Below are 288,358 nucleotides of genomic sequence, written 5' to 3'. Positions count from 1 at the left end.
TCAACATCAGGGATATGTTTGCAATGCCCCCCAGTGTCACAGCCACCAGCTAGGAAACAGTTAATTCACCACCCCCTCCAAGGTCACCTTGAATGTCAATGGAAGTGCTGGGCATAGAGCCCAGGCCTCTGGCTCCTCTCTCTGGGTTTCAGAAAGCAAACCACTTTCTGACATTTAATCGGTGAGACATTTTGTTTGTGTTAAAGCATTCCCTTACAATATTTGCAACCCAAACACTATAGCATGGAGCCAGTGCCTGAGAAACTGGGAAGAAAATCCGACCCAAAGCCAAAGTGCCAGTCCCAGATGCAGGAAGTATAGAGCTAAATCTAGCCAGGTTCAATAAATGATGGCATAAAAAAAATCATCTTTAAGGTTTTCTCTGCCTAATCACCACCATTAATACAGGTCAAATAACATTACAATAGATATCATCATCATAATAAGATTCTTGATCTTCCACTGATGGCACTCTTATTCCAAGCAATATTCAATGCAACCAAACTCTAGGACGTTCTGAGAATTTGCTGTAATGGAGTTTGGCCTGTACTCTAATGGGGTACCATCATACATCTTAAAGAGTTGAGGACTGTACAACAGAAAGAGGACCTTCTATTAATAGGAGGGAGAACTGCATGGTCCATTTCCCAGAAGCCAGATAGCTGGGCCAAGTACAAAGCAAGAGAACTATCAAGAAGAATTGAAATTTTAAGCCAGGGGCATCTGGTTCAGCTTCTCTACTACTATAGAAGGGTCTGCATCCTACTCATCCTGGGTGGAAAAACAAACCAAACAAATTGATGAGCCTTAAAAGGCAGAGTAATGTCCCCTTATTTCTACATCTCCCCCATCTTCACTTTGGAAACTGACCCTGACAATCTAGTTCTCACGAAGCTTCTTCCCAGTACTCCCACTCCTTAACACTGGCCAAGTGCTCAGTCCTCTTGGACATCACAGAAAGGGTCCTTCTGGTATACCATCCAGACCATGGGAAGATACATGGAAATACCTGGGGGCTTCGATTGCTTACGTGGAAATCACTGTTGCTTTCCTCTGCTCTCACATGGACGATCTGCCAAGTTCCTGACTTTTTGTATGCAAGGGACTCAGCTGGGTCCTTCATCACTGCCAAACTGGCCTTTGAGTCCCAAGATATGCGACCTTTGGTCTGTGAAAATGGCCATTATCTCCTCAATTCCTGAGGAGAGGACTTTCTCACTCATCCAACTTGGAGTAAAGGTAACTTGTATGTGTGACATCCCAGACTGGGTCACTCCTGGCTTTTCCTGTCTATCATCTAACTCAGTAATGTTAAGTAGGAACACTCACACAAGCACATCCTAAAAAGTGGGCAGTGCGCTCAGCAATCCCTTTTCAATGAGCCGTGCTCATTCTACACCAGATTTGTCTACCTGATGCCCCATTGGGCATCAATTTGTGCCCCATTAAAATGAAGTCAGACTTCAGGCTGTCCATCTAGGACTTTTCTTTTTTTTTTTAATTTTTTATTTATTTATGATAGGCACACAGTGAGAGAGAGAGAGAGGCAGAGACATAGGCAGAGGGAGAAGCAGGCTCCATGCACCGGGAGCCCGATGTGGGATTCGATCCCGGGTCTCCAGGATCGCGCCCTGGGCCAAAGGCAGGCGCCAAACCGCTCGCGCCCTGGGCCAAAGGCAGGCGCCAAACCGCTGCGCCACCCAGGGATCCCCGATCTAGGGCTTTTCATTAGTCCTTTTAGAGGTTGTTTCAGTGGCCATCCTTGGATCATTCTAATTTGATTCTCTGTGCACTTTCTGTTTGAGGCAAAGGTCAGTTTGTAAGTCTCCAGAAGAACAAAATGTGTTTCTCACATGGGATAAACTAACAACACAGCCTGGACAATTTTCTACTCAAAAGTAGCAGAATTTTGTAATAGCTTTCTGTTTCAGATTAGCCATGGGACTATCATCTCATATTAAATAAGATACCCAAACTGTCCATTCTGAAAATCTTTCCTGGTTTCTTTCTTCTTCCATCTTTCTTTCTTTCTTTCTTTCTTTCTTTCTTTCTTTCTTTCTTTCTTTCTTTCTCTCTTTCTTTCTCTTTCTTTCTTTTTCTTTTCTTTTTCTTTCTTTTCTTTCTTTTGTTTCCTTCCTTCCTTCCTTCCTTCCTTCCTTCCTTCCTTCCTTCCCTCCTTCTTCCTCTCCCCCTCATCCCCTTCCTTTTTTCCTTCTTTCCTTCTTTTTTCCAAATTGAATGACCACTATGAGTTGAGCACTGAGAAAGCAGTCAATTACAATACCAGGCAGTGACTGCTATCCTAGGAATAGCACACAGCTATGTTAGAAAGACCTCATCATACCTTTTAAGATAAAAAAAAAATTACATGTAATGTTATAAAATGTTATTTTATAACAAAGTGCAACTATCTATTGAAATCATCATAAATAATTTATTCTCTTAAATAATTTATATTCCCTGTTATGTACCTCTATGAATTATATTCACAGGCTGATTGAATTAAAAGCTGTCATATCTCATGCCAATCTATTACTTAGGTAATAACTAAAAGTAATATACTTAGGTACTCTATACATGTGTGTGTATCCTAATATCTTTATAATCACATCCATATATCTATACCTATGTATCTATATATGCACACATGTATGTGTGTTTACCCTAATATTTAGAAAGAAATCAAACTATCTTAACATACACATATTGGGATAATTATAAATAGGTAAATATATAATATTTCTTTGAAGGGCACTATCATGGCCTCAGTAATCATTTAAATGATTCCGTTGATAGAATATGCTATTTGTTAGATGGCTCATCATTCTGAGAGCACATCCAAAGTGCACTTGCAGGTAATCAGACGTTGTGGATGACTCTCTCAAGGTCTTCTCATGGTGCATGAGGACATCTTTTGAATGAGAGAATCTGAGCCTTAGTCATCTATGCTTGAGATTAATAGTTTAGGTTGGAACATTGATTCTAGATTAGAATAGTGATTCTAAGAATGTATAAAACTAGAAAAAGAATTTATATACATATATAATTTATAATTTATTTATATTTCTGTTTATACATATATTTGTGAGTATTTAGTGACTTTCATTATTGCTATTGCTCATTTTGTTTTAAATAAAGTTCACCCAAGAGGTATGCAGGTATATCTAATATGAGTAACTGGCTGGCCTAAATGACATTGTAAATTTCAGCCAAAAGGCAATCCTTACCTTTTCCAAGCTCATATATTTGATTTTCCTCAACATATTTTTCCTTTCCTTAGATGTCAACCTGCACCTCTGCTAATAATAGCAAATTGAAACTTTTCTCCATAAATGCATTATTTTAAAAATCTAAACATCCAGCCCACTTTGAGAATATTTAACCAGTCTCTCTGAAATGTACTTAAAATAATTCAATAAGTTTTACAAATCTCGTTATTTTGATACTTCATGATATCTAATTTTATATTTCATAAAATAAATAAGATCATCCAAAAGTATTCTTCAAGGAGAAAGGCTTAAAATGATTTGGGGAGAAATATAGTACTTTCTGTAAAAGGAGCTTACAGAAAATATTTCTTTTTTATGACATTTTATTTTTATCCAGGCAACATAAACACACTCAAATAGTAATATGTTTATAATGAACATCACTCTTCCCCAAACCCCAACAACACTTTCAACTTTTTCATTGCATCTCTGGTATTTACATTCATATTGCTAAATAACATACTTTCTTTGAGATTTCTCCATTTACCAATTTTAGAATTATTTATTAACTTTCTATTATAGTAGCTCAGGATTAGCTCTCTTATGTCAACAGCACCTCTTCCTCCTGTCTCATTCCCAATAAAGATAAAATGTTTATCTAATCAATGCTCAACACTTATATTGTTTTGACTATACAAATATGGTTAATTTCTGAGCCAAGATTATGTTTCCTTTTTCAGGCGATGATAGTGATAAACTCACTTTTTTATTGCTTAGTTTTCTATATACCAAATTCCTCTCCAGTGCTCCAACAGATTGAACCATTGGCTTAATCATTCATTCGATGAATATTTACTGAGCAATGGCTCTGTGTAAGGCACCATTCTACTTCCTGCAGACTCAGCAGTGGACAAAACGAACAACCATCTCTGCTTTTCTGATAGCTTCAAATTCTAGTGGGGAAAAGGTAAGCAATTTAAAGTAGACATAGTGATTAAGTTTTATATTGTTTTAGAATATGGAATATGCTCTGGAGAAAAATTAGAGCACATTGTAGAGATGAGTGCAATCCCATTTTCAGTAGGAATAGGGGAAGTGGAATTGCTGGAGGAGGTTCTGTGATTTGAAATTGGTGGGCAGAGAAGCCCTCACTGAGGTTACGTTTGAGCAAAGAATTAAAGGAAGTGAAAAAAATGAGCCAGATGAGTACGGGGGTTGTGAGGGATATTCCATGCAGAGGCAGCAACAGGGGCAACTAGAACCCATGGGAAGGGACGTACCTGGAGTATTTAAGGACCCATAAGGGCACTATGATTGCCAGGACAAGGAAGAATGTGAGGGGAGATCACTGGGGTCTGATTATACTCTATTTACAGGTCTTTATAAAGGCTTTGTTTTTTTTTATGTTGAGGTGACCTAAAGGTTTTGTTTTAGCTCCAAACAAAAGTTATTTCATCTGAAGGCAGTATTAATTTATTTTTTTATCTGAATACAGCTACTTCAGATAGGTCCACATAGTCAATGGATCCAATAAATGGATAATAACTAGTCTATATTACAAGTGCCAAAGACCCAAAATTTCTATTTATGGCCACAGAGGAGGCAGTGAGCTCAGTAGACAGGAATGCTGATTCACTCAGCCACATGGGTCTTTGGGTGGCGTAGGTAGGGAGTGTCAGTTATTATGTTCCTTGGGCCTTCAGTCACAACATCATATATGTCATTTCTCTCGTCTTTCTAAGTGAGGCCATCCTGCTAGATACACAGTTATTTTCTCCTCAGCACAGACCTTGAACTTTACCCTTCCTAATGGAAGCTCTATTCGTACTGTCAAACTCAAATTATACCCCTTAAAGTGCAAAGCGGATGAAATCTATTTCAGACTGTCTTCTAGAGCAAAACAAAAGCTATCTCTCTTGGTGAGATAAACATTTCTCCATCTCCTCTGCTTTAATTGGTGCTGCTAAATACATCAAAATTATTGTTCTGGACGTAGGGTCAGTATCACATAAAGAAAGTAGTCCTAAGGAGCCAGCATGAAGGCATAACAGCAGAAAATTAGCCTCCTAGCTTCTCAATGTTTCTGTTGATCCAATAAGGAATCTTTGCAGAACAGCGTCAGAAAAATGCCAAGACAGTGCAATGCTACCTTCATACGTGTCACTGGAGTTAACCTCTGATGCTGTGATGGCGCAGGATCTGTCAAACATTTACCCCAGCTTCCAGAAGACCAATGGGAGTTGGTTTTGCAACAGTAAGTATGCAGCAAGGTGGGGTCTGAAGTTGGTGTCAGAATAGAACTCAGCAAACCGGTGCCCCAATCCTTGCTCTGCTAATAGATAGAATGCATCTTTCCCCCCCCAAAAAACAGAATGGTTGACATTCTCCCTCCAAGCCCACAAAAAATATGACCCAATGATTTGTCCTGGATGCTCCAAACTTCTACCCATACATTTTTCGGGTAAGCTTCCAACTTTACGATATCAAAACAGTTAGCTCTTCAATAATCCTGAGAGAGGGGTTATTTGTAAGGCAATTCTCAGAAAGGACATATTTGGAAATAGAACAGAATAGCGATTAATATCCAAGAGTCTGCTTCCAATCCTACTCTGGGCAGCATAGATGTTAGTGTAAGGCAGGCTCGTCTTGGCCTCTGTCCAAGGAGTTCATTCCTGTGAATCCTGGGAAAGACCTTGTTATAACAAAGCTCTTGTATAGCAGAGACCCTACTAGGAAGGGTGACCTCAAGGTTTCTTTTATAGAAAAAGAGGTTTAGAGCAATTTGCAAATCCTAAAATGTCTCAAAAAGGAGTGCACCCAGCAAAATATTTTTGCAGTCCTTTCATTTTGAGAATAATGTGGTTCTCAAAGACAACCCATAAGAGAAGCCACTGAACAAGAGTTGCCTGGGTCCCCAGGGCTTAGCCCGATTGGGCAGAACAATATAACTCAGGGCTCCTACTTTGCAATTCAGCAGAAAAATACAGACATGTGTCCAAAGAAATAAAGGAAGGACGTGAGGAAATGCTCCAGTTCTCTTTTGTCTATTCTAAATGGTCTAGAAATCTGGACATTTTAGCACAGCCTAACCCATTTAGTACAGCCTAGAAGGGCTTACCCAAGCATTCAAGAAGACGAATTACCCACCATGTTTCTGTCCAGTCATAGTGGGGTTCACACCAAACGCTTGATGGGATTACTCATTTTAAAACTCACCACTTCAGAATCACCCAAAGCTTTCATTTCCCATCCAAGAGGCCTGAACAACGTCATGATTACCTCTGAACTGAGGGGGCAGGCTGCGTCAGAGTTTGGAGGATGTTTTTTGTTGTTGTTTTTTTCTTCTCGGAACACAGGCAGCTCAGAAAGCAGAGCACCTGCAAATAGGTTAATGAGCCTCAGAATTGCTGGAGTCGTCAAGACCAACTGTTGAGAATTCCCGTGGAGTTAAGTAGGATGTGAATCCGGCTCTGAGTAAATATCATTACCCATGCTTTGTGACTTCCTGCTCGTGGGTTTTTCCCCTTCAGCTCGACTGTTTGACAGCAGTTGGGTTGGGGGTGGCTGGAAGCACTCTTTAAAACGGTTCTCTTGGTAGGCGGAGGCCCTTATGTATTCCTGGAGCTATCTAAGCTAGAGAGTACTTTTTAGAGAATTCATTGCAGTTTTTATTCATGCTCATGTACCAGGAAAACAAGCTATCAGCTCACGTTCTCAGAAAAAGTACTGTGATGGGTCACTGAGAGTGTCGCATTTTGGTCTTTAGTAGTCATGAGACATGCAAGTAAAACAGCAATAGAATCCTGTGCTCTGAACCTAGGCCCTCTTCGATGCAAACCCTCAAATGCTATTCTGATGACCTGTATGGTGAACCTCTGCAGCCTAATTTTAGTGTAAATGTGAAGCTCTGGTTAAAGTATGTCATCAAAACAGAGAGTGTACATATGGTAAGTGTATACAGCTCCATACACTTGTCACAAAGTCAACACACCCCCAGGACTACAATTCAGATCCAGAAACAGGACACTCAGCACCAAGCAGCCCTTCTCATGCCCTCTCCCAGCCCAGCCCCTCAGGAGGAACCACTAATCCGACTTCCAACACCGCCTGGAGTTCTTTCTCTTTGTTTTGAACTCTGTACTAATGGAATCAGACAGTATGACTCTTGTATCTGGCTTTTTTCAAGGATGCAGAGATTTTATGCATCCGCCCTTTATTACAAACTTTCTACATCACTGTCCCATTGACAAGGAAATCATTAATCTGCCTTATGCAACAGTTTGCTCTCTTCAAAATGTGCTAAGTAAAGACATTTGCATCGGAAATAAATGTATACATGGCTGTATTACATGCTTCAGCCTGCCAATAAGCACATCCGGTTTATAACAGAGGAGGAAGGGAACTTCCGTTAGGCTTTATTTAAAGGAGGCAGAGGACAGGAGCTTTGCTGTGCAGCCTCAACCTGAAATTAAAGGAGGGTAGGAGACCCAAGTGGGGAAATTCTGTGCTCTGAACTGGAGCATAAAGCTAGTGACACGCACATGTTGATGTACCAGAATGGAAGGTGAAGGCCTGCTGTATAATTATAGATGGTGGTGTTTCTAGCCACTTTGTGTGGGGTGTCCCCTGTACACAGGCCACCTCAGGGGGGAATCTGACTCCCTGCAATTTATAGTCAGTGTATTAGACAAGTGACATCTTTAGCCTCTAGGCAAGAAAGGGACAAGCATCATCATCATCATCATGTCATCTCTCAGGCCTGAGCTGAATTAAAACAGTACAACTTGGTCACTAATGATAAAGCAAGGCAAAGGATTTAGAGTAGTCAGAGTCATAACTTCAAGTTGCAAAATAATTAAATGTTATGGCTGTGTGCAAAAATATTTAGGAGCCAACCTTACAGCAAGTAAGTTACGGGATTATTTTATCACATGCACGGGAACCACATATGCCATTGCAGATTTATTTGTCCATGCAACAAGCCTAACAACTGGATTCCAAGGGAATCAAGCACTTGTTTGGGGGAAAAAAAAAGTAATCAAATACGGATTATTTCCATAATAGCCAGAGTTTCTTCCTGAGTTTTCTGCCAGCAAAAGGCAGGGGATTTATGCCACTTATTTTTGAACAAACCACATTTCTCTAATATGGCTGATCCCTCCCAGTCTAAACATTTTCTTTGAAAATGTGAAACCCTGCAATTAAATCTTTCTCCCTGAAACAGGGAGAGTTCACTGAGCTGAGAAACCAAGTGCATCTCCCATAGAGAAGACTGTGATCAGAGGGAGGGAGTGTTGTCTGGTGTAAAGATCCACTGATGGCATGAAGACGGGAGGCTGCTGGAGGGGAGGAGGGAAGAAAAATGCTTGCATGCATCTGAGAACCTGCTGTATTCAAACAGATGTTCAAAGCTGGTTATGTGTGTGTGTTTGTACCTACAACACAGGAATACTGCTAATACTCAAAATATTTTTTTATGACAAAGCTCACATCTGAATTAAATAAGCTTTGCTATTGACAGTTTTCCTTCTAGTCTTGTTTATGAAGAAAGGAAAAAGCTTCACTAAGGAAAACAATGGATTTGTTAATGAAATGATTCACTGGGTTGAAAAATGGCATCTAATGTTTCACAAATGTGATTTTTTCCTTCTTGAGAATCTCATTTTTTAGCTTTTAACCCCAGTGATGTTTCACAGTGGGTCACTTTGGGAGAGGTCCAGAAATTTGTTTCTTCCCTCTCACCATTGTGTTGATAATAGTTAGTGGATGCTCGGGGAGATGGTCTACTCACCAGAATGTAATAAGTTTCATAAAGATTATGCATTTGGGGGCGAGAGTGAGAAAACTGGGGGCAGGTGAGGGTGAGGGAATGTTTTAGATCACTTTCTGAAAATACACCTTCATTATTTTGCCACATGTCCCTAAATACCCCACATTAAGGTAATGTAAAGCAAGCTATCTCCAGAATGCCCTGCTGTTAAAATATGTTCATTTTTCTCCCAATAGCCATTTATCAGGCATGACAGCTGCCAGGTATGTACAGTCCCAGGGGTAGCAAAAAGGCACAAAATTAAGCAATTGAGTAAGTCACAATCCCTTGCCTCAGGGATGTTTTTGTATTAGGGAAGTGACATGATTTTGTGTTTTAGGACAAATGCCATACTGGCAACTGAGAAGTTAAGTGAGCATTAGGAGAGGAGAAACATGGACATGATTTACAAAGCTACCGTTGAATAGTCCAGGCTCATGAGGATGAAGGCCTGACCTCAGTCAGTGATCATAGGGAAGGAGGCAGGATAAGTATCTGTGAAACACTACAGCCTACACTATTCAACATGGTAGCTTAAGCCACATGTGGTTATTTAAGTTCAAATTTAAATTAATTAAAATTGATATAATACTGAAATTTCTATTAGACATGCTAGCCATATATCAAGTGTTCAATAAGTGGCTGGTGGCTGGTTTACTGGACATTGAAGGTAAAAGATGTATTTACTACTGGGCAATGCTGTATAGACCTTTGTTGTTTCAAAAATTACAATTAACTGTGAGGTTGATGACATGAGAATTTGTAATATTGTGGGGGCATGAATTTGGACCATGCTCTGGGGTGATATATGAGAAATAACTGCTTGGCTATGGGTGAGCCACATTGCCTCTGCTACCCCCTCCAAAACTGCTGTATAAATAATACTTGGTGATTATCCAATTGTCCTGCAAAACACATGTATTTTTATACATAGTGCTACGTATTTTTTAAAAAAATTATTTATTTGAGAGAGAGAGAGAGAGCTCACATGAGTGGGGGAGGGGGCAGAGGGAAAAAAAAACTTTCCCCACTGAGCAGGGAGCCCACATGGGGCTCGATCCCAGGACTCTGGGATCATGACCTGAGCTGAAGACAGACACTTAACTGAGCCACCCAGGCTCCCTACCTAGTGTTATGTATTATACAGCATTATGTAGGTAGAAAACATCTATTTCTATACTTATATCTAGATTTAGGTTATAGATTTAGATCTAGATATATAAAACACTTGGGTTCTCCAAAAAAAAAAAAAAAAAGGAAAGAAAGAAAGAAAAAGAAAAGTGCCAGAGTGAACAAGGGAAATGCCTGTGAAGAAGAAAGGAGAACCAAGGTAGACAGAGTCTTCAAACACTGTGTACACAACTGAGGAGGTGAGAGGAAAGAAAGGCAAACTGAGTAGGAAGAGTTTTAGAATTAGAATTCAAGTTCCAAGAAAGGTTCAGTCAGGCTGATTAGGAATCTTTGAGTCAATGTCATAGATCAAAAGAGTCCAAAGTATCACAGGAATGTGTCTGCATGAGTATCTCCCCTGTCTTCAATAGATGGCTGGGAGCAGCGCACAAGGAGCATGGCCTTGGTTAAAATGTGGTGGTGGATCCATAATCAGCTGCGGCCCTCAGACATCATGCTTTCCATGGCAGGACACCTCCCAGTAGCTTCTTTTCATACCTTCCACAATAGTGCATTTTTATTACTATTATTATTTTATATATGTAATAAATAATAACATATACTACATTTTATGGTATTTTGTTTATAATACAGATATGCATAATACATAATACTTCAAAACATTAAAATATGAGGTATATTTTATAGCATGCTGTGTTACAATATAATTATGTATTCAAGAACCAGAACATTCATACAAATGTTCATGAAACGTCAAAGATTTCCTGTAATTAGGTAGTAGAATCAAAAAGACTTGCTGGGGGCACTTTCATTTACAAAAGATAGAGCAGACATAATTTTCTCTCTTCCTCCCACTAAATACAACTAAAAACCCTAGGCATTATTTATGAAACAAACATAAGGAGATCCTAAAAGATAGAGAGAAGAGGCACACTAGCTGGGAGCTCAAGTTCTGAGAAATGGCATGGTGGTAAGTTCCCTAGGTTTTCTATTTGCCATATGTGTCCCAAAAGCCAACAACCCAGAAATGTCACTGAGTAGTTTTTTTAAAGCCCCCCCAAAATTCTAATCTCTTAAGGCAAAAGATCAGAAAAGAGGCACTCTAGCAAGATAGAAAACTTTTAGGAAAAAACCACTCTACTATAGCCAAATACCACAGAGTGGAACAAAAACTGTGGCCACACCCCATACCCACCAGCAAAGGTTAAGTTGAGAACCTAGATTTCCCTCTTTGTCAAGCTATAATGAAATTTCCAACAACCTGCAAGGGTGATGGCAGAGAAGTTTCAGTAGGAAGCCAGTACTTTAATCCCCAATGGGCAGTACTGAGTGACACCCTTGGAGTATCAGTGTAGACCATATGGGGAGCCTAGACTTCCAACCCCATCCTGTAGTAACAAGACACTCCTCCACTTTCTTCATTGGGTGGTATCAGAGGAAGCCCAGTGAAGAGTCAGGACTTTTACTATCACCCAATACTAATGAGACCACCCTCCTCCAGGGTGGCAGTGGAAATCTCATGGGGAGCAGTAATGAGGCACTCCTAACCCAAAAGTTATGTGTGGAACCCAGAACTCTCATAAATCCAGCAGTCATGAGAAGTCTCTTCCCTTGCATGTCAGTATAGGCTGAGTGGAAAAATTGGACTTGTATGCCCACCTGCAGGTACAAGGAGACCTTCCTCCCTTCCCAAAGTGGTGTCAGAAAAAAGGCCCACTAAAATAAAAGGTTTAAATAAGATCCCAATATCATAATACACAAAATGTCAGTTTCAATCTGAAGTCACTCATCATACCAAGAACCAGAAAGCTCTCATGCTGAATTTAAGAAAGAAAAAAAAATACAATCAATAGATTCCAACACTAAAATGGCAGATATTTGAAAATTATTTGACAAAGATTTTCAAGTAGCCATCATAAAAACTCAACAATATGGAATTAAGAACATTAAAACAATTGAAAAAAATCGAGTCTCAGCAAAGAAATAGAAAATTCCCACAAAGAAATGGGAGACATAAAGTGGATATAAAATGGAGACTTTTAGAACTGAAAATATAGTAACTCCAATGAGAAAAACTTAATGGAGGGGGCATAAGAAAGAATCAGTGCACTTGAAGATGAAAACAAAATCACCCAATCTTAAACCTGAAAATACACTGAGAAAAAAATGAGCAAAACAAGGATCTGTGGGGCTATTACAGGAGAGCTAACATTTGTGTTATTGGAATCCTAGAAAGAGAAGAAAAAGAGGTGGGGCTGAAAAAACACTCATGGAAATAATGGCTGCAAACTTTCAAACTTCTGCAAAAGACATAAACCTACAGACTCCAGAAAAGAGAATAACTCCTTACCTATAAGGGAAGCACAATTTGAATGATACATTTCTCACCATAAACTGAGGAGGCCAGAAGGAATTGGCACATTTCACAAGCACTGAAAGTAAAGAACTGTCAACACAGAATCCTATCTCTAGAGAAAATATTTTAAGGAATGAAAGGGAAATTAAGACAGTCTCAGCTAAGGAAAAATTAAAAGAATTTGTTGCCAGCAGACTCACCCTAAAAGAATGGCTAAAAGAAGCTCTTTGAACAGAGACCAAATAAAAGAATGAATCACGGAATGTCAGGAAAGAAGAAAAAAAAACAGTGAGCAAAAACACAGGCAAATGCAGTAGACTTTAGACTTTTCTTCTCTTAAGTCCTCTAAATCATGTTTGAGAGTTGAAAGAAAAAATATGACACAGTTTCAGATAATTCTAAATATACATGGAGGAAATATTTATGATAATTATATATAGGGTTGGGTAAAGGAATGTAAAGGAAGATAAGATTTCTATACTTCACTCAAACTGGTAAAATGGTGATGCCAGTTATGTGTATTATATGTGTACTGTTGTATCTTGGACAAGCATTAAAAAGCTTTATAGAGATACACTCATAAATACTATGAATAAAATGAATTTAAAAAAAAAATGTTCAGGTAACCCAGAGGAATCCAGGAAAAAAGTAAACAGAAATGAAAACAGAGAAAACAAACAGAAAACAAAAATTTAAATGCCAAACTGAAAAACCCTTGCATGCCAACAATCACATTAAATGTAAATGGTCAAAGTCTACCAATGAAAAGACAGAGACTGATAGAGTGAATAAAAACTTTACCCAAGTATATGCAACCTGCCAGAAAGTTACTTCAAATGTATTGGTCTTAGTCACATTGAAAGTAAAATGATGGAAAAAAAGATACATCATATTTATATGTAATATGATGTATATATGTATATGTATATGATGTATATATGTATAGCTATATTCATGTCATATAAAGTAGAATGTAGAACAAAAAAATATTCCAGAGATAGAAAAGGATATTTATAATGATAAAAGTTTCAAGCCAACAAGAAGACATAATAATCTTTAATGTGTCTGCACCGAACAGCAGAACTGCACAATATGTAAAGCAGAAAGTGATAGAATTAAAAGGAGAAAGAAAAAAATCCACAATTATAGGTAGAGGCTTCAGAACTTCTCAAAAAAATAAAACAACTAGACAGAAAATCAGCAGATACTGATGAACTCTACAATACCATCAACCAACAAAATCTAATTGACATCTATAAAACACTCCACCTGATAACAACAGAATACACATTTCAAATGTCTGTGGAACATAGATCATGATAGACTATATCCTGAGCCATAAAACAAGCCTCAACAAATATGAAATGATCAAAATGTACTGTCAGACCTAAAACTAAGGTCCATTTTTATGTTCTGCTTTGACATCTGGTGAAATCGAGAAAGCCTCATTCGGCCTGACCACAAGTTCCCCTCCCCACTCTGTTATTGTGGATAAGATCCCTCAGCCAAACAACCCTCCTTATCGAGGGGAACAGCTGCAATTCTGCATATCCCTGAGTAGCAGGTTTCAGTTCCTTGCCTGCCACGGAATTATTCAAACAATCACTTTCAATCAATCACATTCTTCTGTGGCAAGCACCTCATCCTCTTGATACTACAAAGCCTGCCTCCCACAGCCACTGGTTGTTTACACTGTTCCTGAATTTAACCCCCATGCAGCCCCACATGGTGTGCAATGTTTTCCTCCTTCCAGGCTGTGAGTATATATGATTAACAAACTGCTGTCAGTTTCATCTTCTCATCTGTCCAGTGTCCAGTATCATGCGTTTGGCTATCCCCTAAATCCTAGGGTAGGAAAACCTCCTTCACCAATGGTGTGAATAGGAGGCAGGTAAGCCATGAAATCACATGCAGTATGTTCTCTATGCATAAGGGAATCAACTAAATCAATAAAAAGATAATAGAAAAATCTAAGACCCATAAGCTAAACAGCACACTGCTCAACAATCCACGGGTGAAAGAGGACATCTCAAGGGAAATTAAAAAAAATAAGATGTGATGAGTGATCAAAGGTGGAGATAATTAAAGGAAGGAAGGAAGAAGTTGGGGGTTGTTTCAAATTCAGATGATGAGAGGCACGAGGTGAGCTACCCATCACAGTCACCGTAAGGGACCAATGCAGATGTATGGGTTCCATTACCCACCTTGGAAAGCAGAAGCAGGTACAGAGCTCTGAGGGGAAAGTTGGTAGGTGGAAGATGGGGAAAAAAGTTGAAGCAAAACTATCGGATTGCCAACCAGAAACAGGTGAATCCCTTTCACAGGACACTAGGAGATCATGGTGTGACACAGAGGACTTCCCTCCTTTTCTTCTCTCCCTCCTGCTTAATTAATTTATTTATTTTTAAAGATTTTGTTTATTTATTCATGAGAGAGAGAGAGACAGAGACACAGGCAGAAGGAGAAGCAGGTTCTATGCAGGGAGCCCAACTGCGGGACTCGATCCCGGGACTCTGGGATCATGCCCTGGGCCGAAGGCAGGTGCCAAACTGCTGAGCCACCCATGGATCCCCCATCCCTCCTGCTTTATATTGAGCCCTTTTAGTGGGAATGCTGACAAGGAATGTGGACCTTCTGAGTATAATAATCATGTGATGAACACTCTCTGCCAGCTGCTCCTCCCTAAGCAGCCAGGAGTTATTCTTATTAACTTTTCTCTACCCTTGTCTCTTATCTATCTGCTCAGAGTCTACAGATATTTAGGAGATTATTTTGCAATTATAAGTACAAAGATACAGGAATGAAGCTTTAAAAATCAGCTTAATAAATAATTTTTATTATTTTAGAGTTTATTACTTCACTCAATTTATTCAGCAAGTACTTCCCTGTTCCTGAGTAAGTCAAGATCCTTTCTATCCCCAAATTTCTGCATGTTAATTAACTTGATTCAGTGACAGGGTAGCAGTGACTAACTTTTAAAAATCAGTGTGCTATAATGGAAATAGCATGAATTACATGTAGCACATATTATTTAATACATATATAACTATATGTGTAATTATATTTAAATATATATAGATGAGTATCTGGAAAAATGCACAGGTATGCATGTATGGTTGTTAACTAAATGGGTAACTACTACAATGTTATTAACATTCATCGTGGGCCATAATCTGCATATGAATACTAAAGGGGAGAAGGGTCTCACTCACCAGTTCCTATACACACAACATTCAAATCAATTACTGTAGGAATCCCCATGGGCATGCATACACATCCACATACAAACACAATCCATATCCAATCCTTTTTCAAGTTTGCGTAAAAATATCTTCTGAAAAATAAATGTAAAAAATTCCACAAAGTCTTGTCACACCAGTTAGGAATACCTAATGTTCCTTATTCAACATCATGCACCATGACCAAATGATGACTACGTGCTATGCGGTAATGGAGGGAGATTCATATTTTAAGAAGGATTATTTATGACTCATCTTTCTATTGTCCCTTCTAAGCCATTATAGCAATAAGTAAAATAGGTTCCACCATTTCCCTGTAATTGTCCTGGGGTCCAATTGTGGTAAAGAGCACTCAAAGTTATTGCATGAAAAATCACGCTCTCCTTTATATTCTGTCCATCTTCATTTTCCTGTTTTACATTCTCTTTTCTCCTTTATAACATATACAAGGCCATTTAACACAAAAGACAGCTAGAGATCTCTAAGCTGCAGAGGGAAGAGTCTATTAGGTGTGGTCAATAAGTAAATATAAATATGCATTCATAAAATCTCTATAATGGCATTATTCCTATTTAAGAAGCGTTTTGAAGACTACCATTCATTCTTAAATATTTAGAAAGTGGTAGCTTAAAAAAGAAAGTGAAGGAATGGATAGCTTGAACAAACTTGCCATATATAAACATACTGGTGATATAACAATTTAAAAAGTAGAACTCAAAATTGTACAAGCGCAAGAAAATTGTGAGATCACAGCTATGCAAATTTAAGCATAGCATAGCAAAAAGACTAGAAGAAAATATTTAAAAATATTTGTTAGAGGTAGAAATATAAGTAAATTTTTTCTTTAGTCTACTGTTACAATTTCTAAATCTATGAGTTTATCTTATGCCTAACAAAAAAGATTAATTTTTTTATGAAGCAAAATAAAATTTGCTTTCAAATTTACAATTTTAAGTAAAAAAAAAAACCCACATTTTCTGTTTAAATTTTAATTTGGAATAGTCTCCTCTAGGAGGGATGTTGAACTTTTAAGAAAATAATTTCTGCTGGAGGCCAATATTTTTGTACTCAAAGTTCTGTAACAGAAGTGATCTTATATTTGATCCTGTGGTAGAGCTGGTTGCTAAGGTAATGAATACCCAGTTTATATGACTCAGCTAAGACACTGATTAAAAATGGGGCAGAAATTTGGAGAGGGTTGTCTAAAGGAAAGGAAAGGGAAGTGAAGGGAGGAAAGAGTCCTGATAGAAAAGACCAATTAATATTGAGAGATGAACATGGTAGTGATGAGACATTGTGGTACGCACAAAACATGGCAGCAGCACAAGCAGCAGCGTACAAGAATATAAATAGCATAGCCATTAGGGTCAAACTAGTGTTCGAATTCCTCTCTGCTCCTTGCTATTATTTTCTACAAGTTATTTATCTCTATGGACTTTCCTCATCTATGAATGGAAGATAATTGTAACTACCCTATGATATTGTTGTGAAGATTAAACAAAGTATACATACAGGAAAATCCCTCGTATGAAGTCAATATTGAGGAAATATTAGTTTCCTTTTTCTATGGTTAATGAAAATTTTCAAGAAATAATGTTCTTACCCATTCCCTTATGTAAACCTTCGCCTTCTCTTTTCTTATCAGTTGGTAATGCATTTGTCTTCCACTAACAGGAAAAAAACCAGCATAATGATGGTTCCACATAACAAGACGTAGGATGGGGACACCTGGGTGGCTCAGCGGTTGAGCATCTGCCTTCGGCTCAGGGCGTGATCCCAGAGTCCCAGGATCGAGTCCCACATTAGGCTCCTTGCAGGGAGCCTGCTTCTCCCTCTACCTGTGTCTCTGCCTCACCCTCTGTGTCTCTCATGAATAAATAAATAAAATGTTAAAAAAAAAAAAAGATGTAAGATGGAGATGGTCATGGGCTCTGGCTCAGTTGTTCATTGAGGCTATCAAGGACCAAGTTCTTTCTACACTTTTCCTGCACTATCTCTAGTGGGTTGGCTTTCATTCCCATGCTTCAACGATCACTGCTATAGTTTCAGGTATCACATAAAAAGTTAAGGCGGGGAAAAAAAAAACCAGAAGAAAACATCTTTCTTCTGAAGAAGTTTTATCTTTTATTTCAGAATGAAGTCCTTCACAAGAAACTCCTTTATATCTCTTTAGCTAATACCTCGTCAAATGACTGACCAGTCGAGGGGAATAGATTTGCCTATTCTGGACATTTCATATGAATGAAATCATACAGCATGTGGTCTTTTGTGACTGGCTTCTTTCACTTAGCATAAATGTTTTCAAGGTTGATCCATCTTCTTTTGTTTGTTTTCCATCAAATAATATTTCATTCTATGGATAGACTAAATCCTATTTATCCATTCATCAGTCATTGGACATTTGGATTCTTTTCATTTTCTGGCTAATATGCACAAAGTTTCTACAAGCATTTATGTGCAAGTTTCTGAATATACATGTATTTTGGGTACATACATAGGAGTGGAATTGCCGGGTCACATATGGTCATATATGGTGACTTGTAACCCCATGCTTAACCACTTGAAGGATTTCCTGGCTGTTTCCAAATTTGCTTCACTATTTTAAATTCCCATCAGCAATGAGCTATCCTGGAAAATAGTCCTGCGTATTCCAACAGTACTATGCTGTTGTCGGGTGATTTCTTAGACCTCATTTATTTACAGTACTGTTCCAAGACTTCAATTTTATTGTTGGCCTTGTGCCCAGCCCAGTTGTTCTATCAATTATTGAAAGTAGGGGATTAAAGTCTCCAACCATTATTGACTCTTCCTTCAATTCTGTCAGGTTTTGCTTAATGTATTTTGTGGTCCTGTTGGTAGAGGCGTATATATTTGTAGTTGTCTTACCTTCATGATAGGCCAAGCTTTTAATCATTATAAAATGCCCCCCTTATCTCTAGTAACATAAGTTGTCTTAAAGTCAATGTTGTCTGATTATATAGCTTCTCCGTTCTTTTATGGTTGCTATTTGTGTGATACATCTTTTTATATCCTTTTACTTTCAGCCTATTTGTATCTTTGAACCTAACATGTGTCTCCTGAATACACCAAATAGTTTGATGCTGGGGATTTTTCCCAATCCAGTCTGAAAAATCTCTATTTTTTAATGGATTGTTTAGCCCATTCACATTTAATATCATTGTTGATACTTACATTTTGTAATTTGGTATTTATACCTGCCCTCTTACTTTTTGTTTTCTATATTTCTCATGTTTTATGCCTCTATCCTTTGTTCTTGCATTACTTTTTAGTGTATCATTTTGATTCTTTTTATGGTCTTTCACTACATTTTTTTTTTTTTACTTTTTCTTAGTGATTGCTCTAGGCTTACAACATACATTTTAACTTATTAGAATTAACTTGAGATTTATACTAAGATAATTCCAGTGAGATGTAGAAATGTTATTTCTATGAAGTTCTATTCCCTTTTCTCCTGTTTTAGCCATCAATAATAATTAATGGATTTTTTCATTCTGGCTATCCCACTTTTTAACTCCAGAATTTATATTGTTGTTTTTTAATAATTCCTATCCTCCTATTTTTACTCTCTATATGCTGAGATGTTGTTATCATGCTTTCTTTCACTTGGGTAAGCATGGTTTTCTTTAGTTCCTTGTATTTATAATAACTGTTTTGAAGTTTTTGACATCTGGACCCTTTCAAAGGCAGTTTATGTTTTCTGCTTTCTTCTCCCTGTATGGGTGACACTTTTTCTGTTTCTTTGCATGTCTTGTAATTTTTTTTCAAAAATTGGACAGTTTAGACCCTATATTTCAGCAACTGTGGATACCATCCCACTCCCAGGGCTTTTCTCGTTTTATTTTCTTATGTATCTAGTGATTGGACTAGACCATTTTAATGAAGTGTATTTCTCCTGCAATTTCTCAGAGCAAATTGCCTTGGGCATGCATACAGTCATGGGGGATGACAGTGGTTTTAGCAGGGCTCCCTTTTTGACTGTGTCTTTTCCTTGACGTCTGTTAAGCTTCTGGTTTGTCTGCCTCTCTTCATATCACAAAAGCAATTAGCCTCTACTAACTTCTGGCTAATTGCTTTATTGTTCCAATATTTTGGGTCACAAATTTGTTCACATTCAGGCCTTTTATCAGGAGGGATACTGACTCTTGTTCTGACCCCAAGAGGGCTCTTCATTCTCCATCCTCTCTGTTAAATTTCTGGCTGGTCCATGGCTTGGGTTGCTGTGATCACGAAGCTACCATCCTCCTCTTAATTGCTTACCACCAAAATCTGTGTTGATTTCAACCATGCCCTTAAGCTTGAACCTCCTTATGTTCTGTTATGGATAAAGTCAGTTTGCTTAATGAGAGCTGTGCAGCTTATCTATTCTTATGGTCTGACCCTCCCTGAGCAAAATCTCTACACTTCTGCTGTGGAGCTAGAGGCAGAGACAGAGGCACATTTCTGTGCAGTGATACCTCTGATCTGCAGGTGGATGGCTGGATAGGGGAAGTAGCTTCTCAGCTTGCTTTCTACTGGCTATAAATTTCGACACTGATAGATTTTCGCTTGTGTTTTTCAATTCTTTAAAAATGTTGCTCCACCATTTTCTGGCTTACGTTGTTTGATGGAAATTCAGTTGTCATTCTTATCTTTGTTTCTCTGCACATAATGTGTCTTTGTTTTTTTCTGGCTGCTTTAATGACTTTTCTCATTATCACTGTTTTTTGATAAATGTATATGATGTGCTTGATGTGACTATTTTTAGGCTTATTCTACTTAAGGTTTTTCTTAATTTTTGTATCTATAGATTTATACTTTTTATCAAATTTGTAATATTTTTCAGTTATTTGTTCAAAAATGTTTACTCTTTTTCTCCCTGTGGTTTTGCTTCTCCAGGGACCCATATACACATGATAGACTGCTTGATGTTTTTCACAAGGCACTATGCTTCTGTTCTTTATTTTTTTTATTTTTTTTATTAATTTTTAAAGATTTTATTTATTTATTCATGAGAGACACACAGAGAGTGAGGCAGAGACATAGGCAGAGGGAGAAGCAGGTTCCTCGTAGGGAGCCTGATGTGGGACTCAATCCTGGGACTCCAGGATCATGCCCTGAATTGAAGGCAGACACTTAACTGCTGAGCCACTCAGGCGTCCCTGTTCATTTTTTTTCAAATTTTTTTTCTTGGGGTGTCTGGTGGCTCAGTCAGTTAAGCAACCAACTCTTGATTTCAGCTCAAGTCATGATCTCGGGGTTGTGAGATTGAGCCCTGCATCAGGCTCCATGCTCAGCAGGGAGTTTGCTTGAGACTCCCTCTCTCTCTGTCCCCTTCTGCCCCTCCCCCCATTCATGCTCTCTCTCTTTCTCTCTCTGTCTGTAAAGAAATAAATAAAACTTTTCTTAAAAACCTTTTTTTCTTTTTCTCCTTCAGTGTGGATAGTTTCTATAGTTATGTCTTCAAACTCACTGAATTTTTAGGAGGAATACATAGTTTAATACTCTCCAGTGTATATTTGATCATGATTTTCATAAAAGTACTGCATTTTATTTTATGAAAAGTAGTTTTTTATATCTAGAAGTTCTGTTTGGGTCTTCTTTGTATTTTTCTATTTCTTGTCTCATTATTTTCATGCCTTTCTTTAAATCTTTGAGAATATTCATAACATTTAATTATTTTTTAAGATTTTATTTTATTTACTCATGAGAGACACAGAGAGAGAGGCAGAGACACAGGGGAGAAGCAGGTTCCCCATGGGCCTAATGTGGGACTTGATCCCAGCATCCCAGAGTCATGTCCTGAGCCAAAGGCAGATGCTCAACCACTGAGCCACGCAGGCATCCCGTATTTAATTATTTATTATACTTCTTTTACAATATTTATCTGATAATTCCATCATCTCTATCATTTCTTGGAATGCTTTCATTGATTAATATTTGTTCTTGGCTATGGATCATATTTTCCTATTTCATTGCATGCCTAGTAGAGTGTGGTTGAATGTTAGGTATTTTGGATTTTTCCTTTTTTTTTTTTACATTTTTGAGTCCTAGATTTTGTTTTATTTCTTTAAAGATTTCTGCACTTTGTTCTGGCATATTGTTAGGTTGTTTTCATCAGTTTTATCCATTTAGACTCCTTTAAGCTTTTGAGTTAGATTTTTTTCTTTTGAGTCAGGTCTTGGAGGCAGCTTTACTTGGCTAATTTAGTCACTCTACCAAATCAAGACTGAGGACTCTAGCAGACACTCCTTGCATTATGAGATCTCTACATTCTGGCTGGTGAAAATGCACATTATTCCCATCCTTGTGTGATGACCTCCAGAAATAATCTGTTAACTGTTTCTTAGTGGCTTTTTTCTCAGCCTCATGTAGTGTGGCCACTATTGAGGCATAGGGGCAGAACTCACTCAGCAAATGACTCCAGTACAATGCTCCACAGAACTCTCCTATGTGTGCAGTTCCCTCTCTGGTATTCTGATTCACAAATTCCAGCCACCTCAGCTTTCTGGAACCGTGATCTCTGCCTCCTCCACTCAGCTGAACTAGCTGACTCTGCTTGGATTTCCTCTCTCTTCGCTGGAGTTGCATACAACACTTTAGCTTGTATCCTATTGATTGGAATTTAATCACCTTAAAACACCTCAATACATAAAAGGTTGGGAAATGGAATTTTTGTTCTGGATGGCCCTTGCTCAGCTAAAAATTAGGAGTTCTATTATTGAGAAACAAAGGAAAAACAGATACTAACAGATTAACAGCAGTCTTTGACATAAAAATCTTCTATGACCAAGTGAAAATAGGTAGCATTTTTTACCTTTTTCAAAATTAGAATATTTCTTTTCCCAGAAGTATATTTATTTTCATTAACAGATTGTTGGGTATGACATCCAGGTCACATAAAGCCAATAGATTTCATTTTGAATACCCCTATGAATTGTAAAATCTTAAGAATATAAGAGAACTCAAGATTCTCTTAAATCAAACACAGATTACATTTTAGTTAAAGTAGTATTCTATCAAGTTCAGATATTTTTAGAATTAAAGGAAAATACATCAACATATCATAGAAGTGAAGGAAATGCAAAAACTAGCCAACCTGGATAGAAGTTGGGTGCTTATCTAAGTTCATACATATTATGTAATAAGTATTTAGAAAACCAATATCTTTTTAAGCTTTGCATACCATGACATAGTAAATCTCAAAGAGGACTCAATAATCAACAAAAAGACCTATAAAAGAATGTTTCCAACAACTTTGTTCATAATAGCCAAAGCCTGGAAATTGTCCAGGATCCATCTACAAGTGAATCCATAAACTGGTGCATGTACATAATGATACGTGCATGCTCAGCAATAAAAAGAAACAAACTACTGAGATGTGCAATAATAGGGATGCATCACAAAAGCATTATCTTGGATGAAAGATGCTTTCTGTAAAATAGTACAAGCTGGAAAATTTCACAAATATAAAGTTCTAGAAAAGGGATACCTACTCTAGGGTGGAAAAAAGACAGATGTGTGGTTGTCTCGGCAAGTGGAAGCAGAGATTGACTGTGCCATAGCACCAGGAAACTTTCAAGGCTGTGGTAACATTTTACATCTTAATAACAGTTTTGATTATACAAGTGTAATCATTTGTCAAGATTTAGTGATTATACACTTAAAATTTGTGCATTTGACTGATTAGAAATGTCACATCAAAAGAAGAAACTGCACGGGTATTGATTCTAACTAATGTTACACCTGCTGAAGCAATGAGGGGAAGTCCATCGATGTCTACAATTTACCTTAAAATTTACCAATACAAAAATGGAATGGTTGATGGATAGAGACATGGGTAAAAGATAAATATAAGATAAAACAAGTATAGTAAAATGTTAATAGTAGAATCTTGATGGGTATATGAATGCTCATTTTACAAGTCTTTTAGTTCTACACTGTATTTGAAAATTTTTATAATATGTTGGGAGGAAAAATGAGTATGGGGAGTAGCTTTGCAGTAAACATCTGGCCAGAATGTTTAACCAAAATAATTTCATCTAACCAGGATTGTACTTGTCTTCTTTAGAGTATATGAATCTTTCAAGCTTAAGGAAAAAGCATATAAAGTTTTAAGTGATCAAAATTATAGTGTTAACATTTCCAGATTGAAAAATACTCCATCATACTTTGTATTTCACACTGATGTGATGTCTAAGAGAATTTGACCTAATTAAATGACAACCTTGAAACTTCAACTTAAAATAGGTAGTTAGGTAAATAAGAAAGCCTTATGATTTTAAACTAAAGTATCACTAAGTTTAGTATTGGAAATTATATGATGTTTAAGAGTTAAGCGCTCAGAAAAATTTTGTTGTTGTTGTCAGGGCAATTGAAATACATATACTTTACAACAAACTTAAACATGTCAAATTTATAAATGCAACTTGAAGTGTCTGAATGCTTAAATATTGTAACTAAATCTGGAAACATAACCAAACTGAATTAAAAAATCCCTTCAAAGTTGCTAATAAAATTTGCTAGACTTATAAAGAGAATAAGGTCTGTAAACTGAGTTTAAAGTCCATGAATTGCATTAAAAAAACTTATTTTAAGTTTGTCAAAAAGCTCATTTCAAAAGGAAAATACTTCACCTCCAAAATATTTTTCAGGGCTATTTTGGCTCATAGAGGTAGGGTAGGCTAAAGGTAGTTACCTTTCATATGGGCTTCTGACAGCTCATAAAAGATACCAATCCAAACCCCAGAGAGGTGATCTTTTAAAGTCCATTGCCTATATTTAATAAGCAAGATATTCCAGGACTTTTATGAGGAGTTTAACAACATAGCTAACCTCAAAATGACTGCTACTCAATGTTATCAAAAGTTCAGGAAGAGGGGCACCTGGGTGGCTCAGTGGTTGAGCATCTGCTTTTAGCTCAGGGTGTGATCCAGGGTCTTGGGACTGAGTCCCACACCAGGTCCCCTGCAGGGAGCCTGCTTCTCCCTCACCTATGTCTCTGTCTCTCTCTGTGTGTCTCTCATGAATAAATAAATAAAATCTTTAAAAAAAAAGTTCAGAAAGTGCAATAATATTTACTAGGGGTTGCATGAAGAATATACAGTTCCTCCTGTCCTACATGGGCTTTCTCCAGGGTGAAGATAGATCATCAGGAAGCTGACCTTCATTCCTTCCTGTCTTCTTGTTTAGCATCATAGAACTTTTTAATAGACTCATTTTTGAGTTCATGGCACCTACTTGCATGTAGGTGCATCTTGAGGAGCAAATCTATGAAATTTGGTGTTGGACATAACTTTCTTGATCTAACCAAAGACTGCATCGACTTTTTTTTTTTGCCAAAGACACATGGAAGACGCAGGCTTTTTTTTGTCAAAGACACATGGGAAGAAATTCTTTGGGGACATAGAACCAGGAAAAGCCGAGTCTTAACCCTGTATTTTATGTATCAAGTAAATAATCACATCTCTTCTCTGTGTTAGTTTCTAGAAAGTTCAGAGTAACCTCTATGGTCTTCTCAAAACTGTGCCAATCTTTGTAGAACTGGCCCATCTATTGTAGAATGACCTCTCCTTTCATTTGATTTTACTTCCTGATCTGCATTTTTATTTCACTAAATCACTTACATTTGTTTTTGTCTTGTTCTATTTTAATGCATCAATAGGTATAAACAATTACATTTTCTCTAGGTCTCCCCAAATCATTCTTAGAACATGTAATAAAATCAACAAAATCCTAAAACTCATTAGCCAGAGGAAAAATTTAAAACCTGAGAAGTAATGCAGATGGGATGAAGACAGAGGGCCCAAAGATGGTTAAAAGTGGATGAAGAAATCCATAAGAATGGGCTGATTTATTGAAAATAAATTAGGATGATACATTATTTTGAATTGCCTTCTGGAAACAAGTTGAAAACTGAGAGGTTTTAGGGAGTGGGGAATATGCAGGGATTCTATAAACCTCTCTCTTTTGACTACGTCTCATTATTCTGCACACATTTCGTGTTTCAAAATGTGAACAGAAATAAATGTCAGTTTTCTATTTTCTGGGGTTTGAGGAACAGGACACCTTTATTTATTGTAAGTCCTATCACTTGTTATACAAAATTTATTTTCTCTTTCCTGGTTATCTCTTCTAATGAAGGTACATGTACCGTATTTATTTGTATTGTTTCCTTTATCCTTATGTCCTTTACCCTTTCAAAATTTGAGCTGTCTGTGATTTTTTTCTCTCTTTATATATAATTTTTCCTTGACAGGAAGCTTTGGGCAGTTACCTGAAGGCTACTAATTATAGGTGAGAATTTATGTATGAGCCTGTTTACTGAAAACAAAAGGAAGAGTGTTAAAGTCCTCCTCATGTTTCTTGAGTTGTTATTACCAAGTTTTCAGAAAGTTGGCTGGTGGCGGGGAGGAGTGATCCAGTTTGCGCTAGGTCTAGAAACCTCCAGGACAGTGTTTGCAGAGTATGTTTCAGGATCCCCTTGGCATCAGAATCACTGGACTGCATGTGACAAAAACAGTTTACTGGACTCTCTCTGGGCCTTGAAACCATAATCCCTAGGAATTTGGCCTAGTAATCTCATGTTTAAGATACTCCCCAGGTGATTCATATGCAGAGTCAAGTTTGAGGGCTCTTACCCTAGATTTATCCCCTCAGCAGAGGCAAGAAGAAAATGACCTGTGTAATAGTGTTCTATTCTGAAATCTTTTCTCATGTATGGGTAATATACTCCTTTTAAATGTAAAAGTGATATAAGTAATTACAGTAATGGGATTTTAACTGGTTGAAGTTGAATGAGATATAGAGAACACTGAAGGGATTTCAAATAAGCTTTGCACCTAATCATTCATTTGGAATGTCTTTCTTTATCTAAATCGATAGTTAATTTAACTTTGTGTTAGCTTTTCAAAATGCTGTTGCCTCAGGCACACTCCAGAACCATGCATCTGGAATCTCTGGGGGTGGGACCCAGATGTTCATACTCCATGGGTGTGAGTTAGCTAGCCAAAGACCATAGCAAAGATTATTGTCAAGACTGCAGAGGCAAGTCTAATTATTAAGAAGACATCAGGTCTGAGAACAACATAAGAGGAGACGAAATCTACTGAACCAGAGATCCTGGTCTATCTCCTTTGCTATAATCCCTATCATCATTTTCAAAATATCTCTTCTTCTATACACATTTTCAAACTCCAATTTTCTGAGACTCTTAAGGCAGATTTTATAGGTCATTAAGATATCCTAATTTTCCAAGGTCATTATCACACCAGAAATAGATTTCATATTTTTTGTGAATAACTATATCCTCAGCCAATTACATTCCTATCACAGAAATACATATATATGTATGTAGATACATACATATATCTTTTTATTTTACTTTTTTACATTCACTACACCCACTTTAGCAAACAAAAATCAAATCCGCTGCAGGAGGCCAGAGAGGGGGGTGTTAGATGGGTAAGATTCCTGTCAAGGATCTAATGACCTTAACGAGCTCAACAGTGTAAAACTTGCAAAGATTCAGCACAGAATGCCCAAGTAGCTCCTTTCTCCTGGTGTCAGAATGTCACAGCATTACAGCTGAGCTGTGGCTCGATTAATTGATTCAGAACGATTCCTGTTGAGCAATTGTCTTCTCTAAAGGAATGTCAATGCAAGCTGCTAGCAACTGTCACTTTATATCAAATATGAATTATGCTGTATAATGGGTTCAGGTGCTCATATAAATTGACTGTCATAAAATCCTTGTGTGTGATAATTCAGTGAAATCATCTTGTTCAGATGATGAAAACAAAGGAGCAGAATAGTGACAAGAGAAGGGAGGTGATAACCTCCCCACTGCTGACAAGAAAAACAATGTCTAAAGACTGCTACTCATTTATTGCTCACTCAGCTTGGTAATTAGCAGCGTCCCCCTCCCCCCCACGCACACACTAAAATATTCTTGGGCACAATGAAGATGTAATGAGAAAGGACATGATTTAAAAAACTATCACATATTTTTGGTATGAAGATTGATTACAACCAATCGTCAATTGAATCAAAATAGGTATCAAGACTTAGTGTTGAATATGCCCTTTGACCCAGCAATTTACACTTCTAGGAACCTAATCCAAGCGGCTAATACAAGTGCAAAATATCATATTCACAAGCTTCTTCCCTATAGCATTGTTTAGATTAGTAAAAACTGTTGAAATAACATAAATGTTCCTCGCAAAGGATTGTGTATAGGTCATGTGTCTAATGATACTTGGAAACTATTAAAAATTATGATGACTATTCACAAATGTCCTAACATGAAATGATGTCCAATACTGACTACAAAGGAAGTTTATAGAACAGTATGAATAGTTATTCTGCATTTACGTAAAACGACACGCATATATCTACAATATCTACATGTGCATATAAAATAGGGAAATGCCTGCAAGAATGTTCATTGAAATTTTAACAGTAATTTTCTCTGAATGATAAGATCTAGGGTAATTTTTACTTTCTTCATTGTACTTCTCCACATTGCTTGAGTTTTTACAATGAATGTTCAGCAATTTTCCAAAAAAACAATAAAGCTACTTAAAAAGAAAGGAGCATGATAAGAAACTACGTGTGAGTACAAATGAGACCGAGGAATTTGAAAGGGTCCTTATGATTACACCTCTGTTCAGAGACAATAATGATGATAGTAGGTGAATTGCATAATAATCATGTCTGATAGCAAAAACATTAATTTACAATTTATCGAGAGTAGCAATGTGCACCCTGCACCATTAAGAAAATAATAGTAATTCGCGGAATTGAAATGGAAATTAAATAAACAAGCACAAAAGCAACTTGCAAGCAGATCACACTGGGGACACTTGGGCCACGTTTGCGAGAGAAATAATACCTGCCACCTGAGAAGGGCAAGGTTGGGTAATGAGTATGGTTTCACACGATGCAGGAGAATTTATCTTAGCCAAGGAAAAGCTTTCTGGAAGAAAAAGACTGTGAGAGGTGAATCGAAAAGTGTGAGGGAGAGACAGCTTGCTGGAGAGGAAGTCAAATAGAATATTTCATAGAACCCAAAGGAAGGAAGAAGAATATTTTTGCCTCGGGATTTCCAAAGAAGAAATGTGAAATGTGTCTGTATGCTGTGGTTATTGGCAAAGTCTGCAGCCGAGCTCTTTCAGGCATTCATGCTTTCCCTAGGATGCCTTGGCAGGTTCGTTGTGTAGAAAGTACCGTGGGAGAGAGCACCCTCAGAAAAATCACAGAGGCAAATCCTTTGGGAAGTCCATGTTCTCTCTTTGCAGACCACAGAGATACACCCGAACGCATGGCTGAAGCACTAAGGGAATGTCTTGTGCGGGGGTGTAATGGTCTTACAGATAAGTGAGCCCATATCCACCTGAATGGCTGTCAAGCAGTTCTATTTCCCAAAGAATCCCTGGCTTATCCTATCAGCTAGAACCTGAAATTCCTTTAAATATTCATTTCTTTTTGTGGGTGTGATGGCATCTCTGGATGAGGGTCAACAAAACAGCGATTTATCACCCAGGAGTGACTCATCATAGGTTCCATGATCAGAAAATAGAATATCCTGAGACAGGGATAAAGATATTTAATGAGGTTGCCTGACCTTGGCCAACTCTTTGGGGTGTTACCTGGCTAAGCCTGTTGGGGAACTACCATGGCAGGTAGGTATAGCCAAGACTGTGTTCTAAAGTATATATACTTTTTAAAGTATAAAATGGATTTTTTTAAGGATTTTATTTATTTATTCATGGGAGACACAGAGAGAGAGGCAGAGACACAGACAGAGGGAGAAGCAGGCTCCCTGCGAGGATCCCGACTGGGGACTCCATCCCAGGACCCCGGGATCACGCCCTGAGTCAAAGGCAGACACTCAACCGCTGAGCAACCCAGGTGCCCTTGTCTTGGGTTTAAACTACTAGACAGAAATATGGATCATCTTGGGCTTTTCAAGACCACAGACACTTTCTCTGCGTGTCTTACTTCTAGTTTTTCCTGCTGTGCACATTCAGCCCAACAATTATGCTTCCGCTATGAAAACCTAGTGAATTCACTATACAGAGTAGAATCCCAAAAGTTCAAAATCACAGAAGATATGCATCTATTCATCAATGGAAGGATATAACTTTCCTTTTAGACTTGTATTAGCTGTGTATGATCTTTGAAAACATTTTTTCTTCTTTCTTCCTTTCTTCCTTCCTTCCTTTCTTTTACTTCTAAATCTTATTATATTATTTAACAGTTTACTTCCTGTATCTCAACAACATAGGTGTCAATTTTTTTCTACACTGTAAGTCCTCTACCAGTGCAGGAAATAATCATTCCTATCCCTAACATACCTTTATTCCCTGCTATATTATGGGTAAAAGGATGCGGGTGGGGGTGGTAAAGGAACCATGAAAGTATTATCCTTATCATTAACCACCCCCCTCAAAATACGGGGAGTTATTTATTGAACAAATATTTATTGATCATGTACTATGGCAGGGACTTGGCTCTTGACACTGAAAACACTGCTGAGAGCTAACCAAAGTCCCTGGGTGCTAACATCCCAATCCACTCAGAGCTAGTTTTCTCGGGGTTGAAGTTCATAAGTTTGTTCAAATGTGAAAAAAACAACAGTTTCTTCAGCCTAGTGCAGTTGGATCTTACTTACATTTTCCAGTGCTGAGATTAAAACAATAAAACGAGCACCCGTCATCAGCATCAACTGAGTTACTAAGTTACTAGACATGGTGCTCTGGACAGGAGACTCGTTTTTTAACACAAAGAGGGATGAGAACAGGATTTGTAGTGACTCTTCACAGCCTCTTAGTGGAGAACAACTCATGATGCCCTGTTTCCAAAGCCCAGAGTGGAGAGGGTGGTGCCAACGTTCTGGTTCCCGGAATGCTGTCAATAGGAGAAAAGGAGACATAGGTCACGTTGCTTCTTTTAAAATCCTCACCCCTTTTTGCTGAATTTATCCTGAGAAAGTAAAACTGGGGGAAAGAACAAATCGCTCTAAGGGTCTCTCATCCGCCCCCCCCCATTCCCTCTCACAGCTTTCAAGAGGAAAAGGTGTCCTTGATATTTTTATGCCATCAATATTCTCCATCATTGGCTTTTAGGTTTGAGCTTCCCTGGAAGCAGACCCTGAGAAAAGTCATCGAGTTCAAGTGGCTAATTGGGGCGGTGCTCTCAGGACCCATGATCAAGGGAGTGAGGTATTGAGCTAGGAAAGGAGAAGCCTGCCAGCCCCCACACTCACCCAGGCTGCCCGGTTAACTCCAGGTTACCTTCTAGTTACCTCCTGGTTACTCCCCACCTGGCAACCTCCAGCTCTGACCCCGGAGGGGTCACACCCACACCCTGTGGAAGATGATCTTCCCTCCCTGGAGGAACAGGCCTGCCCTTCCTCACAAGGGGAGACAGGGTCTGTTTTTCTTCCCCCTCAGACAGGCCTGGCTGGTGACTTGCTTTTACCAATAGAAGGTGACAGGTACAGTTGGGCAGGTCCTGAGCCAGAAGGAGACCCAGAAACCCCCACTTCCACACTTGCTAAGGAAGCTGGCTGCCATTCTGGAAACAATCTAGGTTCATCCACTGAATAGTGAGACATGGTGTGAAGAGAAAGAGGCCACTTTGAGGAGGACCCGAGAGCCACACACGTGAAGGGGACCTTCCTGGGCCTCACAGCCCTCGAGAAGGCAACTCAGCAAGTGACCCAGTGTAGACCTGAAGACTGCCCAGCTGTGTCCTGCCTGAATATCTTACCTCCAGATTCATGAGAAATAACAAAAAAATGAATGAATGAATGAATGAATGAATGAATAAATAAATAAATAAATAAATAAATAAATAAATAAATAAATAAAAATTCTTGTTTTACATAGTGGCTATGCATGGCTTTAGGAAGCATACCTACACTCTGATACCTACACTAACTTCAGTGGGTCACTGGATTCACTCCCAGGGGGTATTAATCTCCTGGCCCTTTGGGCCTGTTTCATGGGTGAGCAAAGCAGGCTTCACTCCTCAGAGAAAGCCCCAGACAAAGAAATACAGGTTCTCCGGCCTACAGCTGCCTGCAGGGCCAATGTGTACTGAGGTGGCAAAGGCACAGAAATGTGGGCGGAGCCCTGCTGGTCCCTGGGACACCTGGATGCTCTCACTTCCAGCCATGGCCGACCTTCTGGCCAACTGGGCCATTTACCTTTCCTCCCAATGCAGAGATCTCCACTGCTTCTGTTGTCAAAACTCATTCCTTCCGATTGGCCAGCTGTGATTTCGGTGTTCCAGGGAAATTCTTCCTTCCCTGGAGATCACAATCTGCCTTCGCCTTACACCTGATCCCTGGAGCTTCTAAGCTGCACATTCCTTTCCCGAGACATTAAACATTTCTCTGTCAATCAGCTTAAGGAAGAATAAAATCCTAACTCAGCAGAAAGTCGTGCATTAGGTAATGTGGAATGTGAGTTTGTGCTTGCGTGTTGGTTGGCAGAGCAAAAAATTCCAAAGAAAAGGACTCTTCTCAAGAAGTTAAAAGTCTAAAAAGAGAATGGCTTCTGATCAAGAAACAGTTACCTCAACATTATCAAGATAAAATCATTCTACCAATGTGCTGTCCTACTGGATAAAAGTAATGCTCCATCTCAGATAAAATGCCTGTTATTTTCCTTGTTTTTCTATTGGTGGCGATGAGGTCACCCAGAGGACCCGGTCTCTCCCCTCGTTGCCCTGGTAATCAAAAGCATGTAATTAAAAGCTGGCTGGCGACAGCAATGAATGTGATTCTGTGACCCAAGAACACTTTTTTCCTAAGCAAAGCTCATTAGACCACATTAAATTCACAATAGGTTTAAATTCACAACGTGTACACTGGAATGATCCTAAGCGGAGGGCTTTAAGCAGAGAGTTCCTCAAAGGACAGAGGAGGCTTAAGACCTATTTTTTAAAAATGTGAGGAACCCGGGGGGGAGGTTGGGTTTTCTAACATGCAAAGCAGGAAGCCCTGGGAGGGTCCTAATATACGAGGCTGGTGGCTAGGAGGGGAGAGAAAGGAGAGAAATTGCCTGGCTCAACAAGGCTTAGATTGGAAATGCCTTATTGCTGGATTACGTTATTGTCAGATGACCAAGCCAAGTCGTAGTTCGTTTAGTGTTTTCTATCACCCAAACAGGAGGTTCAGGTCCCTGGATCAAAGGATGGGAGATAAGTGCTTTAAAACAAAGCAAAACAAAGCAAAACAAAAACAAAACAGAAAAATGCTCCAAAATGCCAGGGCTTGTCCATTCACTTCTATCACTGAGACAGTAACCCACATTTTTATCTTTTTAAGAACAAAATTATGGAGGGAAAGCAGCTGTGCCAATCCCATATACTTTTTAAGAAGCAGACCCAAATTCTTCAGTGTGATCAGGCTTTGGAGCATCTTCCTAAACCTTCTTCTAAGAGGCTCTGAGAACAAAAGCCCAAAAGTGGCCTCTGGAGTTCTCCCAGATGCCAGATGTCTGCCCAGAGGGCAAAAGAGGAGCCCAGCAAGTGGGCAGAGCAGATCCAGGGCAAGCCTGCGAGCTTGAAACTGGGAGGGCTGCAAGGAGATCTGGAAGGGACCATGCAGATGGCTCATGGAAGCCAGCAGACAGAGCCTCAAGCCCTCCAGGGAATGAACCTGCTTGACTTGGGGCAAGTTCTTCAAAAATTCTTTCAGCCTTTACGTTTCCAGCTGAATAAAGGGGACCCTAGTAGCATCTGCCTCGCAGAGGCATTCACAGAGTGCTTTGCACGGTGCCCACGCCATTGCGAGCAGTCCTTGAATGCTAACTCTTAATCAGGTCCCTAGCAGCACCCTGCACAGCTGGTGCGAGGGATCCCCAACATGATGTGCTCTCAGGGGTGCTGGCAAATGGGCCCTCATGCAGAGATTTTTCCCACTCAGCCCTCCCTGATGCCTGAAGTCCCTTCTTTGAGAACTTCTCTAGTTTCTCAGAAATTATTCTTTATTAAAAATGCAACTTAGCAGCTCCAGAAGTGGTTTGCTTGCAAGGCTTCCTCACTTCATGGATGTATTATGCTGCAAGACACACCTCATCCTGGACGAAGTGTCCTGGGTTCCTCAGGACACACACACTTCACTGTTAGGGTGTGTGTGCAAGCACGGTTTCAATGGGGTGGCAACCTCCCAGTATATACTGGGGCCTCACTTGGTATAAGGCAGAGGCTCTTAACCCGTGTTTCCAAGATGGGGCTTTAGGAGCTCTTTGAGTCTCCTGAAATTAGATGCACAGTTGTCTTGGTGAATTGGTATGCTTTGGGGCTGGAAGATCCACAGTGTTCATGGATTCTCAAAGGGCTTCATAATTAAAGAACTGTCATAAAGGAGACTGCAATTCAGAGCTAGCCCTCGTAGCCGCCTGCAAGTATGGTGATTCGCCAGGGGCCTGAGGAGACGTCAGAGTGTGTTCCAGTTGGCGGGGGTGGTTGGGTGGACAGCCAGATAACCTCAAGGGCCCTGGGTGCTCTGGTGTGTCAGTGCGACTGAGCAGATGGGTCGAGAGCCAAACCCAACCCTGTTGACTCACAGCTGGCTTCTGGAAGCTGCCCTGGAGTGAGCATGCAGAGCGACGTTCTAGTAACTTTCTCAGCATTGGGAGGGCTTGGCCTGGGAGGGACAGTGAAGCCTTGGGGCTCCTAGCCCTTCTGCAACCCAGGCCTCAGGGCACTCAGCACTAGGTGGGGGGGTGCACTTGGGGTTCCCTATTGTGTCTTTCAGTCCTAACGTGAAATCATCCTAATGATTCCGCATTGAGTATTTCTCCCTCTCTGAGTACTTCTTCCTGCCTGAAGTTTATGTAATTTGGGGATAGAGCTATCAAGTAAAATACAAGACTCCCAGTTAAATGGGAATTTCAGAAAAACAATGAATAATTTTTGTGTGTATATGTACATATGTGTATATATATCTTAAATACTTCAGGGGACATACATATTTACTGTTTACTTGGAATTCACATTTAGCTGGGAGTCCTGTTTTTCTGTTTTGGGGGTTTCTTTCTTTTTTTTTTTTTTTTTTTTTGCTAAATCTGGTATTATGGGCTGAATCGCATCTTCTCAAAATTCATATGTTGACATTCTCACCTCCTAATACTTCAGAATGTGACTTTATTGGAAGTAGGGTGATTAGAGAGTAATTCGGTTAAAATAGGATCGTTTGATGGGGCCCCAATCCAATATGGCTGATGTCCTTACAAGAAGAAGAAAGTTGGACACATGGACAGAAGAAGGACCACAGAAGACACAGGGAGAAGATGGGCCTCCACAAGGCCTCAGAAGAAGCCTTAATCTTGGACTTCCAGCCTCTGGAACTGTAAGCAAATAAATTTCTCTTGTTTAAGCCACGGAGTCTGTGGTATTTGTTATGGCAGCCCAAGCAGATTAATACATCTGGCAACCGTATTTAGAGAACATTCTAAATAAAACAGCACAAAATTATGAATACAGAATTAAGCCCAAATGTGAATACTTATTAGAATAAGAAAAGAGATCACAGCAAATTACCAGAGATGTGAAGATTGGAGTCCCTTTTCTCAGAGACCTCTTTGAGGCAACTGGAACACCAGTGGTTTCTAGAATTCACCGAGACCCCCCACATGAGAGGCTCTCAAGCCTAAGCTTTATTAGTACCCCAGTCAATTTAAATCTGCCGGGATGTTTATCCCGACCTTTTCTAAAGCTCTCTGTTTATTTCCCTGGTTTCATTTGGCTTTCATAGCAATGCTCAAATTACACAACTGGGTATTTTTGGAACTCTGTCTCTCCTTCTTTTATTGTTTAGTTTCTTATCTTTTTTCTGGGGGTAAGATTTTTTAGCTCTTTGATTTCATGTAAAAATGGATCCTAATAATGTTTATAACACAGCATAAGTTTTTCGCATTAGAACTATTTTTAACACATCATATTATTATTTTAATTATATGGATAGCTTTGGTAATTTTATTTTCTACATTTTGTGAAGTCTGGAAAGAGAAACAAGGAATAATATAATTTTCTTTTGCATAAGGGACTCTTATAGAAACATTTAATTTCAGCTGTAGCTGACAGATTTATAAAGATAGGAGTGTATATAAATACATATGTGCATGTATATATTTCATATCTTTCTGAATGCTACACAGAATTATCCCAAAGTGCAACTAATTATACCAACTTGATTGCCCAGTAGGAAATCAGTTAAATTAGACAAAATTGTTCTGTCATAACCATATATAAAAATTCTTTGTGGATAAAATGTACATATATTCAAAATGTCTTATAGGAAGGGTCCATAGAAGACATTTCTTTTTCATTTTGAATTTTAAAACACTAAGTCCAATCTTTTTTAATTGAAAGAAGGTGTTTTTGAGCATTGTATAGATTTCACATTAGTATGGCAGGTAATGATTTTGAGCTTGAAAACTTTAAATCTCTCCCTAACAGGGCTAAAAACTGGCTTAAATGCAACATGATTGAAAATGAAAAGTATAGGTGTGAGCCTAGGTGGCTCATTCGGTAGAGCATCTGGCTCTTGGTTTCAGTTCAGGTCATGATCTCAGGGTCATGGGATCAAGCCCCAGGTGGGGCTCCATGCTTAGTGGGGAGTGTGCTCGGGATTCTCTCCCTCTGTCCCTGGCCCCCACTGCCATGCACATTCTCTCTCTCTCAAATAGATAAATAGATAAATGATAGATAGATAGATAGAGTAGATAGATAGATAGAGGCATAAAATAGAATCTTTAAAAGGAAAAGAAAAAGTATAATGAGTGTAAAAGAAAATAAATAATTTAAGATGGATGATACATGCAGTGGAGGAGGAAGAGGAATGCAGAACAAGATAAGCAGAGTGAAATGTGGATGGAATGTCAAGAAATGAAATCTACTAAGCAAGTTTTGAAAAATGGTCACAAGTAAGTTGTGTGACGTATTAATAGATGTACAATGGTGACTGAGTCAAGTAGTTCACCACTCTGGCTATGCCAGTCTTGGAATCGAATTCACACAGCCATTTTTCCCCTCCAACATATTAGAGATATTACATTGGTGAGTGTGTGTATGTCTGTGCAGGCGTGCATATGCATGTAGTGATGGTGGTGGTGTTATCAGAGTGTGCATTCACAAGTGTGTAACTGGGCAGTAAAATGGGTAGGGCTGGTGGTGATTACCCCATAAGTGTCATAACTACTTCAGGATATCCATCTTGCTTTTTCCTTGTATAAATTATAATTATAGTTAAGAATCACGAAGGCGAAATAAGTCAGAGAAAGGCAATGATCATATAATCTCGCTCCTATGTGGAATTTAGGAAACAAAACAAGGAGCATAGGAGAAGGGAGGGAAAAATAAAACAAGACGAAATCAGAGAGGGAGAGAAACTATAATTATGAGACTCTTAACCATAGGAAGCAAACTGAGGGTGGCTGGAGGGGGTGGGGGGAGGACGGGTTAACTGGGTGACAGGCTTGAGGGATGGCACATGATGGAATGAGCCCTGGGTGTTGTATGCAGCTGATGAATTCCTGCACTCTACCTCTGGAACTAATGATGCAGTATATGCTAATTAATTGAATTTAAATAATAATAAAAAAGAATTCCTAAGGGTTTCTCTTACTGAAATAGTTCACAAGGAATAGAATTATATTACTGTTCAATCTTTAATTCTACCTTTCTTTTTGAAAAGGCAGTTCACTGAATGGCCAGTAGCTATGGATATTATTTTAAGGTTTTCACTTTTTATTTTTGCTTTAAAGCAGATAATTTCTTGTGCAAGTAATTATGCAGGTATCTTCCATGTGGGTACATTTAATGCTTGTGATTTTTTTTTTTTCTCCTTGGAATTGGATATGTGATTGCTAATCAAATGTTATCCATGGATACAAATTCAGGTAAGGGAGGTAGACAACAAATAGCATCTTCAGAGAAGGTCTTTTTCCTTATTGTCTGACCTGATTTTCTACAGCCCAGTCACTAAAATAGCCCCCATTTCTTTTAGGAATCATATCCTCTTACTTGCTATGCTGCTAATATGTTCTTTCTTTCTCTGATTGTAGCTACCCCAAGTTTGCTTGGTTATTATTTGGTCGCCACTTGTGTTTTGAGGCCACCGCATTTTCAAAACTCTCCTTAATTATAGTTATTCAACTTGCTATAGAAGAGATTCCTGGATATCCTATTGTTCTCCGACTTTGCACGATATATCCCAGCTTAAATTAGTTGCAGTAAATGGTACTTCACACAAAGGCTTATACGTATATTTAGCTGAAGGCAGGGATTAGAGAATACATTTTCCCATCTTTGGGAAATATGGGAAAGCCTCTCTGAAAAGGAACTCTTTGCACACTCAAAGATCTGTGGTTTCAATAACTGGTCACAAAACGGATGTGCTATATAGCATGTGAACATGAAAATGAATGTTGCATTTAGCAGTAAGAGAAAGTGCTGCATCACACTAGGATAGCGTGTCCTTTCTGATGGGCCTCCCTTCCCTGAGGGCAGGAGTGACATCTGATGCACCTTTGTCCCTCACGTCTGATGCACCATGTGGCACACAGAGTGGGTGCTCAAAAAAACTGAACTGAGCTAAGTAACGATCAATAACCCACACTGACTACAAATTGTTAAATAAAAAAATACATTGTGCTATGCCACTGCCAAAATCTTTATCCAAGCATGAAGAAGTCTCCAGCTGGATCCTGACTCTGTCCTCATCTTCCCTTGTCATTTTGACTCACCATCAGCTCCTGGGATTCCCTGTTTTCTCCTCTCTCTTTGGTCCACCCTCTACATTCTTCTGTCCTGAAATAGTCATTTCCTTGTTTCTGGGCTGATAAAATAATTGCAGAGATTTTTCAGGCAATTAAGTCAATGGGTACACTCTAAGTATTGTGCAGGGTTTTCTACAGCCCCACATATTGCTATTTTTAATTTGCAACACTACAAGTCCATGACATGCTGGAATTTAAGGAGGCTCATTAGCCTACAATGTTTACTCTGCAAAATGGTTGTTGTCATTGAAGAAAATAACCTCCCCCACTTCACAAAGATCACTGCCTCGTTTCGCATTGCTTCGGGATATGGCATCAGAAACTCACCCCCACTTTAGGGCAGGAACAGAATGGAGGGCTTCCGTCCTTTCCAGACATCTATGCATGGGTGACAGTGGGGTGGGCATAACTGTGAACAGTGAAATACACAGAGATATAACCTGTATGTCCCACATTGGAAGGTCTTGCCTGTAGATATGCCGTAATACGGTGTACCACACGTGCACACACACACACACACACACACACAGCCCACACATACTTGTGCATGTGCACACACCGTGTACTCTCACTGCCTTTATATTACCTACAAGGTCAACAGCAGACTTCCTTTACCATTTTAATCTTTAGTAGTGCATACTCCATAAGGGATGGTCATCCACTGCTGACGTTTACTTGACAAGCTAAATCCAGCTGCTGTTCCGTGACACACCTTCCCCAAAGATGGATCGAAACTTCCCGTTTCCTGGAGTGAACTGTGTCCCCAGGTCATGAATACATGACACGTGTCATACATTCTACAACCACTTGTACCAATTCCTAGATTCTTTTTTTTTTTTTTTTAATTTCCAGAAGGTGCAATCTTTTTGAGATAAAATGTTGCCTGGCACATGATGTGATGAGCACTGGGTGTTATACATAACTGGTAAATCACTGAACACCACATCTGACACTAAGTATGTACTTTATGTTGGCTAATTGAATTTAAATTTTTTAAAAAGGCAAAAAAAAAAAAAGAGAGAGAGAGAGAGAGAAAAATGTTTCCTGGCAAGAATAAACATGGTACTAAGTTAAACTTAGGAAGATTATTTAACACACATTTGCAAAAGACTTCATGCGCAGCTTTGACATTTTCTTCCTGAACATTCATAAAAGCGGTATTAAAAACCACTATTGGTAAGCTTTGCTCACAAAGAAAATTATTCCAGTATATCTCTACATAAAATTATGTCCATATGAGAATCAAGAAACAAGATGGGAGAGGATGGTTCTCAAAGGGTGTGCCAAGGATCCCCACAACGTTGCAGGGGACCCACAAGATCAAAACTGTTTTGATAATAGTACCAAGATGTTGGCTTTTGTGGGTTTCATTGTCCCTCGTGTGGATGGGAATAGACTCCCAGGCTACGTGACCTGTGATATTGCTTCTTACTCATTGGACTGAGCACAGAAGCAGATATGAGGCCCCACTGCCTCGACTTTTAAGCCAAACATTAAAGAGATTTGTAAAAATGTAAAACAGTGCTACATTCTCCCTCTATATTTTTGTTTTGGACAATACAATTACTTGTCATACAAATAACTTACATTGATGTAATGGTTTCTTACCGTTATTTTAAATGAATCAATAAGTAAATATTAAAAATATTTCCTAGTTTTAATTTCAGATATAATTAAATATTGATAAATACAACTCACAATTTAAAAAAGCTCTTTGGGGGGCAGCCTGGGTGGCTCAGTGGTTTAGCGTCTGCCTTCAGCCCAGGACGTGATCCTGGAGACCTGGGGTCGAGTCTCATGTCGGGCTCCCTGCATGGAGCCTGCTTCTCCCTCTGCCTGTGTGTCTGCCTCTCTCTCTGTGTCTCTCATGAATAAATAAATAAAATCTTTAAAAAAAAAAAAAGCTCTTTGGGGTCATCGACCATTTTTAAGAGCATAGGTTTCCTGAGACCAAAAGGTTTGAGAAGGGCTGAACTATGCAAATAGAGGGGACGGTACCTCCCTGGTAGCTTGAGCTTGTAAATATTCTCCTCTAGAAATCATTGCTTAAAACAATGTTTCAAAAGAAGAAATGGGTAGGAAATATCAGAAAGGGAGACAGAACATGAAGACTCCTAACTCTGGGAAACGAACTAGGGGTGGTGGAAGGGGAGGAGGGCGGGGGGTGGGGGTGAATGGGTGACGGGCACTGAGGGGGGCGCTTGACGGGATGAGCACTGGGTGTTATCCTGTATGTTGGCAAATTGAACACCAATAAAAAATAAATTTATTATTTACAAAAAAAGACGAGTTTTGTGACTCAGAGGGGGATTTTCTAAGTAGAAGCCTCTCCATTGGCTATCAGCAGGCTGCACCTGGACTGGGCTTCACCCCACCTTATCTCTAACATCCTCTATAGCTCCCTTTAGGCAAATAAAGTAACAGTGGGGTGAGGGGGCTGCTGGGCCCCACAACCTATTATTCTTGGAAAAGGCTTATGCTGGGTCCTGGGCTTCCTTGAAACTTTAGCAGTTTAAACAAATGCCTCTAACAGGTTTCTTCCTTCTCTGCCTGTCTATCTAAAACGCATCCTGTTTGAACTCTCTTGGGAGTAGAAGCAGCCATCCCAAATTCCTATCTGTTATGATTGCTTAAGAATTAACTGGATCACGTTTTAAATACAAAGCTTCCAGGCCTCAGTCTAGATCTAAGGAATCGATAGCACAGGACTGAGGGGAGCCTGTTTGTTCTCTTTGACAAGCTAGTCCCATAATCCTTAATACAGTCTCCAGGAGGCCACTGTGGGCAGCACCCAACACTTACCAGTGAAGTCAGACCTGGAAGGGGCATTCAAGCATACAGGAGCCCCAACAAGGAGAGGTGAGCCAGGTGCCATGGAGCCTTGTGGAGGGATGGGGGGATAGCATTTGGGTTTAAAATGGTGACTGATGGAGAAGGAGAGAAAGAAAGGGGAACAAAGTGGGTAAGTATCAGGGCAAAACGAAGAAAGTTCCATAAGTGAGGGCCCTAGCGTTGAGCTATCATTTCCCTGCCACGGTTTTGTTTAGAGCCAGCCAGCCCTAAGCCTCAGTGTGGTCAAGACTCAAAGCAGACTTGACAGGCACTCAGCAGGCCAGCTCTGATGAAGGCCCTCAGAAAACAGAAACGGAAAGAATGTAAAAACCCAGAAAGAGGGATCACATAACTGAGACCTAGAAAGTTCAAGTAAATAAGTACTAAAATGGACACAGGGAAAAATCAGATCTAAAGGTTTTTCAGGGGTGCCCAGGTGGTTCAGTCGGTTGAGTATCTGCTTTCGGCTCAGGTCTTGATCCCAGGGTCCTGGGATCCATCCCTGAGTCAGGCTCCCTGCTCAGCGGGGAGTCTGCTTCTCCCTCTCCCTCTGCCCCTCTCTCCCCTGCTCATGCTGTCTCTATCTCTCAGATAAATAAATAAACAAATAAAAATAAAAATGAATGAAGGCTTTTCAGCCACACAGTGTGTTTGGAGAAGGAAATCTTGTGTCTGCGTGTTTGTTCAGCTGAGGGGTGCAGGAAGCAGAAGGCAGAGGAGGAACACTCTAGGCCTGGATTGTTTACCATCCCCCAGTGCAGGGCACATTATAAAAAACCCACCCAGATACAAGTCAAGTGTTTATAGCCTTTATTAATCTTCTCTTGACTGTTAGTGCCTCAGATTAAAGTCAGTGAGGCTTTGATTCGAAATAGTTTATGGTACACCCAGGGGTGAAATCTCCTATCTCTTCACTTGGCCTCATTTGTAAGGTTCTTTCAAAGAGGGGTTTGACTTGGTATCTCTTTCCTTGGATGCTTCTATATCTAAATGTACTGTGAACATTTAGGCCATTCACCTATTGACCATTTTTAACATAAACTATTATATTTCAGCGGACTAATGAATTTGGGAGAGATGGGGAACAGGGTAAAATCTGATCTATTGGGACAATTTTGGGTGACCTGAATACTTTCAACTTTCACCTACTTTTATTGCACAAGATGAGACCTCTCTAGCAAGTCTTACTCGTGTTTTGCAACACATTTTCAAGTTGAAATGTGTGTGGCCCAAAGCACTTTCTGTACCACAGGCAGCTTTGATAACAAGCAGAGGTAGGAGGAATTCACTTTAGCCAAATCTGCGGAGTGCCTTTGCGAAGCTCTTCACTTTCTTTGCCTTAACCGTCCTCATTCTCAAGATAAAATGGGAAAAGAAAGGAAAGAAAAAGCTGTTTACCTCGTACAGGTCTTTCAGAAGGTGGACTGCAGGATTACAGAATGCTTCATGAACTGTACAATCCCTTGTGTGCTGGCTTGCTGCTGAAAAGGAACTCCATTGCTCATTTTTGGAAAATATAAGATGCTTATGACTACATCAGACAATTTAATAACCTTTCTTTGCTTTCAGCAGTAGGTACTCTGAAAGCCTTCTGCGGCATCTCCATAAAAACTTTTTTTTTCTTTCCTAACCAATTCTTTGCATGTTTCACGTATTTGTAAGACATCACTAGTTGTGTGAAAGTGTGCAACTCTAGGGATCCTGTTGCTCTGAACTGCCAAGACTTCACTTTGGGATTGATTTTTTTTTTAATTCCCTTTTATACTTTTTTTCTCTCCCATTTCAAAAGATCTTTCCCGCTATGGTGGGTCCTTGTGAGATGGCGGATGGATGAAGGATAGTGTTTCAATGCCCAATAGAGTAACCCAACTGAACATGACCTGAGAATAAAGTCTTTTGGGTTCTTCAGAGAGCTCTTCAGATTTCATACCACGTGCTCAAGGCAGGTGAGATCAACAGTATAACACGGATTCCAACCTACATCAAATATGGGGAGGCAAGGTGGGACCCTGCAGCACCAGGAAGTGGTCTATGCACCATAACTGCTGAGCCCCACAGATGCTGGTTCTGTCTCTTGAAATCACTCTCAAATAAGTTGCATTTACCCCCCCAACTTTAAGCATTTAACATGATTTTCTCTGAAATTTTATTTTTTAAAATGTTATGTTTTAAAATGTCTTACACTTTACTATTTTTCTAGCCAGGCATTAATTTATACATTTGTTCAACAAAAAAATTCATGCAGGATTTTGGGCCTTACACTTGTGCTATTTGTTTGTTTGCATATTTATTTATTTGTATATTGTGAATTCATGATTTGCTGGAGGGAAGAGTCATTTATCTTTGTATCCACTGATCAAATAGATAATAAGTGCTCAATAAACACTGAAACAATGTTCAAAGGCAAATTATAATTAAAACATATATCTTGTCAATATAAAACTTGTGAGAGAAATGGAGAATGGCATTAAGATATAGTTAATGGAAATTAGGCTGAGCTTCCTGATAGCCAGAGTAAAAGAAAAATTTGCCAATGTACATCAGATATAGGGATTGTGGACAGGTCCTGGATTTTAATACATTTCAGCTATTAATGAATATTTTATTGCTATTTGATTACATTTCAGGAATTTTCCAATTATATCCACACATTTTTCTTGAAATAATTAATATGGATCTCATAGAAAAATTACTTTTTAAATTTTTGCAAGCACTGGGTGCTTGTAGGAACATGGAAAAGATCAAATAATCTTATGACAAAAATAAAATTCATTTTTTCCTAAATGAAACTTCCTTAGCCTTTCTCATTTAGAAATGATCAGATCACTTATTTCATTATGTTCAGGATTATAAACTTTACACATGAAATGTGCCTAAAGTAAATTAAAAGCCATCCCCAACCCCCTACCAATGAAACATACCTAAGAATAAGATGAAAATGCCTGGAATAAGCAGGTAGACTCATATCAAGGGTGAACAGAGACACTATATGGGAAGAACTTCCAGCAGGCAGTGAACAGAGCCATTTATGAAGACTCCAATGAGGGAAATATCTAAACATTTCAATGAACTAGGAGCTCTGGTTGCTAATTAAGAACTGACAATCACATTGTTTTTCCTGTTTCTTTGGCCTCTTGAACACATACAGGGAGTCAGAGATCTGGTCTTCAAGATAATTTACTGTTCCGTGAGCCTAACAGAACCTAACAAACCACCTGACAGGTAGGTGATCACTCACTCAGTGAGGCCTGTTTCTCAAACCTCAAAACGAAGATCATAATACCTACTTTGTGGGATTCTTGTAAGAATCAATGCAAATAGATGTGATTAAGTATGTAGACAAACTTTATAAACTTTATATGAGGATCCAATTTGGGTCCAATGGAGTCCAGCTCTGACATCAGCACTTGGGAAGTGGTGGATTTTTCATAGCATTGTATGTGCGATTGGTCAAATTTATGTAAAACTAACATCATCTACTGCTGAAACTCAATTTTTTTTTTGCTTCACAAATGTGAACAATTTTTAAAAATTTATTGAGTTCAGCGGCTCCATGTTATTACAGAACTTGATTTTAGATTTTAAAAGCTCACTTTCTGTGAGCTCTCTTTCTGTAAGAAGCGTGAATTCACAGTGTTATCTATAGATTTAATACATATTTATCATCACACTGAGTGAGTGTGATAAAGTTCTACTTCTTTTTCCAGATTATTATCTTCTTGGCTTTATTTACATTTTGCCTGGATAAGCATATTTATACAGTTTAATACTTCAGGTGATTACATACACCATGATTTTGAGATTTTATGAGGAAAACTGGAGTACACAATTATGTTTTGAAGTTAACTGATTTGACCATCCTCGATCCAAAGGAGAACAAAAGCACCTGACTCTCGCTAACTTTTGAGATGGCTGTATCAGCTTCTCTAGAAGCAATCAATCAGCAATGATCACATTTCAGATAAACCTCAAGGCTGAAATGTCACCAAGGTGATTGAGAAGAAATAATCAAACTGAGTGGGTATAGAAAAACAAACTTTTAAGGAAAGGCAAAGATCACAGAGAGGTTCACCCATTCCCATGGATGTCCTAAGCAGGGGAGCACTGGTAATGGTGGAGAAATACTGGAGGAGGAACCACACATTCTTCCCCCGCCTGCCATGCTGGCAGAGGGATCCATTGGCAATGAAGTGAAAGCATAAACTGGGACAGATGTAAGGGACTAGGGAGTGCCCAATGGCAGGAGGGCAGCATGAAGAATTGCCTAATCCTCAGAACATCTGAACATGCCCTGTCATCACAGGGAAACAAGCACTGCAGTTGAGGTATCTGGACACCATGGGCCATAAACCTTATCTAAGGCTCTTTCCTTCCCAAGCACCCACTGACCTCTTTTCCTAATGAGTCTCTCTACAGGGCAGAGGGAAGATGAATCAATAGACTACTGACCCTCATTTCACTCTTTGATTCTCTTCCAGTTAGGGAATAATAGCTGGGATTAAGAACACTTACTTTTGTGTGCTATTTTACTGTTTTTATTTACTTGTGTCCAGCAAAACACCTACAAACCTATATGGAAAAATCTACAGACCTAATTTATCTGTCTACATATATGACTGAAATATGTGACTTCTGGAGCCAGTTCTTTTTAGGTATGAAAAAGGCTGGGATTAATAATAATGTTGACATATAGCCTGGTGCCAGTGTCTACATATTGAGATTTTATTTATTTATTTATTTATTTATTCATTCATTCATTCATTCATTCATTCATTTTTAAAGAGAGAGTACAAGCAAGGGGCAAGGGAGCAAAGGAAGAGGGAGAGAATCCTAACAGATTCTACACTCAGCATGGAGCCTGATGAAAGGCTCAATCTCACAACCCTGAGATCATGAACTGAGTGGAAATCAAGAGTCACACGTGCCAACGACTGACCCACCCAGGTACCCCTGTTTTTTTATTGGAGTTATTAATTATAATGTGTGCAAAATCACACAAGGTGTTTCTCTGGCAACAGCAAAAGGAAAGAAAACATTATTTACAGTGTTGCACAGAATCTTACTCCCACCATTTATAAAGATCACAAGCTCATGAATAGACACTAGAGATTCCTAAGGAATTCCCTTATTTTTTTTTCTAAGGAATTCCCTTATAAGTAGAACTTATCTGTGAATCTTCCAATATTGATGATGAGAGTATATATTTTTCATTCCAGGAGCCAGTGAAATGCTAATTTTATGAGACTAACACTACTTGAGTATTACCGTGATGGGCATACTAGTACTCATAAATAACCTATTTGTTCTCCTGCTTTTTTCAGTCACATAATGGTTGTAAGAGTAAATGAAGTATGTTGCTGCTAACCAGAGCCATGAAAAGACTTTGAGCAATTCTCCACTTTTTGCAAATCTACAGGGTTTAGAGAAAAGTATGCAGTGGTGGAGATGGAAGTAGCCTAGCCCGCAAATCACTGCAGAATGGAGTCTTCAAACCCACAGTGGACATTAGATGGGTGAAAAATAAATGTTTACCATGTTAAAATGCTGAGATTTGGGAAATAGCTGTTATGTTTCCCACCATAGCCCTCCCTGATTAATACATGTAATAATGGATTTTTAGCCTTGGGAGCTAAATGAAAATCTGTTAGACATTTTCAATCTTTTAATGAAAGGCTTAGTAGGATATAGCAAGAATTGGCCAACTTATTCTGTAAAGAACTAGATAGTAAATATTTTAGGCCAAGTACTCTCTTCAAAAGTACTCACTCTGCCATAGGAATATTTAAGCAGCTACGATGATATGTAATGAGTACGGCTATGTTCTAATAATACTTTATTTATAAAAAGATGATGGACAGGATTTGGAACATTGGTCATAGTTTGCTGGGTCCTATGACATGGTACTTCCTGTTAATGTGGTTATGTTGAAAACTTGGTATATAAGTTTCCCAGGGCTAATTTTACAAAGTACCACAAACTGTGTGGCTTAAAACAATGGATATGTATTGTTTCACAGTTCCGGAAGCTAGAAGCCAAAATCAAGGTGTTGGCAGTGTTGGTTCTTCATGTAGGTTCTGAGAGATAATCTTTCCATGCCTCTCAGATTCTGATTGTTGCAGATGAGGTTGGCATTCCTTGGCTTGTAGATGCATCACCCCAACCTCTGCCTCTGTTTCCACATTGACATCTTTTCTCTGTATATGTCTATCCTATAAGGAGACCAGTCATATTGGATTAAGGGCCTAACTTACTCCTTCCAGTATGACCTCACCTTAACTAATCATATTTGCCTTGACTCTAGTTACAAATAAAGTCACATTCTGGGGTACTGGAGGTTGGGGCTTCAACAAATCTATTTGGGGTATACAATTCAAACTGTAACACTTGGTTACTTAAGGAACACATTTCAGTAAGTAAATTGTCAATGACATGTAAATTTGAAATAAGTTCATAGTCAGAGATCAATTCATAAATTCCCTTGACAAAACTGGAACTTCAGGTATCTTACAGAGCAATTAAAAGAAAAACTGCTCATAACTTAAATAATAAATAGAATTTTGTAGTTAACATTTACAATTCAGTATTATTGTTCAGGCTCCTACTTTTTCCAAGTCATTGATTGATGCTTAAGATGAGAAAATTAGATGTGATTTACATACTTTATTTCTCGAGATGGTTATTAAAGCAGAGGATTGATGAAAAGATTATTCCTTAGAGTCTGAATGGAGACATCTATAAGAATTTATTGAAGACAAAACTACAATTTCCTTGGCAGATTTTGAAAAAGCACACAGGTGAGCAATCAAATAAGTGCTTTAGATGGTGCAGAAGAGTTCAGAAAGGAGAGACCTCCAAGACCTAGTTAGTGGCACCCTCCAGGAGGATATGGCACCTACACTGGGCTGGAAGGGTGGCCAGAGTCTGGACAGACACCAGAGAGCATCTAATGGGCGCACAGGCATAACATGATGTAGTGTGGGGAGGAGGATCAGCCTTATTTGAGGTCACAGGGGAATGTCGGGAAATACCAGTAATTATAACTGCAAGGAGCAGATGAAGCTGATACAAAGGGCCTTGAATGTCACCCTAAGAAGGGTTCATGTTACATTCATGAGCAATATGTTTCTAAACAATTAAAGCTGTATGATGTAGTACACAAGATAAATAAGGCAACGGATTGGTAAGGAATTATCTAGGCATTAGCTAGGAATGTCTAGGGATTATGAAAAAAAAGGTGATAAACTGTGGCTGGGTAGTGTGGTAGAGTTAGAATGGTTCATAGGAATTTTTATATATTTTGATGATTGGAGTTCTGAGACCGAGAAAACCATGAAGGAGAAAAAGATGAGCCAACACGATCTCAAGAGTGAAGAAAAAGAGAGAAGAGGCAGATATAAACACAGGAAGGCAGGCAAGACAAATTCTAGCTAATTACTATTAGAGTTGAAGACTAATTCATTAGTTCTACTTGATTAGTCAAGACAGGATAAGGTAGCCATGGTTACATATAATCCCCCACATTCCAATAGCTTAGCACAGCTGAGATTTATTTCTTGTTCATGCTATCCAAGGCTTATTGGAAGGGAACTCTGTTCCACAGATTTATTCAGGTATTGAGGATAAAGGGCATTCCACCACCTTGGGATGCTACCATTTCAACGTGGAACCACACAAGGAGAAAAAAGAACAAGGACAACTCCCACCACTCTTAATTGCCTTCAGCCCATTTGCTGGAGCTCGTCACATAACCAAAATCCAAGTTAGGCTGGAAAACTAGAGAAGCCATACAATATCCACTAAGCATTGCCATCTCTACTGTGTCATTTTTTCTTCTATTTCAAAAATAAATTGCTATCTATGAATTTCTGTCCTGATTTTGCCCTTAGTAAGGGGAATCTATCTCTTTCCACATTTTCACTGAACAACCAGATGATGCTTGTATATTCTCAAACCATATCCATGGCAAGGGACTTTCTTGGGCATCCTGAGCAGTGGAGATAGACAAAAAGTAGAATGTTAAAATCTGCTAATTGTTTCTCCTCAATGCCTACATTGGTTATATGGGTTTAGGCTGTAATGTGTACTTGTCACATCTGCTTTCTCTGTAACTCCTGATTGTGTCATCATCCATAAGGGCAGTCATCACTAAAAATACTATCATGTAACTGGAAGGATATGTATATCCTTAGCAGGATATTAAATGTAACTTTTTCTATCTAGGGTTTAGACAAAGATACCAAAGACAGACCAAATGCAATCGTTGACAAACATCCATGTGCTAGAACAAGGTGCTAGACATCTGCAGGTATATTAAGGGACTATGAGACTGGTTCTTCTAGCATTAGCCCCACCAACCCCTTCAGGCTATACGAAGAGGCCAATAGTGAGGTTTACTCTGGAAAGAGTTCTTGGTGTGTTGTGTGTTTTCCTCTTCAAAATAGGGAAGGGGAGGAGGATGTTTCCCTTCACCACAAGCCAAGTAGGGAGTTCTTGAAGAGAATTGCACAGAGAGCCCCGTTCTCCTGGAGTTTGGTAAAGTCACAGACTAACATTTGACCTATGCTCTGAAATATCTGAAGTAATGAGTTTGTGGTTAAAAGTGGAAGCGCTGGGCTGTCAGAGACGAGGACTGCTACCAGTCAGTTTGCATATAGATTGAAGAGTATGTGTGTGTTTGTGTGTGTGTGTGTCCCATAGACATAGAGCCTGCAGAAGTTCAAGCCATGGATTACCTCTGAAAGGACTCTGCCTAAGAACAGGTCTTTCCTGGGACAAGATAATCTGCACAATAGAGGCTGGAAGCTAACCATCAGTGCAGAAACTAAGGGAAGGAGCTGAAAGCAGAGAGCAAGAAGCCAGTTGGAAAAGCCATCATGCATGCTAGGGACCAGTGAGTGATCCTCAGAGATAGATAGCAGTGAGAGGTGAAGAGGTCTTTAATAAATCTCGAAGAACAGCCCGTAGAGGAAGAATCAGCATTTGGAAACTATCTGACGAAGAAGTCACTAACAGATGGTAAAAGTACTGAGCTAGTACACATTTCATGCTACTTCCTCAGTGGGTACTAGCTCTGGAGGGGCCCAAAAAGCAGCAAGGAGAGTCCAGAGGAAGATAGAGAAGAAACTTTCATCTCCATTTCATCATTCTAAGTTTGACCTCAGCTGGGGGAGCAAGAACAGTTTCAAATTTGGTTGAGTAATCAGACCTGAACTAGGGAAGAAGGAAAAGTTTGAAATGGGTTGAGAACTTGGCATTCTGACATCACACGGGCTGGACTTCATACCATCTGGACTTCCTACCATCAGAAAGAGGATTTGTCACTATCTGAGGGAGGGTGAAAGCTCTGGGGCATGGAAGTATTTTACCAAAGAGCAAGAAGACAGATCCACAGAGCAAGGTTTGCAGAAGCAGCCATGAGGAAAAGTAGTTTCTTATTGCTTGGATCCTATCTAATCCTTCTGGTTCAAAAAGCCTGTTCATGTTCATCACTCAGTGACACTAATAAATATGGTACAAGCTGGGAAATGTACAATTGATCCTTGAACCTCACAGATTTGAACTTTTTTCCAATAAATAGAATAAAGCACTATGCATGTATTTTCTCTTCCTTTTAAATTTTCTTTTTTTAAAAAAAGAATTTATTTATTTATTTGAGAGAGAGATCCAGAGAGAGAGCACAAGCAGAGGGGAGGGGCAGAGGCAGAAGCAGACTCCCCTCAGCAGGGAGCCCGACGTGGGGCTCCATCCCAGGGACTCTGACATCATGACCTGAGCTGAAGGCTAGATGCTTAATGGCCTGAACCACCCAGATGCCTCTCATTGAATTATTTTTGACATGATCTCTAATGAGTGACCAATATTACAGCAAATGAACCCACAAGTTTTTTATTCAGCCATTCATTTACTATTAACAATTGGGTTGTTCCAAATGCTTTGCAATTGAAATCCATATTTATACATCTTTCAGAGCATTTTTATGCCTTTAAGATATAGTCCAATAAATTAAATTGCTGAGTCAAAAATAAATTCTGTGGAAGCCATTTTTTACACAATTTTTAAATTTATTTCCACAAAAATCATGCTAATTAAAACTCTCCTCCCCTGCTCCAGTAGCAGTATAAAATATTCTGTTTTTTGTAGGCTTATCAATGGGACAAATTATTTGCTTTTATAAATAATCTAGGCTGGTTTTGTAAAAAATTTAAGTAGACATTTCTATAAATAATCCTTAGCAAATAATCTTGATTTAATTTTTAGAATAAATGTCTACTGAAGAAATGTTGGGGAATATAAAGAAATGCAAAGTAGAAAAGCTATTTCCTATAATTAAGGATTGGTAAATTCTTGGCACATACCCTTCCAGTTCTTAACTCTCTAAATGTATTTAACAAAATTGAGACTTTGTTGTATTTGGATTTATATTTTGTCTTTAACATATAAGACCATAGAGCAAATGGGCTATCAGATCATTAATTAGGCTTCAAAGCATGGCTTGCAAGAACTGCATGACTTTCCCTTGTGTGAGTGGCTGTGATCAATCTCCATTCCTGTCTTGGAAGTTAGGTTAGTTTTTATCTTTCATTTTTACATGAACATTTTTGTATACCCCTGTGGATACCTTGAATTAAATTCTAAGACAAATTGCTAAAAACAGAAATGTTGAGTAAAAGGATTTGAACATTTTTATGACTTTTAATTCATATTGCAAAGTTGTTTTCCAAAAGAAATGTGCCTGTGAGTAGTGGAGAGACGTCTCACTTCACAACGTTAAGAATGATCAATATTTTATTGTTCCAACAATGGCTTTGTATTTGAATTTGCCATTCTTTGATTATTTATAATTTTAAATATCATTTTATGTCTTATGGACAATATTTATTTTTGTGTTGGAGGATCTGGTGCTATTATTGGTGATGGTCAAAGCTTTTTGCTGTACCAGCAAGACATTAATGATTATCTATTGTATTTATTCATACAGCCGTGTTTCATATTTCTAAGTTACTGAATTTTGCATCTTTACTGGCTATAATACAAAGATGTATAACACATCTTTGAGTATGTTTTTCAGGACATGTACCGGGGTTCTTTCTGAGCCTTTGCCTAACTAAAATATCCTTTCTGCTGCTGTCACATGTAAATGACATCTTGCCAGGATGTGAAATTCTTGGGCCACAAGCTTTCCCTCAAAATGCAGTGTCTTCTGATACGCAATATAGCAGAGAAGAGTTTGCATGTGTGGTGGCTACTTTTATGTCAGTTTGACTGGGCATGGGGTATGCAGATATTTGGCCAAATGTTCCTCAGGGTGTTTCTGTGAGGGTGTTTTTGATGAGATTAACATTTGAATCAGTAAACTGAGTAAAGCAGACTGCCCTCTCTGGGGTAGATGAGTCTTGTCCAATCCGTTGAAGGTCTGAATAAAACAAAAAGGCTTATGGCCTCCCAAGGAAGAGAGAATTTTGCCTGACTGCCTTCAAAATGGAACACTGGCTTTCCGTCACCTTCATAATCATATAAACCACTTCCTTAAAAGTCTTCCTCTTCCTCTTGAAAGATGATAGATAGATAAACAGGCAGATAGAAGATAGAGAGATGATAGAGGACAGAGATAGATTCTGTTTCTCTGGAGAGCCCTGGCTAATCCAGCATGTTACCTAGAACTTTTTCTCTGTTTCCATGGTTATAGAATTTATGTGTGAAATTTAAAAATATAATCATGATACCTAGGTGTCATGTCTTCCCCCCCCCTCCCATTCTGTCTGAAATATAACATGATCCTACTGGACAGGAAGTTGAGGGATCTCCATAGTATATGTTCTCTGTAGAGTGTGGTACAAGGAAGGTCATCTGCTAGGATAAAGGAGGAAGGTGGTAAGGATTTTAAATTCTGTGATTCAGTAGTAGGCCTTTAAAGTACACTTCCTGCTGTCTGCATCCGTCAAACCCATTTGTGTCAGTTACAACACTCCAACTCTCCTGGCTTGGTCTTAACCTTCCATTACTTGGATTCAGATGTGTCCTTCAATATGAACCTCCAACCCTATTAGCAATTAGCAATCGTTAATTTTCCACATACTTAGATCCTCTCTACCTAGGCTTGAGCAAAGGAATTAATTTATATTCACCTTACATTCAGTAGACTTTTGGCAATATTTACTCTCTGATTTAAATTGCAAAGACCAACAAATATTACTCACATGGCAAAAATACACTTACATATTTTTAAAACACACACCATTTTTGCATCACTGTTGATGATAATCAAAATAAACTTCTGCTTTAGGCAGATCTCCAGGCTTTTGTCCTTTCAAAAAATATATACATATACAAGTGTATATACATGAATTTGTTACAGACAAGGAGAACATAAATCATACTGATCATATTGGAAAATGTACCTATTCTAACCTGAATGTTTTCCAAGTGATTTTGTTAGGGATATAAGCCAGCATACAATTAATCCATTGACACTATAATTCCACAGTTGAAGAATTCTGCATGATTACCTACAACTTACCAATAAATAATTAATAGCATTTACTGTGTGTCAGGGACTGTGGTATGCAAAATTTATCAGTAGTCTTACATATATAAATTTTTAAATTTATGGCACAAAATTACACTACCTGCACAATACATAACAAAATCACATATTCTTGTACTTAGTGTTCTTTCAGTTACAATAAAATTACTGCTTTCCATTAATCATACTGTGCCTCAAAATTACTCAAGACTTAAGTAGCTATAATCACTATAACTCTTAACTCACCTAAGCCACCTCTTGCAGTTTTTCTCTTCTCATTTTATGACGGTTACTTTTGCATACTCATTACTCTTGTATTATGTATAGTACAATCCACAGAAAGATGTGTGCACACATCTATGTGTATCCACACCCAGGAAAATCTGAGGTCCTGTGTAATTCTATAGCTATCAAAATTCTGTGCACCCACAATACCCTATGTTCCTGAGCTATCCATTCTTATATTCCCTCATATTTATTCAGCTTATTGTTGTCCGTCCACTTTAAACCTCACTTCTGGAGATCTGTAGGCAAGGTCTATCTCTTTCCCACCCACTTATTTTTATGTAATCATCAGTCACTCCAACCATCAGTCAACAATATTTCCCACAAGCCATACACATTAACTCTGGGTCTAGAGAAATCAGTAAGGCTTAGTCTTTTTTCTCAAGAACATCATAAATTAGTAGCATCCAGGGGGTGCTGACTTCCAGTGTCTTTGATATCAACTTGAGGCTTGAGGCAATGGATGATCTGATTTCTGAAAGAAAAAAAATACACACACACACACACACACACACACACACACACACTACGGCCGTAACTCCACGCTCTAAAAAGGAAGAGGAAGAAGGGACAGTAAATAAAATCCTGGGTTTTTAATTGATGGAATTTGAGTCTTAGGAGAGGAGGGAAGAAAAGAATGTAAAAGTAGGTGGGCTAGTCCTGTGCTTGGGAAGAAAGGATTTTAAAACATCTAGCAGGGCAGGAAGGCTTCTACAAGGTACGGGGGTCTCTGAATCCTGAGGCTGGAACTAGAAAAATCCAAACAGATGAAACATTGAGCAATACTTCACACTCCAGCCATATTTGATAATAGACTTAGAGTTAATAGAGTTAATCCAGCCTGACCAGATCCAAAACTATTCTTCCATTGAGAGCAAAGACAAAGCTGCTTATAGAAATAAACACTATTTCTTCTGACACCCCCACATCCCAGGGTCCTCATCATTCTAAATCAACTCATGGATCAACTTTCAGTTGTTCCTATAAGGAGGAGTGGTATCTCAGGAAAAACAAATGGTAAAACTCCCAGATTTGTTTATTTGTTTTTAAAGGCAGATCCACCATCCACCATCTTGCTAACCTACTATTATATACTGGACAAGCCTTTCATGACAAATTGAAAGTTGAGAGATATAAAGTGAAAACAGCATTGTGAGGTTATTTCTACTTAAGTAGAAATTGTTGGTTGCAGAACCCTGCATGTTTTCACGGGGATGGAACACAATGGAACCAAAAGGTCAAAGAACTTGGAGTTTCATGATTCCAAAATCCAACTCACAGTTAGGGCCTTATAGTACCAACTATGAACTGTACACAGACATGTAGAAATGGGGTAAGACCTATTGTAAGTCACATCCAGTTCTAGACATTCCTTGAAACTATTGCTGAGGCACCTGGGAGCCTCAGTCAGTCAGGCATCAAATCTTGGTTTCTGCTCAGGTGTCAGGGTTGTGGGATTGAGCCCTGTGTCAGGCTCTGTACTCAGTGGGGCATCTGCTTGAGAATTCTCTCTTTCTCTCTCCACACCCTCCTCTACCCCCCCCCACCAGTTTCTCTCTAAAATAAATAAATAAAGCTTTAAAATAGTACCTAGAAGTCAAAATAATACTATTTTAAACTCCCAGTCTCTTAGATAAATTTGCTGAGCAGCACCCACACCACTCATTTTCTGAAATTCATATGTAGTGTGTCAGATTATATTGATTGTTTTATTAAAAAATAGTTTTTGATAGAATTTTCATTACCATGATTGATGGATTTGAAAACATAACACTATAGCTATACTTGCTCCATTCTGTGGCATATTCATTGTGGCACAAGAACATCCTGAGGATATGAGATTATGATTTTCCTACGCTCTTCTCACCTCTGCCCTAGGCCCAAATGTAGCACACTGGACACTGCTTCATTTTCCAGACTGGAGTGTCTGTTGAGGATCTCTAGAAAAGCTCATATCAAGAAAATGTGCATACTTGCAAATTCTTGTTCAGAGTCAAACAGTTCCTTAAACCAATATAAACTATGGAATGTCAATGCTTGTTAGGTGTTATAAGTAAACTCTGATTATCTCACTCTTGTGTTATCTTTTCAGTATATTTAGTAACTGTCTTATATCCCATAATAGAAATATTTATTTATGTATTTATGTATTTATTTATTTTTAAGACTTTATTTACTTATTTGAGAGATACAGTGAGCATGAGCAGGGATAGAGGTAGAGGGAGAAGTAGACTCCCCACTGAGCAGGAAGCCAGATGTGGGACTCAATCCCAGGACCCTGGAATCATGACCTGAGCTGAAGGTAGACACTTAACAGACTGAGCCACACAGGCACCTCTATTTTTTTATTAAAAACCTCTAATGGTAACTTATTCAATAAAGAACTGTGCTATTGTGACCCACAGTTCAATCCACCTGCAGCTGGGAGAACGAACTGTTCTATTACACACCAGGATGTTGAAATTCAGCTTACTGTGGGCCAAACGCACTGGGAAATTAAAAAAAAAAAAAAAGACATTAAGTGAACTCAAATCTGTCAGATGACCTAAACAAGGAGGGAAAAAAGGTACATCAAACTTAAGGAACATACAAACTCCTTTTCAAAAAAATAAATCTCACACCAGTATATACTTAAATTCTTTTCTAATATTATTTAATCATTTATAGACCTAAAAGTATCTATATACCCCTAAGGTTTATATCTTGAATTCATCTCTAAAACCAGATAAAAATAGTAATCATATACAAACAAAAAATATGTCAATAAAATTAAAATTGAAACACTTTTGCTAGGTGGCACACTGTTTTGTTACATCACTGTTTGTAACATGATTGTATGACCAACTGCTATGGCACAAGATTGCCTTTTTCCCTGATTATGAATATGTTGATGGTTTTATACTTTATAATGATATATTTATAAATATTTTCCTTACATTTGATGTAACAATACATATTGCATACATAATAAAAACTTACATAATCATTTATTATATAAGCACAAGTACAGTTTATAACATAACAAGTACATCTTACAGTTAGGTTTTTTCATTATAAAATACCAAAAGGCATAAAACCAATTAAAATTACCCAAACATCTAACACCCAGGTATCAGTCCAGTTTTAGCGTATTTCTTTTCTCTTGTTTTAAATGCATGATTGTGGATGGAGAAAACAGGAAAGCAGGTCAAACTGTATATGAACTTTAGTATAATACTCTATGCTTCCAGCTAGGGTGATCAGCTATCCATGTTTGCCTGAGACTGAGGGGTTTCTAGGGACATGAGATTTTTCAGCCCTAAAACCAGGATAGTCCCAGGCAAACTCAGATGGCTAATCACCCTAATTTCAGCCTTTTGTTTTGTTCCCAGCCTACTTGATACTGAAATCTGCATGTATTTTAGGCTGTATCTTCTTTTACTTTAGATCATCAGTCAACATTCTTCATCCAACATTCCAAAGTTTGTCAAGAGACTTAATTTCAGTGTTTACCCTTTGTTCCCTATTGTTTAAAACTGAAGACTATGTTTTATCTGAATTCCATTATTGTTATTTTAGTGGGCTTTCAGGTCTGCTCTGCCCACTATCTTCAACAAGAAGGTGTAAGATGCTTTTGAGCTTCACATGCCTGTACTGCCATGGATCAGTCATCACTGATGACTCCGCCCTGGCTCCAAGTCTCCGGAAACCTTCTCAGGTACAACTTGGACTTTATTTGCCCTGAATACATCATCTGCTGCCTCTTATTCAATTGCTTTTAATGATCAAAGAAGAACTATGTGGCTCTAATATGATCCTAAATATAAATAGAAACGCTATGTTAACATAGGAAGTTTGGTTATAAAAGAAGTTATCCAAATGTTTTTGAGCAGTCATTTTTCACAGTATCACTTAAATAAACACACAGAAAAATGTGATGCTTATACAGAGAAAAAAAACAAAAACCTTTGAACCCCTAAGAATATATTCACAGATTCAAGAATGACTTCTCAGAGATCATTTTAACCCTGTATGTTTATTCATATTTGCAGGGAGCACCACTTTAAAATCTGGAGAAAATTATGATCATGAGTTAGATTTAATTTGAAATATGCTAGAACCTTGGCAAGTCTTTTTTAATATAAATTGGGTAAGGCTCAGTCACTAAGGCCTATGTCAGAGAATGATTTTCTAAGAGACATTCTAAATAAGATCAGATGATAAAAGGTGGAATGTTCACCTGACTTCTCAACCCCATGAATTTAATTCTTGAGTGCATTTTTCTTTTTCCTTTCAGGACTTTAAATAGTACCCACATTCCCCTCCTAAATATTTTCTTTGTTTTTTTGACTTATTTATTTTTATTAGAAAGCGAGGAGAGGTGCAGTGGGAGAGGGAGTGAGAGAACCTCAAGTGGACTCTACACGGAGCACGGAGCCCGACACAAAGCTCAGTCTCATGACCCTGAGATCATGACTCGAGCTGAAATCAAGAGTCAGAAGCTCAGCTGACTGAGCCACCCGGGCACCACTCCCTCCTGAATATTTTCAATTGATTGTGGCCTATCAGCTCTAGCTCTTTTAAGGATCTATACTTATCATTGACAGGTAGACTGATTTTACAGATATTTTTACCATAACTTAACTCCTTGTTTCAAATATGAAATGAATCAAAATTAAAAGATCAGTAATGGAGTAAAATGTATAGGACCCATTTTATTTTTATTTTTTTTAAGATTTATTTATTTGAGAGAGAATGCTTGTGCATGGGCACGAAGGGGAGAGACAGAGAATTTCAAGCAAACTCCTTGCTGAGTGTGGAAGGGCTCGATCTCATGACCCTGAGATCATTACCTAAGCTAAAATCAAGAGTTGAATGCTTAACAGACTAAGCCATCCAAGCACCGCAATAGGACTCATTTTAGAATGTCATTTAGACACACTCTGGGGACTCTTCTTTTCTCACCATGAGGCCCATTGATGTTAATGCTAGTATGAAAACAGTTTAAGCAATTGAGATCCCTGTAAATTTAAAGAGAAAACTTCTCATCTTGACAGATAAGAAAAGAGAAAATGTAATCTACTTAAAGGACAATTTTCTGTTCATTTTATTTTTATTGTAAATATATGTGTTTGAATCAATTTGTTACTACTCAATCACAACTCTTGGTTGATTCCTAAAAATAACAGTATCTCTCTCTCTCTCTCTCTCTCTCTCTCTCTCTCTCTCTCTCTCTTTGTCTCAAGCTTATTTTTTTGTTATAAACATCTTGACTTTGTTGGAAAGAGAAGTCATCTGAGAAATATTGTTTGCCCTCTATAAATAAGGGAAAAAATGTTAGATAAAATTGCAGACATGAAAAATTACTATATTTTCTGGAAAAGATCTATTGTAATGTCTTCAGCAATATGATGATCTTCTTTAAGGAGGCTACTACTCATTCAATGGCAAAAATTTTTATTTCATGATTATTTAAGCAATAAACCTTTCAATGTTTTGTAAGACGGCAATTTTATAGATTTCATTTTCAATCAAACAACTCAGAAATAATTTCCAGTTCCTTAAATCACAAAAGACCATATTTCCCAGATCTCTAATTTAACATCCATAAATACCTTGAATCAGAATAAAGATTTGTGACTAACTCATGTCCCAAGACTGTGGTCTTGGTTATAATCCTTCTATAGACTTATCTCCATTTAAATATTTTATTGTAAAAGACATGAAGTCCATGTATATCAAGTGCAGATGCAAGGAGAAAATTTTCAGAAGGGAGTTTTCAGAACTATGGAATTCTGAAACTATAGAGAAGTAGGTACTTTGAAGAAACCAAGGATGTTGTGAAATTAGGTGGATTTTTGAAGTCTCTAACTTCACTCGGGTCCCTATGCTTCTCTCCCTCTTGAAGAAGAAGAATCAGAACCTACTCACCAGCTTTGCTGAGCTTCTTCAAAGCCCAAGACAGTGACCCGATTTGCCATTTCCAAGGGCTTGTTTGAGCCAAGGCAAGGATAAATGTGTTGGGAGTTTGAATAAAGCCTTAGGAACTAACAAATTATAATTCTTAACTGTATTATCCTATTGTAGACACAAGAACTCAACAGAGTGCCCCTAGCCCATGAGTTGAATTCCAAGTTGATTGCTTGGAATTTGTTTTCCCTTAACATTACATGTAGAATTTAGATTTTCACACAAGTTTGTTAGTAGCAAACTTTAGAGCTTGACCATCGCATGTGACACTGCTTACCAAAAAAGAAGCTCCAAAAGAAGTTTCAATTCCCAGATGCTGTAAGCATCTCTCTCCCATTGCCATCTTGACAATAAGAACAAACTCCTCCCCTTTTTCAGTCCAGGACTGGGTCACTAGAAGAAAATCAAGAACTCAAGACATTGTTAAAACAGATATCCCAAATCTCCCTAGCACAGAGGAGACTAAACATGGAAGGGGTTTAATGATTGGGGTTTAAACATATGGTATATAATTATAAGTTTCAGGCTCAAAAAAACAGGCTGTTTTCCAGGGTACTTAATATTCTATTCATCTCAGCTTTAGAACTATCAGCCCCTGTGGACTAAAACACAGTACCCAAAAAGACAAGAGGTTGATGATACTTATGAGAGAAAGAAGGAATAAAATTCTTTATATCTACTTCATATAACAAGACCTATAAACTTTAATGACCTCAGAGGATTTGACTATATCCATAATTGTAGAAATTAGACACAGTAATGGAACACTTGGTTCTTCTCTTTCCGGAAGCCATCTTAACACCATATGAGTGGTTGCTTAATTTTTCTGGCCTTTGGCCATGTTATATACACAAGCCACGCTGACCAAATGTCTCACTTTTTTAGCCAGAAGGCTCTCATTCATATAGCAGTGGTGGGGAAAAAAATGAATTAATGCTTCTTAGCAGTCACCTGACATTACATTTCCTGTCCTTTCTACACCCTCCTGTGAAATATACACAGTGTTAAAATTTAAAATTCTGACATTTATAATTCTTTTCTTCTGGTAATGTGCTTATTCCCTTGGGCAAATTAATCTCTAGGGGCCTGGGTTTCCTCACTTGTAAAATGAGGGAATTATATCCCCAGTAATATCCGAGAGTTTTTCTAACTGAGAAAGTTCATGGTACTACTTATGTTTATACTAGGATTGTGCAAATACATAAATATATTGTGGATAGTAAAGGCTAGGTTTTCATTTCTCAGGGGGAACAAAAGGTATAAATAGGGAAAGGGTGACAATAGAATAAACTCTGGTATTGGATTGAAACTAAAAGTATTAGTATGAATTCATGGTTTTTCATGTATATATACAGATGAATAGACAGAAATGCAAATATGTACCTAGGTTAGTATAGAGACATATATTTCCTGCTTTGTCTGCTAAAAGGATCTAGAAGTAATGACAACCCCGTAGCAATTAGCACACCCAGAGACCAGTTACTAGTTCAAAATACTGCTCTCTAAGAAAAAGAAGCCAAGGCTCATTGGAAAAAAGTATTGATTTCAAGACTATGACAAGAAACATAAAAAAACAAGCCCAGAACATCTGTGGTACCTCCAAATAAAGACTTATTTGGAGGTACCTGGATGGCTCAGTGGTTGAACATCTGCCTTTGGTTCAGGTCATGATCCTGGGGTCCTAGGATCAAGTCCCGCATCAGGCTCTTCACAGGGAGCCTGCTTCTCCCTCTGCCTGTGTCTCTGCCTCTCTCTATGTGTCTCTCATGAATGAATGAATAAAATCTTAAAAAAAAAAAGACTTGTTTGAAAATGATGGGGCTATGTCAATAGAGCACTGGAACCAATTTGAAAGAGCTTCCAAGTACCCAAACCTGGAATAATTTGAGTGAAAAAAAATTAACTACAGCATAGGATTATAACCTACAGAATAAAAGAAATATCCACAAATCCATAAAATCAATCAATCAGTAGGGGAGTGGAGACTACTCTTCTCCACAATAGAATTCCAAATAATAAATATCAAAGAAATGAGGAAGAGAGAAACATCCATTTTAGGCAAACACAAGAACCATGGAACAATGCTAAAATTAGTGGGCAAAACCAGGTGAGAAACTGAATAGCTTCAAAGCATGTCCCAACAAGATGATTACTAATTAAAATGGGAAAAGTCCTAATTTTACTGTGGAGAAATCAGCAGATACCACCGTAACCAACTGGTTAAAGTTAACATCCTCAGTAATAAGATATATTGATATCATGTATCCCCTGAAATGATGCAGTGGGGAGGGCTTGGCATCAAGTCTGTCTTCTCACCCAAAATGCATAATCTCAGTCTTCTCCAGTGAAAATATTAGGTACATTGAAGGGTATTCTAAATAATAGCTGACCAGTGCCCTCTAAAAGGGTCAAGGTCATGAGAACCAAAAATATTAAGAAATTTTCAGATTGAAGGAGACAGAGGAGATATGGCAACAAAGTACCATGTGAGTTCAAGGATTGAATCCTGACCAGAAATGTCAGTGAAAAGATGCCATTTGAACCAGACTCTGATATGGTTCATTGTATGGCATCAATGCTGACTTCCTCTTTTTGGTGATTATGCCGTGGTTGTATAAGCTATGTATAGAAGCTAGGTGAGGGTACACAGGACCTCTTTAAAACTTTTCTGTAAGTCTGAAATTATTCCAATTTTTAAAACTAGGAAAATAATATAGTTGTAATAACTTACAGATTTTAAATATAATGATGTTCATTTAACAAATTCCTATTGAATGAATTTTCTGTACCAAGCACCATGCTAGCAGACATCTAAGGATGCACAGCACATGCATACACACACACACACACACACACACACACACATTTCCAGTTATTTTAAGAAATCCTTAATAACTAATATTAAGACAAGAATCCTTTTTTTTTCCCGAAATGAGGGCTGAACATCTCTAATTATAATGATGGTATTATGACAAAAGTAATAAAGAAGGAACATACTTCAAATTAATCTGTAAATTCCATGTATTTCTAAGTTAAAAATCCCAACAGAATTTAATAGAGCATCATAAATTAATCGTAATGTTCATCTGGAAGGTAAAATATGTGAGAATAAGGAAATTTTAATAACTTACTCTAACAAATATAAAAACATACTTTAGGAGCACCTGGGTGGCACAGTTGGTTAAGCAACTTTTCGGCTCAGGTTGTGATCTCAGGGTTATGAGACTGAGCCCGGCATGGGGCTCTGCCCTAAGCATCAAGTCTCCTTGGGGTTCTCTCTCCCTCTCTCGCTGCCCCTCTCACTCATTCTCTCTCTCAAAATAAATAAATATATAAATCTTTTTTAAAAAGCCATACTTTAAATCTATAGTAATTAAAGTGGTGTTATAAGAACATATGAAGTAGTCAATGAAATGATAGAAGACCAGAAATAGACTTATCTATCTAGGAAAATTTAGAATAGGTTACTAATGCTATTTTAATCTAGTAGAAGAAAAAGTTAAGTGTCAATCAAAGACTTTGGGATAATTAAGCTTATTTATTCATTCAACAATTATTTAAATGCCTACATGCGGGTTTTTTGGTTTTAGTTGACATAAAATATAATACTAGTTTCATGCGTATGGCGTAGTGATTCAACATTTGTAACACTGCAAACTGATCACCACATTAAGTCATTTACCATCTGTTACCATACAAAGTTAATACAATATTATTGACTCTATTCCCCATGCTGTACATTTATCCTTATGGCTTATTTATTTTAAGTGGAAGTTTGTACCTCTTGATCCCCTTCACACATTTACACTCCCTCACCTCCCTTTCCTCTTTGGCAACCACCACTCTGTTCTATCTCTGACTCTGAGTTTTGTTTTTATTTCTTTGTTTTGTTTTCTTGGATTTCACTTATGAGTGAAATCTAAAGATATTTGTCTTTCTCGGGATGACTTGTTTTACTTAGCATAATACTCTGATGGTCCATCCATGTTGTTGCAAATGGCAAGATTTCAGTATTATTTATAGTTAAGTAAATGAATTCCTTATTCATTCATTCAGCTACTGATAAAAACTTAGGTTGTTTCCATTTCTTGGCTATTGTAAATAATGCTGCATAGAACATAGGGGTTTTCATTTGCTTTGGCTAATCACCAGGAAGTGAAATTGCTGGATCATATGGCAGTTCTATTTTTAATTTAACACCACTGTTTTCCATGGTGGTTGACCAGTTTGCATCCCACCAGTAGTGCACAAGGGTTCCCCTTTCTCCACATCCTTGCCAACACTTGGTTTTTCTTGTCTTTATGAAACTAGCCATTTTGACAGGTGTGAGGCGCTCTCTCCTTGTGGTTTTGATTTGCATTTCCTTGACTATTAGTGATGTTGAGCATCTCTGTATGTGTCTGTTGATGATCTAGCCATATGTTTTCTTTGGGAAAATGTCAATTCAGATCTTCTGCTCATTTTTTAAATCAGATTATTTGTTATTTTTTCATTGAGTTGTGTAAGTTCTTAATATATATATAAACATATTTGTGTTTACACATTGTGTATATATATATATATATATATATATATATATATATATATATAGTGTAAGATAATGATCCAGCCTCATTCCTTTGCATGTAGCTGTTCAGTTTACCCAACACCATTTATTGAAAGGACTATACATTCCCCATTGTATATTCTTATCTCCTTTGTCACAAATTATTTTGACCATATAAGTGTGGGTTTATTTCTGGGCTCTCTGTTCTGTTCTACTAATCTATGGGTCTGTTAAAAACAGCACCATAGAGTTTGGACTATAGTATAGTTTGAAATCAGGGAGTGTGATATCTTTGGCTTTGTTTTTTCTCCAATTTGTTTTGGCTATTTGGGGTCTTTTGTGATTCCATACAAATTTCACAATGATGAAAAAATGCCATTGGAATTTTGATAGGAATTGCATTGAATCTCTAGGTTGCTTGGATAGTATGGATATTTTTACACTATTAAGTTTTCCAGTCCATGAGGATGAAGTATCTTGCCATTTTGTGTCTCCTCATTTTCTTTCATCAACATCTTATACTTCTGTGTGTACAAGTCTTTCACCTCCTTGGTTAAATTTATTCCTAGGTATTTCATTCTTTTTGATGCAATTATAAATGGGATTGGTTTCTTGGTTTCTCTTTCTAATAGTTTGTTATTAGTGCACAGAAATGCAACAGATTTTTGTATACTTATTTAGTATCCTACAATCTTACTGAATTTATTTATTAGTTTTAACAGTTTTTGGGTAGAGTCTTTAGGGTTTTTTTGTAAATAGTATTATGTCATTTGCAAATAGTGAGTTTTACTTCTTCCTTACCAATGTGTATGTCTTTTATTTATTTTTATCTACCCCTAACTGCTATAATTAGGACTTCCAATACTAGATTTAATAAAAGTGGGGAGAGTGAGCATCCTTGTCTTCGTTCCTGACCTTAGAGGAAAAGTTTCAGCTTTTAATCATTTAGTATGATATTAACTTTGGTTTTGTTATATGTGGCTTTTTTTATGGTGAGGTGTGTTCCTCTATACCCACTTTGTTGAGAGTTTTTGTCATAAATGGAGTTGAGGGGTGCCTGGGTGGCTCAGTCAGTTAAGCATCCAATGTTTGATTTTGGCTCAGTTCATAATCTCCGAGTCATGAGATCAAACCCTACCTCAGGCTCCAAACCCAGAAAATTGTATGTTTCTAGGAATTCATCCTCATTTCTTCTAGGTTGTCCAATTTATTGATGTATAATTGCTCTTAGTAGTCTCACGATCCTTCGTATTTCTGTGGTATCAGTTACAAATTCTCTTTCATTTTCGATTTTATTTTTTGAATCCTATCCCTTTTTATCTTGATGAGTTTAGCTAAAGGTTTGCTAATTTTGTTTATCTTTTCAACAAAATAGCTCTTAGTTTCATTGATCTTTCTATTTCTTCTAGTCTCTGTTTCATTTATTTGTCTGTTCTTTATTTCCGTCCTTCTGTAACTTTGGGTTTCATTTGTTCTTTTTTTTTTTTTCAGTTTCCTTAAATGTAAAGTTGGATTATTTGGTATTTTTCTTGTTTCTTGAAGTAAGCTTTTATTGTTATTAACTTACATTTTAGAACCACTTTTGCTGCATCTCATAGGTTTTCATATGTAATATATCTGTTTTCATTTATCTCTTGGAAATTTTTTTATTTCTCTTTGATTTCTTCAATGATCCTTTGATTGTTCAGTAGCATGTTGTTTAGTCTCTACATTTTTATGGGTTTTCCAGGGTGGTTTTTTTGTTTGTTTGTTTTTATTTTGTTTTGTTTTGTTTTTTAAATTGATTTCTAGTCTCATTGTGGTCAGAAAAGATGTTTGTGATGATTTCAATCTTTTTTAATTTATTGAGAATTATTTGTGGCCTAACAAGTTCTATCCTGGAGAATGTTCCATGTGCACTTGAGAAGAATGTATTCTGCTGCTTTTGGATCAAGTGTTCTGTATATATTTATTAGGTCCATGTGGTCTAATGTGTCATTTAAGTCTTATGTGTCCTTATTGCTTTCTAAATGCATGCGTTTTTGAGAAATAGGAGTTAGATTACTAACTAACTCCGTGTACACAAAGCAGATTTCCAATGTAAAAAGTAGTTTTTAATCTATAAAAATGGTAAGGGGGCACCTGGGTGGCTCAGTCAGTTAAGCATCTGCCTTTGGCTCACATCATGAGCCCGGGGTCCTGGGATGAAGCCCCATATCCGCTTCCTGCTTAGAGGGAAGCCTGCTTCCCCCTTTCCCTCTGCTGCTACCCCTGCTTGTGCTCTCTCTCTCTGTCAAATAAACAAATAAAATCTTTTTTAAAATGATAAGATAGAAACAGAAGAATGGTTTTTATAATCTTGGATTGGAGAAGAACTTTCCACACAAGATAGAAAATCTATGTCATGAAAAATGGAAAGTTTTAATTTCATAAAATTTTAAATTTTTTGCACATGAAAAATAAGGATAATGGCAAATATGTATGCTCCTTAATGAAAAAATAAATACAAATTAAAACAACAGTCTTCTACTTTCACCAAATAGGCAAAAATTTTTGAAGATGATTAATGTACAATGTTGATGGTTAGATAGTTGTGAAGTAAGGAACTCACATAAAATGTTGATGTAATGAAATGCACATATCTTTTGATTTGGCAATTTGATTTCTATGAATTTATCAAAAATCCTCAAATACGTACACAAGAAGCATGTATAGGAAATACCATTTGAATTATTTGCAACAATAATATATTAGAAAAAACTCTCAATATTCTTTAAAAGGGGAATGGGCAAAAAAAATATAGAACATCTAGGCATTGAAATACTTTCCAACTATTAAAAAAGAACAAGGTAGTGTTTACCTACAAATATGGAAAGATCTTAAGGACATTTTATGACAAGCAAGCATCATCAATTGATATGGTATGATTTTATATATATAATAAAACATGTATATGCAGACATATAAGATGATAGAGAACTTACATATTTTACTCTGTATTTGTTTCATATAATTCTTAGTTTAAATTTTTACATTGGGAATCTATTCATTCATGACACAAGTAGCTAAAAATGTAAAGTGAAAAGATAAGATTCCTTATGATTTAGAGCAGCTCTATGTAAATATATTTTGTCCAACTTTTAAGGTCACACTTAAAAAGAAAAAATGGGCTAAAAGTAGAATATGGAACCAAAAATATGTATTCCTTAGATTAAACTAAATGATAGATTTTCTTGGTAAATCTCGAGAATGTGGATGATTTCATTCTAAACACAACTCATTGAACTATAGATCAAGTAAATTGCATCTTTATTTTGGAGCATAAGACAGAGAACACTCAGGGTTCTATCGAGCTCTGGTAAATAGCCCACTTACTTTTACAGTGTGTGTTGGGGAACAGGATAGCCTGACTCCTAGAGTTCACTCAGTTGGAAAGGAAACAGAAAAATGAATTTCTCCACCTGAGTACATTTCTTGTACTTAATGGGAATAAGCTTTAGGAAAAACAAAGGAGAAAAGCAGATGTGAGGTCTACAAAGCCAGGTATGGAGAGACTGCTAGGTAACATGAAAACTAGAGAGGAAGACTAGAGAGTCAACACAAAGCTAGAGGAGATACTTGAGAAACAGCAAATGAAAGCTAAAACAATGGGCCATACCATTTTAAAACAAGAATTTAAATTCTGATAATGTTGACGGGCAGTGAGGGGGGCACTTGATGAGATGAGCACTGGGTGTTATGCTATATGCTGGCAAATTGAACTCCAATAAAAAAAATCATAATGTAAGTAAACTGATGGAGGAAATATAGAAACACATAATTTCCCAGCCATCCACCAACTATTGTAAACCAGGAAATAGAGGTCATTTTTTATATTTCCCTCCCCTCACCTCTACATCCAGTCCATCATTACAAGAAAAAATGATTCCATCAATCCAACTATCAAAGTATCTTTCAAATATTTCCACTGTATTCTACCTTCAGTGCCTCCACCCTGGTGTCACCACTGTGTCATCTTACCAGAACAACTGAAATGAACTCCTAACCTTCCTCCACCCCATCCTCTTGCCCTTCCAATCCATTAATATAGCAATTAGGGTGATTAAAAAAAAAAACTTAAGTAGTTTTGTTTCTTTGTGTTTAGGAGTCCTTACCTCCCAAGGCTGCCCTGCAGTGACCTTGAAGACAAGAGACTCAACATTTTCTCTCTCTCTCTGTCTCTCTCTCTCCCTCTTTCTGTCTCTCTCTGTCTTCACTCTCCTTCATTAAGCCAGTTTTGCTTCCTTTATCTCCTTGCATCCCTCCCTAGGGCCATCATATTCATTTTCCCCAAATTTTTGCCTGATTGATTCATTCTCATCATCCAAGCCTCAGCTGAAATGATATTTGCCGATAGATGCTTCACTGACTACACAATCTAAAGTAGCCTTTATATCCACTATTTTGGTCTCTGACCTTTTCTTTCATAGTACCTACACAATGTGTAATTACATATTAATCTTAGTGTACGCCTGTTCAATGTACAACCTCTCTTCCACTGTTTGGATTCCAAGAGGGCAGGGACGATGTCTATCTTGTTCTCCTCTGTATTGCTAGTGCCTACCCTAGTACCTGGCATGCAAGTATTCAGTAAATGAGTAGGTAAACAACCCAGCATAATCACATCCAGAAATAATTTGATAGGATAGAAATGTCTGACAAGATAAAGACTAGTAGGAATAACTATTATTCATGTGATTTAAAGATAGAAATGATATAAGGATAGATATAGGGCCCCCTAGAGAAGTCATATGGCTTCCCAGACACCCTGTGTTAGGAGGTCAACAAGTCCACCATGTTTGCTCTTCACTTATTGGGTCTAGAAATAATTTTTCAGTGCATCCACAGTGATTAACAACTGACTCATACTGAACAAACTCATGGCATATCTATGTGTAGATTACAATGCCAACTCATTAATTTATAATAAAATACATAACTGTCAAGTCAACTTGATCCTCAATCTTTGTTTAGCTCAATAACTCCCTATTGGAGAGAGATGGATATCTAAATTATATGCAAATGATAACTGCAGCTCAGAAGAGATTCCTGGGCACAAATTACTCATGCAGCTAAAGTACTATCATTTTAGACTAAGTCATCATTACCTTACACCTGGATTCTTAGAGCAGCCTCTTAACTGTTCTCTGCACTTAACCCTCTAAAATCTATTAAGCATATAGCAGCCAAAGTGTTTCCTTAAAAACATTCATCCAATCACCTCACTCCTCTATTTAAAACTGTTCAATTGTTCTCTTTACATCAGAAGGAAATCCAGCCCCCTGTTCATGGTGGTCTGTGTGTTCTGGGTGTTGTCCCCAATCCTATTTCATTGGATGCCCCTCACCCCAGCATTCTAGATGCCCCAATACACCAGTGTGCTTTCAGATTGACAGACTGATTATATACATGGAAAATGGCCAAACCATGCATAAAAATAGAACTCTGACCCACAGCCTGCAACAACCAGCCTAGGAAATCAACTCATTAGCTACAGTAACTGGCCTAGGAAGCCAGCCTACTTTCTATGAGTCAGACTCATAGGAAGTCAGACCACTATCTCTAACAACTGATCCAAGAAACCAAACAATAACCTCTCAACAATTGGACTGAAATGACCAGGACTTATTAATAACCTAACAGCCTTTGAGTCTCTGCCAAAACGTAAGTGGCAATGGCTGACTCCTTGCTATAGCAAGCTTGGGATAAATGACACCTTTGCTTGTCCTCTTTGGTTGGTCTTTGTTTATTTCCATAAGACCCTTCACTATAATAAGCTGCTTCCTTTCTGGGAGACTTTCTAATCCTGCTAATCCTATTTCATTTGCCTGAAATGCTTTCACAATTCTTCAGATGGACAACTCTTTCCTGTTTCTTAGATTTCTGCTTGTATATTGAAGACAACTTCTCTGATCATTCTTTTTAAATACTCCCATTCTAGCCTCTTTTTTTTTTTTTTTGGATTTCATTATAGCACTTACCACAAGTTGCAATCATTTTGTTTATTTATCTAGTTTACCTGTATCCTGCCCAGCACTCTTCCCTATCATCACTTAGAATGTAGCTTTATGAAATTAGAGACTCTCTCTCTTTCTCTCTCATTCACTCTGACCCTTTAAAACCTAGAATAGAAAGCAAAAAATAACAGGTACCAAGGAAATATGTTGCATGACTGAATGGGTGAATAAATGTTTGCACACCTATAGGAAATGCAGGCCCGGGGTAAGAAAAATTTTGTGTAGCCACTCATTAAAATAACTAGATGTTGGGTGGGTTTATGGCACTGCACTTTTGCTGGCTTCCCTTAGACCCAACATGACACAGAACATCCGACCTCGGAGCAGAGGATGAAGGAGAGGCATGGCCCAAGGATGTATGGCTGAATCTCAAAATTTTACCAAGTCTATGAATCTCAAACATCCAAGTTGTATAATCCCTCTAGCCATCATTAGATCCCCCAGCACTTTCCAGAATCCAACTCTCAGCATCAGCTACTTCCTTTCAAGCTTCTGAGACAAAAGGGAGAATTTGGCGACTTAACAAACCTTGTTAGGCCTTGTCCTTGAAGGCATTTTCAAATTGAACCATTGGCCACAACTTCATTGTAGCCAAGCCCATCAGTCAGAGTTTATCAGAGAAACCAAGAGGAGAGAGAGAAAGAGAGGGGGGGGGGTGCATTTGGCCTTTGAACAATACAGATTTGAACTACATGGGTCTAGTTAGATCTGGATTTTTTTTTTCAATAAATATAGTACGGTACCATAAATAAATTTTCTCTTCCTTATGGTATTCCTAATAACATTTTCTTTTCTCTAGCTTACTTGTTGTAAGAATACAGTCTATGATACATATAAACATACCAAATATGTGTTAGCCTGCTATTTATGTTTGGTAAGGGTTCCAGTCAGCAGTGGGTAATTACTAGTGAAGTTTTGGCAGGGGTGTGTCAAAAGGTATACATGGATATTTGACTGTATGAGGGTTCAGTGCCCTTAACCTCCACATTGTTCAATGGTCAACTGTATATGTACGGAGATTTAATTTCAGGAATTGGCTCACGTGATTGTGAGGGCTGGCAAGTCCAGAATGGCAGGACCTGCCAGCAGACTGGAAACTTAGGCAAGATTTTTATGTGAGAGTCTTAGGGCAGAATTTCTTCCTCTCTGGGAAACGTTTTTCCTCTTAAGGCTTTCAGTTGAGTTTTTGAGGCCCACCCACTTTATAGAGGGCAATCTACTTAAGAGTCAACTCCCTGTAGGTATTAATCATATCTACAAAATACCTTCATAGCAACATCTGGACTAGTGTTTGACCAGACATCTTGGTACCATAGCTTAGCCAAGTGGACATATAAAATTGACCCTCACATTGAGGTTTCAACGGAAATTCTCATTTTTCAAAGTAAAATAATGTCATCCCTCTACTTAAAACTGTGTGGGGCTTACAGTCATGCTCAGTTTAAATTCCCACTTCTCTACTGTGATTGAAGGGCTCAACATGAAATGCTTTGGCCCTCATCTCCTGCTGCCCTATTTGTCACTATGCTATAGTCACTCATCCGTTCACCACATAGGTCAAGGCAAGTTTTGGCGATTATAAATTAAACTGCTATTAACATTCATGTGCAGGCTTTTGTGTGAACATAGGTTTTCAGCCCCTTTAGGTAAATATCAAGGATATTTGTTGGATCACATGGTAAGAGTATGTATAGTTCTCTAAAAAAAACGAAACAAAAATACCCTGCCAAGCTGTCTTCCAAAGTGGCTCTACATTTTGCATTCCCACCAACAATGAATGAGACTTCCTGTTACTCCACATCCTCGTCAGCATTTAGTAATGGCAGTGCTTTGGATTTTGGCCATCGTAATAAGTGTGCAGTAGTCTCATTGTTGTTTTAATTTGCAATTCCTTAATGCCATATGGTATTGAGCATCTTTTCATGTGCTTATTTGCCATCTGTATGCCTTTTCTGATGAGGTGTCTATTCAGGTCTTCTGCCCAATTTTTAATTGAGTTGTTTATTTTCCTATGTTCAGTTTTAAGAGTCTTTGTATATTTTGGATAACAGTCCTTATCAGTTATGTCTCTTGTAAATTTTATCTCCCAGCGTGGGGCATGTCTTTTCATTCTTTTGATGGTCTGTCTCTGGAGACATTTTTGGTTGTCACAACTTCAGGGCTGTTCCAGGCATCTATCTAGTAGGTAGAGATCATGTCCTACAATGCACAGAACAGTTCTTCACAATACAGAATTGTCCAGACCAAAATGTTAACAGGGCTGAGGTAGAGAAGCCCTGGCCCAGATAATTTAATAATTTATTGGTGGGGATGGATGGACAGACCATTGAAGTTACCACCTGTGGTTGAGCCCCATGAAGGAAGGAACTTTGTTTTGTGTTTTTCATCTCCCTATTTCAGCATGTCTGTTAATGAGCATTTGATGAAGTCTTTGCAGAATTTTGAGCAGAATAGAGATGTAAACCAGCCTAGTTTTTAAGGGTTCATTCCAGCTGCCAAGTTGAGAAAAAACTAGAAGGGAAGCAAAAGCAGAAGCAGTGAGATCAGTCTGGAGGCTCTTGAGTAATTCAGGCAAGAAAGGGTGATACTACGATTTTGGTAGCCATGAAGGTGGTGGGAAGTGGTCAGAATCTGGATATTTTCTGCAGATAAAAACAAAAGCATTTTCTGAATAATAATGTGAGGAGTGAAAGAAGAAATAGAGTCTGTTATCAACTGACATGGAGAAAATTGAGGGCGAGCTGGTTTTGTGGTAAAGACTGGGAGTTCATTTTTGGACATGTTGATTGAGAAGTTATTAGACATCCAAGTAGTGATGTCATGTAGGCATTTGTCATAATGAATCTCTGGAAATATGCTTGTGGGAGCCATCAGCGTGAGGAAAGTGAAGCCATGAGACTGGATGAAATCAAGAAGGGAGTGAATGTGAATAGAGGACAGAGCCCAAGGCAGAGCCAGGGAGCATCCTGGCAGGAAGAGCTCTGGAGAAGAGCAGAACCCAGCAAAGGAAATGAAGGAGCCATCAGGAGGGCAGAAAGAAGAAACAAGCAAATGTGGAATCCTGGATGGTAAATGAGTAAAGTGTATCAGGATACAGTGGTCCATGGTGCCAAATGCAACAAGTCAAAGGAGCCAAGAACTCGCCACTGGCTTAAGTAACGTGGAGATCCCTTGTGACCTGAACAAGATGAGTTTCAGCGGGGTTGTGGGACGAAAGCCTGGCTGGCTGAGTTAGAGAGGCACTGGAGGAGAGCTGTGGAAGACAGTGAGTAGTAATAACTCAAAGAGTTTTGCTACAAAGGGGAGCAAACGAATGGGGCCACAGATAGGAAGAGACAAGAGAAGTCTTTCAATAGGAGGAATTACAGCAGATGAACCCAGTAGATGGGGAAATGATGATGAAAGAGAGAGGAGAGAATTGCTCAGAACAGATGGGATTTAGTGCAGGCGAAGGGTTGTCTTTCCACAGGAGCTTGGCTAGTACGGCTACGGTGAAGGGCAGCACAGTGTGCAGAACCGTCCTGTCACACCTGACATGCTCACTGTGACACTGCAGATGGGCTGGCTGCCTTACAGCGCCAGAGGAGGCAGCAGTAAACGTGGTTGTGAAACTTGTCCCTCGGTAACTTCAAATATCCCTTTGTTGATACGTTCAGAGATCCAGTCTGTAGATGATCATTTCCTTTATGAAAAGGCAAAGGGCATATATGTTTCCACGTTGACTCTCCCAGACAGACAGACACCCCAGTGGCATTTGAAGCAATCATCCAGGATACTCGCTGTGTTTGGCTTCTAAACTACTTCTATCCCATTTCCATACTGCCAAATTCCTGCCCTTTGTCTTGAACTAAAATTTTGGCCCTTTTTCTGGCTCTTTGGAATTGACACTACATTCTGGTTCCTGGTTGGGTTTCAATACTTCCTACTAACTTTGGCTAGGCCTCATCCCCTTAGCTCCTGGCCGCCTTGAGCTATATGACCTGCTATTTCCAGCTCTTTGAAACTGAGTCCCTGATTTGCCTTACTTGGCTAATGCCCCAGCCTGGATCATCTTTATCACCTCCTGAAAGGGAATAGATACATTCAGTGACAGCTGGGATTTTGTAATGAAAACAAATTCAAAACAGGAAAGTGAATTACCACTGATTTTATATACATATATAGCTGTTAAATATACTGTGGCCCAGGCTCATAAATCAATAAGAGCTGAAAGTATCCTATTAATTAAACAAATCCATGGGATGCTATGGTTGGATAATTCTAAGATGGTCCCCCAAATTTCTCACTCCTTCCTAAATGTTCGCATCCTGCATTGTCTCTGGAACTGTGAAGAGGACGGATTTCACTCCTGTGATGAGGTTATGTTACATGGCACAGTTGACTGTTACAAAAGGAGATTATCCAAGTGGGACTGACCTAGTCACATGAGCCCTTTAAAAGCAGAGTTTTCTCTAACTTGTCTTGAAATAATTCAGAGACTGAGAACACAAGAAGGATCCCACAGACAGGCCATTGCTGGCTTGAAGATGGAGAAAGCCGGGTCTCAGAATGGCAGTTCCTAGAAACTATGTATGAGCCCCAGCTGACAGCCAGCAAGGAATTGGGGACCTCGGTCCTACAACTATAAGAAATGAAATCTGCCAACAAGAATGAACTTGGAAGTAGATTTTTACCTAGGGCCTTCAGATGGGAGCTCAGTCTGGCTTATTGATTTCAGTTTTATGAGATCCTGAGCAGAGAATCCAGTATGTCATACCATACTTTTGACCTACAGAACTGTGAGCTAATAAATGGGGATGGTTTTAAACCTCTGACTTTGTGAAAATCTGTTATACTTCAACAAAAGACGAACGCAAATGTCATAGGCCAGCAGTAGCAGTGGGTGCTTGGCAGTTGGGTTTAAAAAAAAATCCTTTAAATTTTTTTAAGGTTTACTTATTGGGACACCTCAGTGCCTCAGTGGTTGAGTGTCTGTCTGCTTTCGGCTCAGGTTGTGATCCCCAGGTCCTGGGATCAAGTCCTGTATCAGGCTGCCCGGGAGGAGCCTGCTTCTCCCTCTACCTATGTCTTTGCCCCTCTCTCTGTGTGTCTCTCATGCATGAATAAATAAAATCCTAAAAAAAAAAAATTTTTTTTTTTACTTATTTACTTGAGAGAGAGAGACAGAGAGAGAGCAAGCAGGGGCAAAAGAAACTCAAGCAGACTCACTGCTTGAGCACAGAGCCCAGCACAAGGCTTGATCTCAAGACCCTGAGCTCAGAACCTGAGCCGAGACCAAGATTCAGATACTTAACCAACTATGCTACCCAGGTGCCCCACCAATTGAGTTTTAGAATGCCTTTCCAGATAAGATAGGTAGCCTGGAGAAGAACTATAGAATGTTCCTGCAGCCTCTCTGGGAAAGGCAGATTCAACCTTTATTCTCTACTTCAAACCCACAGTCCCTGTAGGCTTATTTCCTTAGTTAACATTCGGTCTTTTACCTTAGCTGCTCTGACCATTACTTGAAATGGACATTCGATGTGTTTGAGCTTTGCTTTCTCACATGGATACTGCTACTCCTTGAATTATCCTTGATTCCACACAAGGACCAGAATAGCTCCTTACCCCTAACCACCCTCTTTCTTTCCCCACCCCAGAGCTGGACTTGTGTTCCTCAAAACTCTGAATCCCAGTCTGGACCCAGCACACTGGGTCTAGCATTGGGGGTAGTAGATGGGACTGGTCAAGCCTTACTTTTGTGGAAGGAAAGAATTGCAAATATGCAATAGCATTACAAGGCCTGGAACTCCAGCTTTGGTTTTTGCATTAGTTTCATTTCTTCCTTACTTTGGGAGGAAGTAATACCAACAACATGGATATGACAGCCCAAAATGATAACGTTGGATGTTCCAAATTTAATCTTTTTCTTTACCTTGGATATCTGACGTTTTAAAATGACACAAAAAGTCTTTAGGTTTTATCTGGACATAGATCTTTAGATATTTATAAAATCCTAAGACTATAGGTTTGTATCATCCTAAAATTATGAAATCAATGATTTTTCTCTTTTTAAAAAAGTTTTATTTATTTATCCATGAGAGACACAGAGACAGAGGCAGAGACACAGGCAGAGGGAGAAGCAGGCTCCATGCAGGGAGCCCGACATGGGACTCGATCCTGGGTCTCCAGGATCATGCCCTGGGCTGAAGGTGGCACTAAACCGCTGAGCCACCCAGGCATCTCAAAATTCAGTGATTTCTCTAATCCCACTGGGCTACAACTGGAGAAGCCTCTAGAGTTACAGCTTCAGCAGTTGCTAGTGCTGATCTGTGGCAAAGGCATATCAAGGCACTTGTTACAGCCAAGATCAGCAAAGTACTGAGAAGGGGAAGGTAGAGATTGGGCAGGAAACACGGTAAGAAGACAATGATTTAGGACTTCAAAATCTCGATAAGTGAATAAGAGAGCCCAGGACTGGATTAGGCCAGGTGGGAGGAATGAGAATAGGGGTAGCATGCCAAATTGGGATACACTGCTAAGAGCTATTGAGTCGGCATTTCAGGATTCAACAACAAGCGGATGGAAAAGCTGAAAAGATTGGGTACCAAGGGACAGTTAGGGTGGGGAACTCCTAGTCACTGAGTTCTTACATTCTACTGAGTATCATCACACATTTTTGGCATATGCATTTCTTTCCCACATGCCTTATGAGATTAAGTACTACCATTTCCATTTTACAAGTGCATAAATGGAAACAACTCATAATGGATAAATGACTTATCTTGGATCACATACCTAGTCAGATGACAGTCAGGATTAGCACTGACTTCAGTTGGCAGCATCCTGTCAGGCTGCCTCCTGATTCCTTCTCCCTTAAAAGAGGCCCTACCGAATCCATGACAAACTAGCTTCTATCCAATGAAAATTTCTTGACCCCCTACTACATACCAAGCATGATGCACAGTGCTAGAGAGATTTGCTTCTTGAGGCTCTGTTGTCTATGGTCTAGTGGGAACTCATTATATAGCAGCACTAATGAGGAATGGGGATTTTTGTGAGCTCTATGTATATGGCAGCAGCTGTAGAGACATATCAGGCACATTGAATGCCCAGTGTGCTTCAGACACTGTGTTAATGCCAAAGGCACCGTAGAGAGCAACTGGCCTCTTATTTTGTAACTAGACCAGTCTCCTTGCTGTTCTTGCACAAGGGGAAAGCCTTTGCAAACTTCAGAATGGTCTTTAAATGGTCTCAAAATCTTATGGGAAGTATCCTGAGGACTTGTTCCCCTCTAAAAGTGAAAGTAGACCAGTTGGCCTGGATGGGATCCGCAGAAATAAGCCAAGAGATTTCCAGTAAATATATGGCTGGGGGATTTGGGTAAGCTCCAAGCCCAAAAAGCCTCTGTCAGAGTCATCTGAAGACAGCAGGGAAAGAATACAATTGTAACTATGAACGTTGGAGCCTAATCAATAAACCTCATCTAAACAAAGGTGTTAAAAGAGAAGATGATCTGACTAGAGCTTAACAACAGGATATTATAATAGAAGTCAAGAATGTGTTCGTGTTAAGCTACTATTGCCAATGAAAACAGAGTCAAACCACTTTGGAGAAATATATGCCACTGGGAGACAAGAGTGACTTTTTCCCCCTGGCCCATATGAGGTCTTTCTTAAAATGATCTCACTCTCTTTATTTCTAATTCTAATCTTCTGATTAATGTTTTGACTCTGGTATCAGACATCGGAGTCTGGATTCCAGACAAGTTATTAAATGGGAAGTCTTATTTACACATCTGTCATTTGTAAATTTGATTAACATAAGACGATCTCAGGGAAGTTACAAATGGTCAATGTCTGAAAGATCTTGCAAGATGGTAATATCTAGGCATGGTCATTTCCCAGGGTCTGGTCCATAGATTTGGAAGAACCAGAGAGGTAAAGAATCTAGCTTTTGAAGCTAAGGACCACAACCTGGATGGGGGAGCAGGGATGATGCCCAGTATTACCATTCCAGCAACACTTTTGAGAGCTTGTTCTGCCCCTTTCTGTATCTTTGTCGCTTTGCTAATTGCAAAAAGCCCTAAGAGAAAATTCTTTTAAGGTGGGATTACTAGTAAATAACAGGCCACAGCTGGCATTTACTTCCTCCTTGGCCACTTTGGTGTTCTAGAATATCATGAGGATTTTTGCCCCAGAACCTGTATGTAGAATGCAACTCTTGGAGGTTATACTGCTTGATTTGTACATCTTCTTTTTCACAATAGTCTTTCTTCCTAAAGAATAGGCTTTTCACATACTTGAATTTGCAATCAGAAAATTGAATCTATCCCCACGGAGCCAAGGGCAGAGTTATCTGTGTCAATCTGCAAAACCTCTGAATGATGTTTTCTTGTAGCCTCTTGACCTTATTGGAAACCTGCTGTTTAGAGGCAGTTTATATTAGAAACAACTGCTTTGATATCTTGGGCAGGGAGTGAATCTCTCTTATTGGTTATGGCCTTCCCTTGGGTGTCCACAATGAATAATTTAAGTGGCATTTGGGGGAACATGCTTTCTAAATAGAAGAGTCATCTGAAATGTCTTCCAGATTTCAATGTTGTTGCAGATGACTACAACTTAAAAGAAAGGCATATAGCAGGCTATGGATTCCATTTTGTAGGCATAACTGATGGAACTTATCCACAATATGCTTTTTTAAAATATTTTATTTTTAATTGTGGTGAAAAACATAAAACATACGGTTGACCATCTTATTCATTTGTAATTATACAATTCAGGGTAAGTATATCCACATTTTTGTACAATGCATCTCTAGAGCTCTTTTATCTCTAGAGCTTGCAAATCTGAAATTGTATATCCATTGAACAAATCCCCACTTTCTCCTTCCCCCAGGCCCTGGCCACCTCCATCCTACTTTATGCTTCGGTGAATTTGGCTACTTTAGATACCTTATATAAGCAGAATCATACAGCCTTTGTCTCTTCACAACTGGCTAACAATATGCCTTTGATAATAACACCCCTTCCCAACACCAGTTCCTCAGCTGTGCATTCCTTTAGTTGAGAAGCAGCAGAAGATGTTATTTTGTCATCATGGTAATAGTGAACATATACTTCAGTGCATTCGGTGTGCTTACAACTTCACAACACCCTCACAACAGCCCTTAGAAATAGATACTCTGACTACCTCCACATTACAGATGAGGACACAAGGCTCTAGGGTTATAAGACTAGAAAGGTTGAGTCACCAGCCCAGGGTCATACAAGTAGCAGGTGTCATTGTCGGCATTCACAGCCAGCTGGTCAGACCCCTTATCCTGTGCACTCTTAACCACCACACCATACCACTTCTCAACAATTTCTGTAATTTGCCAGAGAGACAATCATCTTCTCTTCCAAATCTTTATTTTATCTGAGACCGGCTCAGTATTGCTCAGATGAGTACCCCTGTTATGCTAACATCCAATTTCAGAGTATCTCCAGAGCACTCATCATAAGACAACGTTCACCTGAATTTTTTCAAGGAAGCTTAATCCGGTTATTATAGCAGATGCTCCAGATCCTGCATGTACCTGATCTCATCTGTATCTGCAGTGGGTAGTTTCTGGGCTCCTGACAGCTTCTCTCAGTTGCTCTGAGTGAGACTCTCAGTGGCCAAAACCATGTGAGTTTGTCCAACCAGCATGCAGGGCACCTGGGAACACTGGGGATGTAACAGCAGGGATGAGAGTAAGGGGATAATGGCCCTGGCTACCCTGGCCATTTCTCCTTCCCTGCATTTCTTCCTCCTACTCTTCTACCTCATGAGGAATCCGCCCTCATTTGCACCTCCAGAGATAACTGAGTAATTGACCCCAAGTTCTTTTCTGAGGTGTGCTAGGGAACCCAAACCAAGACGTTTGGTGGGTATTTAGTAAACACCACTGGCTACTGGCCAGTTTGTCGTTTTTGCTGTTGCTGTTTTAAAAAATCACATCCTCAGACCAGTTGTCCATTGGAATATCAAGGGACGTGTGGTGTGGACCATGGGACATGGGCCAATATGACTGGGCTAGGAATTGCAGAATTCAAAAGGAACCGGCCAGCCTTGTACTACAGCCCCTGGTATGCAGAACAGACACTGGATCATTTTAAACAACAGCACAAATGAAATTGGAACTGAAGCGTATGTGTCATTGTTGGCTCTTTACAGAATAAATGAAATGCAAGCTGAGCAAATTTAAAAGGCAAATCATTTCCCCTTTCTCGGAGTAAGCCACCTGTGGGTCTCTGTTTATTGGTACTAAGAAACCGTAAGTGTTTTACAATGGGTCTCCATGTATTTCCCATGTACACTACTACTGAGCTAGACCCAGCATTCAAGGGAAAATAAAACAGTAAGTACATGGTACAAACCGATTTTGTCAAAGAAACATTTCACTCCATCAAAAGAGAAATAACCACATTGAACTCATTAGGAAATGGTGAAAACATTGCTTTGTTGCAGTCCTGAGTGGCTGCTTCTAGTCTCAATGATTAACTGGAAGTCAATCACCCTTAAACAATCAAGCAAGCATCCCATTGAATATCACCTTTAGTAAGCCATCATAGGCTGTTCACCCTACAGAAACCTGGCATCTGAACCTCCACATAGCCTGAGAAAGAAGGTGCTTTCAGGGTTCAGGTGTGTAACCTGAAGTTTGGCTCAAGAAATTCACAAACGAATATCAGCTCCTCAAACCAAATGCAATAAAGTGATTCCAGAATGAAATTTAGTGCTTCTGTTTTCTCAAATAAGTTGGTTTCAAGGGGGGAAAGCAAACAATGGAACAAAAACAAGTAAAATAGAGGATGATTCCAAGTGATTAACAGTTTAAAAAAAGAAAAAAGAAGAGTCAAAACTAGATAGAAAATTACCGTGGCATCATATGCATTGAGAAATTTCTCTGAATCACCTCCTGCCATGACGAGAGTCGAAAAAGAATTATTAAAAAAAGAAAGAAAGAAAGAAAGAAAGAAAGAAAGAAAGAAAGAAAATAATTATAGAAGAATAGGATTAATCAAAAGGTAAAGTCAAATGAATGATTCTCTTAGTTTCCATGATAACAATCATATAAACAACAACGAGATAAAAAACAAAGCTTTGAGAAAGAAAAGAGTTAGGAGTTTCTTAAGTTAGATTGAAATGTTTCCATTGGAACCAAGTCAGAAGCACTCATTTTGTTTATCTACGGTCTTATCCATCTCTAGATGTGTCATTCTTACCTATTTTTAAAGTAGAAGATTATTGAGCATAAGGATTGTGATTTACTTATATGCAGCACAGTGAAATTTGGTGTATAAATCTAGAAACAATTTTTTTTTGCAGTAATTCTAAGAGTTTTACCCTCTAATATGCAATGCTGAGTAATTATTGTATTGCATGTGTTCAAAATGCGGATGCTCTGAAGACATCCCAACTTGAAGGGGCACCATCCATAGGCTTGGATGATATGGTGAGGTGTCTGTCACCTATCACTGAACAAGGCCTGCTGGTATAGCAGAGAAGGAGTCCAGTAAAACTTTACTCTGGACAGCCATCAGGGAACAAGCCATCATATGTACAAGGCCAATTTTGAAGCCTTTGAGTATTGACATTTTAAATCCTTGACCTTTGAAAAAAAATATAACATGACACATTTGAGTGTTTAAGGCAATGAATGCAAGAAGCAATGGAAGTGAAAAATGGGAATTAAGCTCTTTCTCAGTGAACTTACACTCCAACAGAGAAGACATACTATCAAATTTTTATGAAAAGTAGTAGATATATAAAATATATATATATATATATATATATATATATATATATATATATATAAAGAGAGAAAGGAAGTTAAATTATCTGTAGGTCAAAGTACAAAAGAGAGAAGGATCTAGAATGACTCCTGGATTTCCGGCCCAAGTTACTGTGTAGCCATATGCTGAGATGGGAATATGAATGCCCCACAGGAATAAGGAGTAAGCAAATGATGATGATCTCGTTTATGAGTTGCTATCAATGATGATGAAGATAGTGTGGAATATGTGGCTTTAAAATGTCCCTAAAATTGGCATGTTAGAAAAAAAAAAAAGGTCATTGAGGGGCACCTGGGTAGCTCAGTGGTTGAGCGTCTATCTTCAGCTCTCGTCATGATCTGGGGGTCCTGGGATCGAGTCCCACATCCCCATGTCCCTGCATCATCAGGCTTCCTGCTCAGTGGGGCATCTGCTTCTCCCTCTCCCTCTGCCCTTCATCTCACTCACACACTTGCTATCTCCCTCTCTCAAGTAAATAAATAAAATCTTTTTAAAAAAATCAGTGATGTTAGCATGCATTTTTGGCGTTTGGCTTATTGTTATAAAATGAAATCTTTCATACACACACACACCCATTCCCATATGACTCCTATCCAAAGGACACTGTACATGTCCACTTAGCACTGGTAGCTGTTTGTCTACTTAGCAGGTGTTCTAACTCCCCTGTCTCAATGGAACCTTGTCATCTCGTCTGTGGTCAGAGGACCATCTCTTTACTGCCTCTCGGACCACCGTTAAGTTGTTGCCAGATAGGTATGTCTTTGGCTCTCTACTGTGTCATCTATTTTGTCTTGACCAGTTCCTTAGCAAATCTTTATTGTTTCTTGGCCTTTAACACCGAAACAAACACAACGTGGCCTTTTCTCAATGTCCCCATCAACCACTGGCTCCATGGGACTTACGGCAGCCACGGTGCCCTCCCCTCTGCTCTGGGAGTTGAGAACCATGAGCTGTGAGCCCTCAGCCCCTGCATTCTTGCCTCTGGGGAGTGGGCTGGGCAGTCCAGTCACTCCAAGTGACTCCAAGTCCAGTCACTCCACAAGACTGAAGCTGTTAACTGTCTTGACTTCTGAAAAACAGGCTAAAGGCAAGCCTGTTCAAATATAAAAGTTATTTTTTTTTACCTTAGCTCCTGCCAAGAAGTTCTTGAAATGATGATTTTCATGCCATAACAAATCTGAAAAAAATAGCAAATAGATCTTACACTCGTTTCCTATTATGAAGGGATTTGGATGCTGTGTTCAGAAGGCTGTGTTCTGAAGGCAAAGAAAAACCCTAGAAGGTTTTGGATAGAAGATGACAGCCTGACTCTTTCTCTTGCTCCTTTCTCCCGAGGTAAAAGAAGCTAGAAGAGATTTCAGCCTGCGATGGAAACACTATGCTCCAGCCTCCATGGTTCCTCCGAAGTGGCTTCCTTGTGCCCCTGGTTTCTGCAGGAGTCAGGAGGATGACCACCCCAGAGGACAGTAAGACTGTTCCCATGTTGTTTTGTTGTTGTTTTTCATTTCATCTGAGCCAGATAATTCCCTGAGTGTACTGTGATCATCCACTGCAATGTGTTCCCCCCATTTTTCTACTGCCTGTGTGCCTCTCTCCCTCCTAGTGGACACGTGATATTTTATTCCTTTGCCATCCTGGCCCTTTGGAAAGCTTTCTGACCTTCCTCATTTAGTTGGCACATCATTGGTTAGATGTCTCCATTATCATCCCTGGCATACGACAGTGTGGTTATTGCATGTGACCATCACATGGACTTGTTCTGTTCATCCCAGCTCATCTTATTTTTTTTCCAAAATCTGCCCCCCCCTTTTTGTATTGGGTTATTTCTTGCACATATCACAGGACAACTCTTGGGTAGGCCTGTACCTCTTTCTGTTGTCAGACACACTTGCCTTGGCCGAGTAATTAGTTTGGTTGCTGTACACCTGTTCCTCTGCTTCCCATTTCCTAGTCTCTGATGATCTTTCTCCTGCATGTCCCTAAATTACATTTTCTCTCATTCGCTCCCTGTGACTTTGTTAATTTGCTCTGCTTTTTTGAAGCGTTATTTTCTGTATAATAATTGGCCTTCTTTATTTCAAATTGACTAATTGGGAAACTCCTTATTTTCTATGCATCATTTTGAATACTGAGGTCAAACATCATTAAAGCAGACTCTACCAATTACTTTATATATGCTGCTTAACAAATAATGCACTTGGGATGCCTGGGTAGCTCAGTGGTTGGGCTTTTGCTTTTGGCTCAGGGAGTGATCCCAGAGTCCCAGGATTGAGTCCCACATAGAACTCCTCGCATGGAGCCTGCTTCTCCCCCGCCTCTCTCTCTTCCTCTGTGTCTTTCACAAATAATAAAATCTAAATTAATTAATTAATACTAATGGTTTTAAGAAAACAACAGTTTGAAAAAAAAAGAAATAACGCACTTGCTGGGGTGCCTCGGTGGAGCAGTATGTTAAGCATCTGACTCTTCGTTATGGCTCAAGTCATGGTCTCAGAGTCCTAGGATCAAGCCCCACATCAGGCTCAGTGCTGAGCTCAGAGTCTGCTTGAGATTCTCTCTCTCCCTCTGCTCTTCTCACTCATGCTCTCTCTTGCTTTTTCAAATTTCTTTTTGAAGAAAGAGAGAGAGAGAAAGAAAGAAAGAAAGAAAGAAAGAAAGAAAGAAAAGAAAGAAGAGAAAACACTTACCAAAAAATAAAAGTAAATATGTGAGGTGATAATATGTGAATTAACTCAATAAGGGACATCCTTTCACACTATATATGTTTATCAAATCATCGCTTGTACACTTTAAAAATCTTACAGTTTTGTCAATTTTACCTCAGTAAAGCTAAGGGAAAAATAATGCAAATTAATCAAGTAATTTTACATTTTAAGAGTACTTAGTACTCCTTATGTTTTAATGAATAAAATTATAAGCAATTTTAATCTATTTTTTTCTAATTTTACATTCATGTTTTTAAATTATTTAGTTTAATGAAAGCTCTAAAATTGATTGAGTCTCACAAAACCTGGATCTGACCCCTGGATCCATGCTTAGAGAATTCCTGTTAAGTATAAACAATTTATTTTTCATATTCAAAATCTTTAATCTACATGGAACTTATTTTAGATTATGGGATGGGGTGGGAAATTTGTCTTTTCCCCCCAAAGTGGTTAACCAATTGTTTTAACACTATTTTTAAATAATATGTATTGTTTTCCTGTTACTAATAAAGATCTTAGCATATACTAAACTTTTAAGTATGCTTGGAACCTTAGGATTTTTATCTTGTTTTATCATTCTATTTCAGTTCCACTTTTAGCTATTATATTTTGATAATATAAATCTCTTTTCATGCTTAGTTTTTGAAATGTCCATGGTTTTTGCAGTTTGTTTATTTTTGTTGTTGAACTTTGGTATCACTCAGTCATGTGTTATAAAAAGAAGCCCGCTAGAATTCTGATAAATTTGTATGTAATTCCACAAAAAAACGATAACAACATCGAGTCTTCTGATCTAGCAACATCATTTTTTTGTAGTTGCCCTTGGAAAATGTTGTAAATGTTTTCCTATGGATCTCTGCAATTCTAATTAAGCATATGTCCAGGTAATTCACACTTGCTCTGCTGTTGTGAAGGCTTCTCTTCCTGGATATCATTGGTTATTATTAGAAAACTGTTTTATAGTCAATAGGTCTGTCTGTGTTGTGTGTTTTGCAAATGGCCATTTTACTAAACTTTCTTATTTACTGTAGTAAGTTCTCAACTGAAAACTGGTATCCACTTGATACTTTATTTCATCTGAGTAGTTTACAGCCTATTTAGCTTTTCTCGTAATATTGGCTAAGATTCCAACATCTCGAAATAGCAGATAACCGTTTGTATCAGTATTTATGACTTTATAGGAATGCCTCTGAGAGTGGGAGGGAGGGGGGAGGGAGGGAGGGAGACACAGAAAAACCCATTTAAGTACCTACATATTTATTTTCATTTGTATTTGTGTATGTGTGAAAAAATATTTGTATATATGAAACATTCAAGGAATATTCTTTCTACTTCCTTTAAATATATTATCAAACATGGATGTTGAACTAAACGGTATTTTTGAAGGGCATCTATTGACATAACTTACTTTTTTTATCATTTGTATCTATTACATTAATAGATTTCTTGCTACATGATCCTTGATTCCAAGAATAAACTCTACTATACTAGTAATTTGTTGTTCTTTTAATACATTTAGATGGATGATATTTTATTTAGGATTTTTTCTCCTCTATAATCATAAGTGAAATTTAGCTGTAGTTTTCTTTCATTGTGATAATTTTATCAGGTTTTGGTATAAGGTTAAAATAAACTGGGAAGATTTCCATCTTTCTTTATGCTCTGGGACATTTTAAATTGCAAAAGAACTCTATAATTTCAGAGTTTAAAATAACATCCATAAAATCATCTGGTTTTGGCAAATTTGGGGGGATAATTATCTTTTTCAATTTTATTCATGATGGATCCTCTACATATTGAGCCAATTTTGGTTATTTATATATTCCATGCTGACAATCTATTTCTTTATGATATTCTAACTCAGTCTCATCAAGTTTTATAGAGAAAAGGCTCCCAATGATTTATCCTTGCAACCTTAATATCGCCTCAATATACTTATTTAATAATTTCATATATTTACTGCTTACTATATTCATGGGTTACATTAATTATAAAACAAAGTTGATAATAGAAAAATATTAAGGATGAGATAAAGATGAAATAAACTACTTAAAAGTAATTTTTCAACTTTGTAGACCAATAAAAAAATTGTCTTAGTAAAAATAACCCTTTTGTGCCTCTAAAACAGTATATTTCTCCAGTGTTATTGAGACATAATTGACATATAACATTGTATTAAATCTGTGTATAATGTGCTGATTTGACACACACATAGCAAAATAATTAGCTAGCACCTTCATCACATCACATAATTATTATTTGTTTTTTTTGATAAGAACATTTAATATCTATTCATTAGTAACTTTTAAGTATGTAATACCATATTAGTAGCTATGATTACCATGCTGTACACTGGATCCCCAGAAATCATTCATCTTATAACATCTCCCCATTTCTCCCACCTCCTGGCATGAAATTGTCTTAATATTTTAGTAAGAGTCAAAAAAAATATTTTAGTAAGAGTCTTGTGATTAAATAGGCCTTATTGTTATATTTTAATCTTCATGTAATACATTCTGATATAGAGATCAAAGACCTTTTTCTAAATTCAATTTGTTTTGATTTTTTTTAAGATTTCATTTATTTATTTGAGAGAGAGGGATAGGGTGCAAAAGCATGAGTTGGGGGGGAGGGGGTAAAGAAAGAAGCAGGCTCTCCACTGAGCCTAAGAGCAGCGTTCTTGACTTGATCCCATGACTTGAGCCTACCACAGCGTTCAACTGAGTCACCCAGGCCCCCCCATTGTGATATTTTTTAAAAGCTATCTTAGTAATAACGATACCTCACAAATACATATAGTTTCAAATTGGAAAAAATAAATCACAGCAAGCTTACTAAATCATTATATTCACTTTTTTTTTCCGTTTCATTCATCGATTATATAGATACTGCTGGAAATATTAAGAAGTGCTCAGCTTCCCTGAAGCCAATCAGTTTGATCTTTTTTATTTAATTTTATTTTTAGTTTGGTCTCTTAAAATAATCATAATTTTACATATAGTTTTTATATTTTTAACAAATGAATTTTAAAAACCACTAAGACTGCACATTTTGAATATTTTAAAAGTAGATGAGGTTATTTTGCAGTCTAGGTTTTTAGATATGCAGATACAAGAATTTTTTAAGTGACATATATGGGTTTCAGTAACAAAATTGTATAATGATGGAAACGTTTCCAAATTGATCCCCAGAATATTGTCTTCACAGAAGTTGTTGTTGTCATTTTTATAAAACAGTTACTTTCTACTTCCCTATAAAAACACCACCTTTACTTTTGAGTGGTAGATTGTGCTAATGTCGTGTCTTCTGAGTTGATACACCTGACTACCATTTACCTTCATAGAAGTGATCAGCTAATTCCAAATACTTGTCTTTATCAAGGAAACATGTGTAACTCACCAGTAGCTTATACTGGTAATTCTCAAACTTAATTCCCCTCTCAGAGGAAATGAAATCTCAGGTACTTTATATTTAGCTCCTCATTTTCAGCACAAGTTTATAAATTCACAAAGATAAGATTATGGAATTTGGTAACTATTAATATTTTAAGAATAAAATGTAAATCATATTATATCCAGTGGCATCCCAATGCCACAACAATTTGATACCACTATCCATTTTTTAAAATATATGAATCAGATTTTATTTAATGATGGGAAACTGTGCTTTATCCCTTTTATCCTTGGATTTATATTTCTATCCAGCTTCCACTACTCCCTCCCCCAGAGAATTTGTTTATTCTTCAAACTACGTTTATCACCATTATTTTCTACAATAAAAATATGCACATAAATTGAAAGTTTAATTTTATAATTACCTGTGAATGAACATAAGGCTCTAAGTGTTAATTGCCTCTTGGGTAGAGCTATCATTGCAATTGTTAGTAGTACATAATTGGTCAAAACAACTTAACTATATTACAAATTTCCATAAATAATCATTAAACAATTTTTTTAACCATTGGGGGGAAAAGTGCTTACTGACATGAATAAGGTTGGGTTATTTTGCTGTATTAAAGATAAATATTGCTTATGGCTTGAATGAGACAGAGCTCACAATTCTATTTATATATTTCATGTTTCTAGATGTAAGCCCTGAGAAACCTTGCTCATATAAATAGATTGGAATAGAAGTTTTATTGTAGCAATGCTGTTCAATTTGTTTAACCACTTCTGGATCATATGCCAAAAAGTCACCCACTGATGAAATTACTTTTAATAATCTATCTTTTGACAATTCTAATTCATTCTTTGATTTTGTTGAAAGCAAAGAATGGATGTGTTACCCGGTCATTAGAGTTCATTCACTTAGGCTTTATTGAGATCTACCAAATGATTATTATATGAGTCAGCCTTTGCTGTGTTACCAACAAAATCTCAGTGGCATATAACAAAAAGTGGTTATTTCTGTCTCCGGCAAGTATGTAGGTCAACTGGGGCAATTCAGATCTGTTTTGCATTGTTGCTTTTGGGGGTGTAGAATGAAGGTGCAGTGAGCATGTTCTCCTCACATTAGTGGGCATGATGTGTGCATCTTAAAGCCTGGGCTCAGAGTTGGAACACTGCCCCCCTGCCCACATTCCATTGGCCAAAGGAAGTCAGATGATCAAGCCCTGTTTCACTGAGGTGGGGTGAATAGTCTTCTCAGGGATGGTATATGGGGTGGGGGAGTGAATGTTTGCTGACCAATGTAATCTACTATGCCTATTCTTTTTGTTGTTTGTTTTTCTTTCGGATTTAGTTTGTTCTTACTGGCAATGTGTTCAAAACAGTTTATTAATAAACAATGGTGGATTACGAGGGGCATAAGGGAGACTTCTGAGCCACTAGTCGTGCTCTATTTTTGGGTGGTAAAAAAAAATACACAGGTGGGTTTAACTGGTGATAACTCACGAAACTATGCACTCATGATCTGTGCACTTTTTCTGTACATATGTTATACTTCAAATAAGAACTTATTTTTGAATGAGGAGTTGAGAAAATTCTTTTTTCATTTCAGAACCTTTCAATACAGTATTTTTGTAAAGATTATTTTTACCGTGTCACAACCTTTAAATGTGTATTTTATTAATATCTCTAGAACTAAAGATTTAGGGCATTCAACATGTGGGAAATGTCTGCTCTGAAACTTCCTTAGCAAAGCCTTTCTTTGTTTTCAAATCTATCAAGTGAATCAGATTTAGATTTACTTTGTGTCAGAGAAACACTGCATTTTTCAGTTCAAATAAATATGTTAATATTTATTTCAAGGAATGTTATCTTTAAAAAACACTGTAAATTATGGAATATCCTTTGTAATATAGTTTACTAAGAGTGATTAAGATTAAAATTGGGTAGATTCAATATGCTAAATCCTTCTACTTTATAAGTTTAAAAAAATAAATCTATACACTTTTAAAAGTCTTGATCTCTTATAGTGCAGTGTATAGCTAAAATGATGTTACCATAAAGGGAGAAATATAGTAAAATCATAGTATCTATTAAATGTTATATACATGCATGTATTTAGATTTTGACATTTGGTTTTTAGAATTATTAACTAAAAATCATGTGTAAAGATCCTAAAATAGCTTCATTAATTTTGTTCACATTATAAGGGTACCTGGGTGGCTCAATTAAGTGTCTGCTTTTGGTTCAGGTCATGATCCCAGGGTTCTGGGATAGAGCCGAGTCAGGCTCTCTGTTCAGCACAGAGTCTGCTTCTCTCTCTCCATCTCCCTCTGAATGTGCCCCCTCTCTGTATCAAATAAATAAATAAAATCTTTTAAAAAAACTTTTTTGTTCACACTATAAAACATTTCTACATTTTATGAAAGAAGATTTTATAAAGTGCTAAAAATTATTTTAGAAGCTATCTTATTAATTTGAAATTTTAATGAAGTAGAAAAAAGTCTAGAAATGCAATATTTTTAAGATATGACTTGATATAACAAGCTATAACCAAGTATTGAGTAATATATACCAAATCCAAAATGAAAAAAATTTAGTATAATCCCCAAAATTTGGATCCCAATTACTCTTAAAGCAAATAGTACTGGCAATCTTCACTTGTTCCCTGAATATGCTTTTCTTTCTAGTGAGTGAGTCATAGGGATGAGTGTTGAGAATAGCCAAAGAAAATGGCTCACATTTAAACAAATGAAAGAAAAAAGAAATAGTCTTTTCTGCTACAATATGTCTTGCCAATGTCCCCTTTGTTTTGCCTTCTCTAACCTTTCACTCAGAGAGTAATGCACTTTTTGACAGTCCTTGTTAGAACAAGAGGGGAAACTGTAAAAGACAATATCCATCGCTCTCCACTCCCTGCAAGATCGGATCTCAAAACAATCTCCCATGAGCAAAGACCCTTGTTCCTAATACACTGGCTGTACCTTTAAAAAGAAATATGTATGAGAAAGAAAAAAAACTAGAAACTCCATAGACTTATATTGATTCATAGACTAATCATAAAAGGAGACTTTGCAAAAAACAGTATTTCCACAAGTTCCTTTGTTTAATGTCCTAGAAATTCCTGTGGACAAGAGGCCATGCACTGCCAGGGGGATAAATCAGGGGAGTCTTAATGCTGTTCACTGAACCTGTCCAGACTTTGTACTTTCCATGCTCATGGTAGACAAACTAGTTCTGGCCACTGTATTGTAAAGGAAAATGATGTATGTCCTTTCTAAGCAGGAGCATTAAATTCCACTACAAGACCTTCCAGAGTTCTCTTTTCTTTCTGCCACGATGATTCGCAACCTTCCATCCATTGACCATGGAGTGAGGGTCAGAGTGAGGACAAAGTGATATAAAGACCCAAACCTTCCCTGGTGGAAGGTACAGCATAAATGAGAAATAAACATCTGTGTTTTAAGCCACTGAGATTTTGAAGTTTCCCAGACCATCCTAACCAATTCAACTTTCTTTTGTAAAGTGGGACAAGGCTATTTTGAAAGGGGAGATAAGAAAAAAAGAAACCTACATTACACCAGGGAAGAGGATATAACAAAGTTGTTCTCTGTATATTGTGTCCTTTAAACTTCACATTGTATCCCCTTTAAAAAGTCTCTACTTAGCCCAGTATGAAGACTCTTGGTTTAAAAAAAGAAAAAAAAGTCTTTTAAATATTTTGCCAAAAGGCAACTGGGAGGTATCTCTGAAGAACACAAAATATATTCATAATAATTCCAAAACTCATTTCAGACAATTTTAAAGATTCTACTTTTTAAGTAATTTCATCTAAATACCATTTAGCTAAGTATATATTAACCAAATATGTGCCAATACACTGAGTGAAGAAAGGCCAAGGACATGAATATCAACACTTCAGCATGGTGAAATCCCAAGGTGACGCAGGTCTGACACACAGACGAGGTGAGCCTGAGGGTCCACTGAAATTTAAGCTTCGGTATTAGGAGAGTTGATTCTCCAAATTTTAGATAAAAGTAGATTCTCTATGATTTTATTTGAAGACCACTATGGACCATTCCTTTAGATGCATCCATATCACTTTAGAAGAGGATTCTTCTTAATTTAGAAGAGTATCCTCTTCTAAATTAGAGTATCCTCTTCTAAATTCAACTTAAATCTCTTTTCAACTGTGATTATTCTTTATTGTTACTAATTATACATATTTGTATTTTTGTTCTTATTTTTCTTAATTGACCTTTATCAATTTTGCTGGACTGTTTAAGAGACAATCTCTTGTATTGGTCAATGTTTTATTCTTCTGATTTATGAGCCTTTTACATTTAATAATTTTTTCATTCCTTTTCTTAGGTTCCTTTTGTTGTAATATTAGCTTCTTGAGTTAAATATTTATTTTTGTTGTTTTATTCATTGTGGTTTAGTGATAAAAAAAGCATTTAAGATTTCAGTTATAAAATGAATAAATTCTGAGGATCTAAGGTACAATAAGATGACTATAATTAATAATCCTGTAGACCATACTTGGAGGGTAGATACTACTCTATACTAAGAGAGTAGGTGGTAAGGATTATCACACACACACACAAACACACACATAATGGTAACTACATGAGGTGTTGGTTGTTAATTAGTTTGGGTCATCATTTCACAATGTATATGTATATCATGTCAATCACATTGTATACCTTAAATATATAGAATTCTTACTGGTCAATGATATCTCAATAAAGGTGGGGGCGCGGGAAGCATTAAAGATGATTTTTTTCTTTTTTTAATATTTTATTTATTTTTTTAGAGAGAGATAGACTGCACATGAGCAGAGTGGGGGGCAGAGAGAGAACCTTAAGTAGGCTCCAGACTCAGGGTAGAGTCTGACTCAGGGCTCAATCTCATGACCCTGAGATCATGACCTGAGCCAAAATCAAGAGTCAGATGCCAAACCAACTGAGCCAGGCACCCCAAGAAGACTTTTTCTCCTCAGGGCATAGCTTTCCTTGTAGGTGATGATAAATGTTTTCATTATGGCCCATGTCTAAATTCTTAATATTACTAAATCTGTAATTGCATATTTGATTTCTTTCTTTTTTACTCAAATGTCATTTAGCAAGGTGACATTTAATATTTTAATATTTTCACTTAGTTGAGTTTAGAGGAAGAAAGGTTTTGGGTTCTTGTTTTTGTTTTGTTTTGTTTTCCAATTTTAAATCTTGAGTTACCCATACAGCGCTGTCATCACAAAATCTACTTGGATCACTTCTGCTTTGGAGTGTCTATTAAGATTATTCTCAGTTATTGATTTGGGAAAGAGGTTGTCATGGGTTCTGGATTTGGGATTTAATCTGTAGTTCTTTCTCACTAGAGCTAAGAGTGGCACAATCCTTAGCCAAAAAAAGTTCCATGACCAATACTGAATTAGTGGCACTATAGTTTATTGAGATGGCTCTCAAAGAAAACTTCCAACCCCAAAGAACAAAACTCACAAAAACACCATCAGCGATGGTACGGGTTCCTCTCCTTCTTGGAACAGGACAGGATAGACGTCTCCCTGCATGCCAACCCATTTTGTTTTGCCTCAGAGCCAGTGGAGGGTGGGAGAATGGGATAAAGTATTGATGACCAGCACCACAGAAGTGATCATCCAAGCTAGTTGTCTGACCCTACTGTGGATTGTGCCTCCCCAAGCTGTGACCAGGGTCACAGTGGCCTGGGAGGTGATACATGCCATCCTGCAGCTGACATAGGACATGAACATTCTCAAAGATAGCTCTGCTAAAGGAAGTCAAAATACAAGCTCTACAAAAACACCTGCTCAAAAATGTCTTTAATTATTTATTGAAGTAACTTTTCTGTATTTATTTGGTCTATTTTGTACCAGTAGGATGGAAGTAGTTGAGGTCCTTCCTTACCTAACATCCAACCTTGGGAGAGTGTTGACAAAACACGCCCCGTGTTTCCTTCCTAGCAGATCACTGCAGGGACCTATTTATGATGACTGTCAGTGTCTGGCATTCTGTGGGTGCTAGAAGAGTAGAGGTATCTCTCTTTCAGGAGACAGAGTGAAATTGAATCATCATTGCTAATTATATTATCAAATCTTTCATCTTCATACTTACATTGTTGCCTGCTTGATGGTATTGCTTGCTTCAACTCAAAGACTGAGTTGAGAATTTTATTTTAATTACAACAGTGATAAAGCTCATTTTCAAAATTATGTAATAGGGGCACCCGGGTGGCTCAGTTGGTTAAGCATCTGCCTTTGGCTCAGATTGTGATCTCGGGGTCTGGGATCGGGTCCCAGTTCAGGCTCCCCACAGGGAGCTTGCTTTCCCTCTGCCTCTGCCTCTCATGAATAAATAAATACAATCTTTAAAAAAATGTTAGAAGCTCTGGGGTATGCTCTTCTATATTTTTTTTAACAAATACATACAAACAAATACTAAAGTGTGTTTTTTTTAATGGGATCATGCTACAGATACTAATTCAATAGTTTTCTTTGAAGGTGAATTTTTCTAGTATTCTTTATGTGTCTATTTTATGCAGCCCTATTTACATATAAAAGTTTATGACTCGGCAAGCTTTATTGTATCACTATAAAATCATTTATTTGGGTCCCACCCTATGCTTATCATAAATTGATATTTTTAACACTTTTATTGAGACATCATTACATATCATAAAATTCATCTGTTTTAAGTGTATGATTTAATGATTTTTACAATTTTGTAGCCATCACCAACTGACTTTATTTTTTATTTTTATTTTTTAACATATTTATTAAACAGTGATTGTGTATTCTTTAAAAAAACTTCTGTATATTTATATTTTGTCTCTACATCGTCTTTGATTTCTTCTTCTAGTATTTTCTTAATTTCTGCCTTTAAGAAATAGCTCTTAACTAATTTTCCCCTCCTTTCTCCAGGCTCTAATGTCTCTGTCTCTGGCTGCACTTTCTCCTAAATACATTTTTCAGAAGTTATTTGCCAGCTTTAAACAACTGAATTTAAAATATTTTCATCCTACTAAAAAGAAATGACATGTGAATAATTCCTTATTGCCATCTCCAGCTTTAAGCAAAGCTACTATAGTCTCTGTCTCTAATTATTTGTCTGTTTTTTTAAGGTTTCTTATAAATAGAATCATACAATATGTTTGGCTTCTTAAAGGGAGCACAATGTTTTTTTAAGGTTAAGCATATTGTAGCATTTACTGTATTTTGTGCCTTTTTTTAAATTGACAAATAGTACTCTCTAAATTGATCTTTGCCTAGGATACGTTGACTCATTTCCTTATTTTCACCTTTAATGAATCTTATAAACAATAAGATTACATTTTATCTTTTTTCCAATTTGAGAATCTTCGCCTTTTTTTAACAAAATAGCTTAATCCATTCATATTTTTATTTTGACATAGTCACTTGTTTCTGTCATCTTGTTTCATGCTTTCTGCTTTATATCTGAGATTGTTTCTTTCCAGAATTTTCCTATTGAACAACTTTTCCTGTTTTGTTTTTCTTTTTCCTGCTAAGCATTTGGAAAGTATGTAGCCTACTCCAGTTTTATGAAAAGTTTCCTTAAAGATGAATTTGTATTTTTCTATGTTTATGAGCGAGATTGGCCGGTGATTTTTTTACTCATATTTTCTTTGGGATTTTGTTTGTTTGTTTGGTTCCTAATCAAGGTTGTCTTGGTCTCATAAAATGATGAATATTCCCTCTTGTTCTATTCAAAAGTTTGATAAAAACCAGTGTCTTTTGTTTTTGGTTATTGAGAGTTTCCCTTATGGGAAGCAGTTGATTATGGGTTCAATTTCCTTAGGAAAAGGACTACGGACATAATTTACTTCTCCTTGTATATAGCTCATATTTTCTGTAAGAATTTGTCCATTTCATCTACATTTTCAAAAGTGTTAGGGTAATACTTAAAAAAAAAAGATTTATTTATTTATTTTTAGAGAAGGGGAGTGGCAGAGGGAGAGAGAGAATCTCAAGTAGGCTCCCAGTGAGCACAGGGCCCTACACAGGGCTCCATCCCACAACCCTGAGATGATGACCTCATGATCATGAACTGAAATTAAGAGTCAGACACTTAACTGCCTGAACCACCCAGATGTTAATGTTCTCATAATTATGATTTTATTTCAAAATTGAATTATTTTATCTTTTTTTTTGCTTTTGACGTTGATTAATTCTGCCCTCTTTTATTCCTGATCAAAGAGCATTTAGTTTTGTTGATTTTCTTCATAGTGTGTTTGTTTTCTATTATTAATATCTGCTCTACTTTTTCTTTTGTTATTTCACTCTATTTTTAGCCCAAGGCTAAATTCAATATTTAAAAAAAATCTGAAAATAAGGGCCCAGTGACATTAGAGAATAAACAATGCATTTTTTAAAAAGCAATTATACTGAAAACTTCAGGGAAAGGCTCTTGGGATGGAGTGAAAGAGTGGCATTGAGACAGTGAGGATAGGCAGGGACGAGGACACCTTCAAAGGAACTCTGTGGAGCCTGTGGAGCCATGGGATCAAGGGATGGGCTGCTTGCTGTGCTCTTCCCCTTTTCTCCTTCTCCCTGTGCCCCAAATTAGGCCAGTTTGCTATGAGCTCATCTCTTGCAGCGTATCTCCATTTGGAGAGGCACAGAGGAGGAGGCCTCCTATTCAGCAATTTGGAAACTCGTTTGGATTTCTACAATGACCTTTAGGGTCTGGGCTATTAGGGAACAGTTATAAAATCCTAAAGGTGATGAATGATGACTGGTCCAGTGGTACAAAAGACACCCTGGGATCCAGGGGCTTTTATTTACCCCTGAGACAAGTCCCAATCCAAATATGTTTTTGGAATGAATATTTACCATTCCTTATCATTCATCCACAAGCCTTCTGGTACAGCTGAGGTGGAGTAGGGGACATGGATAAAGTTTGGGCTAGCCTATACATGTTTTATATACTTCCACTTCATTCTTTAAATGGCAGATTTTCCAACACTAGAGTGGGTCAACTGAATGTCTTCTTCACTGGAGAAAGGAAAGGTTAGAGATGAGACATGTTTTTGTGTTTGCACAAGTACCAAAAAAATAATCTTCATGACTTCTATGATTTTATCACCACCCAACTACACCCCCTTGTATTATTATTAGGATGTGATAAAGCTATCCTAGATCAACCAGCTCCCATCCAACCCAGGAGCTGACCATACACACACAAGTGAACCCAGCCAAGACCAGAAGAACTGCACAAATGAGCCCACCAAATTGACAACCTGTGGAATTATGGGCGAAATAAATCATTATTTTAAGCTAATACATTTTGGGTTGATTTGTTATGCATTAAAAGCTAGCTGACATAAGTCCCTATTCAAAACTTTTAGATTCAGAAGAAAGGAAGAAAGACAAAGTTTAGATTTTCTCATGTTTTACTTTGGTGGCTAAAGAGACCTAGCAATCTGTGGGGTAAAGAAGATAGTCATACAGCTGGGGAGTTTCACCAACTGGCTAAAGCTTCACAGTGTTAGCTGATCAATCAGCCTTGGGCAGGCCTTATTGTCAACTAGTAGTAGAGACGTGGTAATCAAGAAGTCAATGGGCCAGTAGACCACTTTTATAGCATTGGGGCCACTGCTCTAAGATCAGAGAAAGCCCAAGGCCCTCTGGGTAAACATCCATAGCAGTAAATCATTAGAAGGTATGTATGGAAAAGACACTGGATCAAGGAACTAGTAGACCATTCCACAGAGGTTCCACCTCTGCAGTGATCTGAAAGATCAAATGAGACCAGAGAATCTTAAGACAGTTAGCTTAAGCCAGAAGCTAGAGAAATGACCAATGCTGAATCCTGTTTGGATGCTAGGTGGCCTTGAGGCATCCCAAGAGAATAACTTTCTATTGATAAAGATTTCACAAACAGTTTTATATAGTCATTATCACTACAAGCTTTTTAATAGCAAATAATACATCTATTTAATTTGACCTCCCACGCCAGCAAGATTAAGGGAATGCAAGAACCTGACAAAAGAACAAAATAATATGGGGAACTTTCAGTTGGTGATTCTTTGTACTGCAAACACTTTAACCCTGGGTTATCCCTACAATGCAATCCAGCAGAAAAGTCTGACAAAGGTATGTAGCAGCTCAAGCAATAAATTTTATTGAATGTCTAATATTGTGAATAGTTTTAAGAGATAAAAGATCATCATTACAACTCAGATATAGGGTGTTTCCTCAAATATTAGGTAGATAGTAGGGAGTGAGACAAATATTTCAATGATGGTAATATACCCTCAGAAGTGATCTATACCGTCTGAAAGTGTGAATTCCACAGGAATTCAGTGGAAAGTAGGATCACTCAATTTTTCATCCAAGGGGCATCATCTTATCTTCAAGGGAAAACAAAATTTGCATTAGAAATTATGCCAGTGAGAGAGGTGGGAAGAGCCAGCATCTATCTCAGGATTGAGCCTTCAGCTCAGATGTTGAAGACAGAACCTTAATCTTAATCTTATATTCAGGAGGCAATAAGAAGGTTGACAACACCAAGCTGGCAATGGATAACTAACTGTGTGACCCAAGAAAGTCAGTAGGTTTTGGTTTCTCTTATTTCACCTGTGAAATCCATCTGTTAAAGTCAATGATCTCTAAGATTTCTGCCAGTCCTAACATTCTGCTGGGCTTGGAACAAAACACTGTAGTATTTTAAATCATTAAAAAGAGTTGTGGTCATAGTTTCAGGTTTACAGTCTATTGTTGGTCATATTCTTTATTTAATGGCAAAATGGCAATATTCTTTATTTAATGGTCAATTTATTTAATGGCAAGTCCTTGCTTGGGGATGCAATAGCTAATTATAACACTAAGACTATGGAAAAATATGATTTACCTTCCAATAATATATTTTTACAGGTGCTCTAGGAAGACTCTGTGGTAAGCAAAACAGAAACTTTATGCATTAAAAATGTGTACAATGGAAATTTAGAAAATGTATTTTGGAATTGAATTGTTAAATATATCTAGGAAACAAGGATTAGAGGCTGAAGGAAGCTGTGCTTCTAAATAGCAAAAAAAGTAAATAAATAAAAAGTAAGGATTAAAAAATACCTTAAGGGTAAAAAACGACAGATTACAGGAAGAGGAATGAGAGAAAAAAATGACATTTTTGTTGAAATTTGGTCAGGCTAAAAAAGGAAGATTCAGAACTTGCTAATCATCTTTTAGTTTTCCCTGAAATAAGAAAACAATCAGAAAGCAGTGAAACTTAGAAGTTACACTGAATAAAAACTGAGGTCCATTTGCATACATAATAATTAACGAGCATATCCTTACTGGGGCAGTCTATAAAATCATGAAGATATAGTCAAACATTATTTTCAGTACATATAATTGTAAATCTTCAGAAGTATTTTGATGATATTTCTAATACTCCTAAAAGTGTAATTAACATCAACATTGAAATACAAGAGCAAAACTTTCATGGTTTAGTTAAACTAGTAGTCATCACGAAAATTATCATTATAGACCATCTCTAGATCTATAAGATATTGTTAAATTCATACATATATTAAAATAAAGGGTGATGTAATTTTACATGCACTTTGTTTCCTTCCTGGATCCTGCCCTTCTTTTAATACACTGGGAAGTCTGTTAGAACAGAATCTCAAGCTTTTTTTTTTTTTTTTTTAAAGAATCTCAAGTAAATGTGTTGTCATTTTTCATAACATGTAAGTTGTTGATTTTCCTTCACTCACTGTCACTGACCCATATCCTGTAAGAGAGCAAAAGAGCTCTGACATCAGATGGAGGATAAGACTTCTAGGAAATATCTAATAATCAGAAATTCTGTGCTCAAAAAAGTGGGTTTATCAGCCTGTACTAGGTTGGAGGATAAATTCCTAGAATGGATAACCTAGCATTTCATTCAGATACAAGTAAAACATTACACAAAGGAGCTGGACTCTTTTTTTTTTTTTAGAAAATCAGATATATAGTTTTCCCATCCTAAAGCATATTTGTGTCTGCTGGCAGACAAGTACAGGTAATTGCCTCCAGGTGTTTGCCTGCAGGAAGTTATTGAAATTCAGTGCTAGTAATGGCTGTTTCCTCAGCAGCAAAAACTAACCTGTGGGAACCTCACAGGCAGGCACAGGTAGGTATATTTTAGAATAGCAATACCAGCCAGTTGAAAAGCCATAAAACCAGAACGCCCAGTTCAAAAGGGAACAGATTAACTAAAATAAGAATAAGGACATACTTTTTAACTATTAACAACAATTTAAGATTTTAAAAATTTGTTCTTGGCTTTTATCAAGTTTTAAAATTTGTGGTTTTTTTTTTTTTAATTTGCTCCCTTATGGCAATTGCCTAGCAGATCCCCCCCACACACACACACACAAGAGGAAATACAAATTACAAGAATAACTATACTTTTCTTTAAGTTCTGTTTTTATGAAAGCTCATGATCAAAAATAATCATTATTAAATAATAATCTGGATCTTTTCTTCCACTGTGAATACATACCCTAGGACATTTTATTAAAGGTAGCAGATTAACCATTTGCATTTAACTCACTTCCTCTGCTCAAATGAAAATCAAGTTTGTTTTTTTCCAAAAGCTTGTAGCAGACTTGAGAAAGCTAAATTCTAAGTTAGCTACAGGGAAAGCTCAGAAGTAGGCTGATCTTTGGGAAATTTTTCAAATAACGACCCAAGAATGGGTCAGTACATCTGAAAGTTCTGTTGGAAATGGGGTTGTTTAAAAAGGAGCTGTACCTCGGGATCCCCTCTTCTACTCCATGGAACAGGTCAACTGCACGCCCTAGTAGATGACTAAACAGATTTATTTCCTGCAGACAGACACATGGAAGGAACAGGGGAGTTGGGCCTACATAGTGGGTGCTAAGAATCCAAGTATTTTTTACCCTTTTCCATTTGGAAACATGGTAGACACACACGCATGCATACTTCCAAGTCAATATTTGGAAGTCTCTATGGAATTTAACAAGCCTAAGAAAAAAGACCTGAAAATAATGACCTGGAGCTCCCTAAGTAAAAGTAAACAGAAGAAGATAAGAAAAACAGACATGTTTCAGAGGTCCAACATCTGTATGATAGGAGTCCCATAAGGAGACAACTGAGAAGATAGACAAGGGGAAATCATCAAAGAAGTAACTCAGTACTTTCACAAACATAAGGACAGAAGTCTTCAGCTCAAAGTAAACCCAACACCAGAGATAACAATAAATCTACACTAAGATACATCATTGTGCAATTTCAGAACTCTGGAGATAAAGAGAACATACTATGAATGTTCTAAAAAGAAGAGAGTTCATAAGAAGAATTGAGATTCAGAATGACAGAAAGTGTCTCAATAGTAATGCTAGGAGCTAGGAGACAGTGAATTAATGCCTTCAAATTTCTGAGAACAATTACTTGCATCTTATAATTCTTCTCTACACAAAGCATAAATTAAGTGTGAAGGTAGAATAAAGATAATCTCAAGTATTTTGAGTCTCAAGTTTTGTTTTGTTTTCATGACCTCTTTCTTAGGAAGACTCTGGAGGGTGAGCACCACCCAAATAAGGGAATAAGCCAAGGGAAAAGCATGGGCTCTAAGAAATGGTGTCCCACTTGAGAAATAGGAGACAACAATCCCCAGGATGATAGGAAAGGAATCCCCATGGAAATAGTTATATGGCACACCTGAGGGGTGACTCTTCAGAGTACAAGCCAAAACTTGTATTCTGAATACAAGTCAAAACTTGAAGAGAGCTATTCTATAGAACCAAAGTCATATTATATTGAGTGAGTTTGGATATATTAAGGTGGCATCTTAGATTAAATTAATAAGCATGTGGAAAGCCAAGCAAACATTTCTATGGGCAATTACTGGGCAATTACTTTCACCTGGGAAATGAAGAAAAAGAAAAAGCATTATATGGTTTAGCTGTGAATAGCATTCACAGTATTACATGTAGTCATGGTGATAATGTACACATAAACACTTAGATCCAAGCAAAATTGTAACCTACATGGGGCACACGTGGGATGGTAACTGTTGGCACTGCAGGATAGAGGAGTGGGGATGAGAAAGACATAAAACTTCTTGTTTCAGAGTTAGAAGTTAATAGAAAACATCTAAATTGAAAAGCCAAAAATTGTCAACATGCTTACATTATATATATATACACACACACACACACACACACAAATGTAAGTGTTAAAGAATTGACTAAAAGAATTGAAAATATTTGTATCTAAAGAGTAGGAAAAGGAAATATCAGAAAGGCACACAGAACATAAAGACTCCTAACTCTGGGAAATGAACTAGGGGTGGTGGAGGGGGAGGAGGGCGGGGGGTGGGGGTGAATGGGTGACGGGCACTGAGGGGGACACTTGATGGGATGAGCACTGGGTGTTATTCTGTATGTTGGTAAATTGAACACCAATAAAAATTAATTTATTAAAAAATAGGATAAAATATAAAAAAAATAAAGAGTAGGAAAAATAGAGGTGGCAGGGAACAGCTTTTGTTCACAACATGCATTATAACTGCCTGACTCTTTAAACTTCAGCGAAGAATTATACATTAATTTTTAAAAAAAGCTCAGGTTATAACATGTATTCTAAAATCTTTGATTAAATCATTTCAGGAGATATGGGTAAAGTGAATCACTTATCTCACAAAGATCATACCTGTATACTTCTTAATTCATTCATATATTTATGCTGTGAATGAACATTTATTAAGTCACTACCTTGTGCAAGATATCATATGAGATGCCAGGGGAAAAGTACATAAGAAGGACTACAACATGATTTTCTTCCCTGTGTTGTTGGCAAACAATTAATAAAGATGTGAAACATGTTTTTACATGTTTATGTGAATAGATGACAAAAGAACTAGTGTGGAGGTGATGGAAGGGCATATTACAGTACAAAAGAAACAGGATCAGGATTAGCCTGTTAGGTATGGCAAATTAAATTGAGCATTAAAGGAAGAGGTAGACCAGATAGCTAGTACTAACATGAGCAAAATCACAAAGAAAGGAAATATTTCAGCAAGTTTGGAGGGTTACAAATCATTCAGTATAATGGAGGACAAGGAATAACAATATTAATTCCAAGAGAAACAGACATCTCTTATTTGTCACTGTGCTCTCAACAACCTAAAACATTGCCTGATGCATAATAAATACTCAAAAATGTTTGCCCTATGCATGGCTTGATAAGATTGGAAAGCTAAGGTAGGAGTTGATAACAGATGGTCTTGATGCCATGCTAAGGAACATAGAGTTTAGACAGTAAATAATAAGAAAATAGTTGAGGAGAGGATTATCATGGGTCTAATTTTGATGACTGAATTCAAGATAGATTGGAAACATAAGAGATGTCAGGTTAATTAGGAAGAAATGGAAAATAAAGGTCTGAATTATATCCATTGCCCACTAAACTAGAAAGCAAGAAATACACAGCAGTTATTGGAGAAACCAGCCATGATTTTACAGAAATATACTACGTTTGGCATCACAAAATCTGAATGTAAATCCTGTTTTCACTGTCATTTAATGCGTGAGAAATCATAGAAACAAGTCATAGAAACTCTTTAATGAGTATCAATTTTCTTATTAGTAAAATTAGGAATTAAAATCCCTTACCTGTTGTCTAAAGGGTACCAGGTACCTTTCAAGGATATGTAAATGCATGAAGGCAGTATAAATTGAGGACAAAAGAAGAGAAAACCATAAGATTGGAGACATAAAACACAGCTGAGAATGAAGCTAAAAATCCACCATGATTCAAAAAATTATGAGAGCATGTTGTAAACTATGAAGACCTAGACAAGTAATAGGTGTATTTAACCTACACCATTTCTGATGTGCTGGAAGCTTGAAAGATATTGCCATGGATACAAGGAAAAGGCATCACACGGATGCGCAGGCAATGGGTGTAGATGAAGCTTTTAAGTTTTAGAGGTCAAGAGAAAACTAGAAATAAGATATTCACTAGGCTGAGAAACTGAGTCTAGGGAAAGCTTTTTTGAATCTAGAAGATATTTGAACAGATTTGTCGTAGGAGCAAGAAGAGTCTATGGAATAGGAGAAAGAATAAAGAGAGGGGGAAATTGATGGGTTAAGATCTATAGGAGATTCAAGGATGCACAGTCAGTGGGGAAGGACATTGTCCCTAAGTGGAGAACAGATTCCACTTCCTCAAGAGGAGAAGAGCAGAAGGGCAGAAGGTACATGTTATGCTTTTTGAACATTTGTCCTTTTTTTTTTTTTTAGGATTTTATTTATGTATTCATGAGAGATATACAGAGAGAGAGGCAGAGACACAGGCAGAGTGAGAAGCAGGCTCTCCGCGGGAAGCCTGATATGGGACTGGATCCCAGGACCCCAGGATCATGACCTGAGCCGAAGGCAGACACTCAACCACTGAGCCACCCAGGTGTCCCTGAACAGTTGTTCTTTAAAACGTGCTCTCACTTGTCTTCATATGCAATCACCATATTACCGAATAAGAAAATTGAGGGTAAGAAGAATTAGTGTGCCCAAATGCTAGTAGTTTTTTGTCTCATGTCTCAAATTTCAATTGTTTTGGGTCACTAGTGGGAGAAAATCATTATGTTTAAGTGATGAGGTGGGTGTTCTCTCTTGCCTAGTTCCAAGGTCAGCAAGAGAGATGAAGCTTCACAAGTCAGAGAAAAAGTCAAGATTGCCCAAGATATTTTTTGAGTTAGTATTATCTGATGTATTCATCGGAAATTTCCAGTGCTTCCATAATCATATCGTGAGGACAGGAGACATCTGAAAGCAGGGGTACTTAATGTTAACCTATTCGTAATTGAAATACCATGGTCAAATTAGAGTAAAGGAAGCTGCATTTACAGTAAAATACTCATATTTCAAAAGATTTGCCCCCCAAAAAAGAAGAATTATCTCTGAAGGAGGTTTTTCTGGATCTCAGCTGAGAGTAAAAAGTGAAAAACTGGATAAAATAACAAGACAGAGAAGAGTACTCCATCTTTAGAGATATCAGATAAATGACAATAGGACAAAGGCAACAGTTTTATAAAAGGCATGTATGTAGGCAGCCCGGGTGGCTGAGCAGTTTAGTGCTCCCTTCGGCTCAGGGTGTGACCCTGGAGACCTGGGATCAAGTCCCACATCAGGCTCTCTGCATGGAGCCTGCTTCTCCCTCTGCCTCTCTCTGTGTGTCTCTCATGAATAAATAAATAAAACCTTTAAAAAAATAAAAAGAAATAAAAGGCACATATGTAACATTAACTACCTTTTAAAGAAATTAATTGAATTTATTTATTTATTTTTTATTATTATTATTTTTTTATGATAGTCACAGAGAGAGAGAGAGAGAGAGAGAGAGGCAGAGACACAGGCAGAGGGAGAAGCAGGCTCCATGCACCGGGAGCCCGATGTGGGATTCGATCCCGGATCTCCAGGATCGCGCCCTGGGCCAAAGGCAGGCGCCAAACCGCTGCGCCACCCAGGGATCCCTTGAATTTATTTTTTAAAGCAGTTTCAGGTTTAGCAGAGAAATACATCTCCTCCTTACATCGATATGGTACATTTATTACAATTGATGGACCAATATTGATATGTTATTATTAATTAAAGTCCATAGTTTACATGAGTGTTCACTCCTTGTAATCTACCATTTTTAATTATATCACCTACAAAATAGTTTTGATTTATTAATATTTAAGTTGAGGAAAACTCTCCAAGGATCAAATGAACGTTTAGATTTTGGATTTGTGGTACTGTTTCTAGCCAGGAATTCAAGGCAATCAGAGGAAAGATCTTTTTGTATAAAAACAAAAACTACCTTTTGAAATTTTTCCAATCAGTAATCTCTAATTATACCTCAATATTCTGTAAGAGAAATAATACAAGAAGATATTGTTTTCATTTTAATTTTTACTGAAATACAGTAAGGTTGAGGAAAATTGTCACATAATTCTTATAGGTATAATAAAATTCTATATAGTACAGAAAGAAAGGGGCCAAATGCATGGATCAATTTGTTTCCAAACCAATATTCTGCAGTGAATGCAACCACATCTTGCCTGTTATCTCAGATTGTAAAGAGCCTAGAATACTTAATCTAAATAACTGAAGATTGTTGAAGTTTTGTCTATATCGAAATAGTATGCTATGTGGACAATGTCATTTTAAGGTCATAATGAAAAAGAATGAAGGAGCCCATAGTAAAAGACTAAGGTCCATGATTATTAAAGTTTATATTACCACAAAGTACCTGATTAGAAAATTCACCAGTCTTTGAAGTAGAACCAATAAAATCACAGATTCTTTCTTTACTCTAGTTGTCACTCCATGGTCTTCCAGCTTCCATGATTTCTGAAGAGAAATCTGCACTAATTCTTGTTTACTTCTGTCTGTATTTTTTGTATTAGTTTTCTATTGTTGCCATAACACCTTTTTTTTCTGATTACCTCAGTGAGCTGGTTCCACAGAGGCCCTTTACAAATAGAAATTAAAACTCAATGAGATGTCAGTGTTAGTGACAAAAGATACCACTTAGCTATTTTCTGCCAAAAGGGAAAAATAAATCTGGATATAACAAATAGTAGCCTATGGATCTCATTTCCCTACAAGGATGGTTTATGGATAACATCCAGGGTTGGTTATTAATTAACTGATTAATGAAGGAGACCAAAGAGAGGGCTACATAGAATAATAAGAGTTGTCTATTCTAAACAATGTAGACCAGAATATAGAAACCAGAAAAAGTAAAAAGATAATAACACTTAAAATTGTAGGCCCAATAACCCATCTGACCGGGAGTATGTCAATTTTTTGTTAAAGATTTTATTTATTTATCCATGAGAGACACAGAGAAAGGCAGAGACATAGGCAGAGTGAGAAGCAGGCTCCCTATGGGGAGCCCTAGGACCCTAGGATCATGGCCTGAGCGAAAAGCATACGCTCAACCACTGAGCTACCCAGGGGCCCAGGTATGCCAATAACCTGTGAGCCTGATCATCTGCTCCATGAAATGGTCACAGAAAAGGGACAATTTAGCTAGATCTTACAGAACTGGTAGGGTTTGGATGAACAAAGAGAAAGAAGGCAGGCATTCTCTGTAACGACAATGATTGGAAACGCAGAAACTTTTTGCAGAAATAGTGAGTGGAACCATTTAGCTGAAATGTGGAGACTTTATTTGGGGAAGCAGCTGACAGCAATGCTGGAAATGTCCATTTGGGTCATAGTGTGGTTTGAAAGCAGCTAGGGAATATGGACTTCATCCCACAGTTAGCAGCAAGCTGCTTGCTTTCTTCGGCAAGGGAGTTACATGCTCAAAGCATTATTTTTAGGAGATAATTAGGGTGGTGTGTCTGATTAAGAGAAGTTAGGAATGTCTGGACTCCAGCCCTATCTTTTCCAAGTTGGTGCATTGGTGGACAACTGTGTTCTCTCTCCAGACACCCTCCAATGTTAATATTGGCAACACTGGAGTACCACTGAATTAATCTACTACTGAGCAGCTTTTTATTAAATGTAATATAGAGTGTACTTGCTTTACGTCTTTAGCAATCTTTTGAAGAAGGGTGAGGGAAATATTTTTAAATTTATCACATTGACCTTTACATCTTAAGGTATTACTAATGAAATTCCAAATCTTCTAGATGTGGGAGAAAAAAAGCAAGGAGTTGATGTTGGGAAAACAGGAGCTTGTTAGTTTAAAAAAAAAATCAAGGAAACTAGAAAAATTGCGTTTGGAAATGTCAAAATTGCAGGTTACGGGTGGTTGTAAAGAGCTAATCTGTTTTTGGTTGGAGAAGCTATATTCAAAACGCCAGGTGTCAGGACAATGCAAACTGGAAGAAAGAAGACAGGTATCCAACTCAGAGACTTCATAGAACGTAAAAATAATATTGTTCTGGGTTTAAGAATAAGCCATTCACTCCAGCTTCAGAAGCAAAAAAAAAAAGAGAAAGAAATTCTAGCTGCAGAATGGGAAATAGTTACAAGTATGGAAATAAATGTTTATTTAAAAGGATCCAGTTACAATGTAATGAAGATAGGAGGTGTAATGAAGAGAATAAGATAAAGGAGACACTGCACATAGTTGAAGGAGAGGGAGAGCTAGTTTGATAGTTGTATAGAAGTGGATACATTCAAATTATTTAATAAACACTCATTACTCTTCTATAAAGCATCCCTAGAAAATAAGTTGATTATCACCCCATTTTACAGATGAGGAAACTGTGACATGCCCCTTTAGTGTTTTAGCACATTAATCTTAGCTTGTTAATTGGCAATGTATCTGAGTTGTAATTTAGCTATGATAAGAAACATTAATGTTTCTCCCCCCACCCCCCTAGAATCTGTAGTTTAACCCAGAAGAATGATCCCCTTGACTTATCCACCACACAACTGGTCAGTATTCCATCATGACATCTCAACACTACCATATATTTTAGATGACCAGAAAAATCAAGCAGGTTTCAAGGAAATCTTAGCAGCAAGAAATCCATACTATGAAATCACTTGCTAATATTTCTAATATTTAAGTACTGCCCTAATTTATTCTGGCTTTCTTTGTATTTGTGAGAATGGACACACATAAAATATTTTCTTGTGATTTATTGCAGAATAACAGCTGGGCCTTTTGGGAATATGAATCATAGACCACTGTCATAAAGCAACTTATGTTTGAAAACTTTTTGGAATAATAATTGGTTTGGGACAATGCTTTTTATTTCTAAATAAGAAAATAAATTTCTTAAGACATGTCATTAGAGATTTGAGTGAAAAAAAAATCATGTGGATTTGTTTAAGTGGCATCAAAATGGATACAAGATCATCAGTTGCTCAGATAATATGCTTTAAAAAATGGCTATTTAGACAGTCAAAAAATACATTTTCAGCCTATTTAGAAGCTAACCACATTCCTTCCCCCAATCAAACTTTAGGGTGATAGAAACTATGCTTTTAGAAGAAGACAAATAAGACAAGAGCTCCTGTTAGAGAAATATCTAATTTACCTTTCTGGAAATCATTTTATTTTGTTCCAGAGGGGTGGACCATGGAACTTTCTGAGAGAACATGATTATGAAACTGTTGTGCGATTAGAGCTCAGGAGGGAGGGACTGTTTTGACTCCCTTGTTACTATGTGAGCGCTGGAATTCTGCAACCAGAAGGATCCGCGACAGTTGGGAACGACAGTTGTATGAGTAGCAAGCAGAAGACAAATGTGTGTGTCCTGTTACTCCTGCTCTGAGCACTACATACCACGACTGTGCCAAGACAAGATTTCCTGCTTGCATCAATATTTTTTATAATTACCAAGCCTCCTGTGCATAATCCATTAATAGTAAAAAAAAAATCTTACAAATAATATCTACGCTGTCTTTAGGTTAGACAGCCATCTGGTTAGCTGATACTATGCACACACACACACACACACACACATACACACACACACAGCCTTATTTAGACGCCTTATTATAATCCTTGTTACATATCCAATTATCTACTATAAATCAAGCTCTACCTCCTCCTGGAGAAATTAAAATAGCTGAAATTTACAGACTACTTAAAACATGTTCAAGTTTACCATTATATGTTATTGTCCTTTTATTAGGGGCTTACTCTGGTCTTTCATTCACTGGCTTATCTTTGCTATTTATTAATCTTTGTTTCATTTTTCTCAGCCTCTAGTCCTTTCATTCTGTCTATTGCTCTTCGTCTAATTTGCCCCAATTTGAACTTTGACTCCAGATTCTTGGGGATCTTTTGTATTAATACCTGCAATTATTTTGGCATAATAGGGACCACCACGAAAACAAGATCTCGATAAACTCAAAATCATAAATCAAACCATGAGCTCTTGCAAACAGAAAATTAAATGAAGCAGTGTAGGATAGTACAGCCCTGAGTTTAGGGAAGGAAAAGATGGTGGGTTTTAGGGTTGTTTACCAGAAGCAATTTAGTCGCAAAATTTCATTCAATGAACAGGCATCTAGAGAGAACTTCTTAGAGCCCAACAACATGTTTAAAAAGCCAGAAACTGGTGAGTTCGGGACCTGGTCAGGTCTAGGGTAGCAGAGACATTCATGTAGGAGGTAAACATTGGGAGTCAAGCTGTGTTTGGAGAAAGAGAGCACTAGTGAAGCTGGGGGCGGAGTTGTGGGGTTGGCAGTTTATTTACAGAAAGGCAAGGCTGCGTATAACCAGTGATTTAGAAGGGAAACGTGAAATGCTTTTTCATGCTCTGTTGAATCCTGTCCTGGAACCTGGTTTACACAACTAGTATACCCCCGTGCTGATGCTGGAATTTCATAACTATAGATATGAACCCTATTAAAGTGAAAAACTGCTAGAGATTATATATATGTAATATATACATATATTAATATGATAGATATATTTACACTTGAATTACAAAATACACTAAGGAAAATATAAGGCATATTTTTGAGGTAGGTCCCACCTGCTTGCCCCAGTCCTACACTGCTGCAGATGAGGGAGCAAAGGAAAGACTCAGGGGCAGCCGGGGTGGTCTGGAGGTTCAGGATGTGGTCTTTTCTGCAGACAGTCAGGGTCCTTGTGACACCATGCGTGGTTGTACTTTGGACATGTTACTTAACCTCTCGAAGCCTGAGTTCCTTTGTCAGTGGCATGTGGTTAACAACAGTACTTGTATAGCAAGTTATTGTTATTTGAAATAAACTTGAGCTCTAATCACACAAATTCACTTTGGAATATTTTAGATTTACAGAAAACAGACAAAGATGGTACAAAGAGCTACCATACACCCTCACTCACCCATTTCCCTCCATTGTTAACACCTTACATGACCATGATGCGTTTGTCAAAAACGAGAGGACATTACTATTAACTCTAGACCTTATTTGGATGCCACCAAATTTTTTCACTGATGTCATCTTGATATCCCAGGATTCCATCCTAGGCACCAAGTTACATTTACTTATCATGTCTCCTCCATCTCCAGAGACTTATTTCAGGTCTTATTTCCTGCACTTGGCAGAGTGCAGGAAATGCAATAAGGAATTGGTCAACATTTATGTGTGTGCCACAGTTATAACTAGGTGACAGGCACTGAGTGCTTTAGAGATACCAACTTATGGGGCACCCGGATGGCTCAGTCCGTTTAGCGTCCCACTCTTGCCTTTGGCTCAGGTCATGAACTCATGTATCATGAGATCGAGCCCCTCTGGGTCAGGCTCCGTGCTCAGTGGGGAATCTGAATATTCTCTCCCTCTGCCCTTTCTTTTCCTCTAAAATAAATAAGTAAATCTTAAAAAAAAAAAGGAGAAATACCAACTCATCATCTTCATAATAATTCTATGAAGACGTGAATTACATCTCCTTTCCAGATGAGTAAACTGAGGCACAGGAAATTCAAATAAATTGCCCAAGAGCATGTTTCTGGCAGAGCTGGGATGAAGTCCAGGCTTCTGATCACCAGGTTGCCTTTGTGAGTGTTTAATACACGCTGTTATTAGTAGTAGACTCTGGAACTGGTTAATTCTTTCCAGGGCAGTGGGGTTTCCCAGCCCCCATTTCTCACTAAGAATATGCCCGATTTTTAACCCTCTTTAATTCCACAATTATAGCAACTTAGAAAGAAAAGGTATGGCACGTCGATTGAATTAGCCAGGAGCACTCGGGGAATAGCTTTTCCTATAGATCACTTTTTTTTAACCCTTGCTCTGCCATATTTTTTCTTAATTTTAGAGACACACATAGCTACCTTTCTTTCTTTCTCTCCTACCCATCCTTCCCTTCTTTCTTTCTTTCTTTCTTTCTCTTCTCTTTCTCTTTCTTTCTTTCTTTCTTTCTTTCTTTCTTTCAATATTTTATTTCTCTATTTATTTGACAGAGAGAGAGAGAGAGCACAGCAGGCAGAGTGGCAGGCAAACAGCAGGAGAGGGAGAAGCAGACTCCCTGCTGAGCAGGGAGCCCAATGTGTGGCTTGATCCCAGGACCCTGAGATCATGACCTGAGCCAAAGGCAGACACTCAACAGACTGAGCCACCTAGGGCCTTCTTTCTTTCTTTCTTTCTTTCTTTCTTTCTTTCTCTTCTCTTTCTTTCTTTCTTTCTTTCTTTCTTCTTTCAAGATTTTATTTATTTATTTATTCATGAGAGACACGGAGAGAGAGGCAGAGACGTAGGCAAAGGGAGAGGCAGGCTCCGACCGTGATCCTGATGTGGGACTCGATTCCAGGACCCCAGGATCATGACCTCAGCTGAAGGCAGGTGCTCAACTGCTGAGCTACCCAGACGCCCCCTTTCCTTCTTTTCAACATAAAATGCTTCAGCCATGAAACCTCAATCAAAGCTGTACCAAAGAGAAACATTTTTTTAAAAATCTGGGGATGAAGAATAAGAGTAAGCAAAACTAGTGGAGTGGCTGGTGAGTGAGAGCCAGGGAATGACATAAAAGGAGAAAGAGTAGGGTGCGAATGAAGGAAGGATGGAGTGGGGGGTCTCCAGTCAGACTCTGCCAGGAGCCAGCTTGACAATGTTGTAAATCCACATGGCCACTTCATACTTCCATTCCCCAGTCTACAAAATAAGTCAATCCCTTCTAACTGTATTTTCTGACATTGAGTCCAGAAATACAAGCCTTCCATGTTGTTTGAATGAAAATGCAAAAGTAAGAAAACAGTAAAGTTGGCACGAAAACCTGGATTGGCAAACTGAGAGATGAGTTGGACTCAGACTATGACAAAGGGGCCATCTTGAGAGCAGGGCCTGCCACCAATAGAGTAGAATCTGAAAGTAACTGGAGGGATTGCACTCGAGTGGAAAGGAGTTATGGTTTCCTCATTCATTTTTTTTCAACAAACATCTGTTGCGACACTATTCTAGGTGGTCGGGTTCAGTGGAGCACATATCAAGCCCTCTTTACTCATGGCCCTCATATTCTATTTGAGGATTGAGAGATAAAAGACAAGGAAATCAGCAAGATAATTCTGGAATGCTGGATGTTATAAAGGAAATGAATGGAGTGATAAGATGGAGAGTATGGGGTAGGGGCAGGGGTATCCACACTTTAGATAGACAAAGATAGAGAATGCTTAATTGACATAAGTTCAGTTTGTGAACACAGTGGGGAAGATGAGACCCTTAAATCCTTTGGCAATCAATAATGTGGCTTTATTTACAATGCAGTAAATGTGTATACCCAAACAGCTTTCAACAGGAGGTTTGAAACTGTTTTACCAGAAATGTTAAAAAGTAGAGCACACGACAGTATTTTAAGTTATTTAGGAGTCCTTCTTCCTGGAAAGAGGAGACTAGCATGAAGGCCTCTGGTCCTCTGAGGCTATGGTCCAATCAAGCACGCCCCAGTCAGGTCTCCCCTTGGATACAGGAGGCTGCAGGCTAATTCAGAGCTTTTCCTTTTTGTTTTAATTTTCAAAGATTTTATTTATTTATTTATTTATTTATTTATTTATTTATTTATTTATTTATTTATTTGAGAGAGACGGGGAGAGAGAGCATGAGCAGAGAGAGGGAGAAGCCGACTCCCTGCTGGACAGGGATCCCATTGCGGGGCTTGATCTTAGGACCCTAAGATCAAGACCTGAGCCAAAGGCAGATGCTTAACCTAAAACTGAGCCACCCAGGAGCCCCAAATTCAGAGCTTTTCCAATTTCCCATTTTCCCTGGCAGCTGCAGGGAAAATAGTAGTGAGAGTTACAATAGTAGCTAACATTCATTGAGAACTTTATCAGTTCCAGGCTTTATGACCAGTATTTCACTCAATCCTGTCTTTACCCCTGCAAGGAAGGTACTAGAACTTAAAGAGATGAGAACAACCTTTCCCACAGTCACCAGTGTCCTCTCTGAGTGGCATGCAGGTCTGAACCCAAAGCCCACGTGACTTGTTTCATCCTCAAGCACCTGACAAGACAGTCTCCTAGGTTTGTGTTAACGCACGCTGCATTTCCAGGTAACGGTAGTCCTGGTGTCTGCAGTGGACTGAATTGTGCCTCCTCGCACACCCAGATTCATGTTAAAGCCCTATGCTCAGTGGGACTGTATATGGAAATAGGGTCTCTGGGAGGTAATTAAGTTAAATGAAATCATAAGTGTGGGGCCCTGACCCATAGGATTAGGGTCCTTCTGAGATCCCAGAGTGCTCACTGGCTCTCAGAAGAAATGTCCCGTGAGTACACAGGGCAGAGGCAGCTGGCCAGCGACAAACCAGGAAGAGAGCTCTCGCCAGAAATCAAATCTGGTGACCCTTGATCTTGAACTTTCAGCTTCCACATCTGTGAGGAAATAAACTTCTAATGTTTGAGTGGCCCGATCGATGGTACTCTGCGTAGCAGCCCCGGCCAACAAATACAATGTCTTAGATTATTGCACCTGCTTGCCTCCACGTGGTTAGATCAAGGATAAAGTTGGACCATTTCGATCACAGAGAAGGTTGAACGCCAGTGCCTCTTTCTAGAGCTCCCCAGTATTCCAGTTGTGGAAATTGTTTATGAAGAATTGTTTGAGGAACCGCAAATCTCACTTCCATTAAGTCACTTCTGGTCTTCTTTCACCAGTGAGTACACCAAAAAAATACTCATTAACTCTCCTATTGTTGGCATTGAACTCAGTGCTTTTAAATGAAGTTAGAGACCGGGTTTCTTGTACTAGCGTGTCCTGTAAGGGTAATAGTATCGATATTGGCATAAATGTGAATTAAATCATCCTCCTTAAAAGCAGACTTGGTTAAAATTAGTCATTTTCTCTTCTCCCCTTTAAACATCATACCATCCGGACTTCCCCATTTTCATCACACAATCTATCAGTTTCTCAAAACTTGAAAATGAGGACTTTTTTTTTTTCCATTTGTTTTCCTTCTTTCTCCACAGACGCAGAACATGATAGAGCTATTGCAAGGTTTTTCATAAAATATAACCTTTAAGCTTAAGCATCTCAATATTCTCTGGGATGTAGGCATGGATCTACACGTACTAGCTCTGTGGCTGCAGGTAGATTATTTGGCATTTCTAAGCCTCTCTTTCTTCTTCTGAAGTATGGGTTTATAGTGGGGATTAAATGAGTTTACACAGGAAAGGCTGACAAGTCATAAATTCTCAATTAACTGTCAATTACTACCACAGCCACTATTGGTCCTATTACTATCGCTGCGGATACAAGTACTATTATTCCCATTGCTGCTCTTACAAGTCTACTATAGTAATTTCTGTCCATACAAATACTACTTTACACTTCTGCTGGGAAAAGCACTACAGTGACAGATCCTAAATCCATCAATGACAATAATTTTTCTTAAAAATATCATTCTCGGTCCAGATGTCTCCAAATAACTACCAACTGCAGTATCACGACCAAATTCTTTCCTAATGATGGTCGAGAAGGCTTTTCCCTGGCTGTCTGTTGTCTCCCCATTCTGTCTTCATAGCCCATTACTAGGACAGTCCAGGTATATATGTCCTCATCTGCATAGTTATTAATAGCTCCCTGTTCCCTCTCAAAAGTGTCCTGGTTTGGTTGCTACATTTATAGGGCCACCCTACTTGTTTCACATTTGCTTTGACTTTCTGCTCCAGCCAGCAACACCATCACACAGGGTTCACTTGCTCTCACCTTCAAGCTATTCCCCCTGCCTGGAATGCTGTTCTCATACCATTGCCAAATCATGAACTTTCTCTCCTTCAGAACCCTACTCAGAACTCACCCTCAGGATGAAACTTTCTCTGATAATACTGCCCTCCACCCAATCCAGAAAGCTCTCAGCAATCATGTAAATAACTCTGTATAACTTTAATTGGCTCTGTTTATAAGCTCCTTCTTGTATCTTTTTCCCCTCCAGGTATTTTTTCTATGTGTTTATCCTGTCTCCATTAATTTGTGAACTCCCAGAGGGCAAGGCCTGAACACAGGTTGGTGTTGGCATAATGTGGATGAACAGTTAGGGCTGCATGGCAGACAGTGCAAACCTTGATTACTAATCTGTAAAAACAAACAAACAAAAAAACAAAACAAAAAAACCAAAACCCCAAATCCCCAACAACCATCCTTTGTTAAGGCTTTGCTTGTGATGGCCTGAGACTACTAATCGAATGTGAGAATACAGCTAGTTTCTGCTAGTGTCCAGTTAACTAGGATAAAATCAACAGTTAAAGGCTCTCCATAATGGGGGGGGGGGGGGAGAGCGCTGACATATCCTGATCTAGAAGAATGGGCATGCAAGGCACATTATGGAGATTCTTTTGCTTCGGAGGTATACCCTTGTCCCTTCAAGGCTTCAGGTCCATCTCGGAAGGGAAATAATATTTACTTTCAAAACAGAGCTAAAAAGCAAACAAAGCCTCAGAAAACGTACAATGCCACCTTGTTCTAAGTTTGTGCTAAGAGGGGAGGGGACATGAATCTAATTTAGAAGGCCTTTTGTGTGTGTGTGTGTGTGTGTGTGTGTGTGTAACAGACAGGACAGCACAGGGGCCAAGCTCTTGGGGACCATCAGCGAGGTGGATTGTTCATTTGGGTCCAGGTAACAAAGGGATAGCCCGGGCAAAAGGCTCCTTCCTCCCTGCGGGGAGGGGAAGAAGTGGAAATCCTTTACCGTGACCACCTGCTTCCCTCTCTTCAAACCGGCACAGAAAGTGCCAAATATCTGTGTATCATTCTCGGCCCAGAGCCCACGGTATAAACCAACGTAGGCGGTGCACCAGATAACATCAAAGCCCCAGGCAGGGGCCCGAAAAGGGGGGGGGGCGAGGCAGCCGAGGCAACCAAGCGCCTCCCCCTAGCATTTCCTCTCACGCCCACTTCCAACCTAGGAGGCTTTGGGTTTCTGCTTTTGTTGTTTTTAAAATTAAAAGTTAAAAACCCAGGCAGCTTGGGAGCGGACTTTGGCGTTGCAGTTCGGGTAAGTTGTCTGTCGGTTTCTTTTGTCTGGCGTCTGCGGGCAGAGTTGGCGGAGCGGGCGGGGAGGGTTTCGTCGCCGGGTCGCCCCGAAGAGGAGGGGGAGGGGAGGGGGAGGGGGAGGAGGGGGAGGAGGAGGAGGGGATTCGGCCGGTGGACGGGAAAGCCCGGCGCGCGCGGAGGGCGGAGGGCGGAGGGCGGAGGGGAGGGGAGGGGAGGGACGGGCGGCGGCGTGACCCGGCGGCCAGCGGGGAGGAACCTCCGGGATCTCCGCGTGGCGGCGGCGCTGCTGCCGGGCCGCGCGCGGGGCGCAGGGCGGAGGGCGGAGGGCGCGGGGCGCTGGGCGCTGGGCGGAGGGCGGCGGGGCCGCGCCAGGGGGGAGCCCGAGCCGGGCCGGGCGGCCGCGTGGGAACCGGGGCTGACAGCCGCGCGGGCGGGGGCGGGGGCGGGGGCGGGGGCGCGGGGGCGCTGGGGCCCCGCGGTGCACTCGCGACCTGCCAGAAGTGCTCAGCAAGGAAAATGTGTGCAGAGCCTGGCCGTGGCATGCCCTCGCTTGAACCGCAATCCGGGTGGGGGGGCTGAACAGCGTCCACGCGGCCAGCAGGGTTGCAGCCAGAGAGAAATAGGGCCCTGGGAACCCCCTTCTTCTTCTTCTTCTTTTTTTTTTTTTTTACTCCGCCCCAAGAGTAGGGTCACCTCCTCCATTGTCCCAGAATTTTTGACAGTTCAAACTGCTGTTCACCATTTACATTTACCTTCTGGTTTAAAAAAATAAAGAAAAAAAAAAAATTTTTTTCTTTCCCCCCTTACATTCCGACACCATTTGCGAAACTGTATTTAATTTGCCCACAAGACAAGTCGAAGCGAGCTACTTTACCGGTTAGCTGGATTTCCCTGCGTTCTGATGACTAGGAAGTTGGAACTGCAGGCGGAATTAGGAAAAAGGCATTGCATTTAGAAAATCCGAAACTAGGAAATAGGAAGCTGTCCCGGATCGCCTGTATTTCAAAGGAAAGTTTAATATTGATTTGCCGCTCAAAATTTGTGAGTCGTCTGTTTAAGGGGGGAGGGGGACTCTTTTAACGAGCTAAAATAGCAAAATTATCTATTATAATTCTAAATTGCATGCTTAATCTGTTGGGAAGCTCACAACAATGGCAAAAATCCCATACAAACTGTGTTCACAGTGTGTATTATGTTCACCAAGTATGTGGTTAAAAATATACTCATTCAGTTAGGATTTTGATTTAGCAAGTGACACCAAGGAGAATTAATCATTATCAAGCTACCTTAATCTTTATCCTCTGACAGTTTAGATGTACTTTAATATCTTTTATTCAAATGCCCAGCTGGGAAGTTATAGCACATACTTTTTTTTGTGATTGCCATCCATTAAATAGCCTTTATTTTTATAAAAGACAGACGATTACATCACACTGAAAATTTAAAGATTGCATTATTTCATTGCCAGGTTGGGAGTATAGTATGCTAAACAACGTCATTTCAAATGTGGGCAGTTGTTGGGTGATCTTTGCTCTCATGACCAAATTTAGTTTTTAATAGGTAATCCTTCCTCCCCCCCCCTCCCCAACTTAGGTGACATTACTTTTGGTTACAAGCTCGCCTTTACTGAGTATTCCATTTTTAATCATTCCTATTCTGGTGCATTAAAGCTTTTTCTTAGTTCAGAGGAGCTAGAGGTAGGACTTCCTCAGGGGACTTTTCGGGGTCAACCCTAGCAGGAAAAGCCTCGATGTCTTTCTGGAAGCCCCAGGGAACAAAACAATTCAAGTCTGCACAGATGGCCCGCGTAGTGGGTGTACGGTCGTTTAGCATATTTATTCCTTAAAAGGGGAAAGCAGTTTGGTTTAATCTGAGAAATTTTTCCTGCATCCAAATTTCTGCTTCGCCTCATTCCCCCCGAAGTTCAACGTGGCTCCTCAAAGCAGGGACTCTCGCCTGCTTCTCCCGGCTTACGTGAGCCCCCTCCCGCCCCGGTTTCCAACAGCGCACAGTAGGTCTAACCCCGAAACACCTTCGTTATCAGTGCCCTGGCCCAGCCCCTCCCGACCTCTGTCCATAGATTACACGCACTCCCAGCTTCCTCTAACTGCTTTCTAGCAGCCAGGGGCAGACTCTGGTTTAGGGCCAGTACCCCGCCTGCCCCCTTCCCCTCCTCCTCGCGCCCCGCTCGCGGCCCCGGGACCCCCGCCCCCCGTGCCCCCCGTGCCCCCCGTGCCCTCCGTGCCCCCCGGGCCCTCGGCTGTCAGGCGGGCAGGCAGGGGTTAACCGCGCCGGCAGCCCCGGCTCTGGGAACCACCGGCGGGCTCCGGAGCGGCCTCTGGAATAACCTTGGCTTCCCTCAATCTTTTAATAGAACATCCGCCACCAAGAAGTGGTTTCAGTTCAGGGTTAATAATATGTCCCCCTTCCACCCTCCAAACCGACACCCCGCCCCCCTCCCTCCCCGTTTTTTTTTTTTTAAGTTGTTTTTCAAAGTTAATGAGTTTCAAGTTTCACAATGACTTTCCCCTTCCCTCTACGCGTTGCTGAGGAAACCCCCTTGGGGTCCCCCTCCCCCCCCCCCCCCGCGCAGCCCTCCCTTCTCCCTCCCCTCCCCCATACGGCCCGGGCGGGGGGCGGGCCTGGGAGACCCCATGACGTCACCGGCCCGGCCCACATCCTGCTTTAGAAAGTAAAGAGACGGTAAAGAGAAACTACCGCCCCGCCCGTCCCCGCCCCTCTTCCCGGACCAACCGCCCCCAACTGCGCGACCCGGCCAGGCCTTCCCCGGGCCGCGTGACCGGCCCGGCCCGCCCCTCCGCCCCCGCCGGGCGCCAGTCCCCGAGCCGCCGCGACCCCGGTGCCCGCCCCTCGCGTCCCTAACCCCGCCCCTCCCCCTCGGGCCGCGCCGCCGCCTCCTCCCGCCCCCCCCACCGCGTCCCTGCGGCGGCCGGGCGGGGCGGAGCCGCAGGCGGGGGGCGAGGGGGGAGGCGCGGTCCGGGGCCCGCCCCGCCGGGGAGACCCAGGGCTCCCGGCTCCACGCGGGCCCCGGCCGGGGCACCCACCCGTCCCCGCCCCGCGCAGGGCGGCCGGCCGCGCCCGTCCGCCTGGGCCCCTCCCCCGCCGGGGACGCCCCCTCCCCCGCCCGCGCGCCGGGCTCGCGGCCTCCCCGCCTCCCGCCCCCGGGGATCCCCTGCCGCCCCGCCCACCCGCGGGAAAGCCGCGGACCTTCGCCCTCCCTCCCCCGCGCCGCCCGGCCCGCGCTCCTCGCGTCGCCCCTAAAGACGCTAAACGTGCCCTACTCTGCCCCGGGGAGAGGTAAAGCCCGCGCCGGCCCTCCGCGCCCCGGGGGCCGCTCCCCCGCCGCGCCGCCCCCTCCCCGGCGGCGGTCATGCCGCGGCCCGGGGCGCCGGCGAGCGCGGCCGCCTCCCCCGCCCGGCGCCTGCGGCCCCCGCCCGCGCGCCCCGCGCGCCCCGCGCTCCCCCCCGCCCCCCGGCCGGCTCCCCTGTTTAATATTTCAGCGCTGGGTGGTGTGAGCGCCAGTCGCCGGCCTCCAGGGTGGCTGCTGCTGGGGCGGCGGCGGCGGCGGCGGCGGCGGCGGCGGGGAGGGGGCCGGAGCCCGGGGGGCCGGGAGCAGCCGCGGGAGGAGGCGATGTTTGTGTTTGGGGTTGTCAAGTGAAGGAGGGATCCCGGGCGCCGCCGCCGCCGCCGCCGCCGCCGCCGCACGGGGGTCGCGGAGACTCCGAGCTGCGGCCGCCGCCATCAGCAGCGCAGCTCCCGGGCCGGCTGCAGCGGCAGCGGCTCCGCCGGGCGTCCTGGCAGCAGGTTCGGCGCGGGCTGGGCGGCGGGGGCGCTGCAGCTGGGAGGGCGGCGGGGGGAGGGGGCAGGACCGCGTCCCCCTGCGCGGGCGGGGGGCGTGCGGGCGCGCGTGTGTGTGTGCGCGCGTGTGTGTGTGTGTGTGTGTGTGTGTGTGTGCAGCCGCCGACCTTGCGGAGGGGATGGCTGCGTGCGGGAGACACTTGGCACTTCTGGGCGCCCTCGCCGCGCGCGAGCGGCCCGAGCTGCGGTCCTGCGAGGCGAGCAGGTACGGAGGGACCCAGCCTCCCCACCCCGCGTTCCAGCCGCAGACGCGTTTTTGCAAGAGGGTGGGGGGGGGTGAGGGAGACCAGGCCTCGGCTTCCCAACCTCCCGGCTTTGTGGCTTTCTTTCCCTTTCGTTCTTTGCTCTAAGTGCCTGTTTACTCCCAGCCACCTGGGTAGTTTCTTTCCGGGTTGGGAGTACGCGCCTGCAGCAGTTGGGAAGCGGGCGGAGGGCCTGGGCGCGGGTCGGCTCCGGCTCGCCCGGGGTCGGGCTGGGGAAGGAGTTGCTGCTGGGGAGGGGAGGGGAGGGGAGGGGAGGGGAGGGGAGGGGAGGGGAGGGGGCGGTGGCGGAGCCGGAGCCGGCGGCGAGGAGGAGTCTCAGGGCTGCCGCGCTCGCCTCATACCGTCCTCCTCCTCCTCCTCCTCCTCCTCCTCCTCCTCCTCCTCCTCCTCCTCCTCCTCCTCCTCTCCGCATCCACTCCGGGCTCCTTCCTGAGCTGGCACTTCCATTCCCCCCTCCTCCTGGCATGCGAAGCGCTTTGTTCAGTGCAGCGTTGCAGAGGGGTTTTCCCAGGCTCCGCCCTCCACATTCATTCATGTTTTTTCTCCTTGCAACTGTCTTTACGCTTTTTGATCGTGTCATGTTTTTGCTCCATGTGGTATTTATTCCTTCCCTGCAAAGGAACGCTTTATGACTCGTCCTAGTCGCTCTAGTGCCGCTGTCTTTGCATCTGCTCGCTTCCCCCCCACCACCACCACCACCAGGATTTAGACCTGGGATGGACAGCTAGGGACAGCGGGGGAGGCAGGGAACCGGCCAGCAGAGAGCTGTGACTGATTGGGGATTTGCAGGTTTTGTATTTATGCTCCCCATACGGGGTCACGTGATTGGATCGCATTCGGAGTTCAAGCTTTAAAAACTTCCGAATATCACGAGCATCTAAAAAGCTTTTAAGTTTAACAAGGAATGCGGTTAAGGCGGCGCACAATTTGCTGGGCCCCAACGTCTCTGAACGTCGATGGAATCAAGCTTCGTGAATCGGATGGTGGATGTCTTTAACTAAAGCAGGGAGTTGAGGAACCAAATCCTTTATGGATCATTTAGCACGGTGCCAGATGAAGTGGATGGTGGTTGGCCATCGTGTTTCTTATTCTTCTCTCTGCAGTTAAAATAAAAATTGCAAGTAATTTTGTGCGGTGCCCCCACGTAGCCCTTATCAGGGGTGAGATACTGAAGTTACTTGTAGCCTTCTTGGCTTCTGTTTCTCCTCTGCTCTAATGAGATCATAGATTTCTAAAACTTTACACTGGGATATTAGATCTAGTCTTTCCCATTTAGGCTTTGTTAGGAGAATTAATATTTGAATATTTTTGTGTGCCAGGCAACAGGCAAAGCATCTACATTGTTTAGGCTGGACCTCACAACAACCTTGTGAGGTGGATACCATTTCCTAGTTTTATTGTTGGGACATCTGATCTTAAGAGAGGTTAAGTGCCTTGAACAAGGCCACACAGTAAGGGGAAAAGCCTGGCTTTGAACTCAGTCCCGTTTGACTCCGAGATATATAGCCATGATTTGTGCTCTCCAGTCTTTTGAATAAAACCACAGAATACCAATTATCTCTGCTGAGGAAATAAGCACTGAGAGTAGCCGAGTCACGTGGTGCCATATTTTTTTAGTTGCTGACCATGGGCAGGTTAGGCAACCTCTCCCCATCTCCTCTTCTTATCTGTAAAGTAGGTAAGTCATAGCTACTTTGCCAGTTATTGTTAAGATTGGATTAGGTAATGTGTAGAAAGCACACAGGCACCCTGCTCAGTAAGCACTCTCTTGTTTCTTCTACAGTACTGGATATAGAATGTTCTAAATCAAAGCATTCCTGCCCCATTCTTGTGTCTTTGCTTAGTGATTAAACATAATTTCATGCTTAACATCGTCAGGTTTATTCCAGGAAGCTAAAACTAAAGTTTTCGCTCTAGGATCCTTGAGGGTCTCGGAGAATAGGAGGCAGAGGTGGCTGATTTGGGAAGAGGGATGATCGGGTGTGGGGTTATTACCTTGTTGACATGTTGCATATGCGATCACTGTTTTTTAGAACGTAGAAGTCAGGACAGACCAGGTTGTGCTGCAGTAACAAATAACTCCCAAACCTCGGCCACTTCCAAACAACGAAGGCCTCTTTTCTTGTTTATGTAGCCTGATCATGTTAGATGAGCAAGAGCTCAGCTCTGTGTTGCAACATTCACTGTCTGGAATGGTGCCTGTCCCATGGCAGAGGGAACAGAGCGCTGGAGAATTTTGCTTTGATAACTAAACAGCCTGGTACTGCCTAGAAACGGTGCATGTCTCCTCCACTCACAGGTCATTAGCCAGAACTGGTCACACATTGTAGTTTAACACAGGGAGGCATGAAGCATAGTCCTGGCACAGGCCTGAGAGAACATACTGGAATAGTTGGGGAGCAGCTCCGATAGCAACCACATATATTAACTGAATTAATTCAGTAAAACAAGATGAATGAGACCTGGTCCTTGTTCCCAAAGAGCTTATGAAGGAGCAGACGTATTACATACGGCATAATCCTTTTATGGCCTGACGCTGTAACTTTAATCTGTACCCTGTGATGACTTTAAAACACAGTGGGGGGAGTCTTTTTCACTCTTCTTTGATAAAGGAACAGTGATTTTCTTTTTCTGTGTTCTTCATAAGAAAGCCCAGGTAGTAGCAAAATGAGATGTCCTATGGTTAATTGAAAGTTAGTAATGTTTTGCAGGTGTCTCTAGCTTGGTTATCTTTTGTTGAATTTAGGTTAGGACTGAACTAAGCCATAACTTTTGAAGTGTCTTTTTCCTTTGAAGGTAGTAAAATGTGATTTGTTTTTTCTCCTTCAGCACATGGATTAATTGATGGATGTTGAGTTTATGGAGCTACCTTTTTGTGACCTGCTCTTCCTACAGTTTCTAAGAAGCAAAAGGGGCCCCTGAATCAAAGAAAATGCCTCGAACTAAACAGATTCATCCCAGAAATCTAAGAGGTAAGGCTCTGTGTTAAAATAGAAGTCAGGTTTACGATAAATCTTATAATAAAGTATTTCTTGGGTGACAGGAATGGCAGCCTGCTAGACATTGGACGCTGCTCCATGGTGAGCACCAGGAACGCTCTGTTTCTCTTGTTCGCGCTCAGTTTTCCTGCACAATTTCCGTCTCTCGGGAAATGCTTCATCAATATTTGTTGAATGAATTAATCAGAATTTGACAAAATTACAATGCCCTCCCAACCAGTAGCGTGGATGTGAAAGTGAGGGATTTACTTTCTCTTAACAGGGATGGTGTTTGCATTGGAAGAATCTGAAATGAATAGTTGGATATTCTTTGCCAACATGAATTTTTTACCCCTCCCCCATACCACCATTGAGATTTATTTTTGTACTACTCTATATGTTAGATTATCAAGAGGCGAAGAGAGTTGTAGTTGACATTAACTCAGACCATTATTTGCAGAACTCAGAGGAAAATGACCCATTTTCCATGAGGAAGCAACCAGTCGAAATTACATGTGCTATGTACATTTCATGCAAAGGTGAAAAATGTGTATTGCACCTTCACTGTGAAGAGGTTTTAATTTTAGGAAAGTAAGCTTATTTTAGCTAATTGTTTTAAAAAATAGATGTATGTTGTTCTAATGTGGTATATATATCAACTGGGAGAACAGTTATCCTTTATATTCAATTTTAGCAGTGCTAGGCAAGGAACAGGGAGAGTAAATAATTCCAAACTGACTGAAGTATCTTACAACATATTTATTATTATTATTTTTAAAGATTTTATTTATTTATTAGACAGAGAGAGAGAGAGGCAGAGACACAGGCAGAGGGAGAAGCAGGCTCCATGCAGGAAGCCTGACGTGGGACTCGATCCCGGGTCTCCAGGATCGTGCCCTGGGCCGAAGGCTGCGCTAAACCGCTGAGCCACCGGGGCTGCCCACAACATATTTAGTATTACAGAAAAAAAATAGTCAGGCACGTGCAAGGTAAAAAATAAATAAATAAATAACCTAAAGATCAAACAGATTAATTGGAAGATGTTTCTTTGTGAAATCAGTTTGGGTAATCACTGTGGGGTAATAATTGAAAACATGGTCAATTTTGTGGCCTACTTGAATCTGGAACAGTGTTTGTTTCCTGCCTAAAAGAGTACTGGAACTCTCTCCTGGTGCTGGCATAGGTGGCTGCCTCAGATCCAGTTCAAATTGATGATTATAGCACCAGTGTTCAATGAGGTGAGGATCTAGTTGGAGAACATTAAGTCTTGTGTGTCTAAGACTGATTTTTCAGAGTCATAGAAAATGTTGAGAATTGACCGTGTATTTGCCCATCATTCTCACTAGAACTTGAGCTCCCAAAAGTCGGTACTTTCTCTCATTTACTATTATAGGTAAAGCCTTCACATTCCTGGGTGCCAGCTGAGGTGGGCCTTTGGAGTCCTGGGCCCGCTTTTATAATTCATCTGTCTAAAGAGGGTGCCCTGTTCTAGTGTGCACAAAGAGGGGTGGTGGTGCCCTAGCCTAGCACAGGTCCTGGAAGCTACTAGGAGCTCGGATATTTGTTGAAATGAATACATGATTGATCTTAAAGCATTATTTATTAGATCACAAGTAGTAAATGTTTTTCATATTTAAAATATATACAGACATACCTTGGAGTTTTATGTCTAGTCCTCTTCCCCGAATGCTGCAGTAAAGTGAATATCGCAATGAATCAAGTCAAATGAATTTTTTTGGTTTCCCAGTTAATATAAAAGTTTTGTTTACACTCTGCTATGGTCTATGAAGTGTGCAATAGCATTGTTTTTAAAAATGTAGATACTTTAATTAAAAAATACTTTCTGCAAAAAAATACTGGTCATCGTCTGGGCTTTTAGTGAGTTGTAATCACTGATCACAGATCATCATAACAAATATAATAATAATGAAAAAGCTTGAAACATTACAAGAATGATCAAAATGTGACACAGAGGCACAAAATGAGTAAATGCTATTGGACCTGATAAGCCCGGGGTTGTCGCAAACTTCCTCCCATTTGTAAAGGACAGCAGAATGCAATAAAGCAGAGCACAATAAAGCAAGGTGTGCTTGTTCTTTATAATATTCTAGATCACATGGCTATCCAGAGAAATGCAGATGTTGGGCCACAGACTATTTTCCTTCCTGTACCAAATGTACAGTCCAACAGATAGTTGTTAAACTGTTCATGTTCTCCTGTTTTAGGAGATAGGAATAAAATGATACTCAAACACGGGCCCTGGAAGAGCATGGAATTGAGGAGGGGAGATGGGTAAACATGCACCTGTGCAGTGTGATTTGGGAAGAGCAGAGGTATGGAGCTTCCACAGAGGTGGGGCGTCATACTATGTCCTGATTGTGGGGGACAATTTGGTGAGGGGCAGTGTGGGAAGGAAAGAGAAACAAAGGTACCGTCTGAAGTGGGCTCTTAGGGCTAAGAAATTACCCAGGAAGCTGAGAAGACAGGGTGGAAGCTGGGGTAGGAGCTTATGAAGTGGGAATCCAAGCTCCATAAGTTCCGTTCAGAGGGGAAGGGGAGAGGTAGAGGGTGGGATCGAAGAATCAGAAATCAGATCCTGAGGGCCCCTGAATCTGAGTCTAAATTTAGTATGCAGAGCTAAAACCTTATTTTTTTAGTTAATTTGCTTTTTTTAAAAAAAGATTTTATTTATTCATGAGAAACAGAGAGAGAGGCAGAGACATAGGCAGAGGGCGAAGCAGGCTTCCCCACTGGAAGCCCAATGCAGAATTCGATCTCAGAACCCCGGGATCATGACCTGAGCCAAAGGCAGACTCCCAACCACTGAGCCACCCAGGCTTCCTGTAGAGATAAAACTTTAAATAGGAAACCTTGCTTGTTTTGCAAAAGTAAGATATTTTAAAAGTTTTCCAGGAGAATTTGAAATAAATTCAATTCTGGCCCATCATTGAGAGCTTCAAAAGTTACTTCACTAAGGCAGTGATGAACTCTCGGGCATCGAAGAGCAGATCACAGTAGATTAGCACAAGACAATTTACTAAAGCCACGTCGGTCAGTGGGCCCTGCAGACTGGCTGGGTGCAGGGGTCGGGGTAGGAGGGGGTGGTGGACTGGAAGCTGGGGCATGGCACTTCATGGGAGAGGTGTATCTGAGGCAGTGACCTCACTCAGCAGAGAGGGCAAGGCTGTTCCTGTCGGGGAAACCCGGTAAACAGAGGCACAAAGACAAGGAAGTGCTAAGGTGTAACACTTTAAGAATTTCCACTTCCCTCCTAACGTATATTTGAGGACTGCATCCCTGGGCACGGTTTGGGTGTTAGAATAAGCAAATAATGTCCAGAATTGCAATTCCCCTGTTATTCTTGAATAAGCTCATTTTGCTGATTTTTTTTTAAAAAAAAAGTAAACAGGTAAACATTAACTTTTAAAATGAAATTTTTATCATTTATTTTGTGTCTCACTGTGACAGTTGAAATATCACGTTTGTTTTGCCTTACTCTGTCACCCACTGCTTTGACTTACAGAAGACCTACCACGTAAGTTAGCTATGAAATGGGGAGAGAGGAAATCAGAAGACCAGAAAGCCAGTCACAGCCCACCTTGCTCTGGTGAGCACATTGCTCACACTATTTTAAGTGCATTGCTTCTTTTCAGGCTTCCTTGGAAAATAGTCTGTGATGTGTTCATCTTGTGTTTGGTAATTAAGTCAATAATAAAAGATTTATACTTAAATTATATGTTTATTATGCTTTCATGGCAGTTTTAACTTTTAAAATATAATTTTTCTTTGATTTATTCTCAGTTCATCAACTGGTATTGGCGTAGTCCTATGGCTATGTAAAACCAGAGAATAAACCTATTATAACTTTCTGGAATATAAATTTTATTTTGGGGAAGATACATATACACACACACGAGAGTGTGTGTGTATTCATATATAAAAATATTTCACAAGTATAATCTCATATATAAGTATACAGAATTGGTATGGGTTTAAATCAGGCCTGCACACAGAATGTTCCTGTAGAAGGTAGAATTTACACTTCCCTGCTGTTAGAGGTTCTTTAGTAGAAAAGTATGAGAAGAACTGCTACGTTAAGGGCAAGACATGAATTTGGGGCAAAACTGAGCGTTAGAACTGATGAGGAGTCTGTACAGATTGTCGGAGTAGGGTTTGTTGAATTCTAGTATCTTTACTCTTGGCCCTATAAAGCAGATAGAACCTTTGTCTTTGGTGCCTGTCTGCATGAAACAGGTGGTTAGAGTAACACTGACATATCCTTTTTTTTTTTTTTTTAAAGATTTTATTTATTTATTGTGGGGGGGAGGAGCAGAGGGAGAGGCAGGCAGACTCCATGCTGAGTGCGGAGCCTGACAAGCTCAATCCCAGGACCCCAAGATCATGACTTGAACCGAAATCAAGAGTTGGACACATGACCAACTGAGCCACCCAGGTGCCCTTCCCGCCCCCGACTGACCTATCCTTCGTGAAGGTGAATGAGAATTTCTGAAGAGCATGAGGTAAACACTTGGCGTCCAGGAGAAAGATTTTGTATATTGTCCTGGGTTCCTCGGAGAAGGGCTCTTGGCCACTATGTGACAGACTCCCTACCTGGAACCCCCATGTGTAGTGTTGATGCATGTGCCAGCGCCACCCTCACCAGCAATCATTCTCTTCTGATCACCCATCTCCCCCCACCTTCCCTGGCCTTTGCTTGGACTGAGATAACCCAGATGGCGGGACTTGCTGGGCTTCCATGTCAATCCTCCTAAGAGAAAGGGCTGTTGTTCCGCTATGCTGGTCATCGTTGTGAATGTGTTCCAAAACTTTGGGGAAGAAAGAAAATAGGTATTTGAGTTGAATTTGGGCCTAGGGTTTCAAAGACTGATGTACTTTAAGATTGGAAGTCAATAAGTCAATGTACAAAATACCAAGTGCTAACCTTTTGTAAAAAGTAAATTTTTTTAACCTTTTGCAAAACAGATTTTGGGAATTTGGGTGTGGCTGTTTTTCATTTTTATTGATTGAGTGCGCTTGGCTCTGAATATTGCTTTATTATAATGTGAGAAGTAAAGGGTGAGGTCCACGCATGGGGTCTGTGGATGCCCACCCATCATCCCCTTGTAAGATGAGGTCCAAAGTCCTGAGTCTGCCTCGGACACAGTTTGGTTTTCTTGTTTTCCTGTGTATCTGATGAATAATCTGCCATTTCAGAGCTCCACATGAAGATCTGGCATTTCTGTGCTTGCTCTTCTTTCTGGGAAGTATTTCTTTCCCTTTCCCATTTCCACTCTCTTGTCTTACTCTGCAAGGGAGATGTCTCTGCCAAAGATTTCTCTTCATCTTTGAGCTTTTCTCCCTATCCCCTCCCCTGCCACCATGCCCCCCCCCACCGCCCCCAACATACATGGTGGGCCTCCATTGCTTGCGTCTACAGGTACCTTACTGAACTTCTGATATGGCATCATCATTATTCTCCAATAGATCTATCATCTGAAGTGGTTATAACTTACATGTCAGAAGAGCATGTTTTAATCACCCATCTCTGTTCAACAAAAACATATCTGCGTTAGCTTTTTAGGCAAACTGAAAGATTAAAGGTGATTTGTACTCTCAAAAGTTATTTAACACTTTTCAGCCTTGATTGGCAAATGCTTCTTATGGTATTTGGTAGCCTCTGAGTAAGAAACCTGTTACAATATTAAATTTTAATCACCTGAACCAAGTAGTTATTATTAACTTTTGTTTTACATTAGGTTTTTGTGGCAGAATTCCTAGCGTTTATCTCTTTGGTACATTTAATTAACATAATGGTAAAGAGTTGGGCCTCAGGTTATCAGTGGCTGGCTGCATGGCCTTGGGCAAGCCTCCAGTGTTGGTTCCTCTTCTGCAAAGTAGAGATAATGTGTGAAGATTAGGTAATATGGCAACACTTAGCACTGATGCCTGACACCAGGTAAACACTCATTACAGAGTTGTCGCTTTCTCTAGAAAACTGGTTTGTGCCAAACTCTTGGGTTGCATATGCTTTGCAAACAGAGGCCACCCGGAAGCAAGGTGTGATCCGGCTTCCCTGTGCTCAGCATTAATTACCCATAGGTCTTAGGGTCCTGGCGATCCACGCCTTGGGGTGCAGAAGAAGGGAGACATCACTGCAGAAAAGAATTTGGGAAGGACAATTCTCACCCAGTGTGCAATCTCCCCAGTTTGTCCGTCGACACGGATTCACAGCTTACCTCATGTTTAGAATCTAGTTCTAAGGATATTGATCGATTGTGAAGTCTTCTGCAGTGTTATAATGGAACTGCTTTCGGAAGGATTTGACATTCAGGATCCTGTAGGATGGAAGTGATGCTCTGTCCCTCGTGCTTGCTCCCCTCCCGTGTGGGACCTTGGAAACCCAGTGTGTTTTCAGGAGTAATCTGAAGAATGTGAACATTTTCATTTGCTGCCAGTGAGTGGACCCACTCCCGTGCCTGTTTTATAAATCACCTGTCGTGAAGAAAATTTCGTGTTTTCTTGTTACATAAAGCAGTAAGTAGAATAAGTTTAATTCTGATGATTTTCAGATGGAATCCCAGCTGTTCATGCATTGTTCTTCATCTTTGAATGTTAAGCCAGCAGTTCTATGTTAACAACAGCCTTAAGAGTTGAGAAGTCAGAAATCTTGTGGCGTATATAACCCATGGGTTATTAAAAAAAAAAAAATCTGTATATGACTGCAGCTAGGAAGGAAGGAAGTAAATAACTTAGAGTTTTTGATGATAAAGGTAAGAAGGTATTGAAGTTATTAGCAGCTATCATGTAAATAGCTGTTAGTTCATCTGACTAGGATAAAAATAGGAGACTAGATTTCGTAAAGCAAGCTTCCCATTTGTTTTCAGATAATTATTTTTCAACTCATATCGAGAGCTTATTTGATGCTTTTGGAATGCTTAATAACATTAATGCTTTTTTCTTTTTAAAAGCAAATGCAAAATGTAATAATATGATTAATCAGTAATGATTTTATTTAAGAGCATCTTTGCACAAAATATGTTCTGATGAGGTATAATTTTATCTTATCATAGAATAGGAAAATACATAATGTGTATAGAATATCCTATTATATACATACATTTTAAGTTCTACCTTTAGAATGCCCTATAATTTGAACAAGTCTGGGACAAAGTTGGTTCTTGTATTATCTGAAAAAACATTTTGTGAATAAATTAAATGCCCTATTTTTTCATTCCCATATTTAGTATTTTAAAACCTTTCAACAGCACTCTTTTGCATATTAATAATATGCAAAAATTACAAATGGTCCTCAGGTATTCTTATAAAGCACTTGTTATTTTTAATGATGTTATCCACTAATCACTGTAGGGCAGACACTTACAACCAAATAGTGTCCTTTATTCTCAATACTCAAGTCATTCTTTAGAAGGAAGTTCTTCTTGATTATCAGGCTTTTATTTTGGAGTTTTTATTTGAGGCAGCATTGCATTCATTTTGGCTTTTAAAAATAAATTTAAGTAATCTTTACACCCAACTTGGGTCTCAAACTTACAACTCCGAGATCAAGAGTTGCATGCTCTACGGACTGAGCCAGCCAGGTGTGACTTCCTTTAAAGATTTTATTTTATTAGAGAATGAGCAAAGGAGGGTGGTCAGAGAGAGAGAGGACAAGCAGACTCCCCGCTGAGCAGGGAGCCTGACACAGAACTCAGTCCCAGGACCCTGGGACCCTGACCTGAGCTGAAGGCAGCTGCTTCACTGATTGAGCCACCCAGGTGCTCCGAGGCACAACTTTTTAAAAATAAATTAAAAATGTAAGGTTCTTGGGTATTTTCTTTTCTTTTTTTTTTTCTTGGGTATTTTCTATGCTGAATTTTGTTCTAGAAAATATTCTAAGGCCATACTGCCATGCCACAGTACTTGAAAAAAATAGAGTGATCAAAAACTGGTTGCCTGCTAAGTAATTAATGAGAATAGGGGTTCTTTAGGTGTGAAGTGGAACAATAGTAGTCTAAGTGTTCTTCTTGTTTAATTGATGCAGTGCAAAGCTGGATTTTTATGGTACTTGGGATATTTATGTGCCTATGGTATTTCTATGTGCCTATGTGGTGAGAGTACGAATTTACTCAAAGGTACCTACTGCTTTGCATTTAATAGTGTGCTTATTTTCCAACCTTAAAAAGATTTGCCAGGGAGGAAAAAGACCAGATCAGCATAAAGTTGCTTAATATTATAATGTTCAAACAGAAATAAATTAAGAATTCAATCGTTGTCATGTTTGATAGTTTAAAAATATGTAAACATGCACTGAGCTGCTACACAGCCCAGGGACCTTGAAAGGTGGTTGAACAGTGCCAGAGATGTGTCAGGGAGTTCTCCCTCTTGCTGGTTTCTCAGACACCTCTCCAGGAGAATCCTACAAATTCTACAGCTGGGAAGGACAGACCTTGGAGATCATTTACTTCATCTTCCTTTTTACAGATGAGAAGTTGGCCAGAGAAGTTTAAGTGAATTGATGTTGAACAGCATCTTATTTGTATCTTATTTGGGACATTTGTGGAATGGTCTTTAGAATTTTTTTTTTTTTTGAATCATACTGCTTCCCATGGTTATGTTTTGTTGTGAGCTGGTGGCAAGAGGGACGTTGTGGTTTACCATTTTTGTTGTAAAAAGAGCTAACCTGTCCACAGGTCTGTGTGCTAGGCTATATTCAACATGCTTTTAGTATCTTTGTTCATGCAATCCTTAAAACCGACTTGGACAGGTACTGTTATTGCTCCCATTATATAGACATGAGGATGAGGCACAGAGAGGGTGCTGGTTGCCCAAGGCCCCACAGCCAGGAGTCTCCAGTGCCTTTGATCTTGTCTATCATACTTCTACTTGCTCATGTTGATAGTAGAGTTTTCCTGAGTAGTAAGAGCTTGCAAAGGTTCTCTATCTCAGTTATAAAATAAAACTTTTGTCAAGCACAGCATGTAGAGCTGAGGTCACTCAGAAGGTCAGAATTTGAAGGGCTTTTATTTTCCCCCCTCTAAGTCTTTAATTGTTGAAATTCATTTCAGAGTTGTGTATGTATATATTACTCCAAGCTGGATTTGGTATTATAAACATAAGGAATTTCCAAAGTCTTCAAGAGAGAGAAAATAGTTGTTCCATCGAAGATGTTTGCTTACTTATTTACTTAGTAATATGTAGTTGAAAGTAGCAATATCTTGCTTACCGTGGAAAATGCAGTATTTATTTTTTTATAATTATTTGTTTTAAGAATTTATCTTTCAAGTGTAGTTGACATACTATGTTATATTAGTTCAAGTGTTCAACATAGTGATTTGATAGTTCTAGATGTAGCGCGGTGCTCACCTTGATAAATGTAGTCACCATCTGTTACCATACAGCATTATAGTAGTATTGACTCTATTCCCTATGCTGTACTTTTCATCTCTGTGACTTATTTCTTTTATAACTGGAAGCTTGTACGTCTTAATCCTTTACACCTGTTTTGCCCATCGCCTCCATGCACCTCTCCTCTGGCAACCACCAGTTTGTTCTCTATTAATGGATTATTTCTGCTTTTTGTTTGTTTTGTTTTTTAGATTCCACACATAAGTGGAATCATATGGTATTTGTCTCTACCTAATTTTGCTTAGCATAATACCCTCTCTGTCCATCCATGTTGTTAAATGGCAAGATTTCATTCTTTAAATGGCTAATATTCCGTTGTATATGTATACCGTATCTTCTTTATTCTTCTGTGAGTGGACACCTGGGTTGCTTTCATATCTTGACTGTTGTAAATAATGCTACAATAAACACCGGGGTGTGTATATCTTTTTGAATTGGTGTTTTTGTTTTCTTTGGGTAAATAGCCAGTAGTGGAATTACTGGTTCATATAATATCTCTATTTTAAGAAGAATGGCACTATTTATATGAGAGTCTCAGCCTAACAGTTGAAAATTTAGACATAAATGCTTAAAAACTTTTTTCTGGGAATACTGATGTGAAAACATTAAAATTCTAAGTAAAATATGGATGAAAAGATTTTGTAATTTTTCCTCATAAGTAGATACAGAAGGATATAGAAAAAGTATACTATTTTAGATGTATTTGGACTCTTCTAGATTGTAGATGTAGGTGAAAGGCAAATGAAAGAATAAAAGGGACATTTTATTAGTCTTCCATTTAATTCCACAAACAGTGAACATGCTAGTATGCTATACGTAGAAATTTAACCTCACACCTAGCCATCTAAGGGTTTTTAATATGTCTCCAAACATATGAAAAAGATCTAAGGGCAATATAAAGCAACAAATACATAATTTAAGATGAATATGGAACATTGTAGTATGGAACTCTCAAAGGGAAGATGAAGCAAAAACTAACTTGTTCAATCAGAAAATACTTGGAGAAGTTAATTTCTTTCTCAATGAAAACTTGAATGAAGCGGAGTTTTGAGATAGCTTTTAAAGAAAGGAAGGGTAGATTGGCAGAGAAAATAAATAGTTTTGAGACTTTGCTGGAAAATTAATGGGGAGAAAATCATGCAGGAATGCTTGTTGGTTTAGTTTGCTTGATTGAAGTGTATTTCTCAATGAACTTGAAAATTTAAGAATAAGGGAAACTTTGTAGGTTTGACATGTGTAGTTTATGTTTACAATAATTATAAAATCACCAAGTTGAGTATTTATAAAAGATATATCAGAGGCTAGAGACTGTCTTATAATACTTTTAAATTTAAAGATTTATTTATCTAATTTGAGAGAGAGAGAGAGCATGCACACACAAGTAGGAGCGGCAGAGGAAGGGGGACCGAGAATCTGAAGCCGACTCTGCACCAAGCGTGGAGTGTGACACGGGGCTTGAGCTCATGACCCTGAGATCACTACCTGAAACCAAAAGTCAGCCACTCTACTGACTGCACCACGCAGGTGCCCCAGTACTTTGAAATTTAAAAACAACCTCCCCACAGAGGATTTTTAGAGCAGTGAAACCACTCTGTGCGATACTATAATGATGGATACATGTCATCATACATTTGTCCAGATCTATAGAATGTACAACCCCAAGAGTGAACCATAATGTAAACTGGATTCTGAGTGATGCTGTGTCCATGTAAACTCAACAGTTGTAACCGGTCTATCACTCTGGTGGGAGATGTTGATAGTAAGGGAGACTGTACATGTGTGGAGGAAAGGGGTATGTGTGCTATCTCTGCACAGTCCCCCCAATTTTGTTATGAACCTAAAACTTTTAAAAAGTAAAATATTTTCTCAACAACATCTTCACCGAGGGTCAGAATGATTTGTTGATATCCAGGAAAAGGATGGTAGGTTAAAAGAATAAGGCAGTCTCTGTCTTTCTTTTTCAGAAAATCATCTTCCTGCATATGAACAAATCAGGAAAAGAGCAACATATGACCTTGAGCAGATAACTTGAATTTAGTTTCTTCCTTGAGGACAAGGCATGGGAGTGGGCAGGGGTTGGGAGTGGGGTGATGTTGATCTGTAATTTTCTTTTTAGCTTTAACTAGTGGTTACTCTAAGGCAGGGGTCAGCAAACCACAATCTAGTGGTGAAGTCCAACCTTCTACCATTTTTGTAAATACGGTTTTATTGGCACTTGGCCATGCCTCCTCATTTACATGTGTCTGTGGCTGCTTTCTTGCTATAGCAGTAGTTGCAAATGGCTCAGAAAGCCTAGAATATTTTCTATCTAGCCTTTTACGCGGTTTGCTGATCCCTGTCTATAGAATAGAGGGGAATTGGATTATTTATTTTTAGACCCCTTTATGTTTGGGAATAAGTAAGACTATTCCATCTATCTTCAGAGGACTGTAGGAATGAGTTGTCGGGGAACTTAAAAGGGCTGTTTTGTTGGGTTTAGGGACTGCTGCCTGCCACGTATGACAAAGAAATTCACATTCCTTTGGTTATAAGGTGAAGGGAGAGCCTTAGAGGTTGAGTTGGTCTGACAGAAAGATTTAACTGTTCTTGATGTTCTAATGCCAAGATCATGGGTCTCCACTCAAAAGGCCTGGGTCATCAGGGAGCCATTCTTTTAGAACGCTGTCCTTCTTCCAGTTGTATTGAGTTTTTAGTCACCTCTGTATTTAACTCACAGTGGTAGAAAAATATCGTAAGCCACAATTCCCAATGCTGTACACCAAACATTTTGTGAAGGATTGTTTTTTAGAAAAATAGAGCTGTCTTTGAGAAGAGTGCCTTCAGAAACATGGGCCCTGAGAGGCAGTCCTACTCCCTGACGGTGGTGTGCTGAGAATGGGACCCGTTATCTGTATGACAAGTGCTATTGACAATTAGGCCCTATGATTTGTTCTTCAGTTTCGGAAAGCATGATTACATTTCTGAATTTCTGAAATCTCAATATTTCCTACACAACCACCTTTGATCTCCAAGTGAGTATTTCTGGTGGTTTTGGGTTAGCAGAATGAGAATGAGTAGAGAAGATAGCTTTATGTTCTGGTTTTGTTTTACTTTATTTTGCTTAATTTTAAATACATTAAGGATGGGCTTGGTTGAGTTCATAGTAACTATTTGAATAGTTTGAGAAACACTTTTGAAAGCGATGCTGATTCGGGGCACCTAAGTGGCTCGGGTGGTTAGGCGTCTGCCTTCAGCTTAGGTCATGATACAAGGGTCCTGGGATCCAGCACTGAGCAGGGAGCCTGCTCCTCCCTTTCCCTGAGTCATTCCCCACTGCTTAGAATAAATAAGTATAATCTCTCTCAAATAAATAAAATCTTGAAAGAAAGAAAGAAAGAAAGAAAGAAAGAAAGAAAGAAAGAAAGAAAGAAAGCAATGCTGATTCTCCCCAGACACATTGCACCATAGGTCTTGTTACTGTGGGACCTGCCAGTGTGAGCATGTGTCTCGAAAATGATGTGAGATTCAGTATTTTAACATATGACCTTTCTCACTGAAAAGCAGAGCCCAAAGTGGTCATGAGGTGAAATGAAAACAAAGGGCCACTCTGGAAGCCTCTGCCTGGACTTTTGAAGGCCCTGCTGGGATGGGTTGGACACATGGTAGAGTTCAGCAGCTCTGCCCCTGTCTCATATGAAATTTATAGTTGAAGACATGAAGACGATAATGATTTACACGTGAAAGTCCAGCCAGCTGTGCAAACATTTGATGAGTGAACACAGAAATAATATTCAATTTACATATATAAGCAGATGTATGACTGCATGGCAGAGGGGTTAAGTGCATTATTTGGCCTTCTATCTGTTGATAGTTTAGAGTGATCTGTTATGTTTTGGTGGAATTAATGCCATATGAGTGACGAGTTACATGCTTCACATTTACAGTAACATCTTCAAGAATGTAGAGTTTCGTTAAGTTTTTGTGGAAAGTGTTTTTCAGTCTCCAGACAGTAGTTTATTGCCTCAGAAACCACTGCAAGATATATATATATATATATTTTACAGCTTTTTAAGATGTAATTTACATGCAATAAATTCACCCATCGTAAGTGTACGTTTAATGAATTTGAGTAAATTTACAGAGTTGTGCAACCTCTTCCGCAGTCCAGTTTTAGAACATGTTCATCACCTCCAGTATTTCCCTGAGCCTTGTGGGAGTCAGTCATGCTCCCAGGCACCTGCTGGTGTGCTTTCTGGCTCTTTACATTTGCCTTTTCTGGACCTTTAATAGAATGGAATCACACAACTTATGGTCTTTTTTCTCTTGTTTCTTTCAATTAGTATGATGTGTTTGAGACACAATTACATTGTAGCATGTATCAGGATTTTTTTTTTAACCTTTTAATGCTGAGTAGTATTCTCTTATATGAATGTGTCACCTTTGATTTATCCATCTGCCAGGTGATGGACATTTGGATTGTTTTCAGTTTTGGGCTGTTAATGACTAATGTTGTAAGCAGCAATGCCCAAGTCTGCATTTTAGCAGGGGGGTTCTATAAATGCCACTTAAGTCAAGTTGGTTGTTAATATCTGTTTTACTTGACATAATTATAGAGATTCCAGCTCTCTTAGGATTGCTGTTTGCATGGTATATCTTTCCCTACCCTTTTACTTTGAGCCTTTGGATTCTTTGAACCTCTCATGGACAGCATGTTGTTGGAATTGCTCTTTTATTCAGGCTAACAGTTTGTCTTCTGTGTAGGGTGTTCATTCCATTCACATTGCTGTGCTTATTGCTGGACATATGTTTACCGTTTTGTTATTTCTTTTCTATTTGCCTCATACTTTTTTTTAAAAAAGGGTTTTTTTTTTTATTTGAGAGAGAGAAAGGAGAGAGAGAATGCGAGTGGGGGGGTGGGGGAAGGGTCAATGGAGGAGAGAGAGAGAGAGGGAGAGAGAGAGAGAATCCTCAACAGAGTCCAACACGGGACTTGATCCCATAACCCCGAGATGACCTGTGCCAGAGCCAAGAATCAGATGCTTAACCTACTGAGCCATGCAGGGGCCCCTACTTGCTTCACACTTTTTGTTGTTCTTGTGTCACTGCCTTCTGCATTAAATATTTTTTAGTATATAGTTTTGATTTCTCTGTTACATTACTATATTTCTGAGTAATTTTCTTAGTGGTTCAAGACATTATAATATGCTCCTTAGTGAATCCCTTTCTACTTGAGAATAATAGTACTTGAACCCTGGTAAAACATGGCAATTTTGATCCTGTTTGTCTCTTTTTTTCTCCTTTATGCTGCTGTTGTCAAACATGATTCATCCCTTTATGTGATAACCATAGCTCTATAGTGTTAAATTATGGCTTTGTACAATCTTATATTTTTTAAAACATTCAAGATAAAAAAAAATGAGAAAAAAATAGTAAGTCTTCTATTCACCATTTCTGACACTCTTCATTTCTTCATGTGGGTTTGAATTGTCTGTGTTACTTCTATTTAACCTGAAGGACTTCATACAGCATTTTTTATAAGGAGAGTCTTCTAGCAGCAAATTATCTTTTAAATAAATCATAGAATGCTTTTTTTTCTTCTCCTTTTTTCAGTTTTGAAAAGTAGTGTTCTGGCTATAGAATTCTTAGCTCATAGTGTTTTCCCCTTTCATCAGTTTGGACCTTCCACTGCCTTCTGGCCTCCATTGTTTCTGATGAGAAGTCAGCTGTTTCTCGTGCTGTTTTGCTCTGTGCAGAGTGAATTGTTTTTTGCTTGCTGCTTTCCATTTTTTCTTTGTCATCAGTTTGAGTACGCTGTGTTTAGGTGTGAATCTCTTTGTGTTTATTGTTTTGGGTTGAACCTCTGGGATTCAGAGTTTGGTGGTTTTGCTTTTTATCAAATTTGGGAAGTTTAGGTCACTATTTCTGAAGATATATTTTTTTCCAGCTATTTCTCTTTTTACACACTTGGCTTCACACACCCGTGAAGTTATGTTCATTTTTCTTTCATCTGCTTTCTTTCTGTTCCTCAGATTGGCTAATTTAACATAGAATAATCATCAACTGTACTGGTTTTTTTTCTTGTGCCAGCTCAAATTTGCTTTTGAACCCCTCTAGTAAGTTTTTAAATTTCATTTGTTTTACTTCTCAGCTCCAGAATTTTCCATTTGGTTCTGTTTTTTATAATTTATATCTCTTCATTGAGATTCTCTATTTGTTGAGTTATCATATTTTCTTTTAATTCTTTACACATGGTTTCCTTTGGTTCTTTTCATTTTTTGTTTCCTTCAGTTCTTTAAAATTTGTATATTCATATAATTGTTACTTTGAAATCTTAATCTGTTAAACATTTGGGAACACTAGAGACAGCTCCTATTGACTGAGTACGGGTCACACTGAGTACGGGTCACACTGTCCTGTTTCTCTTAAGGTCTTCCAAGTTTTTTGTTGAATATTTTACACTTCAGGTAATAGATTAGAGCAACTCTCTTTATTGTTCTTGTTGCTTGTGTATTTGTCGTTGCTGTCATTATTCTGTTTCTTTAGTAACTTTCCTGGAATAATTCTGTGAAGGCCATCTCTCCCATGCTGTGTGCCTGCTGCTATCTGTTCAGGTCTGTCGTTGATTTGTTTTCCTGTTACTGGAAGCCTAGTTTCCTAGGGGTTACCTTCCTGGCTCATAGTTTTATGTTCAGCCAGTGATTGATGAGAGGTTGACCTCACATCAGTAGAGCTTTCACTCTACTGATGGATCTGTGTGTGGGCTGGGGAGCACATTCAGATTTCAGGCAGTTCTCTTGTCTGGCCCAGCTTTTACTTTGAGCTCAACCCCCCTTGTATCTTCATTGTGAGTGTAGGTATAGGTTCTGTCACCAAGGATTGTGTGGGTGACACGACCCACTCTTGTGTCTGCAATGCACATGCAGAATCTCTGGTCAATCTGGGACATCTGTAGAAAGTTTATTAATTACACTATGGTTGTCTCACCTCCCAGGACTCCCTGTTAAATCTCAACTTGTCTGCTTGTGTCCTGCTTGCCCTGCACAGGACCTTAGTTTCAGGCTAGCAGAAATCCAACACCTTTGTGTTCCCTTGCTGATGGGATTGCCACTCTTACAGTGCTCCATATCTAGGGGCCCTGGACTGGCAGTGGCAGTGAAGCTATTGGTATTCTCAGTGCCCCCTCACAGTTGAACTATTGCACTAACGGAGCTGGGGGCAAAGAGATGGGAGTGGCCGCCTGCAGAAACCACATGGTCTTCTGCTCTGCTGGTCCTGTGTGAAATTCAGTACTTGTCACAGAGAAATACTTCTCAGTTTCTAGAACGCTGAACTGATGGTTTGTGAGTTTTGCCTGGCTTTGTAGGTTGTGTTTTGCGGAGAAGATCTGTCCACTTCATGAATTTTGTCATTGGTCCATTTTCTGTGAAGGTCTAAGCCCCACCCTGGGTTCTCAGAACATCAGTTTTGTGACGTGTCTTCACAAGCCTTTTACTTAGAACTGCTCAGAGAGACCCATCAGGTTGGCCAAAAATCTTCTTGCTTTTGAAAAGCTATAAAAAGTGAGATGATCATGCCCCTGGGACACTAGTGTAGCCATTATTGATATTGTACATCCATACTACTCATTTAAACACCGGCTCACTGAGAACTTTTTTTTTTTTTTTTTTTTTGGTCTAAATTTCTGTCACTGGAACTGTGGTTTAGTTGGAAAAATAAATGCAGAAGCTTTGGGGTTTTGGAGTTGTGGGATTGGGATTGAATCCTGATTCTGTGATTCAGAGTGCATTTTGATCCCTGTGAGTCTGTGTTTCTTTAGCTTCAATGGTGAATAATAACACCTACCTGATGAGTTATTCTGGAGATTAAATGGAACATCAGGGAGACATCTGAGACATAGTAGGTATTCAGCAAATGCTAGCCTGTGGTTGGGAATGCAGTTTTGGTGACTTGAGTTTTTTTGCTTCTTGCTTTTTCAGATTATCTGCTTCTTGCTTTACCTAGCTTTGCTTCCTCAGATTCCTTTTCCTTCTTTGGGATAATTTTGGTACTTTATACAGTACTGAAGTATACAGTGTGTTTTCCTTGGAGTACATTTTAGTTGAATGCTCTTTCTAGATATCCCAAGTGTTCCCAATACTTGATAGTGATTTCCTTTCTAAAATCCAAATTTTATGTGTTCATAAGTGGCAATGGAACTTTTTATGGCCACTTTATGGTGAATGAGCTCACATGTATAAGATTGCCTTTTGGAGGAGGTCTATAAAACGAAAGAAAGTGGATCATTATCTAGATGTTCTCAGGACATGACTGGGAGGGGCAAAACAAGGCCTCTAGTAGAGGTGATCAAAGACTTTTACAGAGAAATTTTCTTGGGACTTGCTGGACCACATCTCACTCTGTTCTGGTTTGGAGGTGCTCTCCTCTGATATTTAAGCTCATTGGGAGGAAGTGGTTGCTCTAGTTGCTTCATTAGATTGTAATGTCATTTTTGGTTTTAGAGAGGATATGGTGGGGCTAAAGCATATCCAGAGCCTTTTATGAATAGCCATACTTTTCTATGATTTTCGAAGCTGAGAAGCTAACAGTTCCTCTTATGTAATATTTTACTTAACTGTCAGAGCACCCTATGTCAGAATAGTTTGTAATGCTTTTTATTAAATTTTTAAAAATTAAGTTTCAGGACACTGCCTCTTCCTGAAAGCTTTAATTTTCTCCTAAAGAATGTGTGTGTTATGGACAATGTGTTTGTTACATGTAATTCTTGAAAATACAGTATTTAAGGGGTGGCTCAGTCTCAGTTAAGTGTCTGGGTGCCTCAGTCAGTTAAGCATCTGCCTTCGGCTCAGGTCATGATCCTGGGGTCCTGGATTGAGCTCTGTATCATCGGACTTCCTGCTCAGTGAGGAGCCTGCTTCTCCCTCTCCCTCTGTGTTCCCTCTGCTTGTATTTTGCACTCTTTCTGTCAAATAAATAAATAAAATCTTAAAAAAAGAGGAAGTACTTAAGCTCTAAGTTTTGCAATATGGATATTGCAGAATTTAGACATACAGGAAATCAGGATCCAGAGCTCTCTCATTGCAAAGTGAAATCAGGAAGTCAGGTATAGGGTGGACAGGATTAGGCAGATGGCTTATGGGAGTCACCCTGCCCTTGGAGTTGCAGCTGTGTATGCTGTCTGGAATGAGGTCAGATCCAGCAACTCATACATGCCTATAACACGCATGATACAGCCAGAGTTCGGTAGTTAAATCATGGGTTTGTCAACATGAAATGGTCCTTTGAGCACCTGCATTTGTTGCAGGAGTAGAGTATGGAGTTATATATGCATCTTGCTTCTATTAAACACTGATATGAATGCAAGTCTTGAAGCAGGTCTGTAACAGGTTTATAAAAATTATTACTTTGTTCTCTCGGGCTTTAAAAAATCAGACTCGTATTATGATAAAAATTTTGGAAGAGTTTTATTAAATGAAAGGAAAATTTGGACTTTTTATTCTGTGTAGATTGAATATTTTTTTTTCTATGTACTCAGTGAATATTTGATAAATAAACCATGCAAAGTTCTGTGCCCTCGAGTGCTGTGGAGGATAGGAAAGTGGCTCTGGCATAAATGCCAGCCTCCAAGGTCCTGCATTTCAATGGGAGCAGTGAGACAAGTCCCTACCATCACAAGTGCAAGGTGATAAGTGCCATGGGGTGAGTAGAGCTGTGGAGAGTCTGGGAAGGCAGTGTTTTTCTGGTTTGATAGGAAAGCTATCCCCGACCCCCAAGAATTCTCTTTACTTTCCTTGTTCATTTCAGACCAATTCTGAGTCCCCATTTTAGCACATGAGACCGACATATAACATTCCTAATTCCCTTCATCAAGTAAGTCTGAAAGAGAGACAAGAGGAATTCACTGGTGAGAGCCTTGGTTAAGGACCATAGCTTGGACACTTGGTGTGGTTTCTTCACTTGAGGGTTGAGCCAGGCTGCATATGGCATATGACCTGACATGTCACTGGAAAAGCCTTGTAAGTGCAAGATGTCACTCAACAGAAAGATCTCGGAGAAACAACTCGAATTAAACTCAAGGTCTGGACGCTAGATTTGGGAAAAATACCATTTGTGTGAATCAAGCTGTTGGTACCAAATGTATGAAGAACTACTGACACCTCATGGATGTGGATATTATTATTTTTAGTTACATAAAGTGTGTATGCATATGTAGCAGAGTCTATCTGCGTATGAGTACGTACACATGTATGGTCTTGGCTCAAACTGATCTGTCGAGTTTAATCTGTGACAACAACTGTTCAGTATATTCCCAAGTTATTTGAAAAATAAAATAAAGTTGGAGTGTATCTGTTGAGTAACAGCTTAATCTCTCCCAGGGTATCTGTATTTATTCTGTAGAATTCTGCTGGTAGGACTTCCTAAACAGGAAAACAAGGTAGCATTTAAATAATTCATTATCCTTTTCAAATTTATATGCACTATTGTTTTGGGAAAGAATCACAGTTGTGGTTTTCTTTTTTAATGGTACAATAAAGACAGTGCAGAGAGGTGGAGTGAGGACTCATTGACACGTGAATCTAGATAAGTCCAGACTGAAAAAATTGCTTGTAGTTTATTTGATTTTTTTCATATATCCCTTGCTCTGTGGACTTGTGTGCATATCAGCCAACTTGTTTCCAAAATCCAGTTCTAAAGTGAATCTCATCTTCTGACATTTGTAATTTTGGAATCGTCCTGTATATACATGAACACCCAAAACCAGGGGAAGATCATTAGAAAATAATGTTGAGGGCAGCCCCAGTGGCCCAGCGTTTTAGCGCCACCTTCAGCCCAGGGCCTGATCCTGGAGACCCGGGATTGAGTCCCACGTTGGGCTCCCTGCATGGAGCCTGCTTCTCCCTCTGCCTGTGTCTCTGCCTCTCTGTCTCTCTCTGTGTCTCTCATGAATAAATAAATAAAATCTTAAAAAAAAAAAAGGAATTTTGAAATAAAGGAGTAGATGCTTGGAGGGAGCAGATACTGAAACTTTACCCCAAAAGTCAACATAGATTTTAAAGAATGGATATATTAAGAAAATCAAAATATAGAAAAGTATAGAAAATGTAGAAGAACATCCTAAAGCCCTGGAGAGGTTCCATTCTCAGGTTTGGAGAAATACAGCTCTGAAATAAAAAGCACGACTGATCTAAAAATATAAAGTATTTATATTTCAAAGATGATAGAGTTAATCTTAAAATGGTAACTTACTCTGCTGTATAAGAAAAGGTAATAGGTAAGGGAACAAATTACTCTCAGTAATAAAAAGGGAAAGTAAAAACTCTCTGGAGATAATTTTTATTTACCAATGCATTTGATTTTTTTTTAAAGCAATCAGGATGCCTGATGTTGGTAGAACAAGTATTATCATTTGTTGTTGGTGATGTGATGGAGCTTTAAAGGTGCATGTACTCCGTGTAACTTAGTTTATACTCTGCATATACCCCTTTGAATAAACCCCTTCACCCAGGCATTCTATGTCCTAAAATTTATCCCAAAGAAATAACTTGTCAGGGGCCAAAGGGTATTTCCCCATCGACACTAATTTTACTGTAATCTGTGATAGCAAAATAGTAGAAGTGACTTGTATGCCCTTTAGTGTAGAATACTAAATTGATCTTCTGTACTAACAGACTTTAAAAATGGTAGTTTTGAGATCTTGTGGAAACATGAAAAATGCCTGCTATATATGAAAACATATGTATAGTACAGAATATGCAATTATATGGCCTTTGTGGACATGCTTTTGTTGGGGTGGCAGCAATATGAGAATTTTAAACCTTTTTTCTTTAAAGATTTTATTTATTTATTCATGAGAGACACAGAGAGAGAAGCAGAGACCTATCAGAGGGAGAAGCAGTCTCCCCGTAGGGAGTGTGATGTGGGACTCGATCCCAGGACCCCGGAATCACACCCTGAGCTGAAGGTGGACGCTCAACCACTGAGCCACTTGGGGATGCAGTGCTCCTCACATGCTTCCGTATGGTCGTGTAGATGGGCACTTAACACAGCTAGCAGTAGAGTTTGAAAGGGTGGCTTTCCAGAGGTGATTTCATGAGCTGAGTCTTGGAGAATATATGGGGATTGGCCGAATCATTTGGGAGGAAGGGATCAGAGAAGAGGTGACAGCGTGAATAAAGACATGAAGTCGAGGGGGGGTCGTGTGTATTTACAAGGACTTTTATTTCCAGGGTAAACTCAACAGTGAGGGAATGGTGTTGAGGGCACGGGGTCGGTGGTGAGGACTGGGTCTTAGAAGGTGTGTATGTTGTTACTAAGGGTGGAAAAGGACTCTTGTTTTCACCTCATGTGGTGGTTTCTTCTTTGAGAGTACAGTACACATTTTTTGTTTTGTTGGTCATGCTCTGTCCTATAATTGTTGAATATTTTTGGTTGTCTAACAGTAAACACAACTGAAGTGCATGGAATCAAAATGGGTACTCATTTGTGTAAATTTCTTTGTGTATTTACTACTGTGTCTATTCATACATTGATCTGTGATGATTTTCTTGAGACGGTATGCGAATCAGCAGCAAAAATTAAATTTTCTGACTCCTGATCCATGAAAGTGTATTTCCTTTTGTAGTTTATTACTGCAGGTTATAGCTGAATATGAACATATTTGTGGGTAATGCACTTTTATGTGGTTGGGAAAAAAGTTTTATTGAATATTATGGGAAAAAATTTTGTGTTTGCAAGAAGAAGTAGCAGTATTTTGCTGTTTTGTAAAAATTTATTTTCATTATAGAATCTAAATGATAAATCCTACTTATAGTTTTTCTTTGTCATTTTTATTTTAAGCATCTTGTGTAAGAAAAATTAAGGAACATGATACATTTCATAAGACATTAATACCATGCAAATTCTTTGTTTAAATGTTTTGATCTATGGATGTCCCTTAAGTTGAAGGCAAATAATAGTAGTTATTTGGTGATCTATTAGATCTTATTTAATGCTTTTCTAAAGAAGCACAGATATTACAATTTCCATATGTGTTTTTTATATTTGAGGACTGTATTTTGGTGTAACTGGTTTCCTTTTGTTATCTTTTTTTTTTTTTAAGATTTTATTTATTTATTCATGAGAGACATAGAGAGAGAGAGGGGCAGAGACAGAAGCAGAGGGAGAAGCAGGCTCCATGCAGGGAGCCCGATGTGGCACTCGATCCCAGGTCTCCAGAATCTGGCCCTGGGCTGAAGGTGGTGCTAAACCGTTGAGCCACCAGGGCTGCCCTCCTTTTTTTATCCTATATGTTTTATGCACTTAAAAACATATGCAAGCAATCCTTCGACTTATGAATGAATAAAAAAGATGTGATACACACACACATACACACACTGGAATATCAGCCATCAAAGAAGAATGAAATCCTGCCATTTGCAACAACATGGATGAATTTAGAAGGCATAATGCTAAGTGAAATAAGTCAGATAGGGAAAGACAAATACTGTAAGATTTCACTCATATGTGAAATTTGGGAACAAAGCAAATAAACAACAACAAAAAAAAGAGGAAACAAAAAACAGACTCTCAAATACAGAGAACAAACAGGTGGTTTCCAGAGGGGAAATGGGTGGAGGGAATGGGTGAAATAGGTGAAGGAGATCAGGAGTACACTGATTGGTTCAGTTGATTAAGTGTCTGAGTTCGTTTCAGAGCATGACCTCAGGATCTGAGATTGAGCCTAGCACCGGGCTTCCTGCTCAGTGGGGAGTCTACTTCTCCTGCCCTGTCTTGTACACACACACTCTCTTTCTCTCTCTCTCTCTCTCAAAAAAAAAAGTAATACACTTATTGGGATGAGCACTGAGCAGCAATGTATAGTATTGTTGAACCACTATATTGTACACCTGAAACTAATATAACACTGTATGTTCATTAAACTTCAATTAAAAGTAAATTAAAGTTAGGTAGAATTCATCATGTAAAAAGATGAAAAAATAAAAGCATCCTAAGAAGAGGTCCATAGATTTTACTCGACTGCACGGATGTATGTGGTATACATGAAACATTAAGAACAACCCATCCCAACCTGGTCCTATCCCCCAAGCCCAAAGCCAGCCAGGGAAGAGACCAGGATGAACTTTAGAAATGAATAAATTTCTAATCTGGGAATCTCCACTCTGCCTCTTAAGAGCTCTGTGGCTGAGGCATTTAACTTCTGAGCTTCACTCTCAGTTATAAAGTGTGTATGATATATCTATCCAAGGTTTGTGATGAGGATAAAAATAGTTGCCCTATTTAACATACCCAGCAGGGTAACCTGCACATAGAGTAAACGTTTCTACCTCTGGGTCCTCTTCCCAGAAACTAGCTATATGTCCTTGGGTAAATTATTTATCATTCCTTGATCATACATATTTATCGAACCTGAAAGGATTTAGACCTGTTTCTATTTCATCTAAACAAGAAATCTGAGATTATTTCAAAAATCAAGATTGCCCCTTTTCAGATTGGAACACTTCTTCAGCTGTGCTGAAGAACATTGATGTACTTGTCTTCATGTGGCACCACTAACGGGAAGCAGGCACAGACCTTTCTTTTGTTGATTTGAAACACGCACACGTGGACAGTCTTTGCCTTTTGTTTCCGTGCCACCTAGCTTCTTTTTTTTTTTTTTTTTGCCACCTAGCTTTTATTTGCCAGTTTTCTTTCATTAAATGTTTGCCAGTCACCTTTGGTTGAAACTATGCTTATTGTCTCAGATATCACCAGAGCAATATGGAAGCTATCCTGATAAGAAAGCCTCTCTCCGGGGTTCGCTTACAGGAATCCTTCTTCAGGTTGAAAATGGTATTTCTGCATTTTGTGACTGGTAACCTGCTCTCCCTAATCTTCACTTATAGTAGGTTTTTAACCCTCCTTTGATCTATTGGCTCCAAGTTGGTTAGATGGATTGGTTGATGGTGGGTGCGTGGGTGGGCAGTTGGCAGAGACTTAAAAATATACGAGTGTACAGTCAGGGCTCATGATGGCAAACAATAGAAACTCAGAGAAGGAGTTCATTTGGAAGGATATGGGATTGCCCACATAATTTCCACCACAATGGATATTTGTTTAAAAGACAGGTAGGAGTCTATGTGTGTAGCCAGAACATGGGAGATCACGACAGGGGAGAGGAAAGGACCTGGCCGCCCACCAGGTCACCAGGTGGTGGATTCCCCAAGGTTCAGATGCTGGGCATCTTAGAGAAAATACAAACAAAGAAAAATGAATGTTTTCTACTGCTGGATCCAGGAGTTGTTGAAAGTGCTTATTATATTTGTGTGTTTGAGTATGCACCTGCTGTGAATGTGTATGCACACGCCTGCTTTGGGTGAGGGGGACGCACGGCTTTCATCAGAGGGCCTAAAAGGGGCTTTGATCCCAGAGGAACTAAGAAATGCTCTATAATAAAGAGATTTAACTGTGTTTGAATCTTTGCTTTTCCACCAGGTGGTGCAAATCTTTTATGATCACAGGAGTTAATCCTCTTAAAAGATACGAAAAATTTGAAATTAAATCATTTTCTCTCTTAAGAGTTTAGTTCTCCCGCACAATGAAGGACCATTGATCTGATTCTTGCCTTCTGTCTTGCATAAAAAAATCTGTGGATACATAACTTCAAAAATATTGACAATTGATTTTTAAACTAATCATAGATTTTTGAGGCTATCGCACACCATCTCGTTTTGCTCTTTCTAGAAAGAAACAATGACACCTGGCAAAACGTGGGTAACATAGTATGATGATTGTTTCATTCAATTTTTATTACTTTCTGCTTGATACAGAAAAGTCATATGATTTAAATTTTTGAAGATAAAAGTGCACTGTAGCAGACTCGTCAGATATTTTAACTGTCTTGTAATGTGACCCAACTGACAGGATCCTAATCAAAACAGGAAGGTAGGCGGCTGAATGGAACAGGTCCCCCGACAATGTTTTTCATCTGCGAGAGGTAGAAATAACGTAGGGTAGGGTCTTTGTAAGGCAAGTAAAAATATTTCATTGCCAGGATAAAGGCAAGAATGAATTTTGTATTTGAATATGTTTATAGTTGTCTTAGAAACTTGGAACTCTTTCAGTTTGGACATGTTTTGAATATTTGGGGGAAAACTATTTGAATACACTTACTGAATTTAAATATGTGCACACATCATTAGCAAAGTTGCTTAAAATATACATGGCTAAGATGAAGTTTTAACAGTTCAGAGGTCGCTTAACATTTGAATTTGGTTATTTAATAGTTTGGATGTTTATACCAATGTTTAGCTAGGAACAGTTTTAGTTTATACCTAACAACATTTAAAATACTCCAAGCCCACTATACATCCTTGGGTCCCTGCTGTGTGTCTAGAGTTTAGGTGAAAACTTGTTAAGTAGGAATTTTTTTGATACTCCTTTGTAACTCTACTCTGTAGGTATGATCCAGAGCAGCATCTCTCACTTTTTTATTGTTGTTGTTATTCCCATTAAAGAGAAAAATTAAATTGATGACTAACTTTAAATTTCTGCCTTATGAAAAATATTAAATATTAATCCTAAGAACTAAGACTTTGTTGGGTAAGGTGGAGTTTCGAATGGCCACAAACCATGGTAATGGCTCAAATATTTTTGTCCACCAAGAACTAGTTTTTCCTCATTTGAGGCAGTATTGCCCCTGTGGAAAAAGCATGATGTAGGCTCAGTTGTCCTTAAAACCATTTATTTGTGGCTTGTCTGTAATAAAAACAAATGGCTGTGCTGTGATTCTAGGGGCACCGCAAGTGATTTGCTTATGTGGTGGATTTGTGATAAGGACTGGAAATTAAATGTGCTTTTCAATGGCACCTTATTGATTTTCCTTGAATCCAAAGAGTGATACCAAGGGTACTGGAGTCCCTGCCACTCAAACTCATGTGGCCTCAAACAGTTTAATTTTTGGAGACATTTTCTCAGGTTAGATAGGAGTGAATTCCTCTGTCATCTTCTCTATTTCCCTTGTACTTCCTTTGGATTTATGTGTAGAAGCAGAATTGTGTTTTTGTCTGTTTTGTCATAAAGTTCAGGTTTTGCTGAAGAAGCCAAGTAAACAATTTAAAGGTTACAATGCTTTTCTTGGCAATATTGCAAAAAAAGTCAAGTAGCATGGTGAATTGAATCACTTAGTCCGGTTTTCTCATTTTGTGTATAGGAAATGCACCTGGCTGGCTCAGTCAGTTAAGCATCTGACTTTGGCTCAGGTCATGGGTTTGGGCCACACAGTGGCCTCTGGGCTGAGCGTGGAGCCTGCTTGGGACTCTCTCTCCCTCAGCCACCAGCCCGCTTCCCACCCCCCCACCCCTGCCCCCTGCCATGTGCATGCATGTCCATGTGTTCTCTCCCTCTCTCCAATAAATAAATCTTTAAAAAGAAAGAAAGAAATGCAACTCTGGCTAAGGACTTAGAAAGCACGTCACTGCTAGAAACAGAATAGCATCTCATACCTACATGTTCTACTTTAGAACCCCCCAAAAATTCTAATGTTATTTATTCAGAGAAAGGATCTGACTGATGGGCAGTGGATCTGTAGTCTGATTTGGCCTCTGTTTTTTCCCCCCTCTAAGCTGTTAATAGCTTGCTCTTTCTGCATCGTTTTGTGTTCAGACATAAACGCAAAAAATATTTTACTAATTTTTAATTTTCTGCCCCAAATGATGACTCTAATTTCCTTTTTTTTTAACTCAATAATTTGATAGGGACATCCTTCCACTCATCATATATAGATCTTCATTCATATTTAATTAGTTTAATCTAAAATACTTAGTAATCTAAGGTATCAATTTCTCTAACTTATTCAGTTATTTCTTTGATAGAGCAATTAATTGGTTTTGCTGTGTGTGTGTGTGTGTGTGTGTGGTTATTTTTGTATGTCATCTATTTTTTTTTCCCCAGAAATAAGACCAATTTTTCAGGATTGTTTAGTAAGTAAAGAATCCTTTTCTCACAGAATTGCCATAATTTCCCACATGCAGTTGGCCTCCTGGCCTGGTTTACTGACTTACTTATTCTTCTGACACCATACTGTTTTGGTGGCAGTAGCTCTTAGTTTTAAATTCCAAAAAGTTAAGTTTGGCTTCACTTTTTTTTTTTTTAAATAACATTTGTTAATGTTAACCCTAAATTTCAATTCCAAAGGCTCTGTTTTCACCTGTTCATTTTTCCTTAAAACTTTGGTGAACTAGGGGATCCCTGGGTGGCTCAGCAGTTGAGTGCCTGCCTTCGGCCCAGGGCCTGATCCTGGAGTCCCAGGATCGACTCCCACATCAGGCTGCCTGCATGGAGCCTGCTTCTCTCTCTGCCTGTGTCTCTGCCCCCCCAGCCTCTCTCATGAGTAAATAAATAAAAATCTTAAAAAAAAAAACAAACCTTTGGTGAACTAGGCAGGCCTTACGGATAGTGCTTGTGTGCTCACAAGTGCTCACCTAACAGTGGCTCCCACTCCATGTGGTTTGCTTGTAGCTCAGGGGACATTAGATGCTTCTCTGTCCAGTGCAAGAGGGGTTCCCAGTGAATCGGGTGCTCCCCAGCATTTCCTTGCTAGATCGTTAGTGGCACTTCTAGAAGTCAATAAAACTTAAGAGACTGTCCTAGACTTTGTGGAATTTCTAATAACCTCTGATGTCTGTCATCTCAATGCCAGTGGCACTCCGATGAGTATGCCAAACAAAAATTCCCAGAGTTTTGCTTCAGAATAATCTGAGGGGTGGACCTTTGAGGTGGCAGGGGAGTGTAGATAATTGCTGAAGATGACATGAGTGGGTGGTGAGAGTGAGAATATGGGGTTCTAGCATTTTATCAGTTTTTTTTAATATTTAGAGTTTTCTGTGGTAAACTGTGTGTGTGTGTTTAATGTCCTATGCATGTAAATGATGCATTGTGCAGGGTGACCAGCCCCTGCTGAGACCACAACTTTAAAGCCATGAATGGAAGGCTGGGAAAATGGATTTCAGGCTTCCTGGGTAAGAATGCTAAATGAATTTGTTCTCCCCATAGAACATTTTATTTTTATTTTTTTTAAACATTTTTTTATTTATTTATGATAGTCACAGAGAGAGAGAGATTGAGAGGGGCAGAGACATAGGCAGAGGGAGAAGCAGGCTCCATGCACCGGGAGCCTGATGTGGGATTCGATCCTGGGTCTCCAGGATCGCGCCCTGGGCCAAAGGCAGGCGCCAAACTGCTGCGCCACCCAGGGATCCCCCATAGAACATTGTTATGATGAATAATCAGGATCTGCATTAATATTTTGTGACTTTGGAGGGCAAATTTATGGGCTTCTTTATAAGTTGGTCAACACACCAACGTGTACGTGTCATTTTTTTTTCCCTAAGGCAAAATATATTTTGATTGCTGAACAAAATGATTTTCAGTTGGACTTTCAAACTAGCTTTTTAATTAGGGACTAAAGGGGGGCACCAGAGTGTACCTCGGGGAGCTTTAGGGCTGCCCGTCCCATCGCCCCATTAGCTGCTCCCTCCGACCACACATCTCTGGCTACGGCTGAGAGCTCGCTCTGCAAGTATGGTTTGCACCTGTCTTAGCAACCTGCTTCTTCCCTCCTCAAGGACTGGCCCTATGTCCCTCCTTTATAGTCATTCTGGAGCTTCCACTGTGATGCTGACCGACCTGTCAGCCTTTGTAGATATAGGCTGAATGTGCTTTGTGAGGAGATTCCCTTTATTTTCTGGTTATAGGACTTCTGTGCTATGTAGCCGAGTTAGTGGGGAACAGTGGACTAATGAGATTGCCAGAGGGCTGAAGCGTGGTGTGGGCCCTGGCTTCTAGTTTTCCATCTCTGTTCCAAAACCCTGGTCAGCAGTGGGGCATTTTCATACATACCATTGGTCAGAAATGAGATTGGGTGAACGTGTGCATGTGGATCCAACAAATCCATCTTCCGTTGCAGACAAGCAGCTCGGCCCCAAGTCCTCAGAGGCTCCAGGGGTAGATGGAGGAGCAGGACACCTCTGCTCTATGTTAGCATCAGCGGCCGACACGTTAGATTCATCTGAAAGGAAGGGGGAGCGTGTTGAATCTATTTGACGCGTTGAGGGAGATTTATTTGGTTCGTCTTCTCCTCTCACATGTCATGAGTTGGGCACATTTTTCAAGGTGCTGTCAGAGTGGGAAGGTGGCCCAGGGCCACTGTGCTGACATTTCCGGGAGACAGGGTGAGCAGCGTCCCCTAGGATTGTGCAATGGGCACTGCCTTGACCTATCTCCTGAATTTCTTTAGTAAACAGCTTTGAGGTTACTGCTTGCTAGTGAAGCATACACTTCTACGTAAGAGATGACTGTTGGTGCTTGACCCACACAGGCCTCGGAGGGCATGTTAGTGGTGTTTGTAGTGTGTAAACGCCTTTTTACAGCAGATCTCAAACCTCATTTATTACCAGTTAAAAACACATTATCATTTTAACAGTGCGTGCTTAGTAAATGCTTTCTATAACATCTGTAGTGGTGCAAACACGCCTAATAAAATTTTGATTATAACGTTTAGAAGCATTGGGAAGCCATGCTTTACAATCATCTTTTACATGCTGCCAATTCGAAAATCCAGTAATTTATATTTTTATTGCTTAAAGTTTCTTTTTATAAATGAATGTGATTTTCAACAGTGTTAAAGTAACTTTTGGTAGGAACACTGAGTGAAGACCTGAACTACATGCAATTTAAATAACCCAGAATTCACTGGGGAAAGATTTTCAAATAACTTTAGAAAAATAGAAACTAGAAAAATTTTACCTTGGTTGTCCTATCTGAGCTACTTTGATAGATTGCATGGACTTTTTAAGATGTATTTGAACACTTTACGGTTGCAAGGTTGACTAGTAGTTTAAAAAGGAACCATAGAGGAACCATAGAGCCCTGGGGGGCTCAGCGGTTTAGCGCCTGCCTTTGGCCCAGGGCGCAAACCTGGAGTCCCGGGATCGAGTCCCGCGTGGGGCTCCCAGCATGGAGCCTGCTGCTCCCTCCTCCTGTGTCTCTGCCTCTCTCTCTCTCTCTCTCTTTCTGTCTATCATGAATAAATAAATAAATAAATCTTTAAAAAAAAAAAAGAAAAATGAACCATAGAGGAATAGTATTTTGTATACGTCCCTAAGGATAACAGCCAACATTTATTGAGTTCTTTCTGTATTTCTGGACCTATCTTAATCTCCTTACCTTGTTGAATTCCCCCCCCCCCCAAAAAAAGTCCTGCAGCGTGTTGGTACTGTGTTGTCCCCATTTCAGAGAGGGGAAGACTGAGGCACACAGGAGCAAGAAGCCGCAGACCTCACAGGAATCGTGTGGGAGGCCGAAGGTAGATTCTGGACTGTCTTCCCCAGAGCCTTACTCCTCTTCCTGCCACAGCGCTTCGCAGTGCCCGAGACGCTACTCACACACTTTTCGCCACAATTTGTGGATGACTTCACGGCAACATCATTCTGGATGCCTTTCAGACACGTGGAAGCTCGGGGCCGTGCCAGCGCCCAGTCCGCCTTGTGCGGTGACGTGCAGGCCACCGAGGGACCGCGCGACGCGAGGCCGTGTTAAGTGCTGAGAGGCGTCCGCCAGGATCGTTGTCGGAATCCAGAAGCTGTGCAGTTGGCCAGAGGCTGACACGGCGGCGTGGGGGGAAGGGATCCTCGGGCAAAGTGGGCGAGATGGTCACACCGAGCGCTCCCTGGCTGCCAGGCCCTGTGTGCGGCCCACGTGTTGCCACCTGGTCACACTCCCGGCTCCCCAGGCAGCGTGGGTAACTTGTCCGGGGGCCCCCAGCCACCTGGGCAGAATCTTGCCCCGCAGAGCATCTGCCCCCGGTCACGTCTTCTTCCCACCCCCACCACAGAGCTCATTACCCTTGTCAGCTTGGGCTTTCCCTCACTTCTGCTTTTGTGGTGGCCCTGTCTGAGGGTGCCATTTCCTTTGTTTGTATTTATTTATTTATTTATTTATTTATTTATTTATTTATTTATTTAGTCATTCAGTCTGTGAAATTTTAGGTCATCCCTTGCAGGCCACTTCATTCTTACTGATACACCCAAGTAGGAAGCATTTGAACTAACTGTGCTCTCCCACCCTACGACACGTCACCTGCAGTCATGGATAACTCCCATTTTCTCAGTAAGCCAGCCAGGAGAGTTTCAGGTCCCGTTTTGGGGTTCCTTAGCATTCTTTTATTCTGAACGGCGCTGTTCTTGCTTTTTAAAAGCCTGAGTATGCCTCAAGTCGGTTTGCATAGTTTAGGGATGCAGAGACCCTCTGAGTATAAAAGTGAATTCTGGGCTTGACATCTGCGGTTCCTAGTTCAGCAGTTAGGATACACCTGGAATCTCCTGTATAGGAAACATGGACCTTTTTTTTCCCCCCATAGATGTTTCAGGCTTTCTGTTCAACTGATACTCTCATGTAGAGTCACAAATTCTAGGTACCCTGGGGCCCAGTAGTGAGAGCAGGTGTGTGGTGCAGAGCAGATGACTGGCCACAGGAAGGCATCTCAACGCTGTTCCTGAAAACAGCATGTCAGAGGGGCCCAAGAATCCAAATTTTTCCACATCTTTAGATAAGGAAATGAAAATTTGCTTGAATAAAGAATTAGTGTAATTTTTTTTAACTTTGTCACCCAGACATTAAATGATCATTTTAGTATTTGAGAGAGAGATGTCTTATATTTTTAATACCCTATCTCTCTACAGACATCTCTTGGTCTACCAAACGAAAATATCCACCATCCTTCCCAAAATTCTTAACTTTTTTTTCCCTTTTTTGTAATCAAGATGATACTTGTGATTCATGGGGTATTTCAAAACGTGCATGGTGAATCTATTGTTATGGGGACCTGGATACACTGTTTGAAAATTCACTATAAAAGTCCAAAATAGAAGGCTTAGTTTTCAAAAGAACTTTCCAGTTGAGTTGAACAGCTCTAGAAGTTAAAAATGGATTTTTCTTTTTTAAAATATTATTTAAATAAAAATATCCTCACTCTTTGTGAAACTGGCACACACGCTTGTTTTGTGACGCTTTCTACCCAGATACTGACTTGCCTTTGAGCAAAACGGTGAAGCTGTTCTTTCAGCTTGGGAACATTTTGGTATTATTTTTCTCACCACTAGTCTACTCAATTCAAACCAAAAGCAAACCTCAAAGTGTTTATGTGATATCTGTGGAACACACTGGCTGCTTACTGCATTTTAATAAGAATGTCAGTATAAGAAAATATTAAAATAGCTATTTTGGATTCTGGCATATAGTCAACTCCTGGGTATCCACAGGAGAAGAGCAGAGGTGTGTGTGGGGGTAAGGAGGGTGAATTTCCCAAAGCATTTATAACCAAAAACACTTATTCTGGGGTTTAGTTTATTAGATAATAGGAGCACCCTTGAAAGAGGTGTTAAAAATGTAGAAATCTTTGGGTAACTATAAATTCAGGCTTAATGATATTTATTATGTATTTCAAACGAGAGGTGATCTTGGCACACATCCCTCATCATGAGCAGCTGCCTAGCTGGAGGTTTTCTCTGAGCCTGCCCTCCTCTCTCTCACTCTCTTTCTTGCTCTTTAGGATTTGCTTGACGGGTCATCACCTTGGGGTGGAGGAGCCAAGTGGTATTTGACCTCCTCAGGTAGCTTGTTGGGTGTGACTAGCTAGGTTTCTGTTTGGCGGAGGAGGTGGGGTTTGCATGACCATTGTGACAGTTGCTATGCTTGAATAGATCGCTTCTCTTTAAATGACTCTAGAACATTACAGATTTCACTAGTGCTTTTTGATGTATGAACTTTATCCACTTTTCCATCCACAAATCAACACAATTAACCAAAACAGGTATTTTCCTCTTTGCTCACTCAGGTAATAAAAACCACCTCTGTGTAGGGAAAAAAAAAAAAAGATGAAAGTATGAATTACAAATGATTTGAGGTTATTTAAAAACAAATGGAATCTGTGGATTTCTAGCTAATAAGTATATTACTATTCTGGCAAGTTTGAGTGGTTTTGTTAAATAACCTTCCTTTTTCTCACATGCCTTATTTGAGATCTCAAACCATACTACAAAGCTATAAGAATCAGAACAGTGTAATATCAGCATGAAAGCAGATGCATAGATGAACGGAATGGAATAGAGAGCCCAGAAATAAACCCACACATAAAAGGCCAATCGTTTATGGCGAAGGAGGCAACAATGTGCAATGGGGAAAGGACAGTCTTCTCAATAAATGGTGCTGTGGCACCTGGGCAGACATAGGCAAAAGGATGAAGCTGGATTCCTTTGCTATTGTAGACTATACACAGAGGTCAACCGAAAACGGATTAAGGACTCAAACATAAGACCTGGGACGCCTGGGTGGCTCAGCGTTTAGGCATCTGACTTTGGCTCAGGTTGTGCTCCTGGGGTTCTGGGATTGAGTCCTGCATCGGGCTCCTCTCAGGGAGCCTGCTTCTCCCTCTGCCTGTGTCTCTGCCTCTCTCTGCGTCTCTCATGAATAAATAAGTAAAATCTAAAAACAAACCCAAGAAACAAAAATTAAATGTAAGACCTGAAACCATAAAATACCTAGAAGAAAGCAGGCAGTAAGTTTCTTGACATTGGTCTTGGCAGTGGATTTTTGGATTCAATATGAAAACAAAGGCAACAAAAGCAAAATGAACCAGAGGGACTACATCAAACTAAAAATCTGCACAGTAGAAGAAACCATCAACACAACGAGTAGGCAGCTTACAGAATGGAAAAATATATTTGTGAATTATATAGCTGATACGGGGTTAATGTCCGAAGTATATAAAGAACTCATACAGTTGAATAGCCAAAAACCAAACTATCCTTTTGTAAAATGGGCAGATGATCTGAGCACTTTCCCAAAGAGGACATACAGATAGCTGACAGCTACATGAAAAGGTGTTGAACATCAGTATTATCTATGAAATGCAAATCAGAACCACAGTGAGATATCATCTCAAACCTGTTAGAATGGCTGTTATCAAAAAGACGAGACAAACAAACGCTGGTAAGGATGTGGGGGAAAAGGGAACCCTTATGCACCGTTGGTGGGAACGTAAATTGGTGCGGCCACACTGGAAAGTAATACGGAGGTTCCTCAAAAAGATGAAAAGCAGAACCACCATATACTCCAGCAATTCCACTTCTGGGTATTTATCCAAAGAATGTATAACTTGAAAAGATCTATGCCCGTCCATGTTCACTGCAGCTTTGTTAATAGCAGCCAAGACATGGAAACAACCCCCATGTCCATCGACGGATGAATGGATAAAAAAGATGTGGTATATAAATACAGTGGAATATTATGCAGGCAGAAAAACGGAATGAAACCTTGCCATTTGCAACAACATGGATAGATTTTGAGAATAATATGCTAAGAGAAGTAGATCAGACAAATACCGTATGATCTCACTTGTATGCGGAATTTTAAAAGAACCACAAAACAGTGAATCCATAGATACAGAGAACAGATTGGTGGTTGCCAGAGGTGGGAGGTAGAGGTGGTTAAGAGATACCAACTTTTTGGTTATAAATAAGTCCTGGGTTGTAATGTTCATCAAGGCCATTACAGTTAACAGTACTGTATTGTATATATGAACGTTGCTAACAGAGTAGGTCTTAAAACTTCTCATCACAAGGAAAAAATTAACTGTGGTGATGGATGTTACCATAGTATTATTATGTTGACGATTTGACAATACATAGATATATCAAATCATTATGTTGGAATGTTATATGTCTAGTATATCTCAGTTAAAAAAACTTAGGTATCTAAGAAAAATTATGGTTTATTCTTCCCTTTTTGTCTTGTTTATGTGTGTATATACATATATATTACATAATTTATAGGTAAAATACAAAAATGTAGGTATATGTATATATGTGTACATTGATCTGTACTTTATATTTCCAAAGAAAAGGAATCTCACCTGGTTATACTTTACAAATGAATATACAGACTGTAACTGGTTTTTTTTCTCCCCTGTGAGGAGAGGACATTATGAGGGAGGGATGGTACATGAGTCGGTATTTCTAAAATTGTTTCAATAGAGGGATTAAAGTTTTTGTTTTTGTTATTTTTTTCCCTTCATAACTCTTATGCACTGTGCTTTTTTTTTTCCCCCTTTACTTTTGGCTAGCTTCTTTTTCCATAATTACACTTGCCCATAATTGTGCTTGAACAGTCTTGGGAGAGAAACTCTGTGGCTTTCTGAAAAACTGTTCTTTTATATAAACTTGCTCAGATGAGTTATAGGAGGAACTATCCTCTCTGGTTTCAAAATGAGTTTAAGTACCGTGTGGGGGACTTTCCAAATGAGTAAAGCATGCCATGGTGTGTGGTTAGCCAATACAAAACTAAGGGACAGTGACAGCTGTTGCTAACTTGTGAAACATACCTTTGGGTTGAAAGTGGTATTTGGAAACTCTAACTTCCATTGGTACATGACTACAGATGCATCAAGAACTGTTTCCTAGGGTAACAAAACGGTGGTACGGTGGTGGTGGTATATCCATTCAGATGATAAACATATCTGTTTTTATTTTTATTTTTTAATTTTTTTTTTAACGATAGTCATACAGAGAGAGAGAGAGAGAGAGGCAGAGACACAGGCAGAGGGAGAAGCAGGCTCCATGCACCGGGAACCTGACGTGGGATTCGATCCCGGGTCTCCAGGATCGCGCCCTGGGCCAAAGGCAGGCGCCAAACCGCTGCGCCACCCAGGGATCCCATGATAAACATATCTATTCGCTCTCTTTGTGTTATGTTTTACTCAGCAAAGGCACAAGCTAAAATCCTGAACTGTATCTTATTACCAGAAGCACCCAAAGTGGGCAAATACATATTTTAAGGGCTTCCTGGAGAGGGCTTTGTGCAACATGTCATAATACTTGAGGATGTTTATGTTAATACATTTTCATTTTATTAAATGCTATTAAAAAAAACTCATGTTCTAAATGTACTGCCCATAGTACATGAAACACTTGTGTCTAACCCTTATGTGTACAAAGTTATGTAGGCAGTTTTAGAAATGTGTATTTGTGAAGAGGGGAGAGAGAGTGAGCATGTATTGAATACCTCCTCTGTGTTCTGTAATCTCTTTCAGGAATTAAAGCCATCTTGGAAGGCAGATGACTTTTTTTTTTTTTTTTTTTTAATGATAAGGCTGAGGTGTGACAGTTAGAACGTGTGCTACTATCACGCAGCTAGCTAGTGACAGAACCAGGACTTGAACCTCAGTTTGTCTGAAAACAAAACCCTCGCTATTCCCAGAGGACCATGTTGTCTCAGTTCACTTTCTCTTCTCATCCTAATGTGAAACCAGAGGATCTCATTTCACCAAATTAAACCTAGATAACTCCTTATAAGCTAGAAATTTTAGTTCATGTAACCCTGGTCCCTGTGATCTAAAACCATATGCCAAAATGCTTGGCAAACGGTACCTTTTGAAGACTTTTAACAAACATTCAGACGGTGAGTTCTCGGAGTGGTGAAGATTCTCATTGGCATAGGTTTTAAAGTAGTTTATTTTCACTACCGGAAAAGCTGTACAGTTCTTGTAACTGGACTATGTGCCTATTATAATTTTGCAGCATAATTTCCCCTTAGATCTGGAGACTTTCTGTGCAGCTGCTTTAATTTACATCCCTCTTTTGGGGGAAAATCTGAAAGGATATATGTCCCTACTATAAATGGTGTTTCAGAATACAGATTGGGAGACGAGATATAAAATTTTTATAAATATTCCCTAATTGCTCTTTTATATGTTGATAGGTTCTGAGGCTGTCTAGCCAAATTTTGCTTGTTGCTTTTTAAACATTAAACTGTCCTGTCAGTTTATGGTTTGTTTAAAAGAAGACTGGGGTTTTTCTCCTGGTCAAGTTAGAAGATCAAGGGTAAAAATAAGAGAAACAGCATAGAAATAAACTTTCTATGACTATAGAAATATGAGTACAAAAATAGACTCTGACTAATAAACAATGTTAAAAACTATGGAAAAAAAAAGACAATTACTGTAAGGCAAACATTTTTAAGTATAATTAACCCAAATGTTGGGATATAACAGAAAAACCTAAATAGATACCTGCAAGTCTTAGGGACAGGAGACCAATGGAAATATTCTAAGGCCCTGAGGAGAGTGTGTGGGCAGTTCTCAGACTCTGCGGCCCTAAGGGCAGAATTAATGCCCTGTCTTGACAGAAACCAAAGTGGTGGTAGTGGTGGGGAACGTGTATGGAGGTTATGTACTGATTCAACCAGGATATGTTTGGAGAGAAAAGAAAACACCAGTTTTCCTTTTGCAGCCTTGTCAAGCCCCAAGCAAAACAAGAGAAGACAGAAAAACACAGGAATAAACACACAGGCTGTGTTGTACGGTGGCTTCCACTTCTCTTCCAGAATAAACACTATCATGATGAACATCTTGGTGCATAGTGATTGTTCCATATTTAAGAGTTTTTGTTGCTTTGTTTCAGTGAAGAATCTCACAAGTAGGATAACAAGGGGAGCGTACATTTTCATCATTCTCCATGTGGAGATAGGACCTACAATTTGTTAGTATCGGAAAAAGTTGGTTGCCTTTCTTTTCTGTGTTTGGAGTAGAGCCCACTGTACTTGAACGCCACTAGCTCTCATGGCTCATGGTTCTCAGCAATGTATAGAAAGCATCTATTCTATACTCAGTCAGTTACTTTAATCCAGCAATTGTGATGGCAATTTGAGGGACTTGGAGTATTATATTTGGGGTCTAATATTTAGTTAACTTATTTGACCGATGAGTGTGTAAATAATTGGATGAATACCAACGGTTATGCTGTGGAAGAAATTAAACTATCAGGAATAGAATACAGCCTGTCTTCTCTCCCCATCCTTAGATGTATTTACTAAAAAAAATAAAAATAAAAATAAAAATAATTATTTGTTAGTATGTTTTTTGGAGAAAATTTCAAAGATCTGCATACTCAAAAATTATAGTCACTCATAATTAATTGTACCATCCAGTAATAACGACTAACAATTTGAACATAAATTTGTATGTATGAATTTTTTAACACAGTTGGGATAATATAGTGTGTATTTTGTGGTGCGCCCCCCCCTTGATAGTATTGGCCACTAGTGTTTTTGCAATGTCATTAAAATTCCTTATAGATATTGGTTTCAAATGACTCCATGATATTTTGCCTCATATTAATTTGTTATACTTAACATTCTCTTGCTGAGGGATGATTAATTTGTTTCCATTTTATTTAATGGTTATCATGGAACCCTTTTTTCCACTTTTATAACTAACATGCCTGATTTGATGGCGTAACATATTACTTGATCAAAAATGGCTTGCTTCTTGTTCATTAAAAAGCCTGAGCATTTGGGAGCTTGGGTGGCTCAGTTGGTTAATTGTCTGACTCTTGATTTTGCCTCGTGGTCCTGAGATGAAGCCCTGCATTGAGCTCCTTACTCCTTGGGGAGTCTGCTTGAGATATTCTCTCTCTGTGTCTCTCTCTCCCCCCCCCCGCCCCAATTCCCCCACTTGTGCATGCTCTCTCCTGCTGTCTCTCACATTAAAAAAAAAAAAAAAAAAGCCCGAGCATTTGAGAATATAATTCAAGATTGAGTTACTTTTGTGTTTATGCTGCAATAATTTTAAGAAATATTTCTTTGCATTTTAAATCCCTGTTTTAGAAAATTGTCTTTGTTAGCTTCAGTTTGATCTACTTTTGTTCACACTTCCATGAAATATAAGTTGAGCAAATAAGTGCTAGGTATTCAGATTACAGTGCAAGCCAAGATGGACAGAGTTCCTGTTCTTACAGAGCTTACTGCTTGGTTGAAAAGTATTATATTAAATAATTATCTAATAATTATATTAAATAATTACCTATGTGAAGTAATTAAATGATTATAGAATTATACTTGTAATAACTGTTATAAACCAAAAGTTACAAGTGTAGCACTAGAACATATACTTGAGGAATCTAAACTTGTAGGAAAAGACAATTCTTCAGTTAAGAGCATTCTCATTAATTTTACTCTCTTTTGTGCCTTCTATTTAAAATAGAAAGCCTCTATGTTTTATCTGAGGAACTGTCACAAACCAGAGGATACAATTCAGACCCTTTATTTATATAGTGTTTTGTTCTCACCAAATACCCAGTCTGGAGGAAAAGAAATATTAATCCTTTTGGTTGAGTATTTGACTTCTGAGCTGGAATTTTTTATCTGAGCTAGCAAATTTCAAGGTATAAGTTGAATTCTTTTAGCCAGCACTGTGGTTTCGAAGCATGAGATTTCATCACCATGATTAAAAAGCATTGGCCTGCTCACAAAGCAAGTTAAGCACAAAATAAGCAAAACGATGTAAACATGTGCCTAAGACCAGGGTCCTATGAGGCCAGTGGTGTTTATGAAATCAGTACAGTGAGACATGAGAGGATATTGTACATCATTTAGGGGAATTGTGCCTTGTGGAATCTTTATGGAAAGGGTGAGTTAATATTTGGTTCGTATGTATTTGATTGCTCACCAATTTAGTTAGCAGAAGTCACATTGGATGGAAGGCTGTAGGCAGTTGATCTGGGGTCCAGGTTAGATTCAGCCTTGATCTGATGCCAAAGTTGGAAACAAAATCTGAGATACAAGGTGATGAGTTAATAAAGAAACAAAAGTGAAGAATATAGAGCTGAAAATCAAGTTAAATGCCCTAGGATTTATTTGGAGGTAAGGTGGGATCTACAAAGTGCTAGTAGGGTAACTGTGCAGGGTGAGAAGATTTGAAGAGGAAGGAAGTATCTCAAATTTACTTATGTTGCATGGAGCCTTAGACTGAAGAGAGTGTGGTACTCTTAAAAGTAAGAAGGTTAATATAAATACCCAATGTCCTACACTTAAATTCACAGCTGTTTGCATCTTGTCGCATTTGCCATCTCTCTCTCTCTCTCTCTCTCCTCTCTTTCTCTTCTCTTTGTGTACTATTGTTCGTTTTATTTGTGATAAATTTGAAAGTACTTTAAAACTGTTGATTTTTATAAGTTGACTTTGTGTATGGCCACTTGACTGAATTCTTTCTTACTCTTACCAATTCATTTGATTTTCTTGGATTTTTCTAATTAGAGTATATCAGCCGCAAATAAATGATTCTGTTTCTACGTTTATAATTTTCATACCTCTTAAATTTTTTCTTCTTATTTTATCAAATTGTCCAGAACCTCTAGTGAATATTAAGTAGTATCACTGCTAAAATTCTGACTTTAATGGGAATGTTTCCTTTAGTCCACGGTTGAATATGATGATTGCAGTTAGCTTCTGGTGAATATTCTTTACATAGTTTTAGAAATCATCTTCTAATCATAACTTTTTGAGTATTTTTGTAGGAATGGGCATGAAAATTTTATCATTAGAAATTGGCTTCTATAGTTCACATTTTTCCTTAGTATGTAGTGAATTTAGTAATGGATTTTTCTGATGTCAAGCCTGTCATTATATTCCTGAGATAAATCCTATTTGGTGATGATCTTTTATTCATTTAATATATTTTGGTGCTGACATATAAATTATATATATATACTATTATATACCTATTAACTACATATATATGTGTGTGTGTATATGTGTGTGTGTGTGTATATATATATATATATATATATATATAGTTTTTTTTTAAGATTCTTTTCATTTATTTTAAAGAGAGTAGGATGAAGGGGCAGAGGGAGAGGGAGAGAGAGTCTTCAGCAGACTCTACACTGGGCATGAGCCCGATGCTGGGCCTTGATCTCGTGACCCTGAGATCAGGACCTGAAGTAGAAATCAAGAAAAAGTTGGACCCTTAACTGATTGCACCCCCCCAGGTGCTCTGATGCTACTATATTTTAAGTAGATCAATGAATGTGAATGCAATTGTCACTAATGAATCACACATCCACATAGAAGTATTTCTTTTATATATTTTTATCATTGATCTGCTTCTGACATCTACAAATAGTAAAGGCATAGCTCCTAATACAGGGAAGACTACAGAATTTTTGGTTAAAAATTGGTCTTCAGACTTGAAGTCATTGGGAATTCGTAGTCTCGATAGTTGAAAAACAAATTTCAATACTCCTCCTCACCCTCATTCTGTTAGTTTTGCACAGGAATCTGTTATCTACAAAAGGATCTTGATGTTAATCTGTACACCCTCCAGTGTCACACATTAAAGGAGCTTCCAGAGGTGGTCTCAGTTCTCCTATTTTCTGTTATCTAAGACTCAAAAAACTAGTGATTGCATTGTATTCTTATGAAATAGCTCATTGTACCATTTTACAACCAATCACATATCTCCTGACATGAGTGTTGTAGGACATTTTAGTTAATATTGTTTTCTTGTATGCTCAGAGTTGGTTAAGATACTCTTTTCTTGCATATTTAAAATTACAACTTTTTTTTTTCTAAATAAATTAGAATTGTGAATATAACCCTTATTCTTTGTAGGCTGGGAAGGGGGAGGCTGATATTTCTTCAGAATCCTTACTAAGAAAAAAAAGAGTCTTTAATAAGAATTAATTATCACTATTCAGGTAATTGTAGGATGAGCAAGATATTAGGTTTAGACTTGAGAAATCCCTGAAGCCAGCACGTTGAGTTGTCTCCTCGTGGGCAGGAAGGAATCTAGATAATCAGAATTATTCTGATAACTATTATGTCTGTTTTTTAAAAAATGCCTCAGAGTCTTTGGGGGGGCTAAATGTATTCCTCCCCCCTTTTTATAAAATCCGTAAGGCTGTAAATGTGGATTCCAGAAAGAAGATCATTTTTAAAGCCAAATGCTGCTGTAACGTAAGGCTCTTGGATCAGGGAACATTTGCCAGTGTCAGTATTGCCAGTGACTTAGATAATGACCGTTTGGTTCAGAAAGTAAGAAAGAGAGCCTTGACTTTTCTCTAAAAATATGAACTTACAAAAGAATGCATATCGAGTACTGAGTAATCCTAATGACCAGTGTGTCTGTCTCTCTCTCTCTCTCTCTCTCTCTCTCTCTCTCGTCTTTCTCTGAGGAAGCCAAAAATAGGACGGTTAATATCTTAAAGGATTCTCGTCTCAAATACTGGGATGCCCAGATACAAAGGGGACGTGCTGAGATGCTGGCTTGGTAAATGAAAACCCAGCAAATCAGAATCCTCCCCGGGGCCTCAGTCATGTTATGTAAGTGGTCACCCAGATGGATTTTTAACTCTGATTTTCCTAAGTTCTTTCCCATCCATTTGAACGGTGGTGGAAGGTGCTCTAAAATGCAAAATAACGAGGAATGCACCGCTGTTACTTTAAGAAGGAAATTAAGTAGGGAGGGAAAAGGAGGATGTTGTGACTGCTGACATTTGTGGCCTCTTTTCATTTGCGTAAGAGGTGGACCGGCTTCTCTGTGGCTGCGGTTGCCATGGAGAGGTAGTGGGGGAGGACTCCCAGGACCAGCCCGAGACAGCGGCTGCTTCTCAGAGCTGCTCCCGAACGTGACGTGGAGGGGCAGGGAGCGCAGGTGTGCCTCGGCGGCACAGCGCGTGGGGGCTGGTGACCTGTCATGGCTGGTAACGTGACTGTGCACAGACCCCTGGGGGTGACAGACATGTTGGTGGACGGGCCTGTGGCTTCTCTATGTGAACTGAAAGGATTGTGATGTTGTATGTATGCCCACGCTTCCTGCGATTTCTTACACGCGAGATTGGCTTAGAAGAGTTTAAGCATATTTAACCCTGACCGACACCCTTGTTCTAATGAGAAACTTAACTTTGGTTGGCATGTTTGCATAGAGATAAATGACATAAACAGTACGTTGAATAAATTCCGATGGGAGTAATACACTCAGAAAAATCTGATCTAATATGGTAGATCAAGTCGCAACCAGAGATGAATGTGTTACTAACCTGGAGTCCTTAATTTACAGACGAGAGGGACAGAGCAGTGTAGCTGGGTAACACAGGAAAAAGGAAAACAATAAAAGTTGTAAGGATTCTTCTCCATTAACAGGGAGAAGAAAACCAGTTGTGTGTGTTTGTGTAGCTGAATATGCTTGATCTTAACAGATGAATCTTGTCATCACTGTATTTTGCAGGGTGTGTGTGTGGGGGGTGTGTAGTTTCAGATCAAATAGAGCATTGTGTTAATGAGTTTGTAGTGTGATCATTTTAGGACTTTTTTTGTTTTCTTCACGTAGCTGGTAAATTGAATCTGGTGATATAGTAGTCTTTTGTTTTCTCGTGGGTAAAATTGTGGATGATGCCTTTGTTTAAAGATAGAATGCGATTGGTGATTTTAACTGGAACTACTGTTTAAAATATTTTTGGGTGAATTTATGCTTCTCTTGAGGAAATCATATCATGTCTCAAATTTACCAAGTTTAAAAAAAAACTTGACTTTTCAGTTTTCTAATGAAATCTGAATGAGAACTGAATATTAATACTGTTTTTATAGTAGTTGAGTCAGAAATGGCTTAGGTGAAGAATACGTTGTAAGGTTGTAACTGTTGTTGGCTGCTTAACGCATAGTACAACTTATTTTAAGAATGACAACTAATTGCTTGTTTAGTCTGTGAAAGAAATGCCAAACCAAGTGTTTTTTTTTTATAAGATAGCATTATTAAAATTTATACACAGTGTCATACAGAGTGGTACACAGTGCTTCTGAAAAGATTTGCAATGTAATACACAGATTTATTACAGAATTTACTTAGAAAGTGTTAACTTCAAGTTAGGGTACTTCAAACATTGTTCCAAAAATATTTATTGGAAATTATATATATATATATATATATATATATAAACTATTCCTTAAATGATAACATTATTTGGCTTACTAATAATTTCTCTTTCTTTTGTATTGGAAATATTGTATAATAAGATTGAGTTTCCTAACTTTTTAAATATAATATAGACAAAAGTTCATGAGTTATTAGGTACAGATATTGATGAATTTGACATTTTCATTGCTTTTCTTAGTTGTTAAATTAATTCCAAGGTGCACTGATTCAACAAGGAAACCAGAACTAGTTTTCTTGATCACTCATGCAAGTCAAAGGGCTATGAAGTGTAAAATATTTGCATATTTGTTAGGTAATTATAAGTAATTTTTTTCAAAGATGCATTCATTATTTTAGATAGAGATAAAATAATGGGGAGGGAGGGGCAGAGGAAAAGGGAGAGAAAGAATCTCAGCAGACTCCTTGCTGAGCACAGTACCCACTACGGGGCTCGATTTTATGACCCTGAGATCATGACATGAGCCAAAACCAAGAGTCAGATGCTCAACAGACTGAGCCACCCAGGCGCCTCAATAATAAGTAATTTTGAATGAGTATCAACTGTAAGCTGAGTATTCTTTTAAACATTTCCCCTTGTTGCCTTTTCTCAAGCTTATGCAACTTTGTGAGGTGGGTGTTGTTTTCTTACCCATTTTATAGATTAGGAAACAGAGATTTGGAGAATCGAGTCACTTGTCCAATATCATAGAGATAAGAAGGAGGGCAGGATTTGAACCCATGAAAGTCTACAACCACCACACTTTATTGTTTCTTTCATGTGAAAACTATAACCGGAGGTAGCAAGAAAGTTTTGTGTTCAGGTGTCCTGGGATGTCCAGCCTTCCATGTCTTAGCCGAGTGACATAGCAGAAGTTAGGGCTGCTCATGCCTCAATTTTTTGGTGGGTTCTTAATGATGGAATATATGTGAATACTTTAATCTTAGTGCTAATGGGAAGGCTGCTCCCCCCAACCCCCATGGCAGTAGTTACTGGCTAACATGCACTCTTATTCATAATGCTAAAATATAAGATAGTGATCAAAATTATATTTTTATTGTTCTGTTTAGAAGGAATGGAATAGAGGAGTAAAAGATATGATTAAAATAATACTGAACCGTTTTGCAGAGATCCTTTCAAATATGGGTCCAAGTTTACACAGCAGGGTTTCTTGACCTTGACAGTAAGGATGTTTGGGGCTAGATCATTCTTTGTTGAGGGAGCTGTCCTGTGTGTCAGTAGGACGTTTAGCAGTATCTCTGGCCTCCATCCTCTAGATGCCAGCCACAGCCCCTCCCCTTCAATTGTGACTACCAAAAACGTCTCCAGACATTGTCCGATGCCTTCTGGGGGACAAAATCATTCCTGGCTAAAGACCACTATTAGAGATATATAGGGATCAATCAAGTAAATAAACATAGTAGGATTACAGAGTGTGTTGAGGACTTTGATGGAATAGACCAAGACACTCTAAACAAGAATAATGTGAGGGAGCACACTGGCAGTTGTGGTGGGTGTGGCTGCACGTGGAGTGTGGGTTAGCCAAGGGAAGGGCATGAAAAGACATGGAGGCCAACTCAGAGGCTGTGGCAGGGATGTCAGTGAGAAGTGAGGGCCTGGGGATGCCTGGGTGGCTCAGTGGTTGAGCATCTGCCTTTGGCTCAGGGCATGACCCTGGGGTCCTGGGATCGAGTCCCACATCAGGCTCCCTCTGTGGAGCCTGCTTCTCCCTCTGTCTGTGTCTCTTCCCCCCCACCCCCTTCTCTCTCTCTCCCTCATGAATAAATAAAATCTTAAAAGAAAAAAAAAGTGAGGGCCTGGACCAGCCATTGGGGGTGGACAGTTGGGAGAGCTTTCTGGAGGGAGAGTCAGAAGACTTGGGGTTTGCTAGAGTATTACAGTGCTGACAGCAAAGAGTAAAGAACAAAGAGGATATGAGAGGTGGATGCTGGGGAGTCTGCAAGACTAACTTGCCAGCTGAGCGAACCTTCTGTGTGTCAGCTTGGCTGCGTGTGGGATTCACGTGTGTTTCTTAGCAAAGTTAGAAGTGACTGAATGTCCCAGACCTTTGTGAATATTGGAAACCGTGAGTCTTATGTCTGTGACTGCCAAGTGAGTGCATATTTAAAACATGAAGGGTCAGATGTGATCTTGAGAGACAGGAGACCTCCCCATTTTGGCCAGTGGTGTGCCTTGGTGCACACTACTGCTTCTTCTTGGGTCCCTGCCCCTGCCTGTCCCCCACCCTGGTTTCTTTCCTTGGCTCCTGAGCTTTCTCCTCCAGTGCATCCACATGTGAAGTGATTACCTTTTTGGATACCACATGAATATCTTGCTTTTGAGTCACAGTTTTGAAATTTGCAGATTCCTTAAAGCAGCGCATCTCTGTAGTAGGCACAGCGTACGCCATACATTTAACAAATGCTAAGGACACAACATCCCAGACCCTGTCTGCGGCACAGTATCCAGGGAAACCCAATGGAACTTCTCTCTTCATGCAGCAGATCACCTCAAAAGGCTGTTTTCTGAGGCTCTTTTAGTCAGTAAGATCACACGAGCATGACCTAATGATCTTTTGTTAATAATCGTAGGGGAAACCACTCAGAGTTGCAATTACACTGTTGCTAGTATTACAGGATTGTGATGCCAGTTACCTCAGCAGTGATGCTAAAGACTAGCCCCCTGGCCTCCCCACACAGCTAAACTGTGATGTTGGAATTGTGTGTGTAGCTAAGTGTGTCTGTCAGTCATTTCCACGGTAATAGAGTAAAAATTCCTTTTTGCATCAGAACTGAGGCCTTGCAGTTCATTGGCCTGGCCAAAGGGGGAAGACAAAAGGAGAGGAGAGAAGCCACCTTTCCTGACAGCTTCGTGGAGTCTTGATTTCTTGGTTTGCCCCCCACCTCCTCCACAGGCCCCACTCCTGATCAGCTATTGGTTGCTTTATTTCCTCTGGGAGAAGGACTTTTTCAACTCCATTTTCCATCCTGAGTCGTCTTCCCTGTGGGTCTTCATCTCTGTTCATTCGCTCTGACAGATACGAGTTCAGCCACATTGGAACACACGCCGTGTTTCTAGAGTTGTGTGTGTGCTGTAGGGATTGGTTTTCCTCTCTGCAGGTAGCTTCAAAATCGCAGAGATGGAAAAGAGGCTTCCACGTAATAGAGAACTTAAGGAATAAATGAGACCACCAGTAATAAATGGGCAAATGGGATACAGTTGAATACCACTGAAGAGACACTTCACTACAGATGGTAGTGCAGAGCAGATAAAGTTCTTGGGATGTATAGGAAGGGAAGAAGCTGTCTTTGCTGGATTTATTGGAAGATTCTGAGAGTTGAATGAAGCTTGGTCATGCAACATTGGTGAGGTCTGGGGGACAGAGTGACTGTGGGAGACCCTTGCCATGGAGTTGATGACTTGAGTGATACAAGCATGAAAGAAGTGAGCTGACACACACGAACTTGATGCTGGAGGAGCTAGGGTAGTTAGTGCTGGTGCACGCTAGAGTAGGGGCCCTGGGAGGGGCTGCAAGAGCATGCGGTCTCACAGTGCAAACATGAGAGAGGATGAGGAGGCACTGCCAGAGCAGACAGGATGCCGTTTTGCTGTGCACGGATACCCAGGGAAGAGCCACAGCCATCTAGTTGTAGAGAAGCTGTATGGTCGTGTGGAGGTAGAGGGGTAGGGAGGGCACATTCTGGAGGCAGTGTGCCGGGATTCCCATCTGGCACGTCTCCTCATCAGCCCTATGAAGCCGGCTTCTGTGGGCCTCAGTTCACTCTTCTATAAAGAGGAGGTCACAAGGGCAGTTCCTTCCTCCTGGGTAGGTTTTCTGTGAGAGTTGAATGGGTTAGTTTTCATAAAGTCCTTAGAACAGTGTCTGGCACCTAGCAAACACTTATATTTTCGCTATTTTGATAGCTTTTTCCTCAGTAGGGTCTGAAGGAGGATGAACACTTCCAGGCAGGTGTAACGGAAGCATTGAGAGGCACTTCTCCTGAGGAATACCTGTGAATTTGAAGCAGTGATGGGAGAAGGGCAAGCTGTGTAGTGTGGGCATCCCTAAAAGGCAGTGTTGCCCATTCAAGAGAGGGTTTTTGTTTTTGCTTTTGTTTATGTTTTAAGATTTTATTTATTTATTCCCGAGAGACACAGAGAGAAAGGCAGAGATATAGGCAGAGGGAAAAGCAGGCTCCATGCAGGGAGCCCGATGGGGGACTCGATCCTGGGACCCCGGATCACGACCTGAGCTGAAGGGTCAACCACTGAGCCACCAAGGTACCCCCTCAAGAGGAGGGTTTTCAAGAGCAGAGATTCTAATGATGTGTTGGAATAGATAACTTAGGATGTCTCCATTAGCTTTAAGAAACATGTTATATGTTAATTCTGTTTTGCTAGTTTATTTAACATATGGTTTAGGGAGTTTAAAAACGAATTAATCTTACTAGCTATCCATAGTAATTACATCATGGTGATCTCTCAGGTGCTACAATATTAAAACTGAAAAGCACTATAAATTTTCTTACGTTTAGTTATATTTTAGTGTGTTTTCACCATGATTTGCCAAACAGGGTCTGTATAATGCAGGAGCCTCTAAAGCAAATGACAATAGTTGATAAATGACTAAAAAGCTATTTTTTGGCTTGACTAGATTAGATCCATACATATGAAGTTATAAGTCTAATTACTGTTATTTTTGGCCAGAGTCCTTGCAAGTGTGGGAGTTAGCCAAGTACTTCCTTTGTGAAAAAATGACATTTGTTCATTGTTTAAATTGTGATGATTGATTAAAGCCTGTGAGTTGTGTGAGTATGTGTGTGTGAGAGTGACTGCATTATAAAGTTTGGATTGGCAATTTTATACCTTGTAAAATTTCTCATAAATACTGATTCAGAACCACTTCCATGTATGAAGGGCCAGTGCTATTATTATCTTATATGAGATGTTATTACTCAATAACAGTGAAGACTAACAGGGAACATAGGCATGTATACATGTAATGGTGTGTGAGTATATTTCAAATAAGGTAATGTGCATAACAACATACATGATACAAACATACACATCATCCATTATACACGTCTACATACACAAATATACAAAATTGTATGAACAGTTACTTGACCATTCAGGCTCATAGCCTCAAACAATCATTTGAGTTTGTTTTCCTAAAATATAATTTATAATGTAACCAGTGGATTCATTTGAGGTATTTTGTAAGCGTTACTCATTTCAAAATCAGTTTAGGGAATATCTCCCTTAGTGTGTTGGCCACTAATAAAAAGCTAACTCTTAATTAAGTTCATGGTTGGCCATTCACTCTGTGGATCCCACAACCACCATACATTTCTGTACTTCTTTACCACTTTGTACTTGTAATGACCTAAATCACTCAGAAGCTAATACATTTCACATTAAAAATTATGGCATACGATATTAGTAACTGGAAATAATTGTGTTATTTATTGAAACAATAAATAATTGTTTCATCTCTCTCTTTGTGAAACTGAAAAGTTTGGGAACTTTGTCATGCAACTTCTTGAGTGGAAAACTACTTGACCAGACTAGAGCATTTATTCACTTTATAGCACAGAAAAGTTAATAAGGATTGTTTAAAAGGTGTAGCTAATCCAAAAATTGGAAATTTCATAAGGTTACTTTTCTTGTGGTTATCAGATTCTTCCCCACTTGTGTGTAGATTTATACAGTACAGAATGGTTAGGATTTGTGGCATTTGTTCAATGCCAGTGTCCAGATGATTGGACAGTTGACCCGCCATTTATGCAGCACTGTGCTTCGGACTCAGGGCTGATAAGCACCTGTCTGGTCTCTGACCTCATGGGCTACTGGTTGAGTAAGGAAGTAATTCTTGAAGCAAGCCATTACTCACAGTAAAATGAGCTGACTGCTGTCGTAGGGACAGTGTGGGGTGTTAGGTATTGTAGGAGTACGTATCAGTGGCCCCTAGCTTGATCTTCATAAATGACAAAATATTGTGAGGGTATTTTAGTTTATTTGACTCTGATTCCCCCCTTAAAAGATGATATCTGTAGTTGATGACTAAAATTGTTAGACTTTGTCTGTTTTCACCTTATTTCTCTCCCCTCTACCACCTACTTATAATTTTTCATATCCTTTTACCTTCTGATTCTTGCTGGTGAGGGAATTACCCTTTGGCAAGGATGCAAATTGGACTATTTTGAGGTGAAAAGCAGACATTATCTGACCTCTGAATATTTTGACTAACATGTTGAGTTGAATAAGTTAAAGGGAAGTATAAAGAACAGTGTGTTGCAATAATTACAGCGCCATTCAGTACATGTTAATGTATCCTCAGTTTGGAAGGAGGAAACTGGCATCCATGACTTTGAAAACATGGAATAATCATTTAAGCGAGAATATAGAAACAAAATCTGAGAGCATATGTGTATATTTAATAGGTGAACAGATGTAATACACATAATATATGAATTTTTTAAGTATGTAAGTAAGGACTTATATACTCTTAGAGAATTGAGGCATTCAAGTTTTGTTTTTGATTTGGCTACTCACATGTACATACATCTATCTTTATACATGCATTTATATGTAAATGAGTAATACATCTTCAATCTGAATAATGCATACACTTAGTTTTTTTTTAAAGATCAACTAGTACAGAAGCAATGTACAATAAAAAATTGTCTTTTCTCCCTTCTCCTGTCCCTGTTCTTTATCCTCATTCTAAGAGGCACTCACACTAATTTTAATTTCTTTGTTACTTTTCAGAAACCTTTATGCAGACATGACAACATCATTTTTTAAAAACTGAATTATACAATCTATGCTGGTCTGAACCTCTGATGTTTTTTAAAAAATTAGGATTCTCATTCTTTAAAAAGTCATTGCCCAAATCCCTGGAGTTATAAACTAAAATTGAAAGCAAAAGCCATACTAGTAGGAAAGCACCTACTAGTGAGCTGACTACTGATAAAATTTGGCTGCACCCAAGCCTCCTGCGGGATTTTGGGTTGCCATTTATTCCCAACCATTCATTCGGTCAATGTCTTTGTCAGTTTATTCCTGATATGTTAATTTTCTCACTCATAATGTTATTTACAGAATATGTATTTGAAGTAGTATGAGAGCAAAGTACTTTCAGTTTTCTCTAGTGACTAAGCATGTTACAACACAAACTGGAATGCTTTATTTTTTTTTTTTATTTTTTTTAATTTTTATTTATTTATGATAGTCACACACAGAGAGAGAGAGAGGCAGAGACACAGGCAGAGGGAGAAGCAGGCTCCATGCACCAGGAGCCCGATGTGGGATTCGATCCCGGGTCTCCAGGATCGGGCCCTGGGCCAAAGGCAGGCGCCAAACCGCTGCGCCACCCAGGGATCCCCTGGAATGCTTTAAAATAAACATGAGGTCTAGATTCTTAATTCCAAATCTGTGTGTCCAGCCTTGACCAGTCAATAGAATTCTATTTAGCTTCCTTTCAAGTCTCTCTCCTGGAATAAGCTCTTGGGACTCATGTTCCAAACTGATTATCATGTCTACAAATGGACTTCCCATCCCTAATAAACCATTTTTGGTTCTTTATTCATTTGTTCATTTGGTAATTGATCGGTAGATTCCTAAATGCTAGTAGAGCGCTTGCTCTGTCATATATGTACATTGCCAGGTGTGAATAGATGTGTGGATAGATGTGGGGGAAAGTAGGTCATTTGCCTCTATGATGTGTGGTGTGGCTCTATCCGTCACCTACTCAGCAAACCTGAACCTTCTGTGTCATTTGAGACTCTCTGATTACTTTCCTGATATGTTAGCTTTTCACCACATTCTCTTCTCACCCTGCATGTTTACTTTCTGCCACACCACACCTACTCATTGTACCCCACATGCCGTGTACTCATTCCTACTTTCTTCACGTTCTTCCCTCCCAGAAGCTTTTTTCATTTTCCCTAGCATTTACTTGAGCTCACACTCTGCCAGTAGTTAATAGAATGAAATAATTTGTTATTTATTTAAAAAGAGAGGATGCTCTCAGTTTTTCAAAAGATTGCCAAAGCTGATAGTCTGCTTGCTGTGTGAAATGTGTACCAGAAAATAGGTTGGGAACAAACCATCTAATAATCTATTTCAGTTTTGTGGTTTTTTAAAAATAATCATATCAATCTAGCATTTTAAGACTTGGTGTAAGATAAAATAACTTTAAAGGTATTAAGATTCAGATTTGTATGAGTTCATTACTTAGTGATGACCTTGGGCTTGGGGGGCATTTGAGATGAGTTAATGTTTTTAATCATATATTTTACTTCTGTGTATGTTATAAACCATATAATATATTGGTTTTATTTTTTTTTGCTATAATGGTTAGTTTTTCTTAAAGAATTGAAAAAAAGAGAAATACAGTCTTTTTATTTGTCCTGTCTCTCTTCCTTCCTCCATATTCTGCGGTTGCACTAGGACATACATATGTGTCCTTCTCTTTGTGTTCATCCACCTTGGGGTTCACTGAGCTTCTTAGATCCATAGATTGATGTTTTAGTCAAATTTGGGAACAATACATCTATTATTTCTTCAGCTATTATTACTTCCCCATTTTCTCTCCTCTCTTTTGGGGACATTAGTTACATATATGTTAGATTACTTGGTATTGTCCCACAGGGCAATGAGACTATGTTATTTTTCAGTTTTTTCCCTCTCTGCTTCAGTTTGGATAATTCCTTTTGACTTGTCTTCAAGTTCACTAATTTTTTCTGCTGTAGCTTTTGATCTATTCTTAGTACCATCCAGTGAAATTTTTTTTCAGATATTGCAATTTTCTTGATATTATTTCCACTGTTTTTAGAGTTCTTATATATGTTCTGAAATTCTCTTACAATCGATTCTTTACAAGATTCATCTCTTTTTTTCTGTAACTTTTTTTGTCATGCATTAATAGTTTAAATTTCTTATCTGCTAATTATGTCTTGGTCATCTGTAGATCTAATTCTTTTTCCTGGCTTCTCTGTCTGTAGCAATTTCATGATTCATCTTGCTCCTAATGTTCTGTTATATACAGAACAGTGTGGTTGATATGTTATTAGAAGTCTGGATTCTGTCATTTTCATCTGACGACTGTTGAGTTTTGTACTAGCAGATGGTTAAATTACTATCAGATCTTCCAAAACTTGTGGAGGCTTTTTGGAGTAGGTCTCTTTGATTTGCCCCAAGTCCAAGATGTGATGTTAATACTAAGGCATGGCCTTCTGAGATTTCCTTGGAAATACAAGGTATTTGCCTGGATCCTCGAATGTGACAGGACTTGAATTCCAAATTCAGTGTCCCCTGTATTCATACTGCTAGTTGCTGCTGTTACTTTGCTCCGTCTTTCAGCCTGCCCTTGGGTTTCTTTCCCTTAGGTTCCTTAAGGTCCATACAAGCAGTTTAAGAGTCAACCAAGGATTTGAGGGGCTTGTTCACAGATTCCAGGCTCCTCTCTTTGAGGCTCCCTCTGGGATTTCCCCCACCCTCGATGACCAGCTGTTGTAGCAGTTCCACAATCTACCTCTGTGCCCTTTGCTCTTCAGTGACTGGTTGATTGCCCCTCAGGAAACGGCCATTGAAATGTGGATCTTAACATTGTTTGCTTCTTACCCTTCCAAGGTCAAATCGTATCCAGTTTCTATCTGCTTCCTGGTCACTCTCCAGTACCTTCCTTTTTTTTTTTTTTTTTTTTTTTTTGCGGCTATTTAATACTTCATACATACTTTTATTGTATTGACAGGGGGAGTTAGTCTCCTTTAAGCCACTCTGGCATTACCAGACGCCAGAAATCCTAAATGAGTAGATAATAAATTCTTGCTCTCAATGGAAGAGTTTTATAATATTAGTAAGATGATTACTTAAGGAATTAAGAGACTCTGGGAAGCCTCCCAAGTTGGCATGGTGGAGGAGAGGAATAAGACAGTCCTCGGATCCTTTTAGTTCATGAGTTTGGTGTCTCAGGTTGACTGGCAGCTGGTGGAAGATTTTACCGGGCCTTACTCTCCCTACATGCTGTTGTAAGCAAAAATTAGGTGGGTTATGTGTTGGGCATGTACTATGAGAATTTTGCTTTGTTTCCTTTCTTCCTTTTGCTATTGTGAGGGTATCACTTTTTACTATATATCATCGATACTAATACATTAATACATTTTACTTGATTAACATATTTTCATCTCCACAAGAGCCTGGCCTCCAAAGGGTAGACACTGTATCTAGATCAAAGCTTTGCACAGGGTTAGATCTAAGAAAGAAATGAAATGTACTGTGCTAAACACAATGCCTGATGTACTGAGAACAGTGATTTTTTTTTCTTTCCTGTCTATTCTGTAAAGAGTTGTTAAATATAATAGGACTGGTAAATTAAGAAAAAGAACAGATTATTTGTTACAATTACCTCTTTTTTTCCCCTTTTTTTTCATGCGGCTACATCAGAATAGTTTGTACTAGTAAGAGCTACATTGCTAAATTATTTTGGGAAAAAATGAACAACTAAAAAAAAAATGAAAACATATTTAGTATCACTGTGAAAATATACCTTTGAATGCTCACTTAAAATGCAAAAGAATAGGGATCCCTGGGTGGTGCAGCGGTTTGGCGCCTGCCTTTGGCCCAGGGCGCGATCCTGGAGACCCGGGATCGAATCCCACATCGGGCTCCCGGTGCATGGAGCCTGCTTCTCCCTCTGCCTATGTCTTTGCCTCTCTCTCTCTCTCTCTGTGACTATCATAAATAAATAAAAATTAAAAAAAAAAAGAATGCAAAAGAATGGTAATAGTGTAAATTAGGTCTGTGTCAGAAGTTTTTAACCTGGATTAGGGTCTCTGCAGCCCCTGAGACCATATGCAAAAGTATGTGCATGCTCGAGTGTGTATTGTCATAAGGATTTTTTTAAATAGAAACATTTTGAAATTTTGTTTTATTTTTTAAGTAGCTTTTTTTAAAAAATGAAATTTGAAAAAGTGATGGATCAGTATTGGAGTAAGAGGAAGATATTCCTTAAAAAAAAAAAGACATTGTGTCTATATAGTTCTTATGTCGTTTCATTTTTAAGGAGTGTGTGTGTGTGTGTGTGTGTGTGTGTATACACACATGGAAAATAACCTGGAATCTGATGTGCCAACATGCTAACGGTGGTTAATTTGTGTAGTTGGAATATTGTTTTATTCTTGTACCATATATTTTTGTTTACATTTCAGAACTTAAGTAAATCCTACAATATTAACTAAAACAGAAAAGACATTAAAAAGTACAATGAAATATATACCTTTCTTATGTGGACCCCTTTCTTCAGGGGTGGCTGTAAATACCAGCAGTGTTATAGAGCCTTCCGTAACACGCACACACATATACACACACATGCACACACACACACACGCGGGGGCGCATGTGTGCACACATTCTTTTTATATTCTGACACAAATGGAAGCATACTATATGCATTGTTTTACTCCTTGGGTTTTGTTTTTTGTTTTGTTTTGTTTTAACTTTCTTTCTCATCTTTAAGTTCTTAACCTCCTCCTGCCACATCCAAAGGATTTAAGAGCATTGGATAGCATATTTCTAGAAATCATTTTCTTTTCTTTTTGATATCTTTTTCAGCTTTGGTGTGTACAAACCTGACTCCTAGTGGTAGTTCAGAAATTATTTAATTTCCTGTTGGCTCTGATTATTTCTGGGGGCCATGACCTTTATTGAATGTCCACTGTATGCTGGGCCTGTGGGTACCTTGCTTCATTTACTTAATACTTATATATTATTTCTTGCTTATTATTATTATTTGAACTATAGTGGTATAACAATACACTAATAATACATTGGTAATCTCTTAGTTTTTTTTTTAAATTGTGCTTCTTTTGTTTCTTTTTAAAACTTTGGAATATGGAACTTTTATTTATTTATTAAAGATTTTCTTTATTTGAGAGACTGTGAGAGAGAAAGAGCACAAGCATGGGAAGGGGCAGAAGAGAGAAAGAGTCAGACTCTTTGCTGAGCAGGGAACCCAACACGGGGCTTGATCCAGGATCCTGAGTTCGTGATCTGAGCCAAAGAAAGATGCTTACTGACTGAGCACCCAGGTGCCCCAAAGTCAGCATTTCTTGAGTGAATAATGCATTTCAGGCAAAATATTCACATGTTAATTTCTGTCTTTCCTTTTCACAAGAAAATAAAAGATAAAATTCCTTTAAATACAACCATGAGAAGTGGCCATACCTATACATTAGATGAGTGTGTTGGGTCTGCTAAATTTGTGTTAGGAGTACAAGCAAAATCAATCAATCAATCTTGGTTCTTTTTTTCATTAGAATGCAGTTAAGTGCTTAATGTCATACAGTCTAGAGAAGCCTTTTCAGAGTCTCTTTAATACGGCACACATGTCTTGGAATTTATTTTCCTATAGAGTTGAATCTTGCTGAAGGGAAGCTAGCTGTGTATCAACCAGTAGGCCAGGGCTTGAACCATGTAGCCATAACATTCAAGCTTGTGAACTGGGACATCCATGCGCAGAAAGGGCCAGCACAGTGATGGTAAATCCAGTGGCAGGTAGCTGGGAAGACCACATGTCATAGCTCTTTGCCAAGTATGTAGTAGAAAACCAAAATAGCAAAGTATTCCTTACCCCAGACTGACATTTTATCCAGTTAGAATTCTAGAAGAAAGGTAGTTATACTTCCTTATCCAGTCTTGTGTCTTTAAATACTTTTTCTACCCGAAGGGGGTTTGGGGTAGTTATTCTATTGCTTTCTTTCTGCCCTCATATTTTTAGTCTTCATCCTTTCCTCCACCCTCTCCTTTCCCCCTACTTCTTAGAGAATATAGATTTATTTGTATTTGTGTAGTAACTGGAGATCACAAGATGGAACCAGTGGAACCAGAAATCTGAAGTATTAAACTATTGTTTACTCCAGCCCACAGTACAATTACCACAGTTCCGGGCATACTGTGAGCATTAACTGTTTCCTGATGAGAGAAAGAATGGTGAGTGGGCTTCCAGTGAGAAGTATAAGGAGGATGTCCCAAGAAGAGCCCTCCAGGTACATAGAAGTGGACAGCTTGCCTTCCCTCAGATACAGCTCAGTATGCTTAGTTTTGCCCTAGATCATAGCAACACTTTGTATTTAAGTCCTCCATTTTGTTTTGTCTGTCTTTTTCTCTTTTTTTCTTTAAGAGGCCTTTAAAAGGGGGCAGCCCGGGTGGCTCAGGAGTTTAGCGCCACCTTCAGCCCAGGGCCTGATCCTGGAGACCCAGGATCGAGTCCCATGTCAGGCTCCCTGCGTGGAGCCTGCTTCTCCCTCTGCCTGTGTCTTTGCCTCTCTCTCTCTCTCTCTCTCACTTTCTCTCTCTCTCTCGAATAAATAAATAAATAAAATCTTAAAAAAAAAGAGGCCTTTAAAAAGTTGTAGGGAAAAATGTATGTGTTACTTGCTGATGGTGGGTAAGACGGCCAGCCTGAAAAGCCAGAAGAGTTCTTTTTCAGACTTTGAGATCCACCTCTCTTGGTTCTCTCTCAGCCATCTCTACATTTACAGGCCTACCCTTGAATTTGGGGTGTGTGTGTGTATGTGCGTGCATGCACACACACATGAGGGTGCACACATGTATTTCTAAGTGCATGAATCCATTCCCGGGTTAGTGACTTAAGTTCAGTGGAACCTGGCATTTAGCCTTTCAGGATAAGAACACTCTGTCTTCCTAATCCTTTCTCCCCGTCAGAGTTACCATGACTACCTGCTCCCATTCACGACATCAGAAATCATCAACTGGGAAGAGGAAACCAATGTTGTCATACTCTAATAATAATATCTGACCCAAAAGGGGCCAAGTATTTTAATGCGGTGATTAGAAAACTACGTTAATCCATGTCAATTTTTGGCATCTTTACACAGGAGCTTATTATGTTTAAATAGTTTTTGTATTTTCAAACATACATTTTTCAGTTGGAAACTTATTTTTTAGTTTAGGACTCATATTGGTAATGAATAGTAGATCTACCTGTGATATAATGCTTATTAAGGACGTATGCTTTGACTTTGCATTGTAGCAATAGACTTGAACATCCATAGCCATGAAGCACACATGGAGCTTTCCTTCCTCGTCTTCCATGGAATTCACCAAAGGCAGCAGCCCCTCTCATGAGGCAGATGATGTCACTGCCCCGTCCCTGTTACTTGATGAAAAGCTGCTCCAAGGAGCCAGCCGATAAGATTTTTTCCCGTGACTACTTGGGTTTTACACAATTTTAAATCTTGACCTGATAGTATCTATAATTTAGAGAACATTGATTTTCCGGTTTGGCTGCATATTGGAATCACCTGGGAATCTTAGTACTGACTTGGTTGATATGGGGTGCAGCCTTCATACCCAGATTTTTAAATGATTCTGGTAATAAATGAGCACAGGTGGACTTCTGGTGTCTTAGGTGACTTATAAGAGGACAAGGCAGGAGCTAGAAGGGTGGCAATACGGGATGTGACCTTGGGCCACATTGCTTTGGCAGCCATCTGAAGAAGGAGCTTTTCTTCAAACTTAATCTCCTTGGCTGGACTTCTCATGGGTTCTGAAACTGTGTGAGGTTTCAGGAAGGAGACTTGGGGAGTTTGCTTTGTTTTTTCACTTCTTAGGCAATGTACACTCAACTATGAAAACCAGGGGTCTTCCCATCTCCCCGTAGGGGTAAAAAGGTATAATTATCCCACTATTAAAAGTGTATTTTGCACCTGGTGGCCTAACAGAGTTCTTGGCTCTGCTGAGGAAGACTAAGGGACTGTCTGCAAAGTGAAACTGGGTGATGTGTTATTAAGAGACAAAAAAATAATTTAAAAGCTTTAGAATGGTTCAGTGGTAACATTGTGTGTGTCTGTGTACATTTTGTTACATCCATGGTCAGCTTTGATACCAAGATGATTTTCTTACAGAAGAAACATTGCATTGAATCTATCCATATTTTTATTTATTTTTTTAAATTTTCATTTATTTATGATAGTCACAGAGAGAGAGAGAGAGAGGCAGAGACACAGGCAGAGGGAAAAGCAGGCTTCATGCACTGGGAGCCCGACGTGGGATTCGATCCCGGGTCTCCAGGATCGCGCCCTGGGCCAAAGGCAGGCGCCAAACCGCTGCGCCACCCAGGGATCCCCTCTATCCATATTTTTAAAAGCATGATGGGGCTTTTACTTTCCTCTTTGAACTGTTTTAAATTTTTCTCAGTGTCACAATGGAAGCATGCTTTCTGAGAAGGATAAATGAAAAATTTTGCAAAATATATAAAGTTCTATTTTTACATATGCGTAAAAGTGTAACTTTTACCTGCCGTCACACTCTGGATCTTTTTCAGATCCATGAACCCCTTGTCAGGAATTGATCATGGGGGCACCTGGGTGGCTCAATGGAGAGCGTCTGCCTTTGGCTCAGGGCATGATCCCAGGGTCCTGGAATTGAGTCCTGCATCGGGATCCCTACAGGGAGCCTGCTTCTCCCTCTGCCTGTGTCTCTGCCTCTCTCTGTGTGTCTCTTGTGAGTTAATAAACAAAATCTTAAAAAAAAAAAAAAAAAAGAAATCGATCATAACCTCTAACCAGGCTTGTTTGTGGGCCCCAACTCCCAGTCACTGTCCCCTGCCCCTCAGTTTGTCCGTCTCTTTTCTCAGTTCCTTCCTCATCACTGCCCACTGAACCACTACCCATCTTGTGTATCTGGCTGAGCATATGGCCCATCCTCTAGCAGCTTCGTCTCCCTGAATTCTTTGTCCTTCCCCCTGGAAAAGTGCAGATTTGGCATTCCTTCTCCCTTTCTTCGTGCAGGTTGCCAGACTTTGTCGAGATAAAGGGCACTGCTGTGTGCACCAGAGTATCCGGTGTCCGAGGATCTCCACGTCACAGATCCCTTGTCGCTGTTCATCAGTGCTTTCATGTGTCCTTAAAATCCTTCAGCTCTTCCATTCCTGTCAGTAATCTGTCTCACCTTAGCCAGCCATGAGGACCCCTTACGGAAACACTTGAGCTCCTCTTTCTTTGCAGACCACCTCACCTCTCATCTCAGTAAAATCGAGGCCCTTGGATGTGCATTTCCTCAACCTCAGCCTTCTCATCAGTAGACTTTTCACCTGATGTAACGTCTCTGAAAAACACACCAAACGACCTTCCCTTGGTCCTGCATTTCTCAGTGCCTCCCCAGTTCCCTCTCTCCTTCTCCACTGAGGGTTTGGAAAGACAGTTCTGCTCTGTTCTCCTCGCTGCCTCCCTCCTGTCTCTGTCCCAGGCCTGTGCGTCGGCCTCCCCACTGCGAGCTTTGCGACACCTCACCAGGATCCTGAGGGCGACCCAGGGGAAGCTTTTCCAGCCTGTACCCATTGTATCATCGGCTGATTGGGCGGTGAATACTGTCCTCCTGACCTCTGAGGCCACAATTATCTCTGGGTCTCCTCATTTTTTTTTTCAACCATTCCTTTTTTTTTTTTTTTCTTTGCCTCTTTCTTGGGTTTTCTTTACCTCCTCCTTAACAGTTGGGGCTGCCTCTCATCCCACTAGTGGTTCTTAACTGGAGAGTAGGCGGCCCATTAAAACTCTCTGTCGGGACGCCTGGGAAGCGCAGTGGTTGAGCCTCTGCCTTCAGCTCAGGGTGTGATCCCAGCCGCATGGGGCTCCCCACAGGGAGCCTGCTTCTCTCTCAGCCAGTGTCTCTGCCTCTCTCTCTGTGTCCCTCATGAATAAATAAATGAAATCCTAAGTAAATAAATAAAAATCTTTAAAAAAAAAAAAAAAAACCAAAACCGTTTTCAGAGCTTTTAGATCAGTGTAACCTGGGGCCAGTATTGCTTCAGGAGGACCTCCTTCCAGAAACCTGGACTTTGATGCTTTTATAATACTCGGTCATATGGAAGTGCCATAATTATTTCTCAAGTAGTCACTCAACAGATATTTATTGAACTCCTTCTAGGTGCTGTAGATGATTTAATTTTTCTAGTATGACAAGCACTGTGATGAATGGCCTTTACCCCACTCCTCTTATGGTCTCAGTCTAGATTTCCAGTGCTTTAATCACTGTATTAAGGATGCTGTGGTTTTCAAAGATCTTAATACCTATGGCCAAGTCACTTCATAGAATAGTTATGTTTTTGCTTCCACCAACCCCGTGGTATGGTTTCAACTGCTAGACATATAAGAAGGTAGTTTCCAAATCCTGTTTCATTAGACCTACTCTCTTCCAGATCTCTTCCCAAACTGCTTTGAGCTCCTGACACACCCTCTGTTTTTGTTTGCTTTTCCAACCTCCTCATGCTCCCCTCCCTGAACGCCCTCATCACACCATTCCACCATGTGGAAGAATGGCTGGTTGACTCCTGTAAGTTCCTGCATGTGGGATCACTCATCTCTCTGTACCCGTACACATAGGAGCTAATAAATATATTCTGAACCGAATGAACCCTGTGTATTAATGTTTTGGAAATGATCCCAGGGTGCCTGGGTAGCTCAGGGGTTGAGCATCTGCCTTTGGCTCACGTTGTAATCCCAGGGTCTTGGGATTGAGTCCCATGTCAGGCTCCCCATAGGGAGCCTGCTTCTTCCTCTGCCTCTCTCTCTCTCTCTCTCTCTCTGTCTCATTCATAAATAAATAAATAAATAAATAAATAAATAAATAAATAAATAAATAAATCTTTTAAAAAATAAAAAAGAAATGATCCCATAAAACCTGGCAGTAATGTATGCTGCTTTGGAGGTGAGGGCACCATGCTAGGAATGCAGATCCAAGGTGGGGGTCCTGGTCAGGGATGGCTTCCTCAAGAAAGTCATAACATGATTAGTGGCCAATTTTGTTTTCAGGTGTTCATTAGAATAATGCTCGGTTAATACAGTGAAGTCTACCCTGTTTCTATTTATTGTTGAGGATTTTTTTGTTTATTGTTTTCTGTTTTGTTCTTACATTAACAATAGATGTGATTTAATCATGTCCATTCTGGACATTATTTAAATTTCCTTTCCCTCCTCTCTTGTACTATTGCTGTTAACAAATTAGAACAACAGCGCTTCCTAATATTGAAATACTTTTGCACACTTACTTTACACCCTACTTGGATGTGGTTTTCCAAACTTTGAATATACTTCTTTAAAAAATTTTTGGGGATCCCTGGGTGGCGCAGCGGTTTGGCGCCTGCCTTTGGCCCAGGGCGCGATCCTGGAGACCCGGGATCGAATCCCACGTCAGGCTCCCGGTGCATGGAGCCTGCTTCTCCCTCTGCCTATGTCTCTGCCTCTCTCTCTCTCTCTCTGTGACTATCATAAATAAAAAAAAATTTTTGTATTTATTTTTTTTATGTTTTAGGTAATCTAAATGCCCAAGATCAAAAGCCACATGCTCCACTGAATGAGCCAGCCAGGTGCCTCTGTACTTCTTGATATAGATTGTTGAATCAGTACTCACACATGGGACTTACCTGTGGTATTGATTTTTCTGCCCCTTTAGCCATATTTTGATATCAGGGTCATACCAGCTTTATAAAATGACATAGAACAGCTTTTATGTTATCCTGTACTCTGAAACAGTGTAGGAAATGCTTTACTCTTCAGAATCTGAAAGAATTTAATAACAAAACCATTTAGGCCTGGAACCCGTAAAAAAAACAAAGCAAAATGTAATTCTAAGGGTACCTGGGTGGTTCAGTTAGTTGAGCATCTGACTCTGGATTTTGGCTCAGGTCATGGTCTCAAGGTTATGAGATTGAGCTCCGCATTGAGCTCTGGTCTGAGCTCAAAGTCTGCTTAGGATTCTCTCTCTCCCTCTCCCTCTGCCCCCACCCTCCCGTCTCTCTCTCTCAAAAAAAATAAAAAAGGTAATTCTGGGTTATTCTCTGGTCAGTTTCTCAGCTGCATCCATCGTGGTTATTCCCATGGAGATTTCCTCTTCCTGGGTCAGCTTGAGTAATACTGTTTCCTGGAAACTTTTTACTAATTAATCTCAGTTTTCAAATTCCTTGGGACAGAGATGAGTTTCTGATTTTGTTTTCTTTACCCTACTTACTTCAGGCAGTATTTTCCGATTTGAAATATCCCCAGTCTGGATTATCGTTTTCAGCTTTATTGTACAGTGTCATCTTCTTAGAAGACATAAGTTCAGAGGTACGAGGATGTATGACCAGGCTTACTTAGGTGAGTTAGTAGCAAACCCCAGGAGAATTTTCATTTAAAAGAGCATGTATAAATGGTTCTGGGTATTGGATGCGTTTTTAACATTACGTCATTGTCATATATTTAGTCCTACTGAAATAGCTCTAGCAGTTAACAGTAAGAGTAAGGAGCTTGTACTGACGGGTAATGAGGGGATGTAGGAGTTATGCTTATTTCGTAGTAAAAATAGTACAGTCCCATATGGTGATCCTTTTTCAATCAGATGGTATCTCTTTCAGTAAATAGAGGTGCCTTTTACAGTTCATTAGGAGCTACTTCATAACATTTTACTCTTCCCTGCCCTGTTGGTGCTTTTAGGGCCAAGTGAAGAGGGAGAGTCCGTGGTGGTAGAGCAGGGGTTACAGGTGCCTAACCGAAAAGCAGGAGAGAAGGGTATGCTAGTAAAATTAAGGTAGGAAGCACTTGCCATTGATCGAATGGAGTAATAAATAGTTGATTCAAGGGTTTTCAATGTACCCATATGGCTTCCCAAATGTTGCAATCATTTGTAATGTCAAAGAGGATAAAAGGCTGCTTTTTTAAGCAGAACCACCTTTGTGTGCAGGTATACCTATCCCTCTTTTTCAGAACGCCCCAGTGCTCCTCCGTGTCTCAGCAGGTTAGGGTCAGCATTTATCTGGTCAGTAAATCCCCCAGGTCCCTCTCATTGTCATTGGGACGCGTGATCATGAGCTGTGTCGCTACAGAGAGACAGGGTTCCACATGCAGGGTTTGGTGGTGGCACAAAGAAGGGAGTGACAGGCTGTGAATGAGGGTGTGAAGAGAAGATTTCTTGGGGGAGGCGAATCTGGAAAGGATGCCACCAGGAGAAGAGACGGGGTGGGATGTGATGGAGCCTGCCTGTAGGTGGGGCTGAAGCCAGAAAGAAAGCCCAGAGCGGTGCTGGGAGTGAGGCAGAGGAGCACCTTGTTAGCTGCACAGTAGAACCTCCCACCTTGTGTTTACCTTTAAATTGATATTAAAATGAGTGTGTAAAGATATAAGAATTGGGGCATCTGGGTGGCTCAAGGGTTGAGCATCTGCCTTTGCCTCAGGTCGTGATCCCATGGTCCTGGGATCGAGTCCTGCACCAGGCTCCCTGCATGGAGCCTGCTTCTCCCTCTGCCTGTGTCTCTGCCTCTCTCTGTGTCTCTCATGAGTAAATACAAAAATTCCGTAAAAAAATAATAAAATAAAGGATATAAGAATCTGTGAGCCCCTCTTGGAAAGCCATTCTGGGTCTTTTGTTTGTTTTAATTAGAATTAATTTTATGTAAATTCAATTAATTAGTATATAGTTTATTATTACTTTCAGAGGTAGAGTGCAGTGATTCATCATAACATATGTCTTAACATAGCACCCCAGTGCTCATCACCCAGTCACCCCATCTCGCTACCTGCCTCCCCTCCAGTGACCCTCAGTTTGTTTCCTGTGATTGAATCTCTTATGGTTTGTCTCCCTCTCTGATTTCTTCTTGTTTTATTTTTTCCCCACTCAGCTACCATGTTTTGTTTTGTTTTTTGTTTTCCTATCTCTAGTTCTTCCTATTGTACATGACATGGAGGAGACATTCAGCACAATAAAAACACAGCTTTTGTTGAATCAAATCCTAAGGGCTTCATGGGTTGGTCCCCAAAGCTAGTGTCTTGCATCCTGAGGCTCCTGGGGGACTGGTGCCAAGAGAAGCACCCACCCTTCACCATAGGGTGTAAATGGTCAAAGAGCAGGAACTTACCATGAACCTGCATTTAAAGAGTGCTTTATTGTTGCAAATTATTTGTTTTTAATCATTCAGTCTTCTTCCCTGTGCCCTAAAAGAGAGGTGGTTTCTTAAGGGCTCTAGGAGTTGGTTTTGGTTTTGGTTTTTGTTCAGTGGTTTCTGATTATATTTCACAAGTAAAGAGACTTTTTTCTTTAATTATTTATGGATGATAGAAATAAAATATTTTTGAATTTTTTCTTGTACAAACAAAAGTTTTTAAATATGTAAGGCATTATACAAAATTGTTCATAGTCTTCACCATTAACAAACAGCTTCTGTGCTTTATTGGAGGAGAAAATCTATAAAAAAGTTGTAAAATTTTTAATAGTTGCAGAGCCAAAATATGACTTAGATGATTAGTACCCCCTGCCCTCTCCTGGCCTGTTACTCTTTCAACCATGGGCCCCAGTGGATCTCAGAAAAGATTATGGATCCATTCATGTCGTCAGGACCTCTTTTGGGTGACAGCTCCTCCAAGTACATTTATTAAAAATGGAATTAATTAGAATTGTATCTTCAATACAGTAAGAACTCATTACATAAGAATGCGTGACTCTAGATTTACCAACATGGTGTGAGTATTCATTTGGTGGGCATATCTATTTTTATTCTTAAACAACAGCAATGAGAAACTACAATTTGTTTCTGAATGTGTAGTTTGTGAGGTTGTTACCTCAGATGGCAGTGACACTGGGGAGGTGGCTCCAAGTCTGAGATCCCATCCTAACTGCACCCTCAACCCCCCAAGTCAAGGCTTATAATAATGAGATCATATATTTGTTGGAAAGTATTATCCTTGGTTAAAGGGAAAGGATAGAAAAAAAAAAAAGTAAAAGAGATGTGTAGGGAACTGCTTATATCAGGTGAGGAATCCAGCAGTAGGACATGAAATCAGTGTAGCTGGTTGGGCAAGGTAGCATTTTTCATTTTTAATAGGAAAAGATAGAGGATGGAGTGTGGGTAAGTTTGTTTCTGAATTATGTATACACATAATAGTACACACGTGTAATTGGTTGGAATGTAAGAATATATTTATTGCCTGGAGTCATAGTAAAAAAAAAGTGATAAATATTGCTTTAAATATCAGTGAATTGCCTTGTATGATCCAATTAAGAGCCTACAATGTATGACTACTTTCTCTGGCTTTTGGAGTGTCTCTGAAACATCCTGATCAACCAGGAGAATCATAAAGCAGAGGTTAAATATCAACAAGACTTTTTCTAAAACTTGAAGCAAAAGCTTTGAAAATTGGCTTTTAGAAGCCCTCTCCATGAAAATTGTATTTACCTATTGAACTGCAGCTTTAGGTAAAAGCATTTAAGTAGATGCTTATCCCTAACATAGTAGATGTCCTACATCTGCTGATTTATGCACATTATTATCAAGAGAAAAAGGCAACTTAATTGAAAATTTAACACAAAGAGTAGTGTTTTGTGATCCCATGTAAATTGAGGTCATTTTTGTAAGAATTTGTTATGTTAACATGCAAACAGAAGGTGACCAAACCTCCATATACTGAATAGCAGCTGTTCCTTAAATACATGTTAGATTTTGAGTTTTTGTTGCTTTGAGTCACAATTGATTCTATTAATAAACAGTTGTTTTATTATATAATCCCAAATATGTGTGCATAAACTCTTAAACTTAGCCATTACTACTATGAATATATATAATATATACATACATATTATTTATGGTTAAGTTTGGATGAACTGCTGACATAGAAAATAACAGTGTTTTTTCCTTTTTATGTTTCTCAAGGACTGTATATTTAAATTATACAATTTGTTTCCTTACATTTTTGAAGGTCTCCAGTGTACTTAGTATATTTTATTTTTTAAAAAGTGGCCCTTTGGGGATCTGGTGGCTGGTGGCTCAGCGGATTAGCACCTGCCTTTGGCCCAGAGCGCAATCCTGGAGTCCCGGGATCGAGTCCCACGTCGGGCTCCCGGCATGGAGCCTGCTTCTCCCTCTGCCTGTGTCTCTGCCTCTCTCTCTCTCTCTCTCTCTCTCTCTCTCTCTCTCTATCGTAAATAAATAAAATAAATCTTTAAAAAAAAAGTGGCCCTTGCCCTTTTGTTATTTATGTTAACATAGATTTCATCCATGTATTTGGTATTTTTCTCTTCGAAGCAAAATTATTGCTGAGGCAGGATCCACTTTCTACATTTAATAAGAGGGTTGTTTTTTTTTTGTTTTGTTTTGGATTTTTTTTTGGTTCTGAGTTTTTTGTTTTTTGTTTTTTAGGAGGGCTTCCAATTTCACTTGTCATCTCATGACAAGTAACTAAAATTTATAAATAAGAAAAATTGTGTTATTTCTACAGGTTACTCTTCATACATCTCATTCTGGATCCAATGATTAGCATCAAATAAATAGGACATTACTGTGGGGATACATTTGTCAGGATAAAAATTTAGTTATTTCGACCAACACTGATAGTGTCTAATATTTCAAACTAGCTTGTCTCTTTTATCTTGCTGCTTCCACTCTGCCTTTATTTTATAGACTGGGTGGATCAATATGCAATTTAAAAGAAGTTTGATCAGTAAATTGAAGGTTCTCCGCGTTTCTGGCTTTCCCGGCAAGGTTGATGGGAGAAGCAGCAGATGGATCAGAGTTCAAAGGGCCTGTGGTAGGGTCTGCCTCTTTTATTTGTTTGGAAAAAGATGCATTTTGGAAGATCATCTGCGGCCAGTGGTGGTACGGTTAGCCTTGGAGACCAGTTTTAGGGACTCATGGTGGATGCCCAAAGGCATAAATGGCTCAAGTACCAATATTTTGAAAAGCTTTTAAATGATACTTCCATGGACTAACTAAAATATTATATAATTACTGGTTCTGTATTCATTTCAGTACAAAATAGTGCCCTGGGAATTTTGTAACTTCTATTATCATGAGCACTTAGACTCCTGTGTTAAACTTGGAATTGGCTATTGTCACAATCATCAAATAAGTATATCCTTAAAAAGTTAAAATTAATTGTTACCCAAAGTGGAACACGTGCTATTATTTATTTATTTATTTATTTATTTATTTATTTATTTATTTATTTAATTTATTTTCGCAAAACCCAGTGGTGCTCAGAGCCTCAGATCTAAGACCTGTTGGCTTAGAACCCACATTGGCTACCTCTGCTGTCCATCCCTCCCTAACCCTCCCTAGGGCAGCCCTCCTAGCGTCTTGTTAGTTATTACCTCCAGGTTACACTTGATCCTTCAAAACTGGTTCATATTTAACAGTTCTATGGTCATTACTTTGATAGAGTATCTCTTTAATGCAATTTGCTACCCTCACACTTCATAAATAACTATCCTGTTACCAAAGGTTGGCAAGACAGATGGCTATGAAGCTACTACTCTTCAGTTCCTCATTTCATTTATTTCCTGGTTCTTCCATGTTTGGCATAGGTCTCAGGCCATCTATGAACTTTGATTAGACTTGTTCCTAAGCTAGTGGGCATTTGTTGTATATCTCTAATAAAATCCTTGTTGGGCATTTTTATGTCTTCATGATGAAGGATTTATTTTTAGATACTTTTATTAGGTTCCTAAACATTTTTAAACTATAGTTCACCGTTTCAAATGTACTAATTACTTGCATTATGGAAACATTGACTAATTGGAATTGGTCCTTATGACCAAGACATGAATGAAATGAGAAATTCAGTTTTAAAATAAGGGAATATATCATTATTTTGAGTTTACACATATGTGTTTCATAAATAATTCATTCAATAAATATTTACTACAATGTATCAGACACCATGTGTTAAGTAGTATGTTTGTTTTATGGTATTCTTGTTTGTATATGATGAATTGATTTGTGAAACTTCTTTGTTTTTCGTAGACAAAATTGAAGAAGCACAAAAAGAACTTAATGGGGCAGAAGTATCAAAAAAAGGTAAATTAAAATCAGCCACAATATATATTATATATGTATTCTTAACAGTGATTCTTCTATAGATACCTTATAATTGCAGCCTTACTAAATCTACCAATGTAAACATAACATAAAATTAAATATTACCTCAAACTAATTGATACTTAAAAGTATATGGATTTTGCTTTGTGAAATGCTTTAGCTACAACCATATTCTGAAATGGTTTCCCACATATTTATTGCTGGTAGGATATAAAAAATTGTTGCAGCTATTTGAAAGTCCTGTTTTTGAGACCATCCCATAGCAATAAAAATACAAATGTAATGACTAATGATGGCTGTGTTTACACATATATGTGTGTTCTTGTGATGCAATATTTTTTTGTAATGCCAAAAGCTCAAGACAAAATAATATGAATGCTAGTCAGTGGGAGAACAGTTGAGTGAATTGTAATATATTCATATTTTGGGATATACTATGTATCTTTTTAAAAATGTTAATAATTTCAGTTGATTTATTGCTGAATGAGGAAAGTGAAATTGCGTTGTAGCTTGTAAAATATCTCAATTTTTTTTTGTTCAATCAAATGACAGAGGCATACACACACATATGTGTATTCATACGCATTCTCGTACATATGATTATACAGGTTTGGACAAAGTTTGCAAGGACTGTGAACAAATATGTTTATAATGGTGGAAGAAAGGCTGAGGAAGATTAACTTTTATTTATATGGTTTTGTATTTTTTATTATCATGGTTATAATTTTGTATAGAAATTGAAGCTTAAAGGCAAGAGTTGGTTGTCATCATAGAAAACATACTGGTTAGTTTTCCATGTAACACGAAAAAATACATTCGCTATAAGATAGCCAGTGCAGAGGGGGAGACAGTGTGAGGTAGATAGTGTTCCAACACTTCTGTGTTAATGAGAAAAATTGATTAAAAGGACATAATTAAAGCTCCCTTTGTAGCATTTATATTTCATGATTTATTATGTCTTTGTCCTAATTATATCTTCTAATTAGAGTGGACTATTTTGACAGAGTAATTTAGCCATGTAGAATTCCAATTGGAAGTCATTTAGAAACAAAAATCTAGTTAGGCTCCTAGCGAGGTATGTTTTATAGAAATATATCTGACTATCCAGGTTCTCTAGGCCTTGAGTCAACCTATGAACCTCCAAAATTTGGTGTTGATCTGAATGGTTAGGTTGTGATGTGCAACAGCCCTGAAGTGTCTCTCTTGTTTGTTTTTTTTTCCTCCCATCCCTTTCTTCCATGCAATCTGGAAGGTCCATAACAAATAGGCTCCTTTAAAGACATTCTTGCAGAAAAGTCTAGAAAGAACAGAGAAGTCACTGTAGCCATGCTGTCCCTCTCAGTGGTTGACTAAAGATCCCTTCCCCCCATCACTGTAGACATAAAGCATTTAAGACATGCAGGCTCTAAGAGATCTTTTACATCTAGTAATGGTTTAGAGCTGCTTCAAGTAGAAAAATAAATGTGTGCTTGTTTTCCTTTTCCTTCTTTCTCATTTCAGCAGCAGAGAGTTTTAAGAACAGTGAACTAAATGCCTGATAGGAAGGAGGAAATGGAACAAAGGTTCTAGAAAAAGAAATTGGATAATGAGGTTCAGAATAATCTAGTGGGCTACATTTGGCAGGCTGCATTTATTTAAGACCTAGGATGAATACCAAGTGAGCATTGTTCTGTGCAATTCACTGCCTCGAATTACTACTCAGCTTTCATTTTTACATACACATTCTGGGCAAATTAAAAATAAGATAACTTTTCCCTCAAATATAATTAAGGAATAATATCAGTTTGTCTTTAACAATATGAGGTAAAATTTTTTGAGTAATAAAAGTGTTGAGATTTCTCAAACTTTGCTTACTGAGCTGCCTATTTTATTAAAGGAAATTCATTTCTTCCTTTGATATGCTTTAAAAATTTGTTTATTATTTTTATGAAGATGACTCATGTAGGACAGATCACTTTTTCATTATTTGTTCAAGATGCTTTTGGTTTTTTCCCCTTGAAAGTTTGACTTATTCTCTTCTACATCTGGCTATTTTCTACAATGCTCACGGTTCTAAGGCTTTACCTCCCTTGAAGATACTATAGTCCTTAACTTATCTGTGGTCTTTTCCCCTCTTCCTTTATTTTTAACATTAGGACAAATAACTAATTTATCTTCGGAAGCATCTACATTAATGCAGGCCCTTAAAAAAATAAACCTTGCTCATTGATAGATCTTTATTGTTTCTAACATTTTAAGAAAGGATTAATCTGCTTAATATGGTGGCAAAGAAAGTGACTTGGCCCATTACACACCAATAAAATAAAAAAGGACACTAAATTATGTTAATGTATTTCTTTTATTCTTTCTCTCTGCTTATGAATGAAAATTAGATGACTGATTTATTTTGATTTTAATCAATTTGTGGATAAACGGAACATGTAACATTCACATAATTCTCCTTCACGTCATTATATTCCCCTTACAGTACTCTTTACTTGTTCTTAACATCCATTGTATTTGACACTATTCCTAAAATTATTGCACAGGATTTAGATAAAATAAATAATGAATGTCATAGATGTGGGGATGGAGTATGTTATAAAATAAACTGGGAAGAAATAAATAATTTCTCAGGAGAGCTTTCATGTTCTATTTTTGTATGTTTTAATTTAATAGTTTGTTTAAAATGTTTATCATACAATATTTGATATATATAGATTAATGTATTAATGTAGTGAATTATAAAGCATAAAAATAACATGGTGATTTTTGATTCCACTTCCTAGTATAACTAAGAGCTGGCACATTGTCAGTACTGTTGCATCAATCTGCATGCTAGGTTGTCTCCTCCCGCTGTCTGCTCTGTGGATGCACTTACTGTCCTCAAGTTTGCGTTCATTGTGTTAATGCTTCATAAAAGTAATTACACTTTTTAGTTTTGCCAGAGTTTGAGCTTTAAAAATAAAATTATGTTGTATAATTTTAACAGCTCTTTCACTGAGTATTGTTTCTAAAATGTATACATGTTATTGAATGTAGCTATTTTCATTGCTGTAATAATATTTTATTATGTGAAACAGTATGTCCTCCATTTTCTTGTTGATGGATTTGAGTTATTCCTACCTTTTTGCTGTCACCAACAGGGGAGCTATGAATATTCTCATTTCCTAGTGCACATGTGTGAGTTTTCCAGGGTATATGAGAGGGAGTATAATGGTATCTAAGAATTCATTTTGTCCTTGGAATTGTCAGCCCTTTTATTTTTTCCAGTTGGATGGGTAAAAGGTAGTATTTTCTCCTGCTCTCAACTTATTTTTCCCTAATTAGTAAGAATGTTAAACATGTCTTCATTTGTATTCCACCATCTTGAAATGCTTGTTAGTATCTCCAATGCATTTTAAAAATCTTTGGTTGTTTTCCTTCATGTATTTTGAATAAGAATCCTTTATTCATGTTACCTGCTTTAGTTTTGGGCTTAATTTTTTACTTTCTTTAAAGTACACTTTAGTAAGCAGAAGCTCTTAATTTTAATATTATCAAACTACTAGGCTATTTCTTTTATGATTAGAATTTTTTTTGTTTGGGGGATTTTTAAAATATTTTGCTTGTCTTATATTCTTCTCTACCACAAGGTCGCACATATTTTTTTTTCTCTATTTTCTTATTAAAAAAAATCCATCTGGAGTTGATTTTTTTTTTAAATAATGGTGTCAGGATTTCAGTTTTAGTTTGTGTCTCCCCCATCCCACCCCCAGTTGGTAACCATTTGTCCCTGAACATTTATTGAGTGGATTTCCCTTTACTCTCTGTTTCATATTAATTTTCCTTGTATGTATGGGTTTGTTCCTTGGCTCTCTGTTCTGTTCTGTTTATATATCCGTAAGTTAATATCACAATGTATTAATTACTTCACTTTATGTTTTAATATAAAGTAGAGTAGGGCAAATTCCTAAAGTGTTTTTGCTATTTCTAGGTTTTGCTCATACATTTAAATTTTAAAATCAGCTTTAAAAGAACGTGTGGGGACTTTGGGATTGCATTGAATTTGGGGGAAACTGTTGTCACAATTTTCAGGCTTTCTATCTATAAAAATAGCATATTTTTGATACATGTGTTGTCTTTAACCTCTTATTTTTTTCTGTATGGATCTGTATTTCTTTTATTGAATTTATTTGCTGGAATAAATTCAATATATTTTGCTGATTTATTTTGTGTGTGTGTGTATATATATATGTATATATATACACATATGTATATACATATAGAAAATTGTTTTCAAGCTTTTGTTGACAAATAGAAATGCAATGTATCTTTTCGTGTATTCATCTTGTATCCAGCCACTTGACTGAATCATTCATTCTGAAAATTTGTCTGCAGATGCTTTAGATTTTCTTATAGTCATATCAGTTGGAAATAATGAAAGTTTTATTTCTTCCTTTTTAAAATCATTGTTTCTTTATTATTTTTCTTGTTTTACCCAGTTGGCTCCATAAAATAGCAAAAGAATGGTAGTATTGGCATCCTTGACTTGTTCTTGTTTTTAAGGGTAATGCTTCTAATATTTCACCATTAAAATTATTGAAGTCTTTTTATGGGAGGATGAGGTCAGGTTTTTTTTTTTTTAATAGCTTAAGGAGGTTATCTTTTTGACTTATTGAGATGTTTATAAGAATTGTACATATGCTTTTTCTTAATGTGTAGAGTTGATCTTATAGTCTTTCTTCTTTCATTTCAATGTTTAACCTTCACTTGCATTCCCTTAATAAAACCAATTTAGTCTTGATGTTTGTCTTTTTAAACACACTGCTAGATTTGATTTGTTAATATTTGTTGAAGAATTCTGTATCCATGTTCAAGAGATAATGGCTTTATTTTCTGATAATGTTCCTTGCCTAATTTGTCTCACAATTATACTAGCTTAACAGAGGTGATCTGAGAACTATCCTCCTGCTTCCCATGGACATGTTTGTGTAATATTGGAATGATCGCTTTATATGAAGATCTTAGAATATATTTTGACTATCCAGTGGGATTGAAGGTAGATTTTTAAGTATCAAATTATTGTATTTAATAACAGGTCGGCTCAAGCTTTCTTTTTTTCTCTTCAATGAGATAGTAAGTTATATATTTGTTACAATGTATACATTCTGTTAAGTATTCACATTTATTGGCAAAAAGTCATTGGTGGTATTCTCTTACTCTTTCATTGCCCATGGATTTTTTCATTGTTAATTTTGTTTATTTGTGCTTTTTCTCTCTTTCTTGATTAGTCTTTTTTTTTTTCTTCAAGATTTTGTTTATTTATTCATGAGAAACACAGAGAGAGAGAGACTGGCAGAGACACAGACAGAGGGAGAAGCAGGCTCCATGCAGGGAGCCCGATGTGGGACTCGATCCTGGTGTCGATCAGGACTGAGGACTGAGCCAAAGGCAGATGGTGAAACCGCTGAGCCACCCAGGCATCCCTCTTTCTTGATTAGTCTTGCCAGAGGCCTGTTTCACTTCCTTATTGCTATACCAACTTGTGATTTTCTTCATATTCTCTTGTATTGTCCTTAAAAGTTTCATTGTTTTGCTTTTTATTATATTTTTCCCTTTTTTCTTTCAGTTTATTCTATTATCAAATTTCTTAAAGTTGGAATTTGGGCTAATTTATTTTAAGCCTTCATTCTTTTCTATTTGAATCACTGAAAGCTATTAATTACTTTCTAAGTATTGCTTTATCACAAGTGTGCACAATTTTATATTTGTTACTTTCATTAATTTCTATGTTGGTTTCTTCTTTTTGACGCTCTTGATAGAATTTTTTCCCATATTTTTGGAGATTTTCTGTTTTTATTAGTGATTTCTCACTTAATTGCATTGTTACATTTTTTTTTTAAAAAACTAGTTAGTATTTCTAAAATAATTTGCTCTCGGTTTCTGAACACTGTAATCAAAATTTTTAAGGAATGTCCTACAGAAATGCTCCTAGATTTTATGCTAGAAATTGAGAAGTCATCACTTTCTAAATTTAGCATGTTACAAAGATTAAATAGCTGAAATCGAAATATTTCAAATAACATTACCCCCAGAGAGTGCAACCAGAAAGTGGCATGAGGAAGTTTCAAGTCCTTGTCTTGGACTCTACTATTCTAACATTATTCTGCATCATAACTAGATGAGAGCTGTGGTCCAGTGATAGTTGAATTTGTAATAGTCCTGTTCAATATTACCCTTTGAGTAATTACCCTTTGAGTGGTGATATTATGATAGCAGTCACTTCTTTTAAAAACACTGTGATAATTCAGGAAAAATAGGATTCAGCCATTGGCTCTAGAAAAAGATTGAGATTTAGGTCAGCTTGCATTGGAATTTCTCACAGTAATTGACAGCAAAATCCTGAAATTGCCACTGTAATGCCAGTAATTTCTTTTAGCCGCAGTTGCATCACTCTGACTTTTTAAACCCCCACCGCCAGAAAGTTTTTTTATGTAAAAAATTATTTCAGTTAATCCTTCATTTTACCTTGTGTAGGAGAGTAATGAGGGCCTAAGCATATATGTGTAGTCTCTGTAGCTTAACACATAGTAAGAAATCTGTACTGCTGAAATAACTCAGTGCTTTTAGACTTGCTCCAAGGAGTCACTTGACACATAGGATTTTTGTTAACCTAGGCATAATTTATGCCCAGGAATTACCCTCTTGTTATCTGGGAAAGCTTAAGGGAAGTTAGGTTTCTGTGTAAAACTAGGCTGCATAATTCTGAAATGAAAGTGACAGACTAATGAGCAGAAAACTAGATTGTGGAACTCTAATTAGTGTGTAAATAAGAAACCCTAGAATTTGCTCACCTACTTTCCTAAATGTCTTTTTTTAAAGCTTCTTTTAATAGGAGTAAGTTTGCCAGGAGCACAAAAAATACTAGCATGTTTCTTCTTTTTTAAATATCACACATGCTATTTTTAAAAATGAAGGCTGATTTGGAATAATATTTTATGTTAATAAGGTTATGTTTGAATGCTAATGACATTCTCTTCCTTAAGAATTTTGCTAAGTATACTTAAGAAAGCATAAGGGCTTGTTCTTAGATTAGGAGCAATGAAGCCTTTCCTGAGTAAGTCTAAAATTGAGGTGGCATTGTGGGAAATTTGGGCTCATTTTATTAAATTAAAATGAGTAATATTAATGCAATATAAGGTAAGATAAAAATGTTTTAGAATAGTCTGGGAGAAAGTTTGTGGAATAAGACAAAACTTGGTTAGCATCATGAAAACGTAATAAACCTAGAAGGGCATTAACAATTTACAAAATGAAGGTTCCCAGCCAGAGGAAAGGCCAGTGTAGTATTTCATTGAGATGTCTGAACTTCAGAGTATTTTAAAGGAATGCAATTTTATTACTTTAGTGTATAGCAATACCAACTAGTTAAGTATGTATTCTTGACAAGTTGTCCTTAGGTTTATAAATTAATTGCTGGGAAATAATGCATTTAAATGAGTGTAATAATGGATTTTATTGTAAATAACCATTTATAATACAATAACATTGTAAATATTTATAAATTCTGCTTTCTTAATAAATGCCCTAAAAAAACTTACTATGTTTTTCTCATAACGTTGTTAGTTCATTCTTTTATTCAACAAATTTGTATTATGCATCAGCCATTCTTTGTAGCCCTGGGAAGTAGACAGGGAAGAAAAAGTCTAACCCCTAAAAGAACCCATAAGCCTTGGCTTTATTGCTCTTGCCCAAATTATCATGAAATCTGAATTGGTAGAATCAAAATTCATAAGGTTTTGTGTAGACTGGCAGCAGTACCTAACAAATTTCCCTTGGGAAAACAGCAAGAGATTTTGCTTTTTTAGGGAAAAGAATCATATTTTATTACTTGAAATTTTAGATTTAAACATTCAGGTTTCATGAAGTACTCTCTTAGAGTAATAGACAACGCTAATTTGAATTATAGGAAGATTAGTATTGTTTTAATTGTGCAATGGTAGCATCAATCCTGTTGATATTTTGAGATTTAAAAATACCAAATCCCAAGATTATTGCCTTTCAGATAGACTGTGCCAGCCATATAGAAGATGATCTGCACAATGATAAATAACAAAAGGCATTTTTTTAGTACATTAATGTAAAAAAAAAAAGTCTTTAAGTGTTCTGTACTCGTGGTGTTTAAATGAAAAAGAAAAAAAAAAAAAAAACTTGGGGCACCTGCATGGCGCAGTCCATTGAGTAACCAAGTCCTGGTTTCTGCTTAGGTTGTGATCTCAGGGTCATGAGATCAAGCCTGCATCGAGCTGCAGGTCAGGCTTCACTCTCAGCAGGGAGCCTGTCTGCCTGGAATTGTCTGCCCCTCCTGTTCCTTCTCTCTCTCAAATAAATAAATCTTTTCTCCAAAAATTCAGAAAAACTAACACTTTGTTTCCCATAAAATGCAAGAGGCAAGATCCTTAATAGTTTCTTGTTAGAATATTCTGTTACTGATTTCTGTCTGTTGAGTAATCATTCGTTAAATTAGACATTTAGGTAGCTAACAAGATTTTTATTTTATAGGATTCATAGGATATCACAGACTTGCATTCTTTTACACTCTTAATGCATATTCCATTCGCTTCAAGATGCTATTGATTGTGAGATGCACAATGATTTCATGCACCATTTAGAAAGGGAAAGTCACTGCCCATTAAATCACGGCACAGTGCTCTTATAATTGAGTAGAAGATGAATCCTGATTTCTAGGAGATTAAAATGTTTGTAATGTGTTTGTTTGAGAGTCTACAGAGTATGTATGTATGTCCACTGCTTCATTTTTTTGGTAAGAGAGATTAAGTGGTTCAGATGATGATGTGTGGACTTGAGCTGCTTTGAGGACAGCTTCCCTACGGACTGTGAAAAAACAAAGGAATGGATCTTTTTCTGTTGGTCCTCTTGGGGATTCATAGAAGAATGATAAGAGGGAAAAACAGGTTATGTTCAACTTACAGTCTTTGCTTCTTGGGTTACTGACCTCATGCATACGCCTCAGTATTTTCTATGTAAATATGTTGCAGAGTGACTTAAAAGGATTGTGTGTTACTGTTGATTTAGTTAGGCATTTCTCCACTTGGCTGCTGTAATGCGTGTGCGAGGCAAAAGGAACAAAAGCGAAGCGAGCTCAGATATTTATTGCCTACAGAGAGACTTGCTCTCTGTTTCCACAGACAAGAGAAGGTACTAGATGTGTGGCGTGGAAGTGAGGCAGATAATTCCAGGGAAGGAAGAATAGAAAATAAAAGTGAAGGGAGGCAGAATAAATTGAAAATGGATTAAACAACTGGGAGAAACTCTGGAAAATAAATGTAAAAATTAAAACATGAGCAGTTTTAGAAATAACAAAGTACCCTTTCACCCAGCTACCGTAGTCTCTTGTCGGTTTCAGGATGCAGAGTGTTTTATTGGCCTGGGCTGCATCTGAGAAGAATATCAAATTTTGCAGGATGATAACTTCGAGTGTTGTCCTGAGCACCAGTCAGAGAATTAACTATTCCATTCAAGAAGACATTTGGAAGCGGCAACTGAGATTTGGTGGATGAGTGAGGGAAGGTCTGAAGAGGGCTGAAGAATGTTGGAAATGAGGACAAATGCAGGTTGTGACATCTGCCCAGAGTCTGATGTTTAAGTGAGGAAGCAGATTTGAGCAGACCACAGAACAGTTTGGGGAGTGCAGTGCGCTCACTGCGCAGGAGCAGGGAAGGGGGGGTGTTGTGGGTGTGTTGATTTCAGCGGGCCTACCACCTGTTAGAAGCTGTTTAACAGTACTTCCTGTAATGGCTTTCCATGGCTCTTGGCATGAAAACAGTGCTCCAAAACCTGGCACATGTGAGACCTCATCTCGCTAAGCTCCACCCCTCATCTCACTAAGCTCCACCCCTCATCTCACTAAGCTCCGCCCCTCATCTGCTCCCTCGCCCTCACCGGTCTCCTGTGATTTCCTCCAGTTCAGTTTTGCCCACTATCCCACTCCAGCACTTGGCACCAGCCCCTAATGCATACAGTAGGCATCTAGCAAATATTCACTGAATAAATGATGACAGGTGGGTAGGGAGCTGAGGGAAAGAATGGCTTCCTTCACATTATCAACAGAACGATATGTGCTCTTCTATTTCTTTAAGTGTAGCCTCATGGATGTTTTTTATTTCTCCTGCTATAACCTAGATTGCATATTGGAAGTAAATTTTTTATTATATTGAATTATCTGTATAATTTGTATATGTGTCTGCAGTGATACACAGAACTCATTTGTGTATATATCTATCTCTAACAAAAATAAAAGCTTTCCTCTAACCTGTCCTAGAGACTGTAAACAGCTACTGCAAACGAATCCTTCCTCATGATGTTATCTAAACGCTAAGATTAGAACCACTCTTGGTATACTTTGGTAATACAATATAACATCTTAGTTAACCTCGCAGGAGGTTGTGATGTTATGAATGCAAATTTGAGGATTTCAGACTTCTGAAGGTTTCCAGGGCCTTTGTGGTAGAAATGTTTACCAAACAGATTTTGTATTTTCTTGTCTTGGTAATAGCATTAGCCTCAATCTAAACTTTTTTCTTTCTTTCTTTCTTTTTTTTTTAATACTTTATTTAAATTCAATTCTTTGTTTCTTTTTTAAGCTTAGGGTCAGTCATGGGCTGGTCCCTGGGGGAAGAGAGGGAACAATTGGCAGCATTTGCAGTGTGGAGAAAATACTCCTACCATGGCTGATTTCAAGCTACCATTGGTTACAAAAGCCTATTTAATAGGGCTGTCCCAAGCACATATTGCTCAGAGAAATGATCATCATGCTGTATTCTTGTGGATTCAACTATAGGAAGAGTAAGACCTAGAGCAAAATGGGCCCCAGTTCTAAGTTCAAAATTTTCTCAGAAAAATCACCAGGGTTTTTGGAATCTTTCTTATGAAAGTGAACCAGAGAAGGATGCAAACCCAAATGACCTTCAAGGCAGGGAAATGTGACTATCTTGTAAACTTATTATTTGAGTCGAAGGCTGAATCATCCTTCTACCAGGTGACCTTCTTAAACCTGTGAAAGTACATCCAGATATTTGGTTTTATTATCAGTGTCAGCTCTCTTGTTAGCAACAGTGAGATTTTTATCTTATGCTTCTCCAGCTCACTATTTTTGCACAGGCCATATCATTACACATTAGAACAACTTATAAAAATAGAAACTATACTTCTTTCATAATGCCTCCTTTCGGTTGTTAGTTTTCTACCTTCCTTGCTAACCTAGCTATCCCATGGAAAGGATGAGTTTCTCTGAGGTGCTCTTTAGAAGTAAGGAAAAGCACTTAGCAAAATCATAAATAAGGTTAGTGTAACAAATCTGTAAGTACATACTTGGTTTCCTCTTTTAGTGGCATTTTGAAAGACGTAAGTTATGTAAAGCAATAATTATAACAGTGTTTTGTTGGAGTGTAATATTTATGAATGTGACGTTGTATAACAATAATATGACGAAAGGGCAGCCCAGGTGGCTCAGTGGTTTAGCGCCGCCTTCAGCCCAGGGCCTGATCCTGGAGACCTGGGATCGAGTCTCACGTTGGGCTCCCTTCATGGAGTCTGCTTCTCCCTCTGCCCCCCCCTCTCTCTGTGTGTGTCTCTCATGAATAAATAAATAAAATCTTTTTTAAAAAAGTGGGGGGATAATAGAGCTATATAGGCATAACATTTCCATACTGTACTGAAATTAAGTTGGTATAAATCTGAAGTAGATGCTAGTAAGTTAGAATGTAAGGATGTAAGGTAAGCCTTAGAGCACTGCAAAGAAAAGAACTCAAAAAAAGTAGTGAAAAAAATCATTAAATTAAAAGATTATATTAGAAAATTTTCACTTACTACAAAACAAAAACTAAAGAGAAGTAGAGGAATAAGAAAGATATAAGATATATAGAAAACAGAATGTAAAATGGCAGATAGGAACCCAGCAATGTCATTAATAACATTACATGTGAATTGATTAAATAATCCAATCAAAAGGCAGATATTGCCAGACTGGTTAAAAAAAACAAGATCTAACTATTTGCTGCCTACACTGACCAACTAAATCCAAAGACGCAACTCAGTTGAAAATAAAAGGCTAAAAAAAGAAATATATAAACAACATATAAAAGCCAAGTAGTTATATTAATATTAGACAAAGAGACTTAAAATATAAACAGGGATGGGGCATCTGGGTGGCTCAGTCAGTTAAGCATCTGACTCATGATTTTGGCTCAGGTCATGATCTCAGGGTTGTGAGATCAAGCCCCACATTGGGCTCCACGCTCAGGGGAGAGAGTCTGTTGGAGATTCTCTCTCCCTCTTCCTCTTCCCTTCCCCCCCCCCAATAAATAAATCTTTGAAATATATATATATATATATACACACACACACACACACACACACACACGTATATGAACATACACACACAGAAGTATTTTGTAATGTTAAAGAGTGAATCCATCAGGAAGACGTAACAAGTTAAAAACATATCTACCTAACAACAGAGCCCCAAAATATATGAAGCAAAACTAACAGAAATGAAGGATCAAGTAGACAATTGAACAGTGTGGTCAGAGAGACTTTCCATAATGGATGGGACAGCTAGGCAGGTCAGCAAGTAAACAGAAGACTTAAATAGCCCAATAAACCCGCTGGACCTCACAGACATCTACAAAATATTCCACCCAACAATCGTAGAACACACATTTTCCAGTATACACATAGCATTCTCCAAGATAGGCCATAATGGGCACCATGAAACAGTTTATCAGTAAATTTAAGAGGACTGAAATAATATGAAGTTTGTCTTCAAACTGACATAATGGAATGAAATTAGAAATCAGGAATAAAGAAAGTATACTCACCTGAAAAGGTTCTTCTGGTCCTACATAATCCCCCAGAGGAAGAGAAATGTCAGTCAGCAAAGCAAAACTTTGTACAGATGATTCAAAGACTTTCCAAAAAAGTAGACTATGACTATTGCCATGAAATTGATGAAAGGACTCTACAGTAGATTATCTATCTATGATGAAGCTAACAACGGTACAGACCACTGGGAATGCTTTCTTTGAAACAGAAATATAGCTTGCTATAACAAATTTTTAAAGATTAAAATTCCTCCATAAGAACAAAAAGTTGTTCAAAATCATCTCCTTAAGTAATTAAGCAAGAAAGGGATTATACCCGAGAAATGCATTTGGAACAACGGTCTCGTTGTCTTCCTTCTGAATAAGATAGTCAAAGCATTTTAGCAGCTTAAACTTTTCACAGAAAAATACACTTGTCACCCAGTGTCATTACCTTGTCATTTCTTAAGGACATACTTCTAAAAGAGGTTAAGTATTATTTTATTTTTTATGTTAATTTAATACTCTTTATTCTACTAGTGTTCAATCTATTTAAAAACTGTTCTTACTTTATATTCTAATAACATAGAACATTAGAATAATGTTAGCCCTTTTATAAACTTATTACAAGACATCAAATAAAGTATGTGTTTATGATGTTTTTATTAGAAGTGGTTTAAAAATTTAGTTTCGCCGGAGCTAAATAAAATACTGGAGTTAATTCCAGCTACTCATATTATAGAAAATAAATGTTGTAATACTGGTTGAGCCATTTTGTTCTAGTAATATAATTGCAACCTATGATGGTATAATAATAATAGGATGATGGCAATATAATAATAATATCATAATCACCATCAACAGTACAATAGTGATATTAGAACCAAAGTCGAGATTTTGAGCACCACACTGCGCTTCCTACATGCATTACCCAAATAATCCTTGAAGCCCTGTGCAGTGCCATTATTTGCAAAATAACAGGACATGTCTAAGGTCATAGAGCTGGTGATTGGTAGAGCCAAGCCTTAAAGCCAGGCTTCCCTGTGGTAACTGAGTGGATGGAGTATGAGAGTAGGAAGAGTCTAGAACAGTTTCACCTGCACAGGCAGGTGCATGGATGGCCACACCCTGCACTCTGAGATTGGCCTAAAATTTAGTGCATTGTGTCGATCTGACAGGACTTCACTGACTGTGTTGGGTAACTTTCCTTCTATTTTAATCATCTGGAAAGGTTACTTGGAAGTTTGAGTGAATGTAAGGAGGAGAGTGTGTGTGGGTTCTTCTGTTCTTCCTCAGAGGTCTGTTCAAGTTTTCACCTTCTTGGATCAATTTGTTACATTCTATATGTTACTCAAGTTTCCAAATATAATAAGGTGGAATAAAGTATTCTTTTCTTACAATTTTGAATAACTTTTTCTGTTTTTATATCATATGCTTTTTCATTATCTAAGAACATTTATTGATTACACTCATTTTAGTCTTTAAATTTGTCAAAGGCATTATTTATTCTACTTTAATTTTTTTGAGTTATGTCTAACTTTTTAAATTTTCTTTTTTCTATATTCCTACCATCTTAATTCTTTCTCCGAAATCATGTATTAGCTGCTTAGCAAATTGTCTTTTACATATAAAAAAGTCCTACAGCGTTGATTTGCCATTGAGTGGTTAATTACACAAACATTCGAGAATCTATGTTGCCCATATCTACTAGATTTTGATTTATATTATTTTCTGTTAAATAAGCTGTTATCTGTTAGATTCTTAATTTGTTCGTTGAACCAGTTTGGGGGTGGGTATTTTATTACGTATTTATGATAATATATTTGTGCATGATGAATGTAAAAATATAATTCCAATATAATTAACACGCAGTGTTAATATAATAATTAGCTAATATTAATTATTAATTAATAATTAGTTTCAGTGTACAATATAGTGATTCAACAGTCATACATAATACTCAGTGCTCATCACGAGCAGTGTACTTATAATCACCTTCACCTATTTCACCCCCCCATGTTTTTAAATTATTTGTGAAACTTTGTGTATGAAGGTTTTATCTTAACGAAGATTTATAAGTTAATATGTCTGCTTTATTACATTTTCTCTGTGTGTTCAAACCTGTGTGTTTCTGTTTCCCGACCTTTTGCTATATCATAGCCTGCTAAATGAATTCAGACACTCCCCGACACTTATTCTTCTGGTTTTTTTTTTTTTTCATTTTTTTGAAGAGTTTTTAATGTATGCTGTTGCCTGTCTCTTATATTATAAAAGTTTAGTAGTGTTGCAATTTGCCTTGTTTGAACCTCTAGCCAGATGATTCCAGGTCTTAACTGGAATGAGAGTTGACCTCAAATTCCACTTACCATTTTATTCTTGCTTTTCTTTCCAAGACTGAGGTTCTTATTCAGGAAGGCTGCTGGCTTCTGATTGCTTTTCAGTGTAGTGTCCTCCATTAGGAGTATTAGCCAGGCCTTTGAACCTACTTGGGTTGGTAAAACTCAACTCACATTTCACTGAATGCCCCAAGAACCGCCCTGATCTTCTGCTCTGCTCAATATAGCCCTTAAGGAGGTGTGGTGACACCCTCAGAAGTTGCTGCAGTGCCTGTGCTGTACCAGGCTTTTCCAACTTATCATCATCCTGCTGCTTCTTCCTCTTGAGGGCTTGTCCATTTCCCCTGCCTTTGACTTACATGCTGTCATTGTGTACGTGAATTCCACACACTTTTATTATTTTTCACACAGTTGCTGTTCGTTTTGACTCAGCCACATAGGGATCACACGTTCGCTCCTCACTTTGCATCTCCAGTTTCCCATCCAGGCTGATTTTATTTTACTGTAAGAATTCTCTTTAGTTTTCCATTAGTGCAGGTCTGTTGTGACAAATTACTTCAAGGATCATTTATTAGAAAATGTCTATTTCGTTTTTATCCTTAAAAAAAAAAAAACTTTTGCTGAGTATAAAACTAGAGTCTTCTAGCTTGGCAGTTTATCTCCTCGAGCACATTGTTGCTGCTGAGATTGTCACTTGTGAGTCTAATTATTGCTCTTTGGAAGGTGATCTGTCTTCATTTTAATGTATTTGCCTGAGACTTTTAAGATTTGGGGCCTCATCTCTGCCTTGTGGTCTCACAGAAAGGTGAATAGGTGTGATTTCTCTCTTATTTATCTTGTTTGTGCTTCGTGGCACTCGAATTTGTAGAGTCCGGGGTTTCAGTAGTTCTCACCTTCCAAGATTCCAGTTCCATTCTTTCTGACCCATCTTTTGTTGCAGAACCTCTCCATTTTACCACCTTTTGTCTCTGGTCCTCTATTCTCTATTGTTTCTTTTGATTCCTCTCCCAGTTCCCTGTCATAATCTGAGCTTAAGTCAACATCCAGTGAGTTCCAAATTTGCTTGTATTTTTCCAGTTCTGTCATTGATATTTTGTTTTTTAAAATACTATCTCTCTTTTTATACTTTCCCTTTATCCTCTGGAATTTTCAATATGAACAGCATTTATTACATTGATTTTAAAGTTTCTGTATATCAATTCCAATCGATATATTAGAGCCTCGTCAATCTATTGTGATACCAGTTCTTTCATTCTTTTCTTAGGTCCTTGGTTGTCTTTGAATAGTTAGACATTCTATTTTAAAAATTACTAAAATGATTTGAAGCCTAAGTTGACATCTTCCTCCAGGGAACATTTTTATTTGCTTCTGCAAGGCTCCTAGGAGAACCAACAATCTTATATCAACTTAATCCGATTTGGGGGCCTGTGATTTTTCTCGACCACTAGAAGTGAGTTGTTGTGCAGTGAAGCTTGCTTGGTCTCCATGCAGTTCTCTCATATTTCTAGAATAAAGCCCTTCAGGCTCTCAACTGGGAACATGTTGGTTTTCACAGAGATCCACAGATAGCATGCCCTGATTCTGTTTTTTATACCCTTGGCTCCTTTAGATTGTCAGAACTGCTCAGCCATTTAGCTACTTCATCTGGGCAAATCTTCGTAAACAAAAGGAGCCCCAGCACTGAATTCACCTTTTTTGGACTTTTATCCTCCCCTAGCTCTTGGCCCGCTAACTTTTTACTACCTTCCTACTGTTTCAGTGCCTCTAAGCTGATAACATTTGTGTTTTGTTTAGCTATTCTGTTACCTCAGAAGAGTATCATTTGAATTACTCCATTACTATAAAAGTTCTTTGTATATTTAGAATGTCAACCTGTTATCTGCCTTATATGTTGTCATATTTTTCTTTTTGTCATTGGCTTTTTTATAAAAGAGGTGTTTGGTGTTTTTAAGATTTTATTTATTTGAGACAGAAGAGAGAGAGTGCACGTGCATGCATGAGCTGGGGAGAAGAGAAGGACAAGCAGATTCTATGCTAAGCGTGGATCCCAATGCTGAGCTCAATCCCATGACCTTGAAATCAGGATCTGAGCTAAAATCAAAAGTATAACACTCAACAGACTGAGCCACCGAGGCGCCCCAAAGAATTTTTTTTATATGTTCGAATCCATGAACTTAGTGTGGAATGTGGTGTTTGCTTAAGATCTACTTTCCTTTTTTGTTCCATGTGTGAAAACTGCATATTTAAAAACTGTATCATCTTTTCCTCAAGATTTTGAAATATACTACCTTTTTATATACTAAATGCATGTATATGATGGGATCTTTCTATGGGTTTTTGGTTTAACCATAATCCAATTTTGAGAAAATACTGTTTAATCGTTTAATGCCTCTGTGTTACATCATTCTTTTTCAGAATTTTATTATCTAATTTAAAATACTTTCCCAAGTGAAGATTAGAGTCATGTCACATTAAAAAGGGGGGGGGGATTTTTCTATTCTTTAAAATTATATAAAGTTTAGAAATTTGAAAAGAATTGAATTGTTATCTACACAATATTCTTTCCAGGATCATGGTGTATTTGTCTTGTAAATCTTTTCTTAAATCATATCTGAAAACTTTAATTTTTTGTATGTTTTGATTATTTTGTGCCAAATTTACTTCTAGGCATTTTTCTATTTTTATTGCTGTTACAAGTAGAATATTCTTGCCATTATTTATATTTTCTAACTAGTTATTTTTGGTATAAATGACAAGATTGATATTTTTTTTATTTTGGGTAGACATCCACCTTCCTGAGCTCTTTTTAGATACAGATTTCCGGTTATTTTTCATAGATTCTCTGGGAAACCATTATGTTATCAGCAAATAAGACTACTTTCTTCCTCACCATTATTTATATCTCATTTCTTTTTATTGCTACTGCGTTAGCTACATCATCTAAAGAACTGATTAAAAGTCATAGTGATTATGGCAAAACCCCCCTTGTTGTTCCCTGGTGCAAGAGATTTCTCTAGTGTTTGATTTTGAATGTTATGTATCACCAGAATGATAATTATTCTTTATTGTATTTTCCTATTTCTCTAAAGTTTTGTTTTGATTTCTCAGATTTCTCTGTGATTTCCTCTCTGACCCCTAGGCTATTTAGAAATATGTTGTTTAATTTCCAAATATTTGGGGATTTTCCAGATATCTTTCTACTATTTATTTCTCCATTTAATTTTGTTGTGGTCAGAGAACATACTTTATATGTCCTTTTAACCTTTTTGAGCAGCAGACTGTTTTTAAATATAAAGTCACATGTGCCCAGTGGCTACCTGTATTAGTTTTCTATGGCTACATAACAAATTACTATGAACTTAGTGCTTTAAAGAAATGCTTCTTATCTTATAGTTTTGTAGGACAGAAATCTGACATGGTCTCACTGGGTGTAATCAAAATGTTAGCAGGGCTGCTTCTTTCTGAAGTCTGTAGGTGAGAATCTGTTTTTTACTCATTCAGATGTTGGCAATTAATTCCTGTGTCTGTCCTGCTGGCCTTCCCAGCTTCTAATGTCCACCTGTATTCCTTGGATCTTGGCTCCCTTCTTCCCATCTCTGAAGCCAGTAATAGCTGGTCAGGTTTGTCGCACCTGAGGTATCTCTCTCTCTCTCTCTCTCTCTCTCTCTCTCTCTCTCTCTCTCTCTCTCTCTCTCCCTCTCCCTCCCTCCCTCCCTCCCTCCCTCCCTCTCTCCCATCTTCTTCTTGTCAGTTGATTGAGTTTGAAGAGGTCTTCTGATCATCCACGATAGTGTCTGCATTTTAATGTCCATAATCTTATCACATCTACAAAGTCTCCTGTGCACATATAAGGGTACATAGTCTCCAATTCTGGGAGTTGGGGTGTTGTCATTTTGCAGAGCCATCATTTTGCCACACTACCATATTGGACAGTGCAGTGTCACACTGCATTATATTTTAAAGTGATGGAATTTTAAAGATTCTTTTACAAATTTTCTTTTATTGCTACCATTTTCAGAGCTCTTCATATATGTGGATCCAAATTAAGATTTTAACATTTCAGTACAGTCCAGTTGACAATGAATGTTGTCAGTTTTTGTTTTTCTGTCAGTCTTTGTTTTGCCTTCATTTTTGAAAACTATTATCTTTTGATGAAGAATTCTGGGTCAGCCATTTATTTTTTCTTTGAGTAGTGTGAAAATGCCGCTGTACAATTTCTGTTGAGAAGTTTGCTTTAATTTTTATCTTTGATTCTCTGTGTGTGATACTTTTATCTAACTTCTGGGTACCTATGAAGTTTTGTCTTTTTTTTTGGTTTTCAGCACATTGAATATGATTTGTCGAGGTTGTTTTTTTCCCTTCCTTCTTTCCTTTTCTTACTTTTATTTTCTTTTCTTGCTTTTCTTTTCATCTTTTCTTATTCTTACTCATCCTGTTGGGGTTGTCTAGGCTTTTTGGATCTATGGTTTGTTTATTTCTTTACCTGTTTCTTCTACTGTATTTGTTCTTCTCTTTTTGTGATTCCAGTTATACATTAGGTTATTTGATATTGTCTTATGGATCTTGGATGCACTGTTCTTGTTTTGTCCTCTTTTGTTTCCATACTGTTTTTCTTCTTTGTGTTCCTGTTTGGTTAATTTTTATTGTAAGTTCACTGACTCCTTAGTTTTGTCAGGTCTCCTAGTGAGTCTGTAAAAGGCTTTGCCTGTCTCTGTTTTACTTTGTCTTTTATTGTTAGTATTTTCATTTGACCTTCTCTGTGTTTAAATTAGGTAGGGTGGACAGGAACAGCCTAGAGGTAACATTGGTGTCAGACTGTAAAGTTGAAAATGATACAGTCACTTAAAAGAGTTGAGAGTAGGGAGGGCTTTTCAGGAGCTGGCAAGTACAAATTCCCAGGGGCAGAAGGGAGATGGGCCTCTTGGAAGATCAGAAAGTTCACCAGTGTTGTTGAAACATAGTGAGTGCTGGGAAGTGAGTTATGAAGGGAGGTCAAAAATGTAGTCAGAGCCAGATGACCATGCCATCTCTTTAGCCAGGCTACATATTTGAATTACACGAGGAAGGGGAAGAACGTGAGATGAATTGAATGTGGCTTGCTGTTGCTTACTAAGTAAAAGTCATTCCCACATCTGCATGGTAGCCTCCCCATTACAAACATACCTCAGAAGTATTTCAGGTTTGGTTTCAGACACCGCAATAAAGCAAGTATCGCAGTAAAGTGAGCCAAGTGAATTTTTGGTTTCCCGGTGCATATAAAAGTTATGTTTACACTATACTGGAATCTGTTAGGTGTACAATACCTATTATGCCTATAAGTTAAAGATAGACTTAAAAAAAAAAACACTATTGCTAAGAAACGCTAGCCATATTCCCTACTTTCTGTGGGTGATAATCACTGATCATAACAAATATCATAATAACAAACAGTGTGAAATATTGCAAGAATTACCAAAATGGCACGCAGAAATGTAAAGTGGGAAATCCTTCTGGAAAAAATGGCACCGATCAGGGTGCCTGGGTGGCTCAGTGGTTGAGCATCTGCATTTGGCTCAGGTTGTGATCCTGGGGTCCTGGGATGAGTCCTGCATGGGGAGCCTGCTTCTCCCTCTGCCTGTGTCTCTGCCTCTCTCTGTGTGTCTCTCATGAGTAAATAAATAAAATCTTTTTAAGAAAGAGAGAGAGAGAGAGAGAGAGAGAGAGAGAGAGAGAGAAAGAAAAGGAAAGAAAGAAAGAAAGAGAGAGAGAGAGAGAGAGAAAGAAAGAAAGAAAGAAAGAAAGAAAGAAAGAAAGAAAGAAAGAAAGAAAGAAATGCCCCCAATCAACTTCCTTGGTGAAGGGTTGCTGTAAACCTTCAATTTGTTTAAAAAAAAAAAAAGCACTATTTGCGACGTGCAGCAAAGTGAAGCCGAATGACATAAGGTGTGCCCATGTGCCTTTAGTATAGTTGTTTATCTCACATTAATTCATTTGTTATCTGTCTCACATATTCAGTCTCTGTGCTGACTTTTCCTTCCTGTTTATAACCACACCTTTGGAGTGGTTATGATTTGGAGAATTTCCTTCTCTTCCTCTGATGCTGACAGCCCTGCCTCTCCTTTTCTTCACAGCCACTTCTCAGAAGGTGTTCTGTATTCATCATGCCCTCCTTCCCTCCCTCCCTCCCTCCCTCCCTCCCTCCCTCCCTCCCTCCCTCCCTCCCTCCCTCCCTCTTTTCCCTTTTGTGAAATGATTTTTAAACATACCATGGCCTCCTGATCCCAGTGACCACCAAACCCAGCACACTCTTGTTTATTCTTATTTCTCAGAATGAAATATTTCCACTGGCCACATCTTCTTTCTTAAAAATCTCTAAACCATGACTTCCTGGGCACTTCACCATCACATTTTATCTTTCTCATTACCCCTTGTTTGTTTTCATTTCTAATCCACCCTAAATAGAGGGATTACCCAAGGTGCTGATGTCAGACCTCTCTATCTACCATATACTCTCTCTGGCTTATCATTTATGTGCTTTTACAAACCAGCTCTCACTGTGTACTCCCAGATCTCTGCCTCCAGCCCAGACTTCCCTCTAGGGAAAGAAAAGAATATGCATCTATATTTAATAGATCATAATTTTCGTATTGCTATGTCATCTTTGCAATTATTTTAAATGGATGTGTAATGTTATGTTAAGTGCCTCTGCTGTAATTAGCCTAACCATTTCTTGGTTGAAAATGTCTAGTCCTGGATTCGCAGCCACACTTTATAATTCTACACATGTATTGAGTTTGAGATTTGATGGGATGGAAAGTGAATTGCTTCCCTGCCCGCCCACCCCCCCCCCCCCAAACTAGCTCAGGCCTCCTAGATAAAGATGGGAAATTCAGCAGAATCTTTGGCAGGCCTTTCTTCAGCTTTCTTGCTTTGAATCAGCTGAGAGGCCCCCACTGTCACTACCTGAGTTCAGGGTAGCATTCTAACTCTTGCATGAACTCCTGAAAGGCCTTCCTTGTGGTCTCTGTGTCCCTGGCCTTTTTACTCTCTGCTACAGCATGCTCTCAGTTGTGAGAGAACAAGTAGCTCATGTGTCCCCAGAATACAGAAGACCCTAAGATTTTTCACACTCATGTGTCTCTGAGTAAATCTGAAGAAGAGATTGACCTTCAACCAAGGCAGGATTTTAAGCACACTATTAGATTGTAGTTCCCATGAACCTTGGGAGTATTTTTTGCCATATTTAACTGGCAACTCAGATGCTCTCCTGAGCCAGGAAATGTGTTTGCTTCCACTCTGTTATTCTCAAGAAGTAGTCCTGGAAACCAGCTAATGGTGCTGTTCTACACTCTTCGGTGTTCTTCTTAAAAAAATACAGGCACCCTACTGATTACCAGGCTTGTGCCTTGGAAAATGAAGTGCTGGTGCCTTAGATACAAAGAACTTAGGACCTATTTCTCTAACTGTTGTTCACGGGTCCTCCATCAAGTGGCCTTTGTGATCTCTCCAAACTGTTCCAACAACCCACCTGATGGAGAACCGGCTCCTTAATGAAGCCCATCAGATCAGAGCTTCCAACAGTAGCCACACCACCAGCTTTAGTGTCACTCCTCAGTGTGATTTGTATGTGTTAAGTGAATTCCTATTTGGATTTCCGAATGAGTGATGCCTCCAAGCTTTTGCGTGATTGTCAGCCATTTCCAGTAGTACACCAACCAAGACACAAGTTACAGCGGTTGGTTGACTCCATTTTTGAGCCCCTTCCACCCTTTCCCACTCTATGTATTATCACTATGTAAGGAAAAAAGATTGTGTGCACCAGGCATTTCCAAGCCCAGTGTTAGTAAAACACAGCAGCCCGGGAAGCATACTATAAAGCAGGGTGCATAGTCTGAGCAGAAGGTGGGCCTGTGCACTGGCTGGTGGAGAATGGGCATGTCATAAAGGCACTGCCCTACTGCTGCCTTCCACCACTTGTCTCATGGTCTCTATTTCTCTTGGATCCTCTAATTAATTTTCAGTTTAGTCTACCATAACAGCAAAGTGCCTTTACAATTATTGAAAAGCACAGGTGCTGATGGTAACAGCTGCTCCCTTCTCACCCTCTGCCCCAACTGTACTTCTGCCTTGAGGCATTCTGATCTGTGTATCCTCTTAACTCTGTGGCTGACATTAACTGTGTACCAGACATCATAGATACAGCTACAATGTTTTATGATTGTGCTCTTTGCTGTAGATACAGGGGCGGGAGAAAATAACTTGTCGCTCTTCAGTGGATAGGTTTGAGATTAATCCCAATTAAAAACTACCCTGGGTGCTTCATTCTTGGAACACCCAAGAGTCTGATGCTTCGTTCTACTCCCGGCATTGGCTCCCTTGAGGAGGCTTCTATCTGTAATTCCTAGCCAGATGGCTTAGCCATCCACCCTGTGCACTCCTACCCCAAATCTGGTGAATCAAGGGATGGAGGGTAACAATCAGTGGTGAGGCACATGCCTTGTTTCAGTTCCAGCTGTAGGATGATAGTGTGGTGTTCATCTTAGATGTGCCTGGTACCCTTACCCTCTTGACATTCTCTCTGATGTGTTCCAGCTTCCTCTCCCTTCACAACAATAACAAAGTCCTTATATTTAGAGACTGATCCAACATGTAGTCATCCCCACCAATAAAGTTGGAGGGGCTTTATCTCTCCAACAAGGAAAGTGAACCCTATTAAAGGAGACCTGACAAAATCTTAGAAGAGTGACTACAACTCACAAAAAGACCATTAGGAATATAGTCTCCACCAAATGCCACCCCCTCAATACTCCCCACCACGATCTCAGGCAATAGAAAAGCAGACAGAACATGAAAAGATAGGCCAAACACTTAGCCTTACAGAAAATATTACCTCAGAAACAGAAGTGTTTAAGCATTGAACTTAATAAGATCATAAATTTATTAAAGTGACAGCCCAAACATAGTATGAGACAATAAAATAAGATGAAATAGGAAATCTGGAACTAAGGGAACAAGATGAGAACAAAACAATATTCACCCAAAACTAATAAATAAATTTGAAACAATAAGGAACTTAATGCCTCGAAAACTGAGTTAGTAACAAAAGGAAAAGCTTCAGATAATTCTAAAGAAGGCAAAAGAAAAACCCTCAAAATGGAAGCAATTTAAATCATTGTAAGGGTGATCTGTTATAAAGATAATTGGTGTCTATAAGGGAGCCCAACCCAAAGAAAAAAAATTGGTCAGAAAAGATCTATTTGAAGATATAATAAAAGAAAATTTTTCTGAAATGAAATGCTTCTCCTTTAGAGAAGGTCCCTGTGTTCTAGGGGAAAACAAAATATCAAAAATTGTATAGTGATAAACTCCATGCTGACTCCTAGTTATTTATAGGACTTGAGAAATAAAGAATTTTGCAGACATACAGACAGGAAAAAAGGGAAGTCACCCCAAAGAGGAGAGGCCACCCAGTCAGGCTGGCTCTGAGCTTCTCCACTTCTGCATCACTACCAGAAAGCAAAGAAGTATGCAGAGTTTTGAAAGAAAAAATTGATGTATTAGCACCAAGAAAGTGTTAAAATTCAACTAGAGAAACCAAGAGTAAACAACTATGCAAATTGAATGTAAATGTTATATACTTTGACAAAAGAGAGAGGAGTCGGTCTTCATTTAAAATTGATGCATGTAGTTCAGAAAATCTGTTTAAAATATGTTTTTTTTTTTTTTCAAAGTCTTAACTTCAGAGGAATTTTTTTTTAGGAAAGTAGTATCTCTATAAAGAAATACAGATTTAAGTGTAGTTTTCCTTTATTTTCACTTCAGCTTCATTTTAAGTACAGTTAAATTTTACTCTTTCTGTTTAAGACATACATAGGATGGTGTATAGAATCCCTTGAAAAGTTAGTGTGGTATTTCTGGGTGTTTTGCCTGTGGGTTGAATTTTTACATTTTCCTTTGGAGTGTAAGACATTGTTTTAATTTTATTCTTATTTTCTTTTATTTATTTATTTTTTTACAAATTACTTTGTCTAAAAATAAAAGCTTATTCCAAAAAACACGTAAAACATAACAAAGTAAACCCATCTACCAACCAAGGATCTGTTTAGGTCCTAGATAGGGTTTGGCAGAGGCAGATTTTTTAATTTTTATTTTTACTTACTTTTATTTATTTTTAAGATTTTATTTATTTATTCATAAGACACAGAGAGACAAGACACAGGCAGAGGAAGAAGCAGGCTCCCTGCATGAAGCCCAATGTGGAACTCGATCCCAGGACCCCAGGATCATGACCTAAGCCCAAGGCAGATGCTCAACTACTGAGCCACCTAGAGGCCCCATGAGCAGATTTTGTAGAAATCTCTTGTATTTCCGAATGTTCTGACAGTTTGAACTGCTGCTCCTTTGGTTTCTCTTCTGTTTTTATATGTGTGTTGACAACATAGTGGCTTTTACCTTTCTTACAACCCACCTCCATGCTTTTTGGAAATGATTGGGGAAGCAACTCACCCCAGATGACGAGTATGACTTTTCTTTTCCTCCCATTTGCTTGGCATGGTTAATACGAGGCACAGAGTAAGTATATCATTAACTTCATTACATTCATCTTGGAAAGGGAAAACCAGTGGGAAACAGTTTATAAATGAGTGGATCAAAGCATAGAAGGGATTTGCTCAACATCATTTCTTATCAACAAACCTGATACTTTCCTTTCCTTATTTTTCTTAGCTCCAATATCTTAGTTACAAGGCATCTCCCTACTTTTATTTCTCTTTTGATTATGATGGGTAAATGTCTCATTAGCATGTTAGTAATGTATTTTTCGTTAAGTTAATCTATGACAGCATATAAACTGATAATCACGGGATGACTAGGATATTTTTTATCTTATGTAAATTTTTATCTTCAGTTAATATAAAGTGGTTATTATGATGTAGGCATTTTGGTCTAATATGAATTTCAGATACATGCATTGCAACCGCTATTTGAAGATAATCAGGAATTAGAGTATTTGACTTTTGTACAAATAAATAATGTGAGCTTGAATAATTTTTGTTTGTGTACCCAAGGATCCAGCAAATGGAAACAAATGAAATTATGACAAGTAATCACTGCTCAAAAATATAATAGTTGACAGAGATTGTGAGTGGTTGATGCCATTTAAATACTGATTTACTTTCAACACAACCAGAAAGGGAGGTAGTTTCATCCTTTCCCTCCAGCATTTAGCTCTATCTCCCTTCTTGTCATCAATGACAAAGAAACATAGACATTTTGTTCAGTTGGGGCACCTGAGTTGCCCAGTTAAGTGTCTGCCTTCAGCTCAAGTCATTATCCTGGAGCCCCCACATTGGGCACTCTGCTTGATGGGGAGTCTGCTTTTCCCTCTCCCTCTGCCCCACTTGTTCTCTCTCACGCATGCATTCTGTCTCTCTCTCAAATAGATAAAATCTTTTTTAAAAAAAGAATATTTTGTTCAGTTAAAATGGTGATTTTCTTTTTAAACTAAGGGTCATTATAACATTATGACTTTTAAATTGTGTTGATGAAGAACCACAAATACGTAAGTTTTTTTATTTTCATAAAGTTTTTGTTCATTGATAAAATTGCTCTATTAGCAATTCTTCATGCTTCTACCAGCTAATATCTCATGATCATCTGAGGTATGTTTCCTCTAAAAATCATTGTATAATAGCTTTTTTTCTTATAAGAATATCAATATTGCATATTTTAAAACAATACTCTTAAAAATTTGCTAAGAAGTTTGCCTTACCCAGCATTAAAAGGTTGAATTTTCTTGCGGATGGGGCAGGTCTCAGACTGTTGTGTAGAGTCCTCGGCTATCAATGTGAAGGGGAAGGATAATTTAGTTATTGAAAGATCTGGTTCTCGGACCTTGGTGAGAGAGATGGTCAAGTGAGTAACACAACATTCTGGAAATGTACACTTAGGTCTTTGTGTGATTGTTTCAATAGATTTTGATTGCCAGTATTCTTAAAGTTGCCAGAATGTCCCAATACAGCTTTATCCAAAATAAGCTTTCCTTAAACTACCTTCTTCAGTTGTCATAATGCTCTTCTGATTATATTAATTCTAAAAATATGAATAGAGTGTATATACCATTTTACCAATTGTTATTTTTAATTTGTTTTAACAGAAATCTTAGAGGCTGGCATTAAAGCAACTTCAGAGTCACTTAAAGGTGTGAAACGAAAAAAGATTGTAGCTGAGAATCACCTGAAAAAAATACCAAAATCCCCACTGAGGAATCCTCTTCAGGCAAAACATAAACAAAATACAGAAGAGTCATCTTTTGCCATTCTTCAGAGTGCTTCAGAGTCTCACAAAAAACAGAATCCTAGTCCTGTAAAAAATGGGAAGCAGTTTACCAAACAAAACGGAGAAACACCTGGGGTAGTTGCCGAGACCCCTAAATCCGAAGACTCTGTCTCCCCAAAGAAGCCCTTGTTTCTGCCGCACGCATCTGAACTGCGTCGATGGGGATCGGAAGGCTCTGACCCCACCGAGTTAGACTTCCTGGACACAAAATGTGACTCTGGTTCTTCGTCAAGTAAAACCAGGACTGACCACAGTGAATGTATCTCCTCCACTCGTAGTCCTACTTCTTCCTCTTACACAAACACCGCATTCGATGTCTTACTGAAAGCAATGGAGCCAGAGCTGAGCACCTTGTCCCGAAAGGGCTCGTCTTGTGCAGTTAAGATTGAAAAACTGAGACCAAATAAAACTGTACGACCCCCTTCTCAGTTAAACAACAGCTCAACGGATACCCCAAATCAGACCCCGCAAGAATTTGTTTCTGAATCACAGCCTTCTCCTTGTACCTCATACGTAGTGCATGTGTCTGCCACTCAGAAGAATGAGCAAGCCACAGTTCAGTCAATTTCTCAGTCATACCATCAACACGAACACTTTGTTTCCAAACCTAACCAACAAAATCAGCAGCTTCCAGTGTGTCCAGCTTTCACGAGGTCGTTGGCAAATCTGCAAAATCAAGAGAATGCCAAAATCGAACAGGTTTATCATATAGCAGTGACGTCATCTGTGGCTCTGACCTCACCTTCCAGTAGAACTCAGGTTACTCCTCAAAACCAGCAAATGGATTCTGCTTCACCGATGTCAGTAAGTCCAGCCCATTCTACACAGTCAGCTCTCCCGCCAGTTTATAATTCGACTCCTGTCGCCTCTGTCGTTAACCATAGCGTGGAACAAATGTGCAATCTTCTTCTGAAAGATCAGAAGCCCAAAAAACAAGGAAAATATATTTGTGAGTATTGCAATAGAGCTTGTGCAAAGCCCAGCGTGCTTTTAAAGCACATCCGCTCCCATACCGGAGAGCGACCCTATCCCTGTGTGACCTGTGGATTTTCATTTAAGACTAAAAGCAATCTTTACAAGCACAAAAAATCCCATGCACATACTATCAAACTGGGTCTTGTCTTACAACCGGATGCTGGTGGTTTGTTCTTGTCACAGGAGTCCCCCAAAGCACTGAGTATCCACTCAGACGTAGAAGACAGTGGGGAGAGTGATGAGGAGGGTGCTGCTGATGAAAGACAGAACGATCTGGCCTCCATGGACCTGCAGCCTGTGCAAATAATGAAAATGATCTCAAATGCTGAAGCTTTACCAAAATCAAGCTCCGTTCCAAGCAAACCAGACCACGTGGTGGGTGACTTTTCACTACAGGACAAAGCTTCAGAATCACAAGCTGTGACAGAGTTACCAAAAGTTGTGGTCCACCCGGTCAGCATGTCCCCTTTAAGAGTTGACAGCCCAAAGCTTACGGATTCCAAGGCTGAACTGTCTAGTGCACAGAAGCAGAAGGACCTTCAGGGAGCCAGTGTACTGTCCCACTCAGCCCGGACATCCTCCCTAGAGACTGACGAGAAGTCTCGTCAGAAAGGGGATGTGAGTCAGCCAGAAGGGAAACAAGAACCACACATAGGAACGGTACATGCCCAACTACAAAGGCAGCAGGCTACCGACTGCCCCCAAGAGCAACAAGGAAAACTGCTGAGTCCTCGAAGCTTGGGAAGTACAGATTCTGGTTACTTTTCACGTTCTGAAAGTGCCGACCAGACAGCGAGTCCGCCGACTCCCTTTGCCAGAGCGTTACCCACCATGGAACAAGACTCAAATAAGAATAATGGGCCCCCTGCACCTCGTATCAATACACCAGCACCCTCAACTCTGTCAACAAATGAAAAAGCATTGCTTTTACCAGGTCAGATGCGCCCACCCTTGGCAACAAAAACACTTGAAGAACGGATATCAAAGCTTATCTCCGACAACGAAGCCTTGGTGGATGATAAGCAGCTGGATAGTGTAAAGCCACGGAGAACCTCTCTCTCACGACGAGGAAGTATCGATTCCCCCAAATCATACATTTTTAAAGATTCTTTTCAGTTTGATTTGAAACCAATGGGACGGAGAACAAGTTCAAGCTCTGATATACCAAAGTCCCCTTTCACCCCTACGGAAAAATCAAAGCAAGTGTTTCTTCTGTCTGTACCTTCCCTTGACTGTTTGCCTATTACAAGAAGTAACTCTATGCCTACCACAGGTTATTCAGCAGTACCTGCGAGCATAATACCTCCCCCCCACCCACTGAGAGGAAGCCAGTCATTTGATGACAAAATTGGCGCTTTCTACGATGATGTCTTCGTGTCAGGACCTAACACTTCTGTGCCCCAGAGTGCGCATCCCCGTACCCTTGTCAGACAGTCAGCGGTCGAAGACTCTTCAGCAAGTGAAAATCACCTGCTTGGTACTGGACAGTCCTTGGATGAGAGCTATCAAGGATGCGGTGCCACTGGTGACACTGTATCGGCAAGGAACAAGTCATTGGCACCAGGCTCGCATTTAGAAAAAAAGAAGTCCCATCAGGGGCGAGGGACCATGTTTGAGTGTGAAACCTGTAGAAACAGGTATAGAAAACTGGAGAATTTTGAAAACCATAAGAAATTTTACTGCTCAGAGTTACACGGACCAAAAACAAAGGTAGCTGTGAGAGAATCTGAACACAGCCCTGTGCCGAATAGTACGCAGCCTCAGATACTCCACTACAGAGTTGCTGGTTCCACAGGGGTGTGGGAACAGACACCCCAGGTTAGAAAAAGGAGGAAAATGAAAAGCGTTGGAGATGATGATGAACTTCAGCAACATGAAAGGGGGGCTTCTCCAAAAAGCTCCGAAGGCCTTCCATTTCAGAATTCTCTGGGCCCCGCTTCCACTCTGTCTAAGCATAATATTGCAATAACAAGTGACCAGCAGCACAGAAACATACAGTTGCAAACCTCCCAAATCCAGTTGGTTGCCAGAGGCCCTGAGCAGACCACAGATCCAAAGCCGTCCCCTATCTCTGAGCAACACCTTGGTTCAACTGCCCAGGACAAGACAGAGCTGAAGAGGCAAGGAACCGGGATCTCAGTCATTCAGCATACAAACTCACTGAGCAGACCCAATTCATTCGACAAGTTTGAATCTTTTGAAAGAGGTTCCCCCATTACCTTCCAGGAGCTGAATAGAACAGGGAAGCCTGGGCCTTTGAAAGTAATAGGAATTGCCCTAGAGGAAGGCCTCCCTCCTCAGAATACACCTCACCCTCACCAGCCTGTGCTGTCATCAGATGCTCTAAGAGGAGAACTTCAGGATGGTCTGAGAAAGAGTTCAAATGAACGACATGTGCTGGGACAGCCCTCCCGACTAGTTCGGCAACACAACATCCAAGTCCCAGAAATTCTAGTCACAGAAGAGCCGGATCGGGACCTGGAAGCCCAAGGCTATGATCAGGAAAAATCAGAAAAGTTCAGCTGGCCTCAGCGTAGTGAAACCTTGTCGAAGTTGCCAACAGAGAAGCTGCCACCCAAAAAGAAGAGGCTCCGTCTTGCCGAGATGGAGCATTCTTCAACAGAGTCAAGTTTTGACTCTACTCTGTCCAGGAGTCTGAGTAGGGAGAGTAGTTTATCTCACACTTCCAGTTTCTCAGCTTCGTTAGATGTAGAGGATATTTCTAAAACTGAGGCTTCCTCCAAAATCGATTTTCTAAACAGAGCAGATTTTCTCATGATTCCAGCTGGCTCAAACACACTTAATGTTCCTGGAACTCACCGGGAAATGAGGCGTGCTGCCTCAGAACAGATTAGCTGCATGCAAACCTCCATGGAGGTCTCTGATTTCAGAAGTAAATCATTCGACTGTGGAAGCATAACCCCACCTCAAACAACACCACCTGTTGAATTGCAGCCCCTGAGGTCCCCTTCTGGCATGGGGGTCACCGGGCACGTGCCTCTCTTAGAAAGAAGGAGAGGTCCACTCATGCGGCAGATATCTTTGAACATAGCTCCAGATAGTCATGTGTCTCCTGTGAACCCACCATCTTTCCAAACAGTTGCTCTTCCTGGTGCGAACACAGCACCGTTTCAGGGCCCTCAGCTCACTAATGCATCTTTAGCCGAGTTTCCTGTAAATACTTTGCACTCCCAGACTCTAGTTAAGGATCAGCGAACTGAAGCTTCCAGTTCCAGCTCTATTAACATCCTTCCTGTTCAACAGCTTTTTGGTATTAATTTGTTAAATCAAATCCACGCACCCCTTGGCCATCAAAACACACAGATGTCTCTGCAAGTGTCCACACAGAGTGTCAGACCAGATGCAAATCCCAGTTTATGTGTGTCTTCTAAAAGTAAAGATTGCTTTGCTCCGAAATACCAACTTCACTGTCAGGTTTTCACTTCAAGCCAGTCTTGTTCTTCTAGTCCTGTACTTTCTTTGCCAAAGCAAGTTCTTTCGGATCCAGTTGGAGCTGACCACCGTGGGACTTCATTAGCGTTACCAACCAAATTAATAGATGCCATGCCTAATTCATGTGCTCAACCCCCACTGAAGCTTGGGCCACTTGGTGGTCAGGCACAGAAGGTGCCAACATCGTTTGCATTGCCTGTGCATCTGCAGAGTAACGTTCCAGCATACTGTTTTGCCACAGTCACACCTCTGCCACAAATCCTGGTGACACAAGATCTATCCAACCAGCCAATTTGCCAGGCTAATTGTAGCATGGTGCCAATCAGCGAAGACCAAAACTCCATGCCAAAATTGCAAAAAGATCACCAGAATGCTTTGCCAAACCCAGAGAAGGAACTTGTTTGTGAAAATGTTTTCCCAGAGATGGGCCAGAATTTTTCTCCACCAGATTCCCTGTCCATAACCCAGAAAATGTCTGTTGGTAGACTTTCCCCCCAGCAAGAATCCTCAGCTTCAAGTAAAAGGATGCTTTCCCCAGCAAATAGTTTAGATATTGCCATGGAAAAGCACCAGAAGAGAGCTAAAGATGAGAATGGGGCTGTTTGTACAACAGAGATTAGACCTTTGGAACCATTGAGTTCAAGACCTAGTGAAGTTAATAAACAGAAGAAACCCATTTTAGTGAGACAGGTTTGTACCACCGAACCTCTTGAAGGTGTGCTCTTGGAACAGGATATTTTTTCTCAACCTGAAATTAGCGGTGAGGCTCTTCATTTGACAGATGTTTTACCAGCTGATCATTTGTCACCCGAACACTCGAAGTCTCTAGTTACAGAACCCATAAACGAACCACAAGAATTTGAAAAGGTCAAGTCATCCACATCACTAACTCTTACAGTGAGAAATTCACCCATTCCTGCGGGTTCTCCTTCGGAATGTGTAGACAGTAACCAAGAAAGGAAGTCCCCAGGAGTTAAAACTCAGGGTGACAAAGAGAGCATCCAAGAGCAAAGTCCGGCTGCAACCAGCACACTTTTAGTGTCTGATGTGGGAGACACACAGCAGCTGTCTTTCCCCAGCCTGAAGACCTCAACCAACTTTACGTGGTGTTACTTGTTAAGACAGAAGGCGTTGCATCTGCCTCAGAATGACCAGAAAACCTCAGCCTATACTGATTGGACAGTTAGTGCCAGTAATCCAAACCCACTTGGTTTGCCTACAAAAGTTGCTCTTTCTCTCCTTAATTCAAAACAGAAGACTGGAAAATCACTATATTGTCAAGCAATAACTACCCATTCCAAATCAGATTTATTGGTCTATTCAAGCAAGTGGAAAAGCAACCTGAGCAAGGTACTTGACATACCATTTATCTTCACAAATAGTTTGTGCCGTGTCTTGGTGCCTTTAAATGTTTTAATTGGAAATTTTATCTTAATTTTGAGTGACAAATTGTGCTCTGTAAGTATAAAGTTACCCGAAAGAAAGGATGATAAGTTTACCCCGGGAGTTATACTGATAAGGGTTACAGGGAATCCTTCAGTGATTTTTATCTTGAAACATTTGAAAATAACTTGCCCTGAGCTGAGTATTTAAGTCCTTATGTGATGGTACAGATAACCATAGTTTTACTTTCATCTTTCTCTTATACTAAGTGGTAGGAGATTCCGTTTATGGTATGTCCCCCCTAGTGCAGGGGAACAGAAGTGTGACTAATCAAAGAGTGTTATATTTCACTTTGAAATATAAGCAGAGAGCCATTCACACTTACCCGTGTGTACCTGACCACTCTCCCCTTGCCTTGCAAGTCTCCACTCCCGCCCAGTGTTGGAATCATCTTAGTGCTAAAAGAAGAGTCACAGAATAGCTGACTCATATGCTTGATAATTAAGTTGATTTGGTCGAGATGTAGAGAGTAAGGTCATAAAACTCTACTTTGGGGTTATTTGTGGAATCAATTTTTGACTTCATAAAATGGGAAAAATCACTGAAGTGAGAATAAATAAATAGGTAAGGAGATCGTATTGAACTCTGCCATTCAGAATGGATGGGCAAGTGGTTGACCTCTACAGATTCACAAGCGTCTAATACAGGCTCATAGACATGTATGTGCTTATCAATAAGAACATACTTACGTATCACAGTTACAGTAGAGGTGTATTGCACTTTTAAGAAGGAAGTCTCTAACTTTGCCAGTAGGTTGAGGAGGTGTGAATACAGGGAAGATATTCCAAAAGTAGAGATACTTCAGCTGAGTCCTTTTTAAAAAACGAAAAAGTAGGAATTTTTTTTTTCAAGTGAACAAGAAGGAAAAATTTTGATAGTCCGCTGAAATGATACAGAAGTGAGAAAGCACTTGGTTTGTTTTAAGGAACCCTGAGGATTCTGCAATGGTCAGAAGGTGTTAAGTCTGAGACACCAACATGCTTTCAAGTTGGAAGTATAGGTAAAGACCAAAGAATTTGCATGATGATGGCGACCCATTGATCCATTTTCAGTGAAGAAGGGTGCATCCAAATCATTCAGAATTTAATTTTTAAATGCCCAGACTTTATGCTAGACCTACTAACTCTCATAATCTTGGAAGATGAGACCTGATTATGAGAATTTATTTATTTATTTTTGATTATGAGAATTTAAACAGAGCTTCATGAATATTCCTGAAGTACCTACAGAAAAGTGGGTCCCCTTCAGTACTAAGTGCCTTGGTAGAAATGCCTCCGGAATGTGTATCTAGATGTGGAGCTAGGCAATGACTTCCAGTGGAAAGTGTCAGGATTCCTAGGTGCACTGGTATAATCAGTGAGCTTGCTCAGAGGGGGTGGAAGGAAGAAAGGCTCAGGATGAGTTTGGGGATCACTACTACTTAAAGGGTTGAATGGATAAAGGAAGCCCACACAGGAAACTAAAGAGATGGTTCACAGAGGAAAGAGGAGGACCAGTAGAAAGTGGGATCACATAGCTCAAGGAGAAAATTTCAAGAAAAGCTACTCAGACGGAGAAGTCAAATATAGGTCACAAAAAGATGAAGATGAACATGGTTCCTGGACTGAGCAGTTCTAACATCGCTGGTGACTTGGTTTGTAGGGGCAGGTGGTTGTGGAGGACTGGGTGCTGGATTGACTGTTCACTCCCAACCCAGATGTTAATGTATTTATAATTCAAAATGGACAAGAAGGGACAGGTGCTGAAGTGAAATGATTTCCAAGAGAAGCAAGGTATCAACAACAGCCTGCCCAGGTGGTCAAGCGTATAAAGACTAAGGAAGGGATAAGGATCTTGGGATGTTTAGCTCACTGGTGACTGGTGAATGGAAGCCAGATTTGACAGTAAGAAAGTGAGCGAAAGATAAGTGGGAATTAGGTATTGAAAAGAAGCTAAAAAGTAGGGTTAGTGTTAACAGTATAGAGTCAAGGGAAGGGATGTGTATGCATTGCAGATTGTGGGGAACCCGATGTGTTTGCCAGGAGAAGAGGAGACCGAAGCATTTTCGCTTGTCAGGGTCAGTGTCATTAGCTCCTCACACTAGTTTTCTGAGACACTGGGCCAGCAGCTTTGCTATACTCCTGGCCTCAAAAGGACAGGAGCTCCCCAGGTTACCCCTGCGGCTGCACGGGCTCTCCATCCATCTCCAGCGGGTGCACCGCTCTCATGTCACTTGCTGGTAGTTAAGTCATGTCAATACAGAGCCCTCTGCTAGGGGCTGTGGTATTTAAAGGTTTACAAAAATGGTCCCTTGATCAGAAAAGTCAGGCCTCACGTTGACTTTGGCCAGAGGACGAGGGTTTGAGCCTTGGCTGTTAAGCTTGACCTCAGAAAAGTGACTTCACCCCGAGAGTGCCCGTCCTGACTGGCCGTAACCTCCTATGCTGCCTGCCTCACCAGAGATATAAGAATGGCAGTGGCCAAGGAGAGGGAACATGTGTGACATCCTAAGGCGCTGTCGCTATGAAGTCTTCATAGGAAATGCACATGTTGTTTATCACTTTGATGTTTGTTACCTAGTTTCCTAGAGAATTATTACGAGGCCACAGCCTGACTTCTGACCAGCGTCTCACAGTTATCAGCATTCAGGAACTTTTGAGAAGATAGAGGGGAACATCATTCTGGTTTAAAATGATAGGAGACAAGGAGACTGTTGGGAATGAGGCTTCTGCTTGACAGGTGCACGGTTATAGTGCGTTCAAGTTGAAGGGGATGTAGTCAGGTGTCTCGGGAGTCTAAGACATAGTTATACCATCCAAGGGAGCCAGCTCTTTCCGGTCTCCGGCAGAATAAAGAATAAAGCTCTTTAATAATTAAATTGTAGTGTGAGTGGTTGGTGAGCGGATTGCGGTGGGATTCTCAAACAACGCACAATTTCCTGGTTTGCTGTGGTGCAGGCAGAGAGCTGAAAGCTAAGGGAGGGGGAGAGAGCCAATGACCTGTAAACATGTTGAATTCCTCGAAATGCATTCCATTTAAGTTACCTACATGTACAGTTCTCTGCCATGTTCTGATTTCCAAGTGAAACATTGGCATGTTTGTGTTTCCAGTTTTATTAAATTAGTTTCTCTTTTTTTTTTCCCTTTCAGAGAGCATTAGGTAATCAAAAGTCCACAGTAGTTGAATTCAGCAATAAAGATGCCTCTGAAATTAACAGTGAGCAAGATAAAGAAAATTCCTTAATCAAAAGTGAACCAAGAAGAATTAAAATATTTGATGGAGGGCAAGTACAAATTTTACTTTTTAAATGTACATTTAAACGCACTTTTTAAATGTACATTTGCTTTCATGTGACTGAAGACTTACCAGTGCCAATTTTATATAAATGTTGCAAGGTTTCTCAGCTTATTAACAGAATCTTCATGGCAAAATATATGTTAGATTATCATGTTAAATAATTCCATTCTGATCAAGAAAATATTTAGGAAACATTGTAGGTCCTAGGAAGCGGCTAAGAACTGCTTTCAGGGTAAACTCTGGGTTTCATGTGGATTTACAATAAGGAGTGCCCTGGGCAATCTGCTGTCCGATAAATTTACTGCCTATCTGATGCCTTTGTATATCTGGTAATGAGAAGAATACATGGTAAAAGCTGACTGTAGTTCTGGCGAAGCCAAGAAATATTTCAATATTTACAGTTGTAACTGAATTTAATAATAAGACAACTTTTGAAAGAGTGGCTTAGAAAAAGGGAGGACTCTGCTAAAATTAAACCTAGTATCAAGATTGTTTGATTAGAATTAGCTATTGCATTTTAAATGTTGATGCAAAAAGCTGGAATATTCTGTTACTTACATGTGCATAAAATTTGTATGGAGTATAAAGATTGTGACTTGCTGTATTTTGTAAGTTGAATTCTAATCATCAATATTTTCTCAAAGACACAGCATCCAATCTCCCTAATCATTTTTTTTCTTTAAATTAGATATAAATCAAATGAAGAGTATGTATATGTCCGAGGCAGGGGAAGAGGAAAGTACATTTGTGAAGAATGTGGAATACGTTGTAAGAAACCTAGTATGTTAAAGAAACACATACGGACCCATACAGATGTCCGCCCCTACCACTGCACTTACTGTAACTTCTCCTTTAAGACGAAAGGTATGAGATGACATTGCTTCATGGTCCTTTTTATATGCGTTGAGTTAGTAGAGCTAAGATCCAACTTTACATACTCTTTGACCCAGGATGCGGTAGCTTAAAGTGATTAATATAAATACATCTTGTCAACATGGTAGTCTTATTTCTTTATCTGTCTCTAGACTTCTTAAGGAAAAAAAATTAATTATACGCTTTTACAATATATATAATAAATACAACATTTTAAAAGGAGCAACTGCCCTTTTTCATTTTACTCCCTAAATTAGAGTTGTATAACCTGATGACTAATATATTTCAAAAATACTTTGGGGCAGAAGAGGAGAAAGAAATTTTCATGATTACAAGTAAACTCATTTCTGTGCTAAAAGATTGAAGAAAAAGTTTAAATAATAACTATAGTAAACTTATAATGATTGTGTTCATATTTTATTATCTAATTTTAGGCATGAATAGCTATTTCTCTTTTTTCCATGATGTTTTTTGTTTTTTACCCAAATTCTATTGACTTTCAGCTTCAAAAATTTCTGTTGCACTATTTAATGTGTATACAACTCAAAACTAGTCATTAAAATTATATTTAGTACTCTTTTTCTGTGTTCTTCATATGTTTTTATTTAAATTGTAAATCTTTATTATAGTTTAGGTAATTTTACCCTCTCCAGATTCCCCAGTACTAATAATGAGTACACTACTTATAAAATAATGCTCACTTTCTCCATTAGGCTCCTTGCTTATGAATCATTACATAAAAATAAGTTACTTGAGACTTTAATTTCCTATACTACCCTTTAAAAACTGAGAATCTCTCTAAAACAAAACAATGTAATCAAAAAATTACCTGTTTGAAGGTGCAATATCTGTAAAAAATACTTAATTGATAATTTTTTTACAGAAGCTTTATTTTTATCTGTTTTGAGTGAATATTCACTTTTTTCCTGATTATGTTGGCCTTCAGGGTTTTTGTTTTAAAGATTGGTCAACTCTTCAGCAAAATTGATTTCATTTTTTGCTTAGTATTAATTGGCATTTAAACAAGTTATGATGGGTAGCAATTAAGCAGCTTCAAATTCACTCTCCTCGAATGCCAGTAATACCAGAGTGATAGAAATAACAGCAACAGGACTCTTCTTCAGCTCACTTTGAATGTTTCTGAATAGTTTCAAGACCTCATGAGTAATTGGGAGGTTCACCGTTGGTGGTCCTCTGATTGTGATGTGGATTCTCCTTCTGGAAATGGAGAGTGGGTTTCAGGATGCTCTTCCTGGCCCTGTGTGCAGGCTCTGATAAAAGAAAGTGCTTTGATCTCTTAACCCAATATATTGCTCAAACATTGGTCACTACCAGGAGGCCAGAAAGAAGCCAGTGTTACTAATAAAAGGCTACCAAATACAAAGCGATGTTGCTAAATAAAAGAGGATCGAGGTAGACTGTGAAATGGGTTTTTTTTTTTTTGAAATGGGTATTTTTGAATAGAAGGAGGGAAAGGAATCAGGATAGTCAAAATTCATAAAATAAGGAGAAGAAAGGGAGGAACACTTAGGCGTGGAAAACCAAATGAAACTACAGAGACTTCCTGGCAAAGAAAACTAACTACTCCGAATCACCAAATAGTAATCTTAGAGAAATAACTCAAAATGGCACTGAATCAAGTTTTAGACCGGTATTTCTTAAAAGACATGATGGAGCATAACGTCCCATGAAGAGTGAGCGAGCAGCCTTCACAGTATTCACATCTTCCACTTCTCAAACGTGCTGCTTATCTGAATTTACATTAAATGTCTTGTCAGGTAATTCACTGGAATTATGTGACAAATAATCATTTGAAGAAAGCAACCCTCGCTAGGGAGACTGGTGAAGAAAATACTAGAAATTCAGTAATTTCCACTTCTCAGCATGATAGTTCTTTATTTTACGGGTCAGCTTCCTTGTAGAAGTCTACCTTCTATGAACATCTGTGAAACAGATTCCATAGTATCTTCTTAAAGTAGCTAACTAATAAGAGACTTGATTTCGGATTAGGCTGTAGATGTTGCCCTACTTGATTTGTTGTCCTAGGCAGTGCACCTCTACTTCTCATTGGATGTGCCTGGATAGTAGGAGAAGTAGTGATGTAAAGACAATGTTATAGAAATAGGAGTATGCAGAGAGAGCAAAATGCTGCCAAATGAATGATCTGCAGTGCTAGAAAGTGATGCTTCTGATGGTAATGCTTATAAATCTCTACTTCATTTGTTCTCAGTTTATTTTATGAGTACATTTTCAAAAGGATTTTAATTGATTTGTCTTCACTGTTCTGCTTTAAAGGTCAGTCAGCAGAAAATACACAGTGAGCTTGCATCTTGGCAGAATTTACTACCATTTCTATCACCAAAGGCTAGACTCCATATTGTAGCCATCCGAACCCAGAAACAACCTCATGTGCTTTCCAGAGGATTTAGATGAATGTTTATTAAATCTTTAAAAAATTTACTTAGTAAGTTAACGCACAAAGTTCATAGCATTTCAAGGGGATATTTGCATCTTAATATGTATATTTTGCATGTTAAAATGCAGATTGTTTTGTTTATCTTAACTTATTGAAGAAGTAGGTTAATAATAAGTAATAGTTCAAATTGTGAGAAAATGTGCTTATTAAAAGCTTATATTCCCAAATTTACCTGGTTACAATTATCCATTAACTTCTATAAGAAACAAATAACATTCTCTAGCTGTCCGTATAGGGAACAAAAGCACTTTGAAAGAGATTATTAGTGGAACTCATAGTTGGGTCTGTAATAATTGTTATTATATTAGAAAGTGCTTTGACTTACACGTGGAAATTTTAGCCATATTGAGATGGCCAAGCCATTTTTTATGACCTTTTAATGTGAAAATTTTGAAGCATACCATAGAGATCTGTAAAATGAACTCCAATATACCAGCCACCTTTTACTAATCATTAACATTTTGCCATTTTGCTTCTTTTTTTTTTTTTTTTTTTTAGTGTATTAAAAGTAACTCTCAGACATGGCCAAGCCATTTAAGTCAGGTGTCACCTCTACAATTACAGAAGTCAGGGTTTAGGGGTGTTAGATATTATCTGGACCATGCACCCACCTTCTCACACTTGAGCCCCTGAAGCACTAAGCTCTGGGCTTCTGTGCATACTGTCCACTGCAAGAATTGGCTTGAACAAGTGTGACCAGTGCCATGGACTTAGGGCATTTGTCGTGGTACTGAGGTTTGACGAATACAGCAGTGGTGCAGGTCCTTTAGTTACTGCAGGACCAAAGTTGAGACCAACAATTCAGACATATTTAGCTCCTTTAAAGGCTTATTTTCAGATACTACTTTGCCACTGCTCTCACCAAGCTAAGTCTTTAGATTTTGTTTCTTTTCTCAAAAGAGATGATTTTCCCTTGTCGGCAATTTTGTGTGTGTGTGGCATTATCCACTCAAGCTACTGGTTATCCTTAGAAGAATTTGAGCTCTCCCCGAGTTCATGATTACTTGGGACAGTTGTACCCGGTGGTTCCCAGTTAACCTGACAATACTTAGATACATTAGCTACCAAAGGAAACACATCTTTAGAGATACTATCGTGAGGCTTATGGTCAATATGGGGAAGTAAAATTAGTGTAGGAAATTCTTTCTCATATTCCAAATGAGTTTTTAATAGCTAATCAAGCTTGAAAGTTAACAAGGCAAATTCCCAGGTAAAGAAATAAAAAGGAAACTCCATGCCAGCATAATAGCAAACAGACACTTAAAAAAGAACAATGATTAAATGAATAAATAAATAGAATTTAAAATGAAAAAAAAATGAATTCATGGAAAAGTCGAAGCGAGATATATGCCCCCCAGCCCTGAGGTTTTAATGTCAATCCTGGAATGGAGTCCAAGGCTTCTGAAATAAAGTCTGGCCCTTCTGCCCAGTGACTTTGTGGACCATGTAGGGAAAAGGCACCTGCTAAAAAGCAAAATGCTGATAAATCTGTTATGCCAATAAATTAATTAATTAGTTAATTAAGATAAAATAACTGGTCTAGAATTAGTGGTCTGAAACCTGAAGTCACAAGTAAAAGTAATTGGAAAACTGACCCATACAGATATTTCTGCAACCCAGGGTCCTTAAGACTCTGTGGAGGACAATCTTGCTGAAGATAAGCTTACAATAGAAACTACAGAGCATGCAAGGAAACAAAGTGCCATGGGGGAGATCCAGCAGACACGGTGAGAAAGAATTCGGATTCCAGGAACCACAGATCTTAGTGTAGTCCCAAAGGAACTTTAAACTAAATAGGCATAAAATGTTCTCAGAAATAAATGTGGACTACAGAATAGGAACCAAAGGCAAAAACAGACTTTACCCAAGTAGAGGAGGTAGATTTGAAAAAGAGAAGTTATTAGTAATAAACAGCAAGGTTATTAAAACATATAGATAACCAATATTTTCTTGGTCCAAATTTTAGTCTTGCAATTGTGTAATAACCACCATCTGTGCTTTCATTTGAAATAGAACTGGAATTTGCCAGTATTGACAAATGCAATAGCAAAATAATACTACGTAAGCTTAGTAAACATTCTTTTCCCTTAAGGAAATCTGACAAAACACATGAAGTCCAAGACACATAGCAAGAAATGTGTGGATTTAGGCGTCTCAGTAGGTTTAATAGATGAACAAGATACAGAAGAATCAGGTAAGGCTTTATTCCATATTTTTCATAAATGCTGTGTACAATGTGCTATTTTTTTGCATCCATATGCTTCTTTCGTCCCACTGATACTTCCTAGTTCTTATTGTCATTACTGCTTCTTTACCTGATGCAATAGACTCCTAATCAGTTTTCCCATCTTTAATTTGTCTTCCTTCCTACCCATCCATCCCCTGAAGCACATGTCTGGTCATACTACTTCTCTGCTGCAAGTCTTTCTTTGGTTTCCATTTGCCTACCAAATAAGTGATGAGCCTCTTGACCTCACATCCTCCAAGTCCATTGTAATCTGGTGTCCACCTACTTCTTCACCCTTGTTTCTCATTTCTTTCTTTCACTTTCCCTAATGCTTAACTTTCCTGCTTACGTGACATTGATCTGGCTGTCTGTGTTTCCAACCCTCCCTTAAAAACCCCCCTCCCTCAAACCCCATGCAAACGTGGCTCCCAGTGTGCACTGGACAAAATCTTCCTTCCCTTCAAGGTTGAGCTCAAATCCACTGCCGCCATGAAGCCTTCTCTGATTTTCCCTTCCCATGCTGCAGGAAGCCATTTTTCCTTCTCTCAGCTTCTGTAGTATGTTAGAGTTTGCTACCTGAAAGCACTGAATCTCCTTCTGCCCTATTTTTGGATTATTTACAAATGCTTACCTCACCTCTTCACGGAGACTCTTGAGCATGTCCTGAGCAGAATTGATGAAGGAGTGCTACTCCCCTCACCCACAGCCCTTAGTGTGGTGCCTGGCACAGAGCAGCTGCTCTGGAAATGTTTGTGGAGTAAAACATTTGTTTGCTTCCCCAAAATGTTTGTTATTTAGAAAAAGTTAACTGGTTGTTTTTGTAACAGTGTTAACTCAACAAATATAAGTGTTTATCTCTAACCAATTTTGAGGGAAAATAAACCTGTTCCTCTGTTCTAATTAGAGAGTAGAATTATTCTTTCATAAGACTTTATTTTTAAGGCAAGAATTTATCAACCAAAGAGATAAGTTTTCTTTAGAAAGTTGTCCTACTTTTTTTGAAACCTGCCCTAAATTAGGCCTTTATTTGCTTGCTATGTTTTCGTTGATATGCATTAGTTTGATGCCTAGAGAATTTCCAAAGAGCAAATGGTGAGGACATCATTGAAAATATAGGTAAAAGGCAAACTCTTTTTATTCCACCTGACAACCAGTAACACACTAAATGAATCACCCTGAATTTATTTCTAAATATGCAAAGGAAGTGACTCACATCTTAAGTGGTACAGCTGATATGATTCAGTATTTTAAGCACACAGAAAGAATTGCCTTTAACTCTCTTTTGAGAATAAACTGACACATCTTGATAGAAGACAAAGATAATCATAATAAATTTAGGACAATAAGGAGCTTTTTAAATGTTTTAGATACCTTGATGCTTTGATACATATTGGAGATGCCAATATCAGGATATAAAACTGCGTATCACATTCACGTACAGATATCTTTTCTGTCCTAGGAACATATTCATTAAAAGCTGATTTTCAAATTGCCATAAATTGAATTCTGTATTGTGTTTTTGTTTAAAGACACTTACACATTTAATAGAATTAATTATAATTACTTCTAATACAAACAGTTTGTTTGGTTTATTTTCTGCTGCTAGTAATCATGCGGTACATTAACTGCCATAATGAAGCCAAGAAAAAATTTTTTTACTCTATTATTTGCCTTTATTATTTGCTGTATTATTATATAGAGTCACTCGGAAGTAAAAAGCTAGGAAGAATGAATAAGTTTCAGCAAGTTTATTATCACCCACAGATACAAAAGGAACAAAGTAAAAATGTGAAATGCTAATGTCCAAAAAACATATTAAATGTAAAAAGTATTGTTACAATATACTCTCATTTACATGTTTTACTTCTTCAGGAAGATGTCTTATAAAATTAAGGAAAAAATCTGTAGAATTCTCTAAAGTGAAAGGAAGGTTGTGTTTATATCCTAAATTTGCATAGGAAAATTAAGTGTGCTTTCCATTAATTGGCATGCATTGTTTAGATTGGCTGACTGATGAGATTGTGTCTCCATTCATTTTTGTATATCTCCACTCATTCACTTGAAGCAGATTTAGATTATAACTCAAACTTGATAACCTAATTCTCTATTCAGATGAGATCTTCTGATAAAACTACGTAGTTTTACTTGTTTTACTCTTGGTTAATTTTTTTTAATTACTGTAATTATGGGTAGCATACTCTGTTTTTTTCACAATTTTGGTAAATTATAGCATATAGATGGATTTTACCAGGTACTGTGCTTAATAATTCTTTGCGACTATGCCAACAAATATATTCTACTCTTGCTTTATTATGGGCTTGGAATATAGGTATAAAAGTAGTAACTTTTGTCGCTTTATACCTGTGGTCTTATTCTCATTCTTCTGTTTTGTGCTTTTAAAAAAATATTTTGATTCAAAAAAATTTTTTTGGAATGCAAAAAGATTACAAAGAGTTTCATTACATGCAGTCACGTATTCACATTAGACTTGAGTATTATATTTTGTGTTTGCCTCAAGTCTTTTTCATAAATTCAGTGTATTTTTGAAAAAACACAGCCAAGCAGATCATTTACACATCAGGTCACCTTTGCTGGTCAGTCTCCCAGAGGCAAACCCTAATTGCAGTTAAGGGTTTTCTTTTCAATTCATTTAACGTATGTTCATATATCCATGAACAGTGTGTGGTTGGTTGGTTTGTGTTTTAAATTTGCATTAACAGCACCACCTTATATGTAGATACCTAGAAAATTAATTTTGCTTTATAATTTTAAATTGCTTTCTAGAACAATTTCTGTCTCTGCACATCCTCAACTGTGCCTTATACTGTAAGAATTTAAATTGCGGCTGATTGGATGAATAAAAGCCTGCCGTCTTTGTGTTTTCTTGATTACTGTCCTAAGGTTGAATCTTATTATCCTTTGAAAAGAAGCTCCACTCCATTAAATCAATGATAGTTGGAGATGGGATCTTGCTTAACAGTGCCTCAGCTGACTGTATTTTTAGGGGAGAAAGTCCAGAAGCCTGCAGTAGGATGCAGGCTTCCCGCATGTCTGGAGGGGATCTGATTTTCTAGTGGAGGCTGGCCTGTAAGTGCAGCGCCCCAGGGCTGTGGTGGCTAGGCTCTTTCTGTCTGTGCCCACTCACTAGGTAATCTCATTCAGCCTTCTGCCAGTAAATACCATCTATCTGCTGCTTATGCTAGTGCTCTCCCCAAACTGGTGCATCCATACATCTGCTCACCATCCCCCACTGGTGGGTCTAACGGGCTCCTCAAGTTGGATTGCCCCAATCTTCCGATTGACCCCTTACCTCTAAGAAGCACACTTCCCCTAACATCTTCTCCCATCCTTCCAGCTGCTAGACCAAAAGTCATGTTTTTGCTTAAAACCCTCTAGTGGTTTCCTATCTTCTTCAGAGCTCCAGTCTGCTGCATGAAGGGAGCTCTCCGGCCCACTCACGTTCCTCACCCCTTCTCTCCCAAGCTTGTCTCCCATTCCTTCTGTCCTTGCTCACTCAATGACACCCACACACATCCCCCTGCTCTTTATGAAACCACCCAGCAGGTCCCACCCTGGGGCCTTGTGCACATGTCGTCATGTCCTTCAGCCTCTGCTCCAATGGCACCAGCTCAGCGAGGCCTCCTGAGACCCCCTGGATAGAGAGCACCTCACTCACTCCTCTCTCTCCTACTTTATTTGTGCTTATTGCACTTACCCTACCAGATGTGTGTGTGTGTGTGTGTTTTAATATCAGTTTCTTTCAACTAGAAAATAAAACAAGAGGACAGAGATTTTATTGTATTCACTGCCCTATCTCTGACATCTCAGGATGTTGCTGGCAAGTGATAGATAGTAAATAGTTGTTGATTTAATGAAGGACTTGGGGTGGGGGGGGAATGGACCTACAATCTGTCAGAAAATTTTTCAGTATTATTATTTTTAGAATTTGGCATGTTAATTTTCCATTAAATCCCTTCACTAAAATTAGACGGTAGCTATCATATAGTATTTAATGCCTCTACCCATAAACAGCGTTTACATGTTATGGCGAAGGTAGACACAGGTATTGTTGAAGTGATGATGGTGTCAGTTTGTTCATTTGTTATTTATTGGTCATGGGATCAGGAGATGAGAAAATGATTCAAGTTATCTGACTGTTCTGTTTTCCATCAGTAATGATCACTCCAGATTGATGAAGATCTTTTTCAGTTGTTTCAGAAAGAGAAGTTGCTTGTCCTGTCAATGTGTTCTTTTGCTTATTTAGCACTTGGGCAGCTATAGATGATGTGCATGCCACTGCCCTCAGGCTCAGAAGCTCTTTGCCTGGGCAGTGGTGTTGGCATGAACGTGGACTTGGCTGGGATTGGGGCAGGAGCAGGGATGCCTGCTTGGTTGCCCAAGAATGACTAAGGGTGCCCCAGAAGAAAGGGAATGGGACTTACTTATCTATACATTGCTTTATTTGAAAGAAAAAGTATTGGTAAGGAGGTAGGATAAGGGAAGGCAACATTCTGGACCAAAAGGATTGCTTGGGCAAAACCCCCGAGGTTAGGAGAAAGGAGCAAGATGCTAAGCATGTAACGGGGACAGGGTGCATACCTGACAGGGGCTGCGGGACAGGTCAGACTATGCAAGAGAGTTTTAGCCCTAGGAGCAGTGGTTCCAGGTGTCAACTATACTCACTTGTCCTTAGATGTAATCAGAGTCTCTGCTGTGGCAGTTTATACCAATTTCTTGATGTGACATTTGAAAACCATCCTTTCTTCAGTATGTTTTTTTCTAGTATTTTTATTCTTTTAAACGTTAATGATACATAAAGTGTTCCTTTGATTTAAAAAGTTTAATTTTTTTTTATGTCATCTAAAGTCATTTAAATCCATTGCCTCCTTGGGCATATATACCCCTGTCTTTCAATCCAGCTTATTTTTTCAAATGTTTTTGAAACAAGGAAAGAAAAGATAATAGGGCTTTTAATCTGTGACTGTGGAATTTTCATTGCTGAGCTTTTTGGTTTTGCTTTGCTTTGTTTTTGTTTTTGTTTTTTTCTCCCTGATGCTGCTGTTTTATTTCATAGTGGGAAATTAGACTGTAATGGCTGAAAGGAGCATGAGTTCATTAAGTGGATAGTCCTATTCAGCAGCAACAGTAAAAAATACCATGAAGCAAAAGCCTCTTTCTGGAAAGGCTGTTTTAAAGAGAGTGCCTCTGAGCTTCAACATCCCCCATTCCCCAGTAGATGGAGTTTACAAGTTCAGGTGGGAAGTGTGGTTTGGTTTTTCCCTTGTGACATTCAGTTGTATGTTTACGTATAAATGTGCAATGACACATTTAGATCTTGCTCTTTATGTATTAAATTAAGGAACACCGTTTCCCCTGGAATTAACTAGCCAGTGTCACTCTGGTATAGAATTATCCCTTTGGACTAGACTCTTATAAGAGGTAAGGGACTTGAATTGTTTCTGCTTTAATGTTTGTGTATATTTTAAAATCTTGCCCTCATCGTCTCCATAAGGAAGTAATAAATTGTAGCAGCTTGTTACGAAGTCTTTCACTTTACCTTCAATTTCCTTTCCCAAGGAAACATACAAATTATTAGAAATACAGTTGTAGGCAATGAAGTGGCTGACTTTTAAGCAGGAAGGAAAATCAATGTTTTCAAGTATTGCAATTTAAAATTTTGAAATATATACCTCCTGGTGGACTGAAGCTGAGGGGTCTGAGGCTGGTCAGTGCTGAGTGATCTTATATGCTAGCTTCACCTCTCTGGGCCCTCCTCCCCACTGAGGTTTCCAGTCCCCCTAGGCACAGTCTCAATATCCCATGTAAGGATCAGACACATGCATGTTCCTTCTGAGGCTTTCGATACCACATAGGATCCTCCATTCTTCTCAACATTCCTGCCTGATGGTGTTCTCCATCTTCCTGGCCCACTAGATGAAAACCAATGGCAAAATTGTATTGTTCAACGTAGGATCTTTGCGCACGGAACGTGCTGTCTTCTCTTTAATGGTGAACGGTTTTATCAAATGCTTTTGTAGCACCCTGGGATCTTGATATTATTTCTCAGATTTGTGATTTAACAGATCTGATACTGAACCCTGGCGCAGTTCACTGCCAGAAACCACACTGGCATTCCAGATGCTGCATATATGTTTACAGTAAACATTCAGGAAAAATGCGAAGGTTTGGCCAGTGGTAAGGTGCCTCTGCACTTCTCAACGGTGAGCTTTCTTACCTTTATTTCAAAAAGGTAGTGATTGCAGTAGCTTTTCAGATGCCTCTCATGCCCGTGCAATGGCAGTTGTCCAGAGACAGCTGGTCTAGCCCTGTGCAAAGAGAAAGTCCGAAATAACTAAGTAAACTCCACCAGCCGACTGTCCTTTGTCATCTAGCTTTTCTTAAACAGTTGAAATCTGTCACTACTGATGCTGGTAGATTATAGTTGTCTACTAAAGAATATAGTGATTAAAGAAAATAAGTAACCTGATTCAGAGGCTTCATGTCTTTTGGGAAACCATTCCTCTAAAATGTCAAGGCTTGATCAGTATGAAAATTTGTGACATTGTCTTCTCTAGATACTGATTTAAGTCCCTACGTAATTTTGATAGCTACATGACGTTTCTAGTTTAACAGCGTGGCAGCTGTGCCACCCTTGGAGTCCTACTATACTGTCAGGGGGACAATTTGATTTGGCACACATTAATGAACTTCACATACATATGATCAATGCTAACAGGACATGTAAGCACTTCCTGTATATATTTAAATCTTGATTACCTTGGACATAAAAGAAACAGGGTAAAACCTTTTAAAGGAAAAAAAAACCCACAGTAGTGTTGTTTGGGAGACCTGATTCTAAATGCTATACTTATACAGAGTAGCACCCCAAAACCTATACCAAGGATAGTGCTTTAGGTTTACAGGGAAAATTTGGGGGTTTGGTTGTTAAATTGATCTTTTCTGTGGCACACCAAGATATATCACCAAGAAATATCATCTCTGAGCTTTCATTCATTCAACAAAATTTATTAAAGAGTCACAAAAGGCAAGACAGTTTTACTACAAAGTATCTCACTGGAATATTTTGTTGTTGTTATTTTAGAAAAAGAATGCACAGCAGGGGGGTGGGGAAGCAGAGAGAGGGCGAGAGAGAATCTTAAACAGGTTCCACGCCCAGCACCGAGCCTGACCCAGGGCTGGATCTCACCACCTTGAGATCATGACCTGAGCTACAATCAAGAAGGAGTCAGACACTTAACCGACTAAGCCACCCAGATGGCCCCAGAATATTTATTTCATAAATATTATTACTATTCAGTATTGTCTTAGCCAGCTTACAACTTTCTGGCAAAAGTCTAAGGCATCCTAATGCTATATATTTATTTAGTTATTCCTTTATGTCTGCCTCATTTTGTCTATTTTCCTCAAAGGTTTACTCGGGGTTTATTCCTCCTTAAGTATTTCATTTCCTGGTATTATCTTCAATCTTTTTTTTTTTTTTTAATTATCCTAAACCTGTTTTCTACTGAGCCAGTCAGCGTGGTACTCAGAATGTCCTTCCCCAAGGTCATGTGCATGCTCCCTGGTTGTTAAACAGGACTTATTGAAGGACAGTGTGAAAGTGGTGTGATGAAGGACCCAAGACCCTTGATTTTTAAAATTCCTTGCTACCCTTAGCAACAGCAGGCTGCATGGCTACCCATTTTATCCTTCGGCAGATGAATTCTCCTCATTTCCAAGTGGAGTGAATTTACAGATGCTGAAAATCATTTACTTTGAATGGAACAGGAGGAATTACACATTTTTCTAAGGCAGCCATTAAAATGTGAACCTTTGGCATTTAAAAGAAGTTTCCATTTAGTTACAATTATAGTAGTATGTGCTCACGAAAAGTCCAATCCCTCCAGCCAGCCGCACATAGCGTTCCTATTTTTCTTGCCATACAAAATTACATAGTCTCAGGAATTTTGTCCCTGTGTTCTTGGGGTATTAGTGAATACTTTCTCGTTTTCACCTTTTGTGTCAAAAACCATGCTGCTGGCTATTTGCTTTTCATGCCTTGATCCAAAGAATGTTTTTGTCAACAGAATGCCGGACCTCAGTGCTAGGAATGTTAATATGTGCCTTCAGCTGCCAAACTGGGAGAACCATCGAGTGTGGCAGAGCGCATCTGGGACACATGATTCTTGTTGGGGGTTTAAGCCGACGATAATGCGTGTAAGATAATGTTGGATTGCAGCGTTTAAAGCCTGTATCACATTTACCCTTAAAGCAAATTGAAGTGAATTTTTCTAAATGAAATTCTGTTGACATGAAACCTGTACAACATGTTTCTGTCACTGGGATTTTCATGGAAAACATGGTTGTGCCTTTTTAAGAAAAATTTCCATCTATGATAGGAAATCATAATAGCTCTGAAGATTTATATGTAAGATAAAGAAGTGCTAATATCATTAGTGAATGACACAGGTGTCTTTTCGGTTTACTTCCTAAAGTTAACAAATGTTAAACCCTGGCCCGTTACATCCTTAATGTTGTGTTCATCCTTTAAAAAAAAAAAATAACACAATAATTTATTACTGTTGTAGTTGTGGGCTTTAAAAGAGTTTCTCCCCAGGTTCCTGCTGTCTGTCTGGATCTCCACGTGATATTTCTAAACATAAGAGAAAAACAAAAACAGGCAGGTTACAACAGAGAATTCAGATACTGGAGGGAGTGGTGCTGACCTCTTGTGAATCCGACTCTTCCAGCAGGTGTCACTGTCTGGCAGCGATGGGAGGGCAGGTTGCAGTTCATCCGACCCACGCTGGATTTTGAAATACATCTTTAGGGAACTTGTGTGACATAAGTTTATCGAAACCTTTACTTTTAAAGAACAGTATTACTGCATTGCGTACCTCCTCTTTCCCTCATGAGTTTCAATTCACAGAAAATAAAGGAATTAATTTTCCACTCACAAAAATTTTACCGAATATTGGAAAAATATACAAACAGGGAATGTGTCTAGGAGGATGTAAACTAAATAGAACTTGTAAGGAAAAAAAAGAAAAAAGAAAAAAAGAAAAAAAATTGTAAGGAAAAAAAAAAGAACTTGTAAGGACCACGCATTTATGAATTTGTTAATAAACAAGTATGGATTTTTTTATGTCTGTTCTAGAAGCCCTGGGGGACACAGAGGGGCAAGTTACTGCCTTTACCCTCCTGGAGTGTTACACTCTATATTGTGTGCACCAAGAAAAGAACAATTGTAGTAGAATAGTAGGAAGCCCGTACATCATATTGGCGTAATGACAGGACTCCTAAAAACATGAAAATCTGGTTCCAAATTTTGGCTTTGAAGCTTCCTAGCCATATAGATGTCTCTTAACTTCCTTGCATAGGATGAATTTGATATCACTGCTGTCATGCAGTGCCTTTTAGATTTTGAAACAGGACAGCAGAGTACGGATGTTGACAGACTTTTTTCTGGAAAGCGCTTGATAGTGAATATTTCAGGTTTTGTGGGTCATACAGCCTTCGTCACAACTACTAACATTTGTGGTTGTGACCAAAAGCTGCCTTAGACAGTTTGTAAACCAGGAGCCTGCTTCGTGCCAGTAAAACTTTATTGATGAGAACAGGCAGCAAGCCACATACAGTCAGCAGCCACAGTTTGACAAGGTCAGATATAACAGGTACTCAGCATGGTGTGCTGGAGTAGGTCTTTATATTGTGTAACATGCTACAGCACAATGAATGATCCCACAAGTTCATAAATGTTAGTTTTTGAAGTAGTTAACAAGTCTGTGGTCTCTCCCTTGCTGGCTTATGATCATAGAGAAGGTCACTTTTCCTTTCTTTGCCTTCTATCAGCACAATTTCTGATGCAGTAGTAATAGTGTTCTTTGGGGGTAGGAGCAGGGCTAAGGGGACAGTGAAGTTACATGAAAGGACTTTAATTAACACAAATCCAAACAAAAGAATAGAGTTGGTGGGCTCTGCCTTGGTGCTGTGGGTATTTAAAAGGATGCTATTGTCTTGCATTCATTTATGCTATCCATTTTATATTTTCTCTGTCACCCTAGAGTATCAGCTGTTTCATTTTCAGGTTTCCATACTTAGAAACTTCCCCTTCAAGAGTTTCAAGACACAGTGCATGCAGAGAGAAACATTACTCTCTCCTTGTCTTGGAGAAGAAAAGCTACAGAAAAGAGTCCTAGCCTTTCTTAAGTGCTCTCCAAGTTCTGGGCCTGTAGCTCTGTACAGGGAGAAAGAAGATCCAGGGAAACCACCCTTGGGGTCTTCCTACCTATCACACTTCCAACTTTGGTCTGAAACTTGGCATGATCAAGGCAAAATCAGATTAAAATGGAGCCAAATAGCTTTACCCCCTTCCCCATTAAACAATATATGGTGTTCTTTTAAAATCCTTCATATAAATTGCATACATTGAAAGTTTGTGTGTGTATATATATATATATGTGTGTATATATATATATATATAAAACTTAAAGTTTTATACTGTATTCTTAAGCTTCTGTAGTCACTATAAAAATGCAGTGTATTTGTCGTGAAATTAAAAAGGTTGAATTATTAGTTTTATATTCTCCTTGGGAATTGCATTTTATATGTTCTATTCATAAACACAGAATTATATGAAGCTTTTAATGTCTGTACCTGTAAACATTCAACTCATGCATATTTATAAGCTAGCTTAATTTCTATAATTTATTGTTGACCTTTCAGATCACTCTATAGATTTTTAAAACATGACATTTGAACGTGGAGCATTTAGCAAAGACTAAAAAGCCAGACAAACCTGGATTTGACTCTCAGCTCTGACACTTGTGATCTGTGGGCCTGACACTTTAAAATAATTAACTGCATTTTACATGTTTTTAATCGTGTTTTAATCTGAGAAAACATCAAGTCCCTAATTACTCCTTGTTTTAGTTATGATCAGACAGTATTGGTGTGTATGTCGTGAGGAGCCAGATTCTCCTGGAGTCCTGGAGACTAGAACCATACACACAGCTGCTGAGTAAGATGCAAAGCTAGGTATAAGATGCAAGGTAGGAACAGTTGTAGGTGCTAAAAATTTAACGTGTGTGTAGATTATGGCATATTTGGGAGAAATTTCCTGTGCTTTTAAATTCAGCAACAAGAGCGTTGGATTTGGTTTCAAGAATTAATGGTTTCCTATTAAACAATAGGAAAGAGAAAATTGCTTATCAGAAAGAGAAGTCTTAATGAGTATAAGAACAGCAGGGAAGTGGATGTTGTGCAAGCTTATCTGAACGAGTCAGAATATTGGTGTCGATAGAGTAAAATAAAGGCCCTGGAGTACTGGCAAATTGTTGTTTATGCAGTTTTCCTAAAGATTATTTTAGTGTCATAGAAAACCTGCAAAACAGGGACACCTGGGTGGCTCAGTGGTTGAGCATCTGCCTTTGACTCAGGTCGTGATCCCAGAGTCCTGGGATCGAGTCCCACATCAGGCTCCCTGTGGGGAGCCTTCTTCTCCCACTACCTATGTCTCTGCCTCTCTCTGTGTGTCTCTCATGAGTAAATAAATAAAATCTTTAAAAAAGAAAACCTGCAAAATGAATATAGAGAGTTCCTGTATACTCTTCACCCAGCTTCCCCCAGTGTTAGCATCTTACATAACTGCAGAATGTTTGCCAGGGAGGAGAGATTAACTTCAGCTCAACATTAGAAAGTAGAGTATAGAAGTGACTTGAGTTCCACCACTCTTTCCATCAATATCCTTTTTCTAGCCAGGATTCTCTTTCAGAATCCCACATGGCACTTAGTGGTCACAGCTCCTTAGACTCCTCTCATGTGTTCTCAGTCTCTGTTGTCTTTCATGACCTTGCCATCTATAGGGAATACTGATCAGTTGTTTTCCAGAATGTTCTCAATTCGGGGTTTTCTGGTGTGTGCTCATGATTGGATTGAGGTTTTCATCATTAGGAAGGTGCCATGGGGTGATTGTATGTATATCAGGGTATCATATCAGGAGGTACGTTATGTCAACAGGTATTATTGGTCATGTAAACCTGTATTATGTGGCTAAGGTGATGTCTTCCAGGACTCTCTGTTGTAAACATACTGTTCTTCCCTTTGTAAATATTAAATGTTTGTTGGGGATACTTTGACATTATGCATGTATCCTGTTTATTATACATTGGTGGATTTTGCCGAGGATAAGTATTATTAGTGTGTTCTAATTTATTAACTGGAATTTTTCTGCAAGGAGAAGTTACCGTTTGGCCGTTTGTTCTTTCATCCTTTGATTCATTTGCATCCATATGGACTCACAGATATATATTTTATTATTTATTATTATTTGGGTTATGATCAGGCTTATCATATTTTATTGTGTAACTCAAGTTCTCACTAGCATTGATAGCTCTTTGAGGTTTGTTCCTATACCCTTTTCAACTTGCCCCATCTTTTTTTTCTTTAAGCAGTTATTTATTTTCTACCACCCCAAGATGTTTCTGCCCTGACATCAACCATTTCTCCAAGGACCTCTGGTTCCCTCTACTGGAGAATGGTATTTAGAAACCAAGATGTCACTAGGTGGTGTGTTTACTGCTTCTGTCCTCTGTCACTGGGTAGAGCTAAGAAGCATATGGACATATGCCAACCCCCTAATTACACACACATCTGTATTTATTTCTGTATCATGGAGGGGGAGAACATGTACATACACACACACACGTATGCCATATACATGAATGAAACATGAGTCCATACTGATAGTCCCAATTCCAGTCCACGAAGTTTGATTCTAGCCTTCTCTATTTCCTTGTTTTTCTATCACCTACAATGAGGCACCTGGTCCTCATCTACACTATGTTTGTATATTTGTTCAACTCTAGTATTTTTTTTTTAAGATTTATTTATTTATTATAGGGGTAACTGCTGAGAAAGAGAGAAACCCTCAAGCAGACTCCCCACTGAGCATGGTGCCCGACACTGGGCTCAATCCCATGAGCAATGAGATCATGACCTAAACTGAAACTAAGAGTCAGATGCCCAACCAATTGAGACACCCAGGCACCCACTGTTCAAATCTAGTATTAATCAGTGGACCAGTTTCTGAAATCCTAAACCACCTGCATAAAAACAGATTTACAGTAACAGCATTTGTGTGCAGCTCTTTTTGTCTTCAGCTTTCACCTCATTGGTCATAACCCTTACCCAGGGTGGGACCTTTCGTCCTACCCTTCAGTGAGGTTGTGTAGTTCACCTGTACTTCAGTTAAGGTCATCTGCCTCAATTTGCATTCCATCTTGGATACTTCCCACATCCTGGCTGATTCTGTTTCTATTTACCTACCATAAAGTTCCACATCATGGTGTACAGCTCACTCCAAGGTGGTCTTTGACAAATTCATAGAATGGTATGTCCACCCCGCAGTTCCATACATAAGAGTTCCATCATCCCCAAAACTCCTGTGCCATTCTCTTAAAGACAACTGCTTCTCCTAGCCAACACCCACTAGCAACCACTGATCTCTTTGCTTCCCTATAGTTGTTCCTTTTCCAAAGTGCCATATGAGAGGAATAATAGAATAAGTAGATTTTGGGGTCTGGCTTCTTTCACTTAATTCATCTCTTTTGTATTATTGAGTAGTATTCCATTGTGTTAATGTGCCATAGTTTGTTAGCCACAGACTAGTGGAAAGATCTGGATTGCTGCTGGTATTCGGCAAATATGAATAAACTTGCTGAAAGACATTCACGTGGTCTCTATGTGAATGTAAATTTCCATTTGATACTGGGAGTGCAATCCCTGGGTCGTATGGCTGATAGAGGTATAGCTTTATAACAGACTGTCAAACTGGTTTTCAAAGTATCTGTACCATTTTATATTCCATATCACCAGCAATGTATGAGAGTCCAGTTGTTCTGCGACCTTACCAGTACATTTTGAAAAAAATATTCTAATAGTGGCATTTCATTGCAGTTTTTATTTGCATTTCTTCAGCTGTTGATAATGAGTCTATTTTCATATGCTCTTTGCTTTCCAGTTGTCTTCTTTGGTGAAGTGTTCGGAAATCTTGCCCATTTTTTTAAAGTGTGATATTTGTTTACTTATTGTTGAATTTTCATATTTTTAAAATATATCCTAGATACCATTTGTCAGAAATAGGATTTCCAGGGGGCACCTGAGTGTCTCAGTCAGTTAAGCATCTGCCTTCCACTCAGGTTATTCCAGGATTGAGCCCTGCATCGGGCTCCCTGCTCAGTGAGGACCCTGCTTCTCCTTCTGCCCCCTTACCCTGCTCGTATGCTCTGTCTCAAATAAATAAATAAAATCTTCCAAATCTTAAAAAAGGGGGATTTGCAGATGTTTTCTCACAGTCTATGCCAGTCTTTTTATTCTTTTTTGTTGTGTCTTTCTCAGAGAAAAAAAGGTCTTTTTTAAATATTAGTGAAACCCAGTTTATCAATTTTTTAAAATTATGCTTTTGATGTCATATGTAAGAAATCTTTGTCTACTCCAAAGTTACACAGATTTTCTACAGTTTTCTTTGAGAAGTTTTACAGTTTTGTATTTTACATTTAGATTTAGTTATTTTATAAAGTATGTGTCATTTTTTCCCTATGTGAATGTCCATTGTTTCAGCAACGTTTATTGAGAATACTGTCCTTTACCCATGGAACTGCCTTTGTCAAAATTTAGCTAACTATATTTGTGTGGTTTTTATCTTTGGATTCTCTCTAGTGATCTGTTGGTTCCTATATGTCTGTCCTTCTGCCAATACCACATTGATTGGGTCTGAATTCTTTAACTTCTTTTCTTTTCCAAAATGGCTTTGGCTATTCTGATTTCTTTTCTTTCCCATAGAAATGTTAGAATCAGGTTGTCAATATCTGTAAAATGCCTGTGAGATTTTTAATAGAATTGTATTGCATCTTATAGGTCAGATTGGGGAGAAATGCTTTCATAACAATACTGAAACTTCCAGTCTATGAATATAGTACATCTCTTCATTTATTTCCTGCCTTTGGTTTCTTTAACTAGTATTTTGTAGTTTTCAACATACGGATCCTGTACATTTTTAAAATTTATACCTGAGTATTTCATTATTTTGATACTATATTAAATAGTACTGTAGTTCATTAGAATAAAATAGTTCAATGGAATTCTAGTTCATTTGGTGGGTCATAAAGTTCTAAATAGATTTCTTATTATCCTTTTAATGTCTGAGTTTGTAGTAATACCTTCTTTTTCTTTCCTAATGCTGGTAATTTGTATCTTCTTTTTTTCTTAGCCAGTATTATAGATGTTTATCAATTTTATCCTTTTTTTTTTCAAAGACTCAGCTTTTGACTTCATGTATTCTATCTGCTTTTCTTTTGTCAATTTCTTTATTTCCATTTCTCATCTCTATTATTTCCTTTCTGCTCCCTGCTTTGGGTTTTGTTTTGTTTTCTTTTTCTAATTTCTAAAGGTGAGAACTCTGATTATTTGAGACCTCTCTTCTAATAGAAGTGTTTGATACAGTAAATTTCCCAATAACCACTTCTTTAGCTGCCTTCTACAGTTTGCATGTTATATTTTAATTTTCATCTAGCTTAAAGTATTTCTGACCTTTCTTTGAGACTTTTTCTTTGATCCAAAGATTATTTAGGAATATGTTTTGTAAATCTGGAATATTGGGGGATTTTCACATATCTTCCAATTGTTGATTTCTAGTTTCATTCTGTTTTCATCCAAAAACATACTCTGTATGACTTTTATTATTTGAAATTTGTTGAGGTTTGCTTTGTAGCTCTGAACATGGTATATATTGATGAATGTTCCATGTATACTTACAAGGAAAGCATATTCTGTTGTTGGGTGTAATGTTCTATAACTGTCACTGGAACAAGTTATTTGATAGTTTTTCAGGTCTTTTATGTTCTTACTGACTTTCTGTATACTTGTTCCATCAGTTACTGAGAGTGGAATGTTTAAGTCTTCAGCCATAATTGTGGATTGTTTTATTATTTTTTCAGTTTTAGCTTCATTTAAAGGCTAAATGAGGGAGGCTCTGGCTTAGTTACTACGGATTTAGGATTATATATTTTCATAGTGAGGCAACTCCTGTATCATTATGCAATATTCCTGTTCTTGATAATATTCTTGATAATATTCTTTGTTCTAAAATCTACTTCATCTGAATTTAGTAGTTTTTCCATCTGTAATTTAATGTCATGAGGTATATCTTCCTCCAAACTTTACTTTCAATCTATTTATGTCTAAATAGGTTTCTTGTACACAACACGTACTTGGCACTTGCTTTTTTATCCAGTCTAGCAGTTTCTGTCCTTTAATTCATGTGTTAGACCATTCTTTTTAATGATATTTTTCATGTAGTAGAATAAAACGTATCATCTTGCCAGCTGTTTATTTCTTCTTTTTCTTTTTGACTTAACCAAGCATTTTTTTATGATTGTTTCATCTCCTCCTTGACTTTGTTATTTATGCCTTTTTAAAAAATTTAGTTGTCTTCCTTCAAATAATGCTACCTTACTTTACATGTAAAGACTTTGTAACAATGTATTCACAATTCCGCCTTTCCATCCTTTGTGCTGTTTTCATTCCTTCTACATTTACTGATGCTGTAAACACACAGTACATTGTGACTGCTGCAGACATTCAGTTGCCTTTCAGAGCAAGCAATTTAAACTCTAGAGAAGTACTTTTATCTTTATCATATTTCTGATGTTCTTCATTTTTTTGTGTGTGTGTAGATCCACATTCTCATCTGATACCAAATTCCTTTAACATTTATTGTCAAATATGTCTGTTGTAAGTGAGTCCCCTCAGTTTAGGTTTTTCTAAGGAAGCCTGCATTTCTCCTTTGCCTTTGAAAATTGACAATGAGCATAGAATTCTGGGTTGGGCCATTTTCCTGTCATTATTACTTTGCTTTCCATTTGTCTCATTTCGGTTTTTTTCGTCATTTTCCATCTCTCAGCTGAAATTCCCACTGGACATTGCAGACTGTCCACTTTTCCCAGCAGAGACTTTAATACATCACTTATTTTAAATTCTCTGACACTTCTAGCGTCTGTGTCATATCCAACTAATTCTGATTGCTTTTTCTCTTCTGCGTATGTTTTTTTTTTTCCTGCCTTTTTGTATGCCCTGTAATTTTTGTTGAAAGCTAGACATCTTGTGTAAGACAGTGGAGACTGTGTAGTCTTTCCACCTTATAAGGGGCATGTGTCTCCTGCTGGGCCTTTATTATGGGCACTAGAGTTTCTCTAGTTAGGAGTCCAACCACACATGACAGATTTGCTGTAGTGATGGTAACCCTCAGAGCACCAGAGTCTTCAGATTCTTATGTAGAGGACTTGTTTTTGAGGTGGTAGGTTGGTTACCAGAGCAGTATGCAATGTGATGCCCAACTCAGTCCCAGTCTTAGATCTTCCCTTTGTACCATGTCTCAGTGAGAGTCACTTGACATATTCCAGCAGTTTTTGGCTGTTACCTGTCCCTTCAAGGTCTTAGCTCAGCATTGAGGAGTGAGGAGGAGGACAGGATGCCATCTCTGTTCTGATTCGGCCTCTGTCTCCCATATGTACCATGTTCTTAGGTTTCTGGGGTGTGGCCTTTGTGTTCCTCCACCACTTCTTCAGCTGTTGTGGTGGACCCAGCTGGTAATCCTGTCCCTCCTCATGTAGCAGAGCTGTGTTTTTTTCTCCTTTTCTTCCCCTTTCCCCACTGCAGTAAGTTTTCACCAGTGTCCTGAGGGCAGCAATGCATGTACCTGTCCCTTTACAGGGTCGTGTTTTTCCCTAGGGGGAGAGGGGAAGTGGATCCAAGTGGAATGTCTTGCTCCATCTCTGTGGCTACCACTCCTGGCCCCCAGATGTGGATTGCAGTGCATACTGAGCACTCTTTTCTGTGAGCATTGGAATGGGGTTCATGACATAGAGCCTACAGGAGAGCATAGCTTCAGAGGATTCACACAATCCGACCAGGCGATAGCTGGCTCTAACCAACCCATCAGCTGCTTAGCTGAATTCTTCCAGCCAGTGTCCCATTGCATCCACCCTGGATGATGCAGGCTTGTGTCTCCTCTCTTCCTGCAGACATGGTCTTTCAACTCTTTGAATGACCAGGACCTCAGCTTTACAAGGAGTATGAAAAAGTCATAAATCAAAATGAGACCTGTTTTTTTTTTTAAATAGAATAATCATTTTTAAGATAAAGCAGGTTTCATCCCAGTTAGACTTTGTAGCAGGGCTGACCTCTGATGAAATCAGCCTCCCTTCCAGTAATCTGTTCTCCTAATCATCTGGTGTCTTCTGATTTTCTTCAACTTCTCTTTAAGAGAAAAAAAAAAAGTAAAAGTGTCTGATTTAGCACTATCATGGTAAACTCAAAACAAATTGGGACTGACCCTCCAATTTTAGAATTTCAAACATCAGACAGTGTTTCAGAGACGTATCTGTGAAGCAAGAGGCAGGAAAATTACCCAGAAATCACCCATTCCATCTCTAGCTTGGGCAGCTGGTGGGATTTAGTAAATCAGTGTTATTTTATAGCAAAACAGCAAAACCCATAAGGCAAAAAAAGCAAATAAAATCACATTTTAAAGTAACCGACATACATGTATTTTGTCCTCAGATATTTTAATTGTAAAAGTAACACATACTTGAGATAGACAACTTAAGGGGATCCCTGGGTGGCTCAGTGGTTTGGTGCCTGCCTTCGGCCCAGGGCATGATCCTGGGATCCCAGGATCAAGTCCCACATCAGGCTTCCTGGATGGAGCCTGCTTCTCCTCTGTGTCTCTGCCTCTCTGATGAATAAATAAGTAAAATCTTAAATAAAAAAGAGAGAGAGAGAGAGAACCTAAAAATTCTAATCCATTCCATCTTCTTGAAATAATCACCCTTAAATGTTTTGGTGTCAATCCTTTGAGGCTTTTCTCTAAGAACTTACCTTTGTAATATACAAGGACTGGTGAAATAAATTAATATGCAGACCTTTTGGGATATGCAGGAAATAAACCTCTCTTCAAAAAATAAACCTCTCTTCAAAAAATATGTGTAAAACAGAACGTTAAAAAGTACGTATAAATATAGAATATTTCAAAGCTAAGCTGAATACTGTGTGATGTCTTTATTATTGCTCATGACAAATAATTGGGGTGAGGTTTTGCATTCATCCTCCATTTAACTTTTTAAAGTTTATTAGCTTTCTAAGGGAAAGCACATTTAATGTTGTAATATTTTTTAAACAGATGAAGTTTTAAATCTAGTTCCACGTGAGCTTATGAAAATTTTGAAACTATTTGAAACCTGGACCTTCTTGAATGTTCTTTGTTAAAACACAGCCCCACTGGCGTCATGAGGCTGATATGAATGACTTCTAGTCAGTGTTCCTCTTCATGTGAGTTGAATTCTCATAGAAAAAATGATGGAAAGATTCAGCATCTCTCTTAGTAAAACAGAAAAGAAAAAGGTAGAAGTCTTAAATATTAAAGAATATTACTACTCTGAGGACAGTGGAAACCTGTCTAAAATACTATTCACATATTAATTCAAATATTTGATATATCATCAAATAAAGTTAGTTTACAAATATGAATGGCATCAGAGTTGTTTTAATTTTAATAAAAGGGAGACACAAGGAGGTAGAAAGAGCTCAGGAAGAATTGTGTTGAACTCTTGAATTTCTGTATATCTTTCATTTTTCTGTAATAGTTGAGGCCTTTATTTCTGATTTTCTTGATATATTACCCTTGCCTCTACTCTCCTGAGGTCCATTTCATGTCCTGCTTCCCTAACAAGTATCCTGGACATGCTGCTGTCAGCACCTCCCTTTTCTGATCCCTGGACTGACTGGCCCATTCTTCCCCTAGCCACTCTCCTTGGCTAATCTGTGGGCTTTCTGTGGGTACAGACTTGTCTGTTCTATTCTTCAGCATTGCAAAGCTTATAAATAATAATAACAATAATAATAATAATAATAATAATAAAAGGTTGTATTTGTCCACATGTAAAACATTGTATAACGTAGCCCCTTGGTTGTTTTCGTTAGATGAAAAGCAGAGATTTGGTTTCGAGCGGTCTGGGTATGACCTTGAAGACTCCGACGGGCCGGATGAAGACGATAACGAAAATGAAGATGACGATGAAGACAGTCAAGCAGAATCTGTGTTGTCAGCAGCTCCCTCCGTTACAGCCAGCCCGCAGCACCTTCCATCTAGAAGTAGCCTCCAGGACTCTGGGAGTGTGGAGGAGGACATCAGGATTGCTGACTGCTTCTCGGGGGTACACACCGACCCGATGGATGTTCTGCCCAGAGCCTTGCCCACCAAGATGACCGTGCTTAGCACACTGCAGTCAGACCAGAGCAGGAAGCCAGAATCTCCAGGGAAGACCCGGCAGCAGGCTGCAAAAGATGGAGAAGAACCAACTACTCCCGTAGACTCTTCTAGGTCACCCAAAGCTGCACCCAGATCCCCATGTCACCAAATGTCTGTAGACTACCCTGACTCAGAAGAAATTCTGGGAAGTTCTGTGGCAGGAAAGACTATTATTACTTTAACACAGGTAAATGTTTATTGCTTTCCTTTTGTTTAACCTGTTAAATAGGGGGATCCTAATGGCTTAAGAAAATAACATACTTAAGTTACTGATTTATGGCCAAATCAGTTTCTTAGGCTTAATTTTTTGTTTTACTTGAAGACAAAGAACAATTATTTATGTTTTTGGCTCCTTGCTAGTTATTTTAATCAGAGCTCACATATTGTATCACAAATCTGAAAGGACCAAATGGATCTTTAAAAATATACTCATTTGAAAAAATATCTATGTGCCCATTGGGAACGTGAATCTCAGAACCTGTTTGTCCCAGTGCTCACTCTAAGTTGTTTCTCCCACTGATATATATGATGAATTTGCACTAAATTATCCAAACATTTTGCACTTTGTCCCTGTCAGCAAGACAGCTACCAGTTTCTGTGGCAAAGTTAGCGCGACACCAAAAAAACCTATCAAGAAGTTCACTTTGCTTGAGTGATCAGATTGCTGTGGCAGCTTTAGAGCTTCTTGCCGGCGAACCAGCTCAGGGCCAGACACATGCCTGTGGAAAGTCACCCTACGTGTGATGGGAACGTGTCTCTGCTCTTACCCCTGGTGGCTCATGAGGAATGTTTAAATCTGTGACGAGTATGTTCATCTCCCTGTCACTTCTCTTACCTCTAGTATTGACCATGGTGGTAGAGTTTATTTCTAAATGTGGCAGATTTCGGTTTGCTAAGTAACACTGGAGAGAAATAAAGACTGTGCAAGCTCAGATTTCTGTAGACTATTCTAAAGTAATGTAATTTAATTGCAGTAATAAATTATATTTGATATTTAAATTAATACATAAATTAATGCAGCCCTGCAATGTAGATATAGTCAAGAAAAATTTAATATTAAGGTGATAATCTTGGGCAGGAGGGAGATTGGCAAGATTTATCCCTTTTTATGACTTCCAGAATGGTCACCTACACTCTCGGCTTCTCTGTCCTAAAATCACTTTACATACCTGCCAGTGCCTAGAAATCTGGTTTTCAGTAGGCATTTCATAAACTTACAAATGAAGGAAGGAATAAACAACTGCAGGCTTTTATCAATGACAGCTCAATATTTCAAAAATAACCCTCCAGGGCAGCCCTGGGGGACTCAGCGGTTTAGCACCGCCTTCAGCCCAGGCAGGGCCTGATCCTGCAGACCCCTGGGATGGAGTCCCACGTCGGGCTCCCTGCATGGAGCCTGCTTCTCCCTCTGCCTGTGTCTCTGTCTCTCTCTCTCTCTCTGTGTCTCTCATGAATAAATAAATAAAATTTTAAAAAAAATAACCCTCCAGTTGATTTTCCCCTTCGATTCGATATTCGTAGCCAACTAATGCCACAATTTCTCAATTAACTCCTAATCTCTAAAATAGGGTACAGCTGAGCTAGTGGTGCCAATAATAACAACAGAAATAGAACAGCAATAGAGTTATGGCTACATCTCAAGGTTTAATTCCTGTATAAATGAGATGATGCCCACGAAATGTCTGAAAAATGCAAACAGTATTATACAAAATGTGTTGCTGTTATTTGTACTAGAGATTAAAAGCATAATAGATTCATTTTTTTTTTTTTTTAGTTGGCAATTTATCTTTTAAAATGAAAGCATTGGGATCCCTGGGTGGCTCGGCGGTTTGGCACCTGCTTTGGCCCAGGGGCACGATCCTGGGGGTCCTGGGATCGAGTCCCGCGTCGGGCTCCCTGCATGGAGCCTGCTTCTCCCTCTGCCTGTCTCTGCCCCGCCCCCCCCTCTCTGTGTGTCTATCATGAATCAACAAATAAAAATCCAAAAAAATAACAAGTAAAACGAAAGCACCATTTCCAGCAAGCTTGTAATGTGTGGACAAATACACGTGCTTCCGCGTCTCTGGGCAGAAGAGATTCTCCTGCCACAGTTTAGCTCAGGGCCCGGGGAAGCCGTGCTGGTAAAAGGGCCTTGCGTCTTGTCTTTCAGAGCCCAGGATCCGTAAGACTCCCTCCTCCCGCGGCCGAGCCCGGCCCTCAGGCGGCAGCGGGGCTTCCTTCGGGGCCCTCCCCGCAGCCCGACGCGCTCGAGCAGGAGCAGCAGCAGCAGCAGCAGCAGCAGCAGGTGACGCTCCAGCCGCCGGCAGGCCTGCCCTCGCCCCAGACTCACCTGTTCAGCCACCTGCCTTTGCACTCCCAGCAGCAGTCGAGGACACCCTACAACATGGTTCCAGTGGGCGGGATCCACGTGGTGCCCGCCGGCCTCACCTACTCCACGTTCGTCCCCATTCAAGCAGGGCCAATGCAACTGACGATTCCTGCCGTCAACGTCATCCACAGGACTGTGGGCGCTCCCGGGGATCCCGGCCCCGAAGCGTCTGGCACCGCAAACCCCACCGCGGTGGCCGAATTAAGCGGGGTCGTGCCATGCATCCCCATCGGCCAGATCCGTGTGCCAGGCCTTCAGAACCTCAGTACTCCCGGCCTGCAGCCTCTCCCGTCGCTGAGCATGGAAACCGTCAACATCCTGGGCCTCGCCAACACCCACCTGGCCCCGCAGGTGCACCCGCCGGGGCTCGCCCTGAACGCCGTGGGGCTGCAGGTTCTCACGGCCAGCGCGTCGCCCCAGAGCAGCCCCACCCCGCAGGCGCACATCCCAGGCCTCCAGATCCTGAACATTGCGCTGCCCGCCCTCATCCCCTCGGTGAGCCAGGTGCCCGTGGACGCGCAGGGCGCCGCCGAGCTACCGGCCTCCCAGAGCCGGGCGCGGGAGGCGCAGCCCAAGCCCGCGGCGGCAGGCAGCGCGCAGCAGGGCGGCAGGACCGCGTCTCCTCAGGGCTCGCCTCAGGCGCAGCGGGCAAACGCGGACAGAGTCCCCGAAGCCCCCGCCCCCGCCCCCGCCAGGGACCACGCCCGGCCCGACGGCGGCTGCCGGAAAATGGACGCCGCCGGGAAGGCAGCCCCGGGGCCTCACGGGAAGCCCGCCCCGGGGCCTCACGGGAAGCCGCCGCCGCCGCCGCCGCCGCCGCCGCCGCCGGAAGTCCCGCCGCCGCAGGGCCGCCCGGCGTCGGGGCCCTTGGAGACGCCGTTGCCGGGGCGGCCCGAAGCCTTCCCGGAGCCCCCCGGCCGGCGGACCCCGTCTCCCGACAGGCGGGGGCCCGACAGGCGGGGGCCCAGGCCGGCCGTGCTGCCCCGGAGGCAGGCCGTCGCGCAGTTCAGCGACGTGAGTAGCGACGACGACGAGGACAGGCTTGTGATAGCCACCTAGGGGGTCTTTGTGGGGGGGGCGGGGGGCTGGTTCTGTTTGGGGTTTTGGTGGGGTTTTTTTTGTTTTTTTTGTTTTTTTTTATATAACACTTAAAGGTTTCTTTGAAAACCCTCCTTTCCTTAAAGCACATTTTTCTGACATAGACTCATGACTAATCTTTGTGCAATCATGAACTTTTGACCAATAATTGTTGTTTTTGTGTCCGCTCCAGCCATTTTTGTACATGTTGTATAGACACTCGTGCCTTTTAGGAGTTTTATGTTTAGAAGCTGTACAGATTGTTGAATATCTATATACATAAAAAAATATATATTATATATGTATATGAAAACCGGGTAGTTATTTGTGTTTAGGAGAAAACAAAACGACAAAACAAGACACCCTGTCAAATCAAATGATTAAATTATATGTTGCACTGTTAAATATAAATTTTTATGGCTGTGGGGCAGAGTTTCTGTGTATAAATTAGTATGTAAACTCCATATTTATTGTATTCATATTAGTCTTTGAAAATGGGTCTGTCCTTCTTGTGTAAAAGACCGTGACTTTACACTTCAGACAGATTTTTTTCTGTGTCATGAAATGTTTCAGTAAAATATTGTTTACTGACTTTACCACTGCTTAAGCCCGTGCCTTCTTTCCGTATCCAGGATCAGAAAAGGCCCCTAGGCCCCATTCTTTCCGCGCTCACCCCCACCCTTATTTTTGAGAAACGGGGGGCCTGACGGGTGTTACTACCGTGTGAAATTCAGTGCGATCCAAACGGCCAAGGCCTAGTTTTCTTACTTGTGACTCGTTTTATAGCCGTTAACTTTGTAGAAGGTTCCGTCCTCGTGAACACTGTCTGCAGACACTTGGAGCACACGGCCTGCAACAGGCAGCGTTCCTAAATGCGGGTGTGACGGTTTTCTGGTAAACAGAAATCAAATTAAGAAACGATTGTCAAAAAATCAAATTAAAAAACGATTGTCCGGAGAACTTGGATGAGGCCCGGTGAAACCGGTTTCTCGGGCTCCATCCCCAGGTCTGTCCATCAGCCAAAGGCTCTTCATTGCCTCCTAACAAGCCCTACTGATCATCTCCGAGAGCTCTCCGACCAAAACGCAGAGGGTCCCAAGATTTACGGAAGAACCGAATGCAAACTTCTGAATTACTTATGTGACTCTCTTTAGAAACGATCCTTTCCTGTCCTGGGAGGCTTAACCAGCCTTACCCATTCAGAAGAAAATTCACAGTTCCCATGGCCATGATTTGCATTATTAAGCATTACACATGCTCGGTTTGTGAGAAAGTGTTTTAATGCTGGAACTGAACATGTACTATATCATTAAGGCAATGTATTCACATTTTTTAAAGCCCTCCTTCATGGGGAAACAGGGGTATGAAGCTGGTGAGACGACAGACCATTGGGCGAAGTATTCTCAGTTGTTTCCAGACCTGCTGTTGGCCGGCCGCTGCTTTCTGAAATTTCTGGAAGGGTACCTGCCATCTTGGCCTGCATGCCCTGTACCGAATTAACGACCTCTAGAGTGCGTTCTGGCCCCAGCAGGCCCTGATGGGTCTGTGGTCCTTTTGATGTGTGCTAGAATTTTTATTTACACTTATTTCTCAAAAATAAACCTCTGTTTTATATTCCAAGATTTGAAAAGAATTCTAGAAACTTACAAGAACTGCATTGCTCTGTCAATATGGTTGTTGAAAATGAGGTCCGTTACTCATCAAATCTCTCAAAGTTAATGTTTCTTTGATTTCACGTCATGCTTTCTATTATATTTTTTATTGTACTTTGCCTAAAATTTTAAAGCAGTATAGCAAACATTTTTATTCTATGATCATATTTTAGGTATGTATAACTTCTCTAAATTCAAAAGTAATGCTCAGAATTTTGGGATTGGGATTTCTTTTTTATTTTGTATGAATTCTATTAATTTTAAAATTTTCCTACATTTAACCAAACACCAAATGTTGTGATATACTTGGATGCTCCCTTGAGGATTTGATAATGCTGTAATATATCTTAAGCTTCTTTTGTAGTCTTGACTTTTCAAGATTCATTACATTATACACATACCTTTAATATTAGTGATTTTACAACTTCAGTGTGGTTTTCACATAGTTTGCTAGTATGCAGCTAAGTGAGAAACATTCTCAAAGTCTGAGCCATTATATTTTGAAATAGTCACATAAACAAAATCTAAGGGAATAATTTTGGACACTTGATGCAAAGTCATCTTTTCCCACAGAGCACTGATATCCTTAAATATAAGTGACTTGCAAATAATGGAATCCATAGAGCTGGTGAGCCTACATTTGACTTTTATTCTCTTGTACTGTCACGGAAGACCCAGGTCACTGGAGAAATAGACCACAGTGACCATAGCAAATCTCTGTGATAAGTTGTTAGCCAAACAAGTGAAAAGCATAATGAGACAATTTCAGTATCTCCTTATGTGAACCCACTACAGTATCACTCTCAGAAGTGTTGGAAAATAGCTAAAGAATCAAAGGTCTTGTAGGCATCTGGCTGGCTCAGTTGGTAGGGCATGTGACGCTTGACCTCCTCATGGTCATGAGTTCGAGCCCCACATCAGATGTGGAGATTACTTTTAAAAAATAAAGCTCACCTAATAAAACTCCTTAAAAAAAAAAAGTCATCTTTCTAGTTATTAAGGGTTGGTATATCTGTTTTATGAAAACTGTTACATTAACAAGTTAGTGGCATTCAAGTCACTTCATTCTCCACACTTTAGGCTACAATGAGACTTAATTTTTTCAGAATGGTGATTAACTGATAATATTTTACAAAGAGATTTTGTTTCTCTTTTTTTTAATAATACAGCAGTGACTTTCATTTCACAGGAACACTGTAAATAACACTCATATTAATCTCTAATCAGAATTTTAAATGATGGGGCTTAACAAAGCTTATGGAGATGTTCATTATTTTCGTTGGAAAACTGTCAAGGTATTTCTTGATGCATGCTCGGGTCAAAATATAACATCAGTGCTCTTCTTTACTTTTCTGTTTTTAAGCTTATGTTTTGAGATCAAGTTTAAGCAACACGAAAGGGTGACTTTCATTAAAGTAATTTTGTCTCAAAACTATGTAAATTCTAAACACAGGATATTAAATCTAAGACTAGAATCTTCTTCTAAACTGGTTTCCCATGACTTTGAATTATCTATTTAATATTCAATGAAGGGTGTTATATGGGATTATTTTAATGACCTTGACTCTCTGCCATCATTACAAAAAAATGAAAGAGAGCAAATTTAAAGCAAAAAATGTAAAATATTTTCTCCGCCAGTTATATAATTTGAAAGTCATGAGGCTCTTACCTCTGTTGGGTTCATTTAGAACCTTGCATATACCAGAGTACTGCATATACCAGTACTCTGTTGTGGACATCAGAGTACATCAGGCCTGAAAAAGTCTCAGGCATCCCGAATCCAGCATTTATGCTAAGTACCAACCAATTCCAATATAATGCAAGATACAGAAGAAATTAGAAGGCACACTTTCTTTCCCAAAGGAGCATGCTTGCCTAAGACTCAGGCCATATAAACTAGAGAATAATAATAGGCCACACACATCTTAGAAATCACAGACTATAAACATTTTGAGAGGTAAGAAAGTTACCTTAAGTAACTAAAAGAATGATTTGTGTATGTTGGGGACTGCTGCATTTTGAAGAAGGAATGGAATTTGGGACTTTAGAAATGTTGCTAGGCAGTAGAACAGAAGTAACTGAGATGACCATGCTACTTAAAAATCATGCTGGGGGAGCGGAGGAGGGTGCACCTGGATGGTACACTCGGGTGAGCAACAGACTCTTGGTTTCAGCTCAAGTCATGATCTCAGAGTCCTGGGATCAGACTCTGGACTTAGCACAGAGTCGGCTAAAGTTTCTCCCTCTCCCTCAGCCCCTACCCCCTCTTACTCTCTCTCTTTCTCTCAAATAAAATATATATATTTTTTAAATGTGCCTGGGAAGCAGTCTAAGTGGAAAAGAAGATTCACTCAGGCTTTCAACAAATATTTATTTAGCACGAACAGTATAGAGAGCACTTTGGAGAGACAAATTTAATGCAAATTAGTGTCTACCCTTTAGGAGCTTAAGGTCTAGTAGAAGAGTAAGTGTAAGACACAGAGCTTCTCAAGAGAAGTGAGAGTGGAACCATAGTTCCCCTTTATTCTCTGTTTCACTTTCTGTGGTTTCAGTTAACTGCGGTCAACCTCAGGTAGAGGCAGGTGGTCCACCACCCTCCCCCACCTCTTCCCTCCCGCCCCCCCCCGCACTTGCCCCCACGCGCATCCTCAGTAGATAAGTAGTATAGCCTAATACCATGTCACAGTGCCTGTGTCGTTCCCCGACTCCCATCTTGTCACATATCATCACAAGAAGGGTGAGTATGGTACAGTAAGGTATTTTAAGAAAAAGAGATCACATTCATGTAATTTCTATTATAGTATAAAATTGTTCTGTATTATTCATCTTTATTGTTCTTTCACTGTGCCTCATTTGTAAGTTAAACTTTATCATAGGTGTGTGTGTACTAGAAAGACCATAGTAAATAGAGGGTTCAATATTATCCGTGGCTTCAGGCATCCAGTGAAAGGAGTCTTGGAACATTTTTCCATGGATAACAGGGGGCTACTGTACAACCAAGAGTATTAATGCAAATAAGGGGGAGCTCCTGGTTGAATTGATCAGGGAGCACTTTCTGGAGCATGTGATATTTAAATTTGCCCTTGAAGGAACGTCACTAAGCAGAAACAGTAGAAGGGAGGACATTACATAGGGATGTGGAGGGCAACCAATATTTATCCCCATTATGTATTATTTATCATCTCATTTGAATGTGTTATTTTCCCATTTTCTAGACAAGGAATCTGCATCTCTCATTGTTTTGAATTTTCATCATGCTCCTGCAGGAGCTGGTATTTGAGTCCAAGATTGCACAACAGCAGTGTTGCACAGAACCAGAGGTGCAGGAAGCCTGAAGAAGGATCAAGATGAAAGAAGCAGAGAATGTTTTTAGTGGTGTAGCAAGCACCCGACAAAGCCATGGTGATACTGTGGAGAGCAAGGGACAGAACTGAAGATGATTAAAAGTGTGTTGTCTCTTCACATGAAGAGTCACAGAGTCATTCATGCAGGGAGGAGAGTGTCATTTCTTTAATGGGCAAATAATTTAGGGGAAGAACTGGCAATAACAGGACAGAAAAGTGAGGAGGAAAAGGAAGTAATACAGGGAGCATGGAAGGCAAACACAATTCATGACTGAACTGGCCACAGTATTTTTTTCTTAATTGGTGGACTCGATAAAATTATAGGAGAGATTTATTGATAATGCAAATAGATGAGGATCAGTGTCCAAGAAGATTGGACCAACTGGAGAGATGGACTGGGTATGAGACAAAATTTAATAGGAAAAATTAAACTGTATTTAAAAATGTAGAAGTTTGATTTATACAAAGTTCAGTAGGCACCATTCTACATTCTTCCCCCCCCCCCCAGAAAAAAGCATTGTCTTGGGGATATTAGAAATACATTGTTAGACCCACATACAAAAATAGCCATACTATTCCCTTGTGAACAGTGCATCCCAGGAGTATTCTTCATAACTAGGACTTCTGGACCCAAGCTTGAACAATATAGAAACAAAGGAGCGTGTCTTGAGGCCATCAAGCTCTGAGGCCAAGCTTTTAGAAGGGCCTTCGGGAGAGGGCTGGAAGCAGGACAACCTGGATCGCTCATCCTGAACGGCCAAGAAAGCACCTCAGGAGAGTCACAGCAGCAGAAATAATAAAGAGTAATCACAATGAAGAAGAAGAAATAACAATAAAGTCGTCTTTCCAGTAGGGGAGAGAGAGTTTGGGGATTATGAGGAAAGAGCAGGCCATTGTGATGGAAATGCCAGGTCTCCATTAACTTTTGTGTAAAACCAGGATTAGCCTCACAGCAAGCAGCCAGTGGGAATTCATGGCTCTCAAACTAAAACTCACATTTGCATAATAACCAGACGTAGAGGAATATATCTTCAGGGAAGACTGCAGTATTAAAAATTCTAGTGTTGACACCAATCCTTCAAGATCTATCTGGACTAGCCCAGAGAAGACCTGCCTAACTATTCTCCCCTCCACTTGATTCTGAAGCAAGTTCTACCGGAACACCACTTCACTTCCGAGGGCTTGGGTGTTGGGAACAGTCTCTGTTCTGGGATCGTGCAGAAGCAGCTGAGAAGAACCCTAGTACTAAAATCAGTGACCCCCAGCCACATTCTAACAGCAGAGAGATGAACCAGGCAGGTGTTTCTCTCAAAGTCATGGATCAAGTTTGGCTTATTTTGTAATAAAAAGTCCCCATGACATAACAGAAGTGTTCTCCTCACTATGCTTTTGTTCTCTGAGAAGTTCGGGCTGTCTTGTTCCATAATGCCTGAGGTTACACTGGAAATGAAGGCTGTATTCCAGCACATTGAAGAATTCTTTTGAGGCTCTAGACTCTGGTAGGCGTGGGTCTGTGTGTTGGGGGTAATGATGAAAGAATGGTAAGCTTTGTATTTTATCCTCCCCCGCCCCCCCACTCAAGCCAAGTACCATCCTGAGAAGAGGTAGCTGCTAAGATTATTAGGATGAAACTCCAAAAAAAAAAGTGAACATTTCCCAGCTTAAAAGGATATGATAAATTCATTTGCAGGATTAGGTAAATTTTCTTACTTGAACTAATAAGTTATTCATATAGATAAAGTTTTTGAGATCATCCTTGAATGCAATAGAGCATTTTATCAACAAGTCACCATATATATAATGCAGTGTTTCTAATTTTTACAATTACAACAAATATATGATGTTATTCCCATTTTACGGTTGAGAATATTGCCTAAGAGTTACAAAGTAGTGAGGCTAGGATTGGAAACTAGGTCTTTTTTTTTTTTTCTACTGTACCATGATCCTTTTCAGTAAAGATTTATAGTAATTGGGTTGTATTGTATTCACTTCTAGGTGAAAGTCTACTTAGTATTCATAAAACATCCCATTTAAATTTTTGACCTAAATGAGTACATCCAGTGCTATGCACATTTGTATAGATATTAGATTTTATAACTGTCCCATATGGCCTTTCTCATAATTGATATAATAGGAGCCATAAAAATATTTAGTGAAGAAATATTTAATTAAAATAGCAGTAGATAAAATAGCAATGTAAAGCGATAATCCTAATCAAGCATAAAACATGTAAATTTCCAAAGTATATTAGGTTTCAATAATTCACCATTATTTAGAAAAATGTCTTTGTCACATATCTTATGGTGGTAAAAGTCAAATGAAAGGGGAAAATTGAACATAGATTCACATTGTTTTGGATATAGACATGGTTTGAGCACAGCATAACATTATATTATAAAGTCTCTGAATTTGATCCTTTCAGAAATATTTTCGAAAAGAAATAGAGCAATTTTCTGTTACTTTTGATACAGAAGAAAATTATTTAAACATCTGTCTCAAAAAAATAAAAAATAAGATAAAAAATAAACATTTCTCCTGTAAGAGGGAGCATCAAATTATACTTTTAAAAATAAATGTCTTAAATTGTACTATTTAAATATAATGTAAAGAAATCAAAGATAGGAATTAGAAGGAAATGAAGACATTAATAAATTCTTTTTTGCAGAACCGGGAAGAGAGAAAAAAAAATTGATCTCCTTAGCAAATGATTCCATATCTCATTACAAACCAAAAAAGGTAACTGTATAGAGTTAACGCTTTATTTTCTTCCAGATCTTACTTTTTGGTGTCTGAATTATAGTAGTGAATAATTAGATACCTTTCATGATGTCCACATACTTGTGGATTTTATAAAGTTATAAAGACCAGTAGGCATTTGTTATGCAGTTGGTTTTGCCAGAGACAAGACATCTTTCATTCATCCGTTTTCAGTTACATGAAAGACAGTGTGTTTAGTTATTTACCTATGAATGTTGCCAAATGGGATCTAAGGAAACCATGTTAGGTGAAAGACAACAGGACTTTACATTCCTGGAGGTCAATCATGGAAAGAAAAGCCAGCTTTGAGATCAGTCAATTAGCCAGGCATGCTTAGTTTTCTTTGCTAATAGCAAGGCTTAGTTTTGCCCAGTAGGGTCAAATGTTAAGACTCATTTTGATTCAGCAAATGTATCCTTGGATACATTTGAATTTAGTTATTTTGGAACATCTTTATTACATTCATTATACATCGAGACCTTTTCTGTTACTTCCACACTCATATTCACTAGGAGTAATTCAAGGTTTCTTGCAGAGTCTGCTCATTTATAACCAACCAGGTACCACCATCATAATAATTATTGAAAGATCCAGTCTTCATGGAAAGTATATTAACTATTCTGATCAAATAACTTGGGCCATTTCAGTCTACAAGAGGCTGCCACCTTCTGAATTCATAATGTTGATTATAAGAAATTGAATTTCAGAAAGTAATCTATGAAGAGAAAAATAATTTTTACAGCTCACCTTTTTAAAAACTAATTTCAGACTCCAATCGCTAGTGACATCCTTTTGTGAATGACCATGAAGTGAAATGCTTAATAAAAGATATTTTTCTTTGTCTCAGCCTCTGTTGGAAATAGTTGTAAAATGTTTAGTACATGGTACATCAATCCTCTTTGATGCTTAAGCAACCCTGAATGCCTTCAGGTCAATGCTCTGAAGGTTCTTTAAATAGGAGATAAAGATCAGAACTGACACAGGGACCCCAGGGGCCTATCCTGGAAAATGTTTTGTTTGTTTTGTTTTGTAACTAAACAAATTCCTGTGAACTCTTTGTTGTCATTTTTCTAAATCCTTCCAAAAAAGAGGGATTTGGAAGACAAAACAGATTCAGGCGTCAAAACATTTAAAGCTTCTTCTATAGATAGAGTCATATATTCTTTCAAATTTCAGCTGAAACAGATAAAATATTTCGTGACAGACTTTCATTATTGTCTCTTAGAAGCATCTAAAGCTTTCACTACTACTGTTTTTACTGTTGGAGCTTAAGTAACTGCCTTGCCAGCATATAGAATATACTCAATGTATTTGTATATGATTTGTAATATAATGTAACTGGTAAAACCTGCACATTTCATTAAAATTTTGTCCAGAGTTAGGGGCCACTGAGACCAGTTGACTGGAGAATGATTGAATCTTAGTTTAACTTCAGCTTATGTCAGTGACCAGTGATTACATCCCTAACTGCTGTGAACCGTGTTACAAATGTATAACCAAATGAAGTATGAACAAGAAAGAATGGATGTGCAAAAAAATATCTCAAGGTTCATAAGCTACACATTGCAGCAATATTATTAGTCTATATAGTATGTGTTCTATAATTTATCTGTTTATCAAATCAAAACATAAGCTTCAGCCTTAGTTCTCTTAGTGTCACATGTGGAAACAAGTAAACTATTGCATATGGAAACAAGTAATCTTAAGAACAGATTGCTTAGGGGTGCCTCCGTGGTTTGGTTAAGTGTCACTCTTGATATTGGCTCAGGTCATGATCTCAGGGTGGTGTATAGAGCTCAATACTGAGTCTGCTTAAGATTCTCACTCTCCATCTCCCTCTGCCCCTGCCCCCACTCTCACTTTCTCTCAATACACATATATACACACATACATACTTGGAGGAAAAAGAAGATTGCCAATTCAAATCCCAAGCCAGCTAAGTATCAAATTATTTATTTTCTGTTCCTCAATTTTCTTATCTATCACTTAGGGCAAAAAAGTAAGTACTCCCATGTGTATTACAGCATTGTTCACAATAGCCAAAACATGGCAACAACCTAAGTGTCCATCAGTCCATCAAAGGAAAAATGAAAAAAGAAAATGTGATATTTATATATAATAATTTTAATAAAGAAAGTGTGATATTTATATATAATAATTTTAATAATTATCATATATATAAATACCAATATATGTAATGGAGTATAGTTCAGCCATGAGAAAGAAGGAAATCCTGCCATATGTGACAACATGGTTGGACCTTGAGGACATTATGCTGAGTTTAAGTCAGAGAAAGACAAATACTGTTTGATCTCACTTATATATGGATTCTAAAAAATGCAGTTCTCAAACAGAATAGAATGGGATTTACCAGGGGCTGGGGTGGGAGATTTGTAGATCTTGTTTAAGGGTATCAACTTAGTACTAGTAGTCAGTCCTGGAGACCTAATACACAACACAGTGACTATGGTCAACAATACTGTGTTATAAACCTCAAAGTTGCTAAGAAACTAGATCTTAATTATTCACACCACAAAAAAGAAATGCTGAATATGTGATGGGACAGAAGTGTTAGCTAGTGCTACAACGGCAATCATGTCACAGTGTATCAAATCAACACACATTGCACACCTTAAACTTACACATTGTTATATGTCAATCTTATCTCAAAAACAGTAAATATGCTCCATTAGGGCTATTGGAAGATTAAAGCAGACATTTATGTAAAGAAATCAACAGCTCCTGGTGCATAGAAATATCTGAATGTCAGCACTGATTACTAGAGTTTTCAAGTGATTTTGAATGCTCTGCAATAAGACACATGCCAACAGTCATCCAGCAAATACTCATGAAGCACCTACAATGTGCAAGACCATGTCAGATCTTTATCTGTAACCATGCTAAAACCCACTTGCACCCTTTATGAAATGCTGTGCTGTGTTTAGAATGCTTTCTAGCATTTTTCGCTTTTCAGGAAAATCAGACAAGGCAGAAATAAAATGAATAAACCAAACGGGTTCTTTCTAATAGCTTACATGAATTCTTATGTCTATACATTCGAAAAAGTGAAGTCATTCCTGTCTATTCTCAAGAAGGTGGGCTGTTGGCTAGCAAAAAAAAAAAAAAGAGGGGGTGGGTGTGATATTTGCAGATGATGAGTGCACCTCTAAGGGAAAGGTACTCATTGCCCAGATTGTTCCATGCTTGCCTTCCTTCTTAGTGGAGTCTAGCAGGAAGTCGGGACACAGTTTTCTTCAAGGAAGATCACAGCCATGACCACCATATTGCCCAGGCCTGCCCAGAGACCAGTGTTAGAAAACAAGTAAACGTCCAGGAGCTGGGAAGAGCCCAAACCCACAGAATTAGGCTGCTGCCTCTGAGCATCTCTGCTTGTGCTGGACTTGGGGCTGCTTTCACTGCCTGGCAACCACAAGGTTACACCCAGTGGGAGAGGAGGCTCTCCAAATTAGACTGTTAAAGAGTGACTGGAAACAGTTGATTTGTCAGAGAGCTATAGGGTTTGATTCTAGATCACTATCATTTTAAGTCTTGAGTGTGTTTTTAAGAATCACTGAATTCTAAATGTAAAAAGTGAACCTAAGCTTACTCTTTCAACATCCTCATTTAATAAATGAGGAAAATGATGTCCAAAGAGGGTTAGTGCTCCACATCTTTTTTTTTTTTTTTCATTTTTTTTAAGTAGGCTTTATGCTAGCATGGAGCCCAATGTGGGGCTTGAACTCACCACCCTAAGATCAAGACTTGAGCTGAGGGATGCCTGGGTGGCTCTGGTTGAGCGTCTGCTTCGGCTCAGGGTGTGATCCTGGAGTTCCAGGATTCTGTGCCACATTTGGCTCCCCACAAGGTGCCTGCTTCTCCCTCTGCCTGTGTCTCTGCCTCTCTGTGTGTCTCTCATGAATAAATAATATATATATATATTTAAAAAAAAAAAAAGACCTGAGCTGAGATCAAGAGTGAGATGCTTAACTGACTGAGCCACATAGGCGTCCCCTCCCCCTCCGTTTTTTTTTTTAATACTTGAATCTTTTAAGACAGATACAAAGTGGCCACATTGACACTGGCTACCAGTGCAGGCTCCCAAGAAGACATGCCTGAGATTATTTCTTTCCTTCCTCTGCTTATAAGTTTTCTAAAGTCAGGGAAGGTCATTGACCCTCCCTGTACCTCAATTTTCATCTAAAAAATGGGAATTGTTATAATACAAAACTCAGAAATCAGGAAAATCAAATGACATGTCACCAGGGTATTTGGTAATAAGCCTGCCTAACCTATAATAAAAATTCAAAGTTGCCTTATTACTATTTTTACAATTATACCTATTGGTATTATTCTGGGGAAACCAAAGTTAGAAAGAAACCAGAAGACAATGGCTGACAGACATTCCTTCATGCTCTGAAATTTTCACTCTTGACCTCTAATGAGCTGGCTAAGTGATAAGGAGGATTTTTATATTTAGGGTTGTTTTTGTTTTTCATTTGTCTGTCTCCGAAGTCAGTACTCCAAGTACCTGAGAAGGTTAAATTATAAGTTATGCTTGGAATGTTCAATGTTTTTAAGGAATTTGATTATTTTATAAACCATGTTTGAAAGAATTTAATTTGTTGAGTTTATGTTTTGGTGACTTGAAATGCTTAAGATGACATTCAAAGTATAATTATAAAAAGGGAAATCATAAATTTACTAGGAAAAATATGAGATATTATCTTTTTGACATTGTGGCAGGAAAGGGCTTTAGGTAAGAAACTAAAAACAAAAATCAGGAATGGTCTTAAATTCAGGTTCATCAAAATGCAAAACTTGGGTTCAACATAAAAACATTGAAATGTTAATAAGACAACTCAGCGGGGGAAGGGATTTGGTTTATATATCTCACAGAGAATACTCAACCCAAACGTATTTAAAATATTTTAAAGCCAGTAAGGAAAAAAAAAAAACCAAACAAACCCCAAAAGGCCCAATAGGAAAATATCCAAAAGGTAAGAGTAAGAAATTCATAGAAAAAATAGAAGTGGCCAACGAATATATTACACATTTACCTTCAAAGAAATGAGAAAAGTGAAAATTAATATTTTTTTTCACTAGATAGTCAAATAGTGAAAACTCAGTCCCATGAAGCGTGGGTGGGCAGGGCTGTGGAGGGAGCAGGGATTTTAGACATAGCTGGTAGACGTCTGAGCCATTGGGAAGAACAATTTAGCAATATTCACTAGAACTAAAATGCAACCTATGCTCCTCCCCACCTCTCCATATCAACCATCAATATGAAGGAATACTCACCAAGGGAACATGAGCAAAAACACCATGTAATTTTTTTTTTTTACTATATTGAAAAATTCTTGAAAACCTAAATATCCTTACATAGAGGAGTACCTGCATGAATCAGAGCTTGTTCCTTCTCTGGAACACTCAATGTGATTAAAAAAGAAAGCATTAAATAGAGGGATAGATCTCCAAGACCTATCTTGAGATAAAGATAACCAGTTTCAGGAAAATTCATATAACAGGTACAATTTATATCAAAAAATATAAAAGGATATAACCAAATGGAGTACAGATGTTTGGAGCCTAGGTCTTTACACAAAAGCATAGGAAAAGGCATGGAATGATGATACCTACAACTCACAGCCCGGGACATCACTGAGGAAGAGCTAGGCATCATGGCAAACGGGTGGGCATTCATTGTGTTTTATGGGCCCAGTAAGTTAAGGCCAAATTAATATACAGACAGGAACAAAAATGTCAACTTTATGATGGATAAAGGTATCAGATGGTTTAGGTCTACAACAATATGGACTTGCTTCCCCACCCTGCATCACGTTTACCCCCCTGTATGGCCCCTTTCCAGTCCAGGCCTTGGGGGACAGTCCACATAAAGAGGAGTTTAGTTCTACGTAACCTCATAGTGGTCAGAGCCAGAGAGGGGAGTGAAGCGACTGGTTCCTCAGGCTCATACCGTTCCAATAGATGGGCTCCAGTTTCTTTAAAAATGTGCACCAGGGTTGCCGCACCATTTAGGTAACAGGATTCTCCACATCCTCCGGAGGAGTGAGTTTGGAAAGGATGAAACAGCAAGGTCAAGATTGTTCTTGTTGCTGCTTCGATGTTACTGTTACTATTTTCCAGCCTGGTGATGAGTGTTTCCTCTGACAGTGTTGCTAATAAGCAATGTTTTAATGCCTTAAAAAGAGGAAATGTACTCTTGCGACACAAGTAAACCAAAATTCAAATAGAAATTTACAAAGGATGTTAGTTAGCCTTTTCTCAGAACAGTGGTCACTTATAAGTAATGCTTTAATGCTTCCAAGGAAATATATTTATGTCAAAGCCATGTAAGAGAATAAAATTAGGACAGAAGACAAAATAGAAAGCTCAAGAGTTATGACATGAATTTTCTTTAAAAGGACTGGAAATTGATCCTAAGATGTAACCAGTAAAATTTCAGTAAGTTTTATATCAACACCATTATGCATTCAAGATATTGAACAGCATCTTTGAAATAATAAGAAATAATTAATAAAATAAAAACTGTGCAAAGTACTCTGTTATGTACATGGTTATCTATCTATCTATCTATCTATCTATCTATCATCTATTTAAGCACCATAGAGTCAGCACACCTCTTCATTTAAGGAAACCGAGGCATAAAATGGATAAAAATACTGCCCAAGTTCCCCAAAATCTGAGCCCATCTCAATGCATATTTATCTCCTTTGTTCTTTATCAATATTCTCTTCCAGCTACCAGGCCATCATTGGATAAGCTGAACGTACGCATTTTTAAATTAAAACAAATTCCGTTATTTTCTTGGCATATACACTTGCAATGATTCACCAACTAGAATCTTCATCTACTGAGAGGAAAAGAGTCCTTTATTCGTGTAAACTATAATTATAAGCATTCAATATTTTTAGGGGGAAAATGTATCTGTTTATGCTAGGTATTTAATAATCACCTAGAGATTTGCTCTAATTGTCAGCTTCTCCAGAATTACTATGGTTTTCTAAATTTCTTAAGTAATTACAAATAGATGTTTTGGAATGAAAAAATGAAAATGATACTCAGTGTTTCCTGTATTTCATAAATACCATATAATTTCCCTCCATGACAATTTCCATTTTCTGATATGAAAGAGTGCTAGGCCACACTCCGGGCATAAGTCTCTGCTGGACGCATCCACACATTCTTTTCCTACTCAATTATTCAGATCTTCCTCTACAATGTCAGAAATTTCCACAAGAGTTTAATAATCCAATACACGAACATATCTTTGTTTTCATTTGCAGCACAGGTATTTTTCATTTTTCTTTTTGTAAATGCTTTTTAATGCTGAATAAGCTCGAGAGACTACATCACATACAGGTGCAAACGACATGTGGCTTCATTACGCTGCACATCAATATCAAGCAATGATGACAGTTTGGTGAGATTCATAGGCCCACAAAGATATGTAAAGGTAAGAGTTGATACTCTGAATGTACAGGCCGCTTTATAATTCTGATTGTACATGTATTTAGCTTGGCTTGCAAATTTTCTCCAACCTGTTATTGCATAAAAGAACTGAAGTAATCCAAAAGAAAGTATTTGGGGACTTCCAATAGGTTCTTGAGCCAACAAAAATATGCCCAAATGCCAAAACACTCCCTCCCTAAAGTCAATATGTGAACATATGAATATTATTTTGGATGCCACTGTGCTAACGCAGGTAAGAGCTTTTATTTTTCAAAGGGAAGTTTTGGTTCTTCCCATGTCATAAAACACAGAAGTTAACATCTTGATGATTCACCTTAAAATCCTCTTCTTCACTTTTGATAAGGATAATGTATTTTGCAGTACAGCCAAGAGAAGCTACTTCTTTTATCTGCCAAAAGACTAAGATTATGATCGCGATTAAAAGCCAAGATATAGAAATGATGGAGTACATCTCATCTCTTCTTCCAAAACTCGATTCCCCAGATAATAATCCCCAGATTATTATCCCCAGAATAACCCAGTTACCCTGTAGTGTATTCACAGCTCCTAAATTTTGGGAATTAGCACAGGGGACCCAAAATTCAAGCACTTCTTGTATTAACAATAGGTAACAAAGTTATCATGCAAAAAGGACATAATTTATTTTTATTTTTTTAGAGAGAGAGAGAGCTTGAGGGAAGAGGCAGATGGAAAGGGAGGGAGGGAGAGAGAAAATCTTAAGCAGACTCCACACCCAGTGAGAACCCAACACAGGACCCAGTCCTACAACCCTAAGATCACGACCTGAGCCAAAGCAAAGAGTTGGTCGTCTAACCAACTGAGCCACCCAGGCACCCCCAGGAAAAAAACAATTTAAAATGCAGATTAAAGTAGATATTTAGAAATCTGTTTTAGGAACTTGACACATAGGTCAAAGAGAAAACAACTCACATGTCATATCAGTACCATTTTCCCCACTGGTTCTTTGAAATTTCTTTTATTTAAATTTTTAAAAAGCCAAAAAAAAAAAACCCATATAAAGAATCACTCTAAAATTGCTTTCTCATGCCATGCCTCAGGGATGTAAAGTAAAAAGAAAGCATAATCAGTGTACCCATCATCAGGCTAGCCAATTATTGGCAACCCTGAGACCTATTGTTCTCCCTCCAACTCAGTAGCAAAAGTTCTGATCACACGTGAATTAATATGAAACAAGGTTTTGTTTTGTTTTGTTTTGTTTTTTTCATGGAGATGTCAAATGAAGTTTTCACTTTAATTCAGGGCTGAAGGAAATGCTTGTTTCTTCAGAGAGAAAAGATGACGCACTGGACTGAGTCCTGAGCCAGGGGCCGTAGAACATGGGTTCTCTCCTGGACTCCGTGATTTACATTTTTTATAATTCACTATCTTCTAGTTTCCTTGTCTTCCTTCTTAAAGAGGAATGCCTGCCAGGCGCCCCCCAGAAGAGCTTTGTGAGGAAGATGCAAAGAAGACCTATATTTGAATCATCTAATAAGATAAACAGTGCTGTACAAGAAGATGTCACTACTAATATCAGAAACTTTGTGATTACTAACAAGGGTGACACAGTGTGTGTGCTCCCTGCAGGGATGTGGTGTCAGCTCAGATGGTGGCCCTCCTGAGTGACTCAGAAAAGGGTGTACATCTTAGCCCAGGAAACCGGATTTTTTAAAGTGGGCACGCAAGAAGCATGCCAGAGACCAAACTGCATTATAATATCTCTAGGGCAGACGGTCACCAGATAGTTAAAGAGGGAAAATTTGTGTATTCAAAAGAAAGTGCTTGCAGGGACGACATCTGGCTGGTTCAGCGGTTGAGCATCCACCTCCAGCTCGGGGCATGATCCCAGGGTCCTGGGATCGAGTCCTGCATTGGTCTCCCTGCAGGGAGCCTGCTTCTCCTTCTGCCTGTATCTCTGCCTCTCTCATGAATAAATAAATAAAATCACTATACTAAATAATGGCAAAGCAAAGCTGTTGCTTGTGCTGATCTCAGTGCCCTCTGCAGGATTATTCAGATTCATTAAGCACTCAGCAAGTGAATTGAAAGAAACAGAGGATGAGGGGAAGAGAGAGAAGGAAAGGCATATTTAAAGGGTATGGCTTCCAAGGAGCAAGCTCTGACTTCAGCACCCTCTTGTGTTTATTAAAGATTCAGTGGAAACATCTAGGTTGCAAGCTGCATTATGGAGTTCTTGGAGATGTGCTCCACGATGATCTTTCTGATAAAAGCCCTCAGATGAAAAAGATAATTGAAATAACTAAGTTTTAATCACTTAATTTAATCTTATCCTGTTTGGACTAGCATTCAGATTTCCTGATTTCTAATCTTTTTGCTGCCTTTCATCATTTTTCGCATTTACAAGATATGATCATTTAATCATCGGACAGTGATTTCAACTCATTCCTGGACGCTGTCTCGTCACCATCACTCAAAATTTCACTATGGCACACGTTTCCTATATACGGATATGGATCAAAAATAAGTATATCCAATAATTTTGTTATATCCCTTGAGAGTAGGGGTACAAAACAAAGGGTAGAGTGCTTATATTTTTCCATGCGAATGAAAAAAGTCTGAAATGTAAATCACTAACAAAAATAAATGATAGAGAATTTCAGATTATTAAATTAAGAAACTACAGTGGCAGGACAGCCCTGGTGGCCCAGCGGTTTAGCGCCACCTTCTGCCCAGGGCCTGATCCTAGAGACCTGGGATCAAGTCCCACGTCGGGCTCCCTGCATGGAGCCTGCTTCTCCCTCTGCCTGTGTCTCTGCCTCTCTCATGAATAAATAAATAAAATCTTAAAAAAGAAAGAAAGAAAAGAAAGAAGAAAGAAAGAAAAAGAAAGAAGAAAGAAAGAAAGAAACTACAGTGGCAAAAAAAAAAAAAGCCCTACAGTGGCAGAGATTCTAGAGTAAATCCCATTATTAATATGGATACATTGATAAATAGATGATAGATAAAATACATAGATACCTAGATACCTAGTCTTTGGGGGTAGGGTGAGTTATTTGTCCAAATGTAAATGGGGATGATTAGAATTCAGTCAGGTCATTTTTCTTGGTGACAGTTACAGATGACATGGGATTGCCTTTCTCTTTTGGCTTCAAGAGACTATAGGCAAAGTATTTTCAGCAAAGATCCTAAGGTTGGATCTCTCGAAGACTTTGTATTGAGAATTCGATATATTTGTCTCCACTTTGTGGACTGATCTGGGATTTTCAGGAATGTTTAAATATCAACCCCTATAATAACATCTAGCACACACATTAAAACAATTCCTTATCATCTTAAAAATCATACATCATCACACTAAATACAGGCACAAACTTCTCTGCATTCCACTATTCCAGCACGGCACACAAAGTGTATTTTGATCTGTATGCATTGCCATCTGTTCATGTGGCACTCACAAATAATGCCGTTCTGGCAGACTATATTTACATTTTAATTTCATTATGATTAGAATAATGAGACTATTGATGGTTTCTTCCATTTTCCCTTTTAATAGCCTCCGAAATGTGAACTGCAGCCCTTTTGTGAATCAATCTGTTTTCACAGAGGGAGTTTTGTTAGCATACATTTTCTGTGCCTGTGAAATAGAACAGAAAAGAAAAAAAAAATACAGACTCATAAGTTTGAATTCCACTAAAAAAAGAAAAAAAATCAAACTTTTATAAGTGATTATGCAATTGTCCCAGAACAGTAAGAGAGTTCAGCTGGAAAATGATACATATTATTATTATTTTTTTAATTTATATTTTATTATTTATGATAGTCCCACAGAGAGAGAGAGAGAGGGGCAGAGACACAGGCAGAGGGAGAAGCAGGCTCCATGCACCGGGAGCCCGACGTGGGATTCGATCCCGGGTCTCCAGGATCGCGCACTGGGCCAAAGGCAGGCGCTAAACCGCTGCGCCACCCAGGGATCCCCATATTATTATTTTAATGTAACATTAAAAATCTTCCTAGGAGAAAGCACTATTTACTTAAAAGTGAAAAGCGGTTAAGGTCTGCAAAATATTTTTATAGAATTTCAGGCTAAAGTTTAAGGTGTACATAAAAAATAAATAAATAAATAAATAAATAAATAAATAAATAAATAAACAAACAAACATGCATGCACATTACATACATACATTTAAAGTAAAATTTCTGGGATAAACATTTTGGTGTTAAAAACGAAGGAACTTTTGGTTATGGACATGACAAGTGGCAGCTGTTGGCTATAACTACCTAAAGTAATCAGCCATCCAACTGGACAAAAGATATGAAGTAACTGTTTTCAGACATCAGACAAGATCCCACCTAGGTCTGCCATTCTTAAAAAAAGGAAAACACATGCTTGTGTGTGACATGTTCTACATTCAGTTAGACTTTCTGTCTGGGGCGCTTTCCAAACCGTAGGACAAGGAAGTTAAGCCACGTTGAGAGCAGTGATCTTGCTAGGTGGAGGAAACAGATGTCAAGAGATCAGGGCTGCTGAGACAGCTGTAATTTATGGAGAAAGGGATCCAGAGAGGGAAAAGCTGCACAGAGAAGCAGTTCTAGAAACCTGCACATAGGTTCCTTTGACTCTTTCACCAAATGCTGACCAGCTTCTGCTCAGTGCGAACCTCCATGGTCACCTGCTGAGAAGAGCTCCCAAGGGGCCAGAGTTGCACTTGGGACACTAGATACACGGAGCAGGGGGTCACCAGGGTTCTGAGCAGAGTGGCGTCCTTTCACTGGATATGCCACACATTCTGCTGAAATCTCAGAAAAGCCACACCTTAAAAATAGGGCTACGAAGGTTGTTAGGGCTGATGTCAGAGAAGTTACTGCCTATGCTCTTTTCTACAATTTTTAGGATTTCAGGACTCACATATAAGTCTTTCATCCATTTTGAATTATTTTTGTGTGTGTTTCATGTAAGAAAGTGGTCCAGTTTCATTCTTTTGCAGGTTGCTATTGAGTTTTCCCAACACCATTTGTTGAAGAGACTTCTTCCCATTGTATATTCTTCCTGCCTTGTCAAAGATTAGTTGGTCATATAACTATGCATTTATTTCAGTTTTCTATTCTGTTCTGTTGATCTGTGTCTGTTTTTATGCCAATACCATACTTTTTTGATTACTACAGCTTTGTAATATAACTTGAAGTCCAGACTTTTGATGTCTCCAGCTTTCTTTCCTTTTTCAAGATTCCTTTGGCTATTCTGAATCTTTTGTAGTACCATACAAATTTTGGGATTGTTTGTTCCAGATCTGTGAAAAATGCTATTGGTATTTTGATAAGGATTGCATTTTATATGTGATTGCTTTGGGTGGTATAGACATTTTAATAATATTTGTTCTTCCAACCCATGAGCATGGAATGTTTTTCCATTTCTTTGTGCTGTCTTCAACTTTTTTCATCAGTGTTTTAGAGTTTTCAGAGTATAAGTCTTTCACCTTTAGGGATAGGTTTATTCCTAGGTACCTTATTATTTTTGGTTTAATTTTAAATGGGATTGTTTTCTTAATGTCTCTTTCTACTGCTTCATTATTGATGTAATATCTCTTCCTAATGCTTCATTATTGATGTAATATCTCTTTCTAATGCTTCACTGTTGGTATATAGAAATGAAATAGATTCCCCTGAGGTAAAGGAAGCAAAAGCAAAAATAAACTATTGGGACTTCGTCAAAATAAAAGGCTGCACAGTAAAGGAAACAATCAACAAAACTAAAAGGCAACCTGTGGAATGGGAGAAGATATTTGTAAATGACATAGCTGATAAAGGGTTAGCATCCAAAATATATGAGGAACTTGTAAAAATCAACACCCAGAAAAACAAATAATTCAATTAAGAAATGGGCAGAAGACGTGAACAGACATTTTTCCAAAGAAGATATCCAGATGGCCAAGAGACACATGAAAAGATGCTCAACATCACTGATCATGAAGGAAATACAAATAGTTACAATGAGATATCACCTCATACTCGTCAGAATGGCTAAAATTGACAACACAAGACACAATAGGTGTTGGCAAGAATGTGGAGAAAAGGGAACCCTCGTGTACTGTTGGTGGGAATGCAAACTGGTGCAGCCACTCTGAGAAACAGGAAGTTCCTCAAAAAGTTAAAAATAGAATTACCCTACAATCTAGCAATTCCACCACTGGGTATTTACCCAAAGAACATAAAAACACTAATTCAAAGGGATACATGCACTCTGATGTTTATAGCAGTGTTATCTACAATAGCAGCTATGGAAACAGCCCAAGTGTCCATCAATTGATAAATGGATAATGTGATATAATAATATAATGAAATGTTTATAATGAAATATTACTCAGCTATAAAAAGAATGACATTTGCAATGACATGAATTGAGCTTGAGAGTATAATGTTAAGCAAAATAAGTCAGAGAAAGACAAATATCTTGTGATTTCACTCATGTGGAATTTAAGAAACTAAAAAAAATGAGCAAAGGGGATAAAATGAGAGAAAGAGAGAGAGAGATCAACAGACTCTTAACTATAGAGAACAAACAGACGGTGACCAGAGGGGAGGTGGGGGCAGGGAAATGGGTGAAACAAGTGATGAGGATCAAGGAATGCACTTGTAATGAGCACCAGGTGATGTATGAAAGTGTTGAATCACTATATCGTACACCTGAAACTAATATTACAGTGTATGTTAACTAACTAGAATTTAAATTAAAAAATTTTAAACAGTGGAGTCCTTGTTAGTAGTGTTTTTGTGGCACCTAATTCCCTATACTCACACTTATCACAAATAGTTGTTTTTCATTTCTTTATCTGTTTTGTTGGCTTGCTTCATGTCTTTTTACACCCCTTCTCAAACTCTAAACTCTTTGAGGTACCGTTTCTATTTTATTCTTTGGTAGGTCAACATCTATGATAGTGCCTGACAGATTCCAACTTGACTAGAATGTAAATTGAATAAATTCATTCATTCATGAAAACTCAAAGTTGTAAGACAACTTAACAGAATAAATATGGATTGATATAAAATGTGGCCCCTGTTTTTATATTTAAAACTGATGATGCCCAATATTTTTTGCTGCTTTATACACAGAACTATGTACAGCTGGTATGCTCATTTGTCTTGACAATCTCAGTGCTTTGCCAACCAAATAAGGGGGAAGAAAAGCAAGGAAATGTAATTTTAGAAACTACTAGATGGATTAATAACTCCAGTAGTAGTTTTTAAAAACTCCCAAGAAGTATAATTGTCAAGTGTGATTCTCAGCTAACTTTTCCTATAAGAGGAAACTAAGACACAAGCTGATGTATGCAAGATTGGAGCAACCACTCTTGTTGAAAAGGCCTGTCATTATCTCAACATCAATTTGCTGAAGTGTCTATCATCTATTGTTGACCAATCCCAAAAGAAAACAACAAACCATGCACGCAAGTTGACACTCCACATCATTTGATTATTTTTGCCAAAGTCTAACACACAGTGCACATAGCTACTAAGCTGAATTCTTTTTAAAGATTCTATTTATTTAGAAGAGAGAGAGAGAGAAGAGAGAGCATGAGCAGGGGCAGGGGCAGAGGTAGAAGCAGACTCCCCACTGAGCAGGGAGCCCACGGGGTGGGGGGAGGGCTCTACCCCAGGACCCTGGGTTCATGACCTGAGCTGAAGGCAGATGCTTAACTGACTGAGCCACCCAGGTGCTCCTAAAATTTTATTTTTAAGTAATCTCTACACCCAATGTGGGACTCAGACTCAGAATTCCCAGATCAAGAGTCACACGCTCCGTGACTGAGCCAGCCAGGCATCCCCATTGTTTTCATCTTGGGATATTATTTTCTAGTATCTTTCTTTGATTTACATATGGTTTTCATAGATTTTGATGTATATGAAATTTCACTCTGTGCTTTTTGCTTAACATGTCATTCTTATATTTTTACTGCTGCAAGCTTTTCATAATCATAATTTCACTGTATTTAATATGCTGCCCAATGAATGTAGTGTGATTTACTTATCTCATTTCCATTTTGGATTTTGAGGTTGTTTTCACTTTTTGCTTTTATAAATAATCCTGGAGTAAACATTCCATGTGAATATCATGGTCAATATCTCTGGTAATTTCTATAGAACAAATTCCCTGTTGGATGATTATAGGATCAAATGGAATGAATATTTTTAAGATCACTGACTCACATTGTCAAGGGTTTTTTTCTTCAAAGGATGTGACAATATCAGCCAGAGCATGTGGGAAACTGTTTATCCTCAATAGTTGTTGTCATTTAAAAATAAATCACTAATATAATTGGCAAAATAGCTCTCAATTGTCCTTTTATTTTGCATGTATTTGCTTATTCATGAGATCAAACATTTTCCAATTTGTTTGTTTACCTGATATCTTTTAAGGCTGGATTAATCCACTATGTTTTTCATCTTAATGAAAAGCAGTGGCACTAAATATGAAAGGCAATGCAGAGCAGAGAGGAGGCATAAATGGTTAGTGACCCCCCACTAAAGTGATGATTATTGCAAATTGTATTCTCAGATACATTAATATGCAAATTAGGAGAAAGGAAGGAAGCAAAAGTCACAAGATTTGAGCTTATAATATAGTAAAAAACTACTTTGGATTGGCTCAGTTTTAGACCTTAGGGACTTTTACCCTTTGTCAAAGTTTTTACAAACCAAATGCATTGATGGAAAGGAATTGATTTAATATTAAAAGGAGGTGTGGGGTGACTGGTGATGGGCACTGAGGGGGGCACTTGACGGGATGAGCACTGGATGTTATACTATATGTTGGCAAATTGAACTCCAATAAAAAAAATATACAAAAACAAAAACAAAAAAAAAGGAGGTATGAACAGCATGAATAGTTTCTGCCTCTGGTGAGCAATATGGTAGCATGTGCCTATTGAACACTTGAAATGGGGCTGGTCTGAGTTGAGATGTACTGTAACTACAGGATAGATTCCTAATTTTGAGGACCTTGCACCCAAAAAAAGGAATGCCAAATATCTCATTGATAGTTTTTAAATTATTTACATGTTGAAAAGATAATGTTTGGGATATATTAGGCTAGATAAATCATATCATTAGAATAATTTTACCCGTTTCACTTTTTCTTTTAAATGTGACCTCTGGAATTCATATCGCATATATGGTTAACATTGGCTGGTACAGGTCTAAAGCATCGTTATGATCTTAATTTCAAGAAGGTCAATACAAAATTTCAGTGCTTTAGCCAGAGATCTAAAAGGGTATGGCTTGAAAGAGACAGAGAGAGAGAGAGAGACAAAGAGAGAGAATGCACCACATAATTAAGTAAAGAGCATAGCACTGCATCAACCAATATGACCAGCCAGGGCGGCTTTAATGAGCTCAGTTATTTATTCATAAATTCAGATTTTAAAGGACTTACTACAAAGACAAACATAAAGGAGCAAACCAGCTAGTGTCAGGACTCTTTCATAGAAAGGAGCTTTGAAAACTATGTCCAGAGCACAAAGGAGAACAGGGAAGGACAGACAATGTGTAGGGATGCTGGCAAAATATTACCAGATGAGAGAGGGAAGACAGGAGTATGTATTTCCTACTTTGCTTCTGTCTTTTCTACAAAGAAGAATGATTTCAAACTGGAAAAGGAAGACAGAGTCTCAGGAGGAAAATGAACTCAAGAGAGAAGGGAAGACATACAAGAATAGCCACATGTTATAAATAAGCATTCATGCCTAACGGCAGATCACTTTTTATTTCTGGGAAACGGAATCATTGGTAGTCTTTGGCACTTGTTCCAAAATTGAACTAATTTAATTACTAAATTAGCAGCTCCATGAGCGCATGGATGTGATCTCTTTCATTCACTGTTATACCCTCAGCACCTAGAACACTGCCTGGCATGTAGGAAGTGCTCAATAAATATATGCAGAATAAGTGACCAGAGAACACAGAATGGCCAGATAATTGAGATGGAAAAACATGCAGATCTTCAAAATAGGGGAAGTGAGGATTCTGAATTATATAGATACCAAGCATCATGCAAATAAGATGTCAATAATTTAAAAAATGTTTACAATCGATTAATAAAAATTCACAACATGCCCAGATTTTCTTAGAACTTACATTTAATTTAATCTACACAGTAACACAATTTTAAAATTTTTTATCATTTTATCATTTTTTAAGATTTTTTTTTAATTTTAAAGCAATCTCTACATCCAACATGGGGCTTGAACTTACAACCCCAAGATCAAGAGTCACCTGCTCTATCAACTGAGCCAGCCAGGCACCCCTACACAATAACACAATTATTTGGTGTTACACATGTTTTACAGATAAGGAAACTGAGGCCCAAATAAGTAAAGTAATTTGCTAGGGTTCAAACAGTTGGTAAGCAGAAAACCTGTCACACAGAATGCATCTATCTGGCTCCAACTCTAGTGGTTGTTCTTGGAATGGGAAATCATGATTACTTTGAGCCAAAATGTATGCAATAAGAATGGTTGTGTTAAACTCTCCTAATTTTCTTTTTAATCAAATTGCTAAATTGATTACCTGGCTAATACACTTAAAAGAAAAAAAACAGTTAAATCCTTATCCCAAATCTGAATATATAAAGAAGTTCCTAGTAGAATTTCCTAGCTATTCTGGGTGAAACAAAGATTCAGAGAATTATCCAAATAGCCAGCCATTCAGCTTTGCAGAAGGTTCTCCTCCACTGCCATAAACAAAGTGTAATCAGATTTCAGCCAGTCATTTGATAAGGTTGCTTGTAATAGTCTTGCAACTAAGGCAGTTACACCAATTGGTGGTATGTGGAACCACTGGTCCCAAGTAGGGTGAATTAATGGGTTGCAGTGGAATGAAAAGGAAGTCATGTGTCATAGAATTCTATTCTTGACTTTTCTATGTTTTTTTGTTTTGTTTTGTTTTTTTTGACTGCCACACTCTGTTTAATGGCTACCTGGTATTCCATTCACTGGCCTTAAATCGTTCCCTTAAGCAGCCCTCTAGTGATGTTTTTGGAATGTGCCATAGTGATGAAACACCCTTGTACACGTATCTGTATGCACACGCGGGCAGTTCTGTTTGACCTTTCTATGTTAAAAAAAAATAGTCAATGACTTGGAGACAGTAATATTCTCATTTTTAGTTGATCACACAATTTGATACCCACCCCTACACTTGGACAATTAGCTTTTCACTCCCATTTACACAGACCCTCTTGTCTGCTGCTTCTTTCTCTGGTAGAACAAGAAGTGATATCAGGGGCAGGCCTATGAAAGGTGCATTATATTTAGACATTTAGTCCATGTACTTTATGCACACCCTAAATGGAAGTTTTGGCTCTTTAGCCCTCAAGAAAGAATCCAGAGAATCTTTGCTTATTCCTATCTTTCCTCCAAAAGGGACTTTTGGGTGTGGACCAGACATTCTGTGGAAGCATTCCACTTCTCCTCTGTGGCCACTGGTCCTGGTCTCTCTTCCCACCACTTTGTAATATCTCTGCTATTCTGCTCTTCTTCCTGCTGATAGGAACTGGCATTGGAATGATTTTGGAGTTGGTTACTGTGACATTGACACAACTCCCCACTCCAAACCATTCCTGTCTCTCCATCTCCCCCATAGTCACTTGCGATCCACATCATAGCTCTGAAACCCTCTTTCCATTTCCGATACATGGCTTTCATGGAGATAGGGGTGGGGCCCTTCCTCTGTCCAAAGTAGAACCCTTTTCCCAGGCTCCCGGGAAAGTATCCTTACTCCTAGTTAATCTCAAGCCATCCTGCGTGTCACAGCCCATTTATTGCATTTAATTAAGATTTATTTAGCTTTATGCTATGCTAGGAACTGACAAGATAATCAATTATTTCATTTAAATAGGATTTATTGAACGCTTATGCTATGCCAGGAACTGAGCTAAGAATGTGGGATAAAAAATACACAAAGACATATTCCTTGCCCTTAAAAAAACTGTAAAGTTTAGAAATACAGAGGAAATAAGTAAATCAACCTCAGCCTCAGGGTAATGGATGCTAGGTGCTAGCAGTAGTGTAGATGCGATGCTGTGCTCACTCAGAGAGAGGGTATCTAAATCATCCTGTTGGGAGAGTTACACAAGGTGAATTTTTAAGTGCAAGTTAGCTGTGTAAATAAAAGGGACATGGTGACATGGTGTTCCAGACGAGAGGAGGGAAGGAACATGAAGGGGCTGGGTAGCAATATAAACAGAAACTGGTGAGGGTCTTAACTGGCTTCTAAAGAAAATATGGATTTGAGAGTGATTTAGGAAGTAAAATTGAAAGAACTTAATGAAAATGTACATTTGGGGATGAGGAAGAGGGAGGAGGTCTAAGGGAACCTGTGTTTCCAGCTTGAGCAAGTTGAGTAAGTGAGGGTGTCATATTCAGGGAATACCCAAGAAGCGTAGGTTTCAGGGAATGACAATGGCTTCACTGTTGGAAACACTGAGTTTGAGATGTTTATGAAGCATATAGGAGGGATGCATATTAGGCAGTTGTCCTAAAGGAACTGCAGCTCCAGAAGAGTGGGTTGTCCAGAGATCATGATACACATGGATGTGGATATGTTGTAGCTGAAACCTTGGGTTTTGATAATGTCCCCCAGGATTTATAGAATGCTAAGGACAGAGGACTGAAAATGGGACAATAGAGAAGGTTTTTGATTGGTCTTTGTTGTCTTGCTTTGTGTTGTTGAAATGGAGACTGCTGAAGAATTTTTTTAATAGAGTAATTTTTTCAGAGAGGGCACAAAGTATCATCAACCATTCATTTGTTGGTTCAATATTTACTGAAAGCATCTAGGAAGCTGGGAACAAAAGATCCTTGCCTTCACCACCTTCCGTGATGATGGTGGTGACAAGTGAGAGCCAGCAGGAAATAAGTAAATGACAGAGCATGTTAGAGGACCACAAGTGCTACAGGGTACCTGAGGAGGACAAAGGGAGCTGGTGCAGAGCGACCAAGGAAGAATTCCCCCAGAAAGTAACAACAGCTTGGAGGAGATGGAGAGGGTCATACAGATTGCCGGGGAAAGAATGTTCTAGACAGGGGCCAATCCTCTGAACCTCAGCGAATAGCAGGGAGGCAGTGTGGCTGCAGGAGGATAGTGAGGCCAAGGGTAGCAGATTAGACCAGAGAAGTACAATGTGGACAAATCATACAGACGCCTTTGTGAGAAGCATGGCTTTTTCTCTGAGTAGGATGGGAATCTACTGGAGAGTTGTGAGCAGAGGATGGACAGGCTCTGACTTAGCTTTTAAAAGGCTGTTTTGATGGCTGAAATGGAGGTGGACTGTTGGAGGCTGTCTTAGCCAAGGTTCTCCAGAGAAACAGAATCAGTAAGATGTTCATACACACATAATAGATTTATTGGAAGGAATTGGCCCATACAATTGTAGAGGCCAGCAAGTCCAAAATCTAGAGTTGGCCAGAAGGCTGGAGATGTAGGA

The 288,358-nt window shown here is 38.9% G+C and overlaps 1 protein-coding gene across 5 annotated transcripts; it reads left to right on the top strand.

Annotated features, from left to right (window-relative positions):
• Positions 1-117,437: 117,437 nt before the first annotated feature.
• On the top strand, positions 117,438-259,658 carry HIVEP1 (HIVEP zinc finger 1). 5 transcript variants are annotated; one of them, XM_055322537.1, is made up of 10 exons: positions 120,727-120,830; positions 124,484-124,626; positions 193,576-193,629; positions 220,962-221,947; positions 222,302-226,921; positions 230,143-230,276; positions 230,979-231,154; positions 235,732-235,833; positions 255,904-256,418; positions 258,381-259,658. In XM_055322537.1, the coding sequence occupies exons 2-10, from the start codon at positions 124,587-124,589 to the stop codon at positions 259,656-259,658; spliced, it is 7,905 nt and encodes a 2,634-aa protein (XP_055178512.1). In that variant the 5' UTR covers positions 120,727-120,830; positions 124,484-124,586. The 5 variants fall into 5 exon arrangements, with proteins under 5 accessions (XP_055178509.1, XP_055178512.1, XP_055178507.1 ...); XM_055322534.1 differs by lacking the exon at positions 120,727-120,830 and adding an exon at positions 117,438-117,513 and having other exon boundaries at positions 220,962-226,921; XM_055322532.1 differs by having other exon boundaries at positions 220,962-226,921.
• Positions 259,659-288,358: the final 28,700 nt, after the last annotated feature.

The sequence above is a fragment of the Nyctereutes procyonoides genome, unplaced genomic scaffold, assembly GCF_905146905.1.
Source record: "Nyctereutes procyonoides isolate TBG_1078 unplaced genomic scaffold, NYPRO_anot_genome, whole genome shotgun sequence".
NCBI classification, from domain to species: Eukaryota; Metazoa; Chordata; class Mammalia; order Carnivora; family Canidae; genus Nyctereutes; species Nyctereutes procyonoides.
Note: the sequence above shows the minus strand (reverse complement) of the source record. Positions and strands in the feature narration are given on the sequence as shown.

Coding starts and splice junctions, on each gene's coding strand:
- HIVEP1 (XM_055322534.1), top strand. CDS start 124,587: ATGCCTCGAACTAAACAGATTCATCCCAGAAATCTAAGAG. Junction 124,627..193,575: donor TCATCCCAGAAATCTAAGAG/GTAAGGCTCTGT, acceptor TGTTTTTCGTAG/ACAAAATTGAAGAAGCACAA. Junction 193,630..220,961: donor GGCAGAAGTATCAAAAAAAG/GTAAATTAAAAT, acceptor TTGTTTTAACAG/AAATCTTAGAGGCTGGCATT.